Consider the following 288358-nt stretch of genomic DNA (forward strand, 5'->3'; position numbering starts at 1 on the left):
ATTTCAATACATTGAAGTTCTGATGACTTATGTTACATGCAACCGCAGAACAACCACATATTATAATTATCCCCAAAGGCTAAAGAAGTCTTCAACAACATAAACAAAGCTGTACACATCATAATGCCAGATTTAAAGGCATAATACAGGGAATTTATAATCAAAAAGCCTAGTACTGGCACCAAAATAGACATGTAGACAAATGGAGCAGAATAGAAACTCCAGAAATCAACCCAGGCATCTACAAACAACTACTCTTTGACAAAGGAGCTAAAAATCAATTCCCAGAGCAAGGAAAATCTCTTCAACAAATGGTGCTGGGAAAATTGGATCTATGTACAGAAGTATCAAACAAGACTCCTACCTCACAACTTAAATAAAAGTCAACTCTAAATGGATCAACGATCTAAATCCATGACCCGATACCATCAAATTACTAGAGGAGAGCATTGAGGAAATTCTGAAAGACATTGGCATAAGTGAAGGCTTCTAGGAAAAGACCCCAGAAACACGGGCAATCAAAGCCAAAACTGACTAAATGGTATTATATAAAGCTGAGAAGCTTCTGCAAAAAAAAAAAAAAAAAAAAAAAAGACAAAATGAAGAAGCAATTCACAGAATGGGAGAAAATATTTGAAAACTATGCACCTGATAAAGGATTAATATCCAGAATCTTTAAAGAGCTCAAGAAACTTAACAATCACAAAACAAATAATCCAGTTAAGAAATGGGCAAAGGACTTGAACAAGCATTTTCAAAAGATGGAAAACAGGTACATGAAGAAATGCTTATGATCACTGGCCCTCAGAGAAATGCAAATCAAAACCACAATAAGGTTTCACCTCACCACAGTTAGACTGACTCTCATACAGAAATCAAAAACATTAAATGCTGGTAAGGATTTGGGGAAAAACATACCCTAATTCTCTGTTGCTGGTAATGTAAACTGGTGCAGCCACTGTGGAAGACAGTATAGAGATTCCTTAGAAAGTTGAAAACAGATAAAACGTATGATCCAGCTATCCCACTTCTGGGAATTTACCCATGCAAAATGAAATCAGCATATGAAAAACTTATCGGTACCAATATGTTCATTGCAGCTCAACTCACAATAGCTAAGATATGGAAGTAACCCAGATGTCCATCACCTGGAGATTAGATAAAGCAATTATGGTGTATATACACTGCAGAATATTACTCAGCCATAAAAAAGAATGAAATCCTGTGCTCTGCAATAAAATGGATTTAACTGGAATCCATTATACTTACTGAAATTATTGAAATAAGCTTTCTCCAAAGACAAATACCATTTGTTCTCCCTTATCTTTGTAACTAATAGAGTACCAAAAATATACTGTGTAGGAATGAAAGTGATATTTTGAGATTCAATGATTGTTGCAGCCCTTGTCTCTCCTGTGAGGAACAGTGTTTTTTTATTCTTACTATTTGTTGAAATATTTACTTAGTATAGGGTTAATCTTTTGATTACAAAATAAACTGAAAGTAGATCATTGTAAATATTAAGAGCAGGAATAGGGGCCGATGCTGTGGTGCAGCGGGTTAACACCCTGGCCTAAAGCGCCAGCATCCCATATGGATGCCAGTTCTAGTCCCGGCTGCTCCACTTCCAATCCAGCTTTCTGCTATGGCCCTGTGAAAGCAGTAGAAGATGGCCCAAGTCCTTGGGCCCCTGCACCCACATGGGAGACCCAGAAGAAGTTCCTGGCTCCTGGCTTCGGATCAGCGCAGCACTGGCCGTTGTGACCATCTGGGGAGTGAACCATCGGACGGAAGACCTCTCTCTCTCTTTGCCTCTCCTTTCTCCGTGTAACTCTGACTTTCAAGTAAATAAATAAATCTTTTTTAAAAAAGAGCAAGAATAATAGAGGGAGTAAGAGGAAATGTGGGAGCATGAGTAGGACTGAGAGTAGGGTGGGAAGCATCACTATGTTCCTAAATCTGTGCATATGAAATACATGAAATCTGTATACCTTAACTAAAATTTTTTAAAAATACCCCAAAATAGCCACAATTGGTATCATTTTCTTAAGATCTTATTTATTTATTTGAGGGGTACAGTTAAAGATACAGAAAGGGAGACACAGAGAGAAATATTTTCCATCCACTGGTTCCCTCCCAAAATGACCACAACAATCTTAAGTTTAGCTGATTTGAAACCAGGATCCAGGAGCTTCTTCCAGGTCTCCCACATGGATTCAGGGGCCCAAGAATTTGGGCTGTCTTCTAACGTAGTGACACAAGCAAAAGCTTGGCTGACTGGCCACAGAGCTGGCCCCTGGTATATTTCTAAGGATAATCTATAATTTGTATTCAGATGTGTATTTATTGCTTATGTAACTGGAGTACAATTTGTGGCAAATATTTTTGCTTTTTAGAACTAGTTGTATTTTATGTCCTTCTGAGAAAAATTTTGATAACTAAGAATTTAGAAACAGCAATAGATGTTTGAGTCTCTGTAGAAGGTTGCCATGCAAATTCTTTGGTTTCAATGGATTTATTGATGGGCCAGTACGATATAGGGCAAGAAGTGTGATGAGGCTTTTTAATCCCTTGCTTAGAATAAACAGTTAAAGGAAAGGGGCCTATTTTCCCCTTAGAGAGTTCATATGTCTGAATGTGAAGCTAGGAAGTTCTGACATGTCTTAAAATCACAAAGGAAGTCATTTTGAGAGAGGGTCAAACAACTCAGCCTTCTTCAGTTACAGAATCATAGTACAAAGGAAATGATAAATAGTTTAATGCTCTCAAACGTAGAAGTAAATACTACCATTATCGATGCATAGAAATTAATTAGCTGCATGCAATAGATGATTTAAGGCATTAGGGCTAAATTCTTTGGAAATCCATTGAGAAAGGTTACGTGATGGGTGGGATAAAGGCACCCACTGCATTATTCTGTATTTCTCCTCATGAGACATAGTACATTTCCTTATTATTTAAGGAAATTAGGTATGGAGTTTTCTGAAACTTGCAGCTGAAATCAATTTAACCTATATACCTTACCATTCGACAGTAAATTTCAGTTTACCTCTCTGTTTCCTCATTGGTGGACATGGGGCAGTGTATATAAAGTCATTATTTATTACCAATGAAGCTTGATATCTTCAAAGTTATATAGAAGGGTGATAATTTGTTAGCCTTATTAAGACCCTGAGGTTTCAAAATATTTTATTTGTCATTTGAAAAAAAAAAAAAAAACTGGATTGGCTTAAGCCTTGTTCAAAGGATGAATAGACTTTTGACACTTAATGATTTAATAACTACCAGTGAGGATAATTCAGTCCCAACAATTACTGCCTGTTGACAGCTGAAGTGTAAACATGATCTCAATTCATGCATTTGCTGACAGTCCTTCAGCAGCTTAAGGACATGCTGGTCTATCAAACATGGGGCCATTTGTTTAAGATGGCCATGAGCATGGAGGAAGGACAGGGACAGTGCCTGCACTACAAAGTTTCTCAATTTCTTCACTGTGGTGATGTGCCAAGTGGTTTTTTGTGGACCGGCCCAGGGGTGAGCAGAAGAGTTAGTTAGGGTTTGTTATAAATATATTAAAAAAGAGATAACCAGTTAAAAATTAATTGCACACAATGCTGCTTTAATTTGACTGAGTCTACAGTAGAAGGGCTTCATTTCATATACTCATGTTTTATTTCTAAGAACTCTAAAAAATTAAATATGAAGGTATATTTAATTTAAGATTCTGTTTTGTTGCAGTCTATCTATCTTCATCAAAGTGAAGTCTGAACTGCAATTTCAATATACAATACAGAGGAAAAGGCTATACTACTTGAAGTAGGGGCAGGACCACAGGTCCACACTTCTTGCACCTATTCTCATACTTCCAAGGAACACTTCAAAGCATACTTAACAGCATCCCAGAGAATAAGGAAAATTCAAGTACATAAATACGTTCTTATCTAATGTAAACTCTCCTGTAACATCAATTGTTGATTCCAACACAGACACAAACCCCAGATGAAAAAGACAGGAGCATGCAGAGGCTTTCACAATATTCTTGTGGAATTATGATACAGGTGAGAGCAGAGGGATGATGACAGTCATTTGGGTAATGACAGTGAAACTAAAGGCAATGCTGTCCACCACAACTTTGAATTCAAACATATTTGAATTCTGGCTTCACAATTACCTCTGAATATGCTACTTAACACATCTAATAATATATTTTCTCCTCTATAAGGTAGAGATAGTATCACAAATATCCATCCAATTATTGGAATACTTTTAGGGTACCTTATGTGTTCAGTTAGCTTGCTAAGTAATAATAGGAACTGGGAATGTATTGGTCACCCCAATAGTTGTTTTGCAGAGGAATGGCATAGCACACATAATAGGGAGCTTTGCAGAATATAATACAGAGAAGCAGATATTCTATTATATTAGAATATTCTATTCTATTCTATTCTATTCTATTAGCTATTATACCTAGATTATTGATAAATACAGAACCTATGCTTTGGAATGACAATCTAGAAAACAAGGATCAGGAGCCTTGTAAGCTGAAGAGATCATGGAATTAATCTATAGTGTCATTTAGGGTGTCCATCATCTTTACAATGAAAAATTTAAAACCATTAAAGAAAGAAATTGAAGACTGCATAAAGCAATGGAACTATTTCCCATGTTCACGAAAGGGAAAAATTAGTATTCGAAAAATATCCATACTACTCAAAGTGATTTATATATGCAATGCAATCCCTATCTTAAAATTCATACAGAAACACAAAAGATTCTAATAAACAAAATATTTTTGAACAATTAAAACAAAGCCAGAATCATCCCAATAGCGGATTTCATAAAACATTGTAGGTCTATTCTAACTGAAACAGCTTGGCACTGACATAGAAAGTAGAAATGTGGATCAATGGAACAGAATAGAAATGCCAGGAACAAATCCACTCATCTATAGTTAATTTATCTTTGACAAAAGTGTTAAAATCACTCCCTGGAGAAAAGGCAGTCTTTTTAGTGGTGTTGGAAAAATAGGGTTCCCACATGCCTGCATGTGAAACAAGGTCCCTAGATATATTCCATACAAAAATTAAATCAAAATGCATTAAAGATCTAAATGAAGATTTGAAATTAAAGCTACCATGGGGAAACAGGGGAACCATTCCAAGACATTGACACAGTTGATAATTAAAAGAACAGGTAATGAAAGCAAAAATAGACAAATGGGATTGTATCAATATAGGAAGCTTCTGCATGGCAAAGAAAATAATCTGCAGAGTGAAGGGACAGAAGAAATCATGGGAAAATTATTTTCAGACTATGCTTATGATAAATGAGTAGTATAAGAAAACATAAAAAACTTAAGTAATTCAACAACAAAAAACAATTAGCTAAAGAAATAGACAAAGGATCTCAATAGATATTTTCCAACAGAAGAAATTCAAATGGCCAACAAACAAATGAAAAAATGTTCAGTATGACTATCCCTCAGGGAAATGATATTGAAAACTATAATGAGGTATCATCTCACTGAAGTTATAATAGCTATTATAAAAAAATCAAAAAATATAAGTGCTGGCAAGTATATGTTGAAAAGGGAACCATAATACAGTGTTGGTGGGAAGGCACATTAGTAAAAATAGTATGGGAATTCCTCAGAAAACTAAAAATAGGTCAATCACAAGACTCAACTATACCACTGCTGGAAATGTATCCAAAGACAATAAAGTCACAATGTGAAAGAGGTACCTGTGTCCCCATGTCCACTGCAGTATTGTTCACCATTGCCAAAATCTGCAATCAACCTCGATGTCCATCGACAGATGAATGAGTAAAGAAAATGTGGTGTATATGTGTATATGTACATGGTGGAATATTACTCAGCTTTTAAAAAGAACAATATCCTAACATTCACAACAAAATGGATGGATTTGGATATCAATATGCCAAGTGAAACAAGCCAGGAATAGAAAGACAAATACCACGTTTTCCTCTCATATGTGGAAGTTTATATATATATATATAAAATATATATATAAAATATATAGTTAATATTATATATAAAGAAAATGATGCATGATGTCATATTATTTGATACATATTTATAAATATTGTCTTCACTTAATGATATCCCTTACGTAACAAACATGCTTATTTCCTCATTTTGCTTTTTATCATAAAATCTATATATGTGATATTAATATCTCTCCCTCTCTCTGAAAAAAATAAAGAGAAATATAAAGTGTTCCTATTTTTAAAAGTTAATTTTGTTGAGATGTCAATTTTTCTCAAATTTCTTTGTAGATTAAATGCAACTTCAATTCACTAGACGGCAGCGTTTTTTTCATTTGTATGTTTTTAACATGGAAATGGACCAGCTGATTTTAAAATTCAAATACAAATACTAGGAGCCCACAACAGCAAAAACAGTCTTGAAAATAACAAAGTTGAAGGACTGAGCTGACTGAAAAATTTGTTAGGAAGTTACAATGACGAAGACAGTGTAATATCTTTATAAAGATAGACAAATAGTTTAGTAGAATTGAATAGAGGACCCAGAAATAGCTCCACACATCTATAAGTAACTTTATTTATCCACAAAAATACCAAAGCAATTCAAAGGAGAAAAGAGTGCCTTTTATTCCATAAATCAGAAAAGCCTGGGCAGAAAAAAAGGTTCAATCCATATATCTCATCATGCACCATAACTCAAAATGGATTACATACTTAATATGAAAATCAAAATCATAAAACTTTCACATTAAAATATAAGAAAAACTTGTGTGAGTTCATTAACTATTTCTTATACATTAAATAGAAAGCATGACTTACAAAGAAATAACTTGGGCTTAATCAAAATTAAATTATTTCTTGTTTTAATTTTTTGTTTAGTTTTTGAGAGGGAGGGAGGAGGGAGGGAGGGAGAGGGAGAGAGAGAGAGAGAGAGAAATAAGTCTCAAGATCATTATGCTGAATAAAAAAGCAAAAGATCCAAAAGGGTATATGCTGTAAGGTTTTATAACATAGCATTCTAGAAAATTACAGATTAACTAACAGACACAGATCATATCAGAGTTTTCCTGGGGACAGGAGAAGGTGTGGAAAGGGACAGGAAAGCTGTATTACAAAAGAGTACAGGGAAATTTTTGTGACTAATAGACATGCTCAGTATCTTGCTAGTACTGAAGAGGATATGCATATTATAAAATGCATCAAATCATGTTATTTATGTTCCTGTTATCCATGCCAATTTTATCCCAATGAATCATTGTTAAAATAACTTAGAGGTATCAAGCATCTTAATAAATGGGAAGGTCAAGGTAGATTATGTGATATGTGGCAACTTGCCCTAGGCTCATTCTTAGGGTCTCCATTTAGACTGATAACAGGGTAAATAGGTCTTGGAAGATTTTTAAAAAACTGAAAAGCTCAGTTAGTTGTCACCTATCAAGGAGAACAAGTGGTATTTGTCCCTTTGGGATTGGCTTATTTCACTCAGCATAATGTTTTCCAAATTTCAAACAGGGATCACTTTTCAGTTAAAATTTAAACACCTAAGAATAATTGTGTGTTAATTACAGAGTTCAGCCAACGGTACAAGAACAAAAGAAATACTAAAATGGATAAAGTATTACATTGTACATCAACCGTCAGGACAAGAGCTGATCAAGTCACTGAACACTATGAGAAACAGTGACTTGATCAGCCCTCACCCTGACTGTTGATGAGCAACTTGATATGTTATCCCTCTTAGTATTTTTGTTTGTTTGTTCTACTTAATACTTTTGGTTGAATACTGTAATCAATACACAATTCTTCTTAAGTGCTGAAACTTAACTGAAAAGTGATCACTGTTAAATATAAGAGTGGGAATAAGAGAGGGAAGAGATGTGCAATTCGGGACATGCTCAAGCTGACTTACCTCAAACGGTAGAATTAGAAACATACCAGGGGATTCCAATTCAATCCCATCAAGGTGGCATGTACCAATGCCATCTCACTAGTCCCAGTGATCAATTTCTGTTCACAATTGATCATAATGATAGGACTAAGAACCAAAGGGATCACATAAACAAGAATAGTGTCTGCAAATACTAGCTGATAGAATAAAAAAGGGAGAGAATGATCCAACATGGGAAGTGAGATACACAGCAGACTCATAGACTGGCAGATGTCCTAAACAGCACTCTGGCCTCAGAATCAGCCCTTAAGGCATGCGGATCCGGCTGAAAAGCCCATGAGAGTATTTCAGGCATGGAAAGCCAAGACACTCTGGGGGAAAAAAACACACACACACACACACAAAACACCTAAATGAAAGATCTCTGCGTGTGAGATCCCAGTGGAAAGAACAGGTCATCAAAGAAGGAGGTTTCTCTGAAGGGAGGAGAGAACTTCCACTTTGACCATGGCCTTGTCTAAATATGATCAGAGTCAGTGAACTCAGGGGGCTTCCATAGCCTTGGCAGCTCATGACAAGAGCCTAGGGTGATTACTGATGCCATAAACAAGAGTGTCAATTTGTTAAGTCAACAACAGGAGTCACTGTGCACTTACTCCTCATGTAGGATTTCTGTCCTTAGTGTGCTGTACATTGAGATTTAATGCTATAACTAGTACTCAAACAGTATTTTTCACTTTATGTTTCTGTGTGGGAGCAAACTGTTGAAATCTTTACTTAATGTATGCTAAACTGATCTTCTGTATATAAAAACAAACGAAAATGAATCTTGATGTGAATGGAAGGGGAGAGGGAGTGGGAAAGGGGAGGGTTGCGGGTGGGAGGGATGTTATGGGGGGGAAGCCATTGTAATCCATAAGCTATACTTTGGAAATTTATATTCATTAAATAAAAGTTTAAAAGAAAAAACTGAAAAGCAACTCATATGAAGGAAATCAAATGGGAGAGCAATGATTACTCAAAAATATCAGGAAAAAACAAGGGTGGACATGTGTGTATATGACATTTATGCATACATACATATAGACATATATTCCAGATCTAACAAAAGTTAGGTAAATAGAAACTTAGAATGATCATGATTTTTGTAGCACATTGTTATTATAAAAAACTCCCATCCCAAAATATTTCCTGTTTATTTGTTTACAATATATATAGATATGAATGAGATATGAGTATATTTAGAAGAGATCATATGTCCAAATAATAATCCAATATTAATGGATTCTATTTATATAGTGTTAAAAACATACTTCGTTATTATTAGCACTAAGTAAGACAAGATGACTATTCAATCAGGCTTGCACGAAGGATGGAAACATGTCCACAAAATGGAATCAGCCAGGGCACACTGAGGTACTAAGCTCAGAGTGACTGATTTATTTTAAATAAAGTTCACAGAAAGTGATAGAAAATAACTCATTGACTTATGTTAAGCATTAAAATTTCATGTGAGAGTCACAAATCTATTCTTGCTCTTCCTTTATAACTCTCCCAGTAAAGAATCCTTATTCTGTGGCATCATCTTGATATGACTTGAATTATGTTCCCCAGAATTCCTATTTTGAATTCCTAGAGCCAGTATCTCAAATGTGACCTTATTGAGAAGTATGGTTCTTGGCAGATGAGTGAAGATGAGGTCATAAGGGTAGGCCTGAATCCAAGATGGCACCCATGCAGGGAGAACACCATTGGAAAGTGAGAGCAGTGGCATGGATGATGTGTCTAGAAACCAAGGAATAGCAAAGATTGCTTGCAAACCACAGGAAGCCAGGAAAGAGCCAGGTAGTGTATTCTTATTCACAGCCCTTGGAGGGAACCAATCCTACAAGTGTCTTGATTTAAGAATCCCGGAGTCCAACAGTGTGAGACAATGCAATTCTGGCAACCCAGCCATCAAGAGTTGGTACTTTGCTATTAGAATCCTGAGATCCTTATCCACATATTTTCTTTCTGAGAAGAAAGTTTACATCCAGTTTTTTCTTTCTATATCCTAGAGCCCTCAGTTAAGATGTCCACTCTTTCAGTTTTGGTTCAGAAGATGCTCTTTCTACCAAAAAAGTCTCACAAAAAAGATTTCTGAAGAAATCATCTCCTCCACTCTAATTTTCCCAGTGTAGTTCTCAGATCTCATGCTCTTTATCATATGAACGTCCTATTCTCACAATTTTATGAGATATTTGTATAAAGAACTCCTCAGAACGACCTGGTTTTTAATTTTGCTTCTCAAGTATCCTGTGGGCTAAAAAGAATCCTGTCACCCTTACCTTATATATAAGTTACAAGTGTTCAAATAAATATTTTAGACAAAAAACATTGACAGAATTTATTTGAGCAAGCAACGACTCATGAATTAGGCAGCACTCAAAACTGGAAGAGGTTCAGAGAGCTCCAGTCTGCAATGCAGACAGCAATTATAACCAAATAATGGAAGGGAAGGACAGAAATGCCTTGATTGGTTACAGCTAGACTTCTGCTGTATTTGGACATGGTCTCATCAATTGGCAGCTTTTCATTGGCTATAGTTCAGCTGGTTATGATTGGCTGAAAGTTAGCTATCTGTTACAAAAAATGTGCTCCTCATTAGGTTTTGGTTTGTTTACCTACTAAGTTAGGTCGCTGTTCGTTATGTAGGAACTCAAAGTACAGAGACAGCCTCAGGTCAGTGGCCTTTTGCTTTTTTAATTTAACACAGGCATCTTCATGTTCATTGCTACAATGACCAGATGTAAGCCTTTTGAGATTTGATTCTCAAAAACCAGGCACAAAACAAACTGGAGATATCAACTGCTCAGAAACTATGGAGTGAATGACACAATAATCAAATGAAGTAATACAGGAATGCTGAAACTGAATGACTTTTCCATAGGTGCCAGCAGTCTAAATTCTTGGGTATTAAGAACTATTTCCACACCCTTACTTGATTTAATTTTATTGAGGTTACTGAAAGTTCATTATAGTTTTCAATACTTCACTGGGGTATTAGTATAGTTCATGCATTCGCTCATTCACTCACTTATCCATCTGTATCATGAGGCTTCAAAAAGTCTGTAAAAAGGGAATTATTAGGCAATGTGCATTTTCCATGGGTCCCTCGTATGTTTTAAGCGTCAACTCTGTTCTAAGCACAGCGCTAGGTTCTTTGTATTCAGTAGTGAGCCTCACAGACACAGCCTCCCACTCTTAGGCTTTCACAGTCCCACAGGGACTTGCTGTATCCTAAGTACATGGTTACAAACTGTGTTAAGCATGAGAAGGGGGAAAGTGACTGAGTGTTGTTAGAAAGAATTATATAAAATAAGTGTGAGTACTTTGCATATTTATTTTACATGTCAGTCAGGACTCATGTAGTTATAGGGGAGAGAGTCTAACGCAAAGGGGACACAGCAAAATCAACACCGAGGGCAGAAGACACGATTTTAGAAAGAACAGTGATGCTCTGGTTTCGAGAGCAGCTGTGTTCAGATACAGTGAATGCGGGAGGTGGATATTGTACTCTTTATTTTTCTTGTCTGGTTTTCTCTGTGTCAACTTCATCCATTTCCACTGCAAGCCTCCTTTGTCCATTATGGTACATCCAGGTTTACATCATCCCAGATTGGCAGCTGTGCAGGTTAAGGCTCTTCCTTACTGGGTCTGGTCCTTTGGTAGAAACAGTTCCTCAAAAGTATTCCAATTGATCCAGTATGAGTGCTTTAATCTGAAGAACTGCACTTCAAAGGCAAATGCAGAAGGTACTGGAAGTCGAGGAGTAGGTGGTATTAAGAGAAATTGAATAAAATTGGCTTCCACTTATGCCCTGCTGATATTTCCTGGTGTCTGTTGTCTTACAGTCATAGTGAGCAAAGATGCCAGCAGCTCTGGAGCAATGTGGAAGGTCCTTGTCCCCCGTGGTTTGGCAGGCACTGGGCAAGTGTAACAGTGAGGATACTGGGAGCTTTTGGGGTACAATACATTCAACCAGTAGGCATCTATGACCCTTACCTTTGATTGGTTGTATTCAATGTTACATTGACTTTTGCACAATAGTCTACCACTTCTCATTATCATATTCATAACATTTTAGGATTTCTAAAATATGTTTATCACTTAGGGGTCAACAAGTGTTTACACCCTTTTAATCAAATAGCCATAGGCTTATCCATAATAGGATAAACAGTTTTGCAACTTTATGTTGTAGAAAGACAGTTTATAAGCACAAACACAAGTTTTCTTACCACTTTTTTAATGAGGCAACAAAAAAGTTTTAGTTGATTCTATTAAATTGCTGGTTAAGACCTGTTATAGTGGAAAGGAGCATAAGGAGACATGAAAACTAAATGCAGTGTGGGGTCCTGGATGGAATTCTGGGACAGAGGAAGGACATTGGGTAAAAACTCAGAAAATCTGAATATAGCATGATAATAGTTCATAGTAACATGCCAATATTGTTCATAAATTGTAACCTATGTGCTATATTAACACAACATGTTAATAATAGGGGGATCCTCTGGGGAACATTGGAAACTTGCTATATAATATGTGCAAATTTATGTGCATCTAAAACTGTTATAAAATCCAAAATTTTTATTTTGAGAAATCTAGGATGAGGGGCTGGCATTGTGTACATCAGGTTAAAACGCTCTTTGGATGCTGACTTCCATATTGGAGTGCCAGATCAAGTCCTGACTCTCTAATTCCAGTCCAGCTCCCTGCCCACATGCTTGGAAGATGGCTGGAATCCTTGGGCCCAGGCCACCCACATGGGAGGCCTGGATGGAAATCTGGGCTCTTGGGCTTTTGATCTGAAACATCCACAGCCATTATAGCCATTTGGGGAATGAATGGAAGATCTCCCTCTCTCTCTTTGCCACTCTGCCTTTCAAATAAATAAACAAATTAAAAAGTTTAGAATGAAGTACTCTTTACTACAATGTATTTCACATCAAGTCATGTGGCATTCTTGACTAGTCACCAAGGTCAGAGGGACTGGGTATTTGATTGAAAAGCAGAGAAAAATAAGAGTGGAATTTTGAATCCTGTAGAACAACTGCATTTGTCTAGTTATTGTAATTTGAAGCCTGAATTCACCAAAAACCCTGATATGGTTTGCTATGAATTGTTATGGTGCTTGTCTGAATTGAAATTTGTAAGTGGTGAATGGATGAAAGAATTTGAGATTTTTAAAAGTGCCATTCAATAAATACTACCTTTGTTTTTACCTCTAACCACAACAATCTGCAGAATGTGTGAAAACCCCAAACTGAAGATTATGAACTCCCTGTGTTCTCTCTCACAGTCCCTTCCTCCCTCCCCACTTCAAGCAATTCACCCTCCCCTTCAAGCAATGTTTATTTAGCATTTGCTTTATTATAGATACCTGGCTTGCACCTTCAAGTAATACAATGCCTTGTTAAGAGAAATACACACACACCAATCTCAAAACTGAGTTCAGTTCGTGCCATGGCCTAGATGTCCTCACTGAAGCTCCTGACAACATTTGGGTCCCATTGTGAGCTATTAACAGGTGCAACCAGGAAGTGCCCATGGGAAGTGTGTGGGTCCTGAGTAATCTGCTACCATGAATAGATTGAGTTAATCGGTTTATGTATTATTGAGCGTGTAAAGTTTTAATAAAATTAACTCTCTTGCTGGCTTGCTCTGCCTTGCCCTATAATGTTCTGAGCCACCTTGAGAGTCTGCAGAGTCCCTGCCAGCAAGAAGGACTCGGTAGATGCCTCCACCTATTCTGGAACATCCCAGCCTTCAGAAACATAGCTAAGCAAACTAATTCTTCATAAATTACTTGGTTTGTGGTACTGTGTCATGGCAACCACAAACAGACTAAGACACTGTGCAAGAATAAATAAGGCAGGTCTCTTTCCCTTTTCAAAAGATCTGTGTAGATTTTTCCCCTTGAAAATTCACTTTCAATGGTTCCAAGTAAGAAGGAAAGAGTGACTCAAGGCTGGTGCCGCACCTCACTAGGCTAATCCTCCGCCTGCGGCGCCAGCACCCCGGGTTCTAGTCCCAGTCAGGGTACTGGATTCTGTCCCGGTTGCCCCTCTTCCAGGCCAGCTCTCTGCTGTGGCCTGGGAGTGCAGTGGAGGATGGCCCAAGTGCTTGGGCCCTGCACCCACATGGGAGACCAGGAGGAAGCACCTGGCTCCTGGCTTGAGATCACCGTAGCGGCCATTTGTGGGGTGAACCAATGGAAAAGGAAGACCTTTCTCTCTGTCTCTCTCTCTCTCTCTCTCACTGTCTAACTCTGCCTGTCAAAATAATAATAATAAAAAAAATAATAATAATAAAAAGAGTGACCCAAGCTGATCACTGAAGAGAGAGCCTGCCCCAGGGGAGGAAAAGTCTGGAAGTCCCACCTGGGTCCTGAGAGTGTGGCAGACCCTACGTGAGTCCATCATTTTCCATTCTACCACGTATTTCACGGGACTATGAGATGAAGGTGCTTCCAGCTCGACATTTGGGTCTTTGAATATAAGAGCCTGGGGCTCTTTAAGAAACATTTGCTCCATATGATATTTAAAGACTTCTAATTCTCTAAGGGTTGGCCAAGGAGGGTTTTCCTGTTTTTCCAAGCTGCCCTGCAGAACATATTATACTGTCCAGAAATGATGTTTAAAGTTTCAATAGCTTCTGGTTCTCTGGGCCACATCACCTTGCAGTTGCCCTCAAATTGTTTCTGAATCACGTTTCCTCTGGCATGAAGCAGGAGCCCTCGGTTCACATTACGCCTTACAATGCACAGCGCTCGCTCCACTGCAGAGGAGCTTTAATGTCAGAATGAAAAATGATAAAGCATAAATGAAATAGCAACCACATGTTCTCCGCCGTGTGGCCCGGGGTCCGCGTGGCCTTTCAAACAGTGAGTAAACCACCTTTGCGGCACTCGCTAACAGGGAGATAGGACTTGCTGAGAGGGGAGGTCCAGCCTACCCAGCCCCCAGCCTGAGGTGGCCTGGGGACAGCAACTGTTGCCTTGCTGGCTGGAAACACCCTGGCAATGGTCACTGTATACAGTGGGCATACATCCAGCAAGGGAAGGGATCAATGCGGGATGAAAAGGCCTGGGAACTGGGTTCAAGTCTGCTGACGTTACTCTTCCCAGTTGAGTGTACAACCCTAGTCTATATGCTAATTGTCAAAAGCTTTTCCCTCTTCATTCCTAATCTTTTTTTGTTCTTGATGGGATTGCTGTAACATCCCGCTGTCTCAGTGCTGCAAATCTTGTCACCTTCCCACTACTCACCACCTTGCAAATTGAAATATCCAAAAAGAAAAAATCCAAACCCAAATCTCAAAACCGCTTTTCAGTTCCCTCATAGTTCAACTCCTTGGCTTGCAAGTCCAGGCTCCTCTAACACAAGTTAAAGTTGCCTTTGTGATCTTAGGTCCCATCTCCTGAGACTCGTTCAGGACACATGTACCTACCTCTACTGCCTGCCCTGCCCACGCTTTCCCCTAGCCTCTGAATCCCTATGTCACACACACCGACTGGGGAGATGATACTCATTCTTCAAGGCTCCATTCAGATACCATCTCTGTGAGGTCTGTGTGACAACTGAGGAAAATCAGCACCCTACAGGTCCTGGTACACAGCTTTTTGATGTCATTCATCTAATTTCATTTTGTGGATATTTATTTACAATTCAGTTCCTCGCCTTACATGACTGGCAACTTAAACACAGAGACTCTTTGCCATCCGTTGCTGTCCAGGGCTGAAACCAGGGATTCTGCTTGTCACAGCAAGTTATACCAATCTCCCCCCACCTCTGAGCTCAGGGATGTCACATTGGTAGATTAAAATCAGTTGTGGTATAATTATTTATACCACGCAAACTGGCAAAAGCCACAAATCAGGGTTCTCCATATCCCTGGAAAAACCATTTGCTACACACTTGCCAGTGTATCAGTGCTTATATCCATTCTCAAAACTTGCTCTGGGCTCTGAAATACACCCCCCTCAAAACACAAAAACTGAATGAATCAATGTATGGATGAATGATCTAGATAGTAAGTCAATGAATTAATAAATAATCACTCCAGAACTCACGTGTCTTTCTTGTGTTTTAGTGATAAGTTTTTATTTGTAGAAGGACTTTCCACATACCCATAGCATAGTGATAGAGATGAGATTGTTGAAACGTAAATTAATCAGACACACAAATCACAAAAGGATCAGAAATACCTTCTGAGAAATATTGCCAATGGGTGATTAATGGAGGGTTCATGGACAGTCTGAATCCTTCCTGCATATCACATATTCTTTTTTTTTTTTTTTTTGACAGCCAGAGTTAGACAGTGAGAGAGAGAGACAGAGAAAGGTCCTCCCTCCATTGGTTCACCCCCCAAATGGCTGCCACGGCCGGCGCGCTGCACCGATCTGAAGCCAGGAGCCAGGCGCTTCCTCCTGGTCTCCCATGCGGGCACAGGGCCCAAGCACTTGGGCCATCCTCCACTGCCTTCCTGGACCACAGCAGAGAGCTGGATTGGAAGAGGAGCAACCGAGACATATTCTTATTTCTCCCATTTACAAGTACTAAGTGATATCTCCAGATATTTTCAGATACTGCTGATTGGAATATATGAGTCGAATTGCTTGAATATATCTCACATCAACATTTAAATAGCTAATTGTAGGCCAGCACCGTGGCTCAATAGGCTAATCCTCTGCCTGCAGCACTGGCACCCCAGGTTCTAGTCCTGGTTGGGGCGCCAGATTCGGTCCTGGTTGCTCCTCTTCCAGGCCAGCTCTCTGCTGTAGCCCGGGAGTTTAGTGGAGGATGGCCCAGGTCCTTGGGCCCTGCACCTAAAGGGGAGACCAGGAGAAGCACCTGGCTCCTGGCTTTGGATCAACACAGCGCACCAGCCGTAGTGGCCACTTGGGGAGTGAACCAACTGAAAAGGAAGACCTTTGTCTCTCTCTCACTGTCTAACTCTGCCTGTGAAAAAAATGTAAATAAATAGCTAATTATAGCTTATTAAGGGGAAATTATGAAAACTTCAGGTTTAAAATGACACTTGTTAATGGTCCCCTGAAATCTCATTTAGTACTCCTTGTCTCTCATTTACTTACTGGTTTTATTACCCCTAATAACTTTCACCCCCACACCAGCTTCTAAAACTAGAACTGATGCCCATCCTCTTGTCAAAATCTGGGAAGAATTTCCACTTCCTGCAAGATCTACAAATGTGCACTGAGAAAGATAATCTGGGATCTATTCCTTCTGTGCTTCTGGAATCAGAGTAAGTGTGCTGACAAGAAAACCACAGAAAGATCATTTGTGCCATAACATGTATTTGCAACCTTGTTCAGTCTAGGAAACATCAAGTCTCTACTTGAGATAGGTCCTGCTTTTCCATCCAACTAGACTCTACATTTTCTACATTCTACATTTTCTCCACCCCTTTTTATTAGATGTGCCCTCTCTATAACTGTTTGGAGACCCTGACTCTCCTTACATGGTAAGGCAGGAACTGTCAACAGCTCTGTGAGAAGGGAAGAGAGAGTCAGCTTAGGGTTGGGTCACAACATCATTAAACCTGGATGCTTTGGAAGTACAAGGATCTAGGTGGAGGTGGAGACAGTCCTCGGAGCAGGGATGCTGCATGTATAGAGTTTAACCATCTCTAAATGGAAGGAAAAATGAGGCTACTTCAAGAAGTTTGTGGAAAATGAAAAGTTGGAAACACATGCATAACTTTTTCATAATACACATTTCTATGAACTTTTTGGGGATTCTTTTTTAAATTTTTATTTATTTATTTATTTTTGACAGACAGAGTTAGACACAGAGAGAGAGACAGAGAGAAAGGTCTTCCTTTTCCGTTGGTTCACCCCCCAAATGGCTGCTGCAGCTGGTGTGCTGTGGCTGGCGTGCTGTGGCAGGCACACTGAGCTGATCCGAAGCCAGGAGCCAGGTGTTTCTCCTGGTCTCCCATGCGGGTACAGGGCCCAAACATTTGGGCCATCCTCCACTGCACTCCCAGGCCACAGCAGAGAGCTGTAAGAGGAGGAACTGGGACAGAACCGGCGCCCCAACCGGGACTAGAACCTGGGGTGCCAGCACCGCAGGCGGAGGATTAGCCAAGTAAGCCATGGCGCTGGCCATATGAACTTTGGGGATTCTTCATAGATCTTACCAAAATCTTAGTTACAACTGTTGTCTTCCTCTTTAAAATTTAATAATTTATCTTATTTCCAACACTTTAAATGTATTCTTTAAATCAGTATAAAGTAGACTCCTACCTTTGAGGTCCGGGGAAGAACACTGTAGTGTCTGAGAAGAGGGAGTTCTTTCAAGCACTTCACCAACAGGAAGAGGAGTTCTGGATTGGTCTTCCCAGTCAGTAAAAGTGGAAGCCAAGCTTTGAAAACCAGTAGCTCACACCTTCCTGGCAAGCCTGCAGGGAGCTAAATCACCAGAGAAAGTGAGTGTGGCTGCTGGTCCTTAGTCTTCTGGCCTCTGTGGAGTGTGGTTTCTAGGCCAGAGATGAAGGAAGAGCTGGCGTATCCAAAAGCCTCACTCTCAGTCTGTTTTCTGTGACTGTAACAAAATACTTGAGACTGAGTCGTGTATGAAGAAAAGAGATTTACTTATGTCACAGTTCAAGAGCTGAAAGTTCAAGATCAGATAACCCTGTCAATTTGGTTCCTGAAAGGGCCTTCTGACTTTGTTACAATGTGGAAGACAGTGTCATGGCAGGAGTATATGAGGAAGGAGAGAGAAACTAGGCTTGCTCTTTTTAGCCTACTCTCTGAGGAACTAACTAGGTGCCTTCCAAGGAATGGCAGTGACCCAGGGACCTTCCACAAGACCCCAGTTCAAAGGTTCCACCAGCTGACCACCACCACAATGTGGCACCTGAACCTTTGATGACACTCACACTGTATCCAGTTGTCACACTCTCTCTCATTCCAGCATAGAGCTGCCTGTACCTTAGAAGTTCTGAGAGTCTCAAAATAAAGCACAGGATTTGCATTATCAAAGGTGTGAGACTTCAGCCCCACCAACAGTTCAAAAAAAATCATTAAGTGTTTTTCCTCTAAGGAAAGAGAGTTTGTCAGTCTTTTCCTGTAGCACCCACAAAATACTGCACATTTCCAGCCATCTGGTAGTTTCGAAATTGAAACACAAAATTTATGTTGAGTTGTGTAAGCATAAACAGACTGAAGCCTAGAGCACGCCTCTTCGGCACTTCAGCATAAAATATTCCTGTGGGAAGACGCTGAGCCACATTGCAAGGAATGGGCCTGTGAAGAGCAAGAGGGAATTCTGGATGGGAGAAGTACCATCTTGAATATGTGCCTGATGAAATCTAAAAACAAGAAACAGCTGGTTAACACAACACCAGGCAACGAGCAGGAGATACTCGCTGCTGACGTTGCAATGGCATCCTATGATTCCACAGGATACTGGCATTAAATACTATTGCGATTATGAAGAGGGGATGGAATGGCAGCTTGCTCTGTAAGAAAGTCAGATACGACTCATCGAAACAGCCAAGTTGAGTGGGCAACAGTATTTCTTTAGCTTTTGCTCTGTTTAACATCTTGCTCTGGTACCCTTCTTAGAGGATCCACACTATGCACATAGCTGTGGCTGGAATTTGTATCTTAAGCTATAGGATGGTTGGGAAGGTACAGAGCCCTTGTTCTTTAACGTTTCAATATTTCCAAGGAGGCACCTCTGTCTTTTCCTTGTGAAATCCACATGTGGGGCTGGAAGCAAGAAAATGTATATGCTGAAGCGAGGCAAAAATTCATGTAAGTAGATGAGAGAGCTGCAGATTCCCAAACTGCATGCAGAGGTGCCCCCAGGATGTTTTAGCAAGTTCACAGGGGTGTAACAGGATTTTACAATTTTCATTAAAAGTAATAATTTCAAGGGAAACACTTGATATCTGTCACACATAGTGTGTACTGCTGCTCGAGGGAGAGCCCAATTTCAACATCACATTGCATCATGTTCTTTTCAGTGACACCATGTTTGCAAACCATCAAAACCTGCAAAAACGCAAGCATCACATGAAAATCAAGTGGAGCAAGAAATAAGCATGACAGGATTTAGTCTGATCCCAGGTTTTCATAATTTTCACAGAGTTCACCAAGCATACATGTCCTATTAGTGAGTTAGTGTGGTTTTGAAATAATTAAATAACACTGCTCTATGTATAATAAGTATTTTCCCCAAGTGGCTATTAAGTTATTAGAGCACAAATATTTATCACATACATTAGATCTAATTACTTAGCAAATGGATTTATTAACATTTCTTTTGGTCTAGGAACCCCTTGATAAAACTGTTAAGCCACTGAAAGGCACTATGATTCTAGATAGTTTCAGATCTTCTGTCCCACAATGGTTATCCCACAATGGGGCAATTCTCAAGATTCTAATTCTAGTTTAAGCTTCATATACCTCAGAGGGTGCAAGGATTGAGTTCAGTAAGGACCCATCAAATATATGCTGGTAAAGATATTTTCCTAATATTTATTTAGCCAGAAAGTAAAAGAAAAAGCATTTTAGCTACATTATCTTATATAATCCTTCCAAGTGTGTATTACTTATACAAGGGTACTTCAAAAAGCTGATGGAAAATGGGATCAAAAGGTAAGTTTATTTTGGCTCAAAAAGCAATTAAAATCCATAGTTTTTTCACAATATGTATTTTCAATGAACTTTTTGAAGACTCCTCTTATTCATGGTTTTAAAATATTTTTGCAGCAAAATAAGCTTAGCTTTTAATGATATTTCTCATGAGTTTCTTGAAGTATCCTTCTGTTTTACAGGTGAGCAAAACAAGACTCAGAGAGGTTAAACAAGGTTCAAAAGTCACACTGCCCATAAGTGCCCTTTGACCGCAGAATGGATTGACTCAAAGCTGTGTTCTTTCCACCACATCACACTTTCCCCAAATGATTGTTTGGATGAATGCCTGGACGGATCAAAGACCTGGGCTATTTTGAACAGGAGAAACACTGAGAAAACTACAAATACCATGGGATGGTAGAGAGAGCTAGACAGCATATATTCTTAAACCTAAGAATGAAATGCTTTTTTAGAGGACTGAATAAATAAACCCATATATTTACAAATATATACACACACAAACACACACATTGAATTCTGCAGATTTTATCCCCTCTTTTGCATTCTGAAGATGTATAGCAACTTAATTACCAATTAAGTCCAGGGGGTTTAGTACAGTCCTAGGCTGGTCCAAGTTCAAAGAAGACCATCTCTTCACCTCTGCATCTCTTTTACCTAGCTAATACATCCACAAACCACCAGGCCAAATACTTGGGATGCTTGAGATATTTCTGCCTCAATCAAGCACATCTATTTGCATAAAATATTTAGATATTAAATTTCTAATGCTTTAAAAAACTTCAGAGCAGAAATATGTTTTCCTTAACCTCATCAGTTCAAAAAAAAAAAAGAGAAAGAGAATGAGAAAGTAAAGAAATGCATCATGTTTTACATAAAGGAAATAGCTCCGGGCAAACTTTGCTAAATATTTTAATGGTTTAAACATTCATTTTAGCAAGTTTTCTTTAATTTTCTTAACTTTGTTCCTTTTGAACTGGCTCAACCTTCATGTTTAATCCTTGGAGCTTTCAAGGAACAGGTCACAGAAAGTTATATACACAAATATAACAAACATTTCAAATAAAGCACAATGCATAAAACAGAGAACAGGAGAGCTCTGACAACAGCTGCTAGATTTAACACTAATAGTTTTGAAAGATTTTGGCTTGAAGGTTAAGAGTATCTTATGACAATAAGCAGGCTTTGTATATAATGTCAACAGTCCTGTTGCAACATGTCCAGCTTTAATTTATTCTTTTTCATTTGTATAAGACAAATAATATAATTATGGATGTCTGGTTCATGACATTAAGTTAAAAAAAAGCCCCAAAATCAATCATGATTTTCAGAAATAACAACTTTGAAAAAACTTCTGGCCTTTATGTCTGGTAATAGCTGCAGTTCAGCCTAAATGTGATAATGTGCTTCAAGTCTTTATGCATTTATTTTATTCAAATGAGTGTTTGGTGCATCGACGCTTCTACCTATGTGGAAGTGATTGAACTTTCCACTCAATTTGCTTCTCCAGACAGTATCGTGAGTAATACCGAGTCTAGGGATGGAAGGACTGGGAACAGGGACCTCCCTCAGGCCCCGCAGACCAAGCACACATGGAAATTTTCAGAGTCAGACTCTGATTCTTGGCCTGCCCAAGCAAAGCCTTTGGAATCATCCCAGGCAGATCAGAGCGGGTTTTACACGCATGCACACATACACAGAAGCAAACACCCTCTTAAGGTTTGTAAATAATCCCCTCTGAAAATTTTTCTTAACATGTCAAGCTAGAAACCCATATTGACGTACATACTCTGAAGACACAAAATAAAGGGAGCACATAGCTGAGTTGCCCTGCGGAAGGCAGATGAGGCTAGAGCATGGCTTTTTGAAGGAGGAATGGCTCAGTATTACCCTAGGATGAATCTCCTCTCAAGAATACACAAATCAACAACAAAGCCCGGGAATGGCAGTAGTGCAGGATGATGTGGCCTTCCTTGTATGTATATGCTAAAGGATACCAGCTGTCCTTCCATATCCTGGTGGGCCATAAAACAGACTTGGTATCTGTGACACAGTGTCTTGGTTGAGTAAGAAGACCAGGAATGCTTACAATTCTTGGGTCCTGCTCACCTTAGTCTTAGCACTATTCCCTGAAAGAAATTTCCACCATTAAAACAACCCTAGCAATAAAAACACACCTGAGAACATACTATATGATATGCTCTTTCATATGTGGGTTCCTTGTCCTTCTTCACTGATTCCTCCCTATCATCTTATGAGCTTCATAATAAACCTATTATCCTTGGTTTGCATGTAAGAAAACTTAATTAATTTCCCAAAAACATGGTAAATATAGAACTCAAACCCACATTTTTGCCAAAAAGAATTTGCAGCAATCATCGAACTTTCTTTCAAATAAAAATGTCAAGGATTGTGAAAATGCTCTCATGTTCAATGATGTGAAGTTTTCTTGACCCTTAGTTCCTGCCTCCGGGGGTATTAAAAACTCTCCTTTGTACATACCTTTCTATTCCACAGAGCTTGTATATGATCTGGAAGCAACTTTCTTATTGCCTTAACGTTGAAACTCTTGTAAACTGCATTTCCATGGGCACTTACCAGTTAACTGAGCTTGTCTCAACAACACAGGCATATGCACCCAGGCATATACACAGATTGCCTGTCTATGCTAACTTTTGATGTTTCATTAACTAGCAAATGTCAACACTGAATACTATGGAAAACTTAAACATTGTAAGAGTCAACACCCTCACTTGACTGATAAATATGTTGTAGCCCAGGAACCAGTCACTGAAGGCATTGTCTTTATCCTTCAAAGGATACTCCAAGAGACTTTTGTTGTGCTCAGGACCATGTTTGGTGGAGTGGAGAAAAAATAATATACACAAATCCATGCCTTCAGGCCTTACTTTTGAGAAGAGGCAGGAGAAAGTTGTATTGGCAATTGCTGTTTGGTGTGGTCACTGCTTCAGGAATGGGTACCAGGTGCTGAGCAATGCAGAGGAGTTGCAAGAGGATCCAGTAAAATCCCATTACTTAAATCTCTTGTTCCCCAGTCCTTTACTTGGGCAAAATGTAATAAAATTACTTGCATACATTTTCAGTACTTGTAGAAATAGATGTTTTGTACTTTTTATTTGTTTAATAGAAATTAGAATGCAAGTTTTAACCCCAGAAATGAGAAGTATATTTACTTCTGTTTATGCAGCATGGAGGGGACCCCTTACATTATACAGCACTTATCTTGTTATCAGTAGACTATGAGCTTCCTGAGGATAGCAGTCATTTCTTTACCATTGTCTATCCAGTTTTAATCCAGGGCCTGGCAATGCAAGTGTTTGACTTAACAAAGGCCATACTTAGAAACTCAACATGAAAGGAGCTGTCTCGTTAAATCCTTCTGGTGGTCTGTAATGGCACCCACTGTTCTGCTTGTGGCTGAGATCCATGTGTGATGACTTCACAGACCTGTGCAGCCAAAGTGCTAACCAGAACCCTGTGGTTTCAAGCATGGTGGTCTCAGCTAAGCCTACCCTCTGTCCTCTGTTCCAGTTTGAGGCTCAGAGAAGTCCAACAACAGTCAAAATCTTGGCCCTACCTGAGGATGGGCCTCAGGAAAAAGCAAAAACTTCATTCTGTTGAGACATTCTTGAGCAGTGAGTGTGTGCGTGTTAGGTGACAAGGGGAACAGCTGCCATCAGGACAGAAATTTTCAGCTCAGCTCTGTCACTAGCCATGCAAGGAACACACTCTTCTTGATATTCAGATCAACAAGTTGAAGAAAGTGGGTAGAAGATAGTTTTTATAGTCTCATCTCAGTTTACTATGCCATAGTTCCATGGGACACACAAAGCTTTGTATCAGATAGGAGACTCGCTGCCTCCTGGAGATGACTGTCATATGAAAATTCACAAAAAGACCTGAGTGTGTCACCCTGAGCTATGAATGACTGAGTCCAGAGGATGCTTCAGCACGCTAGAATTCAAGTAAAATGCACCCTCACTGGGAGCTCTCTCCATTTCTCCTACAAAAAGTCATGTTGCTTGAGGTGTGAGTGGCCAATTATTATGAGAATAGTATTCAGGATGAGAATGAGAGAAATGTCAGTGTTCTGAAGTCAATTGGAAGGACACACACCAGATCCAAAGAACCAAGCTGGACCCAATCATTCAAGATTCCAAATGTTTGGGTGGGGTCCCAATTGTAAGGCATGCCATAACTACAATAGTGCAGAAATGTTGAGCTGTTCAACTCTACCTCACCAAAAGGGTGCCATTTCATTACGTAAAGTAACCAAGAACTTGGTCTTTGAGTTCAGCAGAAAATTATAAAAGTCTCAGAAATTTTAGATGCCTTGTAGAAGTTCACATAGCTGAAATGAAATAATTTGCTGACTTTAATCAACAAGTATAAAAATTCTATACTACACAGGCCGCACATGACCTTGTAAAAGTCATAGTTGAACATCTTACTGCTAAAATCCCCATGCTACAACTGTCTCCCATCTTCTGTTTTTGTTTTTGAAATTTAAAAGCAAGATTCATTAAGTCCAAGAACTCCACTCAGAGTGGCATGGAGGGGGGTTTCCAAGGGAAAACTCTAAGTGCTCCCTGGCAATCGAGTTTTTAAGCACAATTTTGTTTGACATTCAGTTATAATGTGGGGACAAAATAAATCTAAAGCTTTGATTTGAAGTCCTTTATCCTGTCTGGCTTACTCACAATAAAACAAAAGAGCCATCACAAGGGTGGGATACCTAATTTGTTTTCACAATAAACTAGGAACTCAGAATAGTGGAGTCATCACTCTCTTGCTATTCTCATGATAAGATTGGAAGCTCCTAGGCCTGCGCCGCGGCTCAATAGGCTAATCCTCCACCTAGCAGTGCCAGCACACCAGGTTCTAGTCCCGGTCGGGGGGCCGGATTCTGTCCCAGTTGCCCCCCTTCCAGGCCAGCTCTCTGCTATGGCCCGGGAGTGGAGTGGAGGATGGCCCAGGTGCTTGGGCCCTGCACCCGATCGATGGGAGACCAGGAGAAGTACCTGGCTCCTGCCTTCAGATCAGCACAGTGTGCTGGCCGCTTTCCACTGGGATCTCACTCGCGGTGATCTTTCATTTAGGTTTTTTTTTTTTTTTTTTTTCCCAGAATGTCTTGGCTTTCCATGCCTGAAATAATCTCATGGGCATTTCAGCCGGATCCGCATGCCTTAAGGGCTGATTCTGAGGCCAGAGTGTTGTTTAGGACATCTGCCATTTTATGAGTCTTCTGAGTATCTCACTTCCCATGTTGGATCATTCTCTCCTTTTTAATTCTATCAGTTAGTATTAGCAGATACTAGTCTTGTTTATGTGATCCCTTTGACACTTAATTCTATCATTCTGATCAATTATGAACTTAAACTGATCACTTTGACTAGTGAGATGGCATGGTTACAAGCCACCTTGATGGGATTGAATTGGAATCCCCTGGCACGTTTCTAGCTCTACCATTAGGGGTAAGTCTGAGTGAGCATGTGCCGGACTGTACAGAGACTGCCTATTAAACCTAACTGACTCCTCACATCCCTTCCTCAACAACAATGGACTCTAACTTCTGTTAGGGGAACTGGGTGATGATCACTCTGGCTGCTTCATGCTGAAAAGGAGCATCGTTGGGAACAGGAGTCAAGACAAGGTTGCAGCAGGGGGGTGACTTCTCAGCAGTTGTCCTGCCATCTTCTTATTGTCACCACTATCTCTAAGCACCACACAGATTTCAGGACCTCACCAGGGTGTCTCAGGGGAGTTTCTAGGGATTTTGTCTCTTCCAAGGATCTACAGCTATGTCCCACCTCTTTTCTTCTCTTAAGTACACTATTTTTTTATATTTTCAGCACAATTTTATTTTCCATATACAGTAGAAGTACTTCTAAAATTATGTTTATGATATACTGGCTGCTAGAATTAAATTGAGAAGAAACTCAACCCAGAAGAAAAACAGAAATGATAAAATATACTAAAAATAATTGAAAATCATGTCTCCATTTTTATATATTCTGTTTTAGACTGGTAGGATAGGGTAGTCAGTCTCAGACTATAAACATAAGCATTCACTATACAGGGGTAAAATTTTGTGACATATTTATGGAATACAAACACTTTTGAAAGAGAGAGAAAGGATTCATGACCATGCTTAACTAAAAGCATGCCAACTATATTTTTTAAAAAAGAATTCTAGTGCATGTCAAATTATGAGTTTTTAGGTTCCAATGGACAAAATTCCTTGGGTGATTAGACTCTTCTAGCATTCAAATTTTACCATATGCTGTCAATTAAATTGTTTGGAGTGACTTAAATTTATGAAGAAACATCTTAGAACAGCATTGGAAAGCAATGTGTGGGAGCACAAAAACATTGTGACAATTCGCAAAGATTCTAAAGGATTAAAATTGCTAGAAGACACTGTTGTTGACACTGTTTTCCTTTTGGAGTACTTGGTTCTGTTGCTCCTCCTCACTTTATGGAGATTTCCACACCAAAAACTTGCTGATGCCACTACAGTTACTTATGACAGGTCTTCCCTGCTGGTTTTGCTTAGTGTTTCTAACACCAGCTTCTTTACAAAAGCTAATGTACTGGGCAGAGCAACTCTCAGCTATGAATGAAAAACTATGGACTTAACACTGTTTTAATGCGGGTTTATTGTAAAGATAGAGAGCTGCTTACAAAATTAAAGGAAAATCTAAAATAACTGGAAATGTCAGACAGTGCACACACTTCTAGCACAGTGGCTCCACTTTTTCTTTCCAGTGGCAGCTGTGTTTCTGGCATCAGCTGTATTCCAACAATGGGTATAATGTAGAGGGCAAGATCAGTCGTCAACATATGTAGGTAGTGGGTAGTGATTACGCACTAAGTTGGTAGTCATCATCCTCATGAAGATACTTTATCAAAGATAAAAGCAATCCTCTCTACTTGGTCACTTTAGAGTCCTGAGGACAGTATCACGGATCATAGTCCATTCCCAAACCCATCACTGTTATCCAAGAGAGAGATTGCATTATTACTACATGGGTCTGAGTCACATGTTTCAGGATGGGTAATGGAACCCACAACACAGAAACACAAATATGAGTAGAAAGGATTTCTACTATTAAATTAAGGGAGCAAATCTGGTGGACACTCAGAATCAGTAAGAGTACATCACTGATAATAATCATAGTACAATTTGTGGCAAAGCCTATGTGTACCAGGTATTTATATACATTCCAGTAATCCTTGTAACAAACATTGAGAAGATATTTCCCCCTATTTATTGATGAAGAAACTAAAGACCTATAGATGGTATTGTGGCTCGGAACAAAGGTTTGAGTCACCCAACATCTGAGAAATGTTTCTGGATATCTTAGTTTAGTACTAAGCCATTTGTCTAGAAGAATAAAAAAGATAATAAAGACACAAATCGATAAATCTTACTGATTTTGTATTAAATAAACATCCGAGAGATAGAGATGTAACTGAAATCATGACGATGGAAAAAGTACTTAAATCTCAAGTTGCCTATCTGAATGGAGCTTTAAAATTGGAAATAAAAATAATGCTTGAATAGTCACTACAAAAATTCTGAAATTAGAGAAGTTATATAATTTAGAAATAACATAATTTTAATTTCAATATTTTGTCTACCTTCAAAGACTATAAATATTTTAGTTATTATCTAGAGAGACTGAGAAAATAATTATGAAAAATAAGAGAAAATGCTTTAAAAATAAAGATGATTATGTATTTGAAAAAAATAATTCCAAGGAAAATAGTTATTAAATTGTTTAATATATAAATATTTGATCCCAGTTTAATGGAAAAAAGTAAAAATAAATAAAATTTATGTGTAACCTGAAACTTAAACAAAAGATATTTATCTCTATAGAATAAAGATGAACAAAAAAACAAATGAAGTTTACAAATATAATGTTTAATAAATTGTTTCCATGAGCTAGTTCATGACATATTTATTATAGTATTATTTCAGGCAAACTAAAATGCTTGAATTTAATTATAGGTGCTAAGATGTAGATGATAAAGGATTTAGTATCATAAACAATATAACTGCCATTAAAAGAAATTTTCTACTTATTGAGATGAGTTACCTCATCACATATTTAACGAAAACGTGTTAGAAATGAATAACCATCTTCTGTCTAAATAATGTTAAAATCAGGATCATAATTTATCTAGTGTCAAACGAATGGTCATGATAGCAACATTAGTGACTGGAAATCATAAGAATTCTTCTATGAATAATTTGCAGGTCAATTTTTATCAGTATAGTTTTATAATACACAGTTCATTTTTTCACAGAATACAAAGACCATTTGAAAGTTTCTGTTTTAGGGACCAGTGCTGTGGTGTAGTAGGCTAAGCCTATGCCTGAGGTGCCAGCATCCATATGGGTGCCAGTTCGTGTCCTGGATGTTCCTCTTCCAATCCAGCTCTCTGTTTATGGCCTGAGAAAGCAGCAGAAGATGGCCCAAGTGCTTGTGTCCTGCACCTGTGTGGGAGACCCACAAGAAGCTCCTGTCTGCTGGATATGGATCGGCCCAGTTCTGGCTGTTGCAGTCATTTGGGGTGTGAAACGGAAGATGGAAGACATTTCTCTTTGTCTCTCCTTCTCTCTGTCTATAACTGTACCTCTCAAATAAATAAATAAAATCTTTTTCAAAAGTTCCTGTTTTTTTTTTTTTTTTTTCCAAAAGCACTGTTTTTATTTATACAGACTCATAACCACTTCAGTGGCAAGAGGAGTGGGAGAGGTTCCTTTTTCAATCTAGGGGCCTCCATAATGTTGGTACGGTGTTACCAAACACACAAGCAAGTGGCATCATGGATCTGGTAAACTAATGACAATGTTTAGTCTCTCTCGGCTAGAGCAACAAGGTGAGCATCAATCTCCGCTTCTGTTAGAATCCTGAATTTGGGATTTTCAACTGTAACTACTCCAACTTCTATTTCTGAAGGTTTGAAATCAATTGATAGGACAGTAGACAGGCATGTAATTGCAGTTTCCACCGTCTGTTCAAAGGTCCAATCAAATTTCTTTTTCACTTTTTTTTCAAGGAAGCTGGTTGACTCAGTTTGTTTAACTCCTGCTGCAGTGGCTTTGAACCCACAGTAGTAACCCGCAGGATCACATTTGTACACCTGAGGGCCTTGTTCTTCATCTATGCCAATTAAAATCATACAACAACCAAGTGGCCTCATTTCAGCATTCTGTGTGTAGACCTGAGAAATATCAGCAATTCTTTTACACAGCATGTCCACAGGAATCTCATAGCCATACTTGTATTTCCAGTTAGCTGCCTCATAGCGTGCCCTCTGTACCTGGGATCTGCTGTCAGCTGTCATTCCTGTCATCACACAGCCAATATTTTCGGTTATCTTAAATAAGTGAGTCACTGTGCTGGAGTCCAACAATTTGTCAGGGACTTTCTTCTGTGTGACAATTACTGCACAGTCTTTCCCTCTGACAGCTACCGATGTAAGGCCACCCTGGTTAATAGCCTTAAAAGCATATTCTACTTGGTAGAGCCGACCCTCGGGTGAAAATATAGTAATGTGGCGGTCAAAGCCAGCGCTGGAACCATGGGACATGTTGGTGAATCTAATTTGTTTGCAATATTTGTGGACAAGGAATTCAAGAACATAGAAAGTATTGTGAAGTCAAGGTGCAGGCTGAGAATTGCCACTATGAGAAATGATTTACATAATTGGAAGATGGATGACTTCTGCAGAATCAATAAGAGATGCAACAAATTTGAGGAATTTTGAATACACAAACTGGCAAATATTTATCAGAACCATCAAGTTAGTATTAGAAATATTGAAGAATTTAAAGGTAGATGCACATCAGATTGTGGATATCATGAAGATCAATGGAGCCACAATTTATTCTGGCTTTTGTTTCTATCACCTCTCTCTCTCTCTCTCTCTCTCTCTCTCATTAGCAGAATATTATGTTGAAGACTTAGTTTCCACATCTGTAAAATGACACAAGCAATCCCATAAGAATCAGAACTGAGTTATACACAAATATACAAGAACCTGACACAGAGCTGGCCCTATTGTTGATGACTGAAAAATGCTTTCTTGCCTCTGAAAGTATTCTGTCCAGGTTAAATGTGGACAACCTTTGGTAAAGCTCACTAGAAACACTGTGATTGGGAGTTCAGCATTAACAGAACATGTTATAATGTTCCTATAAAGTATATACTTTAATGTCTTTAGTCTGCAAATTGTATTTTATTTTTTTATTTTTTATTTTTTGACAGGCAGAGTGGACAGTGAGAGAGAGAGACAGAGAGAAAGGTTTTCCTTTGCCATTGGTTCACCCTCCAATGGCCGCCGCGGCCAGCACACCGCGCTGATCCAAAGGCAGGAGCCAGGTGCTTCCCCTGGTCTCCCATGGGGTGCAGGGCCCAAGCACTTGGGCCATCCTCCACTGCACTCCCTGGCCACAGCAGAGAGCTGGCCTGGAAGAGGGGCAACCGGGACAGAATCTGGTACCCGGACCGGGACTAGAACCCAGTGTACTGGCACTGCTAGGTGGAGGATTAGCCTATTGAGCCACGGCGTCGGCCGCAAATTATATTTTAACACTAAAACAAATCAATAACAAAGAATCACCCAAACATATTACATTGAAATTTGTAAATAAGTTTGTAAATTGCTGAATTCACCTTATTTTGTACGAGATGGTACACACAGTTTTGCTTCCATGTGTTGTCATGAAATGTTCCTAGGTTTAGAGCACTTAGCTGGATGTATATTTTTTGGCTCATATGAAATCCTAGGTAATGAGCTTTAACACTACAAAGACTCTGGAATGCTTTCAAAAACATTTGCTTCCCACAAGACAAATTAGCTGAACCAAGCAATAAAATGTGACATTAAGCATTCAATACTCCCATTTTTATGTAGTCCCAGGTCAGCCAAAAATGACCCCAGTGGGGGCATTTTTCTAATGCCCTTGTTCATGGTCCTTCTAAAAACCTGTCTCTAGGAAGCTAATCAATAGTTATTTACGTCTTGTGGACCCCTAAAGAAAGCCCACCTCATAAATTGAACTCAAGGCATCTTTGGAAGCTTCTGGATGTAATGCAGTTCATAAGGACCTTGTCAGTGGACCACCCTGGATGCACACATATGTTTACATGTGTATATGTGCATTTGAAATTTATCACTTTCACTTACTTTGCATTATATCCTAAGGTCTTGAAGACAATTCTAGGGTTGTCTAATGATCATTGAAATCCTACTGTTTTTGACATGTTTAAACATTCATGTTTAGACTGCCTAGATGTTAAGTTTATCATTTTGAGGATAAGAGATGTGTTCATATCATCTGGAGTACCACTTTATTCCAAGGATAAGATTTCTCTAGTCCTGGAAACTGTAGTGAGCATAAAGAAAACAAGCCAGGAGATCAGAGAAAGTTTCAACTACTGTTTTATTCCATTGTCTGCTACAATAACAGAAACTACAGACAAGTGATTATGAGAATAGAAATTTGTATTGCTCCTGATTCTAGAGAGTGGGAAGCCTAAAAGCATAGCACCGGCATTGGACGAGGGCTTTCATGCTTTATCATAACACAGCAAAAGTGCACCATGTGGAGAAGGACTGTGGCAGAGTAAGAGGAAGTTGGGCTAAATTCATCCTTTCTCCTAAGAGCCAAGTCCCACAATAACGGCATTAATCCATTAATAAGGGCAGAATTCTCATGACCCAATAACCACTTAAAGGTCTCACCTCTTAATACTGTTGCAACGGCAATGATATTTCAACATGTATTTTGGAGGTGGCATTCAAATTGTAGAGATGAATTCTTCCATGGAAAAGCTCTGAAGACTGGGTGTGCCTGGAGAGAGGAGAAATGACAGCATCTGCATGACCCTAGAAGCCCATTAGGTAGAAGTGAGCCCAGGGCTTTTAATGAAAACATGAGGAACAAAGCAATGAGAAGGCAGAGTTTGGATCACAATGAGGAAGAACTTTCTCAAATAGTGGTCTTTGAAAAACTGAACCACCTGAACCTAGAGTAGATAGGAGAATCCCACTGGCCATGTTTCAGATGCTTTCCAATCCTGGAATGAAATGTGTTGGGAATCCCCCAACACACAGTTGCATCCTACCTGCTAGGTTTTCTAAAATCTGAGTCCAACCTGCACTTTCCACGTGGATCCTCAGGACATGCTCTGAGGACCCTAACATTTACTCCACGTTCAGCTTTTTAAATTTTTTTAAAAGATTTATTTATTTGTTTGAAAGTCAGAACTACACAGAGAAAGGAGAGGCATAGAGAGAAAGAGGTCTTCCATTTGATGGTTCACTCCCCAACTGACCGCAATGGCCAGAGCTAAGCTGATCCAAAGCCAGGAGCCAGGAGCTTCTTCTGCGTCTCCCACATGTGTGCAGGGCCCAAGCACTTGGGCCATCTTCTACTGCTTTCCCGGCCATAGCAGAGAGCTAGATAGGAAGTGGAACAGCCGGTTCTCAAACTAGCACCCATATGGGATGCCGGCACTTCAGGCCAGGGTGTTAACCCGCTGTGCCACACAGTGCTGGCCCCAGCTTTTTTAAATTTTTATAAAAGAAAGATCAAGGATATTTATAAAATTCAAATTAATTTTAACAAGTTTTACCTTTATTATTTTTGAGAATTTAAAAAAAAAGAAGAAAACTAAGTTACACAATCATTGACTTTCTCTGTGCTTGTCTTCAGCAACTGCCACTCATAGCATAAGTGTCAGGTTGGTGAATTGCTGCCTATTTTATAGAATATCAAAATTTATATTATTCCTCCCATAAGGCTACTCTATACCTTGCAAAATTAATAGCAAAGTAAGGATACTTCAACACACCAAGAAACAGTCTGGACAATCAGCTTTAAGTGTCCCTGGTTTATTTTGAAACGTAATATCCTAACAATTCCAGATACTCCCTGCATTACTCTAAGCTCCAGCTTGAAGTAATCCAAATAGTCCCAGGTTTTTAAACTGTCATTTGGCACTTAGTATCTGGGGACAAAATCAGACGGGGTGATCTGGCCTGTAATCAAATTCTGGCAGACAATGTCGAGGCTACCATCCAACTAAGACATCCCTTTATCCTTTCCTTTAACACTCCTGGGAGATGCAATTTAATTATAACTTGTCTAAGAGAAATTCAATGATCATACCTATTCATTATGTAAGCATATTTGAGTACAATTTTAGTTTTTGAGAGCTGCAAAGGAACTCATTTTCCTGATCTCCTTGGAGAACTTCACGGAGGGATACACACATAAACCATGAATATGCTATGAGTGGCAGTTACTGAAGACAAGCACAGAGAAGGTCAATGATTGTTTTCTAAAATCACACAATTCAAGAATCCATGATTAAAGGAAATGTGAAATAGAGGGGAGGCTTACATAAAATGAAATTATTTTTGTATTTTGCTACTGGAATAAACTTTGGAGAAGTTCAACAATACAACAGTCTCCACTTCCTCACTGTGTCTATGAAAGTAACTTCTCAACAGTTGGGAAAACTGTGTATGAGTCTTACCTTGGACCAATCTTCTCAGTGCATATGCAGATAAAATTTCCAAGTACTGTTGGTCTACTGACATTAATAATGCTCCCTTAACCTCATCAGAGCAGAGTCTTGTCTCAGTTCCATGTGGAGCCCGTGTCAGGAGGTAATAACCCATTTCCTCATCCTATTATTTCCTTCTACTTGAGGGTCATACTAGCTGACAAGCTGGGGTCAACAGGTTTGCTGTGTACAGGATAGTGGGCGTGGGGGTTGCGTTTGAGGATGAGAGTTGACACTTTCTTCGAAGTGCAGGGATTGCTTCATATTGCCCTCGGCAGTAAAAGGAAAGGGGGTCAAAGTTTGACGATCTACGTGAACACATCACTCCCGCTCATCTTCAGAACTTAAAGTGGCTTTGGCCTTGAGTTCTATCAGCACTCACAGATTATGTCCGTGTCACTGAAGTCACTTCATGAGATGGTGCTCGTTATGATTTGCATTCACCTCACTCTTCCCATAACTCAGTGCCCCAAACGTCTTGTCAAAACACACACATACATTCATACAAACAAAAATATGCAATACATACACAAATATGCAAACGCATATGCCAGGCTACAAAAACAAACCACCTTTTGATCACTCTAATGAATAATAATCAACTGTACCTGTCTCTGTTTATATTAACATGATTACTTCCAAAATGTTTTCTGCATGCACAAATTCAGAGAGGACGTTGTGGTCTAATGGCTGTGTTGCCCCCAAAATCATATATTGAAATCCCAACCCCTAAGGTGATGATGTTAGGGGGTGGGACTTTGAGAAGGATATCAGGTCTTGTGGGTGGAGCCGTGATGAATTCAATTAGTGCAGAGTTAGCTGCAAAAGTTCCCCTTCCACTGTCCTTGCCTAGCGCTGAAGCTGAGGACAATCTAGTCCTGTTTTGGAGGGAGGTCAGTCACTGCTGAGGTCTCTGACAGGCAGAGTGAGATGCACCTCCTGACCAAGAGATCTCTCTGGGGCTCAGATAGCAGGAGCCAATTCCAGATGCTTTGGTTCTGTCACCATTCCCAGTCCCTCCCAATCAAGGTTTCCTTTAGGTTCCGCTTCAAGACCTATAGGCAGGTCTCCTTCCAGGAGGAGCCTTCTGTCTCCTTGCCTCTTTCTGGTTTGCACCAATTTCATATCATAAAATTGACTGCTGCATTCACTTTGTGTTTCCACACAGCCATAGCAATTTCAACCTAGCTAAACAGCCAGGGAGGTCTTTGGGTTCTGACAGCCACCCCATAACTATTCCAAGCACAGTGACACAGACATTCTAAATAGACCCCACCCCATTCGAAGGGAAGAAGGCATACATGTACTGTGCAGAGAAGGGTGGACTTTTTCCTGGTCTCTGTCCCTGATACAGAAAATAAAGGAAGGTTTCTCACCTACCAGACTACATGATACACTTGCAGGTAACAGGCTTACTTACTACCCGTGCTGCTCTAGCCTCCCTTACAGAATCCACACTGCCTTGGAGTACACATTTGTCTGTCTGCATGCCACATGTGCCCTCTATCAAGGAGGTGGGGCTCATAACACTCAGCAGTGCCTTGTGAGGCTTTTTCTAAAGACCTTCCACATCACAGAAATTAGCAGAGGCAAACGTGCTTCTCATTACCCTGATAGTCAATGATTTATACCCTGTTCCTCGGGGGAGGCAAGAATACCAAAGAAGGTGAGCCATTTGCCACGATGTTAACCCTTCTAGGAGAATGTGCTTCCAGCCCTTCTTGGGAGTCCGTTAGGTCACTGTTCCTGGTTCCCCCCATCCCACTGAATTGCCCCTTCACCTGTAGCAAATTCATCTCATTTTCTTGAATTCCTGACATTTTGACTACCAGTATAAATGGAAACAAACTGCCAACTCATCCCCTTCGTACCCAAATAAGCTTCTTCCAGTGAGTCCCATTATGTGAGCTCTGCTTTCTTCCAATTATCCTAGAATCCTTAGGGGGTTTCTCTAGTCATCCACACATTAAACAATCATTCAGTCATGCAACACATAGGCAGAAGGCTATTTGATGGGAGGGATTTTTCCTTAAAAATTCTATCATTTAAAAATTCCACCTATTTCTACATTTTGGAAAACATTTCCCATTATAGAATGGTTTCATTTAAGTTATATAGACAAAAAGATCCACATATTTTTGACATCTACTTAATTTATTTATTAGAAAAGCAGGGGGTGGGGAGAGGGAGAAAAAGGAAAATCTTCCATCTGCTGTGCTGACTACATCAGCCAAGGACGGGCCAAGCCAAAGCCTGGAACTCCATGTGGATCTCCCACGTGGATGTCAGGGACCCAAGCACTTGAGCCAATATCTTCTGCCTCCAAGGATGTGTCAGCAAGAAACTGGATCAGAAGTGGCAGAGCTTATACTGAACCAGCAGTCTGATAAGGTATGTAGGCGTCCCAAGCAATGGTTCAAACTACTACTCCACAAGGCTTGTTGCTGCAGATGTATGTGTATATATGTGTGTGCACTTGGGTGTGCAAACGTACTTTGTGTGTGTGTGTGTGTGGAGAGAGAGTATTTCAGACTGCTTCCTTTAGTATGCATACACTAGAACAAAGCCTAGACAGGATACAGTCAGGAGGCACTTTAGAGTAGATCAAGAAAAACAAGATCCTTGGAAATAAAGCCACTCTGAAGGAGCCCGATGAGTTCCTGCGCTGACATTGCAGAGGGAAGTAGGGTGTTGATCAGGAGTACTGGGTCTGGATTCTAAAGCCTGTGATACTTCTAACTGTACTAGCAAAGCCTTCTGACATCCATGAGGGAAATCAGTGTGAGTGGGACCTCAGGAGTCCTGCCAGAATGGGGTTCAGTGACCTGGGGTTGTGGAATGACAACCTCCTCATTAGAGAAGCACTACAATAGAGGCAAAGATTTGTATGTCCCTTACTGCTGCGACTCCAATATGGGGACCCTACAGTGTCTTGTGACAGACTGAGGCCATGCCTGTATAACAATCCAAGATTTTATTCGGTAAGACCCAGGAAAACAGAGAGCAGCTGTCCGTTCTTACACATGTGGTACTGGCAAGAGCAAATGTCAGCCTAGCTACATCGCTGCAGACACAGGAGCTTCTACCTTTGACTTTGATCCACAGAATATGTATTTATTTTGGTCACTCACGAAGGAGCAGGTGCAGTTTTTGCTGAAACTTCCCCTTATGACACTGAGCTTGGTGGCATTAACATTGTTTATAGGGGGTGCCATTGTGGCTCAGTGTCTTAAGCCACTGCTTGCACTGCTGGCACCTCATGTCAGGGTGTCCATTCAAGTCCCAGTTACTCTGTTTCCAATCTAACTTCCTGCTAAAGGACCTGGGAAGGCTTTGGAGGATGGCCCAAGTGCCTGGGCTCCTGCCATCCAGGTGGTGATCAGGGTGGAGTTCCTGGTTCCTGGTTGCAGCCTGGTTAAGACCTGGTTGTTGTGGCCATTGGAGGAGAGAAACAGTGGAAGGAACATCTCCCTTTTCTCCATCTTTCCCTTCCTCTCTCTGTTGTTCTGCCTTTCAAATAAAAAAAAATAAATATTTTAAAAATTACTCTTCTGATTGCATTTTATCATCTCCCAGTCAAAACACACACACACACACACACCCTTAAATTATGCCTTCCACAAAATGAGAGAAGTAAGAAATAAGAAATAAGAAATAAGAAATAAGATCAGCTATCTGATCCTGAAACAACCATCCTAGAATTCCTGGACAAATAAGTGAGAAAGGCCAAAGACACATGAATTCATGACTGCCTGAACATGTGGGAACCTGGGGTTACTCTCTGGGATACCACTACATGGGTCCATTATTATTACCCATTAATACTCCAAGTGGTAAATTTAGAAATCCCAACTGTATTAATTTTCTTTTGCTACTATAAAAAATTAACACAGATTAGTGCCTTCAAAACACATACAAGTGCTATCTTACAGTCCTAGAGGTAAGCAGCGTGACACAAATCTCTGGGAGCTAAATCAAGATGATGGCAGCACTGCATTCCTTCTGCAGGGTCAAGGGAAGAATTCTTTTTGTTTCTTCCAGCATTCCTTGGCTCCTGGCCCCTTAGCTCCATCCTGAGAGCCAGGAGTGGAGGGAGGGTCCAGTCTATCCCAAATCATATGTCTTGAACTCTTCTGCCTTTTTTTTTTTTTTTACAGACAGAGTGGACAGTGAGAGAGACAGAGAGAAAGGTCTTCCTTTGCCGTTGGTTCACCCTCCAATGGCCACCGCGGCCAGTGCGCTATGGCCGGCGCACCGCGCTGATACTAAGGTAGGAGCCAGGTGCTTCGGGTGCAGGGCCCAAGCACTTGGGCCATCCTCTACTGCACTCCTGGGCCATAGCAGAGAGCTGGCCTGGAAGAGGGGCAACTGGGACAGAATCCGGTGCCCCGACCGGGACCGGGACTAGAACCCGGTGTGCCGGTGCCGCTAGGCGGAGGATTAGCCTGTTGAGCCGCGGCACCGGCCATTCTTCTGCCTCTTTCAAGACCCTTGTGATTCTTATTGTTTCATTAGATAATTCAGATTAATGTCAATATTTTGAGGTCAGATGATTAATGGCCTTAATTACAACTGATACCTTAATTCTACTTTGTCTATAACTTAATACATTCACAGGTTCCAAGAATTATGATGTCGATACCTCTGAGGACAGGTATGGGTATTATTTTGCCTATGTCAGCTTGGGCGCTTACTTTGTGCCAGCCTTGGATTACATGTTAGGTTTACAGAAAGGAATAAATCTCAAGATCTTCCCAACCTGAGATATGGGCAAAAATTAGACTGTTGTAATAATGTGATTGAAATAATCATAGGATTGGATCAGAATACCCTTCCCAGCCTTTGGGAGGCAGATGGCATTATAAAAAGTTTTCTAGAAGAATAGAAACCTGAGATTAGTTCCTCATGGGTTCATGGGTATTTACTAGGTAGAGAAGAGAACATTCGAGTCACTCATTTCCCTAATGACACCAAAACACAGCGAGTATCTTTCCTCTGTCACTTGGCTGATGAAATCCTCTGGTGAGCAAGGCTGATGACAGTTGAATGGGGGATATTTTAGACATTTAATCATTTCCCACATATATGTGGAGGGCCTGTGCTATGTGAAAACATATGCTGGTCATCAAAGTTGCAGTGGTGGACAGAACATATGAGGTCCCTGCCTCTGAGGTGTTTGCAGGTCTGCACAGAAAGCATGGAAGCATTCATGTGAAAATTAATTATGAACCAGGCTTGTGAATCTGTCCAGAGAGGTGATGCTTTTCAGATCCCAAGTCTTACAGGAAGAGAGCAAATCTTCCATCTCCCCAAATTCCTGATGAACAACAGATGTTACCCCTGAAGATTGTCATCACAAACCAAAGCAATGGAAAATCTGCAGCTCAATGACTTGGGTGTGGTTCTGGCTAAATAGCTCCCATGTCCTTAACAGAGCTGCTGCAATCCATAGGAGCCACTGTTCTACCCTGTCCATGACCCCGGTCCTCCCACGGGACCGTCTCAACAAGTGGCCAACTACTGGCCCTGTTCCTAATTCCAGACCTACTCCCTTCTCTAGAGTTATGGAGTTTTACGAATTTTCATCAGTTATCACAGAAGCCTGAACATAATTTTCATGCTGTTTCTATTGGAAAATCTTCTGCAAATAACTTCTAACTGAATTACAAGAATATGATAGGATATAACATTTTATAGGAAAGGGAGGCCTATAGGAGCTTCAATCATTTCTCAAAGGAAAAGGCAAGTATCAAATATTAAATGTAATCAACTTAAAATTTAAAGCAAATACTTGAGTTACTCAAATCATCTATTCTTTGAAGCAACCTTGCAAGGTAAGTTTCATTTTTTATTTCCATTTAAAAGATGAAAATACTGAGGCACAGAAAGATGACGTGCCTAAGCCTAGACGACACTGTTGAGATCCGGGTACTGGATTCTGCTTGTACCTCTCTGTTGTGAGGAGCCTGCAGCCACGTTTCTCCTGCAGCACAGAGCACCCTCTTTCCAGGCTCTCTGGTCACCACTGGAGAATTATAGGTGGTACAACTCCTGCCTTGAGATATGGGCTCTTCCAGGCCTAGCTCTTTCTATCTGCTTAGCAGAGCCCATCCCTTCTAAACCTGAAGAACTTATGCATCCCTCACTATCACAGTCTGTATGTTTGTTGCTGTCATTGTTTACACCCTAGAGGCTAAGGGCTTGGCCTTTACAATTGGATTCTTTCATGAAGATGGTATCCATGTCTACATTGACCATTGCCAAATCCTCAGAGCTTAGCCAATAAATGATTCCCTTGAAGACAATAGACATCTTTTACAAATTCTATCAATTCCTCAAGACCTAGCACAGTTCAGTGTTATTGACAAGGAGAAGTCACAGAGAAGTGAGTGAATTAATGAATGAGTAGTGAGTGAGTGGATGAATGAGTGGGCAAGTGAGTGAATTGATGAACAAATGGGAGTTAGAAAAGTTAGTGAAATATACATGTAGTTTCCACTGGGATTCTTTTCCATGAGCAAATGTTTGCACAAATTGGCCCAGCTGTGTCACAGGCTCAGTCCACTGAATTCACTGGAATTTAATCCCAATCATGCCCCTGAATTTGCACTACAAATTACTTAATCATCTACTATTCTGGAATGTCAGGATGCATACCTGTTTTCTGGTAGAAATTCTGGATACAAATATGAGATACATTACATTTGTGTATCAAGGGATTCTGCCTAAAAATCCTTCACCTGAGAACCATACCTAATTAAGCTTCTCTGCATCAGGTATTAGCATTATTCATGAGATTACATTATTTTTATTAACGTGCAACTAATGACCAGATATCATTCTCAGATAACAAAATAACAAATAGAAACAGCATGAGGCTTTGAAGCCAACAGGTCTTTGCTCAAATCCAGCTCACACGTACCAGCTGTGTGATGGACAAGTTCCTTGATCTCACTAAATATCAGTATTTTCTCTATAAAATTAGCTCCATGTTATCAACCTTACCAGATCATTATAAGTTGAAATGACTGCACATATGTAAATCACTGGCAACAGTGTCCGGAACAGAGCAGCCACTGAACAAGCCCTTGCTACAACACCTCTGGATTGATGTTGTTACACCATGGTAAGTTTGAGGCATCTTTTTTTATTGGGCATTGCCTTAGTCCCAAAATTCAGTTCTAAACATCCAAGCAATGTACAAATAGCATTAAGCAATACATGGCCTTCAATGCACAGAACAGACTGGCTCTGGGATTTTCCATGGAGTCAAGGGGAGGTGAAGAAGAGGACTGTAGTGCACTAGTAGTATCTTTTGGATGCTGCTCTCATGTGAGAAACTAGGGCTCCAGCACTGAGAAAGGAAAAGCTTTCTGAAAATAGTGGTGTTTAGTGATGCTCACACAGAAGAACATTTGAGAGGTATGACTTTGTAGGCATAATCATGATCATAATTGCCACCTTCATCTAGACAGGCAAGCTCAGCTAACAGGAAGTTAACATTTCTCAGTCCTAGACCTTCACATTGCTCTGAACACAAATAGAGCAATGCCTTGGGCAGTTCTGAGTCCTGAGATCCCAGTTTTCTTGCTTGTTGTTTGAGAACAAGACCTCTACCCTCTAGAGAATGAAGGGGTTTAGTGTCACAAGATGTGCTGCTCTTTCTAGATCTTGACTTGAGAGAGTCCGCAATTCCCATCCCCTGTTCTGTTTTCTGCTCTTGCTCCTCGGAATCTTCCAGAGTAAAATTTCCAAATGGGCACAAAGGGACTTCCTTGGCATACAATGGCTCTTAGGAAACAGCACACTGATGAGTTGCATGAAATGATTCAGAAAAATACAGATTAAATTTCCCTTGAAACACTAAGGGGTTTAGAAACGAAGCAAAACTGCTTGGCACTATGCAGTCTGCATTTTAACAAACCCAAAATGCTTGAAAAATTGTTCAAGATGTTTCAACAAAGTATGCCACTCTGCTGTTCTTTCACTGACATGTCTCTCCCCTGCCACAGAGAAGCAGAGTCAGGGTGACTGCATCTGGGAAGAGCCTTCTCCCATCAAACAGAGGGCTCCGCAGTTCTCATTTTTACACTTGTTATGCTAAAAAGTAAAAAAAAAAAAAAAATGTTAGTTTGCTTTATTTTTTTAAAAAAGAAACAAAACAAAACTGAGTAAGAATAGTATAAAGGGATGATCTTAAACATCAAGGGCATATATTTAAAGGAAAAACAATAATTCCAATGTTGTAAATTGACTGTAAAGTTGCCTGGGCTGAACAGTGGATGTGATAAGCGTGAAATGTCCCCCATCAGGCCCTTCTGCCTCGGCTGCATCCCTAGACCTGCCAACGTCAGTATCGTCAGCACTCGGAGCCTGGCCTTCACGTGCCTGCTCTAAGAGAATTGTGCTGTTTGGCAGGAAACTGAAAGGCCTCCACAGGACACAAGGCAGAGTAGGCAGAGTGAGAAGAGAAATGGACAAGGAATCAGAGGTCTGGGCTTTAGCCCCAAACCACTGCCATCCGGATGCAGCTCCAGGGAACAAGTCGGATTTTACACAGAAAACAACTCCCTCCAGTGACTCCCCCTAAGAAGTATGTGAGGGTTGAGAGTCACTGGGGTAACCGGCAGTCCTGGAACATCTTATGATAGAAGCAGCTTATGTTATTTGATCCTCCACAGATGAAATCTATAGGCTTAAAACTTGTGCTGATGAAGAATTTGCAGTCATTGGTTTCCTAGTTTAATATAATTTTCCCAAAATATAGTAGCACTTCTCACAAATGAGGAATAAAAGTGCAAATGTATATGAACATGTGTGTGTATATATAAAACATATATGTAAATATTTTTGAAATGCTTACATTTTTGAAACACTTTTATTTTATGCAAAATTTTAGAATTAATTTTAAATATTTGAGAGGGAGAGAGAGAGAGATTGACAAGCTGATAGACTGATAGCAATTGACTCACTCCCTCAAAGCCCACAACCACCAGGAGCTGAGAACTCAGTCTATGTCTCCCATGTGTTTGGCATGTGCCTCCTGGGACAGGAAACTAGAATCGGAAGCCAGAGCTGGGAATTGATTCTAGGCTTTCCGATATAGGACATGGGCATCTTAATCATTAGTCTAACGATCCCCTGGTATAAGACTTTAAATAAGTCTCCTTGATGGAATTCTAACTAATATTACTCAATACATTCATCCATCCATCTACTTGTCTCGGCATCTTACAGTTGACGAAGTATATTCATTATCTCATCTTTTTTTCAAAACATTGAAATGGATTTATTAAATCTGTCCTTAAATAACTATCAAAGACAGTGATACTTCTCAAATTCCTTAAGGTGATGTAGCTGACAAGTGGCAAAGCTGGGTCTGAGTCCAAGTTTCTGACTACTGGTCCTAAAATATTTTCTTTATAACGTGGGATGGGCTCATCCAGTCATCATTCCATTCTCTCAGGCTGCAAAGGGATAAAAAAGGTCATGGCATTGGAGCCATGAAGTAACAGCAAGCCAGGAGTCTCTTTCCTGTGGTTTTGATGACCTTGAGCCATTTGGATAATGACCAGGCTGAGCTGGTGAAACCAAGCCATTCTTTGGCAACTCAGTAAAACAATGCTAGAGAAAGTTTCCATTGTCTGCTCCCAATTCCCTAACCATGTCAGCAACCAAGCTGGGCTGATTTGGGTTTTCTCATGGCAATTAGAGTGGATTTTAAGATTTACAAGCCAAGTTCATGCTAGAGAACAAGGAGCCACACCTTTTCCCTTGTCATTTTATATCTGCTGTAAACTCTGTGCTGTGAAATCAGGAAGCTGTGAGGCACCCAAGGGATATCATAGAGCTAAGCTTAGCTTAGTGCTTTCCAGCACATTGAGATTGACAGCAAAGCCACAGTGAGGACTATGGTATAACAATTATTATTAACAATCACCTTGTAGACCAGATACTGATCACACCTCAGGGTCTACAAAAACCATTCATATTTATTATACCACTTGGTCCCCAAAATAACCCTGTAAATTAAGAAGGGTGAGAAATTTGTTTACTTTGCAGTTGAGGAAAATGAGCAGAGGCTTGGAAAATGGCATGCATCCCAGGTGCATGGGATGGGAAGGATGGAATCCTTTCACTTCCAACTCCCTCCCTTGTCACAGCCTGTCCATCACCAGCCCTTGCCTTCCCTCCATGCAAAACTGCATCAAATCCATCTGCTTGTCTGTGTATTCTGTGTCATAGTTCTGGCAAAAACACCATCTGCCCTTGTCTGAGCCTTGCAGCAGTGTCTTAACTGGTATCTCTGTGACCTTCTCTGCATTCTGAAACCCAAATCAGATCTCGAGTCTTTGAGCGCACAGCATTGAGCTCAGAGTGATTTCAGACTCTCAAGAGAGTCTTGCCTGCCCTCCACACTTGACTCTCTCCATCTCGTGTTAGGTCTCCTCCTTTGTTCCCTGTACTCCGATCACCCTGGACTTCATTCCATTCTCAGGCTTCCCACGTTTGTTCTTGCCTTTGGGGCCCTCCTGTTTGCCATTCCTTCTGCTGGAATTAAATGTATTTTCCAGCTCTCTCCTCTCCTTGCTCCCAGTTCTCTCAATCAAAATCATTCATCTTCCTCTCCTGTTTTAATGTTACTTCCTCTCTGATCACCCTTCCCGAAAGTCCTGCCTACTTGGTTCCTAATATTCATGTAATAATTGCTCAATAGCACGCCTTTTCAATGAGTAGGTAATGAATCAAGTCTCACTAAAAGCCCTAACCCCAGATCTTTACATCATCAGGTTAAGGTTTTGTGAATCCTCCTGGATTTAAATTTGTCAACACAGAGGAACTCTGTTCTCCACTGATGGAGCAGCTGCTCTGGATCCCTGAGCCCTGCTCTGCGCCACTGAAATTAGCCTCAGTTCTAGAAACGAACTCTAGAGCTCCCTTTTATCTTTCACTCAAGCCAATAACTCATCTGAAGGAGCAAGCTTTGTGGTCATTCCTCAAGCCAACACTCCTTTCAGCAAAAAGTGCCCTGAATCTGGAGTATTCAGAATGCCTTGACTATTTCCTGGCTCACCTTTGTTTCAAAATGTGGGAATGTGGAAAGATGTTTGGGTTGCTGTAGCATCAAAGCCCTGTGCCACTAGCTGACTGGGCAACGAAGACCTCAGCATCCAGGCCATTGTACTTTGCAGGACATGGGGAAGTGGACATACTCATGGCAGAGCAGTCAGAGGCTCTGATTCTACATGAATCCATTTAAAACACCTGTACCATTAGCCAGAGAGGCCACACAATAGAATCTAGTGAATGTGAACAGAATCACTACCTCCTCTCCACTCCTACCCAGATGCAGCAAACCCAAAATGTCACCACACTTTGCCAAGTTTACAAGGGAGAAGGAGAGGGGAATCCACCTTGGTTAAGAAGCACTGGTTTAACAGATGTTCACACCCTGGGCAAGTTACTGAATGTTTTTCATCTCCTTTTCCTCATCAGCTAAAACAAAAGGAAGCAAACACAATAGTTTTATAAGAATTAATGGAAATAATAAACATTTGGCATATAGCCTAGTCTGACACAAAGTAGGTGCTCAGAACATATGGCTAAGTAAACAAATTATTGCCTAAGATAGAAAAGAATTTCTCTGAGACTATATGAGGAAGGGAAGTGTTGCCAGAGTTGGGTCCTTTGACTTCACGTCATAAACCCACTGCCAGTGAGGGGACAAGGGTGAAAACACTTTGCTAAAGCTAAAGAACTTGGGACTTAAAATATATTTTGCAACAGAATCATATCTCTTCTGAGGTGTTCTCTTAGCCTGACCTCCAGAAAAGATGATTTTTAAGGGTGGGTATATGTTAGCAGAAGGCAGTTGCTGTGGATAGTGTCTTAGGATAATATGCCCCAAAAGAAGTCCAAGGTAGTTTTCATCTAAGAAATTTAACAACACACAAAAGGACAGAGTAAACATGACATAGAGAGGCAAGTGTTTGGCCTAGTGGTTAGGATGCCTATCTGACATCTGTATCCCATATTAGAGTGCCTGAGTTAGAGTCTCTGCTCCACTTTCTACTCCAGCTTCCTGCTGATGCACACCTGCAAGGCAGCATGTGAAATCACAACTAGATGAGCCCTTGTCACCCACATAGAACTAGATTGAGGCCTGAATTTGATCTGGCCCAGCCCCAGCTGTTGCAGACATGTAGGAAGTTAATCAGCAGATAGGAAATATTTGTCTCTCTTTCTCTGTGCCTTCCAATAAATAAGTTAAATATATATATTTTTAAAATGTGACATAGAAAAGATCAGGGGCATGAGTTTCAGAGCTAGACAGAGGTAAATCTCAGCCTTCCTACTCTCTGGGTGACAATTTACCTTAACCATCTGAACCTCACAGGGATGGTATGAGGAGTAAAGGGAATAATATGTGCAAGTCCATTGGCATTGTTCCAGAACACATCAATCACCTAACAAATGCAAGTACTAATAATATTCATTATTAATTAGTTAACTTCTACTACAGGTGGAGCATCCTTAACCTGAAAATCCAACATCTGAAACTTTTTGAGTGCTTGACATGATGCTACAAGCAAAAAATTCTGTGCCTGACCACATGCAATGAGTCTCAGTGAAAATGCAGGTGCACTATAAAGATCATATAAAATTAATATTAGGCTTTGTGTTGAAGGTGTATATGAGATCTAAGTAAATTTCTTTTTTTTTTTTTTTTTTTTTTTTTTTTTGACAGGCAGTGTGGACAGTGAGAGAGAGAGACAGAGAGAAAGGTCTTCCTTTGCCATTGGTTCACCCTCCAATGGCCGCTGCGGCTGGCGCACCGCACTGATCCGATGGCAGGAGCCAGGTACTTATCCTGGTCTCCCATGGGGTGCAGGGCCCAAGTACTTGAGCCATCCTCCACTGCACTCCCTGGCCACAGCAGAGAGCTGGCCTGGAAGAGGGGCAACCGGGACAGAATCCGGCGCCCCGACTGGGACTAGAACCCGGTGTGCCGGCACCGCAAGGCAGAGGATTAGCCTAGTGAGCCGTGGCGCCGGCCTGAGATCTAAGTAAATTTCAAGTTTAGATGTGTCATACCAAAGATACCTCATTATTAATATGCAAATATTTCACCACCACCCTCCAAAAGAAATCCAAAATCCAGAATACTTCTGGTTCTAAGTGTTTTGTATCAGGGATATTCAACCTGTATTATTGCTTTTAATGATAATATCACTATCATCAGTGTTGGCCACAGTACTTCAAAGAGCATTATCTTTACTAACTTGAAATCTGCTACCTTCTCAGACCAGTAGGGCTCTGTTTTCTGGATTCAGAAGACTTCAAACGGGCAGATTATCCCATCCCACTTCTCCGTGAGGAGAGTTTGAGGCCCATTTGGGGAAAAAAAAATCATGTAGTCTCTGGTCCCTGGACTTCAAAGTGACTTTATCTTTCTTGGCAGGTTAGGCTACTAGGAATACTGAACATTTTTCTGTCACACCCATTGCCAAGGTTGCAATTTGGGAAAACACATAGGGATTTACAGATAGCAACTTTGCTTTTCTTCTATTGATAGCCTGAGATAATTCATGGCTGGGTTTGGACAAATGCAAAAATGTGCATTTAGTCTGAATTTGGCATTATTCCTCTTGAATATTAGTCATCTCAGCCTGAAATGCAAGCACTTCTCTCTTAACAGATGGGAGGATATACTATGAAATTACACCATAGCACAGGGAGAAAACAAGAAGGTTGACACTACATTGAGGGTTAAGTCTTTGCACAGTGGGACAACATGTATGCTGTCATATATTTTCCTACAAAATAAGGGATGTGCTTTTAAGGTGTGGCTAACATTCTTGCACAAACAATGGGATGGAAATATTTATAAACCATATTTGCTTGATGATTTAACCACTGTAGGAGTATTTTTTGCATATAACTCGCCATGCAGAATTTCCTTATACTAAATGCTCAAATCAGAGTCATGTGTCATGTTCCATTACAATGATGTAAATATGATTCTGAGGCCCTGCTACCTTCTGTGTCCTCTTCCTATTGGCACTCCATTGCTTCCTGAGGCCACTGCTGGTCATTTCTACTATCATGGCAGAGAATACACTAGTGTCAGATCAGCTGGTTGCACTAGGTAGGCAGAGGGAGAGACAGAATGGGAGAGAATTTGGAGGTTTGGGGGGGGGAAGGAAATGGAAAACAAAAAAATTAGAGCATAATTTAAATTTATGCTCTTTCCACTACATCACATTTTCATAATTGAAATTCAATAAAAAGGCAGTTGTGAATCCCTCTGATGAGTTTTGTATTAGACACTGGATCAAAAAGAGACTTTATGATGATAAACCCATAATCAACCTCATATTGAATGGATAAAGAACTTAAGTTCCCAAGTTTTATTTTACAAATTTCCATTAACTATTGTATCAACATATGTTCTTGCCTTATAAGAATAAACAAAAGATCATGCAATATCTTAAAATTTCTTTTATATCAAAGAGAGAATGGCCTTCACCACAGTGGAGTTTAATGTATATTCCTATTATCATTAGAATTCACTGAACCCAAGTATCTTCTATGGAATATATATCTCATAAATATCTTAAGATATTCCTAGTGATTAGCTAAGATTTTCATTTACTTTTCAGTGATGAATATAGCTTTCAGAAGTAATTCTAGTTTTCAGACAATATATAGAAAATGTTTTCACAGTAAGAAAAATACAGAACTTCAGCATTGTAGGATATTCTAGAAACAATTTTTTTCTGAACACACCTCAGTTATGAATAGGACATGAAGAAACTATAAAGTAACTGAAGAACAATTTCATTGCAAATATTTTTTAAAGTAGATCAGACAGACTGATTTTGCTGAGACTCAATTATGTAGGTGATTTAGTTCCAGGCACATTCTAACATAATTGCTTTTAATTCTCTTCTGTGAAATAGGTATCAGAGTCTCCAGATAATGTGATCAAAGTCTCAGAGAATATAAGTACCTTATGCTAGGTAATACACAGTGAATCTCTTTAAATAAAGACAGAATTTTAACTCTCTATATTGTAGTCAATGAAAAAGTAAGAAATTATGCCACCCAAATTCTTCATGTTTTCTGTATGTTTAATAAAAATATTTCTGTAAAACTATCCTATCATTTGTCTTTCTATGCTAAAAATAGGACTTAGGAGGACTTTACCATTGATGCTATATTTAAGCGAGAAGTAAAAATATAAAATTATATTTGTTTATCAGATTCCCAGTATCTAAATCAAATCAGTGATCAGATTGATTATTTAATATGTATTAATTCTTCTTTAAATGAGTTTTTTTTTACTGTTGAAAAGTAAATGTTGGGTAGTAACTGCAAAATAAAAAAGTCAGGAAAAACAAGAGTGAAAACAGGGTCACTTTTATTGCCTATTAAAGAGGAAACTCAAAGTTTTTATAGCCCCAGCTTAGTTCTAACTGAGTGAATAATTAGACATAACAATATGGGCTTACTGTGCAGATGCTGTGTGGAGTAAAACAGTTGTAACCAGATGATGCTCCTGCGTTCCAAGACAGCAGCCTCCAAATTACTGGAGGTGGAATTATATATATATATATAATATATATAATATAATATAATATATAATTATATATAACATATATATAACAATGTATATATATATATTGTTTGAAGATGGAATTTTGAAGCTCAACAACTTTTAATTCAGAAAATTTAGAGTGACTCAAAAATATTTTGGTCAAAGCTGCTCTATTGTTTAGCTATGCAGGACCATTGATCATGTTAAGAACAGCAGATTGTCTGTTTCAGAGATTCTGTCCAATTCTCAGATCTGTTATCATGTTAGTTGCAGAAGCTTGGGAAAAATCAAGTAACATTTATCAGCTTCCTATAACCTACTATAGAGTAAGTTAAAACTGATCCTTAGTGACATCTTGGCCATCATATGGGGCCATGCTTCCCATGAGATGACCTGTCTGAAACTGTTTTAAACTCTGTCTGTGGTTCTTTATCTTTCCAACCATCAGTGATCACTACTGCTTGAAAAGTCCAGGACACATTTTTTTTTCTGTTTTGTATCCCCCAGCCTTACAGGTGCCCTGACCCTCGCCCTTACCTCTGTGTTACCTTCCTTTGTTGCTGACTTTTGGATCCAGCTCTCGTGCTTTGTTTGCCTCCTTGGACAGGGTACATTCCTTGGTTACCTGTTTACAATTTTGTTCCTTTTCTTCATTCTACATCCAACAAATATTGATCAGCCCCTCCTTCTTTCTAAGGGGCATCTGGTTCCTGGAATTCTATTCTAAACGTAGGTCCTTGACTTGTGGTTCCCTTTAATTGTCATTCAGATAACAATCATTTTGCAAGTTAATTATTATCAGATTTTTTATTAATGAGAAAAATGGACCTTGATGATAACAAGTAATTTGTGTAATTTCTCCAGCTAATAGATAGCAGAACTGGAATTTTTAGCCAGAAATTGTGTGACCCCAAATCCTGAGACTGTTGTAATAAACCGCTCTAGCTCAGAAGGCTCCCAGGAAGTAGAATATTAGGAGACAGACATTTCACCCATTTTACTTTCCCAGACATAACGATTTATTTCCAGTGTAGACAGATGACACTCTGTCTTTGACAGGCTGTCCTCATTGTAAAGGTGCTTTTGATTACTTAAATGCCCCCCACGTCTGTTCCTGAGGGGAAGAACTTTTTTTATGATTACCTTCTACAGCCCAGAATTTCCTCATTACCACTTGTCTCTGCTCTATCTGGTTATTTTTCCAAGTCAACCTCTGGTTACTCTCTTACAAGGAGAGCATGCTCAGATCTAAGAATTGTAAGAAAAATGCTAAGGATAACAGAAATCATTTTTTTAAATTTTATATAAATTTTTAGAATTGCTGTTTAAACATGGGGTTAAAATGCCAAATTGTATTTATTTATCAAAATATAATTTTTATTATGCCCATCACTTACTGTCACTCACTTTACTAACTACTTTATTTCTAAAGCTTAGAATAGAGCCAGAGATAAACAATAACAACAACAACAAACTCTTACATAGTGAATAAGTAAAGGGATTCTTTCAGTGCTTTATACTAAAATGAAATTATAAGGGGAATCAAATTTGGAAAGTACAGTGGAAAACTATCTGTCATCTGCTATATGCTTACATAGAAAAAAGTAATGGTTTCCAAGTACAATCCATTGGCCATGAACATAAACAAAATTATTTGGGGGCTCCCATTGTTTACCAGATTCTTTGCTCCATGTTAAGAAACAGCAGCATTGAGTAAGTGAGGTATTTACAGGGCACATACATCATTCGTTACGGGACTGGATTGTGCTTAAACTCAATTATTCTCTCCCCCAAGGAAAGAAGTACTCATTGACTAATTAAAATGGGAGCAAGATTGACTTTGTTGTATATAATTGTTCCTATGCTTAAAAGGCTTCAATGCTTCTTTTGACTCCTTATGTTCTCAAAAGGAGGTGAAAAAGCATATTTAGTTGCTTAATATTTCTGTATATCTTAAAGGACCCTTCATATTTATCATCAGAGACACACCAAAGCACATTACAAGTAATGTAAGCCAGCTGGTGTTTTGCAGGCCAAGATCAGTTGATGGTTTAATAGTAAAAAACCATCCTTTTGTTAACATTTTTCTGGAGCACATCACCAAAGAATGCATGGCCCCTTTCTGCATTTTTCTGAAAAGAACTCTTTTATTAGTTCTTTTCCTCAGGTTTCCAAATAATTCTAGGATATGAAGGGCGGATCTGGTTGCTGTTGAGACCTCTTTCAGGACTGTCTAAACCATCTTTTGAGCATCAGTGAAAGATTCTCAATGTGGTTTCATGGTTTCTCCAAATCTAGTCATTCAAACTTGCATAAGGTTAGCACAATCTTAACAGGGACATAAACTAACCTGTGCCCTACGTTCTGGGCCACACGTTGGTAAAATAATTTGGGTAGTTATAAAATAATTCTGATTTGGCATTTTCACTCTTTCCTTCTATCTAAAAATTCTGAGTCACAACTCGTGGATCTTGTTCATTAATAATGTTCATTAAAGGTCAAAGTAGAGGCCTCGAGTGGCAAACACTGTGCATCCACTCACTTAACAATTCTGTAAATGGTTCATATTAATTCCTATATTTTTGCTATTACACATACGATTATGAACGTAATTCAAGGTCAACCCCAAAGACTATATCCTTCAGGAAACATATTCTATCCTGCTTTACCCCTTCCCTGCACCCTGTTTCAGGCTAATTTATAGGGAATTACATGTAAAGTTATTTTATTTTCAGATTGTGAGCTTCTGAAAGAAGAAGGATTGTGCTTAACAAATTGTGACATCAGCCAGCCTTGTAGGTAACATACCAAGTAGAAAGTAATTCTTAAAGGTCATTCTATCTACTCTTGTACCCTGTGGAAAAACTTCACATGCCTCCATAAACAATAGCGAGGAATGAAATAGTTCTACTTTGAGTTGTGTGTTGGATACATGTATTTATCGCTGGAGCAAGATCTCATACAGGAGAATAAATATTACTGCTATGTATGCAGCAGTTTAGTGTTTGTAAGATCTTCCCTGAAAGGTTTTTCATGCGGTAATCCTCAGATTGAAAGCTCTGAATCTGTAAGGACTTACCTCCAGAAGAACTTTGGTGGGAAAATTCTACATGCGCAAAATTAAATTATCTAATTTCATCTTCTCAACGTTTCTGAGGAAGTGGTTACTCTTCACATATTACAGATGTGGAAACTGAAACGCCGAGGAGTTAAAACGCTGACTTGGAACTTGATCAGGACTTCTGAATTTCAATGCTGTACTTTTTGCTTTGCTACATGAAGTAAACTGCAGGGGAAGAGGGGTGAATGACATAATAGGAGGTGCCAGAAAAGGAAGCCCACTCCATTACATGCCCCACTATCCAGTGCCTGATGCAAGAAAACAATTTAAATCATGTAATGAAGTAGTATGATTTTGTTTTAACTCCTAAGGGTCTAGCATTTTAGTATTTTTGTTTTGCATTTGGGTACCTCCTTAAGTGAGAGAGCCATAAACTCTCAGAGGCCCAAGGATTCCTCCTGCTCCTAGTCACCAGGCATTTTTTCCAGCAAGGAAGATGGCGCACAAAACTCTACTAGCAAAGCAAAAAGATGATTCACTGTAACATGATTATTTACATTGGTGCTGCTGGGGAGAGACATGGTCTCTGCCAACATCCACTGACGTATCTTTGTGCCAACCCCTTAAAATAGAAACCCTTGAGAAAGAACAGGAGCATCCCTCAGAAACACAAGAAGTCTGTCTAGGGGTTTGGTTACATGTAAAGATTGGCTTTGCCCTGTGCTCCGTTCCCACTAAGCTTCCCTCTTGCCGCCTTTGAGTCATTCAGCAGCCAGCTATGTTATTAGGCTGAGTTTTCTCTTAGAAGTACTTTCACTCTTTTTCTATGATTTTGAAAACAGGAATTTTTAGTTTCTAAGACATAATATTGCTACATATTTATTGAATACAGAGTGACATATTAGTACATGTACAAAATGTGTAATAATCAGATAAGGGTACCCAGCGTATCTATCATGTAAGACATTTGTCATTTGTTTGTGTCAGGAACATTAAAGAAAACTATTTGCTATTCTGAAATATACAATTGATTGTTTCTATTCAATACAAATAAAACATCACAAGTAGGAAATTCATCTTTTTATGAATAGGGCTATTTGCCATCTTTATTGTTTCCTCAAGTTTCATTTTACGTCAAGTCCTTCTGATGAATAAAGACCATTTATTTACCAAAGTTTGTACATCCACTAAAGTGAATAGGGACTACACACTCCAAAGTCAAAGTCACAGGCAGAGATGATGGCATCGCTAGCTTATTTGCTATTCCAAGTGACATTTCTTCAGATGTTTGCTGCTCTGCTGTGCAAACATAGCTACGCATGAAATAAAGTAAAAACAAAAAAAAATTAAACGGCAGTTAGTGGTTGGATGTTATTTCCAGTTTGGAACCACTGACGGGGCAGCTATAGAAAACTCTTCCCTCTGTTATTACAAAATAACAGTTTGTGGATGGTGAAAAGAAAACACAAGTGAATTTTCTTTTAACTTCAGATACAGAAGCTCGTGTATCTATCATTACCACCACAGCACAATACATTATGGGAGAAGGTCATTGTAACTTTAGAGGGGTTATTTCCATCCATGCCTCTCATCCTCTCAAAATTGTTATACAGGGACTAGAATGATGCCAAGTGCTCTGCTAAAGAAAATACACAAAGTTGAAGTGAGCTAATTACAGACAGTGAGATAGAACTAAAAGTTCAATGCATGGGACCCAATACTGAACTAGGTTTTGTCACAATGCACCCAAAAGAACAACACCCAAAGCAGCCATGCTTTTTCTCCTTTCAATTTTTCTTCAATGTTTATAAAAGTCATAAAAGAAATTATTTCCCATATAAACTTTTATCCAAGTACCGTATATGTGGCCTTTGTCAACATTCATGGACTCAATCTAACAACAAAAAGAAACCTCCCACCCTGTGGTTTATAGAATTTTCTTATTATATCTTGGTACTAATTTTAATGCAAACAACAATATGAACAAAGTAGCTAATATTTATTGCATATTCACTACATGCCAGATTACCTTCTTATTTACTACATATCAATCCTACAAGGTAGCAACTAGACACTATCTTCTTATTTAAATTATGTGTCTAACTGAACTATCTTCATATGGGGTTGCATGAGGAAAAGAATCTAGATTTATCTAACACCACACCCTTCCACCCCAGTCCCTGGTTAGTCCTTAGTCAAGGCAAGACAGCACATATCAGAACATTCTGGTATATTCTTTATATATTGATTCATTTATATAAAATATCAGTCTTTGTTTCTAGTACAAATTATTGTCTAAAAATATCTGATATCAGTAGGGGTTCTAAATATTTCTTATAATTGCATTTTCATGACAAATAACCTTCCATACTGTATCTTTCAAGCTATTTGCATCTTGGAGAACAGACTCTGTCTTTTGTAGCCAAAATATAGTTAGATCATTTTGTCTTTTAATCTACTGTGATGACGCGATGCAATTGTTTAACATGTGTTTACCCCATTCATATTTAGTGTAATTGAAAAAAAAGGTTTTATATTTATTATGTTATTTATGTTATATATATTTTATTACTATATTCTTTACTTTTGTCTTATTTTTTATTAAATAGTTATTTTCTGTATACCATCACTTTTTACATTTCACTTAGTTTTCCATGGGACTTGTAAATGACATTTAATTTGTAAATAACTGGATCAAATTAGCAACATACATATTATATAAAACTGCTACTTTCTGTAACTTCACTTCTTCCTTCTCTCTCAATACTGTTTTATCATAAAATTATATATTTTATATCATGGGTTAACCAATAGAAATTTATAATTCTTTTTAAAAAAGATTTATTTATTTGAAAGTCTGAGTTACAGAGAAAAGGAGAGGCAGAGAGAGAGATAGAGAGAGAGAAGGGGGGGGGTCATCCATCTACCGGTTCACTCCCCGATTGACCACAATGGCTGGAGCTGCATGGATCTGAAGCCAGGAGCTTCTTCCAGGTCTCCCACGTGGGTGCAGGGGCCCAAGGACTTGGGTTATCCTGTACTGCTTTCCCAGGCCACAACAGAGAGCTGTGTCGGAAGTGGGGCAGCTGGGACTCAAACCAGCACCCACATGGGATGCTGGCACTGCAGGTGGTGGCCCTACACGTTGTAGCAGTGTCAGCCCCAAAAATTATAATTCTTGATTTAAACATTATATTTTCAACCAGATGAATGAGGAAAGAGTTTTAACCAAAAATACATTTCTATTGCATTTATAACAAAAGAAAGGAAGAAAAAAGAAGAAGAGAAGAGAGAAGAGCAGAGGAGAGGAGAGGAAGAAAAGAAAAAAGAGAAAAGAGAAAAGAGAAAAGAGAAAAGAGAAAAGAGAAGAGAAGAGAAGAGAAGAGAAGAGAAGAGAAGAGAAGCAAAGCAAAGAAAAGCAAAGCTAACATACCAGAAGGCTACTCAAGCCTATGTTATGACTTGGCCTATATCATCATCAATGGAAATGCAAGTAGACTGACATTTTTTAAAGGCTGCATCTTCATAGTTTGTACTCAATTTATAATCATGGCCCTTAGATGAAAAGAAGAAATGAATAATAATTGCACTGAGTGAGGGATGCAATTCAAAGAGCTCATCACTGTGGCATTTATCCCCACCTAATGTTTTTTAGCAGTTGGAGAACATGACTTTGAGTCAGGAGCCTGCAGTTGACTTTGCCTTTATTAATTGGGCTACCACACATGATCACATTCAGCTGTTCATAGCCATGGAGCTTGCAGAAGATTTCTTAAATTCTTCTAGTTTTTAGATGGGAATGTAAAAATAACTTCCTTTTTTTCTCTAAAATGAGCTAAAACCAACAAGGAGAACATGAAACAGGAAATGATATGATATCTTTGAAAAGTCTTTGGAGAAACAACTTTGACTCCAAAACACACTGTATACAAAAAGGGCTGCTAAGAGGAATTAAATGGGAGTGACAATAAAAGAGGACACCAAGAAAGGGGCACTTGCCTTAAACACCTTGAGTCTGACAGTTACCCCTTATTGAGGTTCACTCAAGAAGGCTCACTGTGTGAGTCTCAGATTCTGGTATGGTTGTATGGAGTGTCAGATAAACAGTTTGAATAGTAAAGGACAACCATCATGGAAGAATAAGTTTATTGTACAAAGGAACTTGTATGCATAGAATGGGAGTCAAAAAGCCCGGGAACTTAAAATAAGAGCACATCATATCATATTTCTCTCTCTCTCTCACTCCCCAACTCCTGTATATAGACACAGACTCACAACACATACCTGTGTTGTGGCATCATGTGGTTTTGCTACAAGCAGAAGAGGTTCACTGTTCTTCAGGCACTTATTTTCACCTACACAGAAAACTGTTGAATATGTTTCCATAGATAGAATTTCAAATGCCTACTTTCTACTCAAAATTGCTTCTTTCTAAAGCTGCCTCCTATTGGAGCCTTCTCCACAGAATTCCATTCATAAATGTCTTGTTCAGGAAGAATTACTTCTATCCAAGGACTATATAAACATAAGAGTAATACTATGAGGCTAAAACCAAGATAAAGAGAATAATAATCAGATTTAATATCAAGTTCTGAAGCATACATTTATTAATTTTAAAGAGAATGAAGATTTGAATTGAGCAATCTAAAGGCAGATGAAGAACCATATCAGTAAAAGTGTGCTGTAAACCAGTAGAGCATTTTTCCTAAATTTGTTACTAATTTAGAGCATTTAAAGAAAGATGGCTATATGAGGAAAAGCACAAAGTTGAGCTACAAAGGATGAATGAATAAAAGATTAGAACATCAAATAGGCACCACTTTCTTTGATACCTGTGATCTGACCTGTGTCAAATCTGTACTATGCACTATGTAAATGGCTAATAAGTCAATTGCAAACAAATGGAATGTGAATCTCAGTGCTGGTGTTGAAATTTCTTCAGTATAGTCATCATGATATCAAAGTTCATTTAAAAATTTGCTAGCATGATGTGTCAATCAACCTGAAGATGAAAAACGAATGAATTGAATTTTCATGATTTAGATGTACTTCCTTTTTAGATTTTACAGTTCTCTGCCATTTTTACTGTAATTGCTTCATTCAAACTTCTTCCATGCTAACTTTGTGTGGCTAAAATAAAATTAAGTTGCAGTATATATTCATTCATTTATATATATCTATAAATGTATAAATATATAGAGAGATATATATACACACACCAATAGGCAGAGTGCAGAGTGGGAAAATGAAGTTTGGAGAAGGAGAGAAAAGAAATAAAAAAATTACTGAAAATTTAGAACTAAGGAGGTAGGGAGGACAGATTGGGAAAAGCAAAAGAACATTTTAAAATAAAAAGCTTAAAGGATTAGTGAGGGGTGATAGATGTTTAAGGTATATGTAAGAGCAACAATGCATGCATAATCAGTGTCTCTAAAGAAAAATATATAACATATGGAACAGGAATAAAATATTCAAAGATAAACTTTAGGAAAGCTTTTCTAATACTTAGACATTAGAAATTAATTTTTGAAGACATCACTCTTTAAATAGGCATATCACATCTCAGGAGAAAAATGATAAAAATCAATCAAAATCAATGTACATCCTAGATTACAAAAATAATTCTGGAACCATGTCCAATCAGTCAGAAAATATATTAACTGGCAAAAAAGAACATTTGTCACTCATTTTGGGCATCTAGCTAATGAATACAACTCTTCCTCATGTCATCAGTCTTTTTTTTTTTTTTTTTTTTTTTGACAGGCAGAGTGGACAGTGAGAGAGAGAGAGACAGAGAGAAAGGTCTTCCTTTGTCGTTGGTTCATCCTCCAATGGCTGCCACCGCTGGCGTGCTACGACCAGCGCACCGCGCTGATCCGAAGCCAGGAGCCAGGTGCTTCTCCTGGTCTCCCATGGGGTACAGGGCCCAAGGACTTGGGCCATCCTCCACTGCACTCCCTGGTCACAGCAGAGAGCTGGCCTGGAAGAGGGGCAACCGGGACAGAATCCGGCACCCCAACCGGGACTAGAACCAGGTGTGCCAGCGCCGCAGGCGGAGGATTAGCCTAGTAAGTCGCGGCGCCAGCCCTCTCATGTCATCAGCCTTCATCAGCCACAGTCCTCCCTTTCCCAGCCTTCCCTGTATTTTGGCGCAGGGCTGTGACGTGGGAGTCACCATTCTGTTACACTAGTGTGATATTTTAACCCAAGAGTCAGTGACTAGAGTGGGAGGTTAGGGCTGAGGGAAGTCTATCTTTGGCAGTGGCAGCAAGTAGTGGCTAGAAGGTCAAGTTTCTGGCACTGGTACTTGAGTGAAGTATAGAAGTAGCAGTGAAAATTGTAGCGTCTAGTATTTGGTAGCAGTGGCAAGTTTCTTTTTTTGTTTCCCTTAATTTGTTGTTATATTTGGTTTTCAGGTGCAGAGTTGAGTTAATTATACACCTCAGTTTATTCTGTTGTGATTTGGATGTTATATGATAATTTCCTTATTTAAATTATGCATTAATCCCCATTTATCTTATTAATTACTTCGCTTCCACTCTATACATCACATTCTATGATATATACCTGCAGACATTTTGTGATATGTGTATGTATACATTCCATGATTTTATACATATATAGAGAGGCAGACAGATAAGCACACAGAAAAAGAGATCCATTGATCATTGTAAATTCAATGCTGTTGTTGGATGTACGTTAATTAAAATAGTCCTGAGTTATAAACTTCACTCTATTTCTTAATATTTTGTGTCAGCACTGTGTTTTTTAGCTCTGATGCTGTGCAAACACACAGCACTTTTACTTGTTTTTATTTTTACTTCTAACTGCTGTAATTCCACACTGTGAATCCAACAGTTTTTTCTCATCCTTTTATCCACAGAATGAGCAAACTGCCTTTTATCCTATATAACGAAACAACACTTCAATGCACATCTTCGTATATATCCTCAGTTGATCTTTGGGGGTAGTTCACTGAGCTATATGCCTGGGACAGGACTGCTGGTGCATGGGGTGCATGTAGAGTTAATATAACTAACATCTCACAGACTACTTTCAAAAAGGCAGTAACAGTTACACTACATAACAGAAAACAAAAATTTTTTGTTCAGTTTTTGTTTAGTTTTTGCCAATCTTGTGAGTGAACAGTGATATTTCATTCTTGTTTTAATTTGCATTTCTCTAATTAACAATGATACTGAGCATCTGGTCAGGTGCATCTTCATACCCATCGCTCACTTTTCTGTTGACTATTCCATCTCTTTTGCATTGATGTGGAGGACTTCATATATCCTAGCTGCATATCACTTATTAGAGGCATTGGAAATGTCTTCTCCCCATGTCTCTCTTGTTCATACTGTTCTTCATTACAAAAATATTTACATTTGCTATAACCAAATCCATATGCTACCTATTGTCTGTGCCACTAAGTTTTACTAAATACCACTGCCTAAAGTCCAAAAGCTTTGTACTTACATTTTTTCTGTTAACTTCATTATTTAACTTTGCTCATAAACCTTTTTTATCCCATATTTTTGTATATTAGTGGATATGGAATGAATTTTATTTTTATACATAAAGTGAGACATTTTACCAACATTTTATAGAGTCCCTTTTTCCCAATGACTTCTGTCAATATGTTTATTATTGATTGTCTTTATTTTTATTAAAGCTTATTTGTGACTTCTTTTCTGTGATGTGTTATTGTAGTATGTTTTAATGTCGAATCATACAATTTCTCCCATTCATTCCTTTTATAAAAATTAACCAACTTGCCTATACATAGAATTTTTTCTTCCATAAAAATTTATTTTTAAAAATTAATCCATAAGAATAATGAAAATCACTTAAATGTTGATTAGGATTGAACTGATTTTATATGTGAGTTTAGAAAGACTTGACGCTGATAAAATATTAAATCATTTCATATGACCGCATTGAATATCTCTCCACATTTATATATACTTTTTATATTCTTTAATAATTTGCCATTTTCACCACATTATTCTGTATTTTAAATTTATATCATAGACAATTTGTTTTGTTTGTTGCTATTATAAATATAATGTGATTATATTTTCCAATTGGTTAAGTGCTTTTACATTTCTTAAATATAGAAAAATTTTGAACTCATTAATTTATTCTAAGGGATACTAAGAGACTTTATATTCACAGAAGTACATTGTATATACTCTTCTTTTGTCTGAAATTTTTCATAAAGTGTAATTATTTTTAAATTCATGTCTGTTGCATTTATTAATAATTATTTTAGGTGGCAGTGCTAAGGCTCAGCAGGTTAAGCCAAGGGGGCACTGGTTTGAGTCCCGGCTACTCTAGTTCTGATCCAGCTCCCTGATAATGCACCTGGGAAAGCAGTGGAAAATGGCCCAAGTCCTTGGGCCTCTGAACCCATGTGGAAGCCCCAGAAGAAGCTCCTGGCTCCTGGCTTCTGCCTGGCCCAGCCCTAGCCATTCTGGCCATTTGGGGAGTAAACCAGTGGGTATGAGCTCTCTCTCTCTCCCTCTAACTGTATTTCAAATAAATAAATAAATAAATAAATAAATAAGTCTTTATAAAAAATGTTCATTTTAGGGACTGGAATTGTGTCACAGAAAATTAAAGTGCTGCTTATGATGCTGACATCTCCTATTGGAGTGCTGCTTGGGGATTTGCTGCTCTGCTTCTGATCCAGCTCCCTACTAATGCAACTGGGAAAACAGCAGGAGACAGCCCGAGTACTTGGCCCCTGCCACCCACATGGGAGACCCAGATGGAGTCCCAGGCTCAGACTTTGGCCTGGCCCAGCCCCAGCCTTTGTGACCATTTAGGGCATGAACCAGCATATGAATGATCTCTCCCTCACTCCCTTTTTCTGTCACTCAGCCTTTCAAATAAATTAACAAATCTTTTAAAACAGCTTATTATGTTAATGAGCGGTAAACGTAATCTATTGTTGAACATGCAGCTTATTTGAAGATGTTTGACTACAGAATGAAGTTGTTTTAAATATTCATCTCTACATTTTTAGTTTGAGGTTTTAGTTTGAGGTTTGTGGTGTAAAGTATGAATTGAAGTTAATTTTTCTCACTTATGGATATACAATTAATCAAGCAGCATTTGTCAAGGAAAGAGTGACTATGCTTACTACATTAAATTACCTTTTTACTTTTATGAAAAATCAGTTTATTTGTATATGTCTGATTCTACTTCTGGACTGTATTTTCTTCCATTGTCTATCTTTATGCTAACACCACTAACACTATAGTACCTTGAGGTAGGTAGTTTTTAAATAAGTCTTGAAATAAGGCAGTATTAATCTTCTAACTATGTTCTTTTTTTTTTTCAAGTTGACTATCCAGATCCTTGGAATTCCATGAGTAATTCAGAATGAATCTGTCAATCTTATAAAAATGTCGGTTGGAATTTTGACTGTCTGTGCCTTAAATCTGTATGTTCAGTTTGGGGAAGAATGACATCTTAACAAATCTATGTCTTTCGAACCATCAATACAGAATATGTAGCTATTTATTTAAGTCTTTGTTTCAGTTAGCAGTATTTCACAGTTTTCAACAAAAATAATTTGTATATTTTGGTAAGATTTATTTCCAAGTATTTTATATCTTTACGTTATTGTTAATGCTGTTATTTTTTTATTTTGAAGTTTTATTTGTTCATTACTAGACCATAGAAATATAACTGATATTTGTATAGTGATTTGGTATCTTGCAAACTTGTTGAACTTAGTTTTTGTTGTAGTACCCTTCTTGTATAATCCATAGTATTTTCTACAAAGATGAACATGTTGTCAATAACACAGATGATTTTATTTCTTCCTTCTTAATATGGAGGACTTCTTTTACCTTCCTTTATTGTACTGGCTATACCCTCCAGTTAAATAGCAAAAATGAGAACAGGCATCCTTGTCTCATTCCTGATATTACCACTGAGCCTGTCACCACTAAGAATGACAGTTCCCTTCATTTTTGCAGAGACTTCTCAGGTTGAAGAAGTTCCATTTTATTACAGTACTGTTTGTTCAGAGTTTTGTTTGCTTGTTTTTAATCAGGAATAGATGCCGGTTTTTGTCAAAAGCGTTTTCTGTGTTCCTCATGAATACAGATCTTATTTTAGTAAATAACAAAATCCATATTTTAAGATGTCAAGTTGTGTTTATTTTTACAAAACACTATGTATGAGTGAGAGTGTATGTGTGTATGTATTATCAATTTAGTCTTACTCTCTCTCTTGGAATTCCTTTTTCCATATTTCACATTTCCACATTTATGAACTTTAGTTTTCATCATTTTTCCTTTATTCCTATATTACAGTTGGTAATTATTATATTCCTATATTATATTATATTATTATATTCCTATATTATATTATATTATATTATTATATTCCTATATTACAGTTGGTACAGTTGATAATTAAAAATTCATGTATTCTATTTTTTCTTATGATTATTAGACTTATGTCCATACATGTTTTACTGTATTTTGTCATTGCTCTGAATTTTATTTATTTTCTCTCAACAACAACAAAAAATAAAATTCATTTTCTCACAGTTTTTTTGGTTCATAGTGTAAATTTTAAAAATATATGTAATAAAATGGTAAGTGTAGCATTCCAATTTAGTACATAACTAGCAATGTGTTTAATAAATAGCATTACTATAATTACCTACCTATGAGGAAACAAAATGAAACAAGACAAATGCTTATAACACTCCATGCAAAAATAAATGTTTTATGGATTAGAAATTTTAAAAAGTATATAAAATTTAATTTTGAAACTAAAAACATTTAAGAGAATATTGGTATGACTTCATGCTAGGGGATGCACATTAGGTAAATAAGAAACCAAAAACCATAAACCAAATCATGGCAGATTTCTTGTGTTCCATGAAATTTCCTAAAAATGACACAATTTATTTGCTTCACATTTTTACCATTTATACTATTTACATTTCATAAGATACTCCTAATTGTTTTTCTTTTATTCTTACTGAAAAAAAATGCATGCTTTAGCCACATGAGTACAATTCTTAATTAGTCTACCTATCAATGTAAAGCTCATCTTTTTTTCCTCATGAAAGCGTTTTTATACAGCCCACCTACTTTCTCTACTAGACCAGTTATTCCTTATGAGATTTATTTAGCTTGCACTTTTCAGCTAATTCTTATGTATCTGTATCCATGTTTTCATTTTCTTGGATTCTTTTTAAAGTCTTATTTTATTCAGTGTACCACTAGAATGTTTCTGAAAATAATGCATAAGAAAATTTCTGCTAATTTTTTGTTGTTCTCATATATTCAAATAGCTTAGTAATTTGTAGACCTCTAGGTAAAACTGGTTTATTCCCATAAGTTAGAAGCAGTTTTTCAATGTATTTAAATGTTCATTGTTGGTGCTGAGAATTCTGATGCTAATTTGATTTTCACTCTGAAGTTAATATGTTTTGTCATTTAAGTGTTTTCATCTATTGTGTTCTGAAATATTAGAAGAAGAATTAAGGGATTTGTGTGTGTGGATTTGAATGTGTCACCTTGAGTTCATTTACATTTCTTTGGATTAATAAATCATCTTTCCATCTTTCCCAGAAATTGTTTTCTGTCATTCATTTACTTAAATATTTCTCAAACTATTTTGTTCTTTCTGGAATTTCATTAAATGCCTATCTTAGTACTCTAGATAACTTATCCACTCTATCACAATTGTGTATTTCAATAAATGTTTATATTTATATATTTCAATATTTACATCTTTAAGTTTCATTTATTATAAAATGTTTACATATTCAGATATTCATAAGATATATTTATCTACTTGTACTGTCTATTGGAATATATTGATTGATTTTGCTTCCAGCTCATCTATTGAACTTTTAAATTTGGGTTAATTATTTTTAATTTTCAAGAGATTTTATCTTTTTTTCAATTTTTTTCCTTTTGTTGTCAAATCCATCTTTGGTTTATGGAGGCAACAATAACTATCTTTTCAATATTTATGGTTTGAAAGTGAAATGTATTCAATGAAACATCTATCTCTTTTGGATTTAATGAAGTTGTACTTAAAAAAAAATCACTATTTTTTTTTTCTCACATTTCTGAAAGAAATGTTGCTTCTCCATTCTCTTTAGGAATGTAGGGGATTGCTGGTTTTTAGGTAGTTGGGATAGCTTTTCCCCTCCAAGCCCGTGTCTGTTGTGGTAATAGTCAACCCAAGGCTTTCTTGAAAGTCCACAAGGGGCTCTGATGTGGACTCCAAGTGCGAGAGTGAGAAAGGCTTTAGATGCCTAATCCTTTCTTAGGAGGAAAGTTGAGAGGCATCAAATTAGAGTGTTTGGTTTTGTTTTTGTTTTGTGTTTTGTCCTTTTTTTTTTTATTTTCAAGTGTCACATGAAAATTTGTAGCATTATCCTGATTTGGGGGTGGGCAGTGTTTGTTTTTGTTCATTCTGCCAGGGTCCAGCTGCTCTCTGTGAATGTGGTGGCCATCAGGGGCGCCCAGAGGGTGCTTGTTCTGTGCAATACCTTTTCTTAGTGACTCTGCTTTGGATCCCAATTTCGTGCCTGCTGATTCTGAGTGGATCCTCTCCTCTGTTCTTCCCTGCTGACTGGATCTTTCTTTTCTCTGCAAGCTTCCATGCTGGTGTGGACAATACACAGATATGTAAGCTAGCTGATCAACAGGCATTGTCATTTCAAATGGTGATTATTACTATGAGAGAAATAAAATTAAGGTGAAAATTATGAGGAAAGACAGTGAGGGGTACCTTACTTTCTGACTCGGAAAAATATAAGACTCATTTTTAGAGTAACTCTTGGTAATGAAAAAGAATGAAGAATCTGAATTCCTTGCTTTTGTTCATGTTTCCCTTTATTTCCTGCAACTACTGAGGATGGGAACCCAATGAAAACAAGGCTCATTTCTGAGGTCAACTGTTTTGAGCAGTTGTTTTTGAGAAAGTGATTGGGATATAGTATATATTACCTAGAAATAAAAAATGATTCTATAATTACTGTGAATGGGAGAGAGGAGAAGTACATTTAAGATTCACAAAAAAATCTTATGTTCAATTATTACAAATCATTCTTGTCTGTCTATAAAATAGGAACTTTGTAGATGTTCATAATTATAGTTTCTGGCAAAAAGGGCCTTTGAAAAAAATCTAAAATGAATCACTTTAAAAATATCCTATAATGCCAGTGTTTCAGTCATTAGATTGACCTTTTCCCTTGTTTGTCCAAATCCGTGGGGTTTGACAAAATTTCTGAAACTACATAAAAAAGACAAGATGTCAGAAAGTCAGGAAACTAGAAAAACCCTAAATTTCACATAATTCCTCACTCAATTATGAAGACTCCAGGGAAGATCTGCCTGTAAGTGTACTGCTGAGAAGATGGGCAGGTTGAGAAAAGACAGGTAGGAAGAGGAGAGAGGAAAAAACGGCAATTAAGAGGTTCAGGAGAGGATTTGGGCTTGAATGGAACCAGCATTCTGTTCAGATCTTGATTTAAAACTGTGTGCAGTGTCCCCTTCCCTCTCTAGCATTACCTATTGCCACCTTATTCTTCTGTTTTCCAGCTCGTACTGAGGTTTCTAACCATGAATAAAGAGGAAAGATATTTTCTAATTCATACTCTATTTATTGAATATTAGTTTCACAAGAAGTTAATGTGTGCTAAGATTCTGCAGGATAAGAGCAGTCCTGTGACCAAGTAAGTATGGAAAATTCTTTGTTAAGCTCATATGACTTTGCTTGTCATAAAAGTTCTCAGATCTTTAGCATACTGATGTGCACTATGATCTATGAAGTAGGGCATAGGAAATGCAATATTTGGCAAGTGTGTTTGGCTCTGAATATTTTTGCAGGACTTTTAGGGACTAATGAACAAACTTTATATTGCACTGTAATCATTCAGCTACCAAGGAAGGTAGAAGTCTGAGATTAAAATGTAGAAAACTAGGCCAAATATTAGAAGATTTGTCCATTTCAAGGATTGTTGTAATGCTTCAATTAGGCCAGTACCTCTCGAACTATGACAGAGAACATATTTAGTTTGTTTTGTTTAACTTACTAATTCATCTCTAAGCAAACTTTTATAAAATGCAATCAAAACATACATCACAGAAGACGAGAAAACCAAGATACATAAAATATAACCCACTTTTAAAAATTAGATTCAACAGCCATAAAAGTACTGTGCTAAATGGCTATTGAGGTTTCCAAATCCAGACTCTAAATTTCTGTACATTATCACTGCAAGCCAGCAACAGAGTTTGCTCACTGCTAAGGGTCCAAGCTGCCAGTCCATACTTTCAGCAGCCCAGAGTTAGGGCATGTGCCTGCATGCAAGCTGCAGCTGTATTTTAAACTTCTGAGTTATATGCGTTGGATTCTACAAATTCCCTTTCTTTCTTGATGCATGGTATGTGAGAACCACAGCAATGCCTTTGTGACAAGATGCATTTTTTTCACTTTTATTTAATGAATGCATTTTTATCTGAAAATTAGAAACAATAATAACCTCAGAGTCTAGCACAATTACATGTTTTTCTTCTCATTTTTATCCATTTCAACATTCTAACAGCACACCAGAAAGATGTACAGAAAGATGCAGAGTTTGATGCCGTTTTTTTGTTGTTGTTATTATTTGTTTGTTTTCTTTCTTTCTAATGCCTTGGTCACAGAATTCTCTTCCTTGGCCACTGCAGTAGATCATCTTGTCACCAGTGATTTCCAGGTCTCCAAATTTACAAGTGGTAGTAAGTACTAGTTATGTCATTTGGCCACCCTGGACATAATTCTGTGTTACATGTTGAGCAGCTGGGGTTCAAAATTGCAATTGGATTTTTCCCCCAAAATATGCTATTTGTCATGTGCGTGAGAAGAGATAAACACATATGAGTGTGTATATAGGGGCATTTATGAACGATTTAGGAAGACACTTCCTGGTCCTGCAAACTTACCTCCTTAGACTTTTTTTTTTTTTTTTTTTTTTTTTTTTTTTTTTTTTTTGACAGGCAGCAGAGTGGACAGTGAGAGAGAGAGAGACAGAGAGAAAGGTCTTCCTTTGCCATTGGTTCACCCTCCAATGGCCGCCGTGGCCGGCGTGCTGCAGCTGGCACACCGCGCTGATCCGATGGCAGGAGCCAGGTACTTCTCCTGGTCTCCCATGGGGTGCAGGGCCCAAGCACTTGCGCCATCCTCCACTGCACTCCCTGGCCACAGCAGAGAGCTGGCCTGGAAGAGGGGCAACTGGGACAGAATCCGGCGCCCCGACCGGGACTAGAACCCGGTGTGGGGGCGCTGCAAGGCGGAGGATTAGCCTAGTGAGCCACGGTGCCGGCCCTCCTTAGATCTTTACTTTCTCCTATGTCCTCCTTTCCAGGAGCCCATGGGCCTTTCCTTGTCTCCTGTTCAGAGATCCAAGAGTCTCAGTGCCCTCTGTTTCCAAAAGCTTCTTTATTTTCAGAATCCTTTTTCCAATATTTCTGTGTCCTTTTGATTGTGTGATCTTGATTGTTACCCTTGAATTTCTCCCTTTTATATTTTCTTCATACTCTAGTCCTTGTTTCTATTACTCTTTTTAATTTTTAAAATGTTTTTCATGGCACTTTATATTTGTTTCCAGTTTTATTGTGGTATAATGGACAAACAAAATCTCACTAGTGTGTAATGTGATAATTTGATGTACATGTATTTTATGATATGATGACCACTAACAAGTTAGTGAACACATTTCTCATTTTATCTAGGTAATCATTTGTTTATTATGTTACTTAGTCTTGCTCTGTTTTATGGTGAGAACAGTTAAACAAATTCAAGGAGTATAATTAAATACCATCGACCATTATGATCATACTCAATATTAGATCCTGAGATATCTGCCTTACAACTGAAAGCAATACCTCTTTACCAGAATGTCTCCTGTGTCCTACCACTTTGTTGCACTAACCATCTTTCTACTCCCCAATTGTATGAGTTCAACTTTGTTTAGATTTCAAATATGACCTCACACAGTATTTATTTTCTTTCTCTTAATTACAATTATCACTAGTTGAAGATCTTAATTTCAATGCAGAAGTTACAAGAGAAGGAAACAAATCTGCTCGTGGATAGTCAGCAAATGGCTTTTGTGGAGGAATTTTGGGTATGTACCACTAGATAATTTAAGTCAAATATCAAAGGACATCGAGAGCTCTGCCAAGACATTTTCCTAGGCTCTCTATTGGTTTCCTCTTATTCCTAAAAGTAATAGATTCCTCATTTCACGCCCAGTTACTATCAGATACCTAAAGATATTTAGCCATCTTTGAGAAATCAGTCTATTCATTGCATTCTTATGAGAGAATACCATACTGTCACTTTTATAATAATACTGACACACATCAGCTCTAAGGAGGAAGCATACATATTTGATTATCTATTTGCAGGGAGAAAACAGAGTAACAAATAACTATACATCAAATGGTGGGGTGTGCCACCTTCTTCTCTTCTGAAAACATTCAATATATGAGGGAGTAAACAAAGCAGTACAAAGCAGAGGGAAATAGCCTGCTATTCTCTGTCCCTATTTTCCTTCCTCTTCTTTCTTCTCAATAACTTCAAGGCATACATTGGTTATCCCACGAAAATAACTATGCAATCAGCAGGCATCTCATAAGGAGAAAGATGGGAGATATGTTTATAATTTGTCAAAACTAAAATAGTGATAGGAAATTTTGTAGTTTCTTAGAAAATCTCACAAAAGTAAAATATAGCCATGCAGCCTACTGAGGATATAAAAACTCTTCAAGGAAGGTTTTTTTTTTTTCTTATGCCTACTGGAAGTCTTAGGGAGATATATAGCATGGCTTCATTGAGGATGCACAAAGCCCCAGGAATCAGTGTCTTACACTATCATCGACCAGGGGACCAATGATTTTAGACTCATTATAAAACCAGTGGACCATATCCAACTTTTAAATAATAAAGCAAACATTTACTACCAAGAGAAGCATAGTGATTTTACTTCTTTTTGTCATGAAAGGTTGATAATCATTTGTTCTTGCTTAGCAAAACATGGTACATAAACAGACCTAACAAGGTATCCCATATTGTCTACATATAATTTCCTCCTGCTTTAGCACAAATGACATGGAAGCAATGGGTAAAGAATGCTAAGATCTAGTTAAGTCACGTATTTCATTTAAATAGAGCACACTTGGATACTTGAACTTTTGGTAGCTCTGTCCAAAGAACAAATGTAAGTCCTCTACTAGTCCAGTTGAAAAGAGGGTGATAGCTTATCCGTGACTGATCCCTGGCTTGTCTAGATAATAGCTGACTGAGAAATATTAAGCGACCTTCCAATTCCAATGAAATCAATGAGACTATCACTTACACTCAAGCACAGAGTCCACAAAGCCAATTAATACTTGAGTACTTGTACAGTGGTTAACAATGTGTGTATGTATGTGCGTGTGAGAGAGAGAGAGCACACATGGGTTGGAGGTAGGTGGAGGACACTAATAAGGTTGCCAGGTTGGTTTGTGTTACTCAGTGAATTGGGGCCATCTACTCAGCAGTCTGACCATCTAATGTGCATCTCATTTAATGTAATAATATACATTAAGACCTGTCAGGTCCTATTGTGGAAAATGAAGAACTACACATTGTACCACTTCATATGGAAGTCTGCATATGGAACCCTTTAAGGGTTCTTAAGAGACCCATTGGGGTTTCTAATTATTGTGAAACATCTCCTGGAATCCAGGGAGAGAAGGCTCTCGGCGGAATTGCTTCTGCCATTTCAAATGTTCACTGTGAAAATAATTAGATGATGAGATTTAGACAGAAACCGCTAACGAATTTTTTTTAAGTCTCTTGCTTTTTAATGTACAGAAAATGAAAATTTGAAATCGGCAAGCACGAAAGGAAAAAATATGGTGCAGTTCATTCTGGGGGTGGGATTGGGGGTTTCTTTTTTCTGCCTTTAATGCTTGGCTTCCTGTGGTTACAAGTAGGGGGGATTTTTTTCATTTTTTGAACATTATACAATCCTGTTGAAAATTGGACCAGGGGTTGTTTTTTTAAACTTCTGTTCTAACTTTCTAAACTTGAGCGAGCCTCCATTGTTCTTCCAGGATTATGCCTGTTTCTTCAGAGGGGACCCTGACATTAGGGAAACTTGCTTTAATCAAGCTTTAAGGTTATCTCCCCCTCCACATGCCCAACCAGAACCAGAGAAATCCATCCTCTGAAACCATGAGCCAAGCTAGCATGCAACCAATTAGGAGCCATCACTTGTACCCAAGACACAGAACATATTTGTTCAATTAAAACAAACAAATATGATTAGGAGTTTACAAAGCCATGCTTAAGGAAAGATGGACATTTCAAAAGAAATGCTAGGTTAAGAAGGACATGGCTGTGATAAAAGTAAGTTGCATGAAATGAGAAAGGTGAACTTAACAAATATAGACACAAGAGTCAAACTCTATGCAAAGCCAGCACAGCTTCAGGGCTAAAACACATAAAACTTGTATTCTGCTACCTGGAGCCATAGGCTTCCTAAGGAGACCCACTTCAAAGATTTCATCCTTCTCTTTGCCTATTTACAAGATTATAATTCACAGAATAGGACTGGAGGAAGAGATAATTTGATGGTTATCTTTCCTATTTCAAGCCTCATAAATCTAAGGACTCTGTGTTTCTTTTACTGTACTCTAGACTCAGGAAGCTCCCTATTTATCCTGAAGTCAAGTAGCACGGATTGGGATTGACTGCCATTGCATGCCACAGGCTCATACATACTTTCTCCAGTTGCCTTCAAGTTGGGTTTGTCATCACTCTCCTCACTGTAACAGACTGACAACAAGATGCATGGTGAGCTGTGGGTGATTGCTACCCACCCCCACCTCCTGCCAATCAGGTAAACAACCCGTGGATGTGTCCCAAGCCCATTAGGGCTACCTGGAGAGCCATCCTGACCACGTGACCTTCAAGCTGATTGGAGAGGCATATTGGCACCAATGCAAGTTCTGTCCTAAAAGTTAGCATTCCCCAGAATTAGTTACTCCCCCTTTTTACCTACTCTTTAAAATGTACGTGCTTGTGAATAAACACAAACATGTTCACTGAAGCCTGTCCCCCCGTCTTTGTGTGGGAAAAGGACACCACTGCCTTGCACTCCTCGACAGTGCGGCTTAGCAGGACTAAGATGCAGTGAGCTATGCTTGATCCAACATTGGTCAAAATGTACCCCACTCCCTGTTTGACAGTATTAGGTTAGGGTCTAATGTTGTTCATATTTCAAACTTTTTCATTTGTTAATTTTTACCAAATCTGTAATTGTTAACCAGTAAGATCTTTATCAGGTATAAGCACTGTTTGGAGTGTGTGATTTATGTCAGAACAAAGAATATGCTACAATTTCCACACACAAGTAATCGATTGTATATTTCAAGAGGGGGAAGGTGGTAATTAAGATTTATATAAATGTTAATAAACATTTATTAAATGCTTACAATCTATCCATTAAGCAAGCACTTCTTAAGTGTCGCTCCCCCTCTTCATGAAGGAGCAACACAGGACCCTGCGCTGTTCTTTCGTCTGCTCGGCCCTCCCCGGGTTTGCTGCTGGTTCTTCCCGGGTTGGCTACTATCCCTTCCACCTTTGTGGAAGGGCAGTTCCCCCTGGCCACATTCCCCACTTCCGCAGGGGAGCGGCACACCGCCGGCCGGCTCTCTCGGGGGCTGCATGGGTGTTCCTTCAGCTAGATGTTCCCCTTAGATGTTCCTGGTGCATGCCGTCTCTCTCCTCCTTTATAGTCCTCCTCCGCCAATCCTAACTCGGCTGCCCACACGCCGAGTACGCTGCTCTCCAATCAGGAGCAAGTCCTACAGTTTATTGGTTGAACTGGAGGCAGCTGTGCGGAAGCTGTTTACTTCTCTCCCAACGCCATGTTGTGGGAGAGCAGATGCATAGAATAAGTCTTAATTCCAGTAACTCAGTCCAGTCTGGGCTGCTCCCCACATTAAGAAAATAGAATATGACATCAGTCATACAGATATTTATTCTTTGTATTATTGAGATGCTACTTTGTTTTTTTGGTGGCTTGTTTCACACTCTAAATGTGTGGAAGGTGTAAAAAATATAAAGGCCACCAGTCTTCTTGTTTCTATCTTACTGGCAAAAGCAAAGATCAGATTCTCAGGATATCCTCAGTGAGGTACTATCTCTGAAAAATTGCTACAATCAGAAGAAGATCAACAAATATCTATGAGACAAAAACATCTGGGAGATCCAAGATGGCAGATTAGGGAAAAGATGCACTGATCCTGACCACAGAAAGATAACAGAAGAAAAGGGGAGGAAATGCATTCCCAGGGAACAGTTAGAGAGAATTTGCAGTAGAAATTCTACAAAAAGAAGAGAAACGCCATGGAGCAGCATGGATACTACAATCATGTAGCAGTGAGCAGAACACTGCCAGTGACATCCACAGCATGTGGCTTAAGAAGCCATCATCTTCCGGGAGCAAAGCACCCAGCAACCAGCAGGGAGGAAATACCATCTTAATAATGCGAGGAGAGGCTGCTGTGGCCCACTTGTGACAGGGGGACTTTAACAGAAGGATAAATCAGTAGTCCCCCATGACTTTGAGTCTGACCTTGAGGGTTAGCAAGGGAAGGGCACACACTCAGGCCCATGAAGTGTTCCCCTCCCCTACCTCTATTAAGGTGCCCAGATTCAACTTGCCAATGTGGAACACAAACCAACAACTGTCAGTTAGACAGCTAGCTTGGGAACTCCACAGCTATTTCTGAGGCTGGAGGGAGCTTTAAGGGCAAGAGTATGGAATCCCTGCTCCCTGTGACTGTGGGTGGCTTGTGCACTGTGGCTGTGGGAATTCTGTGACTGTGTCATAAGGCATGAGATAGGGTATGACTGGGTCTTCAGGCAATCATTGGGTCTGGCTTCAGAGGCACAGGGCACCCTGCTGTCACTGAGGAGTGCACAGATTCTTTGCATGATTTATTTGCCTGCATGGATGAGGTGTATGCACTGGAGTTCACCCTGAGTGGTTGGTTCATCTAGGTAGAGAGAGGCTGACACTGTGATCATGCCAGCTGACACAATTATACCTTCCCCCCTGCAAAATATAGAGGACACCTACCACACCCAACTTTATCTCACCCTGGACTCTTTCTCCAATCTTGAGCTCCCTGGCAAGTGCTCCCTGGAAAGCATACATCCGTGGGTATCCCTTGAAAGTGCAGACACTCCATTATTCCACAGAGGCACATTTCAAAGATAAAAGCTATCAGAGAAGAAAGCCAAAAAATATTTCCACAAATGCCTAAAAATAAATGTAGAACTACAAGAAAACATGAACAAGGACGACAATATGACACACAAAAAGAAAACAACAATGCTTCAATATTAGGATGTGAAGATGAGGAGACTGATGAAATGCCTGAAAATTAATTTAAAAGAATAAGATTATACAAAAACACAGAGAAGCAAATAACTGAGTTAAAGAAATCCATAGATATAGTGGATTAAAAAATGAACTTCAATATGTTAAATAAAAAAATACAGTGGAAAGCTATAACAACAGACTTGGTGAGGCAGAGAAATAATAACTGAGCTGGAAAACAAATCTTTGCAAATATTTCAGTCAGACAAAAAAAGAAGAAATTAGAAAAATGGAAGAGTGTGCTAGATTTATGGGATACTATAAATAACCAAACATACATGTCTTAGAAGTATAAAATGGCAATGTATTAGAGTAAAATCAACATTTTGATATTCAATGATTGTTTACAGCCCTTGTCTTTATATTGAGGAACAGTGTTTTTTTCTTCATATTATTGGTTAAATTCTTTATTTAGTGTATGGTTAATCTTAGGAGTATAAAGTAAATTAACAATAGATCTTTGTAAAAATTAAGAGTGGGGATGGAAGATGGAGGGGAACAAGGGTAAATGTGTGGGCAGGAGGGATCATCACTATTCCTAAATTTGTATACATGAAATACATAAAATTTGTATACCTTAAATAAAATAAAAAAGAAGTTTCTGAAGGAATGGAAAGACAGAATGGATCAGAAGAACTATTCAGTGAAACAATATCAGAAAACTTCCCTAATTTGGGGAAAAAAAGGGATATCAAAGTGCAAGAAGAACTCCCAACAGACATAACGAGAAAAGATCTTCCCCATGACACATTACAAACTCAAAAATTAAAAAATAAAGAAAATATTATTTTTATAAATAACTTTTTTTAAAGATTTTATTTATTTTATTTGAAAGTTAGAGTTACAGACAGTGACTGACAGAGAGAAAGGTCTTCCTTCCATTGGTCACTCCCCAAATGGCCACAACGGCCAGAGCTATGCTGATCCAAAGCTAGGAACCAGATGCTTCTTCTGGGTCTCCCATGTGGGTGCAGGGGCTGAAAGACTTGGGTCATCCTCCATTGCTTTCCCAGGCAATAGAACAGAGCTGGACTGGAAGAGGAGCAACCAGGTCTAGAACCAGCACCCATATGGGATACTGGCACTGCAGGTGGAGGATTAACCTACTGCACCACGGTGCCGGCCCCAAGAAAATATTCTAAAATGTGCACAAGTGAAATTCCAGATTACCTTCAAAGGAACTGCATTACTGACAGCTGATTTCTCATCTGAACCCTATATGTTAGAAGTAATTGGAGGCCCATGCTGTGGCATAGTATGTAAAGCCTCCACCTGCTGTACCAGCATCCCAAATGCATGCCAGTTCGAGTCCTGGCTGCTCTATTTCTGATCCAGCAATCTGCTATGACCTAGGAAAGCAGTGGAAGATGGCCTAAGCCCTTGGGCCCCTGCACCCACATGGGAGACTTAGAAGAAGTTCCTGGTTCCTGGCTTCAGATCAGTACATCTCTGATCATTGTAGCCATCTGGGGGAGTGAACCAGCAGATGGAAGACATTTCCCTCACTCTCTGTCTCTCTGTCTCTCTGCCTCTCGCTCACTCTCTCTGCCTCAGCCTCTCTGTAACTCTGCCTTGCAAATAAAATAAATAATCTTAATCCTGTCAACCTAGGATACTGTACCCTGCAAAGCTCTCATTTATAAATGAGGGTGAAATAAAGACCTTGCAAAACAAACAGAAATTGAAAGAATTTGTCATCACTCATCCAGCCTTATAAATGATGGCTAAGGATGCACTACACACAGAAAAAAAGAGAAAGACAGTCATCATTATGAAAGATTGTGAAGGCAGAAAATCTCCCAGTGCAGTACAAAGGAAATCCAAAGCAAACAATAGCAATATGTATGGAAAAATAGTTAGACCAAGGCAATACTTACCAATAATACCCTTGAATGTAAATGGCCTAAATTCTCCATTAAACGATACAGACTGGCTGAACAGATAATAAAACAAGACCCAAATATATGCTGCCTTTAAGAAAAGACCTCACTAAAAAATATACATGCAGACTGTAAGTGAAAGGATGGAAAAAGTTGCTCCATGCTAACAGAAAAAAATGAGCAGGAGTAGCCATCCTAATATCAGAAAAAAAGAGACTTGGAGGGGGAGGTGGAGCCAAGATGGCGGAATAGTGAGGGCGCGCACCGATAGTCCGGGAAAATTTAGTTTAATAAAAGGGGAGTTACGGTAGACGCAGAAAAAAAGAACCAGGAAAAAATTGCACGGGAATCGTGAATCGGAGGACCTACAGGGAGAACAAGGTCGCCCACCACGCGGAAGCCAAGTCGCGGGACGGAGCCGCAGAAGCCCCAGGGTCGGCATGCCAGTGCTCCAAGGGGAGTGCACGCCACACAGACAACAGCGGAGAGACTTGGGACGCTCAGGGCTCCGAGTCCACACATCGGCGCTGGAAGGGGAGGTGAGCTCAATAACCCGAGACATTGGTGGGGAAACGGGGGTCAGAATCTAGAGGGGGGCCGGAAAGTGCAGCAAACTCACTACCGGAAAGAAGGAAAAAAAAAGCTTCGGGGTTTCTCTTCCCCCTAACCTTGCAAAGGTTACAAGGCTGCAAGGCTTGAAGAGACAAAGAGCAGGCCTCCTCTCTGGATTTACATATCAATGGGGGAGAGCTAAGGAACTGAGTCACTACAATTCAGTAGCCTAGGCAACCCAGTGGGAGTCCAGAGGAGCCAAAGACTGGAAGCTAAATACCATCAGTTCTGCACAGCCATGCCCTGCGGTGTTACTTACCCCCTGAATAAATAAAATAAATAAATAAATAAAAAGAGAGAGATTTACCACGCATAACCTGAGGGTGTCACCTTTGCACACCCTTAACCAGGAAGAACCAGGCAGAGCTCTCAGGCCGCACCCATCTCAAGCCTCCAAGGCTCCTCCAACAGCAGGCAGTCCACTTAACACGGACACAGTATAAAAAAAAAAAAAAAAACGCACAGTGACGCAAGAAGAATTAACTATGCCGAGTAACAAACACAGAAATAGAGGGAGCAAGATCAACGATGACACTATGATGCCTCCAAATAAGCAAAACACCCCAAGCCAAGAGTATGAAGATGATGAGATAGAAGAAATGCAAGATACGGATTTCAAAAAATTTATGATAAGAACATTTAGAAGTTTTCAAAAGCAAATCCTTGAACTACAGAAATCCTTAATGGACAAGATTGAAAATCTCTCTCGTGAAAACGAAATTTTAAGGAAGAGTCAAAATGAAACTCAGAAACTAGTAGAACAGGAAAGTGTTATAGTGAAGAGAAATCAAAATGAAATGAAGAGCTCAATAGATCAAATGACAAACACATTAGAAAGCCTTAAAAACAGAATGGGTGAAGCAGAAGAGAGAATATCGGACTTAGAAGATAGAGCACAGGAAAACATACAGTCAAACCAAAGAAAAGAAGAGGAAATTAGAAATCTAAAAAATATTGTTGGGAATCTACAGGATACTATTAAAAAAACCAACATTCGAGTTCTAGGAGTTCCTGAAGGCATGGAGAGAGAGAAAGGATTGGAAGGCCTTTTTAGTGAGATACTAGCAGAGAACTTTCCAGGTTTGGAGAAGGACAGAGATATCCTAGTACAGGAAGCTCATAGAACCCCCAATAAACATGACCAAAAGAGATCCTCACCACGACATGTGGTAATTAAACTTACCACAGTGAAACATAAAGAAAAGATCCTAAAATGTGCAAGAGAGAAACGTCAGATTACTCTCAGAGGATCTCCAATCAGACTCACAGCTGACTTCTCATCAGAAACCCTACAAGCTAGGAGGGAATGGCGAGACATAGCACAGGTGCTAAGAGAGAAAAATTGCCAGCCCAGAATATTATATCCTGCCAAGCTCTCATTTGTGAATGAAGGTGAAATAAAGACCTTTCATAGCAAACAGAAATTGAAAGACTTTGTGGCCACTCGTCCGGCCCTGCAAAAGATACTTAAAGATGTGCTACACTCAGAAACACAGAAACACGGTCATCAATATGAAAGAAGGGAAAGGAAGAACACCTACCAGTAAAAGAGCATGGGAAGCTCAAAGCATATACTAGAAAATATTTCCGGGAAAATGGCAGGGCAAAGTCACTACGTATCAATAGTCACATTGAACATTAATGGTCTGAATTCTTCAGTTAAAAGACACCGTTTGGCTAACTGGCTCACAGAACACAACCCAACTATTTGTTGCCTACAAGAAACACATCTCTCTAACAAAGAGGCATGCAGACTGAAAGTGAAAGGTTGGAAAAAGATATTCCATGCCAACAGAAACCAAAAAAAAGCAGGTGTAGCCATATTAATATCAGACAAAATAAACTTTAATACAAAAACTGTTAAGAGAGACAAAGAGGGACACTATATAATGATTAAGGGTTCAATTCAACAGGAAGATGTAACTATTATAAATGTATATGCACCTAATTACAGGGCACTGGTCTATTTAAAAGATATGCTAAGGGACTTAAAGGGAGATTTAGATTCCAATACAATAGTACTGGGGGACTTCAATACTCCACTCTCAGAAATAGACAGATCATCCGGACAGAAGATCAACATGGAAACAGCAGATTTAATTGACACTATTGCCCAAATGGATCTAACAGATATCTACAGAACTTTCAACCCTACATCTACAGACTTCACATTCTTCTCAGCAGCGCATGGAACCTTCTCTAGGATTGATCACATACTAGGCCATAAAGCAAGTCTCAGCAAATTTAAAAGAATTAGAATCATACCATGCAGCTTCTCAGACCACAGCGGGATGAAGCTGGAAATTAGCAACTCAGGAAACCCCAGAAAGTATGCAAACACATGGAGACTGAACAACATGCTCCTGAATGAACACTGGGTCATTCAAGAAATCAAAAGAGAAATCAAAAACTTTCTGGAAGTAAATGAAGACAACAACACAACATATCAAAACTTATGGGATACAGCAAAAGCAGTATTGAGAGGCAAATTTATAGCAATAGGTGCCTATACCAAGAAATTGGAAAGGTACCAAATAAATGAGCTTTCAGCGCACCTCAAGGACCTAGAAAAACTGCAGCAAACCAAACCCAAATCTAGTAGGAGAAGAGAAATAATTAAAACCAGAGAAGAAATTAACAGGATTGAATCCAAAAAAACATTACAAAAAATCAGCCAAGCGAGAAGCTGGTTTTTTGAAAAAATAAACAAAATTGACACCCCATTGGCCCAACTAACTAAAAAAAGAAGAGAAAAGACCCAAATCAATAAAATCAGAGATGAAAAAGGAAACGTAACAACAGACACCACAGAAATAAAAAGAATCATCAGAAATTACTACAAGGACCTGTATGCCAGCAAACAGGAAAACCTATCAGAAATGGATAGATTCCTGGACACATGCAATCTACCAAAATTGAACCATGAAGACATCGAAAACCTAAATAGACCCATAACTGAAACAGAAATTGAAACAGTAATAAAGGCCCTCCCAACAAAGAAAAGCCCAGGACCAGATGGATTCACTGCTGAATTCTACCAGACATTTAAAGAAGAACTAATCCCATTTCTTCTCAAACTATTCAGAACAATCGAAAAAGAGGGAATCCTCCCAAATTCTTTCTATGAAGCCAGCATCACCTTAATCCCTAAGCCAGAGAAAGATGCAGCACTGAAAGAAAATTACAGACCAATATCCCTGATGAACATAGACGCAAAAATCCTCAATAAAATTCTGGCCAATAGAATACAACAACACATCAGGAAAATCATCCACCCAGACCAAGTGGGATTCATCCCTGGTATGCAGGGATGGTTCAACATTTGCAAATCAATCAATGTGATTCACCACATTAACAGACTGCAGAAGAAAAACCATATGATTATCTCAATTGATGCAGAGAAAGCATTTGATAAAATTCAACACCCTTTCATGATGAAAACTCTAAGCAAATTGGGTATAGAAGGAACATTCCTCAATATAATCAAAGCAATTTATAAAAAACCCACAGCCAGCATCCTATTGAATGGGGAAAAGTTGGAAGCATTTCCACTGAAATCTGGCACCAGGCAGGGATGCCCACTCTCACCACTGCTATTTAACATAGTTCTGGAAGTTTTAGCCAGAGCCATCAGACAAGAAAAAGAAATCAAAGGAATACAAATCAAGAAGGAAGAAGTCAAACTATCCCTCTTTGCAGACGATATGATTCTGTACTTAGAGGATCCAAAGAACTCTACTAAGAGACTATTGGAACTCATAGAGGAGTTTGGCAAAGTGGCAGGATATAAAATCAATGCACAAAAATCAACAGCCTTTGTATACACAAGCAATGCCATGACTGAGAAAGAACTGCTAAGATCAATCCCATTCACAATAGCTACAAAAACAATCAAATACCTTGGAATAAACTTAACCAAGGACGTTAAAGATCTCTACGATGAAAATTACAAAACCTTAAAGAAAGAAATAGAAGAGGATACCAAAAAATGGAAAAATCTTCCATGCTCATGGATTGGAAGAATCAACATCATCAAAATGTCCATTCTCCCAAAAGCAATTTATAGATTCAATGCAATCCCAATCAAGATACCAAAGACATTCTTCGCAGATCTAGAAAAAATGATGCTGAAATTCATATGGAGGCACAAGAGACCTCGAATAGCTAAAGCAATCTTGTATAACAAAAACAAAGCCGGAGGCATCACAATACCAGACTTCAGGACATACTACAGGGCAGTTGTAATCAAAACAGCATGGTACTGGTACAGAAACAGATGGATAGACCAATGGAACAGAATTGAAACACCAGAAATCAATCCAAACATCTACAGCCAACTTATATTTGATCAAGGATCTAAAACTAATTCCTGGAGCAAGGACAGTCTATTCAATAAATGGTGCTGGGAAAACTGGATTTCCACGTGCAGAAGCATGAAGCAAGACCCCTACCTTACACCTTACACAAAAATCCACTCAACGTGGATTAAAGACCTAAATCTATGTCCTGACACCATGAAGTTATTAGAGAACATTGGAGAAACCCTTCAAGATATTGGCACAGGCAAAGAATTTCTGGAAAAGACCCGGGAGGCACAGACAGTCAAAGCCAAAATCAACTATTGGGATTGCATCAAATTGAGAAGTTTCTGTACTGCAAAAGAAACAGTCAGGAGAGTGAAGAGACAACCGACAGAATGGGAAAAAATATTTGCAAACTATGCAACAGATAAAGGGTTAATAACCAGAATCTACAAAGAGATCAAGAAACTCCACAAAAACAAAACCAACAACCCACTTAAGAGATGGGCCAAGGACTTCAATAGACATTTTTCAAAAGAGGAAATCCAAATGGCCAACAGGCACATGAAAAAATGTTCAAGGTCACTAGCAATCAGGGAAATGCAAATCAAAACCACAATGAGGTTTCACCTCACCCCGGTTAGAATGGCTCACATACAGAAATCTACCAACAACAGATGCTGGCGAGGATGTGGGGAAAAAGGGACACTAACCCACTGTTGGTGGGAATGCAAACTGGTCAAGCCACTATGGAAATCAGTCTGGAGATTCCTCAGAAACCTGAATATAACCCTACCGTTCGACCCAGCCATCCCACTCCTTGGAATTTACCCAAAGGAGTTTAAATTGATAAACAAAAAAGCGGTCTGCACCCTAATGTTTATTGCAGCACAATTCACAATAGCCAAGACCTGGAACCAACCTAAATGCCCATCAACGGTAGACTGGATAAAGAAATTATGGGATATGTATTCTTTAGAGTACTATACCGCAGTAAGAAACAACGAAATCCAGTCATTTGCAACAAAATGGAGGAATCTGGAACACATCATGCTGAGTGAAGTAAGCCAGTCCCAAAGGGACAAATACCATATGTTCTCCCTGATCGGTGACAACTGACTGAACACCAAAGGGGAAACCTCCTGAAGTGAAGTGGACACTATGAGAAATGGTGACTTGATCAGCATAGCCCTGACTGCTGATGGACAACTTAATACATTATCCCTCATAGTATTTTTTTTTGTCTGTTCTACTTGATATGACTGGTTTAATTCTGTAATTATCACACAGTTATTCTTGAGTGTTGAAAATTAACTGAAATGTGATCCCTGTTGAATGTAAGAGTGGGAATAAGAGAGGGAAGAGATGTGTAATTTGGGGCATGCTCGGGCTGACTTGCCCCAATTGGTAGAGTTGGAAACATACCAGGGGATTCCAATTCAATCCCATCAAGGTGGCATGTGCCAATGCCATCTCGCTATTCCAGGTGATCAATTTCAGTTCACAATTGATCATAATGAAAGGACTGAGAGTCAAGGGGAGCACATGGGCAAGTCTAGTATCTGCTGACACCAACCGATAGAATGGATAAAGGGGAGAGTGGTCCAGCATGGGAAGTGAGATGCTCAGCAGACTCATAGAATGGCGGATGTCCTAAATAGCACTCTGGCCTCAGAATCAGCCCTGAAGGCACTCGGATCTGGCTGAAAAGCCCATGAGAGTATTTCAGGCATGGAAAGCCAAGACACTCTGGCAAAAAGATCTCTGTGAGTGAGATCCCAGTGGAAAGAACAGGTCTTCAAAGAGGGAGGTGCCTTTCTCTGAAGGGAGGAGAGAACCTCCACTTTGACTATGACCTTGTCTAAACAAGATAAGAGTCGGAGAACTCAGGGGGCTTCCATAGCCTTGGAAACTCATAACTGGTGCATAGGGAGATTACTGATGCCATAAACAGGAGTGTCAATTTGTGAAGTCAACGGCAGGAGTCACTGTGCACTTACTCCTCATGTAGGATCTCTGTCCTTAACGTGCTGTACACTGAGGCTTAATGCTATAACGAGTACTCAAACAGTATATTTCACTTTGTGTTTCTATGGGGGTGCAAACGATTGAAATCTTTACTTAATGTATACTAAACTGATCTTCTGTAAAAAAAAAAAAAAATTTATCAATTCCCAACTTGACTCTCACTGGGATTAAACATGACAATAGGTCTGATCTGATTTCATCATCATTTAAAAAAAATCATCTATTATTTTTCACTTTATGTTTCTGTGTGGGAGCAAACTGTTGAAATACTTACTTAAGGCATGCTAGGCTGATCTTCTGTATATTAAGATAATCGAAAATGAATCTTGACGTGAATGGAGGGGGAGAGGGAGTGGGAAGGGGGGGGTTGTGGGTGGGAGGGACGGTATGGGGGGGGGAAGCCATTGTAATACATGAGTTGTACTTTGGAAATTTATATTCATTAAATAAAAGATAAAAAAAAAAAGAGACTTGGAGACTTTAACATGAAAACTGTTAGGTGAGGCAAAGGAATGGCATTTTGCAATGATTGAGGGATCAATAAAACAGGAAGATGTGAGTATAGAAAATGTATATGCATACAATTCAAGGACACATGGCTATTTAAAACAAATGTTAATGGTTCTACAGGAAGACATAGGTTCCAATACAATAATGGGGGACTTCAACATCCCACTTTCATCAATGGACAGAACAACTAGAAAAAAAATCAACAAAGAAACAACAGAGCTAATCTGCATGATGCACTAAATGAACCTAAATGATATCTACAGAACATTTCATCCCACAGCTACAGAACACACATTCTTCCCATAAGTGTATGGAATTTTCTCTAACATAGGCAATATGCTAAGCCATAAAGCAAGTCTCAACAACTTCAAAAATATTGAAATCATGCCATGCATATTTTCTGAAAACAATGGAATGAAGCTGGAACTTAATAATGTGATTAACTTTAGAAAATATGCAAACATAATGAGACTGAAAAACATGCTCCTGAATGAACAGTGGGTCATAGTGGAAATCAAAAGAGAAAACTAAAAAATTCCTAAAGATGAATGAAGATGACAATACAATATATCAAAAGTTATGGGATACAGCAAAAGAAATGTAAGAGAACAATTTATAGCAATTGGTGCCTACATCTAGAAATTGGAAAGGCATCAAATAAATTATATAACAATGCATCTCAAGGAGCTAGAAAAAAACAAAGTTAGTAGGAAAAAATAAATAATTATCATTAGAAAAGAAATAAAATTTAAACAAAAAGACACAAAATATTAGTAAAATGAAGAGCTGATTTTTTGAAAAAAAATTTAAATTGATATACCACTGGCCTAACTAGCCAAAAACTAAAAATAAAAAAGGAGAGAAGACCCAAATTAATAAAGTCATAGATGGAAAAGATACCACAATAGATACTACAGAAATAAAAAGAATCACAAGGAATTACTACTAGCAGCTATTTGGCAGAAATTGGAAAATCTAAAAGAAATGGATAGATTTCTGAAAATATACATTTGCCAACGTTGAGTAATGAAGACATCTAACCTAAATTGACCAATAACCAAGACAGAAATTCAATCAGAAATAAAGAGCCTCTCAAGAAAGAAAAAAAAAAAATGATAGTTTCACTGCTGAATTCTGCCAAACTTTTAAAGAAGAGTTAATCTCAATTATTCTCAAAATATTTAAAACAATTCAAAGGCAGGGAATACTCTGAAACTCCTTGTATGGTGCCAGCATCACCTTAGTTCCAAGAGCAGAAAGAGAGACATCAAAAAGAATTATAGACTGATATCCCTGATGAGCATAGATGCAAAAATCTTCAAAAAAATATTATCAAATCTCATCCAACAATATGGCAAATGTCCTAACAGCACTCTGGCCTCATAATCAGCCCTTAAGGCATGCAGATCCGGCTGAAATGCCCATGAGAGTATTTCAGGCATGGAAAGCCAAGACACTCTGGGGGAAAAAAAAAAACCTAAATGAAAGATCTCCGTGAGTGAGATGCCAGTGGAAAGAATGGGTCATCAAAGAAGGAGGTACCTTTCTCTGAAGGGAGGAGAGAACTTCCACTTTGACCATGGCCTTGTCTAAAAATTATCAGAGTCGGTGAACTCAGGGGGCTTCCATAGCCTTGGCAGTTCATGACAAGAGCCTAGGGTGATTACTGATGCCATAAACAAGAGTGTCAATTTGTTAAGTCAACAACAGGAGTCACTGTGCACTTACTCCTCATGTAGGATCTTTGTCCTTAGTGTGCTGTACATTGAGATTTAATGCTATAACTAGTACTCAAACAGTATTTTTCACTTTATGTTTCTATGTGGGAGCAAACTGTTGAAATCTTTACTTAATGTATGCTAAACTGATCTTCTGTATATAAAGAGAATCGAAAATGAATCTTGATGTGAATGGAAGGGGAGAGGGAGTGGATAAGGGGAGGGTTGTGGGTGGGAGGGACGTTATGGGGGGGAAGCCATTGTAATCCATATTCTGTACTTTGGAAATTGATATTCATTAAGTACAAGTTAAAAAAAATAAAAAAAGAGTTATCTATATTTATTTTATTGCAGCTCAACTCACAATACCTAAGATATGGAATCAACCCAAATGTCCATCAATTGAAGACTGGATAAAGAAATTATGGGATTTGTACATCATGGAATACTACACAGTAGTAAAAAAAAAAGAAATCCTGTTGTTTGCAACAAAATAGATGAAACTGGAAAACATCATACTTAGCAAAATAAGCCAGTCCCAAAAGGACAAATAAAACACGTTCTCTTGCCCGGCACCGCGGCTCACTAGGCTAATCCTCCGCCTAGCGGTGCCCCCACACTGGGTTCTAGTCCCGGTTGGGGTGCCGGATTCTGTTCCGGTTGTCCCTCTTCCAGGCCAGCTCTCTGCTGTGGCCAGGGAGTGCAGTGGAGGATGGCCCAAGTGCTTGGGCCCTGCACCCCATGGGACACCAGGACAAGCACCTGGCTCCTGGCTCCTGCCATCGGATCAGCACGGTGCGTCGGCCGCAGTGCGCCAGCTGCGGCGGCCATTGGAGGGTGAACCAATGGCAAAGGAAGACCTTTCTCTCTGTCTCTCTCTCTCACTGTCCACTCTGCCTGTTTAAAAAAAACAAAACAAAACACACGTTCTCCCTGATCTGTGGTAACTAATAGAGTACCTAAAAGGTAATCTACAGAAATGAAATTGACACTTTGAGATGCCATAACTTTGAACAGCCCTTATCTCCACTATTCAGGAACAGTTTTTTTTTTTTTCATACTATTTGTTGAACTTTTTACTTGGCCTAGAGTTAATCGTCTGTGTATAAAATTGATTGAAAATAGGTCTTAGTAAAAAAAAAAAAAATAATTGGAATAGGAGAGAGAAGAGTAGTAAGAGTGGAAGTGTAGGTGGGAGAGCAAGTATGGTGGGAAGAATCACCTTCTTTCTAATGTTGTATTTATGAAATGCATTAAGTTTGTATACCTTAAATAAAAGGTTTCTGCAAAAAAAAAAAAAAAACCTGAACATTCATGTTTACAGCTACTTTATTTATAACTGCCAAAAAGTAGAAGCAACCAACATGTCTTTCCAAAGCTGAATGGAAAAAAAAAAAAAAAAATGCTACAGCTATCCAATGGAGTATTATTACTCAGCAATAAAAAGAAATGAGCTATCAAGTCATTAAAAACTTTTGCATGTTGTGCTATGGACTTTACACTGCATGTTGTAGGCTATGGGACATCCTTTAATGTTTTGATTGCTATAATAAAATATGTGATTTGAAAAAATAAAAAAAATACATCAGAAAGATCATTCACCCAGAGCAAGTGAGATTTATCACTGTTAGGCAGGGATGGTCCAACATATACAAATCAAAATATATGATAAATCACATTAACAAACTGAGGAATAAAAACTAAATGATTTTCTAAATAGATACAGAGAAAGCATTTGAGTAAATACAACATCCTCTCCTGATAAAAACTTTAGGCAAATTGGGCATAGAAAGAACATTCTTCAACACAATCAAGGCACTGTATGACAGACCCACAACCAGCATCATACTGCATGGGGAAAAGTTGAAAGCATTTTCACTAAGATCCTGAACCAAAGATGTCCACTCTCACCATTGCTATTCAGTATAGTTCTGGAAGTTTTAACCAGAGCCACTAGGCAAGAAAAAGAAATAAATGATACAAATTGGAAAGGAAGAAGTCAAATCATACCTGTTTTCAGATGAGATGATGCTATATATGGGGAAACCAAAACGCTCCACTAAGAGATTATCGGAACTCATAAGAGTATTTAGTAAAGTTGCAGAATATAAAATTAACACAGAAAAATCAATAACCTTTGTATATACAGAAAATATCATGGCTGAGAAAGAATTTGTACTATCAGTACCATTCAAAATAGCTACAAAAATCTTAAACACTTTGGAATAAATTTATCGAGGATATAAAAGTACTTTACAATGAAAGTTATAAACCTTCAAAGAAATAAATAAAAGAGGACACATAAAAATGGAAAAATCTAACATGTTCATGTATTGGAAGAATTAATGACATCAAAATGTCCATATTAACCTAAACAATTTACAGAATTAATGTTATCCCAATCAAAATAGCAAGAAGTGTTTTTCACAGATCTAGAAAAAACAATGTTAAAGTTCATGTGGAAACACAAGAGACACCGAATAGCTAAAGCAACCTTAAACAGCAAAAACATATCTGAAGGCATCACAATGCCAGATTTCAAGATCTAGTACACAGCAGTTATGATAAAAACAACATGGTTTTGGAATGAAAATAGACATGTAGAAAAAAGGAACAGAATGGGAACCCCCAAAATTAATCCTTGCAGCTACATCCAACTAATCAAAACCTTGAGACAGGATCTACTCATGCAGAAAGATGAAACAAGACTCCTACCTTACACCTTAAACAAAAAATCAACTCTATATGGATAAAGAACCTTAATCTATGGCCTGTTATCATCAAATTACTAGAGAACATTGGGGAAATTTAAGAAGATACTGGCATAGGCAAAGACTTCTTAGAAAGACCCCTGAAATGCAACAATAAAAGCAAAAGTAGACAAATCAAATTATGACAAGCCAAGAAGCTTCTGCTCTGCACAGTAAACACTCAACAAAGTGAAGAGGCAACTGACAGAATGGAAGAAAATATTTCCAGAGTATGCAACTGATAAATGATTAATATCTAGGATCAATAAAGAGCTCAAGAAACTCATTGACAACATAATACACAATCCAGTCAAGAAGTGGGCAAAGGACACAAACAGGCATTGTTCAAAGGATGAAATACAAATGGTCATAGACAGATGAAAAACAGCTCAGAATCACTAGCCATTAGGAAAATGTAAATAAAAACCACAATGAGTTTTCACCCCACCCTAGTAAGAATGGTTGTCATACAAAAATAGTAAATGCTGTGAAAGAGGTGAAGAAAAAGTCCCTTAATAAACTGATGGTTAGAATGTAAACTATTACAGCCATTATGAAAACAGTATGAAGTTTCTGAGAAATCTGAAAACAGATCTACCATATGATCTTGCCATTTTACTGCTAGTAATTTACCTAAACAAAATACATCCGCATAGCTATTTTTATCCCTTGTTAACTGCGGCTCAATTCACAATAGCTAAGATATGGAATCAACCCAGATGTCCATCAACTAATGACTGGATAAAGAAAATGTGATACATACAAATCATGGAATACTATTCAGTAAAAAATGAAGAATTAAAATCTGTCTTTTCAACAGATGGGTACAATTGGAAATCCTAGCATTTAGAGAAATAAGATAGTCCCCAAAAAATGTAATGTGTTTCCTGTGATATGTGGTAGTTAATATAAAATATACAAATATATAGGAATAAAATGTACATTCTGTGATTTGATTGATATTTTTGTCCTTGTTTATACTCCTGTGGAACTGTAGCCTTTCTACTTTTTTGCTTGTTGAATATTATGGTGAGTGATGGATTAAGCCTGTGATTATAGAGAATACTGAAATTGTTTTTATAAAAATTAAATGAAAAAAGAAAGGAAAGAAGGAGAGATAATGAGGAAAGGAGAGAGAGTATGAAGAATGTTTATCTTCTTAGAGTTGTACCCATGAAATACATGAAATCTGTTCTCTTTATATTAATAAAAATTTAAAAAGAAACCATCTTTGCCTTTATTGGAAAAAATAAACAAAAGCCAAGAGTATATTACATAAGAAGCTAGTAAGAACAAATGGAAAAATGTCAAGCAGGACAGAGGTATAGAAAGTGCATGAGCAATTCATTTGTTCATTTTTTTAAAGATGTTTATTATCCAGCTACTGGATATTCTCCAGGGAACTGGCTATACAATATGAATAAAACAAAGAAAAATATACAAATCAGTATTCTTAAACAGTTTTAGTAGAAGGAGACAGAAATAATAAAAACATGTAAAATGGATACAATGCTTGATGATAATGAGTACTAATGAAAAAAAGTAAGAAAACGTAGGACTATAAAAGGGAGCTGGAGACATCTTGAGTAGATCAAGGTCAGATGGTGACATTGTACTATGAAAAAGAAGAGCTGGCGCTGTGGCAAAGTGGGTTCAGTGCCTGCAGAGCTGGCATCCCATATGGGCTCCAGTTCGAGACCTGGCTGCCCTACTTCCAATCCAGCTCTCTGCTATGGCCTGGGAAAGCAGTGGAAAATGGCCCAAGTGTTTGGGCCCCTGCACCACTGTGGGAGACCTGGAAGAAGCACCTGGCTTCGGATTGGCACAACTCCAGCCATTGTGGCCAACTGGGGAGTGAACTAGCAGATGGAAGAACTCTCTCTCTCTCTCTCTCTCTCTGAATCACCTCCTCTCTCTGTGTAACTGAGTTTTAAATAAATAAATAAATCTTTAAAAAAGAGATAAGCTGGCAGAAAAAAATTAGTTCCCTCTGATGGCCTTAAAAATCTGTTTTTGAGTGGGACAATGATCTGCTCATATTTCTGGTGGATAGAGAACTTGGGAGTTTGTGTCAAGACAAGAGAATGTTGGGCAGCGGGGCAGAGAGAGACAGAGAGAGAGAAAGATAAACATGAATAGAAAGCTCCCATCCACTGATTTACTCCAAAAATTGCGGCAATGTAATGGCCAGGCGGAAGTGATGAACTAAAAACTACCCAGCCCATGGGAGGTGAATAGAACTCACTTACTTGCATTATAACTTCTGCTTCCCAGCGTCTCCACTAGCAGGAAGCTGGAGTCAGGAGCCAGAATTGAAATTCAAACCCAGGTCTTCCCATATGTAACACGAACTTCCTAACTCCTAGTTCAAATTTCCAACCCATATTTTCAGATTCTTACTGTTTTTCAGTGTCATTATTTTTTGTCATTATAAGATGTCAACATAGCATTTTCTTAATAAAACACAGAAAGAAGTAGAAGTTATCACCAAACGCCCCATTAATCTGTGAGACATCTTAAATGATTTTGAAGATATTGCTGCAATATTCTTATGAGAAAATCAGATTTTATATATGAGACAACTGATAATTAGGAGTGTCAAATGGGGGCTGACACTGTGCCTTAATGGGTTAAACTGCCGCTGGCAATGTTGGTTAACCCATTTGGGTGCCGGTTTCATTCTCAGCTGCTCCACTTCCAGGCCAGCTTCCTGCTAATGCGTCTGGGAAAAGAACCTGAAGATAGCCAAGTCTTTGGGCTGCAACCACGTGGAAGACCAGGATAAACTTCCTGGTTTTGGCCGGGCCTAGTCCCAGCTGTTATGGCCATTTGGGGAGTTAACTAGCTAGTGCAAGATGTCTCTCTCTCTCTCTGTCTTTCCTGCTCTCGATCTGTAAATTTGACTTTCAAATAAATAAAACATTTCTTTTAAAAAGTGTTAATTAAATCATCCAAGACTTAGCAAGTGACTCAACAATTAGTAAAAGCTGGCACCTTTCCTACAGCCTGCTCTGTCCTACACAGTCTGCAGCAGAGTTTGCTGACTGCACTGACAACATCCATCTTCTCTTTTTTTCTAAGTAGCAAAAATTCTATATTATTGACTATAGAGGCAGGAGCAGCTATGGGATACTTCCCAGGTTTTCCTGACTCTAAAACTAGTCAATTGCACATAGAGATAAATTTCTGGGTAGAACTTGCATACAAATTCTTTACAGGATCTCACCAGGTTGGGAGGCATGCCTTTTGTTCATCCACTCTTCCCTCTTTTTCTTTCTGCAACATGGATGTGACAGCAAGACCCCCAGCTGCCATCTTGGGATCTTGAGGATGGATGCCATGTGTTAAGGAGAGTGAAGCAAAAAGATGAAAGGGGCCCAGAGTGTTGATGATAGCATATATCTATCACACTCATTCTGGACTGTCTCTCTTCTAATTTCTTTTATTCAAGAGAAAAGTAAGACATTCATAATATAAGACACTATTCCATAATATTAGCAGTAAGGTGCAGTTTTTAACTCATGTAGTCCTCTATATTCTCATAATAAACTCTGATAGGAAGTGACAGACTTATTTGGCTAGGTTACACTTATGTAATAATTATTAAATACTCTCTGCTTCAAATGCAACAAAACTGTTATATGGAATGTAGTTCTTGTCACATGGAACCTGTTTTTAATTAGAAAACTGAATTTTATAAACAGAGTAGTAATATTTTCTAAAAAGTATTTTCAAAATATCAGTTTAAGCATGAGAGGTGTGGCCTAATTGAAAACTATTAAGTCCTGACTGGCAAGGGCAATAAAGGTATCTTGTTTGGACTCAACCAAGATTCTTTGGCTAGAGGTAAGAGTTACTCATATTCTCTGTGTTAACATCAGCCTTTTTACGACTTTGATATTCTTTTATTCTCTACTTATGGCATTCCTGTTCTAGCAAAACGAACATCTCTATAAAGGAAATGTCTCAGTGATTTCAGAACTGCTGATGGACTTTGGAAGTGCATCAATTAATTCCAAAGGATTGCTTAGTTTAATTTTTTTCATTGAGATTCAAAAAACCTGTAAGGTTAAGGAGTTATATTCCCTTGAAGCAAATAAATCAATAAGATATTCTGTCATTTAGTTCCAAATCTATAGATTACTATTAGTAATACATCTATACATGTGGCCTACAACACCAACTGAATCTTTGTCAAGGCCTCAGTAATTTAACTCTGCTGACATGACCTCTATGATATAAAGCAGAGGCCATCACGGCATCACATGCTGGAAGTGGAGGATCTTCTCAAAGACTTAAAAAACAATAATCCTTTTAACCTCTGGATAACAGGCATTCTCAACAAAGTCTGTAGCATAGCTCAGTTTGTCCAAAAGTAACTGCTCTTATATTTGCCAAATCTGTCATCTGTATGGCTCAAATTAATATTGGACAAACACCAGATCCTGATTGTATGCAGGTGGAAAACAGCCCTGTTTTCAGTCCAAAGAATCAACAATATGTTCCACTAAGACCCAAAGCCTGAGAGTACCTACAAGTTGAACATCAAATAACACTGTGAACTTAAGCTTATAGTTGAGGGAGGAAGGAAGGGGAGAGGAAGAAAGGGAGACCTGTTTGCACTTCCTACATAAGAACTTTTATTTTTAAATGTCCTATCCTGTGTTTTCCTTCTATTCAAATTTAACTTAGTTCAAAAAATAGTACGTACTCTTATTGGTGAAATATGCTGTTCAAAGTGTTATTGGTGTCATAAAATGAAATCAGACATGGACCCTATCCATTCTTTATGATGAAATTTAAATCCAAATCTAACCTTTTGTATTAGCTTATTTCCACTTCACATCTTATATATATCTAAACCATGATAATTCAGTACTTTAATTCTAGACTTCAATATGCTTTTTTAATACCCTTAATTTAAAGTGATTCAATAGAACAGTAAGCAGCATGTATGTTCTATGCTCTGTGGTAAATCCTGCAACAGAAAGGAAAGATTCCATTTCTGCACTGCAGGAGTGCTTAGTTTATTAGAATTGAAAAACACTTAAATAATTGACTATAAACGATGGGGTATTTTCTCCTCTAATTAAAGTGAATAGCAAGAAAAATGCACAATGATGAATATATTGATAGTGGATGCACACTACCCAACCCAACTTTATTCTTTGATAATAGATCTACATAATTTTTCAGAATAGTGATGTGCCAGCCTCTAGCGATGAGTTATTTAGGCCAAATATAGCAATCTAGTCTCCCAGTCTTCAAGCCTTTTTCGGAAGCCTTCATATACAATCTAGTTGCAACCAATGGCCCAAATTGAAAATCTGTGTTTTCAAAGAGTTGGTTGGCACATGTGCCTTCCACTTTCATCCTTTTCCAGCATGAAACAAAAATGTGATGCTTGGAGGTGTAGTGGTCATGATGTAGAAAAGACAGCTGGGCATACTGTTTGAAATCAAACATTTGTCAGTAGATGGCTTTTAAGAATACCCCAAAAGAAATTTATTCCACCACTCCTTAATCGGCTGTCTTTCCAATCAGGTCCCATGGGAGGAGTGTATTCTCAAAATCATGCAGGCTCTTTCTCTATCTCTTTTAAAATCAAGATCTTAACCTTTTGTTTCTGTAGGACAGGAGAATCATATGTTCCAAACACTGAACTAAGATCAGCGGTTGCCTATCTCAGGTTCTTTGGTTTATTATAAAAGCAAACTCCAGTTGGTATATGCCCTGCTGCTCACATATTCTGTTACTTGCAGAAGAATACCACTATAGTTCAAATAATATTATTGAAATGTGTGTGTGTGTGTGTGTGTGTGTAATAATTTGGGAAGAGTACACTTCTTCAGCCTCATGTTCAACAATTACTTACCATCTGAGTTGTCAGTCACATTGATACTTACACATGTAAGTATATACTTCAACTGTATTCTAAAGTTGAGGGAACAACAATTTTTTACATCCCATCACAGTGCCCAGGATGATTATGTATTCATAATAGATTGATAATCTATACAAATTTCATACAAGAAAAAAGAAGGCAAGTATCTCATATCTGTAATGATTTTCTGTCCATACTCCAAAAGAATAAAAGTTTTGCTTTGCTTGACTTATACTTATGGCCAGATGAGAAGTCTCACCCTTATATCTGTGCTGGGAACTACCATAACTCTTAATGTTCCAATGCCCTTGGGCTCCAGTATGCAGAAAGAGTCATTATCAGGGCACAAAGAGAGCCACTTCTGTTTAACACCTTACTCTGTGATCATCAACAGTAAAAATTTTAAGATTTACAGGAAATAAGAAAAGTCATATGGGAGAATCATGCATTCCATAGTCTCTTTGGTCATATAAATTTGTTCCAAAAGTTCCCTTGGTTGTAGGACTAACCATGTTCTAAGAAAATGTACTTTGAGTTGAGTTTAACCAAAGTCTTCACCGTTCTTTCTAGTAGTTGACATGGGGGAGAGTATTTGACACAACTTCAAGGGGAAATTCCTCCGTCTGTGGCAAGACGATGTTGGAACTGCCCATTACACAGGTGTCAGCATCTTGTTCTTACATGAATTTCAGGGAACCAGAGCATGATGGACCCAATCTGACCTTCAATCAAAGTCCATCGTGCTGCTCCCACTCTTGAATACTCAAACTAACCACATTTTATATTTATATTTTCCGCTTATTACAATCATGTGCATTTCATTTTTTAACTCTGGGTAGGAATCTAGGGACCTCGGTTCTAGACCAACTTCAGTTACTGACTAGCTACTGGACTTTGGGTTTAAAGTCCCTTCAAGTTTTAAAATTCTACAATGCTCTCTCTATTCTTTCATTGGTTAAAAAAATTCAGACAGTTTGAACATGTTTAGTCTACAGAAATTAAGACTAGAAAAGGCACTGCATCTCCTTCATTTTGTGTCAAAACATTAGTCAGTGAAGGCAAGGATAGAAGTAAAAGCTTTAAAGTTGTAAGTAAAGCAATAGCTAAATATGAGAAGATTACCTGAAAGGTTGAGAAAAGCAATTATAATTATGAAGAATGTTTAACTGTCACTTTTTTCAAGATTTATTTACTTATTTCAAAGAGAGGAAGAGATGGGAGAGGAGGAAAGGGGGGCGGAGATGGAGGGAAGGAAGGATAAGAAGAGGAGAGAGGGAGAGGGAGAGGAAGAGCATATCTCCTATCAGTGTTCACTTCCCAAATGGCCACAATAGCCAGGACTTGGTCAGACCAAAGCCAGGAACCTGGGACTCCATAGGGTCTCCCTTGTGGGTGAAAGAGGCCCAAGCACTTGGGCCATAATCTGCTGCCTTCCCAGGCTTACTAGCAGGAAGCTGGATGGGGAACAGAGTAGCCAGGACTCAAACTGGTACTCCAATATGGAAGACCCACATCATAAGCAACGACTTACCAGCTGTGCCACAATGTAGTCCCCTTAATGGTCATTTATGTGATACATATAATAGCAAAACATGTTTGTTCCTAATGCTAATCACTGCCATAAGCATATTTTCTCCCATTTATTTTACCCTTATTGTACATCAGAAACTGGGATAAAGGTTGCACATACATTAGAGTTATACAACAGGTATAAGAATTATGCATTTTTATCCTCATTTTAAGGTGAGGAAATTGAGACCACCTTCCTTGGGTTGACTTGTATTTCAAATTTGAGAATATCTAAATCCACTACAATGCAATACTGGCTTCCAAACAAGAACATAGAGGAACATCAATCAATTAAATACTCATTAGAGATGTGTTAAAATTGCTTAAAATTTAAGTCTTTGGGTACCAGAGGTATCTTGTCAAAAGCTGAATTTTGAGCTCTTTACCTCTGTATGGAAGTTGCTACCACAGGTGTCCCTTTGGGCTTTGGCGGGCATTCTACTCCACTTGGACCACTCTACTACCATCCATTACTTCCTGTAAAAGACTTAATCATGCTTGTAAAGAACTATGTCAGCCCCGGTCCTCCATCTGAGAAGCTCCCAGAAGGTGAGGGCTTTTCTTTCATTCCTCACTGAGTTTCCCATGACATGAACAGTGCTAGATTCCCATGAGGCAGTCAAAAAGTGCAGTCCTACATGGATGAATAGATGAATGACATGGGCACTGGCTATACTGCTCAGTATACCTTGGCAGTCACCTAGTCATCTACTTTTTATTTTTTATACAATTCTTAAAAAAATATTTATTTATTTATTTATTTGAGAGGCACAGTTAGAGAGAGAGACAGAGTGAGAGGTCTTCCATCCACTGGTTCCCTCCCCAGGTGGTTGCAATGGCCAGAACTGAGCCAATCCCAAGCCATGAACTTCCTCTGGGTCTCCCACGTGGGTGCAGGGGCCTATGCACTTGGGCCATCTTCAACTGCTTTCCCAGGCACACCAGCAGGGAGCTGGATTAGTGGAGCTGCCTACACTCAAACCAGCACCTATAGGAATGTGGGTGCCACAGCTCCAGCCAGTCCTCTACCTTTTATGATGATGACCAATAAAGAAACAAGGGAATACTACCTGAGAAAACATCTTTTGCATCCCTTTTAAAAATAATCATGTAGGAGCTCTTGATGACAAAGGCAGGTAGGAGTAAGTCTTTTAATTAAGAAATAAGGTGATGTTTGGAAATGAGAAAATTACTAAAACAATCTTTTCCTGCAATTAGATAATGGAGAATATTTATATGGTCAGTTCTGATATACAGAGTACCAAGGATATCTGAGATCTACATGTTTATGCATACTTAATTATTTTCTCCTGAGGAGAATTTATAGGCCTGTATCACAAAGAATTAATGAAAAGAAACATTTTATGTGGATGATTTTAAATATTCTGCCATGAAATGATCTTCTTAACTCAATAAATACTAAAGGAGTGAGAATCTTGGGTCATAATGATAATTATGGTTTATTTTTCTGCTAATGGAAATATACACTTACACATATGAAATTTTGCTTAAAATTTGCTTGATAATGTTTTAAAATGTATTTTATTTATTTGAAAGGCAGAGAGAGAGAGAGAGAGGGAGAGAGAGAGAGAGAGGGAAACTATCTTCCATCTGCTGGTTCACTCTCCAAATGGCCAAAACAGGAAGAGCTGGATCAGTCTGAAGCCAAGAGCCTGGAACTCAATCTGACTGCCTTTCCCACAATTATGGCCAGCACTCAAGTCTTTGAGCTGTCACATTCTGCTTCCCAGGATAGGCATCAGTAGGAAGCTGGAATTTTAAATGAAACTGGGACTTATATCCAGGTACTCAAACATTGGATGCAGGCATCCCAAGCAGTGCTGACCCAAATGCCCAAGTCTTTGATGTTTATTTTTATAAAATTAATATAGAAATTATATATAATATATATTATTTTATAAATTTTACAAAGTCAAAATAGGAGTAGGTATTATGGTGCAATGGGTTAAGCTGTTCCCTTAGAATGTCTGCATCTCATATCACAGTCCCAGTTCAAGACCCGGCTACCCCACACTTCCTTTCTACCTTCCTGCTAATGCACCTGGGAAGCAGCAGACGATAGCCCACTTAGCTGGGTATCTGTCAGTCTTGTGGGAGACCTGGATGGAGTTCCTGGTTCTTGGCTTCAGTCTGGCCCATCCCTGGGTACTGAGTGCCATTTTGAGGGTGAACCAGCAGATGGAAGATCTCTATCTTCCTATTTCTTTTCACTCTTCCTTCAAATAAGTAACTCTTAAAAAAGTAAAAATATATGTGTGCTGCATGTATCTGTATATCTGTAAATCGATAAATCTAGATGTATCTGGAAATATAGATACGTACAAATATGTATGACTATGTATGTGTATGTGTACATACACACATGAAGACACTTCAGAAAGTTCATGGAAATGGAGCTTAAAAAGTTTAATTTGGTGCACAATTGGTTTTGAATCCCAGTCATCCATCACTTACTTGCTGCCTCTCAGGATATGCATTTGCAAGAAGCTGAAATAGGGAGCCAGAGCTAAGAATCAAACCAAGGCATGGAGAACAAACATCTTTTGCTACACCAAACACCCATTCTGACACGTGTTCATTGCTTAATACTTACAATGCCCTTAAAGGTTGGTGCTATCATCTCCATTTCAGAGAAGAACCAAACACAAAGAAACAAGGTTTTTTCTAATGGCATGGTCAATCTCAGACCCAGGATTTGGATGGACTTTTGTTCCTGGGACCAATGATTTAGCTATTCATCACAGTGGACTTGGATGTGTTTTGCTTAAAACCTTTGGTTCTTCATGACAATGTGACTCCCATGTGACAGTCCAGCTTACTCCATTGAAGGTGAGCGAAGCTAGACATGCAAACAGTGATGCATTTTGGCGGCCAGGACAAGCCAGTTTATCACATCTTTCCGTGATCACTACACTTCATTCTCATAGATGCACAGTGCTCAGATTTCAAAAGTGCTCCCTCAAAGCCATTTCACTAGTCATTCCAGTTCACCATAAGGAAATCCCTTCCAACAGATTTACTTGGATTCCCCTTTCCATATTCTTAGGATCAAAGGAAATGACAGATCACATGTTTGGTGTCATAAGAGGAGATATTCTGCATTCACTGTGTCAACACTTCTAGCATCTCATAGACTAGATGTTCATCCTAACTTACATCACCTATGAGGTTAGACTACAGCTCTTCCCCAGTGCTGAGGATCTATAGAATTTTTGGTTCTAATGGCTGCTTCTACATGTTTGCTGACTGCCTGAAGTCCATCATTTTGTCTGCCTTGACATTCCTCCCACATATATTTACTAAGCAAAAACTATGCCCAAGCACTATACTAAACCCTGAGATAGGACACGATGGAAGAGAAATGGTTTTTGACCTCAGGAATTTCACAGTTGGATAGTAGAGGGAAGACCACCAAACAGGCAATGTTTATGTTCCAACCTGAGCTCTGGAACAGAAGTTAACTGATGTCAAGTCTCACAGAACACATTGGGGTTGGCCATGTGCAGAAACATGGCAAGAACTAGTCACTGGGTTCCAAAAAGGAGTGTGTTGCTGCACCCTAAGATGAGAAGTGAGAATTAGAGAGAGTGTTGGAGACAAGGCAAGGCCCCATTATTTAGCTACTTACCCTATAGATCATGGGAAACCACTGCAATGTTTTATCAGGGGAGTGGTGAGGCCATATTTGTGTTCTAGATGGCCATGATGGAAGCTGGTAGAAATGATTGATGAAAGTGGGCTTTGGTCTAACAGTTAAGAAGCCAGCTGTGATACCTACATCCCAAAGCAGAGCCTCTGGCTACAGGCTCTGGTGCTGCTCCTGATTTTTGTTTCCTGTTGATGTATACACTGAGAGGTGGCAGGTAATGATTCAAGAATTTGGGTCCTTGGGGCTAGCACTGTGGCATAGTGGGTAAAGCCGCCACCTGCAGTGCTGGCGTCTGCACAGGTTCAAGTCCTGGCAGTTCTACTTCCAATCCAGATCTCTGCTATGGCCTCAGAAAGCAGTGGAAGATGTCCAAAGTCCTTGGGACCCTGCACCTGCATGGGAGATCTGGAGGAAGCTCCTGGCTCCTGGCTTTGGATCGGCGCAGCTCTGGCCGTTGTGGCCAACTGGGGAGTGAACCATCAGATAGAAGACCCTTCTCTCTCTGCCTCTCCTTCTCTCTCTGTGTAACTCTTTCAAATAAATAAATAAATCTTTTTAAAAAAGAGTTTGGGTCCTTGCTACTCACATGGGAAACCTGGGCTGAGTTCCTGAGTCCCAACTTCAGCCTGGTCCTCCCCTGGTCATTGTGGGTATTTGGGAGTGAACTAGTGGATTGGAGTTCACTCTCTCGCTCTTTCTTTCTCTCTCTCAAATAAATTTTAAAACTAATAATAAAAGTTGATTGGTTAAAAATACTGATGTGAAGCAGAGATCAGCCTAGAAACTGAATAAAGTTGTTTGGGTTTGTAAGTTACCCTGGACAACTTCAATATCACTCACTTCTTATCTGTTCTCCTCAGTGTTACCCATAGTCTGGGGCCCTGGTCCTACCTGCTGGTCACTGCTCACCATGCCTCCTTTGACTTTTCAATCACCTGGACACGAGGATCCCAACCTTGCTATGACTCAGGTCAGTTAGGGTCTAAGTTGATCTTAACATAATTCTGCATCATGTACATTCTGTGTTTTTCTTTCACTTATTGGTCTATAATCTTCTATTTGTGATACCAAAAAAAATCAGAATTGTCTTAAATCTAAGTATTTTAATAAGATTGGGAAAACTCATGTGGCCACAGAGTTGGGCCTAAATTTACGTGACAACTTCATGTAAATGCAAAAATACGTTGTCATAGAAATACTAATGATTACAAGTTGCTTGTTCAGACATTTCTGGGGGTACATGTTCTGTGTTACCATTCTGAAACCCAAAACAGTCTGCATTTGGCCACCGGGGTTGCTAATCAGGATTGTGGGCCTGAATCTGTTTTCTCTTGTGCCTTTGATGCAAAATCAATAACTGTGACCAAATTTTAACATGTGGTGGTCCAGTTGAGTGTCTCAGTTATTTTCATCAATGCAGTTGGGTTACGAGAGCCCCTTTTTGTGCACATTTATTGCCCTATCAAGGAACTCATTGAGAGAGCAGCTGCTTGAGTTAAAACCCTCAGAAATATCTGTCAGTTAAAGTTGCATATATATGTAATATCAAGGACCTATTTAACCTCTGCACTGATATTTCAAAGCAACAGTTTATTCAATTAAAGGAGAACATTTAAAAACAGATAATATTTTTTGCAGTATCTTAGCAACAGGTGATTGAACCCATGCCTAGAACTAAGAGTTGAGATTTTGCCAAAAGGGCCACATACTAGTGATATCTTCCTTTTAACAAATGGAATAAATCTAATATTGTTTTGGACAGTTGTGCTGGATTGCATCATAATATGAAATCCTGACAACAGTCACAGCAGGGAGAGGACAAGCAGAAAGTAAAGGTTGGGTCGTATGGATCCTTGCCGCTTTGGAGTGAGAAGAGAAAATACTGTGGACTCCTTCCTGTCTAAGCTTCATTCAGGTGCCTTAAACAAGAGCAATCAAGTGAGTTTATTCCCAGGATCCCAAGTCACTTAGAACTCAGAAACCTCAGAGACAAGATTTTCTCCTTCATTCTTTATGGCTTCACTCCTACTAGAGGTTAGCACAGGATTAGAATTAATTCTTGTGACACTGTAACATTGGCATCCCATACGGGCATTGGCTCATGTCCTGGCTACTCCATTTTTGATCTAGCTTCCTGCTAATTGTCTCTAAAAGCAGTGGAAAATGGACCAAGTGTTTGGGCCCGTTCCTCTCATGTGGGAGACCAGGATGAAGCTTGTGGTTTAGGACTGGCCCAGCTTTGGCAGTTGAGGTCATCAGGGAGGAAGACAGTGGATGAAAGATCTCTCTCTCCCTCTAACGCTGACTCTCAAATAAATAAATAAATAAATCTTTAAAAAAAAGTATCAGTGCTTCTTAAGGCATTTGGAAGTTGATGTTTGCCTCACTGTAGAAAACTGTGTGTCTCAAATGCACACAAAAAAGAGTTCATGGTTTCAGAGGATTTATAGAATAGTATAAACTCAACTTTGAATTCCATAATTGTCTACCATGCTCTGGTTATAAATCACTCTGCCCCATCTGCCAACTTCAGTGGAACTAGAGAGATGCAGGGGGACTGAAGTGACACTAGAGTTTCCCTGTGTTAATTGTTTGTGTCATGGTATAACTTCTATGTTCATAGGAGTATTAAATGGAGTGAGCATGTTGGGGGCATAGCATGTGTCTATGCTAATTAATGCTGAAACCCGTCTTTTTTTTTTTTTTTTAGAGCAGTCCTACCCTTGGACATTTGCATGAAAGTCAGTAGATAAGATGTTCAACACTAAAGAAAATCTCCTTTTAAAAACTATAATTAAAACAAACTTTAATATACTCTCCAGAATGTCTTCAGTCAAGGTCAGCTGTCCAGATAGGTTTCCAAGAAGTCCAAAGTATATAATAACAACCTCCTACATTTGCTGCAATAATGAGATAATGTATGTGAAATACCTAGTATAGTATGGTAACATATCAGTGCCCAGCATATTGTAGTAATTAATATCACAATTATTGGATAGTAATTATAATCTTGTAGTATGATGCAATTGCTAGCATTATCCCAGACTCAATTTAGATGAAGCCAAAAGAGACCACACATTGAAACAGAGAACAATTTAAAATATTTCTTAGGTCTGCTAGAAACTCCCTGATCAGAAGAAATCTGGCTGTCTTTAATTTTTTAATTCAGTCATCAACAAACATTTACTATTTTCAGAGCTCTAATTTCTACCAGGCACTGTTCTAGGTGCCAGGGATTCAAAAATAAGTAAAATATGCTTTCGATCCTTTTGGAGAGACATACATAAATGGATCTTTGTGATATTGTGAGGACAGTGAAAGAGACAGTCACACACTCTAATGGGAAGGCAAAGGAGGTTGGTCTGACCTGAGTCAGCAAAGGAAGTGTCTTAGCCCAAGTTCCCTCAAATAGAGAAACTGAGGCTAAACCCCAGAAAATCAGGACTGCGTTGAGAACGAACGACATCAGAGAAGTCACAAACGCAATGGTGAGAAGGTTCACTACCAATGCGGCCACAGTTTCATGACAAATATAAATGATTGTTGGTTTTTGAAAAAAAAATTGTATTTATTTATTTGAGAGGCAGATAGAGAGGGAGAGAATGTTCGCATCTGTTGGCTCATACCCCAAATGCCTGCAATAAGAACTGGGAACTTAACCCAGATCTTCTATGTGGGTGGCAGGAACCCAATTACTTGAGCCATCATCACTGCCTCCCAGGGCCTGCATTAGCGGGAAGCTGAAATGGAGAGTGGAGCCAAGACTCAAACCCAGGGACCCCGACATGCGACATGGGGGTCTCACCACCAGCAAGTGCTGCTCCCGTGATTGTTCCTTCACTTACATCATCCTGAGAGAAAATGTGAACTACCTGTTCTTAGAAAAACAGGTGGGGTCTGGGAGGGAAGAGTAGGTTTTCTGCTGGATTTCTCCTATTCTTTGTCTCCCAATCCACTAACTCCTGGCTTCTCTGGAGCACAACCCCAGGCCAATGGGCCTCTCTGTCAGCTGGCAGAGTGCACAGCAGTCTGCAAGCTGCAGTAGAGATTGGCAGCTACAGCAAGCTGGCACCGTCACTGTGGGAGAGGTTCAAGCTCTCGTTCAGACTTTTTAGTCTAGGAAGTACAAGTGACCGAGACCCAGAGCAAGGGCAAGGCTTGCTGCCTGGATATAGGGGTAATGCAAGAGCTTTATTTAAGGCTAACAGGGCTTTTACTTAAGAACTTTTACTTGAGGCTAACAGGGCTATGAATGTAGTAGAGGGGGAAGCATATAACAGAGAACATAGACCCCCCCCCCCCCCAGAGACTGAAAAAGTAAGGGGAAGTGGAAGGGAAAGCAGAGAACCCAGAAAACTTCCTCCTGCAGAAGTACCCTTGCATCTATAATACACGCCTTCCCCCTGGGGAAGCAAAAAGCCAATCCTCCCCTTCACCCAATTGCTCTGACTAGCGTCCATACATTCCTCCAGCTCATCTTTCAGTTCTGCCCCTCCAGGTGGCTCTATTGGTGTCTCAAGGACACAGTGAACAGATCACCCCTGAGGTGTTCACAGTGACAGATACACAGACGATGCCTGGTAGTCAACACTCCTCCAGAAACGTACCATAAATGGGAGCTCACAGAGGCAGTAAAAAGGCTCCATGTATCCGAGAAGAGGTAGCAGGTAATCAGAGCCTTGGCTTCGTTTGTCCTACAGAAAGGACAGAGCCATACGTCTGTGGCAAGAGGCATCATGCATAAGGGAGAACTGAGTGGGGCCGTGCTCTGCGCAATGACTGGTTGAGGGGACAGTGTGCCTGCAGCCTGGGCATCACCCCAAATCAGAAAGCAGGGCAATGGCAGACCTAGAATGGGAGCACACAGCACTCATGTCCAACAGACTCATTTTCCTGAAGAGGGATATGCTCCCGCCGTGCCAATCAAATACCACTTCCAAAGCACTCCATTCTTTTAAGGCTGAGCTTAGTGGGGCCACCCAAAAGGAAAGGAAAGAGACTTTGCTCTTGGAACACTGTCTTGCATGAGCCCATCCTGACACAGCCCTCTGTTGGAAAACTCTCTCCCACCCCAGCTCACCTTGGGGTCAGCCCACCAGAAATGTGCTTAGAGTCACAGCACAGCTGGCAACAGATAACACCTCGCCTCTGCCTTTGATCTGGGAGCATGGTGATCGTCAGACTGTACATTTCCGCACGTGATGAAAACACTAACAATACCTCGGCCCCAAACCTTAACCCTGAGCCATGAGGTTGATAAAGTCCTCCAGTGCAGGCAGAGGCACAGCCTGTAGCCTGGGCCCCATTGTTGTTTAGAGAAAACCTCACGGGTAGTCTGCCTGGTGTGCGACATGATGAGCCACGCTAGCAGAGCAGGAAACTTGTTCCTCTGCAGGCAGATGCCATATTCAAATGAAAGTTGTGTTACACATGGGATATGAAAAAAAATAAAACTTAAGAATGTTTGTTATTAAACTCAGGCCGACTGGCCCACCCCATGCATGGAGCCAATCTGCGTCGGAGTTGAGAAGAAAACTTGGAAGGATGTCTCCAGGCTTTGGCACAGCACAGACTTTCTGGGCCTTGGTGACATCTAGGTGCTTTGTAATGTAGCACATTTGTTATGCTGTTTAAATATGTATGTGCTGGGTACAGAAAGCTAATAGCTGGAACAATAAGGTAATCCTATCTGGTTCCCAATGAAAAACACGAGCACAGGGCTACTTGCTGCCAGGGTTCTGCCATTCTTGCTTAATTCTGTCTTTCAGTTATGTGATATCTTTGAAGGCATACTTGGTTAAAACTGCATGGAGAAAATGAGCCACAAACAGTATCCACTCTGCCTTGGAGAACCAGGAGGCCAATTAAGCATAGTTTCAATTAGAGCTCAACGAAACCACCAAGGAAAAGTTGCTGCTCTCTCACGGAAGCATACATTCAGCTGTACCAGCAGCCTGCTGCATCATCTCTGGCAGATGCCGAATGTGGGGAAAGAGGTGAGAATCAAAAAGGAGAGCTGTATCCAGGTTCAAAAGAGGGAGAGAGGCAGGGAGAGACCAAAACTCTTTGTCAAATTAGAGGCAGAAGTCTCCTCTTGGTGCATGGGGGACACAATTTTGAGGAAAAAGTTTCAGCCAGGATGGAACAAAAAGCAAAGACATAGGTAGGAGTGCAGCTGCAGGGAGAGGCTGATGACTTTGAAGACAAACAGGTCACCAGTGGATTTGTGAAGATCAGAGCCTTGTTCACCATCAAGTGCTGCCTGGAATGAGACAGGGATGTATCCAGGTTTTCCTGGGCTCCAGCAGATGGAGCCTGCTTGCTTTAACTTCCTGTTCCTGTATTCTTTCTGATGCTTGCAGAAGTAACATGGGTTGGAGGAAAGAGCTCAGAACCTGAACTTGGGAAACTCCAATTTTACATTCTGGCCCTGTATATTCACTGGGGGTAAATTATTTAGACACCTTCTTTCAGTTCCTTTATGTATAACATTTGACAATCTTCTTGAATTTGTAGCTTTTTTTTTTTTTTTGACAGGCATAGTGGACAGTGAGAGAAAGAGAAACAGAGAGAAAGGTCTTCCTTTTACCATTGGTTCACCCTCCAATGGCCGCCGCGGCCGGCGCGCTGCAGCCGGGGCACCACGCTGATCCGATGGCAGGAGCCAGGTACTTATCCTGGTCTCCCATGGGGTGCAGGTTGGGCCATCCTCCACTGCACTCCCTGGCCACAGCAGAGAGCTGGCCTGGAAGAGGGGCAACCGGGACAGAATCTGGCGCCCCAACCGGGGCTAGAACCCAGTGTACTGGTGCCGCAAGGCGGAGGATTAGCCTAGTGAGCCGTGGCGCCGGCCGAATTTGTAGCTTTTTATAAGAACTCAAAATAACACATAGGAAATGGTTAAGTATGGTATCTAACTTAAAGTGGGATTCCAACAAATAAATAACCCTCTAAACATCAAGCACAGTGAGGCCTCAGTAGGTACCAAACAGAACTCCATTGGCTCTTCTCTCCAATTCTGCATCACCAGTCAACTGCACTCTCTTCCTACTCTGCTAGGAATGTGTTCTATCTCACCTGGCCACATCAGGAGCTGGTTAGTTCATGTGATTTCTTTAGGTTTTCATCTGCTACACCTGTTCCTCTCAGCAGTCTTTGCTGATTCTCTAAGACAGAAAAATTCTGTAGCCCTCTTCCATGTCCCTAATATCCCGGAGTGGGCTTTACTCCATTGGGAGTTCATGTCCCCTTGTCTCTATGTCACCAGCCTGTGAGCCTCCTAATATTTAGGTCTCTTTCCCTCCATAGCTTCCCCATGGCTAATATGGAGTGAAGCATATATGCATATATGCAATGAATGAATGGATGGAAGATGTGTAATATGAGATGAGTTACCATGCTCTCCCTCTCCCAGCTGAGAGGTCACACATTTCTCAGTCATGTACATGCTTCCCTCTTCTTGTTTCTGACTGTGGAAACAGACAGGGGAGACCTCAGTAAACCACACCCAAGAGATAAGACTGTAAATGTCACTTTCCTGGATGGACATTTATGGAATCAGCCATCGTGGAAGCCACTGTTATACTCAGAAAGCATCTGCATGCATTGAGAGAGGGTGAATCAAAATCATTTCGCAACCAGAACTCACTCATAGGCATGGAGAAATTTCTCTATATGGTTATAGAATCAGTTCAGTGGGATTTTCACGGGCCACAAAGTAAGATTCAAATGCTTTTGTACACGTTGGCCCAATGACATTCCCAAGAAGCTAAAGTCTTATTAGAAGGCACATCAAGTCCTAGATAGGAGAAGAGCAGAACATGGACCCACACTTTACAGCTGTGGTTGGTTGAAGACCTTCTCTCTAGCCTCAGAGAAGCTTGGTAACAAACCAGACTGATTTTCTCTCTTGTTTACATTATTTTAAGACCTTCCCAATCTCTCCAAGCAGCCTGGATCTAAAATAAATGAGAGATTAGCAAGGTGCATACCTGCTTTGGAGGTGTGGATAGGCATGGAAATCCAAATTCTAGCCTGAAAATTCTAAAGATATTTAGAGAGTATAGCTTTAGATTCCCAGCCATGTGGGTTTATAAACATTCCATTTTTAGACAAACTTAATACCCAATCTTTGGCATTGTTTGGCAACCCCATGAATCACTAAAGGGGTAGAACCATTTCCAAATTTGCTGTCAGAACAATAGAGAGCATATGGGTTAGTCTTCCCTCTTCAGGCAGGCTGGCTGTTATGAAACAGATAACTGACACTAACACTGAGCTCAATTTCTTTTCCCAACTCGCCAGTCTAGTAAGATCCTCTTCCTTCCAGGACATGAAGGGTAGAAAAGACAGGAGTGTGACACTGGCTAAAAGTCTCTCCATGAGGAAACACCCATCCATGACAACACTATGGCTTTCTGCTACCAATGAAAGAAAACAGCTTGTCCTCTACTGGTGAGATATTTGGCATAATCATGACAAAATAGCAATCAATGAAGATTGTATTTGCTCTTGAGGTATATTTATAAGAGTCAAGGCAACTAAAATAGAGGTCAGTGTTCTCAAGCAGTAGAATTTTGGTCTCCTTACTCCAATATGGGAGCAAAAATAATCACAATAAAGTTGGATAATCCCCAAGATTTGGTCAGGATCTTAACAGCTACTCCTGGCCTTGTTCAGCAAACACTGACCAATTTCTCAGAATTTCTGTAGCTAGAATCATATGCCATAAGATTTGATGGTTAAAATGATTATGTTCTGGGGCCAGAGTTGTGGTGTAGTGGGTAAAGCCACTGCCTGTGGTGCTGGCATCCCATATCGGCACTGGTTCCAGTCCTGGCGGCTCCACTTCTGATCCAGCTCTCTGCTATGGCCTGGGAAAGCAGTAGAAGTTGGCCCAATTCCTTAGGCCCCTGCACCCATGTGGATGACTTGGAAGAAGCTCCTGGCTCCTGGCTTTGGATCGGCGCAACTCCAGCCGTTGTGGCCAACTGGAGAGTAAACCAGCGGGTGGAAGACCTCTCTCCTTCTCTGCCTTTCCTTCTCTCTCCATGTAACTCTGATTTTCAAATAAATGAATAAATCTTTAAAAAATGATTATGTCCTAAGAATGGGCTTAACATAGAGTTAGTTAATAATGTTCTTAAAGATCATTTACTAAGAATGGATAATTAATATACATTCCAGATTGATATTCAACATCTAATATAACTAATGGCTTTTAGTATTTCTCAAACAGGTTAGCTAAAATTTAATTACTCAAAATTCTGTTACTTTTACTGCATTGTCATCTAAAACAAATAAAAGTGAGTCATGATTTCTGTCAGTTAAATAAATATATTCTGCTAAAGCTTAAATTATCATCCATCTTAGCCAAGGGGCAATATATTATATTAGCAGTCAGTGACTGATTAGTTATTTGTTCTCCTAAAGAGTAACCAAAGGAGATTAATATTCTGATGAACTTGTCACTGATCCTAAGGAGTGCCTGGCTTTCTTTCATCATATAACCTATAATGTGTCAGACATAAATTCCATTATAATTACAATTAGAACTAATGCCTTCCAAATTATATTTAATGGAAAGGTCATTATTTTAAGTACAAATAATTTTTTTCTTAAAAGTTTTAAATGAATTCCAATGGGGGGGAAGTGTAAGTAAATTAATGTTGAGAAAAAAAAAAACTAAGTAAATCAAAAGCACATCAGGAAAAAAGTATGTTTTGGTTATTTTTCCAGCTGGGTTACATTTTCCCCTCAAGTTCTGCTAATATTGGTTATTAGGTGATTGTGGGAGCATGGAGGAGGAGAGTGAAGAAAAAAAAGAAAAGGAAGATAGGGTCTCACACTGGCCATGCACTTGGTATGCTATAGATACCTTGCAAGATGCTTTAAAAATTACTTCTTTTAATTCTCACACAGCTCTATAAATTCTGTAAGTTTTCTACATTACAGAGAAGCAAAATGAAATCTTACCAAGGTTAAATCCCCTAAGAAATTTTAAACCAGCAGAGAAATAAGGAAATGAGAATTAAATCTTGGCCTATCTAGCTCCCACCATGCTCACTTCCCATGCTTCTGCCAAGCCATGTTGTTGCTTCTCATTCTTTTTGGGTAATGACAGCACTGGCAAGAGGTTCACATCTCCACAATGTGAATGCACAAAGACCTTACCTAGATTAGGGTTGAGTGATGTAGAGACAGAGTCTACCCTGCAGAGCCCAGTCTCTCTCCCTGGGGCCAGCATTGTGCCCAGCAGTTTAAGCTGTCTCTTGCAAAACCAACATCCCATATGAGTGCTAGTTCCACTTCTAGCTACTCTGCTTCTTGCTAGTGTACCTGGGAAGGCAGCAAAGGATGCCCCAAGAGCTTGGGCTACTGCCATCCATATAGGAGACCAGGATGGAATTCTTGGCTCCTGGCTTCAATCCAGCATAGACCTGGCTGTTGTGGCCATATGTGATCCACATATGGAAGATTTCTCTTCTCTCTGTCCATCTCTCTCTTTCTGACTCTGCCTTTCAAAGAATAAAAAAAATCTTAAAATAAAAAAAAAATCCTGATCTTTCTGTGATGGAGGATCACCCATGTTCTTCTCATATATTTCCGAAATCATCAATTAATATGTAAGGATTATAAAAGACAAGTAAAGCAAATGCTGATTCTGTATCTTGGCAGCAAGACTTTTCAACATGAAAAGAGTATATTAGAAATTGATCATGCTGTGAAATGACCATGAGATTTAGAATTAAAAAAAAAAAACAAGCTTGAAGCCTGAAGAAGTCACACATGAATTAAAAACAAAAAGACACACGGTCTATACCTTGCTAACACACACACACATGCACAGATCCCCATATCAGATAGAGTTTATTCTGATAAACAATTTAGAAGCTGGGATGGATCAGGGAAGGCAGATAGGGGGTGGTTGGAGAATGTGAACGAAAACACAGCAGGGTGAATGCCAGGCTCTGGTGTTGTGGAGCACAGTGGGTGATGGTGACTCATGAGGATGTACAATATCCTGTATAAAGAATTAGAAGAGAGGAGATGGCTCGGCACACAAAGAAAAGATAAGGAAATGGGAAGGCTGGCTGCCAGATAGAGTCAGCTTTAGCCATACGTATGTGCTGAAAATTGCATTATTCCCCTGAAATATGTGTGTAAGGATTACAGATTAATCTAAAATTAAAAAATAGGGTGCACATTGTAGCACAGTGAGTAAACCGTCACTTGGGATGCCCGCTGTTGAGTAAGCCCGTAGCTCATTTCAGAGTGCCAGTTTCTGTCTTGGCTTCCTGGAAAGGCAGCAAATGATACCCATGTACTTGGGTCCCTGCTACCCATGTGGGAGACCCTGATGGAATTCCAGGCTCCTGGCTCTGTCTTGACCTAGCCCTGGCTGTTGTGGGCATTTGGTGAGTGAACCAATGGATAGAAGATACTTCTCTCTCTCTCTCTCTCTCTCTCTCTGTCACTCTTCATTTCAGATTAATGAATGAATGAATGAAAATAAAATTTAAAAATAAGTTCCAAAGAAAAACACTTTCCGTTGCTGTTTGTGACCTTGGACAAGCCACTTCCCCAGTCTGCACCTCAGATTCCTCATCTATGAACAGTAAATGTAAGTCCAACAACAAGTAGAACCCTTCTTCACCATGTTTTGTAACTCATTTCAGTACATGGTACTGCATTCATGTGGACAGCAAAGGCTCATTTAGCATTAACTGTGTTAGGTGGAGGCGTCCTTTGATATCAGATGGAGCCTCAAAATCCCAGATCTTGTGGAGTTCACGGTCTGTTTGCAAGAGAAAAGCAAGGCAAGAGAGTCAGGCCTGAGAAGTATAATATCAGGAGTAACCCTCTGGACTAAAGAACACAGAGAAGGGGAAATTCATTTCAGAATGGAAGTGTTTTAACTCAGGTCAGGTACAGAGAAGAGGATAACTAGGGTTAACATAGAAGGCTTTCCAGGAAAGAAGAGTTGGGAATTTTCATATTAAATCCAATGGGGCAATTGTCAGTTTTTCTCTTTTATATAAGAAACTGAAGTTCACAGCAAAATATCCAAGTTTACCAGCTATTGAATTTTAAATTTCAGACTTAGAAATTTCCATTTGAATTATTCTGTGCTTCTGCATTCTTCCCAGTAAGGTAACTGTCAAGGAGCAATTTAGTCCTCTTCACTGCAGCCCACCCTACTGCCTCTGAGGAAAAAAGTTTAATCCCTGTAGATGTTGGGAGGGAGCCCTACGGGAGTCAGTGAGGCAGCAGTGGCCAGGAGCTGAGGCCCAGCCAGTCACCACTGAGCCTATTAAATGTATCAGATGTCATCGGTACCTCCTTTATCCTTCTCACTTTGGACCTCACAGGCTGATAAGAAGAGGAAAGCGTTATAACCCAGAAGTAAAACTGTTGCATGATTATAACCTTGACAGCCTCCCTCTAATGAGCTTCCCTGCAGATAGGGAGAGGGCAGAGTGCTTTGATCTCCCAGAGCAGGGGGCTGAAAGGACCACTGTTTGAGCATAGCCCTCTGATGGGGTCCAGTCTTCTAGTAATCAAAGTCACAAGCTACCATCTGAGCCATTTGTGAACCACAGATAAGATTAGCTGCTCATTTGATAGATCAACCATTGCCATCAATGGGGGCTAATTGTATCTGAAATATGACCAGGCAAGTGTCAGCTCCTGGAGAAAAGCATTTCCTTTATCCTGTGTTTAAAGCTGATGCAACAATTTTGTTTGGAAACTTGAGCAAAACATAACATGTGCAGCATTTTTCTCCTTTTACTCCCAACCATAAGAGGAAACATGCGTTTCTTTGAATTAGAAATTGATCTTTACTAAATTTTTTTTACAAAGATGCTGCATTATAGTGTTAGAGAATAGGCATTTTGGGGGTGGACAACTGTAGATCCAGGAATAATTGCACCATGAAATTACTTCATAGCTTCACAGTTAAAAAAGGAAAGTGTTCAGGGGTTGGGAAATCATGTCCAAGAAGACGTGCTTTGAAATTCTAGAATGTTGTGTGCCATAGGGAAGAAAGGATGATTGGTCATTTGGATTTTGAAGGCATTTATAAGGGCTGCATTTTGCCTCAGAAGCTGGTGTAACTGACAGCTTTACTTTCTTAGAATTTATTCCCCCATCAATAGAACTTGGGCTCAAAGTGAATCATGGTCAGGCAACTTGGACAGCCCTTGTGCTCTGGCAAATGAAGAAAGCCCATTGTTCAACTCCACATCCATTGAAGCTGGCTGTTCGTTACTTTAAGAGATCACCGTTCTTCTACATTCTCCAGACACAGTGTGGTACAGGAGCCAGAAAATGTGGTTTCTCATCCTCTGGGAATGGCTGTGTGTGTGTGATTTTGAAGCATTTTTGCCTTTTTATTTTATGAAGGAGAGGACACTAATCCCCCATTCCCACTTCACCCAGCTACAGCTTTGGCTTCTCTATTTCCAGCCTTATCCACTATAGCCCTTAAATTGCTAGGTTGTCCCAGTGTCCAGGCAGCTAGTAAAAGCTGCCTGAAAATGGCAAGGTATGATGACAGGCGGCTCATTACAGTTCCCAAAATACATAGACCCAAAATAGCCCTGTGTAGTTGGGGTAAGGAAAGAAGGAGAATACCTAAAACAGTGATACTCCAAGTCTCCTGTGCTGGAAAAAGCACTAGCGAAGAGTCCCCACTACTCCTCCAAACCCTGAAGCTCTGATGATCATAGGGGGAGCGCCTTCAGTGACTTTTTCCTGCTTCCTAATCTTGACAATCAGCATCTGACAGTTGCTGGAGATGGAGACCACAGGGACAGTGTTCCAATAAGACCTACCAGGTCCAGCTTTCAGGACCACAGGACATTATAGGTAGACAGGCATTTATAGAAAACATCACCCTCGGCCGGCGCCGCGGCTCACTAGGCTAATCCTCCGCCTAGCGGCGCCGGCACACCGGGTTCTAGTCCCGGTCGGGGCGCCGGATTCTGTCCCGGTTGCCCCTCTTCCAAGCCAGCCCTCTGCTGTGGCCAGGGAGTGCAGTGGAGGATGGCCCAGGTGCTTGGGCCCTGCACCCCATGGGAGACCAGGAAAAGCACCTGGCTCCTGGCTCCTGCCATCGGATCAGCATGGTGCGCCAGCCGCAGCGCGCCGGCCGTGGCGGCCATTGGAGGGTGAACCAACGGCAAAGGAAGACCTTTCTCTCTGTCTCTCTCTCTCTCACTGTCCACTCTGCCTGTCAAAAAAAAAAAAAAAAAAAAAGAAAACATCACCCTCAAAGTGCACCAGGTCTTCTGAGAAGCATTTTTTATCCCCTAGCCCATTTAATGCTCACCAGTAACCTCGGTAGGAGTTAGTTATGACTTCTGCTTTTGATATGACTGATGGCAGAATTCTCATTTTTTTAATCCCATGTGCTGTGGTTTGGATGTGGTCTGTCGCCCATATACTCATGTACTGGAATCCTGGTGCTCAGTGTAGTGATGCTAAGAGCTGGTGGGGCCTTTAAGAGGTAAGGTCTACTGGGAGCCTGTTAAGCCACTGAGGATGTGCCTTTTGGAAGGGATTGATGTAATTCTCATGGGACCAGGCTTCCCTTCTCACCTGATCAGTGTGATCCTTTCCACTTGCGTGCACTCTCATTGTGAAGCTGCCATTCACAATGAGGTCCTGCCAGAGCAGAATCAATGTTGGTGCTATGTCCTTTAACCTCCACAACTGTGAGCTAAATAGAATTCTTTTCTTTATGAAGTATCTAGCCCTCTGTATCTCTTAAAAATATTTATTTAGTTACTTGAATGGCAGAGTGAGAGAGAGTGACCCAGAAACAGAGAAAGAGAGATCTTCAATGTGCTGGTTGACTCCCCAAATGGCTGTAACAGGCAGGTCTGTACCAGGCCAAATCCAGAAGCCAGGAACTCAATCCAGTGGCAGGGACTCAAGTACTTGGGATATTTCATGATGCTTTTCCAGGAACCTTAGCAGGAAGCTGGATTGGAGGGGCCAGGACTTGAACCATCACTTCAATATGGAATGCCAGCATCACAAGCTGGGGCTCAACACACTCTGTCACAGTGGTGGTCCTGAGCCTCAGGTGTCTTGTTATATTAATGGGAAATTTGCTAACACATTGTGCAATAGGCCACTTAGACCATTGTTCCACCTTCCTTTTCTAGCAAAGCTTTTGATTGACCCTCTACAATAAGCCTCTTCCCATCAGAACAGTCCTAAAGTTTCTTCTCAGTGTTAACTTTAACCACTACAGTTAAATCAATAAATGCACAGCTGAGAGAGTGAGCAGAGATATTTAGGCACTTTTTTCCAAGTCCCACAGTTTGCAGACCAAGTTCACGTTTATAGAAGAGCTGAAACTGGAATCCTGGGCTCTTAATTCCAAGACCAGCTACATGTGTGATCAGCATCTGCTCCAAAGCACAAGGTAAATCTATTCTGCACCTGATGTGCACTGGAAAGCGGCCAATGGAAGATGCCAGGAGAAAGACTTTGAATATTCAAGAGGACCACACACACTATGAAGAACTGAGTATCAATTTCCAATCATGACTGGCGAATCATGAACTTGCTTCCTGGCACACTCTAGGATGTGATCATACCTTGCCCAAGAACCCTGAACAGCTCAGGATTGCACTACTTGACCCAGTTGTTAACTCCGTTTGTTAAAATTGAGATTGGTGATCACAGTGCTATATTGGGTCCTGCCTGGACCATGCCAAAGGGTCTATCTATGAAATTAGGGAGACTGAACTCAGACACAGCACATGAGTACTCTTGGGTTTGATTCTATGTGTCTTGTGGGGGAGGCGGGGGAGGATGATCTGTGCCTTGCTCTGAGAATAAGGAACAGATTTGTCCTTTCCTGCAGGATTATGGGTAAAGAATGAGATTTTCTTTTTTTTTAAACTTTTATTTAATGAATATAAATTTCCAAAGTACAGTTTATGGATTACAATGGACCCCCCCCCCCATAATTTCCCTCCCATCCACCACCCTCCCCTCTCTCGCTCCCTCTCCTCTTCCAAGAATGAGATTTTCCATGGGCTGGGCAATGTTTCTTCTCTGGGCCTCCAGCCTAACAGCTAACGTTCCGCCTTAGGTGGCTTTGGTCATTCCACTGATTTCTTCACCTCACGCAGACTTTCAGTTTTTACCTTTGCAGTTTGAGCCCTTATCCAGAAGAAACATCTTCACCCATTTCCTGCATTTTGATTCTGTGAAGCACAGATTAACTCATTAAGTGCCCAGTGCCTGCCACACAGACTCAGTGCTGTGAGCTCAGGGAAGTACAGAAGACTGGTCTCTGGGCATCACAGAAGCATACTCTAGAGGTCAGACTCTCCCAGGCATTACGTTTTCCCAGAATTACAAATAGCAAAGGGACATAATTACAAAGCTTCCTCCAAAGTTAGGAGGTCTGAATTCTAATCCATGTTCCATCAACTATCTCACTCTGGACAAGTTCTTTTTAAAATTCTCTGGTTCTCAAAGCTTGTATGAATCTAAGACTTACCTCCAAAGAGCAGTGTGAAAGAGGCTGATTCACCCTAGGCACTGGAAGCCCAAGTACTGAAGGACATACCACAAAATACCCGACCACTACTCCTCAAGCGTGTCAAAGACAGGGAGGGCAAGAAAAGGCCAAGAAACTGTCACAGCTAGGAGGAAAGAAAGGTGTGATGTCTAAATATAGTGTGGGACTGTGATTGGTTGAACACAGTGTTCATGTGTTCAGGGGACACCAGGGAGTCAGATCCAGGCACCAGTATCTTCATTGTCTGGTGAGGGCCTTTTTCCTCACAGATGATGCCTCCTAAGCATCATCACAAGGCAGAGGGACAAGACAGTTCTCTTGGGCCCTAAGGGCACCAATCCCACACATGAAGACTTTGCCCATGGGAACTAATCACTTTCCAATGCACCACCTCTTAATACTTCAGTCTGTATAGGAGAACCTGCATACACTTAGACAACAGCACTGGGTGAGACCGCTAAGACTCTAGTTAATAGTGTGGTATTGATGCTAATTCATTTGTTTGGATACGGCTACATATGACGTTAACATTAGAGCAAGCTGACCAAAAGTATATGGAAACATTTTATAGTACCTTTGGAACTTTTCTGCAAATGAGAAATAGTTTTTAAATAAAAAATGAAAAAAAATTAATAAAAATGTGATGATGCATTTTCCAAGAAAGTGGGATTGTCAATTTCTGAAGAGTAGAGCTCCTTTTTTCCTCTTTGTATATGTTCCTCAGGACCTACCAAATAAGCATCTTGCAGTGAGTTCATAAGAAAGTCTTATGAGAATTAAGTTGCCCAAATAAGATTCACAACCAGATTTGACCTGGGGTAGAGCACCATGCTGCCTCATTTCAGTTTTTCGTTGTTTTTGCTGTTGATTTTTTTTTTTTGCTGTTCATTTTTAAATTTGTTTCACATTTTCCTTTGACTCCCAGTCCCTCCACCATGACCAACTGTGAACTCAAACTGATCACCTGGAACAGTGAGATGGCATTGGTACATGCCACCTCGATGGGATTGAATTGGAATCCCCTGGTATGCTTCCAACTCCACCACTTGGGGCAAGTCAGCCTGAGCATGTCCCAAATTATTCATCTCTTCCCTCTCCCATTCCCACCACCATGTTCAACAGGGATCACATTTCAGTTAATTTTCAACACTTAAGAATAACTGTGCATCAATTATAGATCTAAACCAGTCATATTAAGTAGAACAGATAAAAAAACTACTAAGAGGGATAATGTATTAAGTTGTTCATTAACAGTCAGGGCTATGCTGATCAAGCCACCGTTTCCCATAGTGTCCACCTCACTCCAACAGGTTTCCCTCTTGGTGTTCAGTCAGTCGTCACCGATCAGGGAGAACATATGGTATTTGTCCCTTTGGGACTGGCTTATTTCACTCAGCATGATGTGTTCCAGATTCCTCCATTTTGTTACAAATGACTGGATTTCGTTGTTTCTTACTGCGGTATAGTATTCTAAAGAGTACATATCCCATAATTTCTTTATCCAGTCTATCGTTGATGGGCATTTAGGTTGGTTCCAGGTCTTAGCTATTGTGAATTGAGCTGCAATAAACATTAGGGTGCAGACCTCTTTTTTGTTTGCCAATTTAAATTCCTTTGGGTAAATTCCAAGGAGTGGGATGGCTGGGACGAACGGTAGGGTTATCTTCAGGTTTCTGAGGGATCTCCAGAATGACTTCCATAGTGGCTTGACCAGTTTGCATTCCCACCAACAGTGGGTTAGTGTCCCTTTTTCCCCACATCCTCGCCTTTGACTGGGAGTCAAAGGGAGCACATAGACAAGTCTAGTACCTGCTAAAGCTAACCAATGGAGTAAATAAAGGGGAGAGTGATCCAACATGGGAAGTGAGATACTCAGCAGACTCATAGAATGGCAGATGTCCTAAATAGCACTCTGGCCTCAGAATCAGCCCTAAAGGCATTCGGAGCTGGCTGAAAAGCCCATGAGAGTATTTCAGGCATGGAAAGCCAAGACACTCTGGCAAAAGATCTCTGCGAGTGAGATCCCAGTGGAAAGAACAGGTCATCAAAGAAGGAGGTACCTTTCTCTGAAGGGAGGAGAGAACCTCCACTTTGACTATGACCTTGTCTAAACAAGATAAGAGTCGGAGAACTCAGAGGGCTTCCATAGCCTTGGAAACTCATGACTGGAGCATAGGGAGATTACTGATGCCATAGACAGGAGTGTCAATTGGTAAAGTCAACAACAGGAGTCACTGTGCACTTATTCCTCATGTAGGATCTCTATCCTTAATGTGCTGTACATTGAGATTTAATGCTATAACAAGTACTCAAACAATATATTTCACTTTGTGTTTCTATGGGGGTGCAAACTGTTGAAATCCTTACTTAATGCATACTAAACTGATCCTCTGTAAAAAAAAAAAAAAAAAAAAAAAAAAAAAAAAAAAAAAGAAATTATCAATTCCCAACTTGACTCTCACTGGGATTAAACATGACAATAGGTCTGCTCTGATTTCATCATCATTTAAAAAAAATCATCTATTATTTTTCACTTTATGTTTCTGTGTGGGAGCAAACTGTTGAAATCTATACTTGATGTATACTAAGCTGATCTTCTGTATATTAAGATAATCAAAAATGAATCTTGATGTGAATGGAAGGGGAGAGGGAGTGGGAAAGGGGAGGGTTGTGGGTGGGAGGGACGGTATGGGGGGGAAGCCATTGTAATCCATGAGTCGTACTTTGGAAATTTATATGCATTAAATAAAAGTTTAAAAAAAAATTCCAAATTTGTGGGTTTGGTAATCATTTGTCAAGTGACCATAAGCAATGCATTGTCTTAGCCGATGGAATAGTGAAAGGTATCAAAAGAAAAAGAGAAAGACCGTGAGAGAGAATATAGTCTTCGGTTATTTGTGTTTATGATCTCAAATACAAAATATATAAGCTACAATAAAGAAACTATAATTATATCTCATAAAAAAAATTTGTTTCACATTTTCTCTGCTTTTAAAAAGTTAATATTGCAATTGTTCTATTTTACAACTAAGTCATAGATTCAGTAGAATGCTACTGTTTCCTGGCACCAAGGAAAAGAAATACATACACATTCAAGTCAGATAGATTTAGAAAAACAAAAGGAAATGAGAAGAAAAAGTAACAAAAGATCAAGTGGCTCCTTTGAAAAAATCATCATGGTTTCTATTTGAATTGAGTCAGAAGCTGCAGATCATGGTAACCTGGAAAGAAAGAAAAAAGGACAAAAAAAGCCTTGGATCTTTCAATTTGTTTTGCATAATAAATAAATTGTCCCCACCAACATGCAGCCAGGAGGAGGGAATGAAGCAGCTTCCCCCATGGCTGTCTCTGCGATGTCAGGAGCCATGACAGGCTGCTGAACAAATGGGACCACAAAGGTGTGGGCTGCTTGGTTTGATTGAAGAGCTTGAGGCTCTCACCCCTTGGTCTTCAAACCATCTGGAAGTGAGTTTGTGGAATGTGGGATGGCAGTCTCTCTGCCCTTATCTACTGATAAGATTCCCAGCCTCAAACACGTGTATGAGAAAGGCTGGCAGCAAGCATCTCAGTGCTTAAACAGTTTGCGATCCTCCCTCCAAAGCTCAGGCTGTGCTGTCTCCTACCGAAGGAAGGAAACTCGTCTAACATTTTTTTTCTCCCTCTTCATCTAGGCCTTTTGATATCAAAATGAGGTAAGATTAAAAAGTTGCACCTATAGGAAGACCGAGTTTTGGTTTTGAGTCATGAGTCTCACTGATCTCTGAATTTCTAGAAACTTATAGCTCTGAAGGTGAAGTTTCTAAGAGTTGCCTAAGGACTTTGTGTGAAAAAGGTTCAATTAAGCAGACTGCTGGTCAACTGATTCCTAAACAGAAAAAAAAAAATATAGAAGTGTAAGCATGGTCCCAAGGCTGCAATTTCCTGGACACAAAGCTCTGGTGTCTGATATTTTAGAAAGGCTTGGATTCTGGAAGTGAAATACTGTGGGAATTGTTCCTTTAGGTTTTTCAAATCTAAAAATCAGAGCCTATGTGGTAGGTGTAGCTGTTGTGATGGGTATGTGCATGGTAGGTATGCAGTATAGGGTTATTTGTGAATGTAGACTTAAATTTAGGGCAAACACAGTCAGGAAAACACATGAGTGGATGAGGCTAGGGATAAGTTGGGTGTGACAGGTACACACAGGAGCTAACAAGGTACAAAAGCTTCAAAACACTTTCAGAACTATGTCATTTAATCACTCATTCAGTCTCCTACTTTTGAGCCCCTGGTGTGTCCCAGGCACTCAGTGGACCCTGGTAATATAAACGCAGGTAACACATTGAAACCTGGCTGTACAGGAGTGTGCAAGTCAGAAGGCTAGACAGAGAAATCGGTGGTTCAAGACAGAGTGATAAGGACCCCAGGAACAGGAAGCTCAGACTGCCCTGTGAAGCCAGATACCAGATACCGGGGACACTGAAATGGACAACATGAATGTGTCATTTGTTTTTCAAAACAGAGGATTCTTCTTCACTCAGTGCACCTCAGACGACATTTAAACTCAAAGAAACAGGAAGGCCCCCATGTTTTGTGGAGTTGGAAAAATACAATGGCGAAACTGAGCATACTGTTTCTTCTCTCTAGTCTCAAAAATCTCAGATCTATACTGTTTCAATGACGAACAAAATTATTTCCAGGAACTGCAATAAATTATGTTTTAATGTCATTCACTAGTACAAAGATTTTTTTTTTTTCGAAACACCCACTTCATGCCAGGCTTCGGTGCCCACTGTGCTAGAGGGCACTGCCTCTTTTTTGTAAACTCTTTAAACAGGGTTCTCTCTGGTTATTTTCTAAAATTTACTTGGTTTTCATAGAAGAGTGATCTTATTCCCCCTTTCTGACAAAAAAAAAGGCATGATGATCATTTTATCTGCACAATCCTGCTAGAGTTGGAGGGGTGTTGCAATTAACTTCAGAGTACAGCAACAATAACAGTCTGATAGGCAACATAATCTCACAAACATTTTAGCTCTGGCCCACCCAAACCAATGGAGTGTCTTCATACATAGTTGTGCTATTACTGCAACGCTCTTGTGAGACTAAGACTAGGCAAATAGATGTGCAAACAGAGCAGCCGTGAAAGATCCACTCTGATAAGCTTATGTTGAAACAAATGTTTTCCTTGGAAATATGAGAGCTCTTTCGGGGCCCTCTGGCTCTACCTACACACAACACCAACTGACTTTGTCCCGAGTTTATCCCTTTTTATATCGTATTCTCAAAATACCCTCAAAATGCCCCAAATGGATATCTGAAGTCCCCTCTGCAACTCTTCAAGAATGAGCTCTGCTTATTTTACCAGTTGTGCTCCTGGGTTTAGTTTCTCTGGCTTCGGAAAGTACTTGTGCTTCCAGAGGTCAAACATTATCTTGATTTAGCAGGTTGGGCCCCTGAATCATTCTTATGCTCAGTAGCAAAGAATGCAGGCTGGGAAGGATTAATTACCAAAGTCAGTAATCCTGACTCCAACCTCCAAAAATATGGGGAAGTCCAAAAAAAATCTTGAAAGTGATTTGCAACATTCTGCTCCAATCAGTCTCATGAGTAATGTCACTTTGACACCTCTTCCCCATGTAGACATAATTATCGCAGGCACATCAGCTATTCTCTCTGAACCTTCTCCTTTTCGCCCCGAGGCTCAATGTTCCCTCCTCTGAAAGAAGATTAACATCATTAACATCGTTTTACTAATAGCTTCTTCCTCAGCCTTCCTGGTGAAACGGATACCTTCAAAGTGTAACAGTGCCAGTAGCATGTTTTATGACAACTCGTGTGTCCTCCCACAGGCCTGGGCAAAAATTTAATTATGTATTTTGGTCTCAAGCCCAGGGGACATAGACGCTCTTGGCAAAATCTCATAAGCTGGATCAAACCCGACAAGTCCTGCCACTTCACATCAGTGAAATCTCACTTTATTAGGAGGGAACCAGAAAGGAAATTCCTGGTTGACCATTAGAGCCCTCTAAACAGGTAGCACTTTCTGTAATTTAATTTGATATTAACTCAATCAGGTAAGAGTTTGCCTCAAGTCCACATGCCTGCTGCATTGTAGGAATACAGCGGCCCCCTGTATCTTCAGCTTCCACATCCACTGTTTAAACCAACTGCAGATTAAAATTTTCTTTTTTTGGTAAAACACCACCTGTACGAAACATGTATGGACTTTTTTACTTGTCATTATTCCCTAAACAATGCAGCACAACAATGATTACATGGCATTTAAATTATTTCAACTTAGATTCAGGTGTGTGCAGGTTATACACAGACTCTGTGACATTTTATGAAAAGAATTTCAGCAATCATGGCTTTTGTTCCATAGGCAGTCCTGCACCAATCCTCCATGGATACTGATGGATAAGTGCAATATAATTCTATGAATGAAAATATTCCATGGATACCAATGGATAAGTATAAAGCAATTCTATGAATGAAAATATTCCATGGACACTGATGGATAAGTATAATGTAATTCTATGAATGAAAATATTTCTTGCTGAGGTTATTCATCCTAATAGCCATCACAAATGATCACACACTCTCTCACACACACAAGTACACAGGGCTATACTTCAAAACACCTGTAGGAAATAAAATTAAAAGATAAGTTCATTTTGGTGCATAACACACATCTTCTATACATGAACGCATACAAAATCATGCCACCTGCTACAATCTGATCTTGCCAAGCAAAGATCCTAGGTTCACAGAGATATAAATGCACCTTCCTCCATTATAAAAAGTACAATAAAACTATTGGATAATGAGTAGGAAATGAGGAATAACAGCATCCTGTAATAAATGGTATAAACAAATTTAACTCACAATTTGGAACTTAATAACAAATGTTAGTGTCTGGGATTAAATGCAATTAAAACCCAAATAACACAGAAGAAAATGTGTGAAAACAGCTGATATAGCAAGAAATATAATTATCAAGGGGTGCTAAAACCCTGAAGTTTATTACACACATGTACCCAATATGTGTCACATAGGGAAATTCTTTTTCCCTCACAACAAACCAGCAGGGATTTTTAAAAATAATATTGCACCAAAGGAAGGGCTTAATGAACTGCAGATTTGGAAACTAACAGCCACTTCCACTGTGTCCAGCTTGTGGTTTGGAAGGAGGCACGTCTGGAGACTTGATGGAAGGGGAGGCAACTGCAGCACCATGTTCTTGCTCTGCCTTCTCACAGATACGTCTAGAAACCAGGATTGCTACTGCAAGTGCATTTGTTTTCTCTTGTGAGCTAACATCAAACAAATCTAAGATTATCGTCTGCTGTCATTCCTCTGGAGCAGGTAAGATGAGGGGCAATTTTTTCCTACAATCCTTAGGGGGTCAGAGAAGCAGAGTGGGAATGTGGTGGGTGCTCTAGATCTTTCCATCCCAAGCGCTAGAGAGCTCCTTCTTCCCTAAGTGCCAGAGTCCAGTTGCCTCCAGTGGATCAGCTGGGGCTGGCAATCCCCTGTGGCAGGCTCGCATTCTCCAACACCTTCAGGCTCTCCAGGGAAGGCATGATGCTCTCAAGCTCTTCTTCACACCATCTGCTGGTCATCCAAGGCCTTGAGTTCTAGCTAAACACTGCAACCTCCCCCTTCATGACTCATTTCCAAAACTCTTCTACTCTTGAGTAAGCTGATTTCCCGCCCACAGATCATACTTTCCTTTGTGTGCTCAGTCAGCTCCGTGGTACATGTAACATTGAGCCAGGGAATGAACCAGACAAGTCCTTTCTCCCAAGGAGCATGTGTGAAGAGAAGACACGGTGCAAGTCAGTAAACACATAAACCATGAAGTTAGTGAACAGCATTCAGCTGACAGTAGCTGTTAGCAACATCGTTAGACAAAGCAAGGAGCTTTGTGAACAGGCAGAGAGGAGCTCTCCGAATGGTCAGAAAGGCCTCATGACAGAATTGTTTTCAGAGCAGAAAACTATCTAAACAGAAGGAATAGCAAATGCAAAGACCCTGTGGGAGAAGTCACGCTGGCTGCTCCAAAGCCCAGAGAGAAGCTACGGTGGCAGAAGTTGAAAGAATGAAAAGATGACTATGATGTTTGAAACATGAGGCATCTCCTTCCTTCTATACATGTCAAGCCCTACCTAGCTCCAGGATCTACGGATATGAAGGACTGTATTCCCCTGATGAGGTTACCTTATATGACATAGCTGACGTTAAGTAGGGAGATGATGCAGGTCAGCCTGACTGAAGCTCGTGAGCCCTATTATAAAATGGAGACTTTTTTGCAGCTGGAAGATGAAGAGAACTCAGAGACTCAGGGCACAAGAAAGATGTAATTCATCTTTGCTAGCTTGAAGACGGAGGAGGCCCGTGGTAAGGGACTTTAATGGCCTTAAGGCATTGAGAGTGACCCTTGGCTGATAGCCAACAAGGAAACAAGACCAAGTCTTACAACCTCCAGAGCTCAATTTTTCCCAACGAGCTTGGAAGTGGATTTCTTGCCAGATGCTCCAGAAGAGAACTTAGTCCTCCCAAGACCTTGAGTTCAGGCTCACTCTGTTTTCAGCCTTATGATGCTCTACAGAGAATCCAGCTATGCTCTGTAGGACATCTGACCTCTGGAACTGAGCTAGTGGGTTTGTGGTAATTTGCTTTGTTGCAACAAAACAGTGGTAGAGAGGGGTCAAAAGGTGTATGGCCTTAACAGGACAAGATTCATTCATTCTTCTGGTAAAGCAGCCATTAATGAGCTGTAAAATAAAGAGTGCATTCCAAGTTATGTTTTCAGTAGAGCCCTTGGATCCCTGGTGGAGAACAGGCAGGAGGGCAGGAAAAGTGGAGATGGGGAGAGTTCAGTTAGACTTGCCATGGGCAAGGTGACAGATGGCAATGGCTAGGACTTCAGTTGTGGCAAAGAAGATTAGCATATGGGACATATTGAGAAGTAAAGCCAGTGGGATTTCGAAGTCGATTAAATATGTGTGTGTTGGTCAGAGTACAGGAGGGCAGGAAAGAGAGGGAAGGATTCCAAGCTTGTGGCTAGAACATCTGAATGTGATGCTCTGTCATCCACTGGCATGGGTAGCAATGGGGAAGGACCATTGTGTGTGTGTGTGTGAACATACATGCATGTCTGTGCAATCCAAGCTCTCTGTGCTCTCCTCTCTCTGCTGGTCCGTCCCAGCTGTTCTCTCCCCTGGAGTGTGTTAATGCTGACCCTCTGTCTTCCTTCCCCAAACACACTCACTTACCTTTTAAGAACAAGCCTCAGCCCTGCCTCCACCAAGAAGTCCTCCCTAGTCATCAGCCCTGAAATGGTTGTTCTTTCCTGCAAACTTCTAGGAGCTTGTCTGCCAAACAGTACCAGCAGTTATAGGAAATCAGAAACACCACATTCCATGAAGTGTTCATGACACAACTAAGGCAGCAAAGTGTGCTGAGTTGCTTGATTTTAACATTGGAAGTTCCATGTTTTGGGAAATCCCTCAATCCTAGGCAAATAGCAATGTTCTTTATGTTCTTTTACCTTAGATATCCTCAAGATCTTTCCTCATATCCAGTGCCGTGTTACTTGTCTCTTGCTTCTTAGCTGGGTGCAGCTCTTGTCATGCATTGTAGGTGCCCAGGAGTGACTTGCAAATTTGAAGAGGATGCCTTATTCTTTTTTTTTTTTTTGACAGGCAGAGTGGACAGTGAGAGAGAGAGACAGAGAGAAAGGGAGGATGCCTTATTCTAAAACAAACTGCCCGACATGCGACAGCCGTGCAGAAACTGCCCCTTTTTGCCCATCATCTTCCCTTCTGTTTAATGTACGAAACAGCTAGCAAAATGTTATCTGTTTTGTTTTTACACATCTAATATGTTGCTTTTCCAATTTTTTCATTTTTTTTTTCAAAACATATACAGGTTTGTATTTCTTTGAGTAAGATTTAATTCATCCCTTCCTTTTTTGTATTTACTAAGCAGGCAATAATTCTCAGGCTGAGTCTGAGAATGGGTTAATCCCTTGGCCTGTCTGGGTGTAGCTGTTTCCGGTCTTGGTTCAAATGCTAGGTGAACCTGCATAACCAGCTTCAGGTGCAGTTTAATCCCTGGGCCACTGTTTATTTGTCAAAGGCCTTGCTGTGCACTCCTGTAGGTCAAAAGGCACAGAAATGAGAGGTGGCAGAGAGGTCAGACCCTGGGGAGCTGTGAAACAGCCAGGACTCCAGTAGGCTTGGCCATTAGCTCCCTGTGTGGCCTGGGCCAGGCTTCACAGTTCCTGAAGCTTTAGCTTCTACTTCTGTACGTGAGCACATTGGGCATCTGCCTGCCCCCTGCCCTGATCTCATATAGGAGGTGGTGAGCAACGGGAAAGGGGAAGCCAAATACAACCAGCAGGAACAATGGTTCTTGCTTGATCTTGCTTAGCACATTCTGAAGCAGAAGCACAGTCCCTAATATTTCCTGAATATTCATTAGATTGGCTCATTATTAATTACATATATGTACATATATATTATATACATACACACACACACATACACATTCAGTTACATTTACTCATCAAATCGGCCCATGGAATACACAGTATTACTTTGCTAAATTTAAGTGATAAAATTAAGATATACAGTTTAAGGAACTTTCTCAAGCTGTACAATTAGAAGGTAGCAAAGCAGCATTACCTTGAATTTTATACATATCTTATTTTATCATTTTGGCTCCATTCTAGCTGCTATGGGGTACAGTATGAATTAAGACAATTTTTAAGTACACAAAGATCTTAAAATGACATAAAATGCATATATGTAATGCCAACCATATGCCAAATATTGCATTAGATGCCTCATGTGAATCATCATGTTTGATTTATATGTCTCATAACACAATACAAAGAAAATATTTATACCCTCAATTTTATTAAAGAAATAAGCACTCAAGGACCTTAAGCGATTTGCCCAAAACTCCACATTCAGAAGGCAATAAGGCAGAACTGCAGCTTCTGTCTGACACAAGTTCATTCTCTTCTAGTACATGTTGCTGCTTCCCCCTAGACAGACTACCAGTGAAGGGACCTTATGTTCTAAGTGAAGCCAAGAGATGGTAGAGAGAGCATGAAGGACACTGAGCCTCAGGGCAGAGTCAAGTTTAAACCACAACCACTCAAGAAGGAGCTCCTGACAAGAGATATGAGGGTCCACAAAATTCATGGGAAAATGGAATGAAAGACTGATGCCAAAACTTTGGAAACCTTTACATAGCAGTGGTCTCCCAAAAGTGAACATGTATTACAAAAAAAAGAGACCATGTATTACAAAAAAACTGAATGAATTTCACTTTATGCAGCAAAATAAACTTATTTTAATCTAATTTTCCATGAACTTTTTAGGGTATACTCCTGGACAGTTGTAACATCCCTTATTCAAAATACTTGGGACCAAAAATGTTTCAGATTTCAGAGGTTTTTTCTTGATTTTTGAATACTTACATAGTAGATATTTCTGATGAAACATGCCTGTTCTGAAAGTTTGAAATACCAAATGGTTCCAAATCTAAACGATTTTAAGCATCATGTGTTGGCAAGAGACTCCAGGGCAATAGTGGTTGTTCAGAATTTTCAGAGCAAACAAAACTCCTGAGAAGCCTATAGCACAGTTTCTTCCATGGTCAGGTTCATTCATAAATTCAGCAAAAACAAATTGCAAGAGTAAATACACCACCCTGGTGAGTACAGAGAATGTGGCGATGACGCAGGCGAACCATTTACTTCCCAGTCTTCTTTCCAGATTAACTCCTTCCCAGAGCATGGACACCATATTGAAATACAAATGCCAGCTGTTGGCATGGTGAAGGGGAGAAAGCAGTAAGCGCTGCCGGTCTTTCTGCTCTAACACCTCTCCACACTGCTGCAGGAGTTATACCGTGGCTTCACAGGATTCAAGAATAATGAGATGTTGAGGGCCAAAGTGGCACTTCAGGAAGGTGCATAGACAGCGAACCTCGGTCCCAGAAGCTGGCTCTTACCGCTCTCTTCAGATGCTCCTCCCAGGTTTCAGCACCAATGAAAGGCCACCACAAAACACACCAAACACTGGAGTTAAAGGAAAAGTTTATTGTTGAGAGGTGGAACCCACCAGGCTGCCTCCCTGTGCATGAGAGAACAGTAGGTTGTACGGGGAGAACAGGTCTTATGTAGCGTTGCAGAGGTGAGGAAGTGGGAGCAGTGAATCCTGTTAGGGTGGGGGTGGAGCTGACGCTTGTTGTTGGGCCATCTAACCACCTGATTCTAGTAAGCCAGGCTGGGCTTAGGATCAGAGCTTATTGTACAAAATGGCAACAGGGTCAGAGCCTAAGATGGCATCCTGGATAAGATGGTACCATTTTACTAACAAGGGTGCTTCAAAGAGTTTGTAGGAAATGGAATTTAAAACAAGTTTATTTTGGTGAAAAAAATTTTGAGCTCCATGCATAGAGGGGGTCATCAAAAAGTCCATGGATCTCTGTCACTCTGCCTATTCACACACACAAAAAATGTATACTCTGACATGAATTTATCTTTTCATTTCATGTGTCCATGAACTTTCTGAAGTATCCTTATAAATACGCAGGGTGGAGGTGAGCAGCGTGGGTATCTGTGCAGATAAGAATCAGCTTGCACCAAGGTAGGCTCAGAGTATAACTCTCTCCCCTTGTCATACTAAGGTGACCAGTATCCCCTCACTTTCCATATATTCAGGGTGACAGGCCAGGTTCTGAGAAAGGAAAATGAAACCAACAAAAGTGAGCTGTCTTTTTGCCCTTTTGATAAATGTTGTGCATTTATCAAATACATACCCTGCCAGGAAGTGAGAGATGGCCCCAGAAACCCCCAGGAAAGACTTCGTCCTCCCTAGTGCAAAGCTGGTAACTCTACCAGATACCCATGTGCCATTTTCTGCCCCAAACTGTGTGCTATGGGTCTCTGCTAAGTGGCTTTCAGGCTGGCAGATTTCTCTAGAGTGCTTAAGGAAGAGTAGTTATCATCCTGTTGAGTAGAGGCCAGTCCTTCTGAAGGAGGTAAGTTAGAAAGTAGACTTTTCATGTTTTTATTTTCATATTTAAATATTTGTTCTGTTTAGTCTCTGGCATTGCAAAGCCATGGACCCCTCTCTTTTTGTGATGTGGAGTCTTCTAAGACTCAGCACAGAACTTCAGTATCACTCTGTTCTAAGTCAGGACACATTTATTTCTTTTACCACAAATAAGATTGACAAATGCAAAGGGTACTTCAAAAAGTCTGTGGAAGATGAAATTAAAAGATGAGTTTATTTTAGTGCAAATATTCTTAGAATCTACGCACAGGCCTTCAAAAATCTCATGGAAAATCCATATTATAAAAAACTACATGTATTTCAAAGTTTTTGCATCAAAAGAAAGATATTTTATTTCATTTTCTATGAACCTTTTTGAAGTTCTTTATTCTGAATATTGTATAATATTTTGCTCCTTGAAGAAAAAGAAAAATGTAGTTATTGTTTAAAAATACTTTGTATTGACACACAAAAGGATGTCAATGTTGGAAAAAGTCCTTGTTTCTTGTAGGCCAGTTCCTTATTAAGCAGTGTGGTATTCCCACTAGCTGAACTGGCATGACATGGAAGCTTCTTATTACTGAGGCTGAAAGGGCTCACCCCAGACCTTGAATGGGAACCTGTAAATACCTAGATTCCCAGGCGGTTCCCATGCATTTTTATAAAGTTTTTAACTTTTATTAAAATATATAAATTTCCAAAGTACAGCTTATGGATTACAGTGGTTTTCCCCACCCCATAACTTCCCTCCCACCTGCAACCCTCCCATCTCCCACTCCCTCTCCCATTCCATTCACCTCAAGATTCATTTTCAATTATCTTTATATACAGAAGATCAATTTAGAATATATTGAGTAAAGATTTCAACGGTTTTCACCCACACAGAAACAAAGTGTAAAATACTATTTGAGTACTATAGTACTAATTCACATTGAACAACACATTAAGGACAGAGATCTTACATGAGGAGTAAGTGCATAGTGACTCCTGTTGTTGACTTAATAAATTGACACTCTTGTTTATGGCATCAGTAATCACCCTAGGCTCTTGTCATGCATTGCCAAGGTTATGGAAGCCTTTCGAGTTCACCAACTCCAATCTTATTTAGACAAGGTCTTAGTCAAAGTGGAAGTTCTCTCCTCCCTTCAGAGAAAGGTACCTCCTTCTTTGATGGCCCATTCTTTCCACTGGGATCTCACCTCACCCGCAGAGGTATGTCTTTTTTTGTTTGTTTGTTTTTGCCAGAGTGTCTTGGCTTTCCATGCCTGAGAAACTCTCATGGGCACTTCAGCCAGATCTAAATGCCTTAAGGGCTGATTCTGAGGCCAGAGTGCTGTTTAGGACATCTGCCCTTCTATGAGTCTGCTGTGTATCCCACTTCCCATGTTAGATTGTTTTCTCCTTTTTAATTTTATCAGTTAGTATTAGCAGACACTAGTCTTGTTTATGTGATCCCTTTGACTCTTAGCCCTATCATTGTGATCAATTGTGAACCTAAACTGATCACTTTGACTGGTGAGATGGCATTGGTACATGCCACCTTGATGGAATTGAATTGGAATCCCCTGGCACTTTTCTAACTCTACCATTTGGGGCAAGTCAGATTGAACATGTCCCAGACTGTACATCTCCTCCCTCTCTTGTTCCCACTCTTATATTTAACAGGGATCACTTTTCAGTTAAATTTATTTATTTATTTATTTATTTTTTTTTTTTTTTGACAGGCAGAGTGGACAGTGAGAGAGAGAGACAGAGAGAAAGGTCTTCCTTTGCCGTTGGTTCACCCTCCAATGGCCGCCGCTGCAGCCGGCGCACCGCGCTGATCCTGGCAGGAGCCAGGAGCCAGGTGCTTTTCCTGGTCTCCCATGGGGTGCAGGGCCCAAGCACCTGGGCCATCCTCCACTGCACTCCCTGGCCATAGCAGAGAGCTGGCCTGGAAGAGGGGCAACCGGGACAGAATCCGGCGCCCCAACCGGGACTAGAACCCGGTGTGCCGGCGCCGCAAGGTGGAGGATTAGCCTATTGAGCCACGGCGCCGGCCACTTTTCAGTTAAATTTAAACACCTAAGAATAATTGTGTGAAACCTGTTGAAGTGAAATGGACACTATGAGAAACAGTGACTTGATCAGCCCTTGTCCTGACTGTTGATGAACAACTTAATACTTTATCCCTTTTAGTATTTTTTTTGTTCTACTTAATACTATTGGTTGAACTCCCATGCATTTTAAACTCTAGAGAAGCATAGTTATTCCTAAAGCTTTGCCTTTTCAGCTATGGAATGGGTCAATACCAGCAGTAGACCTAACTCATTTCTACATAGCCCTCAAACATTGAGAACCAGTTTTATTTTCACACTGGAGTTAGAGGGAACTGAAAGAGAAAAGCTCAGTATAAACATAAATCTCTGCTTCAGATTTCAACCTGTCAAAATTGTCAAGGTTGCAAGGAAATACCTGTGTAATTACAACAGGCTCCTGCAAAGAGTGCCACGAGGTCCCCTGTGCCCACCCATGAAGCCAGCCCTCTTCAGCAAGTCTGCATTCTGGATACAGCAGTCCCACTTGAGTGTTTGGAGATCTTTCAGGCCAGGTGTATTGTGGCAATGAGCTATGAACTTAACGATACCCATCTATAATGATCCCAGTGTGCAATTCTGCTAGAAATCAACTGTATATAAATTCTTACAAACGAATACTTAAAAGAATACTCACTGCAGAATTGGTTCTAGTAATGATAATTCAACATAACATAAATGTCTGTAATCATAATAATAGATCTATAATTTGTAGCATGTTTTATACTAGAATATTATACAACAATTTAAATTTTTACTTATTCTGTAATATATTTTAAAGGCAGAGAGACAGAGATAAATAGACACAGATCCTCCATCCACTAGTTCACTCCCCAGATGCCTGCAACAGCTGGTCCTGGGCCAGAACAGAGTCAGAAATCCAGAACCATTCCATCTGAGTCTCCCATGTGTCTAGCAGGAACCTAGTACTTGAGCCTTCATCTACTGGCTACTAGGATGTGCATTAACCAAAAGGTAGAATCAGAAGCAGAGGCAGGACTCAAATCCAGGCACACCAACATAGGATGTAGGTGTTCCAAACGGCATCTTAACTACTGCCTCTAACACCCACCCCTGCAGCATTTTAAATGAATGACCCTTCTGCATTGACAGGGTTGATTTTCAAAAATACAGTGATAAAGTATTATATAGCAGAATTCATAAGATGTGAAATTATTTACACATGGTTTAAAAACCTGCAAAGCTATGCTTTGTAAAATGTGTGAATCAATACTATAGACATATAAGTATAAAATTGTACATGGGATTAATGAATGCTAAGTTTATGGAAGGAGGGAGGAGATACATAGATTACACTCTTCCCTATACTTATCGTTATTTGAGAGTTTTCACAATAAAAAGAAGAGTTTGGGAGAGGAATTAAGCAACTTCTAACTGGAAAAAAATAAGCAGCACCAAGCCAAAAATCATAAAGTTAAAATATCTATAAAATTTCTTTATTTGAGAAATCATGGATTATAAATAAACGAAAATCTTCACCTATTCTAACCAAATAATAATTACTTTTTCAGTTGCATGGTAAACAAATTATCTCAGCCTTTTTCTTCTATCCTCGTTCATTCTGTTCCTTATAGCAAAGAATCAATACTGACTGATGGAAATTTCAGTGAGTCTACAAACGGGCAGTTGGTCCAAAAACTCCAGAGTTCAACACAGATTCAAATGAATTAGCATTTTCTCCTAGATTTATGTCACCAAATGGAAATATGTCTTAGGACATCTTTACATTAGAAAAATAGACGGCTTGTGAGTGGGTAGCATAAGTCTTATATTGCAGTTCAGTAACTTGTTAGCTGTTAGTTGTGTGATACTGAACAAGGTAATTAATTATCTTCAGGGTAGGTGGAAACAATGGTTCCCAAAGTGATTATTAGGATTAAATAAATGATGCAAAATGTTTAGTACTGTATTTAGTTGATGTAAGTGTTCTGTATGTAATGGTGGCTAATAATAATAATGGTAGCAGTACTCAAGACTGCAACCTGTCTATGTTCAGTAAGACTTCTTGCATCCAGGACTGTGGTATCCAAGGAGATACACAATCTATTTTGTAAGGTAAATGAACAAGGGACCAAAACAAAACACTGTAAGGATCTGGTTTTTGTTCAGATGTTAGATGTGCCTAGCCTGACTAGTAGTGCTTTCTGTCTTATTCCTTTTAACTTACCTTTTCTGCTTGCTAAGTGCTAAGTATAGGTTCACTTGGGTTCTAATTAAGGATGTGCCTAATTGGCTTGTTATTCATATTAGGATAACTAATAAAAAGACAAATCCTAAATCAAGAGTTTTTAAAACTTGAGTTTAATTTTTTTTTTCAACATGATGTCTCCACAAAAAATTAAGGAGAGACAACCTAGACTTTTCCCTGGATTACATTGCCTTAGATATAGTTTTAAACGTGAAATCTATGGGATTATGAAATTTGTTAACCAATACCCAATCCCCAGCCACCCTCTGCACAAGCAACATTGAGGTGAGCTTCTTATGACTCTCGGCTACCAACGGGGCTGTGGGCATGAACAGAGCTGAAAAACGAGGGGCAGCATCCTGGTGCCAGTTGGCCTAGAACCCTTGGATGAGGGCTTATGTGGGATCTCCTGTCTCCTCTCTCCTTGTCATATACTGATTAATAGGCTTAAGATAAACTGTACTCTCGCCATCTCCTACCCTACTTTATGGTGGTGGCTTTGTCTCTGAAATGAAGGAATGAACTATTTCTTATCATTTTTCCCAGAACAGAAAGAACCCCTAGACATAACAGCATGCTGTAGTATCTCAGAAGTTCACTCTGAGATGGTCGATCAGGGCTTTCCTTTTCTGAAACCAAAAGGAGCTTTGAAAAATGGCAAAGAACAACTAAGAAAGCTCATCTCCACACCCAAGACCTGATGTTCATAAGGCCCCTCTCAAAATGAAGCTTGCAGACATCTGTGAAGATTCTACACCTCCAGGGATAAGGAAACTCAGAGATACAGGATGTGTTCCTGGGAGCCCAGGGGAGCCCTGACCAAATGAGAGTGCTTGTGAGTTGATGTCTCTTTATCTTATTTTGAGGAAAAACTGTCCAAATAAATATCTCCTTCTGTTTGCAAAGCTATCTAAAACTGTAGGTAACTAATGTTTACCTGAGCAAAAGACCATGGAAACAAACCCAAAACTTATTAGAAAGTTGGAAATGGTTCATAGAACTAAAAGAGAGGTGGAATTAATGGCTGGGAGAGGTGGGGTTGGGGGTAGGAGTAGGTATGAATAAATCCTTGTATAGCTATGAGATTGGTTTAAGTAAACGACTTATTTTAGAACCTAAAAAGAAAAGTAGGAAAGGAGAATTGGTCCTGGGGGTGGGGAATGTGTATGAAGTAGTAGACACAGAGATATTTATTGAGAGATTAATGGATTCCCATAGTTGGAAACATTTCAGCCATTTTTGTTCCATTGGAAAAAAAAATTAAGTAGTTGCCAAGGATAAGGTGTCAAGTAGATTTCCTACAAATAAAGAGCTTTCCTAATAAATTACATATTCAGTAAAAGGAATTGTGTTGTACATATTATGGACTTACTTCACAGTTTTACAGATTCCTTTAATCCTGACTATATTTTCCCAGGTTTTATATGAGCTGCTGACACTGGGTACAAGTGATGGCTGGTGAAATTGTACTTTTTCCAGGATTTTAAACCTAGAAATGGTAGCTGGAGAGGAAGGAATGAACTGCAAAGATGGTTGTGGCTACAGCTTTTATGATTCCGTGTCAAAAATGAGCAGGCCTTGAAATAAAGTTTCCTATTCTTCATAATTTTTTAGAACAATCTCATTGTGACATGTGTTATCATTTGAAATTTTCAGAAGTAACAGTTGAGAATTAGGACCACTTGAAAATTCAGAGACTAGGAAAATGAGCTTGAAGAAGCTCCTTCAAAGCATATCAAACATGCTTTGACTGAAGCCATCCATACTGCCTGGAGAGTTTTTGACTTTTTCTAAAATTTTTAAAATACTTTTAGATAGAATTCTTGATGTCTAAAATATATAGGGATGGAACATGAAATGAAATAGTTACTGTAATGCTTCAGTTAAAAGGCACATACAGAAAAGAGTAGATTCGGAGAGTGAAATTCACTGTGCCTTTGTGGTAGGGTAAGAATATTTTTCCAACAAGGGCTATGTGGTCATTGGGAAGCAAGAAAAAAACTGAGCACCGTAGGCTCAGATTCAAGTCAAAGTAGTTTGCTGGGTAGTAGACCAACATAAGCTGCAAGATCAAGCTGGCTGACTCCAATGCCTCCTGCAACAGTTGAGCATTTAAGTCAAAAGCCCACATTTAGTATGTGTGAATGTGCCAGATTTTTGTAGAAAATTGTAAGCACTTGCTTCCAGAAGTACTCCTTTAGAAGCTGTCTTCCATGGAACAATGGAGGGTCAGGGGAATAAAGTCAAGCCACACAAGTCCACGTTCGGCTTTGCAAATCAGTTGAGCAAGTCATTTCCCTTTAGACGTCTTATTCCTTGTCTATATACTGAGAGGATATGCGTGGATAATTTATACATTCCTTCTAATTCTAAAATTGCATGGCTGAAAATAATGTGTTTATCTTGAAATTCAAATCAATGTATACATAGTTCCATCTTCTCTAGGAAATCAGTGTTAAATAGTCTGAAAATTAAGACTATAAAGAACCTGAGAAATAGTCTAACTCAAATCCCCTCATCCCACTCATAAAGAAACTGACCACTTGTGTTTGTTGGCTTCACTCCCAGATGCCAGTGAAATATTTGGTTGCTGCAAGTAAGTGCAGAAATGAAACTCCTGAATCTGAGAAATCCAGTTTCATGTTCTCTCACTTAGGAGTCATGTCATTTTACCATCAGAAAAAATACAAATTTAAATGATTAGAAATGAGATATTCATGTAAAACTAAAATGGGGTTTTCAGCATCATAAACTTAAATATCCCTAATATATCCCACAGGCAAGACTTGGATAGAAGCTACTCAGTGTTTCAGCTATGAGAGTTATCCATAGTAGAGTCTTGGAGTCTTGGTTTATCAGGTGAATCCAGGTTTGAAAAGTAAAGCCAAGAGTACAAACAAGAGCATCCATGGGGTAGCATTGTGGCATAGTGGGTTAAGCCACTGCCTGTGATGCTGGCATCTCATATGGGTGCCAGTTCAAGTCCCACCTGCTCCACTTCTGATCCAGCTCCCTGGTTCAAGCGTGTGGGTCCCTGCCATTCATGTGGGAGACCTGGAAGGAGCTTCTGACTCTAGCCTGGACCATTCCTAACAGTTGAAACCATTTTGGAAGATCTGTCAATCTGTCTGTCTCTTTCGCTCTCTAACTCTGTCTTGCAATTAAATAAATAAGTCTTTAAGTGGATTGTGGGATTTATTAAAAAAAAAAAACATAAGAGCATCTGAACCTTCCTATGTATTTCAAGGTGTGTTATGGAGCCAAAAACTAGGAGATATGCATATAGCGGAAAGCAAGAAACAAACAGAAACAAAGGAGATAGTGCAAGACTACACTTAAAAGGACCACAGAGACCAAATTCCTATTCATTAGGAACCATCCTGTGACCTCTGAGGAGACGACCTTTAAATTCAAGATCAAGGTGTGCATGGGTGAATATGGCATACAGTCTCCCCACCTCAATCATTCCTTTGCTTCTTCCTTGTATGTGTGTGTGTGTGTGTGTGTGTGTGTGTTTATGATTTATTTTTATTTAATTGAAAGGCAGAGTTACAAAGAGGCAGAGGAAGAGAGAGAGAGAGAGAGAGGTCTTCCATCCGTTGATTCACTCCTCAGATGTCTGCAATGGCTGGAGCTGTGCCAATCCGAAGCCAGGAGCCAGAAACTTCCTCCAGGTTTCCCACACAGGTGCAGGGACCCAAAGACTTGGGCCATCTTTCACTGCTTTCCCAAGCCATAGCAGAGAGCTGGATTGGAAGTGGAACAGCCGGGACCTGAACCTGTGCCTATATGGGATGCTGGCACTGCAGGCAGTGGTTTACCAGCTATGCCTCAGTGCCAGCCCCTCCGTTGTGTTCTTAAAAAGTAATTTTCATGACTACTATTGTGGCCTAATGTCCTTTAAATCTTTTAGTGTTAACTTTGCAAATGCCTGGGTCTTCTCTCACTAGCTCAAATATTTGTACTTTTAAAATCTTATTGATACTGTATTGCCAAAGATAGTAACTACTATACAGTAGGTGCTGAATAAATGTTTGGTTCCATCCACAGCTATCAAGTAATCTGTTTTGTTGAAAATGATAACAAAACCAAACATTTATTATACTATTCATAAATGTCTTCTCACAAAGTATGCAGTTTGTTTATTTTTCTAAATGTTCATAAATCTATATAGGGATGTTGAGTGAACTTGATACTTCCAGAAATCTCTGGGTACAGGATATTGAGCAATCTAACACTATCTGCATTGATCTATATAATATTTGCCTTAATGATGTTGGGTGTTCAGATGAATAAAAAAATTGTCCATATTTTTCATTGCTATAATTTTGTAGAATTCAAGTTTCATTTATGTGAATGCTTTCATGATGTTATTTACGTGACTATAAATATTATATCACCACCCCAGATATGTAACACTAGTATTTTATTTGTATCTTGAAACAACTTCCTTTGGAGAATTATGCAAAAATGGACTTGTATCCTGGATTAACAAATCATTTTACAGTTCAAAATATATAAGTCTACAGAGAAATCATTTATTCTACTCCTCAAAGTCCTCTGAATAGTTATCTAAGTAGAAGGATTCATTTTCTATTATTTCAGACATCAGGATCATTTTTCCATTTACCATCCACTCACCCTTCTAAAATCATTGACTTGCTATCTGATAGATTTAAGGGGATTAATCATGGATCCAGAAAGAAGTTAGAAGAAGTCCCCTGCCTTCTAATCATCTATGTACCAGTAATCAGACAGATAGATAATATATTATCATATTTTCCTGGATATCCTTCACAGTAACCAATTAAAATCTGAGTAATAACAGTCACTTAGAAAGCATTTACTAGCCCAGTGAATCAAGCAACATAGTTATGAAGACTTCAGGGTAGGGGACACATTTGATCAATAAAATACCACAGGATACATCTTGAGATTTGAAGGAGCCGTATTTCGAGCAAAGCAAAATGCACTTCTGACTCATTTATTTCTCAGGCTATTATGGGCATGGCTCCTGGGGGCTGCTGACTTGCTGACTCCGTGACAGTACTCACCTTGTGGGAGAAGTGGTGAAACATCGACAACCTACTAATATCATGCAATGGCAGATTCAGGAATCCCTACTTTCCCCGTAGTTCTTCAAACAGGGATAGGAGAATGTCTGGTCTGCAGGCCATATGAGGTCCATGAAATCATTTGGTCTGGCCCTGCCAAGCATCCACAACAGGACTTAAAATTCAATAAATCTGTAGCAGGTAATGTTTGAGTTGATAATTTTGCATGGCCCAAGCATGATGTTATAAATATCCCAGTGGCCCCTGGCAGAAAAAGCTTCCCCACCCCTGAGAGAACAACAACAACAACAGAAAACAGAAGACAGCATGGGTATAAATCAGGCTGCTGACCCAGCACCAAAACGAAGCAGAGGAGGGTCCTCTAGCCTATTTTAGCATTGATATATTGCTTGGCTGAATGGAGTTCAGTGCATCTTCACATCAGACTCCACTCTGCACTTAAAGATAAAAGTGTCCCTCGGATGTCATCATGCACTATTGTCTGCCATGAAGCAAGATAACACTCCTGTGAAACACAAGTTCAGGCCTCTGTCTCCACAACTCCTGCACTTTTCCAGCCCAAGACATGGAAGTTTAAATGATTCCTAACTGAACCAACTATACTTCATTCAGGGAACACTTCCATGTTGCCTGACTTAGGAATTGTAGTCATGGAGATGTCGTCCTTGAAAATTAGCCTATGGCTGGAAGAAACAAACCCTGGGATGTGCTTGTCCTTAGCACTGCAGCCAACACTCAAAACAAAATCAAGAGTGTGTGAGTCTAGCTGCAACAACCCAGATGTCGTGTGCCACTCGGCCCCAGCAACTTCAATTTTAGTGCATTATCTTCTGCAATGAAATGTCCACTGTGGAGCAGCCATTGTTGGTCTCATCACCCTGGGAAGATCATGGAGCTGATCTTGTTATGAACTTTCGACTAATAGGATACAGGCGTCTTCAAACAATGGTTTCTCCCCATTAAGATGAGAAGAATATCAATCCTCTAGGTTTAGCAATGTCCTTTTAAACCTCTTGCAAATTACAAATCTATGCCTTGGTTTAGATATTTTTACCTTGTTTGGCTGTGTACTATATGCCAGGCACTGTCTATGCTTTATAAACATCACCCCAAAGGAACTATGAAGTGTATTTACAGTTGAGGAAATTAACATTGGTAAGATAAACTTGTCAAGGGTTACATGAATAGCTGGTGGCAGAGGTTGGCTGGGAGTACAGGATTGCTTATCTGGGTATAAGCTCTTCTTTCTGCTAATAACCATGCTGCCTTCTTCTTTCCATGAGTCTTTATAAAGGAAATATTGGGACCTTGATGCCTGTGGCCTGAAGACGACATGGTGAAAACACATTAGATAAGTTCAGACCGGGAACATCTCAAAGAAAATTTGATCCTAGTGTGTAACTTTGACTGGAGAGGAGATAACCCTTGCATGACACATTCGGGGAAAATGTCTGGGTTTCCCCCAGGATCAGTAGGGACCTAGACTCCAAGCCTCCTCTTAAAGGCCTATATTTCAGATATGGTTTCTAGTTATTTGCCTAGCCTTGTTGATATTTTTGAAATATTTCCAGGATACAACTAAACATTTATCCCATTCTTTTCACTTGGACAAATTTCCTACTGGATTTTCCCAAACCAATTTTATTTCTTACATGCAACACTAAAACCAAAGGAGATCTATGAAATTTACCAAATGAAGGCTCTGGACACCTTTGAAAGCTCCAGATGACCTGAAGGAAAACCACCAAACTTCCTAGCATGCCATGCTACACTTGCTGGCCATGTGATTTTCTCATGATGTCACCGAACTCCACAGTTTCAGGCTTTTCCACAAGCTCCCTTTTTGCCCCACACGATCCCCTCACTATCTTCCTCAATTAACTGTTCTTTTCTCAGGAGTCACCTGTAAGTTCAAAAGAAGTGTGAATGAGGTCCATCTAGAATATGGCTTTCTATTTGAAGGACTATATTTTTAGTGAGACATTGATTGAGAGGTGAAAGAACCATTGCATATGCATAGGAATTAAAGGAATGGAGCGGACTAATCAGGAAACAAATGGAACTCAGAGACAATAAAGTTAACTCAGAATAGACTAATGAGTATTATGTGAAGAAGCAAAGTATTACTGAGGTCTGCTTGGCATGGATCAGAATTCAGAAATAGAATCTGTGGATGGACATAGTATATAAAGTTGGGTTAAACACATGTTGGGAAAGGTTTTGCTATGTTTTTATAAAAAATACTATGATTATTTTTATTATTATTTGAGAGGCAGAGAGATACAGAGAGAGAGAGAGATGGAGACAGAGAAAAAAATGCACCAGAACATTCTCAGCTACTGGCTTACTCCCCAAAAAATCCAAACCACGTCTTCTCCGTGGTTTGCAGAGAAACAACTAACTGGGCTATAACTACTGCCTTCAAAGGTCTGCAATAGCAGGAAGGTAGAATCAGGAGCAGAGCAGGGACTGAAACCCAAGTATGCCAATATGAGATGCAGGCATCTCAGGTGTCTAAGCTCTAAGCCAAACACCCGCCCCAGAAAAGGTTTTATTGAGATTGAAAATTTTCATCATGGGAACAAACACCCCTAGAGCAAATTGTGAGATCTGGTTCTAAAGCAAAGGCTAGATGATGTTGCAGAAGAGGCTGCTACAGGGATTAGGACAAACACTCAGTTTTTCTGAAGGGCACTGACCATCAGGGTCTGACGGATAAAACAGGATTGAGTGGACAGGAAACCAGCTAAGTCCATGGGACTCTATAAACCCTAATAACTCCTCCATGAACACAGAATCACAAACAGAATTAATCTCGCACAATTGCCTTCACATGGCCGAGGGTATTACTTTCTCTAGTACTATAACTATTTGAGAAATGTATATTGTTAACAAGAATTCCATGCCCTCAGCTCTCCAATATCGGTGACTAAGGAATTTACAAGCAGCATTATTGGGAATGTGTGTGAATATTTGGTGTATGAAAAATTTAATACAGAAATGTTTTTTATAAAGGCGTATCTTAAAAACAGCACACAGATGTGTGCATAATTTAACCTCTCATGTTCAGCACAAGTATTGTTATATTCATACAGGATGGAACACAGTAACTTTTCATGACCATGAAAGTATTATCTTCTAAAAGAGGTACTTTCATACTTCTGTATCATAATTCTCATTTTCCTGGTAGGATGTGCCACTAGTAATTTGCTATTAATGAGAGATATAGACAAAAATTTATGAATGTTTAAATGTGAAAAACTACAAACCATTTTCAGTATTACTTCCAAAATAATGTTACCCTCTCTCATTTTACAATATACTTTCCTAAGTGATAGATAACAAGTTGGATTAGCTTTCTATTACTGCAAAACATTCAAGATAAGATACTTATGAAGATAGGAGGTAGGTTTCAAATCACAATTTTACAAGTTCACAATCCAAGATCAGTCAGCCCCACTGGCTGGGCATCTGGTGATGGTATTATTGTTGGCAGAATCTTGAGGGAATGCAGGTCCCATTTTTTGTCTACATATCTCCTTATAAAGTCATCAGGATTCAGTCATGAGGCACCACCCCAATAATGCAATTCAATCTAATTGCTTCCCAAAGGCCACTTTAAACACCATAATTGGACTAAATTTCTAACTTCAAGTACCATTAACATAAGTTTGTGAGGAACAAGCATTTAATACACGTACCTTTGGGGAACATCTAAATAATATGTAAATTATAGTACCAGGTAAAGCTTAGTTTCACTGAGGAAACTGAACATAATATCAGGTGCACACCACAGGAGTATGGGATGCATGCCTACTCTTATAATAAAGAAGCATAGTATCTGAGTGTCATCCAACTAGTCATTATACTTTTGCTTTATCTTTTTTCTATTTATTTATTTTTTAGATTTTATTTAATAAATATAAATTTTGAAAGTACAACTTTGGGATTATAGCAGTTTTCCGCCCATAACCATGACTATATGAGTGTAGGAAAATATATTCAAACATAACTTTTCAGCTATCAATTTCATTATACTGTAGCTAAACAAAGGCATTCAGAAATATAAAAATAATGCACTGATTTTCAGAAGAAAAATATAATGCATCCAGAACTTCAGTATATCTAAAAAGTTACACAAGTTTTAAAACTCACAACTTTATATAAAATGTCAACTTGTCCAGCCTCAGTTGGAAAAAGGAGGTAGCTGTGTCTTTCTGCATAGTAATGGTGTGACATGTAATGCTTTTCTGCATTCAGTGGACAGACACTTATAGAATGTTAGTATTTCTCTGCACAAACATGAATTCTAGTCTCTGAGAGAGGAGGGGACAGCAGGGTAAAAGATGATACAGGAAGACAAAAAAGAGCTAAAGAATGCAGAGTCCTGAAAACCATATCATAATTTATATTTTCACTAAACATATGTGGAGATACTGAATTATTTTAAACAATGTATAACAATAAAATTTTCACTTCAAAGATACACTCTGAGTTCAGGCATTTGGCCTAGTAGTTTAGCCACTGATTAGGATGACTGCATCCTATATCAGAGTGCCTGGATTCAATTCTTGACTCTGAATTCTGATTCAAGCTTCCTGCTAATGTGGACCCTTGAAGGCACAGGTTCAAGTAGTTAGAGTCATGCCAGTCACAAGGGAGACCTCATCCATATTCCTGGTTCCTGGCTTCTGCACCCAGCTATTGTGAGCATTTGGAGGAGTAAGCCAGTAGATGGGAACACTATCTCCTCTCTCTCTCTCTCTCTCTCTCTCTCTCTCTCTCTATCTCTCTCTAACTCTATCTAATTATTTTTTTTAAAATAATCTTGGGAAATAGTTAAAAATAGAGATGGTTTATAGCATAGGAAGATTTTGTTTTCTTTAACTTTTATTTAATGAATATAAATTTCCAAAGTACAGCTTATGGATTACAATGGCTTCCCCCCCATAACGTCCCTCCCACCAGCAACCCTCCCCTTTTCCGCTCCCTCTCCCCCTCCATTCACATCAAGATTCATTTTCAATTCTCTTTATATACAGAAGATCAGTTTAGCATATATTAAGTAAAGATTTCAACAGTTTGCACCCACATAGAAACACAAAGTGAAAAATACTGTTTGAGTACTAGTTATAGCATTAAATCTCAATGTACAGCACATTAAGGACAGAGATCCTACATGAGGAGTAAGTGCACAGTGACTCCTGTTGTTGACTTAATAAATTGACACTCTTGTTTATGGCATCAGTAATCACCCTAGGCTCTAGTCATGAGCTGCCAAGGCTATGGAAGCCTTTTGAGTTCACTGACTCTGATCATATTTAGACAAGGTCATAGTCAAAGTGGAAGTTCTCTCTTCCCTTCAGAGAAAGGTACCTCCTTCTTTGATGACCTGTTCTTTCCACTGGGATCTCACTCGCAGAGATCTTTCATTTAGGTTGTTTTGTTTGTTTGTTTGTTTGTTTGGAAAAAAAAAAAAAAAACAGAGTGTCTTGGCTTTCCATGCCTGTAATACTCTCATGGGCTTTTCACCCAGATCGGCGTGCCTTAAGGGCTGATTCTGAGGCCAGAGTGCTGTTTAGGACATCTGCCATTCAGCATAGGAAGATTTTATAGAAGTTTAGACATCCAATATTATAATTGAGTGGTAGAAACAGAAAACGTAGATGAACTCAAAGTACATGAATAATAGAAGGTGAAACTGGAAATTCCAAGTAATTAAAGAGTAATGTGGAGGATCAAATAAAAGCATTGGTTGGGAATTACCCTTAAGGTTTGACTTGCACAACTCCAAAGAAATGATGAAGAAATCTAGAAGAGTAAGAGATTCAGGTTTAGACAAAGGAGAGGTGTTAGATTTCTGATACAGATGGTTCAAACTTTTGATGGTTCTACTTAAGACTTTCTTTTTTACTTTATGATGGTATGATGGTATAAAAGTGATGCATATTCAGAAGAAATAGTACTTACAATTTTGAATATTTTTAAATTTAATTTTGATTAGCACATTTTTATGGAGTACCTAGCAATGTTTCGATACATGTACACACTGCATAATGTCCAGTGTAATTCTATCTCCACCAATATTTCACATTTTTTGATGAAAACATTTAAAATTCCTTCTTCTTGTTTCATGTTTAGAGAAATATTCAGTACATTGTCATTATCCATAGTCCCCAAATACCCACAACAGCTAGGGCTAAGCCAAGCCAAAGCCAGGAGCCCAGAACTCCATCCAGTTTTCCAACTTGTAAGACAGGGTCTCAAATACTTGAGCTATCAACTGCTACCTCCCAGAATGTGCTTTAGCCGGAAGCTGGAATCAGAACTCTTACAGAGGATGCTGGTGTCTTAACTGCTGAACCAACCTACCCCACTGGCATGTCTGCATTAAACACTGACTATTCACCCAGGGATTTTTCACTTTGGGCCATCAGAACTTAAACTTGTCCCAACACTGTGTGAGCTCTGGAATTTATTCAGGTTATAGCTCCCTAGTTGTTCTTTGCCTGATATTCTGGGTGTATTTCATTGCATGTATAATTTGATAGTCAGAAAAAAAATACTAATTAAGAGAGCCTCAGAGCACATTCCTGCAGCTTTTTATTTTTTGTGGGTTAGTCAGCTCAGGCTGTCCCAACAAAACACTATAAACTGGGTGATCTAGTCAACAGAGATTTATTTTCTCACCATTCTAGAGACTAGAAGTCTATGATCAGGGTGCCAGCATGGTCAAATTCTAACAAAGGCTCTCAACTTGGCTTGTAAATGTTAAACATTCTCATTGTGAACTCACATGACTTCTCATTTGTGTGCACATGGAGGGCAACAGCCAGCAAGCTCTCTGGGTATGAGTGTACTATGAAAATCTCAACCTCTTGATCTCATCTAAACTTATCATCACTTCCTGAAGGCCCCACCTCAAAATTGGAGGTCCGAGCTTTACTAAGAAATTGGAGGGGATACAAACCTTAGCAGTTTGTTTATCTTCCTCATTTCTGGGGGTGTCACTATAGCATAGAGTGCTAAGCCTCTGCCTGCAGTGCCAGGATCTCACATGGGCACTGGTTCAAGTCCTGGCTGATCCATTTCTGGTCCAGTTCCCTGTTAAAGTGCTTGGGAAAGCAGCAGAGCATGGTCCAAGCGCTTGGGCCTCTGCATCCATGTGGGAGACCTTAAAGAACCTCCTGGCTCCTGGCTTTGGACCAGCCCAGTGCCAGCCGTTGCAGCCATCAGGGGAGCAAACCAGTGGATGGAAGATTTCTCTCTCTCTCTCTCTCTCTCTCCCTCTCTCTCCCTCTCTCTCCCTCTCTCTCCCTCTCTCTCTCCCCCCCTCTTTGAAACTCTCTCAAATAAATAAACGTTTTTATAAAAAAAGGAAATATGCAAAGTAAAATATTGAAAAATATAAAGGATATGCCTTTCAAATAAATAAATTCTTGCCAAAAAAATAAAAAACCTTCTTCTTTTCTGGTACTGTGCTTCACAAATTCCAATTGGTTCATTCTCTCTGAGCTCCTCTATTTTCATTTTTATCTCATTGATACCACCATGCCGCACTTAGGTTTCCCTCCCCAGCACTAAGTTCCAGTAAATGTCTCCCAGCAACAGATTAGGATCATCCGAGGTGTTACTTCATTTTTGTTTTCCCACATGAATCAGACTAATACGGGGTTTCCTGCTGTACATTGTCTGAAATCAGTCTTTTTGTATATGTCTGCTTAGTTTTCATAGTTTTTATATCAGGAATATATACTCAGTGATAGTTATTTCAACAAACAAGAAATAGAAACCTACACTATTGATTTTTGAAAGTGGGGAGCAAATAAACTTATGGAACCAATGATTGTGTGGAAAAAGTAAAACTTTGGTAGAGTGTAAATCAGAAAAAGGAATATAATAATTCAAGATTTTGGAAATGGAGCCCTTATGATTGATTATATATAGATTATATATAATCTGTGTCAAAATGTGATAGAGTACCTTCACCTCCATCTTTGCTGGCAGTCAAATTGTCCCAAAGTAGAAGAAATGTGGACCAGCTATTTGGTATTATTGGGCATATCTATTTACATATTTACTTACTAAACTATACATTCAATTGTACATTCAATTGTTCATTCTGCAATCAAGCTATCAATAGATATCTAAAGTTAAGACAAACATAGAAGAAAATTCAATTCTTTACCCTGTTACTAGTATGAAATCCCATGAGTCAAATTAATCTTAAGAAAAGACATCACAATGGGATAGAATAGAATAGAACTTTGGGAGAGGAAGTCTAAAAATAATGTTCTTAATAGAAGTGTTGACTTTTAACAAATATTCTAGATAAAAATAGCTTAGTATATTCATAAACATTTATTCTTAGATATTTGTGAGATTGCAGCCTATTGAGGGAAATCGACCAGTCCATTCATCTGTTTCTGTCAATAAGAAAGCTGGCTTATGTTTCAGACATAAGACAAAAGTCCACAGAGCATTTTCCTTCCCAAAATGTTCCAGAAAAATGCAAGTTGTACCTTGCAATCATTCACTATATTATCCAAGGGTTCTATACTATAAAAGGATCCTGTTACTCAAGCATAAGCTAGAAAGGTTATACAACTTAGTGAGTGAGACAGAATGAATTCCAATCCTGGTTCTGTATCTGAGCAGTTCAGTGACTTTGGGAGAAGCTGTGAACCAGGAGAAATCTCTGAGATTAAGGAGAGACAATGAACAGGAATGGAGACTGACTTGTTAAACAGAGAAAGAATCAAAAGTATTTTTGTTTTGTTTTCAAACTTGAAATGCTTGAGAACACTGGCACCATGAATAGAAACAGAATAATAGGGTATTATGGACAGTGCATAAATTCAAGTTGACATATGCAAAATCTGAAGCACCTGGGGAATTCAATGGTGAACTTCTAGGTGACTCTCTCTAGTATTAATAGCTTTGAAATTAAATACTAAAGCCTAAATGGAAAGCTAATCATTATTCAGGAATGTGTTCAACCAACAGTATTGAAGTATTTTTTTCTGCAGATGCCATATTAGGTGTTGGAGATTCAAAAATAAGACTCAGTTACTGCCTTCAAAGAATGTACTTTAGAGGAACTGGAGATTTAATAAGACAGTTAGATTGTACTACCCTGATGCACAATGATTATGGCTAAGATTAAGTTAGTGACACAGTAATGTAGAAACACCATCGAGGAAAGGAGACCTACAAAATCAGGGTAAGCTTCCAGAGTAATGAGTTACTTCTTGAAGGAGCAGTATGAGTTTTCCAGGCAGAGAAATGGAAGAAGTGCTTTTAGGCAGAGGAGGCAGGGAATATAAAAATATAGAAGCTTTTATCAGCACAACGGACTCTGAACACTGTGAGAAAATACAAGCATAATTTCTGACAACACCACACTCCTCATTTTGTGCTTATTTTGCTGGCCAGCCGTTCCTTTTTGTCATCCATTACTACCCTCTGCTCTGCTCTGCTCCTGGATGATGGCGCTCTTCCCTGGACTGAAGCCTAGCACATGCTGTAGTCTAAACTGCTGCTCTATACTTGTATCGCTTGTCGATTCCCTTCTTGGCAGATTTGAACAGACATGTCTCAAACTGCACTGAAATCATCACTCTTTCCATAGAGTCAAAATAGAATAAGTTACTTTCTATCTCATATGCTGATACTCCTCCTTCATTGAAAAATGCTTCATACAATTAAGGAAACAAAAACAATCATAGTTTCTTTGTAACCAAATTTGGCCTTCCACAGGGCAGACACTGAAATTCCACAGAGCAGAAGACAAATGCATCCATCATCTTGAACTGTTACCATGCCAGTGGCTAAAACAGAAATCTGCTCAGGGACAGGGATCCCCAGCAAATGACAACAAAGTTCACTTATTTTTATAAGGAATTTGAAATCAAAACGTTGCTTTTAGAAGTCTCTTATCCCTAAAGCATGTTCTAAATATTTGCACTTCAGCTTTCTGTGATAGAACCACCATGTCTTTGCACACAACACACAAAAATAACCCTACACTGACCTGGAGGGTCAGGGCCCAGTGAGTGATAAACCTGTTAGCCCCAATTTGGAGAAAGAAGTTTTTCTAAAGATCACAGCATATCCATTCGCACAAGGCCCACAAGTGCTTTGAGAGGCAGACTCAGTAAAATCGTGACCAGTGCTTTGATCTCAGAGTCTCTTTTTGTAACATGTCCGAATACCTGGGATTAGGAGGCAAGCAGAAGTTGGGACAAAATTAAACAAACAGTGCAGAGTGACCAGTGAGGGTGGCTTCTAGCACTGAGGCCATGTGTTTGCTTCCCTACTTGCAGACCAAGGTGAAAAGTGCAGCCTGAGCTCCGGCCAAATATGGCTTATAAACAAACATGAAAGGAGTATTAGCTCTCTTGCCTGAGACTAATGGAGCCCCTCAAAATCAATAGCTGATTTGTGACAACAAGACTAAGTCAATATTGGAACAAAAGTTACTGGCTGTATTCAACTCGTCCTTAATCTCAGGTAAACTTGTAGTAAGTTCAACAGCCATTCATTTCCCTGGCTACAATTCTACCTGACTCGGAAGGACTACTGATGGAAGAGGTACAAACAAAACCCAAACTCTGTTTCTGCTAATCAGATCCCTTTTTTCTCCTTTCTCTGTGACTCATGACAGATTGCTGTTTGCAGATCCTTTTGTCCTAATTCTACTCAATTCTCCTGCAGGAGCTCTTGGTGGAGACAAGGCGCAGCCTACAAGCTGCCTACTGTTCTGCCTGTGTCCTGTGTTCCTAATGTAGACCAACAACTGTTAAGACCAAAATTCTCTACCAGGAAGAAGAACGCTCATGCTGAACTTGGAACATAGAAATTCCCCTTCATCTAACTGATGGAAACTAGTAACACCAGGAAACATGTGAAGCATTTATGAGTGTCAAGGGTGATGCTGTCATATAATTTTGTGGAGACTTCAAATTGCACCACAGATTCAAGCCTCCCTCCCTCCCCAATCAAAGATGTTTATGAAATGGATGCGGATAAGTGGCTAAATCCCATGGCCTGTCGTCTCCACTCTGGAGACACAGGTCATATATAGGTGTAAGAGTCTAAGCTCGACCTAACACATGTCTATTCAAAATATTTTGGATTACTGCACAAACCCCTAATAGATTTTTCTAAATACCATCAAAAAAGGTTAACTTTCCAGTCATGTGTACTCTTGTCATCTACCTTATACAGATGAGGAAATTGCTAGAGATCACAAGATGACTAAAAGGTGTATCTAGCTTCTACATCCAGGGAGTCTGACCCCAGGGCTGGCAGGCACACTTAGCATCTGTGCTCTTTTGGTGAATGATCTTAACATGTGTTTGCATCCCTCTGAAATGCATCTCCTTTTTCAAGTCGTATGCTTTAGTTTTTAAAATTTTTCTTTGAGAGTTTTAGACACACACACACACACACACACACACACAGAAAGACACACAAAGAGAGCTCCCACATGCTGGTTCATTCTCCAAATGCCTGCAATGGCTAGGGCTGTGTTGGGATGAAGCCAGGAGTTTGGAATTAAATCCAAGTCTCCCATGTGGGGAGCAGGAACCCAACTGCTTGAGCCATCACTGCTGCCTCCCAGGGTCTGTGTGATCACTAAGCTGGAGGCAGATATCAAATCCAGTCACTCTAATATGGGACACAGGTATCTTTACTAGGTCAAATGCTCACCCTAAGAGGTGCATTTGAATATACACCTGGCAGAGCTATAATTGGTAGTCAACAGGAAATAAATGTCAGATACTTAGTCAAATCTTGGAAAATGGGGATCAATCATGGCTAGTTCTTCTCTATTGCTATATCTGACAAGGAAAAGGAGCCATCCGCAACATGATCTTTCTTGCAACTTCTTGGTACTGTACTATTGTCTCCCTTATTTTTCTAACCATGTCCTTCTGAGGTTTCTTTTCTTTTTTTTTAAATTCTACCTGACATGCTACACTTACTAAATCATCTTGGACAGATGTGAGCTGTGCTTTGAGAAGGTACCTCCATGTCACCACCCATGTCACCATTTCAGGAAGGGGCTCATCTCACCTCGCTTGTTCTAATGATTCTGGTGTTTTACTTATTGAAAACCTGACTCTCAGAGGTTTGATGAAGAAAATTAACCTCATCTAGAAGGGGCACCTAGCATGGCTGCTCCCTAGATCTATGTCACATCCACAGTGACGGAAGGGAAGAAGCACCGAGAGTGTTCAGTGAGAGTTAAGAGCTTCCTTCTGTCTTACGTAGGGCAAATCAGAACAGAGAGGGGAACAAACTTGTCCAGGATCCAGGATTAGTCAGGGGACATTCTCCGGTATGTTGAGATGGCAGAGGTACTTGGGAAACCTCCTGTTGCCTTCACAACCAATGATAAAATATTCATACATTCAGTGCTTCTTATTTTTAGGCAACTGACTTTCATATTCACTGCAAAGCATGATTTTGGCCTATTGCAGGATAGTGAATTATGAAAATCAACATTTGGCTAGAAGTCAAGACATAAATGAAGTAACTCTACCATGTAATGAAATTTTGAGATACAAGAATACATTTGAAATTTTATCAAAAAGTAAATATTATCTCAATTTTATCTTATTTTATACTTATATTTTAATTGGTTGATACAGCATCAAGAAAACCATTCCTTAACACTGCTGGCTGCAGTATTTTTCTGGCATTCACCAAATGCATGTTTGCAATGAAAAAGAGATACTCCTTTTTCAATCCAGAACAGTGAAGAGTGAGATAGCTAGGGGTCTGCTCTACTAATAATGTAAGTCATTGATAAAGTCGATGTGACTGCCAAGTTATTAAGTTTTTCTTCCTCTCAGTTATTCTAACCAAATGAAGCAATCGCTAATTTCCTCTTCATCTTCCCAGAGTAAATAGTGACTGGATCTATCTCATGAGCTAGAACATTCAAATATCTTTGAAGAGGAGACCTGAACATTTTCAGAAGCAGGCTTGAGGTTGTTTGTAGATCATACTCACCTTCATACATCTGCACAAAACACATGTACTTCCAATAACCCTTTAAATAAGTCAGTTTCTCTCCTTCGCCCTAAAGATATTCAGGTTTAAAAATAGAAAGTGACTTGTTCAATGTAGCAGGTAAAGGGTCAGAATTTAAATCCAGGCAGTCTCAAGTTAATGCTTTATTATGCTTCAAGCAAATAGCAACTGTTACTGAATATCTGCAATGTGTTTGGATTTTCCTATGCACCAGTTCCTCCTTATCCATAGTTTTGCTTTCTGTAATTTCAGTTACCTGCTGCTAACTAAGATCCAAATATAGTAAATGGAAATAAATAATCCATAAATTTTAAATAACTTCATGGTAGTATATTGCTATAATTACTCTTTTTATTACTAATTATTGTTGGTCATCTCTCCCTATGCCTCATTTTAAATTAAACTTCATCATATGTACACATGTATAGGGAAAACCTACTGGGAGTATATACAGAGTTTGGTTCTATTTGTATTTTCAGACATCCACTGGGGGTCTTGGGATGTAGCTCCTACTGATAATTTGGGGCTGCTGTACACAAATGGCTTGGGGACTTAGCCTGCCCAACAGTAACCAGTAGTCAACCAACCGAGGATTTGAATCCAAATATCTAATTCTTAAATTTACACATTTATCCTTGATACCACCTTGCCTGTTACCATTTTTTCTTGATGATTCCTCCAATAGCATTCTGAAATTAGAAGTACTATTGAGCTCTGACCATAAACCAAGTACTTTTATTCCATATGGAGAACTAGATTTTTGTTATCACTCAGGAAAAAAAAAATACACACATACATCATAATGGAGACTAAAAGCATAAAACACAATTTGGGTGGGACACTGTGGCCTAGCAGGTAAATGCATCTCATATAGGAGTATTTGAGATTGATTTCTGCCTCTACTTCCAATCCAGCTGCCTGCTAACCAGTACATTATGACACAAATACTTAGGTTCCTGCCACCCTCAGAGGAGACCTGGATGGGTTCCTAGATCTTGGTTTCCACTTGGCTTAGCCCTGGCTCTTGCAGGCCCTTGGGGAGTGAATGAGAGAATAGACAATCTCTCACTCCCCCCACCCCCCAAATACTGTGCCTTTCAAATACATACATACATACAAACATACCAAAAACTTTTAAAATGCAGAGAATACTAAATTTACATTCATTACAAGGAAGGAAAAGCTGGGGGCGCTAAGCCCAGTGCTCTGTTCTTGGCCATTCTGCCCAGGAACTCTTCAAGAAGAGGCAGGATCAGGTTAGCAGAAAAGGCAGCTTTGTGGCAGTAGCTTCTAGCAGGCCAATCTTTTTTTTTTTTTTTTTTTTTTTTTTTTTTTTTGTCCTCCCACACCTGGCCTTCCTGGGCTCTGCTCCTGGGAGAGTCAAGAAGGGACCAAGGACACTCAGGCTTGCTGCTGGGAACAACCAGGAGCCAGTGCTTTCCTGGGGTTTTTGTTTTTGCCAAAAGGTCTTCCCCACTTCCAGTTATCCCAATTTATACTATGTGAGTCAACGTGACAGCTTAAACCAATAGAAATATTACTCCCCCCCCCCCACCGAAAGTGTGGGTTAAATGCAACGTTTAACATAATGAGCCCAAGGGGGAAAGGTTCTCAGTAAAGATAAATATTCCTCTTAAAAAAATTGACCTAATTAATAACAAGATGGTATAAAGTTTGCAAACAATGAATGAGGAGCAGGATTTTTTTTGCACCCTTTCTTCTTATTCAATCCCAACATCTATTATTTTGTTTTAAAGCCTGAATACTGATATATTTCATACATCATGGCTATTTTTTTAAAGGAAAAATATAAAACTATTTTATTAACCACAGTTCCCCCATATTTACTGTAAGGTAAATAGCAGCCCTAGGTAACAGCTCTTTTTCTCCTAAATTACTACTTCCCCTTGCTCCCTGGAGAGCTAACTAACTCCAGTTTGACAAAGATTGATCCTCAGCCGAGGCTAAAGAAGTTGGGCTTCTCACAGTGCACTCCTCACTTTGTAGTTCACAGTGGCTGAGTTCCAAATCCTACCCAAACCACTCAGGGTCACACTCTCTCACTGTTCCCAGCAAAATCAAAACTCGCTTCTTCAGATGGTTCTTGCTAGCATTGTTACTAAGATGAGTTCTTGAATATTGCCTTTCTCTTAGCTAACAGCGGGCTGAGCGTTTATGTTTAAATGAATCAGAAACATATGGCATGCATTTCTCTTAATAGTGCACTGGATTTTTTTAATTAAAGGAGAACAGTGCTACGGGCAAAGTGTGCTTTGAGCAGCTTTTGGAAGGCAAATGTTGAGGGGGATTGAGGATGGTCTACCAATGAAAAGGACAGTTGGTCTTGCATTTTGCAGTCCTGATTTACCAGGGAGGACACCAAATTTCAGACGGGAAGAGTCTCGATTATTAAGCATGTGACCAAAAGCAGGTTTCAGGGTTACATTTAATTAACTATGGTGACTAAACAATTTTAATGTCAATCTCATCAAGTATCTGGTAAATTGTGCTTTTGTGAGAGAAATGGGAAAGGCAACGCCTGGCACAGCTGTCTTCCAACTTGTTAGCTGTAGCACGCCTTGGAGGAGTCACCTCATTTTTCTGAATCTCAGTTGTTCATATCTACAAAGTGGGTGTAATATTAATGCTATGAGACAGTCATGATAAGGATGAAACAAAAGGTTGAATTAAAAATTGTGTTGTGAATTCTATTCAAATTAACTTGAATTTCAGTTCAAATTAATTCTCTCAGTGGTGCATTTGAACATTTGATTGCTTTTCACTAGATTCCTTTTCACTGTCTCGGAGCATGACTTTCCCCCAGAGAGGTCAGATAAAACGAGGATCCACTTGGTGAACTTGTAACCTCAGTTTCCTTAAGTTCTCCATGTTTTTTTAAACTTTGGTCCTTCAGAGAGTCGGTGAACCAATAAGGAAGATCTTACAGCCAGCCAAAGGAAACGAACTTGTGCACAAAGCTATTATCTCAAGCAGAGTTGGATATCCTGACACTCAATTTTCTAATCTGTCACCTTTCAATCTGCCACTAGAACGGACTCACTCTGGCACTTACCTGGGGTCCTCATGTATCCTCACTGGAAGAGGCAACCTTACATGTGCACCTCATTTAATTTTATGTTCCCCTAACTTAAGTCTGTGAAAGAGGAGTTAAGTCACACACCCAACTTAAAGCGAGGATTCTCAGGGGACCCAATGTAGATGAATGGTTCCTAAGTGAAATATATCAAAGTCATTAATTAACAGGAGGTGAGGAACATGTGATAGGCCACCTACCATCTAAGGCTATAGGACCATTGATCCCAACAGTGCCCCTCTTCACAAGGCCACTTGCGTGGCCTCTAGTCAGAGCTCTGGACAGACCTGGCTCTGGACGATGTTAAGCCTTTGAAATGCAAGCCCATCTCCGGTCCTTTCGTCCAAGGGAAGCAAATAGGACAGCAGCAAGCAGCAACGGAGTGCTGATTGGAAAAGGGATGCAACAGCACACAGTGGAGTGAGCCCTGGAGGAAGCACTGGAAGCCAAGTTCATGCTGCTAAGTGACCTTGTACAAGCAACTAATCTGGGTCTTTTTTTTCCTCATTTGTGAAGTGGGCAAGAAAGTTCTGGTTTTTTCCTTCACATGAAAATGGAGGAGGCTAAATAACACTGAAAAAAAAAAAGTAAAATACTGCCTGTGTGCATGCAGTGCTGAGGATTAGCCAGACACAATCGCTGACCATCTGTGTAGTACCTGGGCTAGCGCAGGCCCACAGCTCGCCTTCATCGGATGCAGTATGAGGGACATGGCTGAGAAAGCTCTGCACAGGCCTGCCTTCCCTGATCTTTTCTAGGTCATTAATGAGCGCCAGGTACCCTCTCTGCCTCCATGATTCCACCCGGCTTCTGCTGAGCCACAAAGGGCCTCTAGAAACTTCCCTTTAGGGTGTGACGGGGCAGTCAGTGCTTCCTCTCACAGCCACAGGCGTCAGCATATGGGGCAGAGGCAATGAGAATCTGGAGGGATGAAAATGAAATGCAGCCAGGTGTGGTCACCAAAGAGAGGATCAAAGACGTCCCCCTGGAAGAAGTGGGGCTCACAAAGAGACGGACTGTCAGAAAGCCCTGCCCTGCAGCCTGTTCCCGAGTGCTATTTCATTCAGCTTACAATTATACAAGATTTACTATAACCATGTTCAGTGCATATAGGATATGGTTCCAGATGGGTTACTGTGGACAAGAAGAGACAAGCAGGATGAGAAGGAAAAGAAAGAACAAATGGGAGAGTAGACAAAAGCAAGACAGAAGAGATCAGGGAGGAGGTGCATCCCTTGCAGAGCAAAGGCACACATGTTTTTAGAGGATGAAAGTCCATCCACGTCTGTGACTCCTGACAAACCAAAGGCTGTGGCACAACCTGCTTGTTCCCCCACTTCTCCCCACACCAGAACCTCAGCAGTATTTGTACTTAAGGACTCCCGAGTTCAGTTGCATCTCCGTGACCAGAATCAATGCTCATGGAAAAACAGCAAAGGAGAAAAACGCCTAGGTGTGTGCATGTATGTGCGCATGTGTGTGTATGTGTGTAGGTGTGAGTGGGGTGGGCACAGTATCTCTCTTCCCAGGGTCTGGGCACATGTTGCTGCAGGAGCCATTCCAGGAGGAAGGCTGGGACAGGCAAGACCAGCTCAGGTTTCCTGAGGCTTCCTCCTGCCTGGGGGCTGGTCACTGAACAGCCTCGGGTGTGTTTCAGAGGCTGATTAAAGCTCTCACAAATGCCAGCTTCCATCACTTCAATGACTATTAATTTAAAGAAAATATTTGTCTGGAAAAAGAAGGGAAACATTGTCAACCATTCCTGTTTTCTCACCAAGAGGCCCTTCCTCTCAGCAGGTCCTTTTCTTTGTCCTAAAGTGGGTGAGTCTGACCTGGGCCAGGGTACCAGGGCAGCGAGGGGGTGGGGGGGTGGGGGAATGCTGGCCAGACTCTTCTAATTAGGTAACCGAGCACAGAGCTTTGCCAAGACGATGGCAAAAATCTACCGTTCAGGCCCCCATTCCCACTGTTCAAGTGATAAATGACCTTCAGGTCGCTCTCCCCAGAGCCGAGCGGGGCCTGCGTCTGGACAAAGGCCAGGGAAAACAGAGCAAGATTTATAAGAGCCAAAGGCGGGAGAAGAAGAGCCGCAGGGCATGGGGGAAGGACCCCCTGAGAAAACGTGGTGCGTGTTAGTAGCTGCATGTGACTTTGTGACGACGGGCAGGGCCGGAAGGAGAAGTGGCCGCGGTGGCAGACCCAGGCTGGGAGAGAGGGTTGGTGGGCCGTCCTCTCTAGAAGACGGAGTGCTGGTCCCCAACTCCCAGGCTGGCTCTTTCATTCACCCCAGTGCCTGCTAAACAGACACTGGGAAAGGAATGTACTTACAGCTTGGGAGACAAATGGAGTCGGAGGAGGAGGGGTCCTGTGCTGCTAAGATTAAAAGGCATGATGGTGCAATTAAAGATATTTACCAGAGAAATTGGAGCCCCATTCCCTGCTGGCGTACAGTATGTGAGGAAGAGCTGTTTTATATCATTAAAGACAAAAACCAGGTCTATAGGTAAGCTTTAAGAACAATAAACATCCTGAATTCAAGAATAAGTCTGTCAAATGAAGGGATATTGATTTTGGAACAAGGAATATTATGTCAAACAACATTAGTTTAATTGATCTGAATTTAGCTTAAGTACTAAAAGCATTTATATACAAACAGCAAATGAAAATTAACTGCAGCTGAGCCCCGCTGCGGGCTCTCAGGGCCTCTGCGTGGAGGAGATCCTGGCACCCAGCAGGCCGGGTTGGAGCCCCGCGCACACAGAGGAGCCGGGCTTTCTTCCCGTGCAGGACAATGCGGAAGGCAATGTGCTTTCTCTCAGAGGTAGGAACATTTAACACCAGCCTTTGACTTTTCAAAATACACAAAAGACCGTTTCTGGCTCTGAAAGAATCCATAAGGGGACAGGGGTGAGGCCAGGAGGGCGTCAGTACCCAAGGCACAGACAGGCTCTTGGTCCTGAAGGCAGTGAATGAGGCAAGCCCCGCTCCACCTCTGGCTGATAGGCCCCATCCGAAGCAATGCCTGAAGAGAGAGCTGCCTCTGCTCTACAATGCCCCCACACCTTTCAGCTCCTGTCAGATCCTGGGCACCCCAGTGGAGCTCCAGGGAAGCACTGGGCAGGGGGCTAGGGACCAGACATGTCCTCAATAGACAGAGCAGCCTCATCCCTGCAGGGGGTCACCCATGAAGAAAGACCTCAAGAGTTCTCAAATCCCTGTCCTACCCAGTGCTCCTCAGATGCACACAAATCAACCTTGCTTTTCTTTTTTTTTTTTTTTTTCTACTTAACTCCCTCCCACAGCCATCCCATACAACCTGCTCCAGGATGGAGACAGAATGTACAGACAAGTCACAAGCATGAGGCCAGGGCAGAGGTTGCATTTTCTCTTTAGTTATCAATGCCATAGTTAGTGTTTCCACTGAAGGATTATGCAAGAGATAAGCCAAGGAGCCTTTGGAAGTACACTGGTCCCAGCCCCCATGGCTGGGTGTGTGTCAGCCTCATTATTTAATGTCTGGTTAGATCAGGGGCCAACCTTGTTTCTACTTTGTTTTTAGAAGGCCTGACAAAAGCCCAGGGGGTTGTTGCTTTGTTTACATCTTGCCACCTGTACACTCTCCCTGCAAGCCACATCGCCATTCCCAGATCAAAGGACAGCCGAGTCCTGGACCACTAAGTGGGGCTGAAAGGAAGACCTCTCCGCCTCCGCCCTCAGCTTTCACTGCAACCATGGAGTATGTTGTCGGATTTATAGTTTAGCGTGTGAACCCAGTCACAAAATGTAGCAGAAACAGCCTAATTCCCTGACCCTTTGCCACATGCGTGAAGTCTGGTCTCATGTAACTGCGAAATAACCTTTATGTGGACTCTCAGGATATCAGCGTTTGCTTATCTCTGTCATGATTTCTTCTTCTTGGAACTTCTTTTTTCTATTTCACCCAATATTTGAAACATTTTCTATCAAAGTATTTTTCCCTTCTGATGTTCTCAGCCAGGGTGGCCAGTGGGGGAGCAGGGTGTGTGAGGGGAAGGAAGACAACATCTTGCCGAGACAGATGTGACTCAGGACAATGCACTGTGAGAGAAGACATGCACTCTGATAGCATTCACTCTGTGTAAGCACTACGTAATCAGAAGGCTACAGACCTTAAAGAATTAATATTCCTGGCCTGGTATTCATATTATATTTGCTCATCAAATATACATTGAACACCCTTGATGTTCCAGATCTTATGCAGAACATGCATGGGGAATTGCATATTATCTCTGCCTTAGTCAAATACACTAGCATAACCTGGCTTATACTTGCTGAAACAGGACCACAAATAAGCTTCTAGATGAACCTTGAAGACAGTAGCAATTTCTCTTCCAAGACAGAATGGCCTGGCAAAAGTAGAGTGTTTGGAAAGTCTGATCCTAGGAACTTGGCTGATGAGACAGGTAAATGAGGAGAAAGGTGAGGCCATGAAGAGGGAATGTGAGAACAAGGGCACAGAAGGTTCAGGTGATATCTGCACAGTGCTAAGTTGTGTAGTGTGCTGGACCACAGGGAATTGTGGTGAGAGCCTGGCAGGAATCCTAGGCAAACACACTCCTGGGTTCCTAACCTCTTAATTGATTCCCTCTCCTCTCGAGAGGCTGCAATGAAAAGCCTGAGAAGCAAACAGTCCTTAGTTCAAGTCAGTTTCCTCCACGTCTTAGATGTGTGACCTTGGACAAGTCACTTAACCTCTCCAGACTTCAGCTTCCTCCTGTGAAATATGTAGACTGAAGCAGCGGGGCTTGGAAGAGACAGTGTGTGAATGAAGCCTTACACATCCAGGGCTAGGTTCCCAAGAACCTCAGTCAAGTGATCTAGGGAGCCCATACAGAGAAACGAGACAGGGTGAGGGATAAGGCTTTCTTCGGCCTGAATTTATGAAAGCTTCCAGTGGTTCTCTCACTATGCTGCCAGGTAAGTCCCACCATCTTCCTGGGCCTTATTTTCCTTATCTACACAAGGAAAAGGAGGAGAAGCACAGGGTCAATTCCCAAGACCTTTTTTTTTTCCAATTTTGATCCAAGGACAGAGTTTAAAGCTCACTGAGCCAAATCTTTAGTTTCCTTAAGTCACTGTTTAATTCTACCTCTTGGAGTGTAACTGTTATGTGTCTGAACATTACAAATTATGAAATATGAAATAAATATATGCACATATACATAAACACATGTGAATATATATAGACATGCATGTATATATGTAACTCAATTGTTCCAACCAGGGACAACCGTCCAATGCCTGGAGTTTCTCTTTTTCTTTTAGGATTCAACAACATTTGGCCTAATTCCAACATATTCCCGAGTTTCTGAATCTCGTTCCCACAAAGATCTGTCTTCTCTCTCTGGTTGAAAGAAATGCTGGCTGGGCGTTCTGCCAAGCACTTGGAGGCCTTCAAGCATTCTGTTGTGACCCCTGGGGTGTGCCCCTTTCCAGTGTCACAACTCTGTGGGGGTGCAGAGAGGCCCATGATGGCATTCTTGCAGTAAAGCATAGCATGTCTGTTACCCAGGCCCAGGACTGGACCCTCCAGCTCTGTTTCAAGAATGTCATCCCACTGTGTCCCCTTGCACCCAGTGCCTTTAGGACTGACCTCAGAGACAAAGAGAGGGACTTGTCTACTTTTACAGAGCTCCCATCACTATTGTTATCTCTCACCTGCAAACAGCCCTTCCAGATTTATAATGAACATTTATATCCTTGACCTTAAGTCAGGTCCGAAGCATGTGAACAAGTACTCAATTTGTAATTCATATGCATAAAGGCTCCTGGGGGTAGTGTTTTGAGGAAATGTCCTCTGATGGACCTATAGGAATGCTGGAAGGGGCCAAATCTACCTTACGTGGGCGTGGAAGATTCTCAGGCTCAGAGGATAGAATGCACTAAGATCGGCTATTGACAAACTAGAGGAAAAATGCCAAGAGAATCCTTCCATGCCGCGTCCTCAACAACACATCCTGTCCACTTCTCCCATAGCCTTCCTCTTTCTCCTGGCAACCACTGCTTTCAGAACAGAATTTATTAGCAGTCTCTAACGGCCCATAAAGCTCTGACATTTTATGGTTCTATTTGAATTCCATCCAATTTCTTTTCATAAGATGAGAAGCTTTGGTATTACAGAGCTTCAGAAACACTGGGTTACTGGGAAGAGAGGCAGAGGTCTCCCTACCTGTGTGGATTGTGCAGAGGATGACTTCACAGGATCAGACGACATCATGCTGCCCAGAGAGGCCACCAGGGAGCCTGACCACATCTCCTCATGGATAATGGAAAGCGATTCAGGCCAAGAAGACTCAAGACATGGAGACTGCTTCTGCAGAGACACAGAACAGCAGTGCTGTTGATAAACTTCGGTTTGGCAAAACAGACACATAATGTGAACCTAAGGGCAGGAGGTATGAAGAGAAACATTCTGTAGTTCCTGGATTTAAGGATTTCGTTGTCTACTGGAGGAAACGTGCATGTGAACAAATAATTTCAGTAAAATATTCCAAGGGATAAAACAGATGTAAGTTAGGGTATCATGAGAGCACAGGGAAGGGCAGTTAGCCAATCTAGGGACACAGAAACTTTCTTGGAGGGATAAAGTCCATTCCTGCTGCATTTAAGGATGCCTTTTGTTTCTTGCAATGTGTTCTTCTCCTTTGTCTCATAAGAACTTCACTCCATTCCAGTGAGACAGCCAGGGAAACCTACTCTTCTCTCATTTGGCAGATGGAAACAGTAGGACAGGGGCTAAATGGGCAAAGGCACACAGCCAATTAATGGTGGAGGATGAGTATACTTTGATAGTTTCTATCAGGTGAGAAGAGTGTCAGCTGAACAGTAAATGGATGTAAAAAGGGTGTTATTTCCTGGTACATATGGTTTGGTGCAAGGAGAACAGGGAGATAAGAAATGTTTTGATAGCCTTAAACATTAGAGTTGTATTTAATTTGCTTCAACCAAAGCTATATTCTTTTTTTTTTACTTTTTATTTTTGACAGGCAGAGTGGACAGTGAGAGAGACAGAGAAAGGTCTTCCTTTACCGTTGGTTCACCCTCCAATCGCCGCTGCGGCCGGCGCGTTGTGGGCCAGCGCACCGCGCTGATCCGAAGCCAGGAGCCAGGAGCCAGATGCTTCTCCTGGTCTCCCATGCGGGTGCAGGGCCCAAGCACTTGGGTCATGCTCCACTGCACTCCCTGGCCACAGCAGAGAGCTGGCCTGGAAGAGGGGCAACCGGGACAGAATCTAGCACCCCGACCGGGACTAGAACCTGGTGTGCTGGCGCCACAGGCGGAGGATTAGCCTATTGAGCCACAGCACCAGCCCTCCCAAAGCTATATTCTATAGAAAAGTCTACCCTGTGTGTACAACATACTATGTATAATTTCAAAAAATGTACTTATTTCATAATCTTTTCCCTTTGCTTGTAATGCACGTTCCTTCACTGGCCTACCTGAAATATTCTTGCTCATTCTTATGAACACAAACCCAAATCACTCAGCTCTCAGTCCTCTTAGTTCCTCAGGTTCACATCACTCAGATCTCATCCCAGGATAACTGCTTGCCTTTTTGTCTGTTTTCCCCACCAGATAATGAGGTTCCTGGACAAACAATGTTATTCCATTTACCTTTAACCTACCAAATGATAGTTAATAAATGTTTGAATAAATAAGCAAATGAATAAAGAAATTAACAATGAAATTATCCATCTTAATACATGGTGTCAGTGTGTTGCCTTTAACTTCAACCCCAGAATGCAGAGAGCTGAAAAAGGAAGACTTCAAACAATGAGAAGGCCCAGGCTGCCTTCAAATTCATGACATTTTTCAAACTCAGCAGAAAGCAGCTGACTCAAACTCCACTGAGAGAGCCTGCAGAGAGAAAAATGTGAATACAAACTCACCTAGAAAAGAAACAACTAGAAGTCACTGTGCCTATGACATCTGAAAAACTGATGGAAGCTAATTGGAGGCTGGTGAGCAGAGGAATCCTCTGGGAGTGCAGAAATTAGGGCTCCACATATTTTTCAGGCTTGGTCTGTATTGACTCCTGTGATACTCACAAAAAGATCTGAAAGAGCCCTAAAAAGTGTCCTTGGTGGTGCAGACCTGAAAGAGGAACAGGTGCAAAAAAGAACCTTTGCTAGAAGCTTCCCTCCTGTTCCCACGGTGGAACAGAAGCCTTTGTCTGTGGGAGAAGAACAGCACTACATCTTAGGGTGTGAGGAAAACCTAGTGCAGCCAGGGGACGTGAAAAAGCACATTTGTGGGGATCCTGTTCCTAGGAAGGAATGGAGTTAGGGACTGAGCACACCGCTAAAGCAGGTCAGTGGCAGAGAAAAGAGTAAGCCACAGTGCTGAAACCCACGGACATGGCAGGCTCCCAAGATCTAACTTTAACTGGAACAACGGAGACCATACCCTACTAAGCAACAACCTGTGGAATAACAAGTAATGGGAGAATACCACTAGAGAAATAGCAAAGGAGGAAGAGTTGTAAAGGAAGACTCTCTTCACAAGATCTTAATACTTTATCCCTTTTAGTATTTTTTTTCCTACTTAATACTATTGGTTGAACTCTGTAATTAACACACAATTATTCTTAGGTGTTTAACTGAAAAGTGATCTCTGTTACATATAGGAGTGGAAATAAGAGAGGGAGGAGATATACAATTTGGGACATGCTCAATCGGACTTGCCCCAAATGGTAGAGTTAGAAATGTGCCAGGGGATTCCAATTCAATCTCATCAAGGTGGCATGTACCAATGCCATCTTACTAGTCCAAGTGATCAATTTCAGTTCACAATTGATCATAATGATAGGACAAAAGGTCCAAGAGATCACATAAACAAAACTAGTGTCTGCTAATACCAACTGATAAAATTAAGAAGGCGAGAACCATCCAACATGGGAAGCGGGATACACAGCAGACTCATAGAAGGCCAGATGTCCTAAACAGCACTCTGGCCTCAGAATTAGCCCTTAAGGCATTCAGGACTGGCTGAAGAGCCCATGAGACCATTTCAGGCATGGAAAGCCAAGACACTGTGGCAAAAAAACAAACAAACAAACAACAAAAACAAACCCTAGATGAAAGAACTCTGTGAGTGCGAGTGAGATCCCAGTGGAAAGAATGGGCCATCAAAGAAGGAGGTACCTTTCTCTGAAGGGAGGAGAGAACTTCCACTTTGGCTATGATCTTGTCGGAATAAGATCGGAGTTGGCAAATCCAAAAGGCTTCCATAATCTTGGCAACTCATGACTAGAACCTAGGGTGATTACTGATGCCATAAACAAGAGTGTCAATTTGCTAAGTCAACAACAGGAGTCACTGTGCACTTACGCCCCTTGTAGGATCTCTGTCCTTAATGTGTTGTACAATGTGAATTAATGCTATAACTAGTACTCAAACAGTATTTTACACTTTGTGTTTCTGTGTGGGTGCAACTGTTGAAATATTTACTTAATATATACTAAATTGATCTTCTGTATATAAAGATAATTGAAAATGAATCTTGATGTGAATGGAATGGGAGAGTGAGCGGGAGATGGGAGAGTTGTGGGTGGGAGGGAAGTTATGGGGGGAAGCCATTGTAATCCATAAGCTGTACTTTGGAAATTTATATTTATTAAATACAAGCTAAAAAAAAAAAACAAGATCTAAATCTCAGAATCAGATGGGCTATCTTCAAAAAGTTCATGGAAAATGTATATTATGAAAAGTTGTACATGGACTTCACATATGATTTGCACCAAATTAACCTTATTTTTAATTCTATTTCCCACAAACTTTTAAAAGTGATCTCATATTTATAGCAACAGGTTTAGTGGTGAATGGTGTATCAGGCCAGCAATTTACTCTGAAGTGGTTAAACAAAAAAGTTCTGCTTATTTCTCTTGAAACTTCTGGATCAGATTAATACACTATAGATACTGATGCACAAGTTTATTCATAGGAATTTTATTCATAATTATAAAATATTGGAATTAATCCATCAACCTATACTTAAGAGAGAGTAGCTCTACAAAATAAACTGTAAACCTCATTGAATAGTGTTTTATGCATCTGTAAGAAAAATGAAGAGATATATATGAGCTGATATGTTGTTTCATAATATATTATTGAATGAAAAAAGATGCAAAGAGCATCTAGATGGGGGCATTTTGTACAAAAAAAGAGTCTGCTTTCACTAAAATAAATTCATATTTTAAATACTATTTTCCAAGAAGTATTTGAAGTACACATGTATATACTTATCTCATGTTAAAAATATAAGGATTTAATAAAACATGTGGACATTTGCTTATTTATATAAAAAAGAAATTAGAAAGGATAAGTCATAAATTAGAATAAAACCTCCAGAGGATGCATATATATAATATATATATATATATATATATAAATGTAGGAATATAAGGAAGAATAAGAAAGGACTAGAAGGCATGGGAATGGAGTGATAACTTACTTAAGTCTATAATTTTATATAGTACTGACTTTTAGGAATCCAGTAATGTTTGACCTACCTCATCCCCCAAATTAGTAAAAACATATAATCAACCAAGATGGTGGTAATGAAAAGGTTGGGAGGAAGAAGAAAGTAGAATCAAAATAGTAACAAATGAATATATGTGTATTCCAAGTGAAAAACAACCACAGAGAATTATGAAATGCAGAAAATAACTAATTTTTCTAACACTGGAGAATACTGTTTTAATTATATAATGAAAGACTAAAGACAGAATTGTTCACAAAAAAAAGCCTTTGCTTTCCACATGTGTATGGATTAATAATTCTAAAACTACCTTAGGTGTGTACAATCGCTAAAAATGACTGAACGCATTATGGAAAATGAAAAGTAGATTTCTTACTATTGGAGATGTTACAATTAAAACAGGAGAAAAGGGAAAAAATAAACATTAGGGTGTGATTTGGAGTCCAAGGTACCACTGTGGACAAAAGTTTTCAATATGTGGATAGAGAAATAGACATAAATATGTAATTATGGGATTGAATTGGAATCCCCTGGTATGTTTCTAACTCTACCATTTGGGGCAAGTCAGCTTGAGCATGTCCCAAATTATACATCTCTTCCCTCTCTTATTCCCACTCTTATGTTGAACAGGGATCACATTTCAGTTAATTTTCAACACTTAAGAATAACTGTGTATTAATTACAGAATTAAACCAGTCATATTAAGTAGAACAGACATGTACCAATGCCATCTCACTATTCCAAGTGATCAATTTCAGTTCACAATTGATCATAATGAAAGGACTAAGAGTCAAAGGGAGCACATAAACATGTCTAGTACCTGCTAACACTAACCGATGGAATAAATAAAGGGGAGAGTGATCCAACATGGGAAGTGAGATACTCAGCAGACTCATAGAATGGCAGATGTCCTAAATAGCACTCTGGCCTCAGAATCAGCCCTAAAGGCATTCGGATCTGGCTGAAAAGCCCATGAGAGTATTTCAGGCATGGAAAGCCAAGACACTCTGGCAAAAGATCTCTGCGAGTGAGATCCCAGTGGAAAGAACAGGTCTTCAAAGAAGGAGGTACCTTTCTCTGAAGGGAGGAGAGAACCTTCACTTTGACTATGACCTTGTCTAAACAAGATAAGAGTCGGAGAACTCAGAGGGCTTCCATAGCCTTGGAAACTCATGACTGGAGCATAGGGAGATTACTGATGCCATAGACAGGAGTGTCAATTGGTAAAGTCAACAACAGGAGTCACTGTGCACTTACTCCTCATGTAGGATCTCTGTCCTTAATGTGCTGTGCATTGAGATTTAATGCTATAACGAGTACTCAAACAATATATTTCACTTTGTGTTTCTATGGGGGTGCAAACTGTTGAAATCCTTACTTAATGCATACTAAACTGATCCTCTGTAAAAAAAAAAGAAAAAGAAAAAGAAATTATCAACTCCCAACTTGACTCTCACTGGGATTAAACATGACAATAGGTCTGATCAGATTTCATCATCATTTAAAAAAATCATCTATTATTTTTCACTTTATGTTTCTTTGTGGGAGCAAACTGTTGAAATCCATACTTAATGTATACTAAGCTGATCTTCTGTATATTAAGATAATCGAAAATGAATCTTGATGTGAATGGAAGGGGAGAGGGAGTGGGAAAGGGGAGGGTTGTGGGTGGGAGGGACGGTATGGGGGGGAAGAGATTGTAATCCATAAATCGTACTTTGGAAATTTATATTCATTAAATAAAAGTTAAAAAAATGTATTTATGGATCTGTGCATATGCACCATATATTTATTATCTTAATACTAAGGAGGACTAGCAGCAATTATACCCCAGAGTGCATAAAATGAAAGAGATATTATTGGCAAACTGGCTGAATCTAAACTGGAATCAATGAATTATGAATCAGTTTGTTGATCTGTTGTAAACATATGAACTAGTCCTATGTATTTGGAGAACAGAAAATTCATGAGGACACTCATATCTACTTCTCTATTTACAAATACTCAAACCACGTATGTTTTATGAGACTGATTTTAACTAACCATAAGAAATGATTTTCTAGTTGTCTGAATTATCCAGAACTGAAACAAAATGTACTGAGAGTATTTACTCTCCGGTCTTGAGCATGATTAAAGATTTAAGGGCTACTACTGAGAAGTTCTAGAAACTACAATGCAGTTGTGAAATAACTAATGGGTAAGATTCTGGAATACTTAGAAAAGATTCTTATCAATGAATGCAGCAAGTATATAATAAGAGCCCATAATTTACATAATTTGTTCCTAAGCCTCCCAGTCTCCTAGTAGCTTTAGCTACCCATGCTGTCTTTCTATCTTTCCCACTCCTTGTGTACTCTTCCAGCCCATGAGAGCATTTCAGGCATAGAAAGCCAAGACACTGTGGCAAAAAAAAAAAAAAAAAAAAAAAAAAAAATCCTATATGAAGGATCTCAGTGAGTGAGACCCCAGTGGAAAGAATGGGCCATCAAAGAAGGATGTACTTTTCTTTGAAGGGAGGAAAGAACTTCCACTTTGCTTATAGCCTTGTCCAAATACTGATGGAGACTGTAGATTCAAAAGGCTTCCATAACCTTGGCAGCTCGTGTCAAGAGCCTTAGGTGATCACTGATTTGTTAAATTAACAACAGGAGTTACTGTGCACTTATTTCCCATGCAGGACTTCTGTCCTCAATGAGTTGTATTATGAGAATGAACTGTAAAGCTTATTCTCAAACAGGTTTTTGTGTGTCAGTGTGTGTGTGTGTGTGTGTACAAATTTTTGAAATTTTTACTTAGTATAGAGTTAGTCTTCTGTATATAAAGTTAATTGAAAATTAATGGAAAACTGGGTTGGGAATGGGAGAAGGAGTAGGAGGTAAGGTGGGGGTGGGAGAGCGAGTATGGTGGGAAGAATCATTATATTCCTAAAGTTGTACTTATGAAATGTATACTCCTTAAATAAAAATAAATAAAAAGATACAAGCCATAATCTCAACAAACTACTACCTGTCCTAAACTTCTTCATTATATCCTCTAAAGGAAACCTATTTCATCCAATCCCTAATACACCACTGTGGGCTACTTTGTCAATATTTTTCTTTATAAGCTTTCTTTCAGGATACATCAAGAAAGTAATGAAGAAATGAAATCACACTCCTCTTCTACTTTGGCCCTGCTGAATAGGTGGCTCAACTCAAAGGAATCCAATAGTCACTCACAAAGAACAATAGTCAACACAAGTTTGGATGGTAGATGCTAAAGTCTAGCAGGTTGTGACAAGTAAGTTGGTAATTGGAGATATGACCTTATAGTAATACAGGATGAGTATCTCTAATATGAAAATCTGCAATCCTAAATACTCCAATGTTGAAACAACTATCATCATCATCATCATCATCATTTGAGAGGGAGGGAGGGAGGAGTGAAGGGAGAGAGAGATCACATCTTTAAGTTCACTCTCCAAATGCCCAAAATACCAAGGCTGGGCATAACCGGAACCAGGGGCCAGGAAAGGAGCTAGAATCTGGGAATGAAGTTAAGATCATTCAGCGTGGGAGGCAGGAACTCATTTATTTGGACCATCATTACTGCCTTCCAGGGATTACATTAGCAGGAAACTAGAGTCAGGAGCTAGATCCAGGAATAGAACTCAGACACTCCTATGTGACGTGGGTGTCTTAACCACTAAGCTAAATACCTGCTCCCTGAAATATGAAACTTTTTGAATTTTGACATGACACCACAGTGGAAAATTCCACATCTGACCTCTACTGATGGGATGTAGTCAAAATGCAAGTGTTCTTAAAATATTGTGTAAAAATTACCTTCATGCCATGTATATAAATTGTATATGAAATACAAATGAATTTTGAGTTTAAATTTAGGTTCCAACCCAAGACATCTCATTATGTATGCGAACATGTTCCAAAATCTTAAAAGTTCAAAAATATTAAACTTGTCTAATGCCAGGCATTTTGGATACTCAACCCACATCTTTTCTTGGATCCAAAGTTGGATGGTAGCTGCTGAAGTCTTCAATAAGGCAATAAGCCCAGAGACCCCAGGCAGCCTGTTCCCAGGTGCTCTGACATTGTAAAAATCTTTTATATTTGAGAGAAAAAACCCAACTGGTTATTTTTGGGGAAAAAAGAAGAAACTCAAGTAAGGTTGTTATTATTATTACAGAATACGTTGCAAGACTGGAAATGTTGGATATGGTGTGATAAACTCAGAGTACCATAAGAGGACACAAAGTCATGCTCGGATTTGAGAGACAGAGTTAGTGCTTGATACTCAGGACACAAGGGAAAGCAGCAGTGGATGCAGGAGTCAGAAAACAGGAGTGAGGGGACAGCCTAGATGCCATCCTCCAGCAAAAAGAAAGTAAGAAGGAAAGAGAGAGTGAGAGAGAGAGAGAGAGAAGAAAGAAGGAAGGAGGGAGGGAGGGAGGGAGGAAGGGAGGGAGGGAGAAAGCAGGGCAGGATAAACAGTTTGGGACTGGCTGGTTTGAATTGCTTCTAGGGGCTATAAAGCTGGTCTCCAGTTGCCTGGAGCCTGGTCCTGAGGTGAGTAAGGCAGAGGAATGTTGCCTCTGGAAGCATGTGGACCTACAGATGAGCTATAACTGGATTCATCTGTCTGAATATCAAAGGTACAGTCCAGGTCAGGCACTTTGTTACTGCTAAGAATTGGCTAGAATCTGGTCAGGTAGAAAGATACTTTAAGACATCAAAACATCAGCCAGTGCTGTGGCATAGCAGGTAAAGCCGCCGCCTGCAGTGCCAGAATCCCATATGGACGCTGCTTTGAGACGAAGCTACTCTACTTCCAATCCGGCTCTCTGCTATGGCCCGGGAAATCAGTAGAAGATGGCCCAAGTCCTTGGGTCTCTGCACCCGCGTGGGAGATCTGGAAGAGACTCCTGACTCCTGGCTTTGGATTGGTTCAGCTCTGGCCATTGCGGCCAATTGGGGAGTGAACCATTGGATGGAAGACCTCTCCCTCTATCTCTCTCTCGCTCTCTCGCTCTCTCGCTCTCACTCTCTCTGTCTCTCCTTCTCTCTGTGTGTAACTCTGTCAAGCAAAATAAATAAATCTTTTTTAAAAAAATATATCAAAACATCATAATATACAGAAAATAATATAGGTTGAACACCCATAATTCAATAATCTACAATCCAAAATTCTCAAAAGTCCAAAAATTTTTAAGTGCTAATGTGATGTCAAATGTGGAAAATTTTGCCGGCGCTGTGGCTCACTAGGCTAATCTTCTGCCTTCAGCGCTGGTACCTCGGGTTCTAGTCCCGGTCAGGGCGCCAGATTCTGTCCCAGTTGCTCCTCTTCCAGTCCAGCTCTCTGCTGTGGCCTGGGAAGGCAGTGGAGGATGGCCCAAGTGTTTGGGCCCTGCACCTGCATGGGAGACCAGGAGGAAGCACCTGGCTCCTGGCTTCGGATCAGCGCAGCGCACCAGCCATAGCAGCCATTTGGGGGGTGAACCAACAGAAGGAAGACCTTTCTCTCTGTCTCTCTCTCTCTGTCTAACTCTGCCTGTCAAAAAAAAAAAAAAAAAAAAGATGGAAAATTTCAAATCTCACCTCATGTGATAGGTCACAGTCAAAAGGCAAATGTATAGAAAATACTGTTCAAAATTACCTACACTGAATATGAATACAAAACATAAGTTTATCTTGTGGTTAAATGTGTGTCTCATTCCTAGGGTATCTCATTTTATATAAATAAATAATATATAAATATATAAATAAAATATATATGCAAATATTTTAAATCTGAAACACTTCTAGGTGGAATTATTTCAAATTAAAAACACACAAGTTATGCACTGCAGAAGATTATTTGCCAGTTCTGAGATTGTAGCTCTAATATAGCTGACAAATTCATTGAATACTATATACTTGGCCCAAATTGGAATGTACAAATAAACTAAATATACAGATTACTCTTTCCTGGAGACAAATTGGAAAAGTGGTAGGGGTAAGCATACTCAATCTGGGTAATGCTTCCCCACCTCAAGTTACCTCTGAACATATAAATTGTAGGTTTAACACAATAAGGAAAATATTGATATCCATTTAGGAGGTGCTTATTTTATTCAGTCATTTAATAACCAAAAACATGAAAGTAAGCCTATGGTTTGAGGATTCTCACAAATACTTTATAAAAAATTTATTTATTTTCATCTATTTTCAAGGAAGAATGAGAGTGGAAGAGAGAGAGAGAGAAAATATCTTCTGTTCATTGGTTCATTCCCCAAATGCCTGCAACAGCCAGAGTCAGGCAACACAGAAGTTAGTAACCCAGAGCTCCACTTGAACAATGATGAATAAAAAGGATGCAAATAAAGAAAGCTGGATGGGAAGCAAATTACTCAGGACTGGAAACAAGCACTCCGATATGGGAAGGGGATACTCCAAGTGAAAGTCTAACCTACTGCACCACAACACCCACCCCCACATGAACACTTTTGATACACTTTGGGACATGCTCAAGCTGACTTGCCCCAAACGGTAGAGTTAGAAACGTGCCAGGGGATTCCAATTCAATCTCATCAAGGTGGCATGTACCAATGCCATCTCACTAGTCCAAGTGATCAATTTCAGTTCACAATTGATCATAATGATAGGTCTAAAGGTCCAAGAGAGTGTCTGTTAATACTAACTGATAGAATAAAAAAGGGGGAGAACGATCCAACATGGGAAGCAGGATACACAGCAGACTCATAGAAGGCCAGATGTCCTAAACAGCACTCTGGCCTCAGAATCAGCCCTTAAGGCATTCAGGACTGGCTGAAGAGCCCATGAGACTATTTCAGGCATGGAAAGCTAAGACACTGTGGCTAAAAAAAAAGAAAACCTAGATGAAAGATCTCTGAGAGTGTCAGTGAGATCCCAGTGGAAGAATGGGCCATCAAAGAAGGAGGTACCTTTCTCTGAAGGGAGGAGAGGACTTCCACTTTGGCTATGACCTCATCTAAATAAGACTGGAGTTAGCAAACCCAAAAGGCTTCCATAACCTTGGCAACTCATGACAAGAGCCTAGGGTGATTACTGATGCCATAAACAAGAGTGTCAATTTGCTAAGTCAACAACAGGAGTCACTGTGCACTTACGCCCCATGTAGGATCTCTGTCCTTAATGTGTTGTACAATGTGAATTAATGCTATAACTAGTACTCAAACAGTGTTTTACCCTTTGTGTTTCTGTGTGGGTGCAACTGTTGAAATATTTACTTAATATATACTAAATTGATCTTCTGTATATAAAGATAATTGAAAATGAATCTTGATGTGAATGGAATGGGAGAGGGAGCAGGAGATGGGAGGGCTGCAGGTGGGAGGGAAGTTATGGGGGGGAAAGCCATTGTAATCCATAAACTGTACTTTGGAAATTTATATTTATTAAATAAAAGTTTAAAAAAATTAGTCAAAAATAAAAAGTAAATTTTTTAAAAAGCTAGAAAATAGCTTGATAGCCATTTTAAATTAAGGTAGAATTGTGCTTTATGTAATGTTTCCAAGATCATCTTTTAAAAATAATCTGAGTAACATATGAAGGAAACATGAATAATAACAATTATTATATGGTAGTTCAGAAAAAATGCTATGGATACCTGAAAAACTACTATATGTATATTGCAGAGCATGTACAGTCTGTAACCCGATAAGAACATGTAAAGTCTAAAAACCCAACACCAGCCATGACACTAATTAGAACAACAGCTATCCTAAGTGAAGACTTACTATGTGCTTTGCATTGGGTTAAACATTTTATGTAGAGCTAGTCATTAAAACAAATCCAGTTCATTCATTCCCAACTTAATAGTGAGAATGCAGCCAGTGCCGCAGCTCACTAGGCTAATCGTCCACCTGCGGCGCTGGCACCCCGGGTTCTAGTCCCAGTTGGGGCGCCGGATTCTGTCCTGGTTGCTCCTCTTCCAGTCCAGCTCTTTGCTGTGGCCCAGGAGTGCAGTGGAGGATGGCCCAGGTCCTCGGGCCCTGTACCCACATGGGACACCAGGAGGAAGCACTTGCGCTGGTTGCAAGGAGCCGGCTGTAGCAGCCACTTGGGGGATGAAGCAATGGAAAAAGTAAGACCTTTCTCTCTCTCTCTCTCTCTCTCTCTCTCTCTCTAACTCTGCCTGTCAAAAAAAAAAATAGTGAGGATACAGTATCTTAGGGAAATTCATTGTTTTGCCCAAAGCTATACATGTAGTACATGGCCATGCCAATATTTATAACTAGATCTGCCCAGCACCAGAGTATTTGCTCAAAATAAAAACCCTAAAATTTTCTTAGTAATGTTAAATCATCAAGCAACTTTATTTCTCAGATCCATTATGTCAACAGTAAAAAAAAAAAAAAACCCACAGTTTTACTTCAACTCTATTAACTCATGATAGAATCCTTGCAGTAAGAAATTATCCATCTATTTTGAGCCAAATCTAGATTTTATTAGGGGAATACATCATCGAGAAGTCCATAGTAACTCTATGATCCCCTTTGAAATCAAACTTAGTCTGTACCTTTAGTATCAAAACTCAATAAAGAGGGCATGTCACACTCTCCCTGTTTGTGCATCTTCAAATGCATGCCCTGCATTTTTCCACAGTGTGACAAAGTCCTGAAAATAGTGTTATGATTTCGTTAGGAAGTGCATGATCTCTCTGCTGTCTGCTTTCCTTCCTGACCATCCTTTTGATGGACCCTGTGTCTAAACAACCTCCCTTTGTGTCTAAAACCCAAATATGTGAAAACAATGGTCAAGGTGAGTGAAACTTCCTGGTGCTGGAAATACCACAAAGAAAAGGAAATAGAGAAAACACTGAGTGCAGAGACAACACAAGAGATCATCCAGCCTGGTACAGCTGTGTGGAGGCTGGAGCAGCCTAAAGATTTCAGGGATAAGAACTGGCAAAGAGGATAGCCTCCTGATGGATGCATGTAAAGTTTGGAAATTTCCATAAAAGAAGAAGAGATTCTATGCCCAGCCTTTGGGGTTTTTATTTGACCGCATGTTCTCTGAAATCCAACAGTGTGGCCTATTGTGTTTTCAGAGCAATTTGTTGATTATAGAACTGAAATAGAACTTGAGCTAGAGTTGGAAGGAAATACATAGGAAACCAAGGTCAGTGCACTGTCTCTTTCCATAGATGTGTCTGGATCTTGGTCAATGGCAGCTGAACATTGACCACAGAGAAAAGTTTTGACAGCTGAGATCCCATGGAGAGCTGACAATTTTACAGATTTTTAGCAGGAGAGTTTAACTACTGTATAGTTTCTGCAAATTAAAAATGTATATATGCATAGATGCATGTGTATGTAAAAGTATGAGTATACACACATATATGCATATATATTCCTATATTTTTATTTCCCATTCATTAGTTTCAGGTGCATTTCCCATGAAGGATACATTTAGTTCTATCTCAATGATGCCAGGACTACCATCATACATATCTACCCTCAATATACTAAGAAACCAAGAAGCTGCCTTTTAATTGGGATTGTAACCACAAGCAAACCATGAAATTGAAATCTGAGCACTAAACATAAAAACACATTGTGAATTTTCATCATCATACAACATAAGCTCTAGCAAGTTCTGAACTTCACTCACACCATGTTAATAATTACTGTGCTGTAACAGAGAGAAGCATATGAGTTTCTTTTTATGATGATGGCGCTGGCTTAACCTTTGAATAACATATTTGATAGAGTACTATTATAGATCCTAATGGAGTATTAGCCTAAAACAAGAGCTACACAAAACCATCTGATTTTTGCACAAGGCATAATTCCCCAAGCCTGCAGGTGTGTGGCTCACACAATGAGTTTGTTTTTCATGAGCATTTTCTATCATTTCCTCTCCTGCCTCACTTTTCACCTGAGTCAAGTGGGTAAACACGGGCTAATGACACCCTTAGCGTTGCCTTTAAACACATCACATTGATGAGCAGACTCCCCAAATCCTTCATGAGGTGGGTCATAAACTGAGAGTCCTTTGATTATAATATGATGAAAGATTTATTAACAAACATGTATTCTGCTAAATCATAGTATTGGCAGGTTTATGAGATCATCTTTCTCCAGCTGACAGGTGGGGCCTGCAGGCTGCTGTGGGAATGAAAACATTAAATCCGTTAGTGTCATACATAATGATCTAATTACCACCCAGATGAGGGCTGCACAGGGACTAGGATTTCCAAAAGTTTGTTGAGTTTGTTAGGTCCTGATGCAAGGAAAAGAGATAGAAGCATCACACATTCAAACGTAAAACTAAAATACAGTAAACAAAATGGGGTAAACTAGGGTCAAACGGGAGGTATGTGGTCAAATGACTACACTAAAAATAGGAAGAAAGGAAGAAAGGAAGGAAGGAAGGAGGGAGGGAGGGAAGGACACTACAAAATGTCAAGTCCTGTGCAGGCAATTTAGTTCATTCATGATATTCTAGTATAGATTCCTCAAGAGATTTTTCACCACTTAATGATTATTAGAATTTTAAGACATAGAATAAATTTGCCAAACTACAGCTAAGTCACACTACGTGGTAATTGACCTGCACAGTCAGAATTCTGGTGTTGCAGTTAAGATACCCACCTCCCATATCAGACTGCCTGATTTGGGAGTCCCAACTGTACTTCCAAATCCAGCTTCTTGGTAGTGCATACCCTGGGAGGCAGCAGTGAGGGCTCAAGTGCTTAGGTCAATTTCAAATAAGTAAATCTTTAAAAAATGATAGAAAAATAATTTGTACTTTTTATGCCATTGGACAAAATGAAGTTTTCTCACTGGGAATTTGCTTACTTGCTCAGAATTTTAGAATTTTACCAATAGGTTGTGCAAGAAATGATAGTGTATTTTGAAAGGATGGTATCTGAGAGAGCTACTTATTAAACTACCAACGTCTGTCTTAACACTCCCCAAAATGCCCATTTGGTGTAGCAAAGGGAACCAATCATTGCAACCAATCACAATAACTAATTTTTGATGGGCTCAAATTTCTGTAAGATGCATTTGCCTTAAATTAATCTTTTTTTAATCCAGAGAATTATTTTCTTTTGCTCATAGTATATGATGGTAGTTACAGTGTTCATGGAAAGTGAGACTGAAACACAAGCTCATTTGGGTTCACAAACACTTTGAAGTCCATGTGTTTCTGGGTTCTTCATAAAATGCATGGAAAATGCATATAATGAGAAAACTATGCATGGGTTTCAAAATTATTTGCAACAAAATTAACTTTTCATTTTATTTTTCCCCATAAATTTTCCCCATTTGATATTTATTGACTATTTTCTTTCAAACATAAAATAAATCTTATAAACTAATAGCTGTAGGTGAAATATAAAATGAATGCTCTGATCAGAATGTGGCTTTCCTGATGATGGTAAATGCATAGGCTTCTTTGTAGATGCTAACGTTGAAGGAGGCAAGCAGCACCAAGGATATTATGCTCTTAACCCTGTACTTAATGAAGATTAAATGGGAAAAGGAAAAATTCTGGGGCCCTTAGGACTGGAAAGGACTTTCAACATCTTTTCTTCTAACCCTGTCACTATAGATGCAGTTAGGAAAACTCAGATAATTCCCTCAGACATAGTTTCCATAAACATAGTATTCACTTTTCCTCACATGTAGGCAGATGTGAAACCACAAAAGCCTCTTAAGGAAGCATCAGTCTTCTGGTGCTAATAAAGATGCCTGACACCAGAAACTCCAGGGGGAAAGGATGGCATTGAAGTAGCACTTGACATCAAATAATTGAAAAAATAGCCTTTGGTGTGTGTTTGTCTGTGTGCATAATAAAAAAATCCATTTTCAAGTATGGAAATAATTACAACAGTCCTCACAGTTTGAGTTCCAGGCACTGTATCAAGCAGAGGGCTAGGTACTCCACGAACACACATTATCATGTGCATAAAGAACCTCTACAAGTATTACTCTAAAAATTTAAAACAATGCATCTACTAGCTTACTAATCATTTTTGTCCATTCATTTTACCTGCACTCCATTTATTCCCAGTTTATTATTAAAGTAGCAATAATAATTACATGGCTATTGCAGGTTTGTTGTGAGGATGAAACCAGAGAATGCAGACAGGATCGCAGCTGCTAACAAAATATGGGTTGGTGGCTTTAGTATGGCCCCCAAATCTTTCTTTTTTCCACTTTATATTTTGGACTGTGAATCACATTCTGACTTTTTATGTCCCACATATTGGAGAACATGATCCCTAGTGGTTTAAATAAGGCAAGCGCTGTAACTCAGCTGCCTTATATTCCCTCTCTTCTTAACATGAATGTATTTTACCTCCTTAAGAAGGCTCCATAAGAAGGTGAACATATCCCTCTGTCTCTTAGCCTCCACTAGTTCCAGAATGGGCTGTGAGACAGAAAATATATTCCACATACATTCTTTTAAAAGATTTTATTTATTTTTTGAGAGGTAGAGTTACAGACAGAGAGAAAGTTCTTCCTTCTATTGGTTCATTCCCCAAATGGCCACAACGGCCAGAGCTATGCCGATTCGAAGCCAAGAGCCAGGTGCCTCCTCCCAGTCTCCCACGAGGGTGCAGGGGCCCAAGCACTTGGGTCACCTTCTACTGCTTTCCCAGGCCATAGCAGAGAGTTGGATTGGAAGAGGAGTAGCCAGGACTAGAACTGGCACCCATATGGGATGCCAGGGTGGCAGGCAGAGAACTAACCTATTGCGCCATGGTGCTGGCCCCCCACATACATGTAATAGCTAATGAAACACATGTCTATCACTCCAGAAGATAAACTTCTTAAAGCACTCAATATTAGTTTTAAGTAATTAAAAAGGTAATTTTTCAGAAACCTTTTTTTTGAGGGGGGGGGGAATAATACCTCCTGCCATCCTAAGCTGTATTTATGAGATTTTATCCACCTACAGAAGTTTCAATAACTATACTTTTATTTTCTCACAATTGGATTATAGAATCCCTTTGTTTACTGAATTCTTCCACAAGTATTATCTAGATGCTTTACTGCATGAATACTATGGTTCTCGCACTTAAAGAGAAACAAGACTTCATATAGATGCTGGCTACAATGCCTAGAGCATAACTAAATCAGTAAGTGATTGATAATCAATTGTTATCAATAGCAATATTTAAATCTATGTATCAATGAAAGAATGAGGGCCCAGATTAATAAGCTAGGCAATGAGATTGGGAGGATATGTCTATTCCAAAATATTTTTCTTCTCTTAGTAACACATACAGTAGGTCTTATAGATTAAGAGGTGAAAATAAAAGGTTTATAATCTGTAGGGAGTACATAACATAAAAATACAACACAGTGTAATTAAAGTACACAGTGAGAACACATAGGAGTATGTGAAAACATAAAGAAGGCCATTGTCCTGAGATAAGGAGAGTTGAGCTCAGTAAGCCATACCCAGAGCAAGGTGGAGGCATGGGTAAGAATGCTCTAAGCAAGCAGAAGACCTGTAGATGAGCAGTGACAGATGGTCCAACAAATTAAAACAGAAAAAAGACTGTCACTCACTATGACTAGAACCATGTACCAGGGAAGACATGGTGAGAGACAAAGTTAAATGCAGTGTTTGATAAAATGTTAACGAGCTTGGACTGGATCCAGAGATAATGGGAAGGCAGCTGAAATACACTCAGTAAGAGAGTGACATGATTGTCTTATATTTCATAATGATCACTTGGCTTTCAGTGAGGAGAATGCCTGGAGGGGTCTAAACAGGGAACACATAAAGAAAAATTAGATAAACAGCTACTGGTAAAAATCTTGTGAGAGATTATGATATCCTAGACTAGAACCATTACAGTGAGTACAGATAGAGAAGACTGAAGATATATTCATATATATACCATGTAATAAACAACACATAATATACACATGCACACATACAAAATATATATATATATATACACTACATATAAATATACCTATATGCTGTGTGCATATATATATATATATGGCACTTCAAAAAGTTTGTGGAAAATGGAATTAAAAGATGTTAATTTGATGCCAAAATGATGCAATTCATGGTCTCCACAAAGTGTACAAAAATATGTATAATGAAATCTATATGCTGGTTTTGAAATATTTGGAATTCATTAATCATGAGTGTTTTGAAGTCTCCTTGTTTATGTTTAAGATACATATATGCATATAATATACTTTATAATGCATATAGTTTTATTATGTTTTAGAAATTGATTTAGGCATGCATTTATATTTTGTATCTGATCGTATCTGAGGGAGGGGAACCAAGGATGACATCAGGTTTTGGATCTGAGAAGCCAGTGATGATGGTGCCATTATCTGGGTTTAGCAGCCACAAAATAAAGGTGTAGACTGAAGAATAAAGGGAGTGACTTCAAGTGGGACATGCTGACTGTTGGGTGCTTGTGGGATGTCCATGTGTTCCACCTTTAGAGAGTTGAAAATACAGACCTGAAATTCTGGAGTCATCAGCCTCTGGGAAGTAATCAAGTTCCTTACAGCGGAAATGATGACTGGAGGACACCACTCTTTGGGGGATGGACGGGAAGAGATTCTCCCAAAGGAGAATGAGGAAACATGGAGCAAACTAGGAGAGTCATCTCATGGAAGACAATAAGATCGGGTATTTTGAGAAGGTGATTAGTTAACTGTATAAAATGTTATTGAGAACTCAATATTAATAAACACTAAAACCTGTTGGTTGGATTTAAGCACAAAGAGATTGATGGTGTTTTTAATTCAGGCAGTATCATTAGGGAAATAGGTGGTTGGAGTGGACCTTGTTCAAAGAAGGCATTTTTTAAAGGTAGTAAGATTTCACTAACACATCGAATTTGAAGAATAAGTGGGGCTTCTACTTGGGGGTAAAACAGTGGAATTTTCTTAAAAAGATATGATGCATGATATATGAAGCTGTCTATGGTTATCGGGAGAACTAATGAGATCTGTGAAGTGCCTTGCGATTAGCCTTCCCAAAGGAACACTGGGTGAGCTAAGCCAGCGAGGAGCATTCTAACTTTTGAGTCGGATGGGGGCAGTAGACATGATTCCGGGAGGCCACAAAGAACCATTGAAAAGTTCCAAATAGGCAAGTGTCAAACTCAGAATGCAATTTTAGAGATATCACCCTAGGAATAGAATGATGAATTCAATAATAATTACCATTAACCACCCAGTTATGGGGATGAAATCTAAGCAGTAACATGCTGAACCAAGTCAGCATAGCCACAGTATTATCCACCCATCTCTAATGTCTAAGCACTCTGAGTTTGATAATGCTGTGACTTTAAGAAGTACCTCTATATTTGATAAGGACAAGTTAAGGAAGTTTGCTTCTTTTGTTTGTATCATATGAGAATTTAAAGCAAGGCTTCCAAATTCCTAATAAAAAAAAAAGCCAGGCTTTCTATATATAAATCAATGTGAAAAGCAATCCTTGTATGATTCTATGCTAACTCTACATTGAAAAGTGCCATGGAGACTGGCTTGCAAATCAGCCAAATAATGTGAGTTTTCTTTTCTTTCTTTCTTGGAAGTTGGACTTTTTTGCAGCAAATGATATTTGGTAACAATTATCACCATATCCTCTCTCCTGGGCTCCTTGGGACTAAAAGTGCTTCTAAAAGTCAACCTCAGGTTCCAAGTTGGAAATATTACCTTTCTTGAAAACACTTAAAAATTCCAAAAGCATCTCTAAAAGATTTATCTAAATGTAGCGGGGACTTGGCACATGGCCTAACGGTTAAGATGCTGATTGAGATGCCTGTGCTCCACATTGGACTGCTGGAGTTTGAATTCCACCATTGGCTCATGCTTCCTGATTCCTACAAACGCAGACCCTGTAAGCAACCATGATAGTTTAAGTAGTTGAGTCTGGCCATTCATGTGGGAGACCCAGATTGAGTTTCTAGCTCCCAGCTTTGGCCAGCCTGATCCCGACTTTTGTGGACATTTGGAGAGTGAACCAGTAGGTAAGAGCTCACTTGCTCTCTCTCTCTGTCTCTCTCTCTCTCTCTCTCTGTGTATATCTTTGAAAGTGTGTGTGTCTTTGATAGATAAATCAATTTTTAAATAAAATTATGTGGTACAGCAGCAAATCAGTTAAAAATACACCAGCTGGAGCAGGTGTTCTGCTGTAATGGGTTAAGTTGCCACTTGAAACACCCACATCCCATACTGAATGGCCCATTTTGAGTCCTGGCTAATCTACTTCCAATCCAGCTTCCTGCTAATGCAGCCTGGAAGGCAGCACTGGTGGCCCAAGTACTGAGGTTCCTTCCAGCCACACAGGAGAACCAGTTGCAGTTTCTGGCTGCTGCCTTTGGCCTGGCCCAGCCTTGGATGTTGTGGCCATGTGGAATGTGAACCAGTGGATGGAAAATGTCTGTAGGTCTGTGTGTGTGTGTGTGTGTGTGTGTTCCTCTGTGTAACTCTGCCTTTCAAACAAATAAAATCTTTTAAAAAATATGCCAGCTGTAAATTTTTCCTTTAAGCTCTCACTTGCCTAGAAACAGGAAAAACCCTGTTAGAAATGATTCCTCTAGCGTGACTTTTAAGTCCTTAAACTAGCAAGAGTCCTATTAACCAATTAACACAGTTGGGTGCCACTTAACAGCCTACCCTCTTACTGAGTACCTACATCCCCTATTTGACCTTAGAACAACTACCATCCTCCATCAAATGCTTGATTCCAGCAATTCAGGCGTGGGACACTGATAAGGGAGAAGAAGGGTTTTCATTTCTGAAAGCAAGAGGCCTGAGTCAATTTGTCCCAATTGTATCTGCACAAGGCCTATTATATAGACTGTGATTTCGAGGGATGAAAGCTGTGAACTCCCAGGTCACTTGTAAACCGATCACTCCCCAGCCTCTCCTCCTCCTGCTTTTAAGTGGTTTGAGGCTGGTAAATTGAAACCTGAAGAAACACAGAGCTCTGATCTGGGGACCTCCAGAGCAAACCTGGACTTTGGCTGATTTGCCATAGGAAGTAACTGCTTACTTACCCCATAATTAACACCACCAGCTAATCTTTAGAAGATAAAGTACAGAAGGTCAGACATAAGATCATCTAGAGAAGAATTTCACTAACACACTACTTTTAGTAGCTCTTGTGGCTATTTCACTCATGAAACCATTGTAATTTCTAAAAAATATTACTGTTTGTAGACATGGAAGAAAGGGTTGGTTACACATCACTGGGTATGACCTAAGTACACTCCCCCCAACTTGATTAATGAAGCCCTAACACATGTCAACTCGATCTAGTATTGAGATGTAGAACACATGATCAGCTCAGTGGCAAGTTAAGTAATTTAAACTACATTTTATTATTCTGTATGTAAATAGATCTTTCTTCCCTGAACAGAAGTTTCACTGACTTTCTACCCACCCCCATCAAATCAAGTTGAAACACCTTTCAGGCTGCAGAGCTCAGTAGCCTGGATTTCTGACCAGCTTTTGCAGCTAGCTGCCTCCTTCATCCTCCTGATAATGCTCCCAGCTATATTCACCCTTTACATTCCAAAGAATACAACTGAGTTTCAGGCCCCTGTGCTCAAGCACAGGCTATTCCCTTATTGAGAATGCCCTTACTGCCTTGTCTATGAGGCAAATTACTCCTCTTCCTCCAGATCTAGCTTAAAGTCCACTTCCCTGCAAAGACTTTCCTGGCTGACTGTATGTGCAATGTCAGCTTTCTCCTTAATAGTCCTGTAGACTATCACATTCCAGTGTAATGGGAAATCTTGAACTGTCATATAATTTGTGCATCTATAGATATTAAATGATGGGAATTGCACAAAGGGAAAATGACAGTAGTAGAGATAGTGTTTTAGTATCTTTGCTTCCCAAATAATTTGTAATCAAGGTCTATCTTTCCTCACCTTAATCTGATCTGGGGCTCTATAAAATTTGAGACAGATTTGTTGTTCAACGTTGTAAAGACCACTAGGTTTCAATCTAGCTCAAATGAAATTACTACTCGTTAATATGTTTCTAGGTAAGAATATTGGGCATGAGGAGCTCTACATTGGCTGTGACTCTGGCACCAACTGAGGTGAATTTCATCCCTGTCTCTTTAGTATTATCTGGTTTGTAATACATAGGAGTTAGAATGTTTCTAAGGGAACACTTCGACTCCAACATTTTATGATCCTATAAAATATCCAGGTAGACTATAATACTGTAGTATATAGTTATAAAGTCCATAGACTGGAAGTTTGGACAATTGACTTCAGACGCTTAATTATTATAACTTTAGTTCTAATATAGTCAACATTTATGGCTCACATGGGCAAATTAACATGAACAAGGTAAAACGTCTGTTTCCTTAGGCATGAACTATACCCTTATCTAAATCTGTGTCAGAAGGTATTCTATTGGTCACAGGGGAGCCTAAGAATGAGAGTGCTCAGGCCGCAGTCACCAGGACTATTAAGAAGTCACTTGGGGCACGTATGTTGTGCTGACCCCAGGTCAACAGTATCACCCCTATACACAAATAAATGTTCAGCCCTTTTCACCCAGCACGTCTACCTTTGGACTTTTACATAAGGCAATGATCCCCAAAATGTGCTGTAAATTTAAATTCAACAAAATTCTTTATAGTATCATTCATAATATTAAAAATAGAAGAGTAAATCTTTAAAATTAGAACACTGACTTTATAACCTTCTGCTTGAATTTCAACATTTCCAGTTTTTGCATAATTAATGTGCATTAATTTAATGAGAAGAAAAATGTAAAATACCTTTGAAGGTATTTAGATAATCAAACATTAATCCATGTTTCCACATCTTCGAGTTATTTAGACAAGCAAGTATGCATGGGAGGCACTGTCTGGTGATGCGATTTGAGAATAAGTCCTTTCCTCTTTGTACTTTAATTTTCAGCTGCAAAATCAGAATTTTACAAAAGCTATTTGCTAAGTTTCCATCTAGATCTAAAATTCTAATTGTGTAAGTAGCAGAGGGGAGTGGGGGGATAAAGGGAGGTTTGGAGTACACAAGGAAAGAAATTTAGCTTTTAAGCCAGTGAAAAGTACACAGTAGTAAAATGATCCAAACAAAGGGAAAAACAGATGGGAGGAGGAAGGAGAATGGGGAGAGAAAGACCCAACAGAGGATGTCTTCAGAGAGGAGTGCATCAGAAGAACATCTCTAAGGGACATTTCAGGGTGGGAAAGCAGCAAGTATGTAGGATTCAAGTGCATACAACCCAGCCATCCCACTCCTTGGAATTTACTCAAAAGAAATTAAATTGGCAAACAAAAAAGTTGTCTGCATCTTAATGTTTATTACAGCTCAATGCACAATAGCTAAGACCTGGAATCAACCCAAATGCCCATCAACAGTAGACTGGATAAAGAAATTATGGGACATGTACTCTATTGAATACTATACAGCAGTCAAAAACAATGAAATCTAGCCATTTGCAAGAAGATGGAGGAATCTGGAAAACATCATACTGAGTGAAATAAGCCAGTCCCAGAGGGACAAATATCATATGTTCTCCCTGATCAGTGACAACTAACCGAGCACCAAAAGGAAACCTGTTGAAGTGAAATGGACACTATGGAAAAGAGTGACTTGATCGGCCGTTGTCCTGACTATTGATGTACAACTTAATACATTATCCCTTTTAGTATTTTTTTTTGTTCTACTTAATACTATTGGTTGAACTCTGTAATTAACAAACAATTATTCTTAGGTGTTTAAATTTAACTGAAAAGTGATCTCTGTTAAATATAAGAGTGGGAATAAGAAAGGGAGGAGATGTACAATTTGGGACATGCTCAATCTGACTTGCCCCAAATGGTGCAGTTAGAATCGTGCCAGGGGATTCCAATTCAATCCCATCAAGATAGCATATACCAATGGCATCTCACTAGTCCAAGTGATCAATTTCAGTTCACAATTGATCATAATGATAGGACTAAGAGTCAAAGGGATCACAGAAGCAAGACTAGTGTTTGCTAATACTAACTGATAGAATTAAAACGGAGAGAACAATCCAACATGGGAAGCGGATACACAGCAGACTCATATAATGTCAGATGTCCTAAACAGCACTCTGGCCTCAGAATCAGCCCTTAAGGCATTCGGAGCTGGCTGAAGAGCCCATGAGTGTATTTTAGGCATGGAAAGCCAAGACACGCTGGAAAAAAAAAATAGAGGACCTAAATGAAAGATCTCTGTGGGTGAGATCCCAGTGGAAAGAACGGGCCATCAAAGAAGGAGGTACCTTTCTCTGAAGGGAGGAGTGAACCTCCACTTTGACTATGACCTTGTCTAAATAAGATCAAAGTCGGCGAATTCAAAAGGCTTCCATAGCCTTGGCAACGCATGACAAGAGCCTAGGGTGATTACTGATGCCATAAACACGAGTGTCATTTTGTTAAATCAACAACAGGAGTCACTGTGCACTTACTCCTCATGTAAGATCTCTGCCCTTAATGTGTTGTTCAGTGTGAATTAATGCTATAACTTGTACTCAAACAGTATTTTACACTTTATGTTCTGTGTGAGTGCAAACTGTTAAAATCTTTACTTAATATATACTAAATCGATCTTCTGTATATAAAGAGAATTGAAAATAAATCTTGATGTGAATGGAATGGGAGAGGGAGCGGGAGTTGGGAGCATTGCTGGCAGGAGGGAAGTTATGGAGGGGGGAAGCCATTCTAATCCATAAACTGTACTTTGGAAATTTATATTTGCTAAATAAAAGTTAAAAAAAAAGTGCTACAAAGTCCCACATCCATTCCTACTCTGTGGCAGCTCTGAAAATGGCATCTCACCTTCTATCTGCTGCATCACATCTTGGGTCCCTAAATGACTCAAGCCCAGAGAATGAATAAACAGGTCACTCATCACCAATAAGAAATAATATTTGACCAATATTTGAAGCATAGCTCTACAGTCACATCCACCACTGGATGATCCACAGACACCAACTCAGTATCACCAAACTAGATCTCATCTTCCTGCCCTTCACTTCCTTCTGCTCTTATTTCTTTGTACTTCAGTGACTGCTACCTCTTTAAGTCTATGTGCCAAAGCCAGAAGTCCAGACATCATCTCAGGTGCTCCTTCTAATTCGCCCTAAGGTCATACAAACATCCAGTACAATTACCCTTAAATGTCTCTGTGTTCAACTTCCCATCAGACCCATTCAAGTCTGGTTTTTAGTGACAGGCTTCTGACTGTTGCCTTGGATGCCACCTCCCTGCCATTTCCTGCTCCAACACTGCTGGCTCTCTATCTAAAATGGGACTCTGACAATATTACCTGACATCTTGAAGACTTGGATGGTTCTCCCTTCTTATTTCCTATAAAATAAGACTACACTCATTAGAATGACATGAAAGACTGATTAGCCTCTGTCCTGTGGATTGCACTAAGTGACCCATGTTCTCCCACACTGCTTACTGCAGGTGCCTTTCTCCTCCTTTTTCAACATTTGCCCCAGAAGTTACCATCCCTAAGAAATGTTCTGGCTTTCCCAGACAGAATACTTTCTTCCTTGGCACCCACAAAGGTCTTTTTGCTTTTTTCCATTTCTGTGTTTCTAGCATTAATTACACTGTATTGTGATTGTGTTCATGGACTCCCTCTCACTGAAATGTGTGATTCTTGTGTACATGAACATTCCCGAGCTATAGAAGTCTGTTTTTCCCAAATTTATTCACTTTGTAAATAATCAGTAAATAGTTGTTAAATTAGTAAAATCTTTTAAGGACACATTGGTACAAAAGTTAGTAATTAGAGATCAGTGAGTAATGGCATATGCTGTCATTTAAAATGTTGTATTTTAATAAAAAATTAACTATGCCACTCATGTTGCTCCATTTCCTGGGTCATTTTCAGTCATTTTACAATACAAGAAAAGTTCAATATTTCAAAGTACTTGATGATATCTGGAAAAAAGGACATGTATTACCTTAAAGAAATAAACTAGGTTTTGTGTCATTGGGTTTTCAAAGCCACACCAAGAAATCAAGGTGATATAAAATAATTGGAAACAATGGATTTGCTTTGCATTCTTGATGTGGGCTTTTTTAACCAAGAATTGAATGAAAAGGGAATGAACATAATGAAACATTATTAGGTGGTTTTTTAAGTCATATTTTCTTTTTGTTATGGCTTTAACCACTACATCTGTGGAAGAAACATCAGCTATCAATCTTTTTTTTTTTTTTTGACAGGCAGAGATAGACAGTGAGAGAGAGAGACAGAGAGAAAGGTCTTCCTTTTTCCATTCGTTCACCCCTCAATGGCCTCTATGTCCAGTGCGCTGCGCTGATCTCAATCCAGGAGCCAGGTGCCTCCTCCTGGTCTCCCATGCGGGTGCAGGACCGAAGCACTTGGGCCATCCTCCACTGCCTTCCTGAGCCACAGCAGAGAGCTGGACTGGAAGAGGAGCAACTGGGACAGAATCTGATGCCCCAAGCGAGATTAGAACCCGGGGCCAGCGCCACAGGCAGAGTGAGCTGGGGTGCCGGCCAGCTATCAATCTTTTATCACAAGCTTCATAATGTTCTTCCCATTCTTCTGGAAGTCAAACTTGACCTTCCTAGGTGGTACTCATGATTCCCACTGTCAACTATCTCTTATTTCTTGTGTTTATGAACGGCACCATTGCCTACCTAATCATAAGGAGTATACCAACTGTTTTAGCTTCTCTATGTCCCTCACTTCATTCCTAACAACTAATTATCTACTTGTAGAATCTTTTATCAGTAATGGAAATGTGTATCTCAGTGATCTACTCAGTTTCCTCCCACATTGTCATTACTTAGGTGGAAACCTTAATTACTTTTCAAAGGACTATTTTGAGAATATCTTATTAGTTTCACTGCTTCTTTCCCATTTCTCCATCTTGGCTTCCCTAACCCTGAGAAGCCCTTCTTTATGTAAGTCTCAGAGCCTAAAATCTAACACAAGATTGTGCAGTAGAAATTTCTTTACTGATATAAATGTTGTATACTGTCTAATACAATAAACACATGGCTTCTGAGCCGTTGGAATATAGAGAGTGCAACTGGAGAAGTGAATTTTAATTTTATTTCAACCCATTTAATTGCAAATAACTGTATGTGATTAGTGGTTACCATATAGGATAGTACTGATCTATATGTAATCATCCAGTCCAGGACTTGAAAACATTCAGTAACCCAATTGCATGCTAATAGTGAGAATGAAATCCACTTAAAACTCATCAGTTTCTCACTTAAAATTCATTACAATCTGGTTCAATCTAAATCTCCATTCTAGTTTTCCAATGTATCTTCTCAAAGATCATATGATACAAGCATATTGGGATAGCTACATGTTTTGAAAATTCTTTAGTTTTCCCTTCTGTGCTTTTCTTCAATCCCACGTGCTTTGAAGTTCCAGTTTATCCTGTTCATATCCCAAAAGCCCATCTATTGTTTAAAGCTTGTTAAGCTAAGAAGTATTACTCCTCAGTGATATCCTTCCTCAACTGAGAGACTTCATGGATCCCTAATGTACAATTTCCCTTATGTAGGTGCTGGTTTTTGTTCTTTTTCTTAGAATCGTCTCTGATTTTTTTTTTATTTATTTATTTTTTGACAGGCAGAGTGGACAGTGAGAGAGAGAGACAGAGAAAAAGGTCTTCCTTTGCCATTGGTTCACCCTCTAATGGCCGCCGCGGCCAGCGTGCTGCAGCCGGTGCACCGCGCTGATCCAAAGGCAGGAGCCTGGTGCTTCTCCTGGTCTCCCATGGGGTGCAGGGCCCAAGCACTTAGGCAATCCTCCTCTGCACTCCCTGGCCATAGCAGAGAGCTGGCCTGAAAGAGGGGCAACCAGGACAGAATCTGACACCCCGACTGGGACTAGAACCCAGTGTGCTGGCGCCACAAGGCAGAAGATTAGCCTATTGAGACACAGGAGACCTCGAATAGCTAAAGCAGTCTTGTACCACAAAAACAAAGCTAGAGGCATCACAATACCACATTTCAGGACATACTACAGGGCAGTTGTTATCAAAACAGCATGGTACTGGTACAGAAACAGATGGATAGACCAATGGAACAGAATAGAAACACCAGAAATCAATCCAAACATCTACAGGCAACTCATATTTGATCAAGGATCTAAAACCAATTCCTGGAGTAAGGACAGTCTATTCAATAAATGGTGCTGGGAAAATTGGATTTCCACGTGCAGAAGAATGAAGCAAGACCCCTACCTTTCACCTTACACAAAAATTCACTCAACATGGATTAAAGACTTAAATCTACAACCTGACACCATCAAATTAATAGAGAGCATTGGAGAAACCCTGCAAGATACAGGTACCAGCAAAGACTTCCTAGAAAAGACCATGGAGGCACAGGCAGTCAAAGCCAAAATTAACTATTGGGATTGCATCAAATTGAGAAGTTTCTGTACTTCAAAAGAAACAGTCAGGAAAGTGAAGAGGCAACCAACAGAATGGGAAAAAATATTTGCAAACTATGCAACAGATAAAGGGTTGATAACCAGAATCTACAAATAAATCAAGAAACTCCAAAACATCAAAACAAACAACCCACTTAAGAGATGGGCCAAGAACCTCAATAGACATTTTTCAAAGAGGAAATCCAAATGGCCAACAGGCACATGAAAAAATGTTCAAGGTCACTAGCAATCAGGGAAATGCAAATCAAAACCACAATGAGGTTTCACCTCACCCCGGTTAGAATGGCTCACATACAGAAATCTACCAACAACAGATGCTGGAGAGGATGTGGGGAAAAAGGGACACTAACCCACTGTTGGTGGGAATGCAAACTGGTTAAGCCACTATGAAAGTCAGTTTGGAGATTCCTCAGAAACCTGAATATAACCCTACCATACAACCCAGCCATCCCACTCCTTGGAATTTACCCAAAGGAAATGAAATTGGCAAACAAGCAAGCTGTCTGCACATTAATGTTTATTGCAGCTCAACTGACAATAGCTAAGACCTGGAACCAACCCAAATGCCCATCAACAGTAGACTGGATAAAGAAATTATGGGATATGTACTCTATAGAATACTATACAGCAGTCAAAACAATGAAACCCGGTCATTTGCAACAAAATGGAGTAATCTGGAAAACATCATGCTGAGTGAAATAAGCCAGTCCCAGAGGGACAAATATCATATGTTCTCCCTGATCAGTGACAACTAACCGAGCACCAAAAGGAAACCAGTTGAAGTGAAATGGACACTATGAAAAAGAGTGACTTGATCAGCTCTTGTGCTGTTGATGTACAATGTAATACTTTATCCATTTTAGTATTTTTTCTTTGTTTTGTTCTAGTACTATTGGTTGAACTCTGTAATTAACAAACAATTATTCTTAGGTGTTTAAATTTAACTGAAAAGTGATCCCTGTTAAATATAAGAGTGGGAATAAGAGAGGGAGGAGATGTACAATTTGGGACATGCTCAATTGGACTTGCCCAAATGGTACAGTTAGAATCGTGCCAGGGGATTCCAATTCAATCCCATCAAGATAGCATATACCAATGGCATCTCACTAGTCCAAGTGATCAATTTCAGTTCACAATTGATCACACTGATAGGTCTAAGAGTCAAAGGGATCACACAAACAAGACTAGTGTTTGCTAATACTAACTGATAGAATAAAAAAGGGAGAGAATGATCCAACATGAAAAGCGGGATACACAGCAGATGTGAATGGCAGATGTCCTAAATAGCACTCTGGCCTCAGAATCAGCCCTTAAGGCATTCGGAGCTGGCTGAAGAGCCCATGTGAGTATTTTAGGCATGAAAAGCCAAGACACCCTGAAAAAAAAAATAGAGGACCTAAATGAAAGATCTCTGTGAGTGAGATCCCAGTGGAAAGAACAGGTCATCAAAGAAGGAGGTACCTTTCTCTGAAGGGAGGAGAGAACTTCCACTTTGACTATGACCTTGTTGGAATAAGATCAAAGTCGGCGAACTCAAAAGGCTTCCATAGCCTTGGCAAGTCATGACTAGAGCCTAGGGTGATTACTGACGCCATAAACAAGAGTGTCAAATTGTTAAGTCAACAACAGAAGTCACTGTGTACTTACTTCTCATGTCGGATCTGTCATTAGTGTGTTGTCCAATGTGAAGTAATGCTATAACTAGTACTGAAACAGTATTTTACACTTTGTGTTTCTGTGTGGGTGCAAACTGATGAAATCTTTACTTAATATATACTGAATTGATCTTCTGTATATAAAGATAATTGAAAATGAATCTTGATGTGAATGGAATGGGAGAGTGAGCAGGAGATGGGAGGGGTGTGAGTGGGAGGGAAATTATGGGGGTGGGGAGCCATTGTAATCCATAAACTGTACTTTGGAAATTTATATTTACTAAATTTAAAAAAAAAGAATCTTCTCCAATTAACTAGAAAGCCATAAGGGTAGTAGTACAGCTGATGAGAATTTGTAGATCTCTAACATTCCACATGATGCCCAGTTTTGGTGAGTAATTAATGCAATGCTTTGACTGTGTAGGACAGGAACTATCTACATCAATATTCTTCAGCTTCTGGGAACTTAAATGAAATTACTTCAAGGTGGAGTTTGTTTTAGAACAGTAAAGCCGGGTATATTTACACACTGTAACACGTGAGATGCGGTTCATATTAAGAATCATAAATTAAACAAGATTCATAGTCCTTCCTCACATAAAATTTAACTAGAAATTCATCAAACTGTGTTTGCATGTTTAAAGAGAAGTGCCTGTCAGCTAGCACTGAACATATGCAGAGAATTCACTCCACAACACTCATTAAATACCTGCTACATGGTCATTCCTGTGCCAGGAGCTAAAAGGAAGTCAAAAAGGATTAAAAACACACACATACTTTCTACTGCAGGTACTTACAACTGAGCTTGTTACAAAACTCATGCATGTAACCAAGTAAAGACCATCTCAACAGAGTCTGGCTTCAGTGGTTCGGACTCCGGTGAATGTATCGTTGGAAGAGTTCTCTCACTTTCTCCGCATGCCTGTCTCTTTGTTACTCTGCTTTTCAAATAAACAAATTCATCTTTTAAAAAAGAAAAGAAGGATGTTTCCAGATTGAAATAAAATTGAAAATAAATATTGCTAAAAAAATCTTTCATGTGTGAAATATGAAAAGAGTTTCTTCAGGCTGAAAGTGAGTGATATCAGCAAGTAATTTTAATATACATGGGGAAAAATTGGTTGTGATAATTTTGGGGCAAGTTAGAAAAGACAGTTTTATAACATATTTTTCTCCCTTCTTTACTTGACTGTTTTAAAAAGTACTTTCACAAAACAATGCATGAATAATTTCATTGTTAGTGCCATAAAACATAGAGGTGTAAGCTATTTGATGATAACAAAGCTTTATTAATGTAAACACACACACATACACATACACACACAGATTATGGTAATCTAAAAACCACAGAAAAAAGAAAACCAGAAAGTGTAAATAAGATAGTTCATATAACAAACTCTATGACTATATAGTTACTATAATTTCTTTCCTCAGCTTATTTAAAAGACATAATATTTTACAAAATAAATATAATATATTGCTGAATTTTAATATATGTAAACATAAGATACAAAGCAGTACTACTTTTAAAGAGGGTTAGAAAATGATGATATAGAGAATAAAGTTTCTAGCTTTCATTAGACCTGAGTACATAAATCTGAAATAGACTGACAACTAAAGATGCTCATTGCAAGCCTGAGAGTAACTACTAAAAAATTACTAAAAAAAATAAGAAAAATCTCCAAGGGAATCAAAATACCACACTAAAATATATTCATTTAATAAAAAATGAAAACCCAACCATATCAATAATTTGTATACCTTTATACAGATCAAAATTAGTTATGAATCTAAATACCAAGAGTTACAGCCATGAAATTCCCACATAAGATGTAACTAATTCTGTGTGCTTTGGTGTTAGGCAATGACTTCTTAAATGCAGCACTAAAGCACAAGTGACAAAGAAATGTGTAAAAATTGAATTACATTACTTAAACAATTTTATGCTGCAAATTATACAATTTAGAACATGAAAGGTCAAATCTCAGAATAAGAGAAGATATTTGAAAGTCTCACATTTGGGGGCCGGCGCCGTGGCTCACTTGGCTAATCTTCCACCTGCAGTGCAGGCATCCCATATGGGTGCTGGGTTCTAGTCCCAGCTGCTCCTCTTCCAGTCCAGCTCTCTGCTGTGACCCGGGAGTACAGTGGAGGATGGCCCAAGTGCTTGGGCACCTGCACCCCCGTGGGAGGCCGGGAGGAAGCACCTGGCTTCTGGCTTCGGATCGGGGTAGCTCTGGACGTAGCGGCCATTTGGGGGGTGAATCAACGGAAGGAAGACCTTTCTCTCTGTCTCCCTCTCTCACTGCTCACTGTCTAACTCTATCTGTCAAAATAAATAAAAAAAAGAAAAAAAAAAGAAAGTCTCACATTTGATAATCTCTTATATAATAGACTTGTATAATTCAATGATAAAATACCACCCATTTTTTAAAACAATGGACAAGAATTTAATTAGAGATTTCTCCAAAGAAGATGTAGAAATGACCAATAAGTTCATGAAAATGTTCTTCACATCATTAGCTTTTAAGGAAATGTGAAATGGAAAACATAACTAAAATCACTACTTCCTGGAAAAAAGGGGGAGCCTTAATATGTCACTGATTAAATTGCAAAATATTGCAGCCACTTTGTAAAGAAGTTCAAGAGTTTGCTCAAAAAGTTAATGCTAACGTTTTCATATGCCTGAGTTCTACTTCCAGGTTTAAACCCAAGACGAGTGAAAACATGCCTCAGTACAGAAACTTGCATGTGATTATTCATAGCAGCAAATTAATCCTTTTTCATCCAGGAAAGGGATCTTGCTCTTTCATTAAAACTAGCTTCCCAATGAACAGTAGAAGATATACACATACCCCTTTGACTTGCATGTGTTTGAGTCCCCTCTGCCCTCTAGTTCTCCATCCTTAAGATCAAGCAGAAGGTACCCAGGCTAGATAAGTTTAGGTATTTAGAACAAGAAATTCAGTACCTCATGAAAAAGTTGTTAGGAAGCTAAAAAGGTCTTCACGATTCTCAAGTTAAAGAAAGTATGTCTCATCAGGGTGTGTAAGAGTGGAGGAGAGGCAGGAATAGTGAGGTGGGTTTTTACAGCCCCTTCCAGTCTGCTTCTAATCCTACCCAGCAGTGGTAAACCCAGCAAATTAGAAGGAGTGAAGCTAGAAGTATAAGAACCACTCTAACATCAAGGAAATAACAGGCAAAATATCAGTGAACTTTTCACACTAAATCTTTGATCAATATTCTTTCAAAATTAAAAAAAAAAACTCCCAGGAAAATGACATTCTATGCAATCAGAAGTCATAAAATATCCAACACTCTTCCTATTTGATGTCAATATTTAGTAATCTAGATAAAATTCAAGGTTGAAGATTGTGTGTATATATATATATATATATATATGTGCATGAATTCTCATATCTAAATTCATGTATTTATTATATTAAAATACATGCATATAAGAAGAGAGAAAGTGTTAATACTTTGGATAAAGCATATGTCAGTACTGTGGTACAGTGGGTTAAGCTGTTGCTTGTGACCCTGGGATTCCAAATCCGAGTGTGGATTTGAGTCCTGGCTAATTCAACTTGCAATCCAGCTTCCTGCTAATGTGCCTGAAAAGGCAGAAGAAGATAGCCCAGGTACATGGACCCCTGCTACCATGACTAGGATGCAGCTCCTGGCTCATGGCTTTGATCCAGCACAGCTCTGCTATTGCAGTTATTTGGGGAGTTAACCAACAGATGGAAGATATCTCTCTCTCTCTTCCTCCTTCCCTCCTTTCCTCCCTCCCTCCCCTCCTCTCTCCCCTCTTCTCTCTCTGTCTCTCTGTTGCTGTGCATTATAAATAAACAATTTTAAAAAAAGGATAAAACACAGAGCTTGGTAAGCTTCAAATGTACAAAACAAATGTTTTTCCAGATGAGCTTTTTTCACTCTATGTACTTCCCACTCTTTTATGTATGTGTATACATGTTTATTATATATCTGATACATTCTTGGCTTGCCCAGGGCATTGAAAAACACAACAAAGATCAATTCACACAGGGAGTTCATATTCACTCATGAATTTCACATTCAGTTAGGGGAATAAAAACAACAAAAAAATTGATTGTGGTGTGATGCTGAGAAAAAATACATAATGATGTGATAAAGGGACCAACTTAGTATTTGGTAGTCAAGGAAAGGCTCCCAGAGGGCATAGCATTTACACCCAGAGATCTGACTGACAAGAAAATACTCACCATGAGGCAATATGGGAAGGGGCTGAAGGCACCATTCCAGGCTTAGAAAACAGAGAATGCAAGTATTGGAGACAGAAAACGTCTCAGTGCATCCCAGGATCAAGGAGAAGGTCACCGTGGCAGGAGTAGGGGGACTATATGGGGAGTGACAGGAGATGAGGTCAGCCAAGTTAAGTAGCTTGGATTTTAGCTGCATTTTAAAGTATTATTGCTGACATCGTAGTCTGAGAATCAAGATTTTGGTGAGTTTTAATCAATGCCTGTCATTAGCTTACTGTATGGCTCCAGAAAACTTACATCCTTTCTCTTAGCCTCAGAGCGACCTCGACTGTGGAACAAAGAGAGTGAACTGGAAAGTAGATGATCTATGAATTCCTTTTGAGTGTTAACATTCTATGATTCTAATCTTTGCCCTCAAAGATGAAGTTGAGCACTCCCTTTTCTTAAAAGTACTGAGGCCCTTCTGTGAACTAGGAAAGTGTAGCTCAGGGCATGCTGGTCATTTGGCCTGAATTGTAAAACTGCCAAGACTGAAGATAGGGTGAGGGGCCAGAGATTGCATTTCCCCTGTGTTGTTGACATTTCTTCCAAGACATATTTGCTGCTGTGACTTGTCTCATTTTGCTTCTGTTTTCATTGCTTTTCCAGTTTCATCTGAGTACCTGACTAAAACCCTCTCTCTTGTCTACTTTCACTTCATCAATTAAAAGGGGGGGGGGAGCAGGGAAAGAAAGGAATAAAAATGGAAGTTATTAATTCTTTCTCAATTACCACAGGCACAAAGGTTTTCCAAACTCTCCTTGGAGAATATGATACGCTCACTTCTCTCCGTAGAAGGGTACTTGAAGATAGAATATTAACATAAACTTAATCACATTGTAGAAATTCCCAGTTGGAAATACAATCAATCAGGGAGTGATTCCCAGATCCTGAAATTCACTGTGACCAAAGATCAGTTGGCTCTTACCATAAATAATTTAGAAAGACCACTAAACAAACACTCCAGTAGAATCATAAGGTTGCTAAATAAACAAGCAATACATGCACAAGATAAACCTTTTAACAGAACAGCTAAGAGATTTTGACTTTTAAAGAATATTTACCTTGCAACTGAGATAAAACCCAACACTGAGTATAAAGAGGTAGAAAGTATAACAATGCACGGATCAAGAAGAAAGGATCCATATGTGATTTAGGGTATTTTAAGTTTCTGGTCTTCAGGGATACTGTCCTTTTCAGAGTCACGCCTGCTTTAGCAGGAAATAAAAACAAAATCACTTTTAAACAATATAGATTTTTGTGAATTTGCTATGTTGTGTAATCTTTATCAAGCTTTAAGGGTGAAAACATATCAGTTGGAAAAAAACTAGTTTATTATTAAAAATATGATCTGAAACACAGAAATTTATTTATAAGAAAAATATATCCTATAATGTGATTTTGAGCTAAACAAATGCTGCAGAAAAAAATATTGCTTATTTCTAAGTTGTTAACAATATGAGTCATCTGGAAAATACTTGATTGAATAAAAGCAAGAGTGCATTTGATGACTGGATTTTAACATTGCTTCTTAAATATTTAGCAACATGACTATGGAGAACCTACTGAGCTTCTGTGAGAGTCACCTACATCTTCCCATAAGGCACCGGGATTAAATGTTCTCTAACTATAATACAATGCTGAAATGCTGAAAAATGCACTTTTAACACTATATATCACATTTGTACACAGCACTTATTTAATTTAATGAAAAACTGAAACAGTGACACAGTTTTTTTGCTAATTAGTAAGGGCATAACTTATCTTGGTGGTAGTCTTGGAGTTGTTATTATACCTTCTATTAGTCATAAAGGAACTCTGAGAAGATTATATAAACTCTGGACTTCAATATCCTCACTTATGAAATAGGCATAAGAATATGAAGGGAGTTCAAAAAGTTTGTGGAAAAAATGAAGTGAAAAGATGTTTATTTTGCTGCAAAAATTTTGAAATCCATATATATTTTTTCATAATACATATTTCAGAATTTTTAGAGTAAGAATAGAGGTACTGGAATCACATTTTACAATCTGGCTCTAAACGCCGGCCACAATGCACTGGCTGCAGGGCCACTTGGGGGGTGAACCAATGGAAAATGTAGACCTTTCTCTCTGTCTCTCTCTCTCACTGTCTAACTCTGTCTGTCAAAAAAAAAAAAAAATCTGGCTCTACCAGTTATGAATTCTACAATTTGGAGTCAATTTGCTTAATGTCTAAATGTCTCAATTTTTTCCTCTGTAAAATGTAGATAACTAAAATGGTTGTTGTAAGGATGAGGTAAGAAAACACAGGCATAGAAATTAAAATGACACTAAGCTTTCAGAAAATACTAGTGTTTACGTACATCACTTTAACTAGAAATAGCAGTAGTAGCAGCAGCAGCAGCAGCAGCAGCAGCGGTAGCTTGTGAAAATCCAGGAACACGGCAAAGAGAAATCAGATTGATTTAAGCGCAAATCATTTAGGTCTGTAGACTGAAGTCACCAAGAAGTCTTGTATAAAGCCATGGCTCTATTTAACCTCAAGAAAGGGAAAGATGTTCAAAAGAAAGGCATTACGACCTTTGAAAACAGAATTATCAAAAAGAGAGTAGATTCCACATATGAATGAGATCATGCAATGCTCATCTTTCTGTGTTTGGCTTATTTCACTTAAAGTTATGTTCTCCAGATTCGTTTGTGTCACTGCAAAATATTATTAATAAATTAAATTCACAAAAGAAGAACTGGATACACTTAATAAAGCAAAAATTCTAAAAGTTTTCAAAAGTCTTAGAAATAATAGTGAGTCCAGAAATAAACATGTCAGAAGAAGAGTTACGGGGTTGGTGCTTTGGTGTAGTAGGCTAAGCCTCGGCCTGCAGTGCTGGCATCCCATATGGGTGCCGGTTAGTGTCCCAGCTGTTCCTCTTCCAACCCAGTTCTCTGCGTATGGCCTGGGAATGCAGTGGAAGATGGCTCAAGTGCTCGGGCCCCTGCACCCATGTGAGAGACCTGGAGGAAGCTACTGGCTCCTGGCTTCAGATTGGCTCAGCTCTGGCCATTGTGGCCATTTGAGAGTCAACTAGTGGATGGAAGATCTCTCTCTTTCTATCTCTCCCTCTCTCGGCCTGTAACTGTGCCTCTCAAATAAATAAAATCTTTAAAAGAAAAAAAGAGAAGGGTTACAAGGTAAAATTGAAGAAACATCCAAAAAAGCAGAGTAAAATGGCAATGGGAAGTAGAACATTAAACAAAAAAATGTTCAAATCAGGAGAATTTTCTATATCTAAACAATGGAAATTTCACAAAGAACACAGTGAGACAGAAAGGAAGTCGTCAGTGAAAATTTTCTCAAAAATTGTTCAGAAAGGTTAAAGATTCGGAGAGAGCTTTGGACTGCTCAGTAAACCTAGAAGTAGAAGATAAAGCACTGAAGTCTTCAATTTCAAAGGGAAACGAATTACATTCTAAAATTTTACACCCACCAAAACTTTCAATCACAGGTGGTATCAGAATAAAGACATTTAAATGCGTACCATGGACATGATTTTTTTTACATCCCAATATCCCTTTTTTTAGAAAAAAATTTCCTTATTTGTAAAGCAGACTTACAAAAAAGGAGAAGCAAAACGAGAGGGATGGAGAGAGGGAGAAATCTTCCATCCACTGGTTCATTCACCAAATGGGCACAACAGTTGGGTCTGGGCCAGTTCAAAGCCAGGGTCTTCTTTCGGGTCTCCCACTTGGGTGCAGGGACCCAAGAAATTGGGCCATCTTCTGCTATTTTCCCAGGCTCGTTAGCAGAAAGCTCGATCAAAAGTGGAGCAGCCGGAACTTGAACCAATGTCCACATGGGATGCTGGCAGTGCAGGCAGCAGCTTTACCCATTATGCCACAGCACTGGCCCCAGTATCCCTTTCTTAAGAAGTAATTGAACAATTTGGTCCAGCAAAACAAGAAAATGATCAAGAGAAGACATATAAAGCAATAATGAATCTCTGACAGGAAATAAGTTCCCAAAATAACAACTATCCAGATAGCTGGGCACCAATTACAGAAGAGAACAAATTTCATTAAGAGAAAGTGTTAAGAATTTCTATGAGCTGTCTTCTAGAATATAAAATTAAAGAATATCTGAAGATTTTGACAATTGGTGAAGAAATTGGGCTGATAATATTTGATGAATACTACATGAAAAAACAAAACAAAGAAAAAAATCAAGACAAGCAGTCACTCCAGAGAAAAGAAGTATTGTTACATAAAAGAAACAAGCTACAATATACTACATGATTTATTAATTATCTGTTCCTATTACAAGAAACAATGAATATTCATGTAACCCATATTGTGATACTACATGGAAAGAGTGGGAGAAACAAAATGTCTGTGTGTGTGTGTGTGTGTGTGTACATGTGAAAACAGGTATTTGTGTGTGTGAAATCAATGGATACTAAATTGAAACATCTATTTTTTTTAACTTTTATTTAATGAATATAAATTTCCAAAGTACAGAATATTGATTACAATGGCTTCCCCCCCATAACGTCCCTCCCACCCACAACCCTCCCCTTTCCCACTCCCTCTCCCCTTCCATTCACATCAAGATTCATTTTCGATTCTCTTTATATACAGAAGATCAGTTTAGCATACATTAAGGAAAGATTTCAACAGTTTGCTCCCACACAGAAACATAAAGTGAAAAATACTGTTTGAGCACTAGTTATAGCATTAAATCTCAATGTACAGCACACTAAGGACAAAGACCCTACATGAGGAGTAAGTGCACAGTGACTCCTGTTGTTGACTTAACAAATTGACACTCTTGTTTATGGCCTCAGTAATCACCCTAGGCTCTTGTCATGAGCTGCCAAGGCTATGGAAGCCCCCTGAGTTCACTGACTCTGATAATTTTTAGACAAGGCCATGGTCAAAGTGGAAGTTCTTTCCTCCCTTCAGAGAAAGGTACCTCCTTCTTTGATGACCCTATTAGTAACACTATATTTAGCAATTCTTCCCAACCTTGTTCAAGACATGGCACAGACATACACATAAATACCTAGGCACACAGGAATAAATGGAAAGACTGAGATTGAAAGACAGTTGACAGAGTCACTTGCTACCCCACGTTCTACTCGACCATCCTAGGGCAGAAAGGATTAATACCTCTCCACACCTGTAATTTATTTGCTGCTCATTTTTTGAGAAGCTCTGGTTTAGAGAGAGGGTGGTAAATATCAATAGAACAAGCTAAATGAATTGAAATTGATTTCCTTTGGGGAAAGAAAGTAGTAGGAGAGACAGGTGGGGCACAGAGATCTATTTTTCACTATAAATCTTGTATAACTACTTGACTCTTTCAACCATGCGTATTCACTAATTTAAAAGAAAACAAAATACACAAAAATAAACCTTACTATGAAAATGAAACCCAAACTAAGCATGAAAGCTAACATTAATTGAGCAATGTTTAACTGCAGAGTGTACATTCATCTTCTCTCTGAACTTCACAACAGCCAGGCAGCAAGTGATGATATTGCTATTAGACACATTTTAATGATGTACAAATATAAGTAAGAAAAAGTAAGTACATTGTCTGTGTTACAACGAATAATAAATGACAAGTTTGAGATCCCAAAAGACTATCCCTGCCACAGGTCAGAGCCCAAAATTCTTTTGTTTTTTTTTTTGGTTGTGTTTTGTTTTTGTTTGTTTGTTTGTTGACAGGCTGAGTGGACAGTGAGAGAGACAGAGACAGAGAGAAAGGTCTTCCTTTACCGTTGGTTCACCCTCCAATGGCCACTGCGGCCGGCGCGCTGCAGCCAGCACACCGCGCTGATCTGAAGCCAGGAGCCAGGTGCTTCTCCTGGTCTCCCATGTGGGTGCAGGGCCCAAGGACTTGGGGCATCCTCCACTGCCCCGGGCCAGAGCAGAGAACTGGACTGGAAGAGGGGCAACTGGGACAGAATCTGGTGCCCTGACCAGGAATAGAATCCGGGGTGCCGCTGCCGCAGGCGGCACCCTATTGAGCAGCCTATTGAGCCACAGGCGTCAGCCAAAGAGCCCAAATTTCTAACCAACATGCTGTCTCTCAGGTAATGTAAGTCCTGCTGGGGCCATATTTTGAAGAATTTTTTATATCAGTCAAAAGTCCCTTTTGCTAGTAACTTTGGGAAACAGCCTCTTCCAAAAAAAAATATGTTTTCACGTGTTAGGACTATGACTTGCTCAAACATAAAATGCATGAAGTATTAAAAACCAAGCTCTATTTACTTGGCAGTTTTCCTGTAGATTTGTCCCTGTGGCAGGATCTTCTTGGTCTCCTCTATCTGTCTGAGAATGCTGCAGCACAGCCCTTGGTCTTCATCATTATTACTTTCAGAGATGGCTGCTCTTTTCTAAGGCGCTGAAGTTCTCTGATGATACAACATGAAGGCTGAAAACAGACAATCAAACCCCAGTGGATGTTTCATATCATTCCCAAATGAGCATTTAAGTGTTTTAACAAGGCTGCTGCTATGGTTTGAATGTTTGTATTCCTCCAAAATTCAAGTTGAAACAATTCCAGTGCAATTCTACCAAGAGGTGGGGCTTTTAAGCAGTGATGAGGTCACGAGGACTTGGGCCTCACGAAAGGGATTTAGTGCCCTTATTAAAGACCTTGAGGAAGTGTGTTTGTCTTATTTTCCCCTTCACCATGTGAGGATGCAGTGTTTAACCCCTTCTGCCATGTGAGGATGCAAAAGAGGTGCCGTTTATGAAACAAGGAGCAAGGATTTCTTAGACACTGAATCCTTTGGTGCCCTGATCGTGAACTTCAGTCTCTAGAACTGTGAGAAATAAATTCCTGCTACTTAATTCACTAAGATTCAAGTATTTTGTTGAAGGGACAGATTAAGATAGTCATTGTTGGTTAAGGTATTTCCTAAAATGGACATTAATTTCTCACGCACTTCTTTAAGGTATACACAAGGCAGTATAATCCAATCTAAAACTAAGAAAAAAAATTGCACAGAGATGGATGGACATCCAAATTTCATATGAAACATGACCTCGGGAGCACGCACGTGGCTTAGCAGTTAAGTCACCTGTGTCCCACCTCAGAGTACCTGAGCTTGGTTCTCCTGGTTCTGGTGCTTGACCCCAGATTCCTGCTAATGAACACATCAGAAGTCCGGATCGATAGCTACAATAATTGTGTCCCTGCCACCTATTTGAGAAACATGGATTCCATTCCCGGTTCCAAGATTTGGCCTCAACCCAGCCCCATTTGTTTTAGACATTTGGGGAATAAACTAGTAGATAGAAACTCTTTATTTGTATGTGTGTGTGTCTCCATCTCTCTGCTTTCAAATTAATATATTTAAAACATTTTTAAAGGAACATAACCTTGATTTTAGTAACCAACTCCAGTAGAATATCTCCTGCCATTTTTTTTAAAGTTTAATCTTCATTTCCTCCCACTTCCCAGGCCACACAAAATGCTTTCCAGGGCACTGTCTTCATCATGGCTATAGTAACTAATGCATTAACCCATTCAATCAAAAAGTGTTCAGTGAATAACTATTCAATTCAGGAATGTCTGGGGCAGAGGCAGAAAATGAAGTCATGGACCTGCTGGAATTGAGGAAATCACGGTGCTCCGCACACTTCCTGGGGACAAGCACCTGATCTGGACTTACAGCTGGAAGGGAAGAGACGACAGGGGTGGAGAGGCTACGTGTTAGGGAAGAAGAGTGCTCTCAGTGAAGAGAATTGCCTGGGCAGTTGGCCCAAGAGTCACAAAAATATTCAGGAAGTTAAAGAGTATTTTTCTGAAGAAGTAAACAAAAAGTTGATTGGCTGGAGCTCACTGGTGACATGAAATTGAAGACCCGAGTGGGAGTTCATTCTCCAACACCTTGGGGGGGCAGTGACATGATCAAATTTTCATGTTGAGAATTTCACTCATTCATGGCATCCCCTGCATGCTTTGGTCTATGTGTGAGTTAGATAATAGTTGTATAATTCCTGGATTTCACAAAATACTCCCAATAACACATTTGTATACTTGATCATCATAACCATATTATTAAGGCCAGTGATATTTTCCCATTTAAGTTTTTTGAAATTTACGAGTGAGAGATAAGGGACGGGAGGAGAGAGAGCACAAGTATGTGAGACTAAGCACTCCCATCTGCTGGGTCACTCCCCAAATGCCCACAAGAGCCAGAGCAGGGCTGGGCTGAAGCTGGGAACCAGGAACTCAATTCCAGTCTCGCAGGAGGGTGGCGAGGACTCAATTATCTGAGCCATGACTGTTGCCTCTCGCAGTCTGCCTTGACCAGGAGTCAGAGCTAGAACTTGAGCCCGTGTACTCCAACATGGGCAGGGGGCATCGTAACTGGAGTCTTAACTGCTAGGTCAAACACCTGCCTCAGCTTTTTCTATTTTTAACCAGAGAAAAAATTAAAACTCAGAAAAAAAAAAGTAAATGTTTTAGGACTGGATCTAGCCATTTCGTCTTCTCTCCATTACCACTTTGTCATTATCCTACTTTTTTGGGCCAGAGGAAAGGAGCCTGTGCTTATATTGACAACTTGTTCTGGACACAATGCACACAGATGCTAAACACAGAATGACCGGCTACACTTGATTGTAATAGATGTGAATCTGAAAATGGTGCATGTGAAAATTCTGTGGAAAAGACCAGGGACTCCTTTAAATAAATATCTGTCTACCTGTGTTCATACGGAACAATCTCCAGTACAGTCATTTTTTAAAGCAAGTTAAAATACAGCAGACTAGTGCACATATTATGCTACATACACAAACACACCTCAGCATCAACATGGTGTCTGAGAAAAGGTGTTGGTGACTACCTCAAGAAAGGGACTTGGGAACAGGAAATAGACTAATTTTCACTTTATTGCATAAGTAATGGCTTTCTTTTTATTTTTAAAGGTAGCATTTTGTTACAAAAAGGATATTTTTGATAATATTATAATTCTTCACTAAGTCAGAAGAAGAATTTCAAAATATAAAGCCAGAAACAGCCAGCAGAATACCACCGCTTTTTTTTTTTTTTTTTATAATCTACATAGAGTATTTGACACACTCCAGAAAGAGATTCTCTGGAATTTACACGCCTAAGGAACCCGTACGTGTTCTTACATCAGCTATTTGACGCCCCATCACCCAAGGCCTGTGCCCAGCCACTGTGCTCCAAGGAGGTTCAAGCACTTCACCCAGTGTCTGACCTCCAAGCCAGGCCATCCCTGCCCAGTCACTGTTGAAATGGATGATGTCAACAATTCAGCATTTGATCCTGAAACTCCACTGACAGAGTTCAAGTTCATGAAAAATGTATTTCAAGTGGGGGTAGCAGAAAAGTAACAGAAGCCGGTCTTCTCAAAGTCCAAGGCCAATGTTTTTGAAGCTATCTGTTTTCTGTGGTGTGAATTAACTGCTTCACAAGGAAAAGGAGATCTCAGTCACATCTATTCGGGAGATCATATTTTTACCTCTTCTTATTTCTTTGGAACCCTTAAAACTTATTAAAAAATACTGACTGATTTAAAAGTCAGAATGACAGAGAGACAGAGAGGGAGAGTAAAATGAGAGAGATCCCATCCATTGGGTCACTTTCCAAATGGTCGAAACAGCCAGGTCTGGGCTGCCAAAGCCAGGAACCAGGAAATTCATCTAGCTTTTCCACATGGGTTACAGGGGCCCAAGCATTCAGTTCATCTTCTATTGCCTTCCCAGGTGCATTAGCAGGAAGCTGAATAAGGAAGCAGAGTATCCAGGACTTGAACCCGTGCCTAGCTATGAGATGCCAGAATTCCAAGTGGCATCTTAACCTGCTGCACCACACTGCTGGCACTCTATTAGAAATTCTTGACTAGGGAACTCTCCTTTTTCCATTTGTAAGTGGAACGCCATGGGGGTAACATTGCCATAAGCTGTGTGAAGACTGACAGTAACTCTTCGGCTGGTCAGGCTTCTTGACACCCTCTCCTTCTGCATTTCCCACCTTCATCTTGGGTTTGTCTGTGTAATTTGCTTTGGCCCATGGGAATCAGCAAAGAGCAAATGCAGATTTGATGAAGGGATGTGTACCATCCCTCTTGGGGCTCTGTCTTGGAACCCTCACGCTGTGAAGAAGCCTTGAGCAAAAGACCACGCAGAGAGGAAGAGCCCAGCTTCCAACCCCCAGGCTAGTGAATGCTAGCTGCACGAGTGAGCCAATGTGAGCACGGAATTCTGACAAGGAATAAATCATTGTTGTTTAGAGCCATTACCTTTTGGGATGGTTTGCTAGGCAGTGAAAGGTAACTGATCCAGACAGTTCAAAGTCAAGGTTAGCAGTAGTGCAAAAACTGGGGACAACTAAGCTCCATTCTCTACCTCAGTTTACTTTTGTGCAGAAAGAAAATCAGAATAGATAACATCGAACAAAACTTCCAGCTCTCCTGTTGTGTTTAATACAAAAGGAATGTGTTCTGTATAAATGTTCTATTATTTTGGCATCCATTTGACCCCTAACTGCAGGGCTTGAGCTCAGCATATATCTTTCAGGTGAAAGAGAGCTGCACTTGAGAATTGGCAAATCTGGCTCCCAGTCCCTTGGGCTGACTTAGTCCAGATGTTAAAATCGAAATATCAGAGTCTGGAGTGAGATTCTTTGCAAAATAAAAGGTGAGATGATGGCCCCAGACTCTGCCTGCTCACTCCGGGGGCTGGAGGAGTGTGGCAGGGCAGCAGGACCCTGAGCACTCTGAGCTGCAACATTTGTGTTTACAGCACGCAGGGCAGCAGGACCCTGCGTGTTCCAAACTGCACTGTTTGTGTTTACAGTGCACGGGGCAAGAAGAGCAGCAGAAACCGGCCAGATTCCCAGCCAAGCTTCCTAGCTGTCCGGGAGGAATAGGAGTGTGGGATCACACTTTGTTTATTTGTGGTTCTTTTAAGTGATGTCCAGAGACCTACATTTCATGCTTGTTTGAAAGTGTATATGTAACTGGGGAAGCTGTGAAACAGCAGCGGCCTTCACTCCGGTTATTTACTTATTTAGTCATATGTCAGCATGCAGTTCATTGAGTCGTAATTCTTTTCAGTGCCCTAAGATGGCCAGCATTTGAGGGTATCAAAAGGAAATCTGCATCTCATCTTTACAAATAGTTACTAGGACATCAGATTGGGCTGCTTCTGTTTCAATTATCGTAGGATTTTTGTTTGTTTGTTCCAAAGACTTTCTTTGATTGGAAATGTGACTTACAAAAGAAGAGGGATAAAAGAAAAAAAATATCCATTTCAGAGGGAGGAAAAAAAATACAAGTCATCCCAAAATAAACTGAAGCAAATTCCTTGAAAGTGATGAAAACTGCTTTAAGATGTGCAGATTCTAAGATGGGGAGCAAAGCAGTTGTTCATAATCACTGCCCTTTTCTGCAAAGATCTTAACTAAGGGACATATGCATGGAGCATGACATGATACCCCATGTATAAGTACAATCCGTCAAATGTTTTAATTAAAAGAAAAACTTTAAAAATCAAATGAAAACAAGCACACGCTGCATTTTTGCTATCTTGCCTTGTGTTTATTGGCAGCATTAAAAAAATGCTTCTTGAAGGAAGAATTTCTAAATCAAGGAAAAAGAAACCCAAACGTTAGATAAAGACAAAGAAATACCACCTTTGTCACGTTTCTAAGAAGACAGACAACCAGAATCTACGAAAAATAATTTGTAACTTACACAATATTCTAAAAGTTTGCTGGCAGGGAGAGGCACTCGAACTCCAGAGGCGTTTAACTCAGAGAGAGGCATTTCCCTTGGTTTCCTGCCCTTTCTGTGTGCAATGCAAGAAGGCAGTGGCAGGAGGATTTTGTACCCTGGAAGGGGCAGCAATCGGCTGGCTAACAGCTCTCTTCCCAGTGGTCTCTCCTGTTCACCCCTGTCCACTGCCACTCGTGGAACAGGGGGTTGCAGCAGAAGCTGAGGGACAGGGTACAGCGCAGTCTCCACCCGCAGAAAGCTAAGCCACACTTAGGGCTCTCTCTGTGGGGAAAATGCCTACAGACGGTGGAGCTGAGGAATCTGGAAAGGTGGGGTCATTCTCACTCTCATTTTTATAGCCATCACTGACAATCAGTCTTCAGAGATAAAAGCTTATTTGGAAATTCAGCCAGCATGTTAACTATGGTTGAGAGCGAATGGCTCCCTCTTCTCTCATTTTGGTCAGAGATTTACGCCCCTTCCAAGACAGCCCTGGTCTTATTTATGTCCCTGTGCTGGAGAATGGGCTTGAGGTTGCTTCTAACAATAATAAGCTCTATTTATGCCTTGTGGGGCTGAGCCCAGGCATTCAAAGCAACTCAGCCCCAAATAGGCACCCAGAATGTAGGGAGAGTCAGCCCCAGGGGCCTTTACCAAGATTGTTTCCCCTTGACCTCCTGACACTCAGATCTCAGGGCCCTGTGTCAGAAGGGACTGCCACATCCTCTGGGTTCTGAGCCGTTTTGGGTACTACTTCCGCTGAAATCTAGGTACAACCTTACTAAGGAAGCCTCTACCAGTAGTGATACAACCAGCAGTCAGAAATAATAGTAACAGGCCTCCTGAGTATAATTCTATGACAATTTTTATCTAAAAGGAACCCCCACACACACAATTTCACTTGTTGCTATAATACACATATACACTCATTAATATATGTGAAGTGTATTGATAAATTTGGAGAACATTAGACCTTATCAACTGTTGTCCTTTTTGCCTTCTCAACATTCTGAAGTTTCATAAACTTACGTGGAATTTATCAGGCCATAGATTAGCTTGATGCACAAATTTGCAAAGGAGCTTAGAAGGGGCTTACTTTTCAATTAAAATGTCGAATGTTAAGTACATTGACATCTCAGAAAGAAGTAGGAAATATATTCCAACATGAGCCACAATGATGCCATCTTTCTATGTAAAAAGTTACAAAAATCTTCTCTACCAATTGTTAAATGGCGCCCCCTTCCTGACAATGTTCTAACTGTAGAGTTTCTAAGAATCTTGTATAGATAATTTTACGTGGACCTGTATCACAGAAAATGGATTGATTTTCAGAGTGGGGGAAGAGTCTTATCAATTTGGTGAATCACTCCAAACTATTTTTGAGCAGAAACTGTGTAAATAACTGGAGATAAATGAGAATCCTAGGATTTGAGGAATCCTGTAAGGGGAGACCATGAGAGTAAAAGTAAACTAAGTACTGCAATCCAGGCCAAAGAGTGCTATATTTGAGATGTGGGCCAAGTGCTGTTTATTTTAGAAATAATAACTTTGCCAGAGTAGTTTAATGAGGGCTATTTAACAAGTAAGTTACATAAGTGATTTATAAATCACTAACATTTAACTAGATGGTTAAATGTTGACCAGGAATAAAAGGTAGAGAGAGAATTCTGGACCACTAAAATGGAATTTAAAATTCTTCACAGTCTGAAAGGAGATGTTAGAATGAGTGAGGATTGAATCACTTAGACCGGTAGCTTTGCACGAGCTGTGTAAGAGAGTAAAAGGAGATACTGAGGCATTATACCAGGCTACTTCAAAAAGTTCACAAGAACTGGAATTAAAAGATGAGTTTATTTTGATGCTTCCAAATTTTGAAATCACATATATGAAGGGCTTTCAAGACATTCATGGATACATGCATCATGGAGAAATTATGCTTGGATTTTGAAATTTGGGGGTACCAAAATAAACTTAACTTTCAATTCCATTTTCCACAAACTTTTTGAAGCACCCTTACATACAAGACTGAACAGTTTAGGTGTTGGATATAAGGTACAAGGCAGGGGTTGGCCTGGTGGCACAGCAGGTTAAGCCCCTGCTTGTGACACAGGCATCCCATATCAGAGTGTCAGTTTGAATCCCTGGAGCTCCATTCCAAATCCAGCTTCCTGCTAATGTGCCCAGAAGGGCAGTAGGGGATGTTCCAAGCACTTGGAGCCCTGCCACATGTATGGAGGACCAGGTTGGATTTTCTTGTTATTGGCCTAGGCCTGGCCAAAATCTGGCTTTTGTGGACATTTGCTAAGTAAATCAGTGGATAGAAGACATGTATGCCTGTCTGTTTTTCTCTCTCATGCTGCCTCTAAAGTCATTCAATAAATAGTATTTTTTTTTTGACAGGCAGAGTGGACAGTGAGAGAGAGAGACAGAGAGAAAGGTCTTCCTTTGCCGTTGGTTCACCCTCTAATGGCCGCCACAGCCGGCGTGTTGCGGCCGGCGCGCCGCGCTGATCCGATGGCAGGAGCCAGGTACTTATCCTGGTCTCCCATGGGGTGCAGGGCCCAAGCACTTGGGCCATCCTCCACTGCACTCCCTGGCCACAGCAGAGCTGGACTGGAAGAGGGGCAACCAGGACAGAAGCCGGCGCTCCGACCGGGACTAGAACCCGGTGTGCCGGCGCCGCTGGGCGGAGGATCAGCCTAGTGAGCCGCAGCACTGGCCTCAATTAATATTATTTTAAAAGGGCAAAAAGCAGCAACACAAAAGTTGTCACGTAGTCTGGCATGCACTGGGGTGTATTTCAGTGCTGCCCTCCGTTCCAGTCCATGAAACACCTCTGCAATCATCTGTGTAGGAGGTCGATTCTGTGTCAAGCCTCTGGGTACACAGAAAAGACTTAGAAGCATCTCTTGTTTTCTCCACATAGCCACAATAGGGAAATATTATAAATCCATAGCAGAACAAGGCAGAAGAAAGGATCCACACATTGAGTTTTTGTAGAAAAGTAGTGAAAAGAGTATACAAGTATATTATGCTGTTGTGTAAGAAAGAAATAGAAATAAGAAAAAAATGTGTAAATCTCATGGTTTGGGCATAAAGAAACATCGGAAGGATTAAGATAAACTGGTCGACCACAAGACTGACAGAGGGAAGGCTGGGCTGGCAGTAGTTTGGACTTTAGGAAATATTGAAGCTCTTAACATTAAAAAATAAAATTAATAAGACAGAAAGGGAAAACTCAAATGCAAAAAAAAATTAAGTAAATACAACTTCATCTAGAATGAGTAATAGCAGCATGCCAAAGGAAAAGGAGTAACACAAGTGACTATAGGATAGGCACTACAAATATGTAATTTCAGTCTACAGGAAGTGGAGATGCGAACAAACCTTAAACTGTTGTTTTTTAAAAAGGCACCTTGGGCTTGGCAATTCTAGAATTAAATTTGCACTTTGGAATTGAGTAAACTGGTAAGTGTGTTGGCACAATCTGTAGACGATATTCTCACCATGGAAGCAAAAAGATATAAATATAAAAAAAATGGGAAAACAAGGAAAAATATAGAGTTGTATTGGAACTGGAGGTGTTGGTATAAACTATTGATTCCATTATATACATGTAATTACATACCTATATAAATATGTTTTTACCCTAGCTCTAGCTGCTAAAATTATTTAACAGCACTGACACACAATATCACCCCTAGAACCTAAATCTTGATTTCTCAATAGCATTTTTTGCTATAAGAAAAAAGAAATGGGTGATTTCAGGGCTGGAGTAATAAAAGTACAAACTAATACTGCAATGTCTTACCTTACCCAAAACTAAGTAATTTCTCAGGAAAATGCATGAAGAAATTTATGTTTTTTTAAGCATTAAATTGTCAAGTCAACTGTATTTTTATTTGTAAGTCAAGAGACAGAGAGGAAGATCTTCTGTCAGCTGGTTCACTCCTCAAATGCCTGCAACAGCCAGATCTGGGCCAGGCTGAAACCAGGAGCTCAGAACTCAACCTAGGCCTCCCAAGTGGGTGACAGGGGCCCAGGTAATTGAGCCATCATCTGTACCTACCAGAGTTAACGTTACCAAAAAACTGGAATCAAAGTGGAGACAGGACTCAAATCCAGGCATTCCAATATGAGATGTGGGCATCCCAAGTGGGGTTTTCACCCATGTGCCAAACATGTTCTCCAGGGAGAATGTTTAAAAGAGGTGATTGCTAGCTTGAGGGGACTCCCTCTGGCCACAAAATAAATATGAAAGGTGATATATTAAAATATGAATCCATGAGTATAAACTGAAATTGATACATGATAGATAGATATATATGGACACATAGACAGATGATAGAGGATAGGAAGGAAGGAAAGAGGGTGGGAGGGAGGGAGGAAGTGAAGGAAGGGAGGGTGAGAGGACAGAAGAAAGAAGGAAGGCAAGGAAGGAGAGAAAGAAGAAATAAATAGAAGGGGGCTTTCATCATTCTAGAATGCCACGGTGTGAGTGAAGTAATGCAATCATCAGGATGTTACTGACCCCAGGTTCTTTGGCTTACTTGCAAACAGAAATAGACAAGAGGCCAACATGCAGCCCAGATAAAGTTTATTAGAGGATTCTGCTCAAACACAAGGTAGAGAGAATGTGGGAAGAGATTCCACAGACGATCTTTTGATGGAAGCCGAACAGGTGCTTTCATGGGGTTGGAGAAGCTAGGGGTTTCTCGCCCTGCTCAGCACATGGCCCTTCGATCTGCACCAGGCCTGGAGTTCTGGCTCAGCCCCTTGGCACACAACACTTAGCTTTATACCTGCCTTGGTGTTCTGTGCAGGCACTATTGGAATTATTTGCATATGCCAATGTTTCCCACTACCACCACCCCAGGAAGGTCACATGTCCATCATATTGGGCTACTCTGTACAGACACGTGGGGTGGGGAAGTCCCTGAAAGGGAAGTAGAGGGTCTTTTGTGGTTAAGGTCTAGATACTCCTTGTTCCTGATTGTTTTGGAGATAGATTGGGAGATGGATACCTGTCAGGTTGTGAGATAATTGATTTATTGAGCCCTGTTTCTATCCCATTTCATTTTGGGGCAAAGCTCCTTCATTCATGTAAAAATGTAGAAATTAAGGGCCAGCACTGTGGTGTAGCTGATTAAGTGTCTGCCTATAATGCCAGCATTCCATATGAGCTCTGATTAGAGTCCTGCCTGTTCCACTTCTGATCCAGCTCCCTGCTACTGCACTTGGGAAACCAGCGGAAGATGGCCCAAGTATCTGCCATCCATGTGGGAGATCTGTATGGGGATTGGGGCTTGTGGCTTTGGCCTGGCCTAGCCCTGACCATTGCAGCCATTTAGGGAGTGAACCAGCAGATGGAAGATTCTAACTCTGATTTTCAAATAAATAAATTAATTAATTAATTTTAAAAAACTAGGAGATAAATCTTATGAATTGCGTTGGGGGGTGGGGTGGGGAGCATCCTACCCGTAAGAGGAGAAACTGAATTACTTATTAGCCAATAATCAAAGTTAGCATCAGCAAACCTTGTAGCCTTCTGGATATGATATCCTGAGGACACTACAATTTTATAGGATTCCAAATGGAGATACACAACCAGAATATGATCATGAGGTAATATCAGACAGACTTTGAGTAAAGAATACATTACACAAATCAGTTATTCTGTAGTCTTCAATAATGTCCATCACATACAAAACTTAGCAAGGCTAAGGAACTATCGCAGATTAAAGAGAACAAAAGAGAAATGAAAGCCAAATGTAATATATGATCCTGTATTTGCTCCTGTGACAGAGGGAAAGAAGAATATATGGAGCACAATTGGGGCAGTTGACAAAATGAAACATGCAATGCTGAGTCAATAAAAATTTTGGATCAATGGTATATTTCATAAGTTTCATGAACATATAGAGGATACAAAAGAGAATATCAGATTTTCTTAGAAAATACATCTGAAATCTTACAGAGTAAAGGAATATGGTTTGTTTATGACAGAACTTCAAAAAGGTTCACAGAAATGGTATTAAAGGATAGTGGACATTTTCCTTGGACATTTTGAAGGCCTCTCATATATAAAAACTATTCTTATGTGGGTCAAAAAAATGGCAAAACACACACATGCATGTGTAGACACACACAACCCAAGTATATAAAGACAGGCTGTTGGCGTGAGTATTTGGTGCAGTGGTTAAGTTGTTGGTTGGGATGCCCATGTCCTATATTAGAGTGCCTGGGTCTAAGCCTCAGCTCTGCTCTGATTCCAGCTTCCTGCTAATGTGCACCCTGGGAGGCAGCAGCTGACAGCTCACATGGTTGGATTACTGCCACCCACATGGGAGACCTGCTGGATGGAGTTCCTGGCTTTCAGTTTCAACCTGGTCCAGCATCGGCAGTTACAGGAATTTTGGGGAGTGAACCGGTGATAAGAGTACTATCTATAGATCTGTCTGTCTGTCTATCTATCACCTATCTACTTTTCAAATAACAAAAATAAAAATAATTCTATTACTGTAGAGTCATCAGATGCTACCTTAATGAATGCATTGTGAGAAAAAATTAAGACAAAGAAGGGAACAATGTCATTGCTTTTCACATCCTGTTCATAGAAGAAACTATTTTTAAATCCCTCGAAAATATTTTAAAGGCTACACAACAAGAGCCATGTAGAGTTGTGAGCTTAGAACATAATGGCTAGTGATAAAATTAACATCAACAAACCTCGTATCATAATATCATAAATATCAAATCCCAATTTTATTAACTGCTAGATGGTTCACTTCTACATAGTATTGAACAATTAACAGAGTGCCTTCAGATATACTATCTCTGTGTTAATAATACTGTCAATAATAAGTTATTTATGAAGAATTTACACTGCAGAGATCACTCTATTAAGTGTTTTACATATTCCTCTTTAATCATTACGATAGCTCCATCAAGTACTGACTAGTATCCTTATTTTACATGTATCTCAGGTAGATAGGTAACTTTTCTCCTATACCAGCAGGTTAGTAGAAGAGCTAAGAAGACTAACACTAAAATCCAATCTCTTAATTATCATGTTCCTTTAATGACCTTATAAGTAACAACTCAATGATTTCAATAAAGAAATTTAGACCTCCAAAAAGTTTAAGGATTTCTTTGTATGGAATAGCCAGGTCATTTGACTCTAAATTTGGCATCATTCCGACCATGATGCTACAAAAACACATAAAATAAAGAAAGTACTTGGTAAGTTGTCATGTATGTGAATATTTGAGATTTAGTTGTCATTACCTCTCAAAATTCCCTTAATGTATCAGGAGAGCGAGCAGCAGTTGGAATTAAAAGGGATGCTGTGCCACTTTGGAATTCAGTTGGGCAATTTCTTATAAAGTTAAACATACACTTACCATTTGACCTAGCAGTCCCACTCTTAGGTATTTACTCAAGAGAAATGAAAATATATGCTCACATAAACTCTGGATAGGAAAGCTTATTGCAGCTTTATTCATAATTGCCCCAGACTGGAAACAACCCAAATGTCCTTCATCTGGTGAACAGATAAACAAACGGGAACATCCATTCAGTGAAAGAGTACTCAGCAATAACATGAAATGAATTACTGATGCATGGAACAACACGGGTGAATCAGAAATAAAAATCATCTTTCTAAATGAAAGCAGCCACATTAGAAAAGCTGTTATTCCATTTACATGGTATTCTCAGAAAGGTCAAATATAAGGATCTAAAACAGAGACTTCCGGGGCTGAACACAGAGCACGCATATTGACTAAAGAGAAGCATGAGGAAGCTTTTTCAGGTGATATAAATGTTCATAATCATCAATGTGTTTGTGGTCACATGACTGCATGCTCAGGTTAAAAAGTCTCAGGACTGGGGCCAGCGTTGTGGGATAGTGGGTTAAACAGCTGCCTGTGACACCAGCATCCCTTATTAGCACTAGTTTGATTCCCCAGCTGTTCCACTTCCAATTCAGCTCCCTGCTAATAATGTGCCTGGGAAAGTAGCAGAAGATGACTCGAGTTTTTGAACCCCAGCCACCCAGCTGGAGACTCAGATGAAGCTTTGGACTGGCCTAGCCCTGGCCATTGCAGCCATTTGGGGAATGAACCAGCAGATGGAAGATCTCTGTTTCTCCCCTTGTCTCTGTAACTCTGCATTTCAAATAAATAATAAATCTTTTTTTTAAAATCACAGGATTTCACTCAGAAAATATGGAGATATTATCCAATGTAAGTTATACTCTACTCCAATCAACCTGACTTAAATTCAAAAGGACGAAGGAATATATTCAAATACTGGTGGGCACACTCAGAACCCACAAGGCTTACTGAGAACACCTTTCAAGAAAAAGCATCAATATGCTGGAGATAATGCCTCAAGGTTTCCTGGGAAATGCACATGCACCCACATTTTACATAAATGCATCTCTACAAAGGGTTTTTGTTATCCTACAGCCTGCTTTTGCTTCTTGTTCTTTTTTCATAATCTTACAATAATAAAACTGCATTCTATGGAAAGGTACTCGCTTGGAGTGGAACTCAAGGCAGCTTACCTTTGTTCTCTTCTCTGAGACTCACTTCAGTGCTGCCTCCTTTCTGGTGGAGCCCCCCTTCTTCTCTCCAACTCCTCATATTTCAAGGCTTGGCTGAGCTCTGCCTCCCTGGCTACCTCTATAAAGTGTTGCAGTCCCAGCTGTTTTCTGTTCTTACTACCTACCATTATTTCTGATTGCCTACAACCTCTTGCTCTGAAATGTTGATATAGTATGGTAGATTAGTGGCCACCAATATCAATTTGTCTTATTCCTTCATAGAAGGTAGTCTTCCTAGATATCTTTGCGATTAAGTAGAGCCATGTGATTGATAGAAGCCAAGGGACTGTGAGAATTGATTTATGATGCTTCTAGAACAGAACTTAGAAGAGCAAGTGTGAAATATCAATGGAATGGCCTTCCCTGCTTCTGCAAGTGCCTATTGACATGGTGAAGATTGGAATATTGTGAACCATGGTTCAGAATGCCATAAAGAAGACAGGTCCTCTAGAGTCATGTGTCTCTTTTGTGAACTTTGTATGGAAACAAAACAAACTGTGTCATGAGAAGCTGTTGAGACTCTGCAGTTGTTTGTTACCATAGAATAACCCGGGTTATCCTGATGGATACACACATATAACACTGAAACAAAGATGGTAGGTTAGAATCTAATCTCATGGAAAACAACTAGAGAAAAGGTGAGTCAATATTTCTATGACTCCAGAGTTTACATACCACTTGCAACCCACTAAAAAAATTCTCGATAAAGCCCACTGAGTTGAAGTTACAACACAGTAGTCTAAGTACTTTCTTGATTCACAATCCAAGAGACAATCACAGTGAAAGCATAGAGGTCATTTTCTCCATCTACCTTGTTTTGAAGGTGGGGAAACAAACTTTGAGATGAAATCATTGGTCAATTTATTTTTGCTGCAAAGATAATTGATACCAGGGAAGACCCTAACTCTTACTCTAGTCGTTACCCCACAGCATATGCCTCTCACTAATGACAGCTGACAATAATTTGAGCTCATTCTTACTTCAGCTTTTTATTCTCCTTTTCCTGGAATTACGGAAGCATTCCTCAAAGGAACATTGCTCAGAAATAAGATATTTTGTATGTTTTCACTTCCTAGTGCCCCGTGACTCAAGAGGGATGTTGGAGGCCTTCGACCATCCCATATTGCTTGACTAAAAACCTAGTCAAAAAAGAAAAAAAAAACACAAAAAATATTCCTGTCTCAATAAATGTTTTATTTTTATTCTAGCCTAGGGTCTAGGCATCTAAGTAAATAAAAAAAGAAAAAAGTGAGCTCCAGTGGGCAGAATCCAAGATGCAAAGGACAAAAATGGAGTGTTAGAAGCCACTGCTGATGTTCCCATAAGTATGGCTTTGAGCATTCCATTGTCCTCCAAAAAGCAAACTTAATGTCTCCTTATCATTTTTTTTTTTTTTTTGGACAGGCAGAGTTAGACAATGAGAGAGAGAGAGACAGCGAGAAAGGTCTTCCTTCCATTGGTTCATCCCCAAAATGGCCCGTATGGCCGGTGCGCTGCGCCAATCCGAAGCCAGGAGCCGGGTGCTTCCTCCTGGTCTCCCATGCGGGTGCAAGGCCCAAGGATTTGGGCCATCCTCCACTGCCTTCACGGGCCACAGCAGAAAGCTGAACTGGAAGAGGAGCAACTGGGACAGAACCGGCGCCCCAACTGGGATTAGAACCTGGAGTGCCGGCGCCGCAGGCGGAGGATTAGCCTAGTGAGCCGCGGCTCCAGCCCAATGTCTCCTTATCTGCTTAATGCATGTAGCTGCTGAGAGGGATGCACAACATTGTTTTAGAATCAGTATAATTTAGTCCGGCGCCGCTGCTCACTAGGCTAATCCTCCGTCTTGCGGCGCCCCCATACTGGGTTCTAGTCCCGGTCGGGGCGCCAGATTCTGTCCCGGTTGCCCCTCTTCCAGGCCAGCTCTCTGCTGTGGCCAGGGAGTGCAGTGGAGGATGGCCCAAGTGCTTGGGCCCTGCACCCCATGGGAGACCTGGATAAGTACCTGGCTCCTGCCATTGGATTAGCGCGGTGCGCCAGCCGCAGTGCGCTGGCCATGGCGGCCATTGGAGGGTGAACCAACGGCAAAGGAAGACCTTTCTCTCTGTCCACTCTGCCTGTCAAAAAAAAAAAAAAAATCAGCATAATTTAGAATTATCCCATTTGAAGGTAAAAAAAAAATTGCAGGTTTACTTATCCCTCTCCTAATAGAACCATATATGCCAACAAAGACACTTTCTTCACAGCAAAAGTTTATATTCTGCCAGGATTTCTGCATTGCTAATAGTTCCTGTCAGAGAAAAGCCTTTCAGTGCATCCACCATCAATGCACTCACTCCCAGGAGAAAGCTCTGCAGTCTGAGCCATCTTCAACTCTTCACCCCCATCGCAGGATCTGGAGGCCACACTTCTCACCTAGGTGTTGCCTGTAAGGATCCTCCTCCTTGCCTTCCCTCCTAGTGAGTTTTCATCAAGCCATGCAGGAAGCCAGCTGGGATGGTGATTGCTGTGGGCAGAGCACTGGGGCTGTGCTGGGCCTTGTGGAGGTGAGGAGAGATGTGAAGGAAATGTCCAAGTGGCGGGAGAGTGGATGTTGATAGCGCCGTGGGTGGGAAGGCCGGTCTGGATAACGTCCACAGTATCATGACATTGTGGACTTACTCCTGTGCCACTTGGTGGACACTTTTAGTAGGCTCACCCTTCACTCAGCAAATCCCTGTCTGAAGCTGTTTGAATTTCAGTTGCTGGCTCCTGGATTCTGCCAGTACTGCGTACCTCAGTAGCTATTTTCCAGCCTTCTGGAGCCCCCAATTAAGTTGCAATTAAGGCTCTCATGGCATAAATTAGGAACAGAAAAACCAGTTTTTACTTATGTCTCTTAAAAGCAATCAGCAGAGCCTGCTTTGGCAAAGGCTCTCAGGCTACCCAGCCCACCAGACAGCTGCACGTTTTCTAGCTCACGGGAGCACAGCCACTGGTGGGCACATGGCTACTTGTTTTCTGTGGCTCTGCTCCCAACCTGATGGCAGAGTCTTGTTGTGCTTCTGGCAAGCTCAGAGGAGTAGTGGGAGATGGCTGATGTTAGCTTTCTAATTGGGAGGCTGACTGCTTTGCTTCCAGATTTACTGTTCTCAAGGTCTGAAGGGCACTCAGCTTAGGTCCTGGTGACTCATGGATTGGATTTGTGTTACTCTTTGGAAACTTCTTCTTATGGTCTGATGTAAAGAAAATAGGGAAGTCACTCCTGAGGGTGACACATCTCCACGCTTTCAAGGAGACATTGACCTTTCCAGTTCCCTTCTGTGCACGTACAGAAGTGCAACATGCCCCTTTCTGACACGGCCCATCAGTCACAAAAACGTGACATCAGAAGAAGCAGTGGGGCTGGGGCAGTGGCAGCGCACCAGCAGTTCCTCCTCCCCCTGCTGCTGGGCCTGAGCTCTGAGCTGCACACAGATCCACAGCTCCATTTTCCCTTCTTGGCCCTGGGCCCCTTCTTTCCGGCAACTCCGCTTCAAAAACATCACAAGCCACGCAGGTGGTTTCTGTTGCACCACAGCTCGTATTCTTGACAGATCCTACATCTGCACATTAATGCTCCTTGATGCCTCCAGCTGAAACTTTCCCAGACACCCTGGACTAAGAGCCTCCGAAGCAGTCTGTGAGGGGGACCGACTACACAGGAATTCCTCGCTGAGTCTGAGGGTGAGGGTCATGGAGTTTTAAACAAGAGAAACTTCATGGTCACTTGGCTTTGAACTTCAAGGCATTTGACTACATTAGCAGAAAACCACCCTCTCTCTAGAGCAATGGGAGCTTGAGGCAGCCCTGGGGCAATTCCAAGCTACGATGAGCATGAGCTATCACCATTGCTACAGTTGCAATTGCACAATTAATGTTTATTGAATGACTGAGTGAATAACAGCAACAGTTAACATTTATTAGGTCCTTCCCATTTGTAAGGCCTTGGTGCAGATCCAATAATAGCTGCAATGCCTAAAGCCACCACACAAGGTAGACACTCATTCGCGATACAGATAAGAAAACTAACCAAATAAAAAATAATCTGACCAAGGCTACACAGTTGGCTTCATGACAAAGTTGGGAACTGAACCTACCTCATGGGCTCCCAAGCCCAGGCTAGCTAATTCCATTTGATCATACTGTGATTAAGAAAAATGGAGTATTGTTGGTTGCAATGAGACTAAGGGCCTTGAAAATACACTCTCCAGGAGTTGATTTCTGCACTGGAGTCTGTATTCCAAGGAGCCACTGGTATGCTTCCCTGAGTAGAAGAAACACTGCTTTTATTTTACCAGCATGCAATGAAAATGAATGGTGTGCAGTTGTCTGGACTGAGTGAAAAAGAAGCTTTCCAGATTTAACACGAAATAAAAAGCAGAGGGAGAAAAGAAGATTCATCTCCCAAGAAGGCTGGAAAAAAGAGAACAGCATTATCCCTAAGGATACCAAAAAGATGAGCAGAGTGACTCTCAATAAATCAGCACTTTGCAGATAGCAGCCAATAAAAAGAAACGCTGTAGAGGAGGGCTGTGAGTGTCCATTTCCTCCCCTTTCTGAAATTACATGCATTGTGAGTAGCATCATGGACACATGTGTAGTGACTCCAATATGTTGTTTCTTTAAATCTGGAATTCTTATTTTGGGGCTTTCCTAGGAAAGTTAGTGGTTGTAAAAGTTGTCAGGACAGAGGCAAGGGGAGAAGCTCAGGAAATATGGTAGGTTAGTGCAGGGTCCGAGCTGTTCACTGGGGCTTGACACCAAGCCAGAGGAGAATTAGCAGAGGCTGGAGGAGTCCTGTCAATTGCCTGTTGGAGAAAAATGACGAAGGGTCCAAGCCCCAGGACTTCAGAAAATGGGAGACTGGAGGGCTGCCTGTGCCCAAAGTATATGACGAATTCATGATTTACTGAGAACCTGGCAGATCTGACCCTGGGATGATGAAGAATCACCCTGGAACTGACCACAACCCTTTCTTAAGCTCTACCTGCCCTGAGGAAGGCCTCCATTATACTGCCCTTGTGATTAGTGCATGAGCCATATCAGAAAGTCTCCACCACAGGAACAAGGCCAGCTCTGAGAACACTCTTAAAACACACACTGTCAATCCTTTCACTTGATGGTGCAATTTTGATTCCATCCATTGTTTGGTTAGATGGCTGAGTATAAAAATCATAGGGAGGCTTGGTTCTGGGGTGTGTAACACTCTGAAAAATTCATGAAGCTAAACTTAGTTTCTTTAGAAGTAATCTGGAGGCTCCCTAATATAAAAATGATCAAGTTAGCACAAATGGATTATCAGTTAAATCCAAGATCTCTGTTTATTTTCACAGTTTCACAGACCAGTTAGTCCTAATGTCAGCATGAATACTTTTGAATGTCTTGTAGGACATTCAACAAGAAGCTGCTATGTGCAAAGAAGAAGTTATTAACTACTCAGGGAAGTTCTGGCAAGACAAATTTAAGATACTGCCCCTGTTTTACAGTTACAATCAAGTTGAGAGCAGAGTGAAAAGAATTTTACTGACTTGTAGTGTTCCCATGATGGTCTTGGATCAGAAACATAAAGCAACAGGGGGTGATAAGGAGTGGGTAGAAGATACTAAAGTGTTCTCAGTAGAAGTTGACCTTTCTCAATGGCTCCTTTTTCTTCCACCAGCATCTTATTCCATTTGGGCTGCTATAACAATATACCTTATACTGGGAAATTTATACACAATAGAAAGTTATTTTTCACAGGGCTCAAGCCTGGCAAGTTCAAGGTCAAGACACCTGTAGGAGCTGGTACTGTGGTATAGTAGGTTAAGCCTCTGCCTGTGGTGCCAGCATCCCATATGGGCTCCAGTTTGTTTCCCAGCTGCTCCTTTTCCAATCCAGCTCTCTGCTAAGGCCTGGGAAAGCAGTGGAAGATGGAGTAAGTGCTTGGGCCTCTGCATTCACTTGGGAGACCTGGAAGAAGCTCTTGGCTCCTGGCTTTGTATTGGCCCAGCTCCAGCCGTTGCAGCCATTCGGGGAATGAACCAGTTGATAGAAGAACTCTCTCTGTCTCTTCCCCTCTGTCTGTATCTCTGCCTCTCAAATAAATAAATAAATCTTAAAAACAAAAAGCCACTAATACACTTGATGTCTGATGAGGACAGATGGCCACCTTTGGCAGAAAGGGTCAAGAGGTCTTTGGGGACCTACTTTATAAGGGCAGTAATCTCAAAGGGTCCATCTAATCACTTCCCAAAGGCCCTACTTTCTAATCAATTCCTTGGGGGTTAGAATTTCAATATATAGCATGAATGTGTGTATGTGTGTAGTGGGGGGAGGGCACAAATATTCAGACCACAGCCACAACCACACTTGGGGAAAAAAAAGAAGGAAGATAATATGTCCAACTTCCAGAACACAAAGAATTCTTCAGCCTTAGATAACTGGAGATTCCACTGTAAATACTGCATAGGGTCACAGGACAAGACAAAATGGCCAGGGCCTGCCTCAGGTGAACAGTCTAGGAGACTTCTACACAAAGTTAGAATCCCACTGGGCTTGGACAATCCCATTTGTAGAAGGATGAATGAGAAATAAACTTTCTGCCAAGAGTAGAAGAGCAAGGAAACTTTCCAGTTGCTACATTGGCACTAGTAGAGGGGAAAAAATCCCCCCTGAGATTTTACAACCAGCACAGACCCTTCACAGGTTTCCCATCCAAATTTATGCCACCTGTGAGGTCTGAAAAATCTCAAATGGACAATTTAATTTAAAGTGGTCCCAGGTCAGTGGTGCCCCCAGGAAACTGGCAGAAGCAAACACAAATCATTTCTGGAGGAATACTAATTCAACCCAGACCGCAAGGATTTCCCACAGATAAAGTTCCAAGGAAAATGAGCAGTTCACTGGAAAAAAGAAACACACACAGAAACAGGGCACCTTGAATGAAATACAGGAGAATCAGTTTCTTGAATATATCAGATATCATCACTATGAAAGACTATACAACAATTTTGCTTATTTTCTTCAAAGAAATAAAGGAGAAATGTGAAACTATTAATAAAGAATGTTATTTTTAAATGTTAGCATATCTTTCAAGTTTTATTTATTTTATTTGAAATGCAGTGTGATGAAAGGAGAGGGCAAAGGAGAAAGAGAAAAAGAGAGAGATTTTCCTTCTGCTGGTTCACTCTCTGAATGTCTAAAATAGTTAGGGTTGTACCTGGCTGAATCCAGAGTTCATGAACTCCATCCTGACTTCCAACATGGGTGGCAGGAGTCCAAGCAGTTGGGCCATCGCCGGCTGCCTCACAGGCACATAAACAGGAAGCTGCATTAGAAGCACAAGAGGTAAGACTCCTGGCACTCTGGTAAGGGATGTGAGTGTTCCATGCAATGGATTAACCTACTGTGCCACAAAGCCCACCTCAAAATGTAAGAATATTTTTATTTAAAGAAACAAATATTAGAAATGAAAGCTGTAATAATTAAAAGGAAAAAGCATAATGGATAAATTAAACATTTAAATAGATTAGATTAACAGAAACTTAGAATGTAGACAGAAAAGATATTATGAAAAAATGCAACCCAAAAAGATGGAGAGATAGAAATCTAGAGGAGAAACCAAGAGCCAGAGTTTAAAGTAGGAAAGCCAGCAGTTGCCTAATTACAGTCATACAAAGAGATAATGAGATGAAAGTGAGCCAATACCAGTATTCAATGACAGTAAATTTGAGACTTTTCCAAACCCACTAAGAGGTATCAATTATCTGATCCAAGAAGCTCAGTTATCCTAAAAAGAATAAATAAGAAATAAATTTATGCAAAGACATATATTTGATGAAGAAAGGCCAATCAAAGGAAAATAGTCTTGAAAGCAGGTAGAAAGAAAGGATAGTTCTCCTGAATAACACATACATTTCACATTAGCACCTATGGAGACCCAAAGACCATGCAATGCCCGGATTGCTATGCTCATTCAAATGAGCATAAAGTAAATGTATTATTTTCTGCATATATAAATGGAATTTACAACTGACATAACAACACTAAAGGGAATTCTAAACGAAGTAAAATGAGACCCAAGAAGAAATCCAAAAAGAAATGATGAGTCAAGAAATTGTTGGGGAGTTACTTGACATCAACTGTGTCAACATAAGCATATTTAATTTGTGAGGAAAGAAAGTATGATGCTGGATCACAACAATGTATCAGTCAGACAAGTGAAGCATTTTAAGGCTGTGACACCCAAAGCATAGACCAAGAGCACTGGAATCACCTAGGAGGTTATTAGATATAAAGACTCTCCGGCCTCAGCCAAGACCTAGGGCCTGAGACTGCATTGTAGCCAGGTCCCCAGATGCTCTGAATGTAGTCTCAAGCTGGAGAACTTAAGAGTGAAACGTGTTAATTATGCATGCTACAGATCTGGAGTAATCACTAAAAACAGAGACGCTGAGCATGATTCACAAAGAGTGGAGAGAAAGATGATGGCATACAGGGGCAAGAAAACCTTGACTCAATCTGTTGCCTCTATAGTCCTCTGCCTCCTTAGGATGTCAGTGTACAATATGACAGAGCTTTTCATCATGCCCCATGGTTTTCACGCAAGGTTATGTATTTTCCACATATTTTCCTCTGTGTGCAGGTTGAAGGTATTTCATAGTAACTCATTTTCCTCACTTATTCTTTCTTTTACTTTGATTATTCTGCCATTAACCCTATAATTTTTCATTTTAAAATTTTCATTAGGTTATTTTACACATAATCTAATAAGATATATAGTCTAAGATATACCATCCTAGTTCTCTTTTGAACTTCATACTCTTGACAAATTTTTTTTTTAAATATTTTATTTTTAGGCCAGCGCCGTGGCTCACTTGGCTAATCCTCCGTCTGCGGCACCGGCACCCTGGGTTCTAGTCCCAGTTGCTGGTGCCATAGGCAGAGGCTTAGCCCACTATGCCACAGCACCAGCTCCTACAAGTACTTTTTGAATATAGAAGTTGTAGTCATTCCAAAGCAGATGTCAGGAAATACATGAGGTCATCTATGGATCTCACACTGTTATATTTATTTCTTCTTGGTTTGGGTAGTCTGTTCCTGTTTCCTGACATACTCAGAGTTTTCTTTAACATCAGGCATTACAAATGAAAAATGTAGAGAGAATTCAAAATTTGATCTTTTTCAAATGAGTGAGTAGTTTTGCTCTCTGGCAGGCATTGAGAGGAGGCACTAATCGCTATTATCCAGCCCAGGACTGAACTTATCTGCAGCTCTATACCATCCTTTGGTGAAGGCTGATCTGTTTCCAGTACAGTTGCAGCTCCAGGGGTCCTCCCAGGAAGTAAGGAGCTTTTCCAGATCTCATTTACTTGGTAGGCACTGCTGGTTGATAAGTGGCTTCCACAGAATTTTTCAAGGTTTCTCCCCCCAACCCACCCTCTCATTCCATCATTTTTCTCTCTACTGTTTGTAAGCTGTATTCTGTGTCTGCGCTTTTACTGGTCACATCTTGTGGCTATCCTATGTCTACACAGATATCTTTCCCTGTTCTCCAGCCTGTTCCTGGTGGGAGGGTTGCACATACAACAAGCTACTGGATGATTTTTAGAAAGAGAATTCCAAATTCCATCTTTGAATTTAGAATCTTGTAAGTACTCACGTATGAAAAAGAAAGAAGAAACTATTTTGCACAACACAGAACATTTAGTTCCCCGATACTTTGTAAGAAATGAATGAATACAGTAATCCAGCAAAATTAAAAAGGAAAATAAACCCAAGAGAAATCATGCAGTGTACTAGACACTTTTCTATGTACCATGCATGGGTTTACTTCATTTAATCTCATGATAATTCTGTGAGGAAGATACTAACACCATCTCTAACAATGATAAAAGGCATGATCTGATTTGTACTGTGTCACATCCATAGTAAGGCTTGTATATTGGACAGAAGTTCTATATGAGGGACTTCAAAAATTAAGGGATACTTTTATTATAGTGCAAAAGAATTTTGGAATGTATGCAGAGTTCTTTCATAAGATATGTTTTCCATGAATTTTTTAAAATTTATTTCCATCTATTTGAAAGGAGAGAGAGAGAGAGATTTTCCATTCCCTGATTCACTCCCCAAATTCCCACAACAGCCAGGGCTGGGCCAGGCCAAAGTCAGGAACCAAAACTCCATTCAAGTCTCCCACAATGGTGGCAGGGCCACAATAAGTTCAGCCGTTCTCTGCTGCTTCCCAGGCACATTAGCAGGAAGCTGGGTTGGAAATGGGGTTTTGAGGACTTGAGCTAACACTCCAGTATGGAATACAGGCATCTCAAGAATCAGCTTAACCCACTGTGCCACAACACCAGCCCCCTTCCATGCATTTCTTGAAAATGCTGTGGCACAGTGGGTTAAAGCCCTGGCCTGAAGCATCGGCATCCCATATAGGTGCCAGTTCTAGTCCCAACTGCTCCTCTTCCAATCCAGCTCTCTGCTATGGCCTGGGATAGCAGTGGAAGATGGCCCAAGTCCTTGGGCCCCTGCACCTGCATGGGAGACCCAGAAGAAGCTCCTGGCTCCTGGCTTTGGATCAGCACAGCGTCAGCCATTGCGGTCATCTGGGGAGTGAACCAGTGGGTGGAAGACCTCTCTTTCTCTCTCTCTGCCTCTTCTCTCTCTGTGTAACTCTGACTTTCAAGTAAATAAAAATAAATCTTAAAAAAAAAAGAAAATGCTTCATACTGCTTCTCAATTCATGAGAAATAAGCAATGAGTATAAACAGAAAAAAATAAGCAAACCTAGGAAATGTTAAGAGAATCTATTAAATATTGTCATCTAGGAGAGTCTTCTTTAAATGACAGAATTTTAGTGAAAAAAATTGCATTCATTTTTCCATGCATTCAATCATGCAGTTGGAATCTATCATTAAAATGCTGATGTAATCAAAATATTATACAGACTGTTAGCTTTTAGAATTGACCCATAGACACGCATGTATTATTGTGGTAGAGGTGGGTATAATGACTGCATTGTGTTTCCTGTTAGACACAGTCCTAAGCACTCTATGGATGGTCCAGTTTAGTTCTCACAGCACCTAAGGAAGGAAGTACCACTATCATCCACAATTACAGATGAGGAATGTGAAGGTTAGATGGGGAAAGTAACTTTTTCGAATTTACATGGCTGAAAAAGCAAATAAGTGATGATGTGGCGTTTGAGTCCTAGGAGCCTACTGTTAAATGGGTCCCCTCTCACCATAGGAATAAAATGCTCAATAAAAATCGGAAGGCAGCAGTGGAAAGAGGGATGGGGGTTAGTTAAGAAAGAATCAATAAATATTTTCACAGTTGGTAGCTTTAGAAGTATGTCATCTAACATTATAATGATGGTAACTAGAGAAAGCAAAAACAGAAAATGTGCTTCCCTCTGGAGTGTGGGATGCTGAGAAAGTGACAGGAAAAATTGGGGAAAGGCATTATCTTTTTGTTTTATATCCTTCTCATTTGTTCCTAGGATTTGTGTGCATTATTAACAGACACTTAGCTATATATTGAAAACTAAGTTATAGAATATAAGGTTGGGGGAAATTTTCCTCTACTGAGAGTGCATGTTTTGATTGATTGTGGCCCCATGCCACAGAATAATAGGCTAACCCTGAAGAAAGCCTCTGGTGTGGGCTAATGCCACCTGATGGGGTAGGAGTTTCCATAAGTCTTGCTGATTTTAGTTCAGGATTAAGAAGCCCACATGCCTTGAAAAATAAACCACATTGAACCACACCAGATTTATCCATTATAAGGGTCTTGTGATGGCCTTGAAATTTTCACTTTTATTCTTATTTCTGACTTGTTCTGAATCTGGATGGAAAAGAGGTTTATTTTTCACAAGGTCACCCAGATACATTCTAACACATTTTACAAGAAAAGTAATTAAGCATAAAGTTAAAGCAGTGAAACTATCCCATAACATATCAAAAATATTGTAGGATGCTCAGAACCACTTGACACGTTTCCTAGGTCCAAACACAAACATTTTTAGGTGGACTGGAAACAAATTTTGAATCTGAAACTTGCCCAAGCTTGTATTTCACCCTTTTTGAGTCATTCCATATCTCTACTTGAACGTGATTGGGTAGAATATTGATTTCTCATTTTCTATTATGCAAAGTTGAGCTTCCCCAGGTGAAGGTCCCAGGATTACTGAGCCATGCTGGGGAGAGTGCACAGACACAATGGCGCTCTTGAGCTGCTCACTGGGTTTGCACAACTCAGTGACAGCTTCAAGCTTTCTCCTGCCACAGAAGCAAATCTTTTCATTTGCATTGCCTGTTTCCCAGGGGGAAACATTAAAGAAACTGCCTTGGAATCCCTTAGGTTCCAATGCAAAGAGAATTTGGAGCTCCTGCTGTTTTTCTTGAACATGTGCACCTCTCTCCACATTTCTCATTCTTGTGCCAAGGTGCTGAGAAATGGGAAAGCTGGGACAGCCAACTCCAGGCAATCTGGCCTGACAACCAACAACCTCCTTTTAGGATGTGCGTTTCACTCAGCAGCTGTTTCTGCTTCTCTCTAATTTGTTCAGGATTTGGTTGGGACCCTAGAGTTCACCTTTTGCAAAATATTTGTTAATTTTTGTTTTAGCTGAGAAAATACCTTTTTCCCCTCCCCAAATGAGAACAATTTGCTCTGGGATTGAAGATGGATTTGTATTATAGTTGCAGTGGAGATCTGTTCAATTGCTTCATAGCCACATACCCAATACTCACTAATTCCTTTTAACAAGAAAATGGTAAACAGGTGGAGCTGAAATCATAGATAAATAAAGAGTCCTCTCCAACCCATTCAGTTGAGTCTTTGTAAAAGGAATTCCACCCAGCTGGCAGAGCAAATGCTTAAATGTTGGAATGATTTTTTTTTCAAACCAGCAATAGGAATGGCAGACATGATAACACGCCCATAAAATGCACTCATTTTGCTAATTGTCAGAACTTCTTTCAGGATATTTCTATCTTCATTTAGAAAATGATTCTTTTTTTCATAAAATTTTCCAGCTTTGTTGAGGCATAAAATTGTGTATTTTTGAGATGTACATGATGTTTTGATATATGTACATGTTGTGAAATGATATACTCTTTCAGAAAGTATAAAGTATAAGATACATTATTAACAGTTACCACCATGATATATTAGATCTTCAAGCTTATTCATCTTATAACTAAAATTGTGCCCTTTGACCAGTATCTCCCTTGTCCTGACTCCTTAGCTCCCAGCAACCACCATTATATTTTCAATGTTCCTGTGAACTCCCCTTTTTTTTCCAGATTCCTCATATGAATGAGATCATGTAGTATTTGTCTATGTCTATCTCTTTCATGTAGGGTAATGATCTCTGGGTTCATCTATAGTGTTGCAGATGACTGGATTTACTTCTTTTATGAAGGCTGAATTACATTCCATTGATACACACACACACACACACACACACACACTTCTTTATCCATTCATCTATCATAAGACACTTAAGTTGTTTCCATATCTTAGCTGTTGCAACTAATGCTGAAATGAATATGGTAGTGCATGCAACTCTTTGAGGCAGTGATTTTATTTTCCCTGGAGAATTGGGATTGCTGGTAATTCTATTTTTAGATGTTTAAGGAAATTCCACAGTTTTCCATAATGCCTATACCAACTTATATTTCCACCTGCAGTGCACAAAGTTTGCCTTTTCTCTATATCCAGGCCAGCAATTGTTGCTTTTATAATTCTCTGATTTGATAAACCACTTCAATCTATTAGCTTTTATCTTATAATAAAACCTCTAAAATTGTTGCTCACAATACTGTTGTGTATTTTAATTAATTTTTTTCTTCAGTTGGAGTGATGCCTACTGTAAGGTAGCAATCAGAGTCTTGAATCTGACACCAGCTTCTCTAAAACACATAGGTTTTCCTCCATGAAACCATGCGATGAGATCCCTATTTCCACAAGGTCAAATTGCCACTGCATATGGTTTGCCTTGCCACTGCATTCATGTCAGGTTTCCCTTTTTAAAGGTCCATCGCATGCTTCTAGATTGGGTCATAATCGTGGATCAACCCAAGCACACACATACATACACATAAACACGTAGTCACGACAGACTCTTTCTTGCAAATGTAGTTCTCAGCAACAGTATTTACATCTTACTTTCATTTATTTTTAATCTTTGACCTAGAGTTTTTGAAATATTTTGAATAAAATTCAACTTTAAAAATTATTTACTTATTTTAATTCAATTTGAAAGGCAGAGAGAGAAAGAGAGGGAGAGATCTTCCATCCATCAGTTCACTCTCCAAATGCCTTCAACAGAATGAAGCCAGGAGCTTAGAACTCAATCCAGGTCTCCCATGTGGGTAGCAGGGACCCAAACACTTGTACCAGTCATCTCTAGTGTGTGCACTGGCAGGAAGCTAGAATTGGAAATGGAGCTAGAACGCAAGAACTCCAATGTGGGCTGTGGGATTCCCAAGTGACATCTTTACCACTGCATCAAATGACCACTCCCAAAATTAAATATTTGAGTAACATCAAAACAAGTGTCATTAAAGCTTAGCATGAAATAAAGAATATGCTCCTCTGATATAAGTCATTGTTGAAACAAGGCAAGCCATTTGATTGCCTTTCTAATTTGCTTCTCCTGCTTCATGCAAATCTCTAGAGCTCTGTTTCCAAACATATCCTCCTGGGACTCACAGTGAGAAAAAGACTTTATATTATGACTCTGTATGAAATTAAATTTTTAATCTCTATGGAAGAACTCTGATCTTTCTATTCAGTGGCATTTTAGTCTACTCTACTTTATGTTTTTAACAAACATTGGTAACAGTCTGAAGTTTGAAAGATCCTGTACTTTGGAAATTTATATTCATTAAATAAAAGTTAAAAAAGAAAGAAAGAAAGATCGTGCCCTGCAGGAGCTTTTATCTTAGCCTTTAAATCTCCTAGATTGAACATTTGAGTATTCCAATCTATTTCTATCTATGCTCTCACTCTGACACTGAAGGGCTCACTGCCCAGGCCTGCAGGCTCTCGGGAAGGATATTTTGGGGGCCCTCTGTTTCTCTGACATAAACATTCTAACCTGCTGTCTTGAGGTTGATCATGTTCATCTATAAGCCCATGCAGGAAGGTCGCACTTCACCTTACTCTATTTTATCTTACCCACGCAATGCCATCTTCCTTGCTGAACTTCACTGTCGGAATTACAACTATCCTGACCTTAATTTACCTCTTCTGTCCCTTTTCCTCTCTTCCAATGCAGCACTATTCACCCACTAGGTTCTATGGAAAGTTTAAGAAGTCAGGAGCCAGTGTTGTGGCATTTTGGGTTAAATCAAATGTTTCCAAACCTCTAGCTCTGTCTCTTTATAGACAGACAGATGAAATACTAGGATACGTGGCGTCTCACACCAGATCATGAGTGTAAAAGCATGCTGGCCCGACACTGACACAATTGAAGACAGTGTCTTGAGCTCCTTATTCAAAACCACTCTATTCTTTATACCCCAAACTTGTCCTAATCTGGTTCCATGCTTTTATTCCTACAGTTTCTTCTGTTCTTTCCACACTGATGCCCCCATCCCAAACCCTACATCTCTGGACGAAACTTCCAGGCACTTCCTCCCTGAAGCCCTCCCTGACAATTAGTCCCTGGTTATCCATGTATTATGCCTCCACATACATAATCTCACTTAACTTAGTTTCTGTGAGAGTATTTTGTAAGTTCCATCCCCATCTCACTCCTTTCCTGTTATAATTCCTGAACCAGTCTATTTGCCTCCAATCTCCCTCCACCTGCATAACCACATACCCCTAAGAGTTCACTATGATAAAGCATTTACAACATTGCTTATTTTGTTTTTCTCAGAACCAATTTTGAAAACATTGTGGTCCTCGTATTAAAACTTACCATCTTAACCATTTTAGGCATACAGTTTAGTGGTATCAAGTTCATTTATATTGGGCAAACAGCATCAAATTCCCCCAAATTCTCTTGATTTTGAAAAACTGAAACTCTCCATTGCAAAGATCCTTATTTCTCTCTCCCCAGTCTCTGGTCACTACCATTCTGTTCTCTGTCTCTGTGTATTTGCCCATTCTAGGTATCTTATATAAGCTGAATCAGAAAATGTTTATCTTTTTGTGGCTGTCTTCTTTCACTTAGTATAATGTCCTCAAGGCTCATCCATGTTGTGACTTTTGTCAGAATTTCCTTCTGCTTTGTATCTGAATAATAGTCCACTGTATGTATATCCCACATTTTGTTTTCCATTTATCCCTTGATGGACATTTGGGTGGCTTCTACCTTTTGTCTACTACAAATAATGCTGCTTTATATAAACAGTAGCATATACATACTCGTGTGACCCTTTGCTTTCAATTTTTTGGGGTATATATCAAGAAATTGCACTGCTAAATTGTGTGATTCTATTTTCAGTGCGTTTTTAAAGTAATTGCCCTATCATTTTCCACAGTGATTGCACTATTCTTTCCCAAGGTTTTCCAGTGATGGCCAGCACTGCTTGAGGCTTGGTCAATGTTCTTTTAATTTTACCAAACCAAACCATTAGTCATAAAAATTAAGTTTGAAATGGTATTTTCATGCTCTTTCGAATTATTCAGTAAGACCTCAAGGTTAAAAACCTGCAATGGTTGCTGAGTAGTTGGCCTAGCTTTTAAAATACAGGTTAACACACCTGAGTTCCCCATCAGAGTATCTGTGTCAAACCAGTACCTGCATCAGGTAACACATATCTGATACAGCCCTTGGTAGGCAGCAGGTGATTCTTCAAGTAGCTGAGTTTCTGCCACTCACCTAGAACATCTGGATTGAGTTCCTGGATCCCAGGCATCTGGGGAGTGAACAATAAATGAGAGATATCTCTCCTGTAACACACCTTTCCCTCTGCCTCTGAAATAATTTCAAAAAATGTTATACTACTATAGTTTTAATGATTTGTGATTATTCTAAATTTATGGTACATGAATAAAATGGTCATATTTCCATTCAGTTATTATTTATAGCCATTGCCTATATGCCCACTAAAATAGGATTTTTGCTTTTTACTTGTTAAACTTCTTAACTGGTGAAGCATTAGTCTTTTTGCTGTAATGTAATTTAAAATAATGTATGTAGTATTTCAGGCATGGAAAGCCAAGACACTCTTGAAAAAAAAAAAAAAAACTAAATGAAAGATCTCCGCGAGTGAGATCCCAGTGGAAAGAACGGGTCAGCAAAGAAGGAGGTACCTTTCTCTGAAGGGAGGAGAGAACTTCCACTTTGACCATAGCCTTGTCTAAAAATTATCAGTCAGTGAATTCAGGGGGCTTCCATAGCCTTGGCAGCTCATGACAAGAGCCTAGGGTGATTACTGAGGCCATAAACAAGAGTGTCAATTTGTTAAGTCAACAACAGGAGTCACTGTGCACTTACTCCTCATGTAGGATCTCTGTCCTTAGTGTGCTGTACATTGAGATTTAATGCTATAACTAGTGCTCAAACAGTATTTTTCACTTTATGTTTCTGTGTGGGAGCAAACTGTTGAAATCTTTACTTAATGTACACTAAACTGATCTTCTGTATATAAAGAGAATCGAAAATGAATCTTGATGTGAATGGAAGGGGAGAGGGAGTAGAAAAGGGGAGGGTTGCGGGTGGGAGGGACGTTATGGGGGGGAAGCCATTGTAATCCATATTCTGTACTTTGGAAATTTATATTCATTAAATAAAAGTTTAAAAAAATATATTCTTTCAAAAAAAGAAAGCAACAAAGAAAAAGGAAGAAATAAGGAAAGGGCAGGGGGTGGGAAAGAATATAATTATATCCTTAGAATTGTATCTATGAACTACACTGAATCTGTTACAAACTAAACCTTTTTAAAAAGACACTGGTGTAAGTGATTTGTTTCTCTTTTGTCATTCATCAGTTCACATGTCATCTCTACCATTGAAAAATGATATAAATCAGAGGGCACAAAATAGAGATATTTTCATTTCCCTGTAGTCATCAGGCTTATCAATATTAGTCAAGCACCTATTTTAACCAAATGTTTAGTTAATCAACACTAGATCTAGAAGACATGAAACCACCTCAACCCAGTGAGAACAAAGGCAGCTCTCACCTAACACTGTGCTCTAGAGAGGACTTCATTCTGCTATTTCAATTACTGTACAAAAATGGAGGAAAGTTCTGGTAAACTAAGGGGTATTTGCACAATAGAAAATTTTTTATTTTTAAAAACAGCTTTTGCAATGCCATATAATTATGTGGGAAAATCTTATACTAATTATATTAGGTAAAAAGTCAGGAGGAATTATTTTCCACACAATATGATCTTGACAGTACAGAAGAACTAAAAATTAAGCATATTAATGCATAGAAGAAATTATAACTAATGTAAATGGAAATTTTTTCCTGCTTAATTTTCTTTAATTTATAATATATTATTTTTAATCTTATAAAATACATATTTGAGAAAAATGTTACATGCAAGATTCATTGAAGGTGTGAAAAAAGACTGAATCCATGTAAAATACTCACCATGACCTTGCACTGTTTAGTCAGAAAGAGAAGCCCAAGATTTCTAAGGAGATCCCTCATGACACTCACTGAGTTTTCTGCACAACTTGGGTCTACAGAGACAGCCATTGGGAGAGAGCCATGAAGGTGGGGCTGGCTGATGGTTCACTAACAATTCGAGATAAAAGAAGATAAGTCATATCTGTTCCAATCTGTACCATTGCTTCTACTTCCTCACACCTTTTGCTCACTAGCCAGGCCCCCAACATGATCTGTCTTGCTCCCCATCTCATATTTCTTATTCATACCCAAGCAGCAGACAAGAAGAGCAACTTCATGAGTCATGTCTGGAGGAACAGTCATTTTTCTAATGTGTCCAAGTCTGAACCTAGAATAATGAAGATCAGAGGATAGAATTCCAGGGGTCAAGATTCACTCAATCAACCACTTAAGTTAAAAGCGTTCCTTGCCAAAGTCAGGCATCCATATCAGGGATGAAAAAGATCAATAAAACTTCCTTTGTGATCTCAAACTCTGTGGGAAGTCATGAAGACCCTATCCTAGACACTGGAGATTTAACAGAGAACAAGATAGGTAAAGCATCCATCCTCAACAGGCTTGCATACGTAGACCTCAGCACTGTATAGACTGTGCTGACTGGTATATGAACTTTATAGTAGGTTCTGAGAAAAGAAAGTAAGAACTTTCTGACTATAGCTTAATTGCATTTAAGCGGTGGTCATGGTTAAATAAGATTAGCTGATTAGATCGAGGAGGGAAACCACAATTTTTATGGAATGATTGGCGAAGTTTTTAAACTAGTCTAATATTCCTTTGGTCATGGCTGCAGAAGCAAAAGTTCAGGACTGAACTATTCAGGACTGAACACTTGAAATGTTTTTCTGGGCAGGCAATCTGTTTAAGAGACTTCATACAGTCATTAGAGCAAACATCAGACTCTCCATACCACACCCTCGAAACTGGCAAAGGCTGCAAGTCAGACACAGCAGGACCTGACCTCTGAGAATGATGCTGTTTAGGCCTTCTGTTATCAGACATGCCTGTCAGGCCAGACTCATTTTGCCAAATCATTCAACATGGGCATATTTAACCTATGGTCCTACTTATATAAATTATTTCATCCAAGAAGCAAGAATAAATGGAAACAGGCCTCTCTCTCTCTCTCTCTCTCTCTCTCTCTCTCTCTCTCTCGTGTGTGTGTGTGTGTGTGTGTGTGTGTGTGTGTGTCTCACAGTCAGGCTCTAAGCTATGTTTATCCATGGCTCCACGTGTATTGTGTCAGACTCATGAGTGCATCCATAACAAATAGAGGAACTTCCAGTGCCCTGAGATGCGCAATCAAAACAGAAATTCTTAGCAGGCCGATGAAAACAGTTAGAGGAAAGGAGAACAGAGGGAATTCAAAATCAGTGGTGCAGAAGCGAGTAGCGGGAAAGAGGACAATGTTTGAGTCCCAAGATTAAGTCAACCATTTCCCTCCTGATAGGCATTTTTTCCTGAACAACAGAACACCATTTTGCCCAGTACTGTCAGAAGCCAAAGAAGGGAGTTGACTAGCAAAGAGTGTGCTTGCCTCCCTTGTCCTAAGACAGGTGCAGGATGCCTCAAATCAGAGACTATGTGCCATTATTTTACAGATGAGCAGATGAAAAGAAGAATTTGAAAAACTTGCTCAAAGTTAAGAGATACAAAGTATCTGGCTGGAATTCAATTCCTTTACACTTTTGGATATGAAAATGCACACAACAGGCAACAAAAATTCATTATACACCATCTAGAAAAATGAGATGCAGCACACAGGAAACGATAAGCCCGGGATCTGTCTCCTCACACTCTAAATTGCATGCCTTGAGGGTAGATCAGAGCACATTTGGATCCTAGCAGAAGAAAGAGTGCCCGGGACTCATGGCATGAGCATCCCACAGGGACCAGATGGCAGGAGATCTGAAACTAGAACACCACTAGCTCTCTGTGAGATTGGCAACAAGGACTTTATCTCAGGGATCTATGCTTGCTCATCTAAGAAATGAATGAAACTGAATTTCCGCTCCATGGGGGATCAGAAGAGATAAACAGAAGTGAATGCTCTTCTTATCCTCCACGTGATAGTGTCAGTGATGAGTGGGTCATGACATTTCATATCTGGTTCTATGTTCTCCTAACCTACTTGTCCTGATAGTTCCTTCCTTGCTTTTTGTCACTGAGATGCTCAAACAATACCACTTTCATTTTAAGTAAAATACAGTAAATTCATGAGGTATGCAAGAAAGAGGAATTGAGAAATACTGGTAGGACAGAACGAAAGCGAATCTGACTCACCACCCCATTCAGGAGAACATCCAAATGCTCTCTCCTGGCATCCTACCTCCCCAGTGCTCGTCCATGGGCGTTGTGCTCCAGTAAAAACACATGACAAATCGTCCCTCCAACACTGTAAGTTCTCTTAGACCTCTGATCTCTTTCACTTGTGGATGGAATATTGATGTCACATCTTTTTCACTGTTTCAAAACTCAGGGCATGCACAGTTACCATCAGGAAAATTCTCTGCTCTCTCCACAGGGAATATCCATCACTTACAACATTACACAATTCTTCAGCATCCTTCTCTTGATAGATGCTAAATTCTTCAAAGACAAGAACCATACTTTTTTTTTTTATCTTGTTATTTCCAGTGTTTGGCATAGTACCTAGAACTTTGGAGGTATATGGTGAGTTCTTAAGGAATTAAGCTAAGGTACTAAGGATCTACAGTGCCTCGCAGTCAGGAAAAGGTAAAGGCCAGTTAGTTTAATGCTAAGCAAATACCCTTTAGGACAAAGTTTCATCATTTGCAAAGTAGTTCCCCAGAATCTAAGATGTCTTCCATCTGTTTCATAATTAAATCAACAGTTCTCAATAATTTTATTAGTTGAAGTTTCTGCAGCTACAGTATGTTTCCCATGTAAAGCTTAGGCCTTAAGAACCAGGTATACACAGATGAGTTTATGTCATCATGGCATTTTCCCTACCAAACAATCAAACTGGTTTTCTCTTCCAGGAAAATCATGATTGGGTGTTGTCTGGGAGAAACACAGACCCTTCCAGAACGAGTCTACTTGGCTGAACAGTACCTCACTCTCCCACTGGGGATTATGGGATGAAATGAGTAGTAAATTGGGTCTTCGAGGAACGTGGGGTCAAAGGTGAAGCCGAGGCAGGGCTTTGTATGGACATAGTTAATTCCACAAAGTTGAATCTCATGCCTTCTCAAAATACAACCATTCAGTCCCAAAACGCAAAGGCACATGACCCAGATTCTCAGTCTTTGAGTATAGAAAACAAGCTTAGATAAAAATGTGCCACCTCATAAACTTACACAAAACTCTAATAAAAACTAATTGAAACAGAAAAAAATAACCAGGTTGAGTAAAACACCTTCTATCTGTGGGGAGCAACTCGGACTAGACTAAGTTACTGGAATTAAGACTTATTCTATGCATCTGCTCTCCCACAATATGGCGCTGGGAGAGGAGTAAACAACTTTTACGCAGCTGCCTCTCGCCAACTTGAGTGATGACCTGCAGGAGCTGATCCTGCTCCTGATTGGAGGAGAGCAGCGTGCTTGGTGTGTGGGTAGCAGAGTTGGGATTGGTGGAAGAGGACTATAAAGGAGGAGAGAGACAACATGCACCAGGAACATCTAAGGGGAACATCCGGATAACATCTGAGCAGCCCCCGAGAGAGCCGGCCGGCAGTGTGCCGCTCCCCCGCGGAAGTGGGGAAAGTGGCAGGGGGAGCCGCCCTTCCACAGAGGTGGAAGGATCGGCAGCCAACCCGGGAAGAACCAGCAGCAAACCCAGGAAGGGCCGAGCAGACAAAAGAACAACGCAGGGTCCTGTGTCGTTCCTCCGCGAAGAGGGGGAGCGACACTATCCACAATAATTTTATCCAAAATTCTGATTTATTTCAATCCTAAATAAAATTACAAAAGAAAGATGCAGAACTCAGTAGCATTGATAGATTAGCACATTAACAATGTGGTTTATCACTCTAATAAATGTTTGCCGATGATTTGAAAACAGTAGGTATGCAATGTTACCAAATGTAAAAAATCTCATATTGCTGATACGTGTTGTAAAGCTGCACAAAGAGGACAAAAGGAAATAGAAGATAACAGAGAGGAAAGGAAGAAATGACCCTAGATTCATCATCTGAAAAAAATTCTAAACAAAAGACACTTGACAGCTGACATTTACAACCCCACTGATTTTGATCACAGGAAAATACTAGAAAAATATCTCTTGGGAGATAGTTGGAGAGATTTTTCAGTAAAAATCCACATAAAGAAGAGAGACTCCATGAAGCAGCAAGGATTGTACAGACAACACAGCAGCTCGCGGGATCCCACCCGTGCCTCCCGTAACCATCGGCTGGAGGGCAGGCCATCTTCCCGTAGCAAAGTGAGAGTATTCTGCAGAAGACAGTGCTCCACTGCTGATCTTGCCTGGGGAACAGACTCACGGTCTCCACTGACTTTCATTCCAGGCAGACAGGTTGGCAAAGGCTCAGTGTCCACTTAACTCTGTGAATGGAGGACACCTCATTTCTCCTCTGACCAGTAAGGAAAGCACCATATTTCATAAGGTGAGAGGAACCCCAGCAGCTTGTGTGCCTCTGAGGATTTTTGTCAAAGGGAGAAGTCGATGGTCCCCACTGAGTCTGAGAAGCTGGCAGGGGATAGGGTGCCCACTTAACTTGGTGAATAGAGGACACATTGCCTTCCTCCCTTATCCCATCCAAGGTGCCCAGCTCAGGGATGGAGCAGCTCTCTCTGGACAGAGAGGTTCCCAGGGCAGAGAGTGGATACCCAATTGCCTGTGACTGTGGAAATCCTGGAACTGTGCTATAAGCCATGCTCACACTATGTTATGCATAGGTTCTTTGTGCAGTTCATGCACCTGATTGAGTGGGTAATACAGGCACAGAGAGAATGGCAGAGGCAGTGATCATGCCAGTCAGGATGATCATCCCCTCTCTCTTACTGACTGCTAAGGAGAGTTACCACACATCTTTTGAATGTTACCTGGATTTTTGCCCCACCCACAAATGCTGGCCAGGGTTCCATGGCACCAACAAGGACACAACTCTGGATATCTATCTGCTGAAAGTGCAGACATCCCACCATACCTAGGGGCACATTCCCAAGAATGAAGACTTCAGAGCAGATATCAGCAAGTGTTTCTTTATATGCATAAAATCACAGAAATACATGAAATATGAACAAGGAAGACAATATGATTTTCCAAAAGGAAAACAATAATATTTACGTATTAGACTGTGAAGATGAGGATATTAATGAAATAACTGAAAAGGAATTCAAAAGATTGATTGTAAGATTACTCAAAAACACAGAGAAGCATGAATTTAAAAAACTTATAAATGGCATGGATGAGAAATTCAGCTGGGAAATAAAAATACTAAAGAACAATCAAACTGAAATATTAGAAATGAAGAATTCAATATGTCAAATAAGAAATACAGTGGAAGTCTGAACAACAGTCGCAGTGAGACAAAAGAAATAATATCTAATCTGGAAGACAAAACTTTTGAAGTACCATAGTCAAACAAAAAAAAGGAGAAAAAAATCAGAAAAAAATAAGTAGTGTTCACAATCTATGGGATACCATCAAATGACAAAATATATATGTCTTAGACATCCCTGAAGGAGTGAAATAGAATGACTTAGAAAATTTGTTCAATAAAATAACAGCAGGAAATTTCCTGAACTTGCACAAAGATATGGACATCCAAGTGCTTGGGCCCTGCACCCCATGGGAGACCAGGAGAAGCACCTGGTTCCTGCCATCGGATCAGCGCGGTACGCCGGCTGCAGCACGCTGGCCTCGGCGGCCATTGGAGGGTGAACCAACGGCAAAGGAAGAACTTTCTCTCTGTCTCTCTCTCTCTCTCACTGTCCACTCTGCCTGTCAAAAAAAAAAAAAATACCAGGTGTCAGACAACAGGGCGAAGCATATATGCTGTCTACCTTGTGCATACAGTCCTCTCCCACTCATCATCTCACTACCCCAGGTGGCTAAAGGAGAACATCCCAGGCCCATAAGCAGTATCACAATGAATGCAGAGAGAGCTTAAGCAGAGCCAGAAGAATTAGCATATTAAGAATCAGCATATTAATGCTAATAAAATAGCATTTCAAGGCTCATAAAAGTAAATTATAAGGGCGGGGTGTTCGGGTAACCGTTCTGATGACTGCATCCCACACTGGATTGCTGGGGATGGATTCCCACTTCTACTTCCAACCCAGCATCCTGCTAATAGCTCAAGGACATTGGTTCTTCCTACCCATGTTAGTGACCCAGAGAAGTTACTAGCTCCTGTCTTTGGCCTGGCCAAGCCCATAAAGTTGCAGGCATTCAGGGAGTGGACCAACAGATGGAGGGTCTCTCTCTCTCTGCACATATGTTTTTCTGTCTTAAATAAAAATAAAATAAATTTTAAAACGAAGAAAGGAGCTAAATTTAAGTTATAGAAGTGAAACCACTACAATAAAAAGTTGATGGATAGGCTTAATAATATAATGCAGATAACAGAGATAAAATTAGTAAACTTGAAGACAGAACAATAAATTTATTAATCTGAGGGAAAGAAAGAAGATAGATGGAAATAATGAACAGATCCTCAAGGATTCACAGAACCACAAGAAAACAAAATCTAACTTTTCAGTCACTGGAGCTCCCAAAGGAAAAGAGAAAGAATGTGGGGGCTGGCGCTGTGTTGCAGTGGGTTAATGCCCTGGCCTGAGGCTCTGGCATCCCACATTGGTGCCGTTTTGAGACCCAGCAGCTCCACTTCCAATTTAGCTCTCTGCTATGGCCTGGGAAAACAGTAGACAATGACCCAAGTCCTTGGGCCCCTGCACCTGTGTGGGAGACCTGGCAGAAGCTCTTGGCTCCTGGCTTCGGATCAGCACAGCCCTGGCCCTTGCAGCCAACTGGGGAGTGAACCATTGGATGGAAGACCTCTCTCTCTCTGCCTCTCCTCTCTCTGCGTAACTCTGACTTTCAAATAAATAAATAAATCCTTAAAAAAAAAAAAGAACGTGCAATTGAAATTGTATTAAAGCAAAAATGATTAAGCCATACTGAATTTGGTTTAGAAAAAACACCTACAAATTCAACATTCTAGGCAACCATAAAAAGCATAAAACTACAAATAGCATTCCATTTGACGTCATAAGTAAACATCTCAAAATTAAGGACAAAAAAACTTAAAAGCATTAGAGAAGCTACGTTTTGCCTACAAGAACACAATTTCTTATGACAGATTCCTTATCTGAAATCAGAGACCAGCAGAAAGTAGTAGAGCATTTTTCAAGTTCTGAAAGAAAATAACTGTCAACAATTTTTTTTTAATCTGGTGACAGTTATTTTTTAGAGTGAATGGGAAATTAAGACATTCTCAGACAAAGGAAAACGATAAAATGTGTCAATAGAAGAACTGCCTTGGGGCCGGCACCATGGCGCACTTATAATCCTCTGCCTGCAACGCTGGCATCGCATATGGGCGCTGGTTCTACTCCTGGCTACTCCTCTTCCAATCCAGCTCTCTGCTGTGGCCTGGGAAAGCAGTAGAAGATGGTCCAAGTGCTTGGGCCCCTGCACCCGCATGGGAGACCAGGAAGAAACACCTGGCTCCTGGCTTCAGATTGGCGTAGCTCTGGCTGTTGTAGCCATTTGGGGAGTGAACCAACAGATAGAAGACCTTTCTGTCTCTCCCTCTCACTGTCTGTAACTCTACCTCTTAAATAAATAAATAACATCTAAAAAAAAAGGAATGGCCTTTATAGAATGCTTATGCAATAATCGCAGCCATCAAGAAAATGATAATAGAAAAATTGAAAATTTCAGAAAACCAGGGAGAAAAACAGAATGGAAAAGATCAGGAGAAAGTAAACTATTCTCTTCATAAGTTTCTTAAATCATATGTGATGGTTGAAGCCAAAGTTATAATATCAGTTGTATTGCCAATGAGTGGGAAAGGTAAAGGGACATAAATGAAGTAATTTTTGAATATTTACCTCAAAGACATATGGTGGTAATACAAGTAGGCTATGGTGCACTATGTGCATCTGATACTAGAGTAATTACTAGGACAGCCACAGAGTTACATATTCAAACACAATATAAATATAACAAGATAGAAAAATACAAATGCTTGACCCAAGAACAGGGCAAAATATATAAGAACTAGACACAAAATAAACAACTAGAAGGGAATTTTTAAAAGTTATATGAAGGACTTTTTAAAGAATTCTCAGAGAATGTGTATCATAAGAAAGATATGCATGGACTTCAAAATTCTTTTGCACCAAAGAAAACTTATCTTTTAATTTCATCTTTCCATTAACTCTTTGAAATAGCCTATTCTGTTAATCATTAACATGTCAATAATGTTTTTACATAAAAATAGTCTCTGGGGCAGGTGGGCCAGGTGTTTAGCATAGCAGTTAGAGCACTCACATTCCACATTGGATTACCTGGGGAGACCCTGGGAGGCAGCAGTAATGATCAAAGCAATTAGGTTCCTGACATTCATATTGGAGACCTGGAATTTGTTCCTGGCTCCTGACTCTGGCTCCAGTTCAACCTCAGTCATTTTGGGGAGTTGGGGAGTAAACCCTCTCTTCTCTCCTTCCCTCTCTCTTCTCTCTTTCTTCCTGTCAAATAAATAAATATAATTTTATTAGAAAGTGGGCACAGGTGCTGTGGTACAAGTGGGCACAAGTGTTGCTGAGGTGCTCACATATCATCTCAGATATGACATGATGATATGATATGATATGATATGATATGATATGATAGTTCAGGCTCCTCTGATTCCAATCTAGCTCCCTGATAAATGCATTGTGGGAGGCAGCAGATGATAGCTGAACTACTTAGGTCCTTGCCATCCAGTTGAAGATACTTAGATTTTGTTTCAGGCTCCTGGCTTTAGCCTGGCCCAGGACTACTATTGCAGATATATGGGGAGTGAACCAGAAGGATCTAAATTATCTGTCTCTGCCTCTCTCATGTGTACACTCTTGCTCTCTGACTTTCAAATTAAAAAAAAAAGTATTTTTAAGTGAAAAAAACTCAATATATAGTTTAAGAACAAAGATATTTATGTGTGTGTGTTTGTATGACCCAATACATTTTTCTCACAAGAAATTCACTGAAAACTCAAGACTACACATATATAAATGGAAGATAAAAGGAATAGAAAAATATGTAATGCTCACATTACTATTTTAAAGCAAGACTGGCTATCTTAATACCAGATACAGTAGATTTCAGAATGAAAAAATACTATTTGATAAAAAGGGGACGTTTTCAATGATCAATCCACCGAAAAGACAGTGATCTTAAATATGCTTGCACAAAACAACAGAGCTCCACAATACATTGAAGCGCAATTATACCTCCATCATAATCCCTGAACATAAGCATATGCTATTCTACATGGCAAAGAGGAGTTGTGGGTGCAGATGGAATTAAAGCTGTTAATTATTCAGCTTTAGGAAGATAAATTACCCTGGATTATCCAGGTGGGTCTGATGCAATCAGATAGGTCCTTAAGGAAAGACAGAAGAGTGGGTTGGAGATGTGAGACAACAGAATAAGAGGCAAGAAGAATATGCATGTGGTACCAAGGATAGATTAAGCCTCTCCTTGGGTTGCCTGCATCCCATATTGGAGTATCAGTTCAAGTCCCAGCTACTCTGCTTCCAATCTAGCTCCATGCTAATATATCTCTGGAGGTAACACATGATGGCTTAAGTGCTTGGGTCCTTGCCACACCCATGGGAGGCCCAGATGGGGTTTCTGGCTTTGGTCTTGGCCAGACCTGGCTGTTGCAGCCATTTGAGGGGTAAACCTGAGGATGGAAGATCTCTCTCTCTCTTTCCCTCTCTTTCTCTCTTTGTCTCTCTTTCTCTCTGTGTGTGTCATTTTTTATTTAAGTACATGAGAAATAATAAATAAACATTTTTGGAAGAAGAAAAGGCAGGAGAAATCCAAAGCATGAAAGTATCTTTGCCTGCCAGTTACTAGCTTTGAAGATGGAGAAAGCAAGCCAGACACCCAGGAGTGCACACAGCCTGCTGAAGCCGGCAATTGCCCTTACTCAATAGCTAGCATGCAAATGGGAGCCTCAAAACTACAAAAGTAACTGTTCTTACAACAGCAAGGAAAGGATTCTACTCTAGAGTCCCCGAAAAGGAGCAAACTGTTCTGCCACTTTGGTTTTAGCCCAGAGAGAATCATCTGAGACTTTCGACCTGAAAAGCTACCAGAGAAAATATTTGTGTTGTATTAAGTCATTAAATTTGTGATAATTTGTGGGAAACTAATACATACATGAAAAAAAAAAAACTGACAGAAATTAAAGAAGAAAGATACAAATCAATAGTTATAGTTGGACTTCACTGCTCTATCCTCAGCAACTGATTGATAAAACTGACAGAAAATTAGTAAAGATAACAATTAATAGGATCTAAATGACATGTGTAGAATTCTCCACTGTGTTCATGGATGTTCTCAAGCATGCATGGAACTTTCATCAAGATAGACCATATCTTTGATCATAAAACAAACATTTACAAATTTATAAGAACTGAAATCATATAAAGACTCTTCCCATATCATAACTGAGTGAAACTAGAAAATAGCAAGATAAAGATAACAGGAAAAGCTTCAGACAAGTAGAAATTTTAAAACACACTTCTAAACAACTCGTGAGTCAAAAAGAAAGTCTAAAATGAAGCTGAAAATATAAAGAATTGAATAAAACATAACAAAGTTTGTGGAATGCAACTAAAGCAGTGCTGACACAGAAATTTATAGCCCAAAATGCTTCCATTAGAAAAGGGGAAAGATTCAAACTAATAATCCTCACTCCTATTTAAAGAAACTGGGAGAAGAAGAACATAACAAGCTAAGGGAAGCCAAAAGAACAAAGTAATAGAAGCAACAGCAGAAGTCAAGTAAGTCAATAAAGGTAAAACAACAGGAAATGCAAAGGCTAATGCTTGAAAAATCCAATCTAATTAATCAAACTCCTGCAAAACTGCCATACATATCTGGCAATAGGCTACTTTTAAAATACAGTATATTCCAAAATTCAATGGTAAAGCCAAAAACAATCTAACTGTGGAACAAGCAAAGGACATGAAATAGACATCTTACTGAAGGGTACAGACACATGACCAAATAGCCACTCTACAATAAAAATATTTATTCAAAATAATGACCAAGAAAGTGCAGTACACATTTTCATATTACTTTGCATGTTCTCAAACACTGTAAATCTCAAACACTGTAAAAACAGTAACTGAGGTTACCTTTGACCTTCTTATAATCTATTTCAATTGTCAAAGACCAGACTAGAATTGCACCATAAGAAAATTCCCAAACAATGACCCCCTAAACTTTAAATTACAGACACAGATATGTTCTGAAGTTAAAAAAATAATAAATATATTTTTAAAAATGTGTGTGTTTATTTTCATTCATTTAAGACAGATATACAGAAAGAGAGGCATCTTCCATCCTCTGGTTCACTCCCTCAAATACCTGCAACTCACAGGGCTCAGCCAGGTCAAAGACAGAAGACTGAAACTCAATCCAGGTCTCCCATGTGGGTGAACAGAACACAGTGTGCACAGTAGCAGGAAACTGGAGTTAGAATCGGAGCATGGACTCAGGCCCAGGTATTCTGATATGAAATGTCGGCATCCTAAGCAGCATTTTTTTTTATTTGAGAGGCAGATTTCTAAGCAGCATTTTTTTTTTTTTTTTTTTTTTTTGGTGCAGACAACTCTTTTATTTGCCAATTTAATTTCCTCTGCATAAATTCCAAAGAGTGAGATGGCTGGGTCATGTGATAGGGCTATATTCAGGTTTCTTTTTTTTTTCTTTTTTTTTTAACTTTTATTTAATGAATATAAATTTCCAAAGTACAGAATATTGATTACAATGGCTTCCCCCCCCATAACGTCCCTCCAACCCACAACCCTCCCCTTATTCACTCCCTCTCCCCTTCCATTCACATCAAGCAGCATTTTAACCATTGCAACACACACTTGTCTATTCACATTTTAGTACAGAAAAATAACTCAAATCTGATCTTGGTCTTTTTGCAATAATCGGGCCTAAGCATTAGCCTCTTATTAGGCAAAAAATCCCTCTATAACTAAGCCATTCTGACAGCTCTTCAAAGTCACAGAAATGTCAAAGGAGTTGACCAATGAAGCAGTCTTTTCCAAAGGAGAGATGAACAATGGCCAAGACAATGTGATTGCAGCAGCCTGGAGCTCTCACATACAACTTGGTCTTCCTGTGGGGTCCTTGAGATGATTTCCATCCCGCCGTGGGTATTCGTTTTGGATGATTTTCTTGGAAAATATTCACATTGATCTTTGCTTTATTCCATTGCTTCTCTAAGAAAAACTTAAAAACTGACCTTGGGCTCAAGCAACTTCTAATGTGTCACATATGGAGGCTGAGAGATAAAGCTCTGTCTGTGGTTGAGAGGAGGAGTAATCCTGCCAAGCACTGTTCTCAGAAGCACTGGTGATAGAATAATGACAACTGTCTCTATTAGTCAAGTGCTTTACATTGACCAAGTGCTTCCACATATGTTATGGCATTGGATTCTCAGGAAAATGCCCTGAGGTAGGCAAGCAAATATTACTTTCATTATTTTTCTCAAATGGAATAAACAAAGCTCTCAAATCTAAGTGCTTCATCAAAATCAATTGACCAGGAAATATTATAAATAACAATGAGATTCACATATCATTCATAACATTAAAGAAGATTTTGAAGATAAAAAAATCCTTCCATGTGCCAGACAGCATCCTAAAGGACTTGATCTAAATTTGTGAATTTTTAAGATTGTTTCCAAAAATATTTGCATTTTATATAACCTTCAAAATTACAGTACTTTATCACGTTTTTTATATTTATTATATAATAACAATCTGATCAGGTTGTGGCCTGATCTTTACACATAGGTTGCCATTCTATAAAGTGGAGATTGTAATTTATTTCACTATTCTCCTTCTAGGTATGACTGTTCTTTTCTTTGATTGCTTATTTACTTGGGATTAGTTCTTAGGTCTCTGAAATTTTGTCAAAGAGTTTGAAGATTCCAGATAGTGCAGAGAGATGGCCGAGAGTGGCCTCCCTTAGGCTGCTGCTGCTGCCAACGCCTCAGTGACACTCATCTTCAGCTGGGACAGCCAAGCAGAGAATGAGTGAGCTCCACTCTGCCTGGTGTTGGGAAGTGCTGAACACGGTGCACTTATTCCAGCTGATGTCACCATGAAACAGAGACAGGAGAAAGAGAAATGATTATAAAGAGTGCATGTTACAGACCCCAGGGTGGTTGATATTCTGGTCATTAAGGGAAACACAGAAGTGGAGGAAACAATTAAAACATGGAAGCAGCAGACACAGGCGTTGTGATTCTTCCATGAAACAGAAACACCAAGGCCAAAGGTTTCCTGTCCAGGTTCTATGTCAGCCATAACCAACACAGAAGTCAACTCAATGGAAAGGTGCATGTTGCTATATAATTATTTTAAATAAAAGTATTATACAACAACAAAATCATGTCACTTCTCTAAAGTACAGCATAAAAACTTGTATTGAGACAAGCATAGTGTCTAAATTTTAAACACAAGCTTATCATAATTCTAAGAACATTGCTAATTACCATATTTAAGTTGGTTAAGTACAGTTGTAACTGTTCATTTGGAAAATATTCACATAACATCATGTTTTATTTTCAATATTCCTTCAATTTCACTTCCTGTTGAATAACATCTTTTCCTTTGTCTACTGAGAAATGAGCATTTTCATATGTTTGAGCTATTTTTTATTAAAATTAAACTTTTTCATAACAAAGTTTTTCAACATTTTTAAATTTAAATTTTCATTAAACATATGTTTTCCTTTTTGGAATCTTCTGTAGCTTAAAATCATAGGAAATTTCCTCTTCATTCTCTCTGCTGTTTCATTCTGATTGAAATTTACAATAATGTCCTGACTCTATTTTGACAAAGAATATCTTAAAGTAGCCTTTTAAAAAATTATTATTTGAAAAAATAGAACAACAGGGAGAAGGAGTGAACTTCTATTCTCTGATTCACTTCCCAAATACACACAACAGCGCAGGATGAGCCAGCTTCAAGCAAAGAGCTGGGAATTTAAACTGGGTCTTCAACATGAGTGGCAGCTTCCCACTAATGTGCACCCTGGGAGGCAGCGGGTGATATCTCAAGTACATTAGTAGGAAGCTGGAATCAGGAGCTGAGCTGGGACTCAAATCCAGGCACTCCAATATGGTACATGGATGTCCCAAGCGGCATTTCAACCAGTGTGCCAAACGCCTACTCCAAAAATGTTAGTTTTTGATTTTTCACTTTTAGGCATCATCTCTTGACTTAACAAGATGGGAGAATTTGACAACTATTTTCTGATACTCCAATACTGCACACTTGGAACCACCCATATCCTTCTCCCAGTGAAGTTATATATGTATGTTGTTTAGGTGAATCTATTAAGGATATGTAAATGTCATTTACAAGTGAGCCACGCAGTAAGCTATAATTAGTTTTCCTGTCTGACATAAATTCAGTTCTCCCTGGATCCAATGGATGCCTTGTTTATTTTTGTTTTCTCGTTGCCTGTGTTATTATGACTAATTCACCCCAAAACTTTTCCCTAGTGTTCAAATACATCCAGTTTTCTATCAATTTCATCTTCTTGGAAAATTTTTCTTCCAGAGCATCTGACTTGCTCCAATCTGGACTCCTTAGGCCTGTTGCACAGTTTCATCCTAGCATTTCTTTTCACCACCTCTCATAGTTAGAGCAGGCTACAAAGATTCAACAATTTGACTCCCAGCATAGAAACATACCTTGGGCATGCAACAATCCAAGATGGTGGTCCTTTGTTAGTTGGTGCCTCTTCTTGATATGGTGATTTAGGTGATTTAGGGATCCAGGTGTTTTTAAAGACCATTATGTGGGGCCCTGGTGCACTAGGTTAACCCTCCGCCTGTGGCGCTGGCATCACATATGTGCTCCGGGTTCTAGTCCTGGTTGCTCCTCTTCCAGTCCCGCTCTCTGCTGTGGCCCAGGAAGGCAGTGGAGGATGATCTGAGTGCTTGGGTCCCTGCACCCGCATGGGAGACCAGGAGGAAGCACCTGGCTCCTGGCTTCGGATCAGTGTAGCTCCAGCCTTTATTTATTTATTTATTTATTTATTTATTTGAAAGTCAGAGGTACACAGAGAGAGGAGAGGCAGAGAGAGAGAGAGAAAGGTCTTCCATCCGATGGTTCACTCCCCAGATGGCCACAATGCCCAGAGCTGTGCTGATCCAAAGCCAGGAGCCAGGAGCTTCTTCCAGGTCTCCCACATGGTTACAGGAGCCCAAGGACTTGGACCATCTTCCACTGCGATCCCAGGCCATAGCAGAGAGCTGGATCAGAAGTGGAGCAGCTGGATCTCAAACTGGCGCCCATATGGGATGCTAGCGCTTCAGGCCAGGGCATTAACCCGCTGCACCACATCACCGGCCCCCCTAAAGTAGCTTTTAAAACAAGCATTTCTTTACTTGAAAAGTAGAGAGATGGAGCGAGGGGGAGGGAGGGAGGGAGAGAGAGAGGGAGAGGAAGAGATCTTAATCGGCTGGTTCATTCCCCCAAATGCCTGTAATAATCAGACTGACCCAGGCTGAAGCCAAGATCCAGAAACTCGATCTAGGTTTTCCACATAGGTTTCAGGAGACCAGGTACTTGGGCAACATCTGCTGCTTCCCCGATGCATTAGCAGAGTAGCAAAAGTCAAATTAGCACTTTGATATGGGATGCATGCACCCCAAAAGACAGCTTAAAGGCAGCACCACAATGCCTGCCCTCTAAAGTAGCCTTTGAAAAAAAGGGGCACAAGAGGTAATGTTTTGTTGATACTGACTATCTAAAAATGTCTTTATTCTACTTTTACATTTAATTGACAGTTGGAGTAGAGGAAACTTTTTCCTTGGAAATTCAGAAGACCTCTTGATTAAAGTTCTAAAAGCATTGCTTTGATCTGGAGACTTCATAGCTATTCTATACATAATGTTTACATGTCTGATCTTTTTGCCTCTTTGGGAACCTCAGCATTTTCTCTTAACCACTGACATTCTGAAGTAGCATGATATGGTTCTTCTACTTTAATCCATTTTGCCAAGTACCTGCTGTGACTCCATTGTATAATCTGTCTCCTCCGGTTCTGGGATATTTCTTGATAATTTTCTTTTGTACTGGGTTTACTTTGTCTATTTATAACTACAGTTTTAGATATTGATCCTCATAAGATGATCTTCTAATATTCTTATTTTTCTTCTATTCACATCTCTATTTGTTTTAATTTTTTTGTAGAAATTCTCATCATTAGCTTTCAAAATTTCCAAATATTTTCTTATATTGTGCAATTTTAATTATCACAAACTTTTTCTTGGAGTCATATTATTTCTTTTTGTGACATACTATTCTTGTCCCATTGATGCAATCTATTCTTAAAACTATTTGGTATAAAATTGTGGGGAGCAACTCGGACTAGACTGTTACTGGAATTAAGACTTATTCTATACATCTGCTCTCCCACAATATGGCGCTGAGAGAGGAGTAAACAGCTTCTACGCAGCTGCCTCTCGCCAACTTGAGTGATGACCTGCAGGAGCTGATCCTGCTCCTGATTGGAGGAGAGCAGCGTACTCGGCGTGTGGGTAGCAGAGTTGGGATTGGTGGAAGAGGACTATAAAGGAGGAGAGAGCCAACATGCACCGGGAACACCTGAGGAACATCCGAGCAGCCCCCGAGAGAGCCGGCCAGCGGTGTGCCGCTCCCCCACGGAAGTGGGGAAAGTGGCAGGGGGAACCGCCCTTCCACGGAGGTGGAAGGGTCGGTAGCCAACCCGGGAAGAACCAGCAGCAAACCTGGGGAGGGCCGAGCCGACAAAAGAACAGCGCAGGGTCCAGTGTCGCTCCTCCACGAAGAGGGGGAGCGACATAAAATGACATTGATAATATCTTTATCTTCCTAAATAATCTGTCTCACTAACAATGTTGCTTTCTATTTATTTATTTTAGTATCTAGCTTTTAATTTAGAGATTTTTCTAAAATACCTAGGGATATTTTCTTGGCAGCCTGCCTATGTTTAAGAGATAATTTGTAATGGCTGATTGCAACTGCTAGCACTTGTCAACTTTGGATTTCACTTTAAAGAGTGATCTGACAGAAATATTTCATTGAAGAAAGCATGGATGTGTCTTCAGTTTTTTGTTGTTGTTGTTGTTGTTGATCACTAGAAATCTGCATAGAATAATCTTCTGGATTCTTAAGGAAACTATAAGCCAGGCTCCCAGAATCAAGTTGGAAGAGCACAGCACAAGAGAACCCACCATTCAGTATACAAACTGATGAATTCTCCCAATCTGCAGTAAGATTCTCATTCCTTCAAGGAGCACTGATATTCCCAGTGCAGAAATACTCAGCTTCACCCCTGGTGAATACACTCACAGTCTTCTTTCAGAGACAGAGAGAAGAAGTTCTCCAGCTGCACAGAAGGGAGGGAACCTGGTGATTTACCTGAGGATTAAAGTGGAATTTAATCCAACTTCTTGTTTTCAACACACTCCATTTTCTCCACTGCAGAAGTACTTGGTGCTGACAACTTCTGAGACTCTTGAGATATCGTGATGTGGCCTGGTAGCTATTCAGCTTTCTCTACTGTTGAACTGGAGTTCAATTTTCTCACATTGGCTGAGTGTATTAGCAGCCATCTTTTGCTTTCCATCTCCTCAAATTTGCTACTCTTGCCATTTCTTAATTTCTCTGGAATTTGAGGGGTTTTATCTTCAGAAAATCTTTTAGTACCATTTAGTGGGGTTTCATGAGACTGGAGGTAAATAGTCAACCCTTGATCATCAATGTAGACAATTTTAATATAATTTTTCATTTTCCAAATTGCCATCCTATCAAACGGTATTATTAATCGCACAAATAATCCTTATTTTATTGTTTTGAGTATTTCTTGACATATGAAAGGCTAATTCTATTTCTGGAATTCTTACTCTAATCAACTACTAAATTTTATACCAATATGATAAACCGTAACACTTTTCCTGTTCAGAATACACTAGTATATTCAATAGTTACTCCATACAAACTAGTGTTCTCTACTTTTCACTCCATCTATTCAGGTAAGTTACGGGGAAAAAACTCTATTACAACTCATCATGCAAGTAATGTGCCAGTAATAACACATGTAATTTTTTTCCCAGCTTAAAAGATAGACATGTTCTTAAAATTAGTTCCAAATTCATTAATCACTCTTGTTCCAGTTTAAGTCAGCCAAACATATTTCTATTCCAGGCCTAAAGATTAGAAATCTCCTGGGCTGACAGTTCATGGAACATGACCCCTCCATTCTGCCTAAATCTTTTCCAACCAGAAACATACAAACAGACACAAAACTACACATGCACCTCCCTGAGTCATATGGAGCTCACTGAGATTTCTCCCCTTTGAAGCTTACTGATAGTTACTGTTTCAGAATATGATAACTTGTCAGGCATGGACTTTTACAATATCAGCAATATCTCCTTACCACATAAAAGATTAGAAAGGAAATCAGATCTGTATATTTCCATGATAATAAGTACATCATGATGTTATTTCTAATCTTCTGATATTCCCCCCATGTATGTTCTTAAATATCTTCCTCCTACCAAGTATTGCTTACTGCTGAAGTGCATCCTATACCCAGCTCTTCACTTACCATAATGATCTGTTCCCAAGTATAAATGAAATTTGCACATTCAGAATTGATTTTTCTTGCAATTTAGAATTGTTCAGGAAAAATATGTGTTTTTACTCCAGTTGTAGTCTCAACACATTGAGGAAATAAATATCAATTTTAAAATCATCTCTGAGCTATACCTAACAAAAATATACTCACTAGACTCAGCAACTCTTGGTCTTCTCCAATGGGTCCTGGGTGCTAAAACTCATTATATGTAGTTGTCTGTGTAGCCAAGATGTATGGGTCAGAACAAGGACTAATGGTTTCACGGGAGAATAACACACATGTTTCCTAAGGAAGGTGTTGAGAAGGAAGCGGAATAGCAACTTTTACAAAGAATAAGAAATAGTTTCATATTTATGAGAAGTATTACAGCATACTTGACACTCTTAAGGATATTTCAGTCATTTCTCAAAGAGGTTTGTAGCAGTTTTAAACTGTTCTGCTTCTTATTCTAGGTCTTACTAATCTTCAAGGCTGATTGTATGATTTTCGGTTTATTCTTCTGATCAGTCCAAGACATTAAAACAATGGTGTGAACTTATTGGAACATTCCTCTCCTAATCTCACTGGAAAAGCATAAAGTTTTTAATGGCCTATTTATGGTTCTTAAAAATTTGATTTAGGGTGGGAAATACTGGACTAAGCTACTTTTCTGCAGTCAAAAGTACATACCAAAAAGAAGATAGTTTCTGAAAATTAGTAGAGTAGGGTCCAAAAATAAAATGGAATCCAAATGTTTGCTAAAAGACTAGGCAGAGTCAATTTTCTTAGCCCACCCCACCCGCTCCCACTACCACTCCCACCAACAAGAGATTCTCAAAGAGGAGTTTTAAAATACTGAGAGTAATAAGAGTCATGAAAATAGGTGATCTTCATAATAGAAAAATTAAATAAAGTTAAGGTAAAAATCAAGGGGGTGGTCACGAGTGGCCTGATCTTTCCCCAACCAAAAATAAGACTTCTCTACACTCCAGCTGTGTGATTTTGTTGACTTTGAAGACAGTCATCAGAGAATGAGTAACACCAGTCTTTCCATTTCAAGGTCTCTGAATTCTTTCCTTTTGGCCTTCACTTCAGAGGCATCCAAGAACAATACACATCCCAATTATCCCCTGGGCTCCTGGGCCAAATCTACACAGTATTCCATTTTAGGAAATGGGCTTCTCCAGGTCTTTTCTCTGCTTTTTCTCCTGCTTAGACATATTTGCCCAATTAGAAGAGATAATAAAAACATTTACATATATTTGTCTGGCATGGTTCACACATGGACAAACAAGTCTTCTTGATTAAATAACAAAGCACCAGGTACGGAAATGTCCTTATCCAGGTCATTTTCCCTAGCTTCTGCAACAGAGTCTGCACAGGAACTTTTGCCATTGTCCCAATCAGTTAACAGAGCCATTTGATACAACTGAATAATAAGATTTCAGAGCCAGCTAATTATGTGCAGAATAAACGGAAGGTTGTGCTAAATTTCGTATTATAACACAATTGCCAACAAATAATATTTATCTCTCAGGAAAGACTGGGGGTAGTGGGAAGCGGGAAATGAGGAAAGAGAGAGAAGGGTGCACATGAGTCAATCTTTGGAAAAGTCTGAATAAATAATAATCAAACTAATGGCAACTAGAAGGAAACACCCTAATGATTCTGGACTAGTAAAGCCTTAGAACAAACATAAATAGAGTTTTAAGATTTCAAATTTTAAGACAGACCTTCCAAACTAAACACACACACACACACACACACACAGAGATAGAGAGAGAGAGAGAGAGTTTCTATTTTGTTAGTCCTAGAGCAGCAACAAGAATCAATGAATCCATAGGGGACAGATATGACTATAACAGAGAGTGAGAGAATCTCCACTTGATAATAAAAATCAAGGTGCTTATTTGGAAGTCCAATGGTAGAAGTCAGGTTTCCTCCTTTGGCACTGTGGTTTAGAAGAAACAACGCACTTCAGATTCGGTCTCTGCCATACTAATTGCTAGTAGAAGACTCGGGCAAGTCACTTAATTTCTTAGTAAGAGATATATTATGTATAAAATGGAGATGATATTAAACTTCATTGACCACTGTGGAGAATTAAATGAGATAAGTTCTAAGAAGGCATTGCATGGATTTAAATATATGCAATGTTAATAACACAAGAAATTCAAATCTTATACATGCATATACCATTGGTGAAAATACAATATACTCTTTATAAACCTTCTTAAGACAATTTATATAAAAGGTAATAAGCTTCTTATACCATTCAGCCATGTCATAGGTAAGTCAGTACTCAGGGATCAGAGAAAGAGCTGCAGGAAATATGTCACCAGACCATTCCGCAGGGCAGCCTCTAAAACCTTGCCCATGGCTAGCACTCCAAATCACTCAAATATCTAATGTGGTTGCTGACTGCATCCCACGACAATCTTTAGCCTATTATAATATCATTACAATAAAATCACTATGGCTGACACTCCCACTTCCAGCATGCACCTGACACCACGGCACTTCCAAGACTTCTGAAAAAGGCCGGAAAATGGGCAGTAACCAATTATCTGGAAATTTCTGCCCTTTCCTGGAAAGCACCATCCTCTATTCCTCCAGATCACATAAAACGATGATTCTAAACCTCATGTGTTACAGCTCACTCAGAGAATGCCTACAGTCCAATCTTTTTTTTTTTAAGTTTTATTTGATGAAAATAAATTTCCAAAGTACAGCTTATGGATTACAATGGCTTCCCCCCATAACTTCCCTCCCACCTGCAACCCTCCCCTTTCCCACTCCCTCTCCCCTTCCATTCACATCAAGATTCATTTTCAATTCTCTTTCTATACAGAAGATCAGTTTAGCATATATTAAGTAAATATTTCAACAGTTTGCTCCCACACAGAAACATAAAGTGTTAAGTACTGTTTGAGTACTAGTTATAGCATTAAATCAAAATGTACAGCACATTAAGGACAGAGATCCTACATGAGGAGTAAGTGCACAGTGACTCCTGTTGTTGACTTAACAAATTGACACTCTTGTTTATGGCATCAGTAATCACCCTAGGCTCTTGTCATGAGCTGCCAAGGCTATGGAAGCCCCCTGAGTTCACCGACTCTGATCATATTTAGACAAGGCCATAGGCAAAGTGGAAGTTCTCTCCTCCCTTCAGAGAAAGGTACCTCCTTCTTTGATGACCTGTTCTTTCCACTGGGATCTCACTCATGGAGATCTTTCATTTAGGTTTTTTTTTTTTTTTTTTTTTTTTTCCAGAGTGTCTTGGCTTTCCATGCCTAAAATACTCTCATGGGCTTTTCAGCCAGATCCGCATGCCTTAAGGGCTGATTCTGAGGCCAGAGTGGTGTTTAGGACATTTGCCATTCTATGGGTCTGCTGTGTATCTCACTTCCCATGTTGGATCATTCTCTCCCTTTTTTATTCTATCAGCTAGTATTTGCAGACACTAGTCTTCTTTCTGTGATCCCTTTGGTTCTTAGTCCTATCATTATGATCAATTGTGAACAGAAATTGATCCCTGGGACTAGTGAGATGGCATTGGTACATGCCACCTCGATGGGATTGAACTGGAATCCCCTGGTATGTTTCTAACTCTACCGTTTGAGGTAAGTCAGCTTGAGCATGTCCCGAATTGCACATCTCTTCCCTCTCTTATTCCCACTCATATTTAACAGGGATCACTTTTCAGTTAAGTTTCAGCACTTAAGAAGAATTGTGTATTGATTACAGTATTCAACCAAAAGTATTAAGTAGAACAAACAAAAAAAATACTAAGAGGGATAACGTATTAAGCTGCTCATCAACAGTCAGGGCAAGGACTGATCAAGTCACCGTTTCTCATAGTGTTCATTTCACTTTAACAGGTTTCCTTTTTGGTGCTCAGTTAGTTGTCACCAATCAGGGAGAACATATGATATTTGTCCCTTTGGGATTGGCTTATTTCACTCAGCATCATGTTTTTCAAATTCCTAACAGGGATCACAGTCCAATCTTGAGTGTGTGCTTTAGCTGTGTATCATCCTTGAATTCCTTTGTGCATGCAAAGCTGCTCCACACAGATAAGTTTAAATATACAAATTTATTCTAAAAAATAATCAGGTTCAGATAATACTTTATTCCTAAATGTAAGAGAGTACTTCCAAAAGTTTGTGGGAAGATGGAATTTAAAAACTAACTAATTTTGGTGCAAAAGAATTAAAGTTAAATCCATGCATAGGTTTTTTTTTTCCCTATTATGAACTTTCCATTAACTTTTTGATGACCTGGCATATCGCATTGGGATTCCGGTTGGCATTTCCCTGACCATTAGTGATTTTGAGCATTTTTTCATTTACTCATTTTTTCATCTTTAATTGGATTATTTGTTTTGTTGGTAGTGGTGTTACTGTTGTTGATTTTTTGAGTTGTTTGAGTTTCATGTATATGCTAGAAATTAATCCTTTGACAGATGAACAGTTTGCAAATATTTTTCTCATATTCTGTGGATTGTCTCTTCACTCTGCTTAGCATCTCCTCTGCCATAAAGAAACCTTTTAACTTGACACAGTCCCATTTGTTAATTTTTGCTTTTGTTGCCTATGCATTTGGGGTCATATACAAAAACTCTTTGTCCAGTGAGTATCTGGAAGCATTTCCCTTATATTTTTTATTAGTTTCAAAAATTCTAGTAACAGGATTAAGATTCTGTCTGTTCTTTTAAACTATCCTAAGTGATGGGCACATGCTGATATCACATGCTAATCCACCTCAGTCAAGGTTTTTCTGTGTTGTGTAACTGGTCTAGGTAATAAAGTTTTATGAATCTCAAAGTATTTGATCCATTTCAAGTTGATTATTGTATATGATGACAAATGGAGGTCTAACATGTTCAGCATCATTTATTGACAAGCATTTCCTTTCTCTTTTTCATTGTTAAAATCAGTTGGCTGTGAATCCATGTATTTATCTTTGGGTTATCTATTTTATTCAATTTGTCTACATGTTTATTTTTATGTCAATATAATACTGTTTTGATTATTATAGCTTTGTAGTATGTTGAAGTCAGGTATAATAATGTCCTCAGCTCTCTTCTTGCCCAGGATTGCTTTGGCTACTTCAGGTTTTTGTGGTTCTGCATGAGTTTTGTGCTTTTTTTTCTAGTTCTATAAAGAACATTTTTTGGTTTCAATGGGGAATACACTGAATTTGTAGAACACTTTGGGTAGTATGGGCATTTTAACACTACTAATTCTTACAGTCCATGGACATAGGATGTCTTTCTATTATTTTGTGTCCACTTTCATATTTTCCTTCAGTACTTTGTAGTTTTTATTATAAAGGTCATTCTTTTCCTTGGATAAACTTATCCCTACTATTTGTTTTAACTCCTGTGAGTTGGATTGCTTTTTTAAATTATTTGTTAGCAATTTAATTACTGCTGTATAAAAAGGCTATTGACTTCTGTATGTTGAGTTTATATCCTATGATTTTATTGAAATCATCTATGAATTCTAACAATTTTGTGGAGTCAGTTTTTTCTATGTTTAAAATCATGTTATCTGAAAACAAGAATAATTTGACCTTCTTTCCAATTTAGATGCCCTTTTTTGTCTTGTGTAATTTTTGTGGATATTTCCAATATAATATTGAATAAGAGTAGTGAAGATAGACTTGTCTTGCTGATGATATTAAATAGCATTATTTTATCTTTTCATTGTTCAGTATGATGTAATCTGCAGTTTTGTCACATATTGCCCTTATTCTTCTGAGGTTCATTTCCTCTGTATCTAAGTTTTAAAAAGTGCTTTTCATTTTTAAAGATGAACAAATAAACAAATATCATGTATATCATATATACAGATATAGGGACATAGGATACTTCCCACCCTCCTTCTTCCTTCTTATGCTGCCACCCTCCCTCCTCCTTCCTTTCCCATTCCTTCCATTAATTTTTACAATGATTTACTCTCAGTCTGTTTTATTTGCATAAAATTAATCCTACAGTAAGTAAAGAATCCAACAATTAGCAAAAAGAAAAAAAAAAACATGATTCCTCAACAGTAATGACAAGGGATGTAAATAGTCATCGAATCTCAAAATGTCAATTTCAATCATATATATTACATTTTTGATATTCTATTAGCTATCAGTGAAAACATATTGTATTTGTTCTTTTGGAACTGGTTTATTTCACTGAGTATAATGGTTTCCAGTTGCATCCGTTTTGTTGCAAAAGACAAGATTTCATTCTCTTTATGGCTGAGTAGTATTCCATTATATATATATTTTTTTCAATTCTCTATCCAGTCATATGTATATTTCAATTTCTTTATCCATTCGTCAGTTGATGGACATTTAGATTACTCAATATCTTACCTATTGTGAAGTGAGCTGCAATAAGCATAGCGGTACAGATAACTCTTTCATATACTGATTTCATTTCATTTGGGTGAATTCCCAGGAGTGGAATGGCTGGGTCATATGGTATATCTATTTTCAGCTTTCTGAGATATCCTCATACTATCTTCCACAATGGTGTGCTAGTTTACATTCTTACCAACAGTGTACTGGCGTACCTTTTTCCCCAAATCCTTGCCAGCATTTATTGTTTGTTGATTTCTGTATGAAAGCCATTCTAACTGGGGTGAAGTGAAACCTTAGCACCATGGTTTTTACTTGCATTTCCCTGATGACTAATGATCTTGAGCAATTTTTCATGTGTCTGTTGGCCAATGAATTTCCACTCTTGAAAAACGCCTGTTCAAGTCCTTTTCCCATTCATTTCTTAACTGGACTTTTATTTTTGTTGTTGTTGTTGAGTTTCTTGAGCTCCCCATGAGTCACCTCATTAAGACAAAACAAAAAAAAAGTTCCTTTCTCCTGGGACTTTCCCAGGGAATGAGATCCTCAAGTCAAGAATAGAGTACAAACAGTAAAATATATTTTTCAATATGAATCACAATATCACACTGGTCTCTAAAAACTGATCTTTTATAGACATTTTGAAAATAGGGCGATAGGAGCCAAGTGTATCTCGAGTGCTTTTCAAGGGTTTGGAATTTATGTGAAATTTCTCTATTTTTTTAAATGTAAGAATTCAAACGTAAAACACTGTGTGGGCTGATACTATGAGAGCCAAACTAAACACACTGAGGCCAGATCCAAGCAGCAGGCTGCCAGTTTGCTACCTCTGGATGAGAACCCAGAATAAGAACTTGTGTATTTCTGTTCTGCCATCACCTTTCTGCCACCCTCTTTTCTTCCAATAAACAGGTGAGTGTTGACAACATATGTGCTGATTCCTAAGCTGGTGAAGGCACATCAGTAGGATCATTTTCCTGTAAAGGGCTTTGTAACGAAAACAAAAAACAAAACAAAACAAAAAAATCTGAAGATCCTTTGGCTAGGGAAGCTCTTCTCTTCTTATTTAGTGTGGCCTATGCCCATTCTGAAGTGGGCAGGAAAGGAGCAACTGGATGAAGAAGGACAGAATTCTCCAGGCAAAATAAGATTGAGGCGATCTTTGTCCTCAGCGGCGGAAGCTTGGACAATTCCTCAAATTGCCTGAACCTCTCTATTTGGGTTTTTAGGTCATGCAGAAAGGGAGATTACTCTTCCTTCCAACATGAAATAAGAAGTATGCCTTCAGCTCAAGGAAGCTGCGATATTGTGATGAACAAATGTACATGCAGGAGCTGAATGATGCCAAGGATCTGTAATCCCAAAGGTACAGAGGCTCCCTGTGATTCCCTTGTCATCTACCAAGGAGCTCCCAATATTACAGCTGGTACCACTCATGCCCTCAGATTTGAAAAGAGAATTTGGAATTATAGCTTGAAGTGGGCACAAAACTCCAACTGCAAAATAATATCTCTTCCAGATATCCTAAATTTTAATTTGGCTTTCAACTCAAAGGGTGTGAGTGGGGGGACAAACAAGAAAATTCTAATAAAATTTCCAGCTAGATACCCGAAAAGTTACATGGAAAAGCAAAAGTCTTCCATAATTTGCACAGATGGTCTTTAGCATAATCAATATTGATTTTCCAGAAGGACCAACAGAGTAAATAGAAAGACAAATAAACGCCTATTAATAGGTTAAATTGATGTTTGTTAGCAGAAAGTTACACATGCCCTCTTGGTGTCAGAGGTAAATGTCAATGTGATTAAACATCTACAGAACACGCTATGAGATTATCAAAGTGGTATTAGCCATTATCTGGGCATTTACGAACTTTTGCAACTGGAATCCTTGCTACCTTTTGTGGAGTTTCATAAATGATAGGCTTGCTGCTGAGATGGGAGGTTTTTTGTTTGTTTGTTTGTTTGTTTTTCTGTATCCCTATTTTGTTTGTGGGGAGGTCTATGAGTACACATTCACCTTAATACTTCCCTTTATTACCAGGTGCACATTACCCCAAAGCACATGTAGTTTAGCACATAGGTTGTTTTACACTTTGCATACTTGTCAGACCTTTACATGAGACTGTCTTTAAAAAGCTCACAACCTAAGTATAGTTCCTATTTATGTTGTGGTTTCAGTAAATGAAAGGGCTATATTAATACTTCTGAAGTCTCTAATTCTAAAATGTATTTTTCCCTGGATCTTTTAGCCAGGTTTGCAATGGCCTCTGCCTTCATTTTTCATTTTCTCAGGCAAAGCATGCAGCAAGAAACACATGCCTGACCCTGGAGGGTGCTCAGAACAGAGTGACACAGTTCAAAGGTCAGGGTTTTGGGTAGGCCATTTTTAGCAAAGAGGGAAGCATTCTACCTTGTCAGGTGGGTCCGCCATCTTTTCAGCCTACAATCCTGGAATCATTTCATGAACAATATCTCTCTTCTCACATGTTTTTGTCTTGAGAAAATACTTCATGTCACTGACAGCTTATTACTTTCAGGTTTGCTTTATTGTTGCTATTTGTGTTATAATCTCTTGCCATCTTTGAGGATTAATATGTCTGTGTTGAAATGTCATTAGTACCTAACTTGGTGAGAGAGGAAAGATTAAATGAATTAATAGGAAGGAAATATTAAAGGGTGAATTGGATAGACTACATAAGGATCTAGAAAGATCAACTGAGTAATTTTATTTATAATATGAGCTTTTTATTTTTTATTTAAACGGCTGAAAAATTTTAGGATCCTTTTTAAAAGTATTTATTCTTTATTTATTTGAAAAGCAGAATGAGAGAGAGGGAGAGACAGGGAGAGAAAGAGAGGTCTTCTATCTATTGGTTCACTCAAAAATAAAAATCACCCATGTTTAATATGTCCAGGTCAACTACCTTCAGGCTGGAAAGCTGCTGAAGTTTTCTGAATGTTTTAAACTGTTTTTACACAACTATTGGATTACTATACTTCTGCACCGAAAATAAGAATGTAATTTTTAGCCCTTATTTTAAAGCAATGTTTACATTTTTTCTTATGTTAAAATTATTGAGATTACATGAAAGACTTTTGAGATCATCAAAATTTTTTCTTGTTGTTAGCACATCTCTCTGCTATACCTTGGAAGATGATTTCAAAATGAACACAAAATCACATCTATTCAATAAATAGTTTACAAGTTTTCCTTAAGTAAATAAATAAATAAATAAATAAAAGGCATTTAGCCTAGCAGTTAAGATGCCTGTTAAAGCACCTGTCACCCCGCACTGTAGTACCTTGGTTCAATTCCCATGCCTGACCTCTGATTCCAGTTTACTGCTAAAATGAAGATCCTGGCACCAGTGATGGTGCAAGTAAGTGGATTCTTAATACCCTGTGGGAGACCTGAATTGAATTCTTAGCTCCCAACTTGGCCCAGAACCACATTGACTCTGGTCATTGCTGGCATTTGGGGAGTAAATTAGGAGATGGGTGCTCTCTCTCTCTTACACACACACTCTCTCAGATAAATTTTTAAAAATCAATAAAAAAAGTAATCATGCTAGTTACTTTGTATCTCCTGGATAAATACTGTTCCAAATTTCATTAATCAGATGTGTGAAATTCACATTCAATAGGATTATGAAAAGACTATTTTAGACTAAACAGGAATAACAAAAGAATCTTGGTATAATTCTAAAAACAAAGCACACATCAGAAACTTTCCAATGGAGGATGCTAAGTGTTAAAAAAAAGTAATTCTAATAATAAAGCTTATAGGAGAACATGCCACTTACGGGATGACAGAAACTGTACTGTTTCACATATTTTAGTCTTATTTAATCTTTAACTTCTACTTATTGACATATAATTGACGTGACATCAATCTACCCTTCATAGTATATAATCCAGTTCTTTCAGTATATTCACAATGTTGTACAATCACCTTCACAATCTAAACCCAGAACTTGATCATCACTCCAAATAGAAACCTCAGCACCTCACCCCAGTTAGAATGGCTTTCGTACAGAAATCAACAAACAGCAAATGCTGGCAAGGATGTGGGTAAGATACCCTAATCCACTGTTGGTGGAAATGGGAACTGGTAAAACCACTATGGAAGTCAGTGTGGAGATATCTCAGAAATCTGAATATCAACCTACCATATGACTCAGCCATCCCACTTCTGGTAATTTACCCAAGGGAAATGAAATCAGCAAATAAAAGAGTTATCTGCACCCCCATGCTCATTGCATCTGAATTTACAATAGCTAAGACATGGAATCATCCTAAATGCCCATCAACTGATGAATGGATAAATAAATTATGGGATATTTACTCTATGGAATACTACACAGAGATAAAAAATGAAATCTGGTCATTTGCAACAAAATGGGTTAATCCAGAAAATATCGTACTTAATGAAATAAGCCAGTCCCAAAGGGACAAATACCATATGTTCTCCCTGATCTGTGATAACTAATAGAGCACCTGAAAGGAAATCTGTAGTAGTGAAATTGATACTTTGAGAAGCAACCAAGCCCCTGTCTTGACTATCAAGGAAAAGTCTTTTTTTTTTCTTAATGGAGAATGGAACTGGGAATGGGAGAGGGAGGAGAAGGTGGGATGGGAGTGGGGGTAGGAGGGTGGTTAGGGTGAGAAGAATCACTATATTCCTTAAATTGTACTTACGAAATGTGTACTCATTAAATAAAAGGTTTCTTTGGGGAAAAAAGAGAAACTTCAGACTCATTAGTAGTCACTCCACGTTTATCTCTCCCACTGGCCCCTGGTAACTACCAATTCCCTTATGATGCTATCAATGTGCCTAGTTTGGACATTCTGTGTAAAAGAATTCATCAAATATGTGATCTTTTGTGTCTGACTTTCTTCACTAGCACAATATTTTTGTTTCACCAATGTTCTGGTATACATTTGTCCTTCATTTCTTATGTCTGTGGCTTGGTTCTATTTCATTAGGTTGATATACTATATTTTATTTATGCATTCACGTCTTGATGGACAGCTGCATTTCTTCCACCTTTTGGCTATTGTGAATAATTCTGCTATGAACTTTGATGTACAAGTTTTTGTGTGGACAAGTATTTTGAATACTCTCGATATATTCCTAGGAGTATGATTGCAGAGTGATATGGAAACTCTATGTTTAACATTTAAAGGAACTACCAAACTTTTTTTTCCAAATGGCTGCACCATTTTATATACACATAGGCATTATATAAGGGTTTCAATTTCTCCACATCATTTTCAACACTCGCATTTTATAATTTCTCATTTAATTTTCAGACAATGCTATATTTAACACTTGATAATATATATACTATCATATATATTAATATGTAATTAATATATAATATATCAGGGCACTGAAATCCACATATATTAGGCATCCCACCCAAATGTCACAGTGCAATTAAGTGACTGGAGCCAAGATTCAAAATAAGAAAAAAACCTGACTTCAGCATTTGGATTAGACTTTTATACTAAAACTTTAAAGGAGGGGCAAACATTAAGCTGTAGCAGGTTTAGCTGTTGGCTATAACACCAGCATATTACATGAGTTCCAGTTTGAGACCTGGCCACTCCACTTCCAATCCAGGTTCAGGCTAATGTGCCTGAGAAAGCAGCAGAAGATGTCCTAAGTGGTTGGTGCCTGCGCCCATGTGGCAGACCTGGAAGAAGCTCTGGGCTTCTGGCCTCATCCTGGCATAGCCCTGGCTATTGTAACCATTTGAGTTGTGAACCAGTGGATGGAAATCTCTCTATCTCTCTCTTTCTGTCTCTCTCTCCTCCTTTCTCTCTATAACGCTACCTTCCAAATAAATTAAATAAACAGACTTTATCTGTACAGTTCATTTATACCTTAGTGACCTGGATGAGGCAGTTGTTTATTCTAGACTGTCAAACTTAAAATTCTGGCATGGAAGAGACTAAACCTGGTTGTAGTCCTCAAGTTGTCCCCAAATTAACATCATGCGACCTCCCTACAGTTAATATGGGTTGTCCCCAAAAGATCCACATTCTGAAACTGCATTCTTCAGTGGGGAGATATTAAAAGGTACTGAAATCTCAGGCTGGCGCCACGGCTCACTAGGCTAATCCTCTGCCTGCGGCGCCGGCACCCCAGGTTCTAGTCCCGGTTGGGGCGCCGGATTCTGTCCCGGTTGCCCCTCTTCCAGTCCAGCTCTCTGCTGTGGCCCAGGAGTGCAGGGGAGGATGGCCCAAGTGCTTGGGGCACTGCACCCACATGGGAGATCCTGGGAGATCAGGAGGAAGCACCTGGCTTCGGATCAGCACGGCTCCGTCCGTAGCAGCCATTTGGGGAGTGAACCAACGGAAGGAAGACCTTTCACTCTGTCTCTCTCTCTCACTGTCTAACTCTGCCTGTCAAAATAAATAAATAAATAAATAAATAAGAAAGGTAGTGAAATCTCTAAGCCTGGGACCTACTGGAGGTAATCAGAGCATGTTGTCTCTGCCCTCAAGAGGGGATAATGTAGTTTTCTCAGCATCCCACATAGTTCCCTGAGAGCAGGGTGTTATAAAAAGAAGAAGCCTGGTCCCTGCATACCACTGGCTATTTCACCATGTGGTCTCTCCCTTTCGCATATGGTCCCATCATGATGTCATCTACCATGTTGTAATGTAGCCAGAAGACCCTCACAAGGGCTGACCAGAGGCTGGTACCATGCTCTTGAATCTCCAGAACATTGAGCAAAATAAACCTCTTTTCTTTATAAAGGATCTAACCCCAGGCATTTAATTACAGCAACAGAAAATGCACTAATACTTCAGTACGATTACTATTCATTTTCCCTTCAAATCATAGTTTTTGAATGGTCAAAGGCACATTTAAAAATGACATGTGAAGTATGAAAACCACACAATAATAAAACCCGTCTTTCTTGAATACATTCCCTGTTCTTCTTGCTAAGCCAAGTGCTTAATATATTTCATCTCATTAAATCTCAGCAACCTCATGAACAGACACTAGCATCATCCTCACGTACGTAAGGCTAATCTGAAGTGGAAAATATTTCAGTAATTATTTTCAAGATTATAAATGACAGAACTAGGATTTGATATCTGTCTCCATATATCACTATTACTGCTGTCACCCATTTTTTAAAAATTCTCAATAATGATGGTAACATTATAAAATAGTGTCAGAATATGGACAAAGATGGGCTAGCCCAGAAATACATCAGGATTACTTATAGGTGTTGCGATTGTAGATTTTCTTTTAATTAGCTTTAAAATTGCTATTAAATTCATACACAAACAAAAGGCATGCCTTTTGAGAGAACTGTTACATTCCTGGGGATAAAATCTAGAGAAACATGTGCATATGTGCATATTGATTCTCTCTCACACAAATACTCTCTCTCTCTCACACACACACACACTTTGTGATCCTTTGGTAGGTCCTTTCTTACAGTCTTCTCCTGACCAAAGATTTGAGTTCAGAGCGCTGAACATAGACTGATCATAGCATAACTAAGCATTAAATAGTTTTACTTGCTCATTGATCTGATCATTCATGTTGTAGTAGTTCTCATTACAATTTACATACAGAATCATAGGCTTTGTTTAATAAAGGTTATTATGAAACAGCTTTACTTCACACTGCTTAATAACTTGCTCTGGTCCAGTTAGAAAGAATATTGGCATGCAACAAGTTGGATAGATGAAGTTGTTTATTTACAGACAGGCATCAAGGGACAACAAATATCTAGGATCCATTCAAAGCACTGTAAGGTCCTCCAAAGCTAAGGAAGCTGCCTTAAGTGGACAGTTTAAACTTCCCATGAAGGACCTGGAAATGTAGCCTGTCTCAGGTTATACATACTGGAATCATATGTCTCACTGGTGCAGAGCATTGATAGACATCCTATTCCAGTGTCAGGAGCAAGAGAGTAGGACAGAGCCCAGGCTGTTCTGGTCAGCTCTCCCTTATCTCAGCGTGTTGCATTCCCAACACATTTTATAAATACTCTTGAGAACTACAAGTAAGAAATGGGGGGGAGAACTAGATCAGTCCAAGGCCACCCAGAAAAGCATCCTACACTTGTAATACATTCGTGGTGTTTGAAATCAAGCAGTGATATTTCTTTCCCAGGAAACTAAGCTGACACCGTATGCTCCATAGTATCAATGATATGCTGCAAGGCAGAGCAGAACAAGCAACAGTGCAGGGGAAAAGCTTGGGTTTTAGAATCATTTGTTAAAATTAAGATAATACCTTCAGAATATTATTGTGAATGGAAAAATATGCACACTATTTAGCACTATGGCTGGTGAATGCTAAGTTCTTAGAAAAGGTTATTGCTGTAACTGCCACTACAGTTACCTTGCACTTTAATAGTACTCATAAAATGTTTATCTCCCTTCCTATGCTTTCCTACTAATGACAGCTCCTCCTTACAGCCAGATACCAGGATATCGCCTACTCTCTATTGTAAGGATTTTATTTTAAATAGATCCAATGTCCACAAGCTGTTCTATCCTCCAGTCAGCCCTAGAATTTATCCCGATGGTTAATAAAAAGCATTCCAGACCCAGATACTCACTTAGTAAGCTGTTACTGGCACTGTTTTCTAGCAGACAAAAGACCACTCCTACCAGCTCTGTCCAGAACCCAGCCCAGCCTCACCATCATTTGTTTCAAAGCATTTACTTGATTCACAACATACATTAAAGAACCAAATAGATCCCTTGGGTACAAAGATAGCGATTGTCCCTGGCATGCTTCTCCCTGAACCAGCTGCTCTTTAGACTCCACAAACCCTAGAATGCCAAAACACTGCTCCTGACACATCACACCTGCTTCCAGGGCAAGTCACGCCCTGCACCAGCCAGGCTGCAGCTCCAGGCCTCATTTCACGATTCCACGGTGCCCAGATGAACTCTTGCTGCTTGACTAGCTTTTATGGATGTAGCAAAGTCCATTTGGTCTTGTTTTAATAACATCCCAATAAAAGAGCTGGGAAATTAGATGCTGGGAATGACATTTAAATCCTCCATTTCCCTTTGCTGCAATAATAGCCTTCTTGATAATAAAGTAGATAAATTTTATTAAATTATATGAAGTTTTTCCATTTGAAAGCAATTAAAAAATGCTTTCAGTTCAGAATTACAAAACTATTCACTTCAGATTTGAGGCTGACATTTTTATTGGTAATCTGAGTTATAACATGCTCAACTCTATGCCCATTCATTGGCCCCTGATACTTCTGCCAACTTTTTATGGTTTTATGTGAAAGTACAGTATTTAAGCCTCCTCTAAATTCATGAGCTGCCCCTGCTTCTGAAAAAGGCTCTCTCAGTGTCTCAGCAACGCACAACCAAGGCTGATGTTTATTTAAAAACATCTGCTCCCTCCTTTGTGGTATAACATACCAAAGTAGCCTGACGTTTTAAATACTTTTGCTTTACACTTCGTGTCAAACAACGAGAGAACGTAACTACTTTTGTGATGAAAAACTGTGCAGGGCAATTACAAGATGATACAGTAAGTGGACTAAATGGTACCCAAAGTAATCAAAGCAAAACACTGGGATTAGCCTGAATGCTGCAAAAGCCCACTTGATGGAGATTTCTAGCTCCCCGAATATCTTCCTGATTATGCTTTGCATCTCAGTGCTTCCTAATTGATAATGAAAATAGTCCTCTGTTATTTAATTCTGTAGATAAGAGAGTGAATTTTATTTTATTTTTTCAGTTTTGACAAATCAAGACAACAAAAAAGCATACTATCTCCACAGCTGGCCGCCTAGAGTGGCTGAGTTCTGTTAGTTTCCACTGACCCTTGATTGAAACCATTTTCATAGCCTTTTTTACCAGAACGTTATATTCAGTGTACAAGTGAATCGATGGTGTGAGAGTAGTTTTGTTTTTGTTTGTCTTGTTTTGTTTTAATTTACTTAAGTGCATAGGAATCACTTAACCACCAGAATGTTGCCCAGGAGAGACTGTGTCAACCTCTGTAACAATAGGATGGCTCTTTCTAGAAAAACAGGTGCCTGAAAAGTTTCTATCGGTGAACAAACACACTTTCTTTCTTTTTTTTAAGATTTATTTATTTATTTGAAAGTCAGAGTTACACAGAGAGAGAAGAGGCAGAGAGAGAGAGAGGTCTTCCATCTGATGGTTCATTCCCCAGTTGGCTGCAACAGCTAGAGCTGTGCTGATCTGAAGCCAGGAGCCAGGAGCCTCCTCTGGGTCTATCATGTGGGTGCAGGGGCCCAAGCACTTGGGCCATCTTCTACTGCTATCCCAGGCCATAGCAGAGAGATGGATCAGAAGTGGAGCAGCTGGGACCCGAACTGGTGCCCATATAGGACGCTGGTACTTCAGGCTAGGGCGTTGACCCACTGCGCCACAGCTCTGGCCCCCAAACACACTTTCAACACCCACTCACACGCATACATGTCCATTTAAAAAAATGTTTTCTACTATAGATTGGGCAAAAGTAAACCTCAGTTTAGCCTCTATTGAAAACAGATTGCAAATACCTTTAATCAAGAGACACCCAGGTGAATGGGCATGCTCTCTGAAGCAATGAAGACATTCAGAGGCAGTAAGTCAAAGATGGCCAAATTTCCTAAGCAGCGATTTGACAGTCACACCACACCCAGTGTAGAAGGGAGCACAGTTTGATTTCTCAAGCAGGTGGGAAAATAATTTCTCAGTTTTGTTGAGAATCTATTCCGCAGCCACTGAAGCAGAGGACACTGCTAGGAGGAAGCCTTAGACATCACCACAGCAAGGGGCATTGTCATGCCCTTGCCAGTCTGGCAGGGGTTACTAACCACAGGTTACTACAACGGCTCACAATTATGTCAAATGAATTCTCTCAGAGTAGAGGGTCTTAGGATGGGAAATGTTATTTGTGACCTTTTAATACTGTGGCTCACTTAGAGTCATAAATCTCCTTCTCTGATCACACCAGCCTACCTTGTGAGCACACAGGCCTCTGACTGCCCTCTTTATTAGCTTTGTAAATGGGGTGATGTGTGAGCCTCTGTCATGGTGCTGACTTTGTTACAAAGTGTAAAGGGAACTCCCACCCACCCGTGGGCCAGGAGGCGCCCTAATGCCAAAATACATCTGTTTTATGGACATTCGGCAGGAATACTTTAGCCAAAGCCAAAAACACAATTATAAATCTCTACCTGCTGCCACTCTCCACTGGACTTTTCCTTCAATTAAATGACATGACAGAGCATCCCCCATCATGAAATCAGAAACAAAAACAGAAAAGGAACAAAAAAAATCTTACTGACCTACATCTCACTCTAGCTACCTCCATATTTCTGTGTTGCTCTTTATAGCAAAACCCTAAAAAAGAAATAGCCTTCATTATGGTCTTCATTTCCTCTCTCATATTTCCCTTCAATCACTTCAATCATGCTGTTGTCTCTACAATCATTCAAAACAGCCACCAACAAACTTATTGTAGACAATTTCCTTTTTTTAAAGATTTATTTTATTTATTTGAATGACAGAGTTACAGCGAGAGGTAGAGACAGAGAGAGGTCTTCCTTCCGCTGGTTCATTTCCCAGACGGCCACAATGGCCGGAGCTGTGCAGATCTAAAGCCAGGAGCCGGGAGCTTCCTCTAGGACTCCCAGTGGGTGCAGGGGCCCAAGCACTTGGGCCATCTTCTACTGCTTTCCCATGCCATAGAAGAGAGCTGGATTGGAAGAGGAGCAGCCAGGACTAGAAGTGGCGCCCATGTGGGATGCCAGCGCTTCAGGCCAGGGCTTTAACCTCCTCACCACAGCGCCAGCTCCAACAATTTCCTTTTTAAATCTTTAACATTTATTTAATGTATTTGAAAGGCAGAGAGAGAGAGAGAATATGAATCTCTCATCCACCAGCCCATTCCCAAATACCTGCAACAGCTGGTGCTGGGCCAAACTAAAGTCAAACTAAAGTCAAGTGAACTCAATCTGGATCTCCCATGGAGGTGGCAGGAACTCAAGGCCTTGAGCCATCACCTGCTGCCTCCCAGGGTGTGCATCAGTAGGAGGCTGGGATGGAGAGCACAGTGAGGACTAGTCTCAAGTACTTCAATTCAATATAGGGTGCAGGGGTCTCAAGTGGTCACTTAACTCTCTGTGCCAAATACTCACCCCTCCCATTTTCCTTTGTTTATCCCTCCTTAGACCCTCCAACTTCTAAACACTGAAGCATCGAAGTGCAGTTTTAAGACCTTACCTCTTATCTATCATTCTCTCTCTCTAGGTGATCCCATCCAGATCTAAAATCTAAAATCTCAGCGACACTCTTTGTGTTGTTAACTTCCAATGTATATCTTCAGTCCAGATGGCACTGAGAGCCAACGCCCCAAAGGCCTCCTCCGCACTCTCACCTGGGGAGTCCAAGGGCAATATCAGACTCAATCTGTCCCCATCTAAAAGTGGCAATTCCATTCTGGCATGCCAATGCCAGATAGTTCCTTACCCCCATAAAATTAAGGTTATCCTTCACTCCTCTTTTGGTTTCATGACTCAAGTTCAGTTTCTCAGTGAATTAGCTGGACTCTTTCATCAAAGTATTTCTAGAATCTACTGCCTTTTCCAATGCTACTTCAGGCAATCATCATGTCTCAGGTTATTCCTAAAGCCTCCTCATTGAACTTCCAGCCTGTACTTGATCCCTAATGTATATTCTTCACAAACTGATGAAAAAGACCCTTAAGAGAAGCAATTAAACTACATTTAAAATAATCATACAATAAAACAGACTCTTGGTACCCACTGTCATGATCCTGATACCCCTATAACGAAAATGTTCCAATAGCTCCCTAAAGTCCTCATCTAGTTCTCCAAGTCCTCTGTGATGTGGACACCAATTACTTCACTGCTCAGCTTCCTCTCTCCACCTGTTCTACTCTGATCTGGCACACTGAGTGCCTTGCTCTTTCCAAAACTCAACAATCAGACTCTCATCCTTTTCATTTCTCTGCCTACAACGCTCATCTACTGAAATACGGAAACATGCACTTCCTCTTGGGTATCTCAAATAACATGCTATCAGAAAATTGTTACCTAACCATCCTATCTAAGGAAGAACTCCCAGCTCTCTGTGCTCTGTACTCCACTGGACTTCCCTTCCTTATCACATTACCTGGACCACCATTTACATAACCTGTTTACCTGTGTACCATTCTCGCCTTCCCCATATGCATGCTTAATGAGGGATAAATTTATCATGCATTGCCCTATCCCATTGTCTAAAATAGTATGATCCACATAGTATATAGTAGTATTCAAATGTATTATAGTAGTATTCAAATACATATTTATATATTTTCAAATATATACTTGATATATTTATATTAAATACTACATTAATATATTTATTTATATATTTATATATTATACTGATAATTATATTTATATATTTCTATTAAATGTATATTTTGAATACTATATATATCTATATATATATGAGCTCATAACTCATTCATTCCTTACCCAGTAAAATATGGAATCAGCAGACACTAGACAAGCAGTAACTTTCAGGTCACTTTATGGTAGCTTTCATTTTGCAAAGTTAAAAGTTATTTTCTCAGAGGAGAAAAAAGTTATCTGAGCAGGCAAGCTACAGCACCTATGACAAAAATAAGGAAAACTTAGGAGTGCAGGGAACAGTAGTTTATACATTTGTTTGATAAACAAACTGGGTGAGAAAACAAGTTTGCAAAAAGTAAACAACTACCATATATGATGGACGTCATTTTCCAATGTAGGAAATCTATTTTAGAAAAATCATCTTCCTTTTAAATAAGATGTATGGTTCAGATTCTCCCCTGAGTGGTACCAGATACCACCTCCACCCACAAACCTGGGGAAGGCTCTATCCAAGCCAGTTTAAGCTTTAGAAGCAGCCTATTGGGACATGAGTATCTTCTTGAAGGCACTAAGTCTTCAATACTCCCACTTATGAACATATTAACACATCTAATTCCTAACATCTTTCTTTATATATTAAAGCATTCTCTTCTACACTGATGTTCTACTCCTGATCCTGATGCTGCAGAACTGCAACATAGACTCAATACCGTTTGTGAGTGGTACTTTCGGTACTCTCACATAAAGGGAAGCAAGATGGGACCATGTCAAGAGCAGATTTTAAAAGCAAGGTCAAGGCTGGCACCACAGCTCACTTGGCTAATCCTCCACCTGTGGCGCCGGCACCCTGGGTTCTAATCCCAGTTGGGGCGCGGGATTCTGTCCCGGCTGCTCCTCTTCCAGTCCAGCTCTCTGCTGTGGCCTGGAAAGGCAGTGGAGGATGGCCCAAGTGCTTGGGCCCTGCACCCACATGAGAGACCAGGAGGAAGCCCCTGGCTCCTGGCTTCAGATCAGCGCAGCTTGCCGGCTGTAGAGGCCATTTGGGGGGTGAACCAACGGAAGGAAGATCTTGCTCTCTGTCTCTCTCTCACCGTCTAACTCTGCCTGTCAAAAAAAAAAAAAAAAAAGGCAAGGTCAAAACATTCAAGGTCTACTAAAATCATAAAAGTACTTTCTCAAAGTCTAACCATTTTTTAATGCCCCAAGGTTTGGCTTTAAACAATCTTGAATTCAAACCATGAATCTGGAAGCTCTTCACAATAAGACCTTATTCAATATTCTTAGCTCTTTTTAATTTTTTGTTTATATAAAGGGAACAAATTTCATGTATGTCACATACAGTCTTAACTACAATGATACATTTCACCCTTCCCTCCCTCCTTCATTGCCACGCTCCCTCCTCCTTCCTTCTATTAATTTTTAAAATGGCTGGGCCAGCACAGTGGCTTAGCAGGTAAAGCCGCTGCCTGCAGTACTGGCATCCCATATTGGCACCAGTTGGGGAACTGGCTGTTTCACTTCCGATCCAGCTCCCTGATGATAGCCTGGGAAAGCAGTGGAAGATGGCCCAAGTCCTTGGGCCCCTGCATCTGCATGGGAGACCTGGAAGAAGCTTCAGGTTCCTGGCTTTGAATCGGACCAATTCCAGCCGTTGCGGCCATTTGGGGAATGATCTGATGAAAATTCTCTCTCTCTTTCTCTCTCTCTCTCTCCTTCTCCCTCTCCCTCTCTCTCTAACTCTACCTTTCAAATAAATAAAAAATAAATCTTTTTTAAAAAATACTTATTTCCTAAGTTACAGTTGATTTGTTTATTTATTTTTATTTGAAAAGCAGGGTGACAGAGAGAGGGCAGAGAGAGAGAGAGGAAGAGAAAGAGAGAGGGAGAGAGGGAGAGAGGGATAGAGGGAGAGGGGGAGAGAGAGAGAGAGAGAGAGAGAATCTTTCATCTGCTAGTGCACTCTCCAAATGCCCCTAACAGCTAGGGGTGGACAAGGCAACTCCATCTATGTATACCATGTGGGCAACAGGGATTTAAGCACTCGATTTTCCATGTGCTGCCTCCAATAATGTGCATTAGCAGGGAGCTGGATCCAAAGTGAAGGCAGAAGGTGATTCCAGGACTCTGAGATGAGATGCCAGTGCCCCAAGCTGCAGCTTAACCTACTGTACCACAATGCTCACCCCCCCGCCACACACACACTGTGGTTTTTAAATAAATGGCAATCAAATTAACTCTGAAAATTGTTATATGTACGAAAAAAAAAAAAAAAACTTTCCTGTAGAAGTTTTAGTCTTATAGTTGAAACACAACTGTGGATTTTGGACAAATTCAGACTACTTTTTTATCATATTTGTGGTCAATAAAAAGAAATAACTGCAATTTTAGCTTTTACCTTCTCATGAACGTGTTTACAAACTAGAACCATTTATCAGGTAGCTTCTGCTCATATGACCAACACAGCAAGGAGGCATCTGTTTAAAAAAAAATGACAGGCTTGAGTACATACTATTTACTATGCCCTTTGATAAGCAGGCCATCAATTAGTATTTTGATAATGGGAAAAAAACATAAAAGTGTTATCATCTTTTAAGTAATTTAAGGCTTATGAAGGACTTTCACATCTTGCTAATCCACTTCAAAGATTTTATGGTAGGCTTTATGAAATGTCTCTTGATTAGGTTGACTCAAAAGAAAAAAGATGTTCCTAGATGTGGTTTATACAGCTCTCCAACAGTCATTTTAAAGCTGAAATGCCTTAGAAGGAAAACAACATGTGATGTTTAAAAACATGATCAGAACAAAACAGTTGTTCTTTATAATAATCCTACCTGAAAATTACAAGGGAAGGTCAAGTGAAGATCAATAAATCAATTCACTGACCCAGGTCTAAGAGGCACTTGAATCACACTCTTAAATTACATGAACAATATTTATTCTCCAAACTTAACTGAATAAGCGTATATGCTTCCAGGCCTTTCAAAGGATATGAATTGGATTCTTAAGGATATCCAAGATAATTTGACCTCAGCATATTGAGAAAGAAAATTAGCTCAAATGTCCACCATGTTTGGTTTCTGCCCTCAGAAAGGCACGTGCTACACTCAGTGGGAACTGTGTGGGTGTGAAGGGAGAATTGGCCTGGAATAGTTACACTTTTATAATCTTGAGCACACTATTTCATTAAATGTTTGGTTTCTTCTAACAACTACAAATGGCCAGAAAATTTCACTTCATTTTGTTTTAATTTTGCTGAATGGATAGGTGCCAAGTACATAGTTTTCATGATCTACTAAAAGTGTCATTACTTAGGATGGCCCAGGTGCTTGGGCGCATGCACCTGCATGGGAGACCAGGAGGAAGCACCTGGCTCCTGGCTTCGGATCACTGCAGTGCCAGCCGTAGCATCCATTTAGGGAGTGAACCAACGGAAGGAAGACCTTTCTCCCTCTCTCTCTCTCTCTCTCTCTCTCTCTCTCACTGTCTAACTCTGTCAAATAAAAAAAAAATTTTTTAAAGTTTCCTTACTTTTTTAGTAAGTTAGTCCAAACAGCAGAAAACATGATTTAAAAAAGTAAGCCATGACTAAATTGGATATTGATCATTTACCAGAAAGATTACCTTTCCTATCTTTTATTTTCATATGTAGAGATTTTACTATTAACTAGATACTAAAGTGATTTATCTACCTTGGTAACAAGCCAGACAGAAATATTTAAATTCTACTCTTGGAAGTAAGAATTATCTAATCATTCACAAGCTCTTATAATAAAACATCTATCATGAACCATTAATCCATTAGGACTTATTTTCCATCCCATCCTTTCACTAGCACCTTACTTTGAACATAGTCAAGTTTGGCTGAAATCTTTCCTTTTATCATATATCATAGCTAAAGCATGGGATGCACCAGAGTTGGATTCCAAAAACCCTGCACTCTGCTTGAACTTGGCACACAGAGACTCAACTGGTGATTCCAGGACTAAGACTCATCCAGGCTCAAAGCCTGAGGATGCACTTTGATCCTGAGATACTACAATGTTGGGAATAGAGGATTGCAGAAGAAAAATATCTCATCACAACATTATCTCACAGAGGTTTAAAAGTGATCTTTAAATTCACAGGGTTCTCTTCTGGTGGTCTTCAGTTCATGGGTAAAATAGCTGCCTTGCACAAGTATGGCACTCTCACCCCAACACTTCCACTTTCTACTTTGCACTGTTAAGACGTGGGAACCTTCTCTGGATAGACCTACCCTACTGACGCCAGTGTTGTGACAGTGGGTTAAGACACAGACTGTGATGCCAGCATTTCCTTATCAGATTGCTGGTTCCACTCCTAGTTGTTTCTCTTTCAATCCAGCTTCTTGCTAATGTATCTCAGGGAAGATGGCCAAAGTGCTTGGGCCCTACCACACATATAGTAGAGCAAGATAATGCTGGCTGCTCCTGACTTTGACCTGTGTCAGACTGGCTGTTGTGCCCACTTGGATAGTGGACCAGCAAATGGAAGATATTCTCTCTCTCTCTCTCTCTCTCTCTCTCTCTCTCTCTCTCCTCTCCCACTTCCACCAATCACTCCACCTTTAAAATAAAGAAATAAAACGAATCTTTAAAATAACAAAATCTACCTTGTTGTATGCAAAGCCCCTGTTTTTTTGGGAATAAAGGACACATATCTGCAGTTTCCTATTTAATAATAAACTACATTTACTCAGAGATGACATATATTGAAAGAATAGCATGTAAATACAAATTGGAATCAAATCTGACTTTTGATGGCCCAAAAAAGTAGTCAGTCTTGCAAGAGGCAAGTAAAAGATGCTGCACTAAAATAAAAAGATTGGGGTGGCACTATGGTGCAGCAGGTTAAAGCCCTGGCCTACAGTGCCAGCATCCCATATGGGTGCCAGTTCAAGTCCCAGTTAATCCACTTCCAATCCAGCCCCTTGCTAATGTGCCTGTGAAAGCCGCGGAGGACGGCCCAAGTCCTTGCTACCCTGCACCCACGTGGGAGTCTGGAAGAAGCTTCTGGCTCCTGGCTTCAGATTGGCTCCACTCCAGCCATTGCAGCCATTTGGGGAGTGAACCAACGGATGGAAGACCTCTCTTTCTCTGACTCTACTTCTCTCTTTAACTCTATCTTCCAATAAATAAAATAAACTTTTACAAAAGGAAATAGATTTGTTTTTTTCAAGCAAACCTACTATCATTTAACAAAATTGTTACTTCTGAGACTCACTCAGGTAATGTTATGATGCTGGAGCTTGTGTTCAAGAGAATATTTAAGCCACAATCTGCTTGCAAAGTCATTCTTGAGCCTACACCAATGGTATGCACTGTTGCTAAAGCTCACATTATTTTTTATAATATTTATTTATTCACTTTGAAAGAGAGTTACAGAGAAGAAGATTGAGAGAGAGAGAGAGAGAGAGAGAGAGAGAGAGAACTTCCATCTGTTGGTTTCCTCCTCAGATGGCTACAATGACCAGCACTGGGCCAGGCTGAAGCCAGGAGTTTCATCCAGATCTGCCATGGGGGTGCAGGTGCCCAAGCAATTGGGGCATCTTCTGCTGCTTTTCTCAGCCATTAGTAGGGATCTGGATCGGAAGTAGAGCAGCCAGGCCTCAAACCCAAGCCCATATTAGAATGACAGCACTGCAGGCAGCAGCTTTACTGGCTATGCAAAAATGCTGACCCCAAAGCTCAAATTATTCAAAGACGATAAGAGACCTGCCTCCAGAAGGATGCTAACCACAAGTGTTACAAAGAAGAAACAAGTACAGAAGACAACTCAGAAGCAGAGAGGAATGAATGGATGGATGGATAGAGAGAGAGAGAGAGAGAGATAGATTGATCTCCAAGTGACTTTTATGGAGAATGAATGTTTTAATAGGTGTCACATGCAATAATTGGAACTTTCTAGCAGATACAATAGATTAGTGTTTTCTTAAAATTTTCTATTTAGAAGACACCCTTTAATTTTTTCATTTTCTTTTTAAAATTTATTCATTTTTATTTTTTTCAATTATTTGAAAGGGAGAGGGTGAAAGAGGAGGAGAGTGCTCCCATGTGCTAGTGCAGTAACAAAATGAATGAAACAGCCAAGGAGCTGAAGCTAGGAGCTCTATACAGGTCTCCTTCATTGGTGGCAGGACCCAACAACTTGAGTCCAACTATGTGAGTCACCACAAGCTACCTCCCATGCTCTGCAAAGCAGGAATATGGGATAGAGAGTGAGAACTGAGAACTGAGCACAGGCGTGGGACGGATGTCCTGACCCTTGTCTTAACTGCTGGGCCAGACTCCCACTATGCTTAAAACCATTTAATTGACAAATGATAACTTGTCCATAGTGAAGTAAAATGGTGATTGTGAAATAGATTTCACTGCTTACTTCTCTGAGAACAGAGCTCAACCACAATGGATCTGTTCATCCATAGTCACCTCTTGTTAACCATTTCATTGGTATCATCACATGCCATCAGATTTGAGCTGTAACACCAACTGTTACTTAGCTGCAAGGTTGTAATAAGAAACGACCCTGACGACATGTTTTATTTTAATTTAACCAGATTGCTTGTCACTTGTCAGTCAACTAAATTACTGTCAGTAAAATTCCAGATCCCTTCAAATTAACAAAGATTGTTCAAACAGAATAAGAGCACTGACCCAGTGTCAGTTAGGGTTCAAGTGATGATGACAGACAGCCAGACTGACTACCAGACTCTTCTATATCCTCCCAGACACAATGCACTGCCACTCAAGCATTAGAAATTTGTCAGTAGGCTTCTGGCTTGTCTCAAAAGAAATCACTGGACTTCCCAGGAGGAGTAATTCAACTAATGGGGAAGAGAAAGGGAGCTTGATCTTTGAGAAATGTAAAACCTTACTGTCAGTCGCAAAGGTGCCGTCAAGATAACAACCAGGAGTCAAGAGATGGGAGCATCACCATGGTGCTCTCCAGTCCCTGTGGGCCAAAATGGATCCAGGAAAAAACTTCAGCCTGCATATATGCACAATCAGCCTCAAAGAGGGAGGCTGAAACTCAAGAGGAAAAGAATGTGTACCAGATGGATTAATTAATGTGTTGCTTAGTTTGAAAAAATAAAAATAACATGTTTCATCTACACCACCAAAAATATCCATCATTAAACTGATGATGAAACTGTCACTTGCTATCTTATATTGGATAATTTATTATTAAATTATGAAAGTCTATTGGCTACTTTTCAAGAAATTATTTAAGCTTTTTCTCTCATTATTTCCTTTAAACCTCCTAACAGCACTATATGATAGGAATATGAACTTCATATTATAAGTAAGAAAACAGACTCAGAGATGAAAGTCAGTTTTACTGCTCATCTGTTAATAACTGTGACAGAAAGCTATTCTAGGTCTTTCTGATGACTGGGACCACTCCTCAATGACCAAACTACATGAACAAATATGCCCAAATTTTTCATTATGGAAAAATGGCAGGAGGAAGCCATTATCTATAATAACCTTGAATGTAAATGGAATGAAATCTCCAAATAAAAGATACTGACTAGCTGAATGGATTAAAAACAAGACCCATTTGTTTGATGCCTACAAGAAACATACCTCATCAACAGATACACACAGATTGAAAGTGAAAAATTGAAAAATATATTCCATGCTTATGGAAATAAAAAATGAGCATGAGTAGCCATCCTAACATCAGAAAAAATAAACTTTCAGATAAAAACTGTTAAAAGAGACAAATACGGGTATTATGTAATGATTAAGGGATCAATACAACAGGAAGATATGACTATAGTAAATGTATATACGCCTGATTCTGGGGTAACTGGATATTTAAAACAAGTATTAATAGATCTAAAAGGAAACATAGGGTCCATACAATAATAATGAGGGACATCAACACCCTGCTTTCATCAATGGACAGATAAACTAGACAAAATTCAACAAACAACAGAGTTAATATACACTATGGACCAAATGAGCCTAAATGATATCTAAAAAATATTTCATTCCACAGCTACAGAATACACATTGTTTTTATCAGAACATAGAACTTTCTCTAGGATAGACCATATCCTAGGCCATAAAACAAGTCTCAAAAATTTTTTTTTGAAAAATAAAATTGGTCAGTGCCATGGCTCACTTGGATAATCCTCTGCCTGTGGCACTGGCACCCCAGGTTCTAGTCCCAATTGGGGTGCTGGATTCTGTCCCAGTTGATCTTTTTCCAGTCCAGCTCTCTGCTGTGGCTCGGGAGGGCAGTGGAGGATGCCCAAGTGCTTGAGCCCTGCACTCGCATGGGAGACCAGGAGGAAGCACCTGGCTCCTGGCTACGGATTGGCGCAGTGTGCCAGCTGCAGCGTGCTGCCCATGGTGGCCATTTTGGGGGTGAACCAAGGGAAGGAAGACCTTTCTCTCTCTCTCTCTCACTGTCTAACGCTGCCTGTCAAAAAAAAAAAAAAAAGCTAACATTGTAAAAATGAAGCTGGATATTACAAATACTCTAGAAAACATTCTAACTCATGGAAACTGAACAACATGATCCTGAATGAACACTGGGTCATAAAGCAAATTACAGAGAAATCAAAAAATCAGAGAAAAGAAGATGGCAACACAACATATCAAAACTTATTGGATACAAAAAAAATCAGTGTTAACAATAAAATTTATATTAATTAGTTCTTGCATTAAGAAACTATAAATACATCAAAAAATGATATAATAATGTATTTCAAGAATCTAAAAAGACAAGAAAAACCATATGCAAAATTAATTAGAGAAAGAAATGACTAAAATTATAGAAGAAATAAACAAGACTAAAGCCAAAAATTTGATAGAAATTATCATTGAAATAAAGAGCCAGTTTTTTAAAAATAAACAAAAATGGACGGCACTGCAGCTCACTAGGCTAATCCTCCGCCTTGCGGCGCTGCCACACCAGGTTCTAGTCCGGGTCGAGGGCCAGATTCTGTCCTGGTTGCCCCTCTTCCAGGCCAGCTCTCTGCTGTGGCCAGGGAGTGCAGTGGAGGATGGCCCAAGTCCTAGGGCCCTGCACCCCATGGGAGACCAGGATAAGTACCTGGCTCCTGCTATCGGATCAGCGCGGTGCGCCAGTGGCAGTGCGCTGGCCGCGGCAGCCATTGGAGGGTGAACCAACAGCAAAGGAAGACCTTTCTCTCTGTCTCTCTCTCTCACTGTCCACTCTGCCTGTCAAAAAATTAAAAAAAAAAAAAACAAAAACTGGTACATCTTTGGCCCAACAAGCAAAAAAAAAGATAGAACCCAAATTAATAAAATCAGAGATTAAAAAGGAGATGCTACAATGAAAACCACAGAAATAAAGAGAATCATCAGAAATTATTACAAACAGCTATATGCCAACAAATTGGAAAATCTAGAAGAAATGGGCAGATTTCTGGACACATATACTTTACCAAAATTGAGTCATGAAGACATAGAAAACCTAAATAGACCAATAACCAATATGGAGATTGACTCAATAACAAAGACCCTCCCAAGAAAGAAAAGCCCAGGGCCTGATGGTTTCACTGCTAAATTCTACCAAATGTCCAAGGAAGGACGAATTACAACTCTCAAACTATTCAAAACAACTGAAAGAGCGGGAATCCTCACAAACTCCTTCTATGAGGTCAACATCACCTTAATTCAAAAAAAAAAAAAAAAAAAAAAAAAAAAACAGAAAAAGATATAAGGAAGAGAAACACATAGGCCGGCGCCGTGGCTCACTAGGTTAATCCTCCGCCTTGCGGCGCTGCCACACCGGGTTCTAGTCCCGGTCGGGGCTCCAGATTCTGTCCCGGTTGCTCCTCTTTCAGGCCAGCTCTCTGCTGTGGCCAGGAAGTGCAGTGGAGGATGGCCCAAGTCCTTGGGCCCTGCACCCCATGGGAGACCAGGATAAGTACCTGGCTGCTGCCATCGGATCAGCACAGTGCGCCGGCCGCAGTGCGCTGGCTGAGGTGGCCATTGGAGGGTGAACCAACGGCAAAGGAAGACCTTTCTCTGTCTCTCTCTCTCACTGTCCACTCTGCCTGTCAAAAAATAAAAAAAAAAAATTAAAAAAAAAAAGAAAGAGAAACACACACCAATATCAATGATGAGCACAGATGCAAAATTCTTCAACAAAATACTACCTAATCTAATCTAACAACACATCAGAAAGATCATTCCCCTAGACCAAGCAGGATTTATCCCTGGTATGAAGGGATGGTTCAACATATTCAAATCAATGTGATATACCACAGTAACAAATTGAAGAATAAAAACCATATATTATCTCAGTAGATGCAGAAAAAACACTTGATAAAATACAACATCCTTTCATAATAAAAACTTTAAATAAATTGAGTATTGAAAGTTATACCTGAATACAATCAAGGCAATATATGACAAACTCACAGCTATCATTATATTGAATGAGGAAAAGCTGGAAGCATTTCCATTTAAATCTGTTACCAGACAAGGATGCCTATTCTCACCATTGTTATTCAATCTAGTTCTGGAAGTTTTAGTCAGAGCTATTACACACACACACACACACACACACACAAGAAATAAAAGGGATTCAAATAGGAAAGGAGGAAGTCAAATTATTCCTGTTTGCAGATGGCATGATCCTATACATAGGAGAACCAAAAGACTCCACTAAGCATGTTGGAACTCATAAGAGAATTTATTAAAGTTACAGTATATAAAGTCAACACACAAAAATCAACATCCTTGTGTATTCCAATTGTATTCCATGGCTGAGAAAGAACCATTAAAATCAATTCCATTCACAATAGCTACAAAAAAATTTAAACACCTTAGGAAAAAGCTAATCAAGGATGTGAAAGATCTCAACAATGAAAATTATAAAACATTGAGGAATGAGATAGAAGACACAAAAAAATGGAAAAATCTGCCACATTCATGGAATTGGAAGAATTAATATCACCAAAATGTCCAACTACCCAAAGCGATTTACAGAGTCAATGTAATCTCAATCAAAATACCAGAAGGGTTCAGATCTAAAAAAAAAAAAAAATGACCCTAAAATTCATATGGAATCAAAAGAGATCCTGTATAACTAAAATAATCCTAGAAATAAAAATAAAGCTGGAGGCATCACACTACCTGATTTCAGGAAGTATTACAGGGAAGTTATAATCAAAAGAACCTGTTACTGGCACAAGGGTAGACAAATGGAGCAGACTGGAGACTCCAGAAATTAATCCATGCATTCGCAATTAACTAATCTTTAACAAATGAGCTAAAACATTCCTTGGAGAAACACAGTCTCTTCAATAAATAGTGTTGGGAAATCTTGTGTGCATAAGTATGAAACAAGACCCCTACCTTATACCCTATACAAAAATCAGCTCACAGTGGATCAGAGATCTAAATATAAAACCTGAAACCATCAAATTATTAGAGGAAAACATAGGAGAAACACTGCAAGACATTGGCCTAGGTAAAGACTTCTTGGTTAAGACCCCAGAAGCACAGGCAAAGAAAGGAAAAATAGACAAATGTGATTACATCAAGCTAAGAGGCTTCTGCATAGAAAAGGAAAAACTTAACACAGAGGCAACTGATAGAATGGAAGAACATATTTGAAAACTATATATTGAATAAAGGATTAATATCCAGGATATATAAGAAACTCAAGAAACTCAATAAAACAAGCAATCCAGTTAAGAAATGGGCTAAGAATATGAACAGGCATTTTTCAAAGGATGGAATACAAAAGGCCAACTAATACATGAAAGGATGCTCAGGATCACTAGCCAACAGGGGAATGCAAATAAAAGCCACAGTGAGGTTTCATATCACCCCACTTAGAATGCTTTTCATTCAAAAAGAAAAGAATCACAAATACTTGTGAGCATGCAGGGCAAAGGTACCCTAATATGCTCTTGGAGGAAATGTAAATTAATACAACCATTATAGAAGATAGGATAGAGATTTTTCAGAAATCTGACCACCATATGACCCAGCCATTCCATTCATGGGAATTTATTCAATAGAAATGAAATAAGTATATGAAATAGTTATTTGTATCCTCATGTTTATAGCAGCTAAACTCACAGTTGCTAAGATATGGAAAAAAAAACCCATATGCCCATCAACTGATTACTGGATAAAGAAACTGGGATATATACACTATGGAATACTACTCTGCCATAAAAAGAAACAACAAAACAGCAAAATTGATGTAACTGGATATTTGCTTAGTGAAATAAGCAAGTCTTAAAAAGACAAATATCGTATGTTCTCCCTGGTTTGTGGTCACTAAAGTACAAAATAAGAAAACGTAACATAGATGAATGAAATTTACATTTTGAGATTTGATGATTGTTTATAGCCATTGTCTACACTCTTGAGGAACACTGGCTTTTCAACTTACTACTTGTTGGGATTTTTATTTAATGGAGTGTTAAGCTTGTGATTATAAAGAAAATTGAAACTATGTCTTCTAAAAAATTAAAAAGAAAAATAAGAAAAGAAGGAGGAGTGAGCTGGGACTGAGGGAGAGAGGAAGAGAGGGAGGGTAGGGTAGGAAGTATCATTATGCTGTTAACTGTGTATACGAAATACATGAAATTTTTACCCTTATGTAAATACAAAAAAAATTTTAAGGCCTTTTAAAACTAAGAAAATATCTGCCTCTTTAGTGGCCATGAATAATCTTAAAATACTAAAAGGACTGAACTTTTTTTTTTCTTCTAGATATTGCTGTTCGTTATACCATTGTAAGTTGCTCTCTGTAGGCCTGTGTTAAAGGACATACAGGGCCTTTCTATATATTTTTCCAGACACTCTAAGAGAGATTCTTGCCAAATGTAATGTGGTATGCCCAAAGAAGCATCTTGTATCTTTTGACAGGGGCTTCACAGGCACATGGGTTATGTTATGTCACTTGTGTTATCTATAGCTCTTCTCTCCCACAAATCCTGATATTATACAGTAGACAATAAAACAATTAAAGTGGAACAATTTTTCAACTACCTCTCATCAACACCACCTCCCACCCCACTAACATAGCTAGACTGCATCATCTCATCCTCCAATCTCAGCTTATCTGTAAAGCAGAGGGAGCCACATTCAGATCCCCTCACTTACTTTACTTCATGGGTCCTTCAATGATATCAAAACCAGACACATCCAAATGTCTCCATTCCCTGACACTTTGCAGATGTTTGTGCTTCTGGTTTCTAAAGGAAAGCTGCCATCTAGAGTGCTAGATCCTCAATTTTTTCCTGCCCATACCAAACTGTCTGTACATATTCCATGCCATGCACTTTTGCACCTATCTAGTATACAGATTCACAATACACACAGACACTCACCACATCCTCTCTGGGTGTGTAAGATCTTGTCCCACTCCTCCCTTGAATGATTAAGAGTTGATAGTACTCTTAGCCTCTGCCTTTGCTATTACAGTTTTTATTTTTATTTTTTGGTCTATTTGTTTGTTTTGCCTAACTACTCCTCCAGGGGGTGAAGTTTAAAAATAATGTATTGTATGACTTAAGCCAACAATGCCTAAATTCCATGTCACCCAGCTAAGGAGCCCTCATGTCAGTAGAATTTCTAGACATTCCATTTGTTCAGGAAATACTTCTGCAGCACTCTGAGGTTCAAGATCCAGTTTAAGTATCAACAACAGAGAGGACGCACCATATGAAAAAGAAGCAGCACGCTATTTCCACTCAGCACAAGAAGAAAGTGCTTACTCCTGACAGCTTCAATTCTTCTGACCCACAGAGACAGAGGGAAAAAAGCCAGAGGGAGGGCCGGGTGCCATAATTTTATTCTTTTTAAGCCTATTATTTCCCAAACCCATACTTACTTTTACAAGCATTCCTCTTTTCTATAAACATGGAAAACATAGCTGTTAAATTGCAGTTCCTTGTCAACACTCTAAATGCCAGTAGAAACAACTAACTATGTGGATCTCTTATCTTTCTAAAACCTGTCATATATTCAGGAGCACCCCACATGTATCATAGGGATCTTAACTTGTTAAGGTCCAGTTTTTGTATTATATTTATCAGTTATTGATATACAACGAAGAATTAATGTTTTTAATGAGTTTGCTTCATCCTCATAAAAAACAACTCAAGTGGTATGTGTGTGTGTGTTGACAAATAGAGCCAATTTGCTCAGTACATTAAAATTCCATTTGGCTTTCAGTGCTTGAGAGTAATAATTAATGAGGAAATAGTCCTCACATTTTGATTTTAATAAGTTAACTTAAATTATATTTAGAGGAAGCCAGGATTTAGTGGTTTCAGTACTGGGATGATCTGAGGCTTACTGCAGAGTGCACCATTGGCTTGTCTACTGGCAGTACATGTGGGACAAAAAGTGTTCCCCAACCCCTGATTTACGATCTCTCATGGTAAGAGTCTGCAAGGAGATTCTTAAGAGCCCAAAGAGTCATCTCAAATAGCTTCAGAGACCTCCTTCTGAATCTGGATGTCCAAACTCCTTACAGCCCCATGGAGAGAGTTCACTCTCCTGACACACGATCAGGGTCTCTAGACAAGAAAATGGAATGTTTCAGTCTATGTTCTATATAGGATAATGTTGTATCAGAAGGAAAAAGAAGGGAAGAGGAAGAGTAGGAAGAAGGGATAAAGAAAAAAAAGAGAGAAGGGAGGAAGGAAAGAAGGAAGGGAGGAGGGACAGAAGGAAGAAGGAGGGAAGGAAGGTGGGAGAAACATTAAGTCATAAGTCAAGCAAAAACCTGAAGCTTTGGAAACATCCATTGTCCTAAACTATAAGGCTCCAAAAAACTGAAGAAAGGAAGTCTTTCATTAAAGATTAAAAACATATTGACTCTTTCTTCCAATGTGTTCCAGAAGTACTTGCACAATATTACAGCTGGTTGACTCTTCAATCTGTCTCTTTCACCCTCACTTGCCACCCAACAATCACCTAAAACCTTCTTAAAGATGAGGGGCAATTTCTATTTAACTCTGTAGTCCCATAAAATGATCAAGTGTTGATGCTTGACAAATATGTGCTCAAATAATGTACTGTTTGAAAGGAAAACTTGTTTGAAATGGTCAGGTGACAGCACCGGCAGCATCCCTAGGAAACATGAAACTGATTCCTCTGCCTTGGGCTAGTTTGGGAACAGATGACCTGGAATCTAGCTTGAATTCAACATTGACTGGCCGGGAGATTTTGGGTAAGTCATTTCATCATGTTGAATACAGAGAAGTTAGTGGTATCTTTAATATCTCACAGCCCAGAAGTGGCACAGATATAAAATGTTTTAGGTCACAATAATCAAAGGAATTTTTAAATCTTGTGGACATAGTCCAAGATAAAAAATAGAAATATTTGAGAATAATTAACATTTGTTAAAATAATATATTTGATAAGCTAAATAACACTCAGGAGAACCATTAGAAATAAAAGTAGACATTTATTGGCAATCATATGGGTCAGACACTGCTTCGAGCACTTAACAAGTTATGCATCAATTATTGCTCATGATATCCCCTGATAAAAGTGCCACAATCATCCATACTTCATATGCAAGGAAAATGAAGTATGTGGAGGTGAATTTAT

At 39.6% G+C, this 288358-nt stretch overlaps 1 long non-coding RNA gene and 2 pseudogenes across 3 annotated transcripts; 1 reads left to right on the top strand and 2 right to left on the bottom strand.

Annotated features, from left to right (window-relative positions):
- Positions 1-29366: 29366 nt before the first annotated feature.
- LOC149128187 (proteasome subunit alpha type-6 pseudogene) lies at positions 29367-30204 on the bottom strand (annotated as a pseudogene). The gene has a single exon (XR_016230554.1). The product of XR_016230554.1 is annotated as a proteasome subunit alpha type-6 pseudogene (transcript).
- An 11097-nt stretch (positions 30205-41301) lies between these two features.
- On the bottom strand, positions 41302-215686 carry LOC127489227 (uncharacterized). Of its 2 annotated transcripts, none has more exons than XR_016230557.1 (3): positions 215544-215686; positions 160543-160686; positions 41302-42274 (listed from the first exon to the last, which is right to left on the bottom strand). It is a non-coding gene; the product is annotated as an uncharacterized LOC127489227 (long non-coding RNA). The 2 variants fall into 2 exon arrangements; XR_016230556.1 differs by lacking the exon at positions 41302-42274 and adding an exon at positions 127094-127858.
- A 31235-nt stretch (positions 215687-246921) lies between these two features.
- On the top strand, positions 246922-247755 carry LOC127489956 (NADH dehydrogenase [ubiquinone] 1 alpha subcomplex subunit 6 pseudogene; annotated as a pseudogene).
- Positions 247756-288358: the final 40603 nt, after the last annotated feature.

Source organism: Oryctolagus cuniculus, chromosome 2, assembly GCF_051225735.1.
Source record: "Oryctolagus cuniculus isolate XC-2025 breed Fujian yellow rabbit chromosome 2, ASM5122573v1, whole genome shotgun sequence".
Lineage (NCBI taxonomy): Eukaryota > Metazoa > Chordata > Mammalia > Lagomorpha > Leporidae > Oryctolagus > Oryctolagus cuniculus.